General features: G+C 47.9%; 1 protein-coding gene across 3 annotated transcripts; it reads right to left on the bottom strand.

Annotated features, from left to right (window-relative positions):
• Nucleotides 1-48,281: 48,281 nt before the first annotated feature.
• Runx1 (RUNX family transcription factor 1) lies at nt 48,282-272,232 on the bottom strand. Of its 3 annotated transcripts, XM_048422959.3 has the most exons (8): nt 272,100-272,232; nt 271,778-271,893; nt 136,128-136,381; nt 129,776-129,932; nt 110,227-110,331; nt 87,995-88,183; nt 58,823-58,984; nt 48,282-52,326 (listed from the first exon to the last, which is right to left on the bottom strand). In XM_048422959.3, the coding sequence occupies exons 2-8, from the start codon at nt 271,833-271,835 to the stop codon at nt 51,857-51,859; spliced, it is 1,395 nt and encodes a 464-aa protein (XP_048278916.1). In that variant the 5' UTR covers nt 271,836-271,893; nt 272,100-272,232; the 3' UTR covers nt 48,282-51,856. The 3 variants fall into 3 exon arrangements, with proteins under 3 accessions (XP_048278916.1, XP_048278918.1, XP_087755227.1); XM_048422961.3 differs by lacking the exon at nt 87,995-88,183; XM_087899101.1 differs by lacking the exons at nt 87,995-88,183; nt 271,778-271,893; nt 272,100-272,232 and having other exon boundaries at nt 136,128-138,009.
• Between the last annotated feature and the right edge of the window lie 5,484 nt (nt 272,233-277,716).

Raw genomic sequence — 277,716 nt, 5'->3', positions numbered from 1 at the left:
CGCTAAGGCTCCGGTGGATAGGAGAGCCAAGCGAGGCCTGCTTATGCCATAGTTACCAGGGCAGATGTGATGCTGACAGAAACCTAGTCCTCAGACGCTGGGGCTCTTGGTGCAAAGTGAGGGACTCAGAGAGTGTCATCTCTGGGTGCCCTATCTTGCTCTCTGTGACACACAACTGTCCCTGCAGCTATGTGATGACTTCTCAGCTTTCAAAAGAGGCCCCTTCCAAGCAAATGACACACAAGCATTACTGGGAAAGACTGCACGATGCTGTCCTTCTTTGGTTGATTTGACTTCCCTGGGAATGCATTCTAGTGAGAGATATCATTATTTGTTTAATTAAATCAATATTTTAAATGGTATTGCCTACTCTTCTGATTCTTGGATTTTTATATCCTGGGAACACAATGAAGTCTTAGTTTTCCAGGCAGGTTGGTTTTGTTCTCAGACGTGATTTCCTTTAGTCATGTTGGTCGAGACAGCAGTCTCCTTGGCAAGAAATGAACACATAGTCTTAACCACTGTCTTCCCAGATGACGTGCTTGATACTTTCATCAGGGCGCACATCTTCTGGGGACTCTGGGCTTCCCTGTTAATGTGGTTGTTATAAAGATACACACTCCCATCTTGTCCTGAAAGCCAGACACAAAGAAATGCTCCCATGAGTTTAGGAGTTAGCTTGGCCTCACAAGAACTCTCTAGAAAGCAGCAGTGGCTTGCTGTGAACCGACTGCGTTGGAGGAGGTGTGACATTTACCCCCAGGACATCTTGATAAAGAAGCATCTCATCTCTCAGAGACATCTTGGGGTTGCCCTGTCTGGTAGGGCCGATTAGACCACTGGTTAACCTAGAAGCAGCAATCGCCCTTCTGAGAAAGAAATGGTTTCTTCCTGGCATTTCAGGGATGTCTGAAGATCCGTTTCCCTTTTCCAAGAGAAGTGGGAATGGCAGGATCACTCACAGGTAAAACCTGAAACGCTTACTGCAAGGGTCACCACCTTGATGCCACTGCAGAGCCTTTAATGTCCTGTTACTGTGACATCTCTGTGCTTTCTGATAGTCAAGGGTTTGGGGTCACAGTAGTGACTCTCCGCTGTAGGAAATGTGGCCCTTACTGTCTGGGAGGCAAAAGGCGTTCCCAGGGGACTCAAAGGCGGCTGACCAATCTCAGTGTCTTCCAAACAAACAACTACTAAGCCATTTAATTCTTACCTAAAACTCAGAACATCGTTACTAGTTAATGCCTGAAGCTAATTTTTGTGGAACTGTGCACCACAGACAAGATCAGGGGAATGACGGTTCCCAGAGGACCAGCCCTCTCTTCCACTCACCGCATTCCATCCTGAGACTTTCCGTGGTCCTTTTGTGCAAGCACATGTGTGTACGGCAAGATCAACGACATCAAACAGATGTGGTTCAGATGCACTCTTCATGAGAGGAATGGAGAAGGAAGTTGATGCAGATGAGAATCGGGGAAGGGGGGTAGCACAGCTGGGAACAGGGCGATTACTCAACGCTTAGATTTTTAATCAAGGGATCTCAGTAACGAACAATATATCCTTTGTTGGGCACAAAAAGAAAAATGCAAACCAGAAGCCAGTAGAGATTTAGTAAACAGAACAATCTATAGGGCCCCGAAGGGGCATGTGTGCACAATGGTTGCTTTAAACTCTGCTAGACACAGGCTTTGGTTCAACGGTCAATGCCAGTCCCCCTTTGGCGGTGTCTCACAGTGACCCAGGAGTTAGCGCAGAACATTTTGGATTAACTTGGATGATTAATGCTCACAAACAGTAGGGCTACAGTGTTTATTGTGTTCACTGAGCTTTAAGATAATAAAAAGGCTTATTTGAGACAAAATCCTCCTCCTTTGGATCCCCTCAGGGTTGTCTGTGAGTGTCTTCAGGTGAGGAACCTCAGTGTGGCCACCACAGGCTCTGGAACTCGCAGACAGCTGTCCACGTTCCTTTAAGGACAGCCACCTCTAGACGGTCCGTTTCCCACCGTCACTCTGTGGGTCTGGCTTTCTTTCTCTCTGGGATCCAGACAGTTAATTATGACTCAAGATGACTGGGCAGGGAGCTGCATAGCCTTGGGCAAGTTATTTAATTTTGTTGAATCTCAATTTGCTCCCCTGTCAAAGACCTTTTCCACTCAGCTCTTGGAACTTTGATAAGAATGCTCATGAAAAATTCAAGAAAACACACAAAACTGGTAAAAGCAGTCGCCAGGCTTTCTCCTGGGTACTGGAAGAGGTTTTTATATATAGCATTTTTTTTTTTTACATCAGACACAATGGATAGACCCCATACACAGAGGGGGATGAATTTGAACAACTCTTGAAATGTGAAGAAAGAGGCTACAGGAGGCTGACCAGAGCCTCGTAGGCAGAGAGCTGGGCAGAAAGTTCGGTCACTGCTGGATGGACATAGGACAAGCCGCCTCTCCCTTCAAAGTCACACATCTGTCCACTTGGACTTTGCAAGAAGACATGGCAGTGAAATAATTTTGATCGTCAACAAAGCAGTATTGTGCAGAGCTACATGACTCCAAAACAATTTTAGCATTAACTGCCTAGTTCTGCCCCGGATGCCCTTTACCCCTCCCCTAAAGAAGCCCCTGTGATCCTGGAACTTGGGAAGAGGCCTATCTGAGTCCAGATCACCTCCAAAGCCATTAGTAAGCACAGGGTACTCACATTCAGCCTGACTCACTTCCTCTAGCCGAGAAGACACGTGACAAACCGAGCAAGGCACAAGCCATATTTTTCCTGTCCCTGTTTGAGCTGTGTTCTGTCTTATCTTCTAGATAGTGAGCCACCATTAAAGGTGACCACAAATCTGAAGAGAGATCCATCTCTTGAAAGCAGCCAGAGTTCTGGGAGGCTCCAAAGAGGAAGGGCTGAGGAAACGTCCATTATGTTGATGGTTGTCGCTTCAACCACTAGCCTGAGTTACTTCAATTGAGAAACTTTTAAAAGCCCTCGAGATGAGAAAAGTCGAAGAGGCTGGGTGACCCCATCCCTGCTCTGCAGCTGGCCACTCACAGCTGAGGGCTGTGCTCCGCCCCTCCACCCCTCCACCCCTCCACCCCTCTAAGATGCTTCTTACAAAAAAACTATGTTGTAGGTTCTGGAAGATCATCGGTGTCCCTAGAAGTTCTAGGCTTGGTCTCCGAGGCTGTCAGAGTTGGAGCAGGCCTGGGGATGCAACCTGGAAATCTGACTCGACAGCAGACTGACAAATGAGCTTCTATAAGCACATGAGTGCCAGCCCCAATAACACTGAGGTCCCACTTCTTAAAACTATTTTAATGGATACATAATTGTACCTATTTTACAGGCACAGTGTGAGGTTTTGATACATGCTTATATTATAATAATCAAACTAGGGTCTTTCACTCATTCACCATACAGTTTTTATTTCTTTCTGATGAAATCATCTCTCCTAGGTGTTTGACGTGTTTGATGTGATGGTGGTAACCAGGCACCTTTGCTGGGTGCCAAAGCCCCAGTGCGTTGTTCATCCTTTCCAGTTGCATCTTCATAGAATCGGCTTCCCGTCCTCCCCTCCCCATCCTCGGCCTCTGCTAGCTACCATTCCAGCCTCATCCTCCATGACATCATGGTCCTCAGATCCCTCACCTGAAAGAGATCACACAGCATCATTTGTCTTCCTGTGCCTGGCTCGACCTTGTTTCATCAGCTCCTAAAGATCACCATGGGGAACATGCAGGTGACATTCCTTTATTTGCTCTTTCCTTTGAGACTGAAAAACCAGCCTAGTAAATCTTCCCACTTGCAGGTACCTGGGAGCTGATCCTCCCTTGGGTGCCATGGTTGGAGATCTTCTTATCAAGGGAGCACCTGCTGCTTTGTGACTCTACGGACAGTAGACACCTCCTCTCTGGGGAAGCGTCTGAAGGCACAGAGGCAGGGAAGACTGTGTGGCGCTGGGATGTCTGGAAAGTGACAGTGTCCCTTCTTCAGGTGCTAGTGTCCTTCAACGGCTGGAACTCACAAAGCCATCCCAGCACAGAGCGGGCTCCAGTTCCCTGTGAGAATCTGGTCTGCTTTCTTCTTCAGGTCAGCTCTCCATACTGGTGTGTTGTCTGGCCTCTGTTTCTTCCTCTTACTTAACCTTTCCTTGGAGGCCAGCATCAACTGGAATTGACCTTCATGAGTTCAGGATGTAAACAGTGGCCATGTTTCTGACTAGCACCTTCGTCACCTAGGACTTCATCATTGAAGATGATCCAAGAGTCTGTAAGGATGAGAATTACTTGCCCCAAATCCCTTAGCTGATCACTGTTGATGGCCGTGGCCACGGCAGGCTTTCTTGCAGGTGCTCTTTGGCTCGGCACTCTTTGGAAATGTCCATTACCAAGGTGCACTGCAAGTTAGCCAAGCTAGAAACTGTCATGCTTACTTATTTCAGCTTCCCGGAGAATTCGTCTGTCTGCTCACGCTGGGGAAGCATTGTCAGTGGCATACCAGATCACGTGCTGGGGGGGGGGGTGTTCATCATTTTCACCTTTCATGGAAGAACTGGATGCCCAAGCAGTGCCTTCCTCACAGTGGCTTCCTTTCCTCATTCACACACTCGTTCCTGAACACCCACCCTCATGTTAGACACAGTTTGGCAATTTTCCCTCCAGGAGAATCATGACATAGGAGTGAAAGTTCCTACTTTGAGGTGAAAGTCAGTGTGTGATCGGCTCTTTGAATGGGCAGGAAGGCTGGTGCATGTTTGAGGACATTGTGGGAGGTGGAGATAAGGTTGAAAATGCCATTAGGAGAGCAGAGTTAGCAGGTCAATGGTAGACCAATGCTAGAAAGTTCTAGAAAGAGTCAGGAGACAGATTAGGTGAAAGCAGTGAATGCCTCTTAGGAGACCTGTGAGAAGTCTGGAGATTCAGTTGCCCCAAGAGTAGTGGCCTCAGAGCAGGAAAGGAATGGATGGTTGTCCCCAGATCACCGCTCAGTTATTGACTCCGAAAGCCTCTATCTGATGTGGGGAGGAGAAAGATTTCCAGGCTGCGCTACAGTACAAGCCTCAAGCGATTTGGCATGACTCAGGCATGTGTTCCCGGGACAGCCTGACATGTCACTCCAGCAGCCGGCTAGGGCCAAGCTGTTCTCTTAAAGGAAAAGCTTTGTGCCATGCCGAACTTGGAAGAGAGACCAGCAAACAGCCCATGGTAGCAGAAGGTTGAATCACACGACCTCACCCAGGCCAGTCTCTGCTCAGCACGAGGAGCTTGGATAGGCATTTTCATCCTGCAGCACACGGTTCTCCTTGACCCAGAACTGCACAGGTGCCTGGACACTAAGACATAGATTGAAAATGAGGTGGCAATGGGCCCATGAAGCACGTCTGAATTATTAAGGAAAATCACTTCTCTGATTGTTCAGCCTTAGGGCATTTTATTGCATTTAAATGTTTGAAACAGAATGAAGTATGACCTGTGTGAGAAACCTCGTTATTGGGAGTTTGCTATTGACCAGACACACCACTTCCAACCACGCTGGACAACAGAGAATGTCCTGCCGTATAGCAACTGCTATATTTGAAAGCTGCACAGGCTAGCACACACTGAGGACAGTCTCAGGCACTGTGATGTGGCTTCAAACTTGTTATCTCTGTCTCTCTCATAGGCTCCTACAGGGGGCGCTTATTACTGCTCCCATTGCGCGCACACATGACGAGCACACACACACAGACTACACACATGGGTTGTGGGAGAAGCACAGACATACAGACTCACAGAAAGATGGACACAAACAAATACATACATGGAATCACAAACACACAGAGAGAGAGAGAGACAAAGAGAGAGAGGGGGAGGGAGAGAAGGAAGGAGAGAGAAAGATCCTGATGGAAAATGGAATGCACCTTAAGCTAGCGCGATGAGATACTTTGGGCTGAGAAACTTCTAGAAAAAAATCTGTTTCCTCGTGTAGAACGGGAAGGAACACCTTCACAGAATGGCGGTGAGGGGTAAACAAGCTGATTTGCTGAGACCAAACATTTGCTCTGTACTTTCGCTTTGCTCCTTTAACATACCAGTGTTTCTGTGAGTCTCTGGGTTCAGATCCATCCTCAGAACTACCGATGCAATTCAGTTTTCTGACTCATGAGCTGATTCTTCCCCAAGCCCATCGATCGGCTTCATTAGTAATCGTCATCCGCCTTGCTAGGTGACCTGGTTAACTAGTCGATGACCCCCCCCCCCCCCCCCAGTTTGCACAGTGCGGGAAGACAGCTTGCTGGCAGCTTGGGCCCACCCAGCCACTCTGAGTGGCTAAATCAAGATGATTTAGTCCTAAATCAAGTCCTAAAATCAAGATGCCCTGTCTTGGGTGTATGTTTGGTTGCCCAGGCATATTCAACTTGGTGGAAGTCACATTTTCCCTTACTTTTCCTTGTAGCAACCCTTCCTACAACCCTGGTAGCAGAGGTTTAGGGCCCCTGATAACACAGACCTTTCTTCAGCATCAGGTACCTCAGGAACTTGCAGGCTGAATGAGTACTTTTACCTGGAACTCCACTGGCTGCCACCTTTCACTCTGTGGTGGCTTCTGCTTTAAGTGAATTAGGTAAAACTGGAAACATGACTTTCAAGGCCCACAGAGAAGCTTCACTCTGAAAATGGAGTTAATATTTCTACCCCTTCCTAGAACTTTCTAGAATGAACAGGACAAAGGACCCCCCCCCCCCCACCCTCTGCCTCAGTGACTCCTGACTGAATCTGGAACTTCTCCCAGAGGGCAGAATCTTTAAAGGAACCAGGAGGGTTGGTGCGTTCTGAAGCATGGACATAGGAAACAGGTGTACTATTTCCATCTCACACAAATGTACCACCAGTCACCTTCAGTTCATTCAAGACACATGTGACCATGGCAACCCCCCAGGTCTAGATGCCCAAGATGTCTGAAGAAGATGCCCCACCTTGGGCTATCCTTCTCCGCGTTCCCATCCTCCCAGACCCTGACAAGCACTCACCTGTCCCTCCAGACCTGTCTATCCTGGACATTTCCCTCTGAGACTGGTGTGTTCCTTCGAGTGGACTCCCCACCATCCAAAGCACTGCCAAATATAAAAGTCTGCGTGTTTCCCTTTCTTCTAGCCCATCCCCAACAGCACAACTCCCTTCCTACCCACAGATACCATCTTTGTTTGTAGAACCTTCTAGAATTCATACATCCCTGTACGAGGGCACCTGACATCTGTCTTATCTCCTGTTTCATGACCAGTGATGTTCTACACACAATATAAGGTTCCTTGTTTTTAGTCCCTTACCAAAACATCCTGGAACTCTGCTCGCATCAGCACCAGGCCACTTCCTCATTCCTTCTCATAGCTGTATCGGAGTTTGTTGTTCAGCTGCTTCATGCCTTGTTTAGCTAAGGTTTTCTTGATGGACATCTGGGTTTATTTCCAACTTCTAGCCCTTGCCAGTGAAGCCGTGAGGACTCATCTTGTGACCACGTCTCTTTAAGAATGTCTGGTAGCACAGACCCCCAGGAAGTGGTGGACTGGGTCAAAGGGGATATGTGTTGATTTTTGTGATCCTCCATGTCTACTTCTACCAGCTTCACTGCAAGCCACTAGTCAGCATCTTGCCCACATTCATTTCTCCTCTAGGTGGACAAGGCTCTCCTCTGGGCAAAGCCTCGCCCCAGCCTTTGGAGTCTTCATTTATCGTTCTCAGAATAGATTCTTCCTTTCCCCATCTGTGCACAGCCCTGGTAAGGGCTGGTCTTGGTTAGTTTCTGTGGCTGTGATAAGCACCAAGCGACAGCAGCCTGTCGAGGAAAGGGATATTTCTTCTTACAAGTCTCAGGTCACAGTACATCATGAAGGCAGGAACTCAAGGCAGAAACCCAAAGGCAGGAACCGAAGCAGAGGCCATGGAGCGATGATGTTGACTGGCTTGTTCCTCATGGCTTGCTTCTTATATACCTCAGAACCATCTACCCAGGGGTGGTACGAGCCCTCAGTGTACTGGGCTACCCCCACATCAATCATTATTGAAGAGAATGCCCTATAGACTTTTCTACAGGTCAATCTGATGGAGGCATTTTCCCAACTGAGGTTTATCTCAGACAACGTGTGCCAAGTGCCCAAAGAACCAACCAGGACAGGCTGTGAGGCTCGACCTGCTAATCCCTACCCTGCTGCCGGCACTACTGACCCTTCGTGTGGCTCCCTTCGAGTACCCTGCCTGGGCCCCAGTAGTTGATCTTAAATCGGGATTGAAAAGTGTTTGGGGTGCAGGGCAGAGCATGGGTTTAAAAGTCTCATTGTACTTGTTCATCAACGTGGGGGCTGTCTTTGAACCCCAAGTTTATTTCTTGTTGATGGTGTGGTATCAGCTGGCAAGTTCCACACTCTTGCCTTTTGAATGTTGCCTTTAAAACCTCTAAGGTATTTGGGAAAAAGAAAAGCCATTTCAGTCTCTGAAGACTTTTATTTCACCTTAGCTGAGCATCAGTGGATCTACTTACACCCCCCCGCCCAAATACACCTCACTTTCCCCCATTAGATAGTATGGCTTTGGTGTGGACATCCCTTTCTCTGCTGGGGTGGAGGAAGAGGCAGATTTTACCTCCCACCCACCTCTCACCTCTCTAAATGTATAGCGTTCTTTCTGTACACACACACACACACACACACACACACACACACACACACACACACCAGTACAGTTTGGTAAGAGCTTGGAGAACAAGCTGACATTGTACAGGAAATGTATAGTGTTCAGCTATGCGGGAGGGATGGCTGCCTGTGTGTGTGACACCCAGCTATCATTTCAAATTTAGGAAACTAGGTTTAGCTCTCAGAAAAAGGTAAGTCCCCTGGAGGCTGCCCTCTCTATTTTCCAGCAGCAGCAGCAGCAGCAGCAGCAGCAGGTTGGAGCCTATGCTGCTTCCCAGCATGGGAAGGAAGTTTGAGGAACTTTCTGGATGATTCTGGATGAAGAGTAGGCGGGAGGCTTCACACAGGTGGCTGGGTGCTGTAGGTGCCCCAGTTTTCTGCATCGGCTGCTAAGCATGTCCCATTTATCCTGTAATCCTGAAGCACTGCCCAGCACCCCCTCCTCGCATCTCCTGTGTCCAGCAGTCTCACAGCCCCTTCCATCATCCACCCAGGCTCACCCCGGACTTCCTTTCTCTGTATTGGATTCTGGTGACAGAAGAGACTGGGATAGCATCTAACAAAATACCCGAGATCGTGTGCTTAAAAACAAAATCTAAATCTTTTAAATGTATTATTTTTATTGTTGCTCTTCTTAAAAATACTTATTTTTTTAAAAAATAACAATATAAGAAGTTGTAGATAAAATTCCTTGGTGATTCTCCGCTAGATCAGACTGTACAAGTGACGGCGTGTGAAACCGACAGTTAGACAAAGCATGGTGGTGGGCTCTGGCGGTGCTGACTTACAACCCAGGACTTAGGAGGCTGAGGGGGAAGGTCACAAGCAAGGGGCCAGCATGGTCTACATAGCAAGCCCCTGTCTCAAGAAGCAGGCAGACTCTGACTATGTGACTTGCGTTGATCACTTTGTGTTTGTTCATGCACTCACAAGATGCTCAACTCCAGTCGTGAGGTGTCTCCAGCTCTTTCCCCAAATCTGACTCTGTCCACACTACAAAGGAGACCAGGCCATGGACTCTGACTCTGGATTGCGGAGAAGGAAGCCGTAGCTGAGATACTCTGCTCTCTCTTCTCATCCCGTGAGGGCAGAATGACCCTGGGATGATATGCTGGCCCATTCCCCAGCTTTGTTCCCGGTCTACTACCTGATCTCAGACAAGACGTTCCCTTGCTCAAGTTTTATAGCTGTAAAGCAGGAGTCAACCAGAGGATCATGGGTAGTGCTTATCCTGTCTCTGGGAAGGACTGTCCGCATCCTTGCTGTTTTAAGTCTAATTTCTTTCTTTTGTTGTTTTCTATTTTATTATTGGTGATGATAAAATAGCTGAGACTGGGAAATTTGCAGGAGAACAACTAACTGTATTTAACATGCAGCTATGGAGACTAGATGTCTGAGATCTGATGGCTGCTCCTGCCTGGTTTTTCTCGTGAAGGCTCTGTGTTGTTACATGTATGACAGGAAGGGCAGAAGGCAAGGGACCCTTGAAAAGAATAAAACATGGTTGAACATGTAATACAGCCAAACCATTCTTTGGAGAGAAACATCAGTCCCTTCAGGAGAGATCTGCTCAGTCCCTCTCTCTGTCCCAGTGACAACTCAGACATCAACAGGAGCTCTGTCTGGCAAGGATGAACACCGTCTAAGACATGAAGCTTCCTCTCCACCCAAGGGAAGGCTTGCAGCAGACTTATGTCGGGCACGGACATAACTCTTGCTGTTTTGTCACAGGCATTTTTTTTAGCAGTGGGTGTACCCCAATACGTGACCATAGATCTCGGGGGACATTTGGGTGATCCAGACATGCAACTGGAAGTCAATTGGGTTGTGAGTCCCCAGGTGTCACCTTACCTCCAGGTCTTGCTACACAACCTGAATTACTTCAAAGCTCCCCAATAATCAGTTTCGATTTTGCTGCAAGGTCGTAGCGTGTCACCCTGTCTCTAGGAGTCTCAATCATTGGACTTGCAGAGTGATTGTGATAATGTCAGGCAGGTGTAATGACTTCACATGGCCCTTTGTGTGGAGGGATTTGTCAACAGCTTTCTGCGGTCGTCAATTTCATGACTGTGGACTTCTTAGAGCAGTTCTCCTGGGACTTTCCCAGGCGTGCTGGCTGATCTAGAGTACCAGTGGGGCTAGGATTCCCACCCTTGGGAAGGTAGTGGCCAGAACGTTTGGAGGTCTCATCTAAAAACACAGTCTCTGAGTCCACTATTCCCATATGCCAGCCTGGGAAAGAGCCCTGGGAGCTGACACCTACCTGACGGCAGTGTGCTGAGCATCAATTTTTTCCAAGACAGGGTTTCTCTGTAGTTTTGGAGCCTGTCCTGAAACTAGCTCTTGTAGACCAGGCTGGTCTTGAACTCACAGGTATCCACCTGCCTCTGCCTCTTAAGTGTTGGAATTAAAGGCGTACAATACCATGCCCAGCTTGCTGAGCATCATTTATGAAAGACATGAGTACTTGGAATCTAGTCTTAGCACCCATGGGAGGTGGTGCAAGGGAAACACTTATCTTATAGATGAAAAAAAAAAACAAAAAGGAACCTTTTCAATGATATAGTAGCAGATACTCAGTTACAAATTAAATCGAGGGCCAGGGAAATAGCTCAGTTGGTAAAATACTTTCCATATATGCATGAGGACTTGAATTCATCTCCCATCAAAATAGCCCAGCAAGGTGGCTCGAGCTCGCAGTGCCAGCACTTGAGATGTTTGTTGACTGAGCTGGGTCCCTAGTCTGGCTGACCAGCTCGTAAACCTTAATTGGTGAGCCCCAGGTTCCAGTGAGAGACCCTGTCTCAAAAACAGGGGGAATCCCTGAAGAATGGTACACGAGGTTGACCTTTAGCCCCCATGGATATGTGTACACATGGGTACAGGTGTTCACATGCACACATGGGTACAGGTGTTCACATACACACATGGGTACAGGTGTTCACATGCACACATGGGTACAGGTGTTCACATGCACACATGTTTACCTTCACATGCATCACACACACACACACACACACACACACACACACACACACACACACACACACATACCTCCCTGGGTCTTTGTTCAGCTCTTCAGAACCACTTAAGCCAACATCTACTACAAAGAGTGAAGGTTTCAGAGACCCCAGATGACCTGGTTTGTTGGTTGCTCCCCAGGGCGAATTCACTAGGACTGGCTCTACTTCATAGGGTACTTGTTTCTTGTCCATCCTTTAGGAACAAGCTAGTGGTATGTTTACTGCCTATGGCATGTTTTACCACAGGACACCTACAAACACCATTTGTGGGATCCAAGAGCCTACGTCCAAGCTAACCCAAGAAGAACTGGAATTCTTTGTGTTACTGGAAGTCCACGGCAAATCAGTTAATTAGTTTGTTACAAATGCAGCAAGAAATTGCCACAGACTGGGAGGAGACCCAAGATGAGGGCATGGGTGGGGTTGATTCTTTCTGAGAGCTGTTAGGGATCTTCTAAGCTCCCACGGAAGAGGGAACGGCCGGAGACAAATGGCTGGCTAGGCGTAGAGATGTATGGATCCTGTGCCAGGTGATGTACACACATCTGGTTCATGTCTCAGTCAGGTCATCAAGGCAAATGCTGAGAACCCATACCCACTTTTTTCGGATAGAGAGACTAAAAGCAGAAGGTCCGACAGGGCAATGGTGTGGTTCACCCTGAAGGTGTCTCCTCCCAAACCACGTCAGGTAACACGCCAGGCCCACTGGGTGTGGGGAATTTGCAACGCTCTCAGCTCTAGTACCCTAGTCAGCACCCTCTGGTGCTCTGTTGCCGGGCCTAGACTGTTCTATGGAACTCTATGTGGCTGTGGTTGTGTTTGTACCTCGATGGTTCTCTTCCCCAGTAGCCAAATCTGAGTTTTCTCTTGGCCTGATCTCCCACAACGATAGTGTTGACTGGCACCTTGACACGATCTGGAGTTGTCTGGAAGATCAACTTCTAGCCATATGTATTTAAAGGATTATGTCAGTCAGGGAGGAAGGACCCGCCCTGAGTGGGGGCAGCACTACTCCATGACCTGACGTCCAGCACTGAATACAACGGAGGAAGTGAACAGAGCCCCGGTGTTCATCGTCCTCTGCTTCCTGACTGTGGACAGTGTGGCCAGTTGCCTCATGCTTCCACCCCCATGGTGGACTGTACCCCTGCAGACTACAAGCCAGAATAGACACTGCTCCCCGCTTAAGTTGCTTCTTGCCTGGTATTTTGCTACAGAAATAAGGGGAGTAATAAATACACCTCTTTTGGTGAAAAGTTAAGAAAAATTAGATTAGCCTTTTAATATTGCACCTGAGATACAGCCTCGTGCAATCCACATTACAGCAGAAAACTAAATAGGTGAAAGAGTGGACAACTTTCAGTCACAAACACTAGGCACAGATGATAAGGCCAAGAGACCTCTGAGTTCCCACCCCCCCACACACAGTTACCACGCTAACCCCCTGTGTCAGCTGCCTTTAGAAGTGAACATGATCCATGTGAAGTAGAGCGAAAAGGGCAAATCTCAAAGACACTGGACATAAGAACTATGCCTTCATCCTGTGGGGGAAATGTTAGCCCCAGTCAGACCTGGGGTTGGAAAGGACACTGGTTCTCCACCCACCCCTCCCCTAGCCTAGGTTTACAGCGGAGGAGCGACCCGTGGGACTGACTTGGGTGGGAAAAGGCTACAGCAAGGAGAGCATTGTATCAGGAGACTATCGTCTTGTGGCCGTTTCTCCACCCTAGCTGCCTTTCAAACGGGCGTCTTCTTTCCCACGGTGTGGCTGTATTCCATGACCCTGAGACTGGTGTTCCTTCCCAAGCCTCCATCCTCTTCCTCAGCGTCCTCCTCTTAGAACTGTCCTGAATGCACCCCCATATTCCTTCCTCCTAGGGGTCGCTCTCTGCAGGGCTGAGCACATTGGGAGGTATGCTGTGCACTCAATGGACACCTGTTCTTGGCTTAGGCAAAAATATTAAAAGAAATAAAACCTTAAAAGACACACACAGTACATGTTTCAAGGTTTATTCTTTTCATTTGACACATGTGGAAATTTCTGCTCAGCGAAGCCTGGAGTCATAGAAAACAAGACCATTGCTGAGAGTTCTGCAGTGACTCTGGCATAGAGATCCCAGCTCTGAGGGGCGTGGGAACCACTGCCTCCTTGCCTTACTCCCCTTCCCAGGCCGACCACCATCACTTCTTTGCAACAGTTATTCTCCATCACAGTCTCCAGGTGATATGTTTGGCTGCTCTGGCTTTCATCATAACCAGAACCCTTGCTTGTAGGAATAGAGAGACAGACAAATGGGTTCAGATTTGCACTGTTATTACATTGGGGGCTTAGGTAAGTCACTTGACTATGCTGTGCCTCAGTTTCCCCACTTGTAAAACAAAGACTACTATGGCACCATCCTGTAGTTCCGCGATAAACAAATGTCCATCTGAAAAGAACTTGAGCAGTAGCTAGCTGTGGCACGCCACCGTCCTCCCCAGGTGGGGGGGACCTAGCGAGGTTCGCCGATGCTGGTGACAACGTCTTTCTGTGTCACTTGCTGCTGTGTCATGTCCCGAGTTTGCCTTGGCTTGCTTCCATTTTCAGTAGAAAATTGAATTTGGATAGACTGCAGCCGGACTCGGCTGCTCTCTGGGTCTTGGCCAGTGAGCTCTGAGTAAGTGACAGACAGGGTGGGGTCACTGGGATTTGGTTGTTGCATTCCTGCCCCCATGGCTTTGGGCAAGCCTCTTCCAAGACAGCCTGTCACACCTTCTTAAGACCGAACTCTCTGGAAGAGTGTTTGGGTCACTGTGGCTGTCAGCTGGAACAAGCTGCTCTCAGGATAATGGCGTCCCTCTGGATCTGCCTCTCTTGGCTCCGCAGCGTGACTGAGCCACATCTGGGTGAGACTCATCTCCAGTATCCCCCGCTTCACAGGGCAATGGGTGGCGGTGCTCCCAACGGGTGGCGGTGCTCCCAACGAGTGGCGGTGCTCCCACCTGCTAGGTCCTGACTCCTTCTGCATCATCTTCTACTTTTCTAGCCTAAGTACCTTCTCCAGTCCTCGTCATACTAACCTGAGCTCCCCCTGACCTGTGTTTGGCTCAGTTCACAGTCTAGATCATTACCATGTACATCCATCCACCAGCTCCGGCTTGGCCAACTGTGCCAGTGTGCTTGCTTCTTGGCTGTCTCCCCACCTCTCTTGGAATCTTGCTGTCTGAGCCTCAGCCCCCTTTCATTCTCCGTGACTCCAGGCTGGGCTAGCAGAAAGCTCTGTCCATCCACGAGCCAAAGGAAGAGATGTGCACAGCCTGAGGGTGCATGCTCCTCAGATAGTTGTTTACTTATTTATTTGTTTATTTGTCTAAATCAAGAAGTCCCTAAACCAGTCAGCCCTGGGCATTAAATCATGAAGACGCAGAGACCAGGCAAGACCTCAAAGTAGAACCCAAACTGCTCACAGGCTAGAGATGCCAGTAGTGGGGGTGACCAGGCTATCTTCAGTGATGTAGTTACGACACCCTGTCCTGAGCCCATTGTACCATGCTGGGCCACTGGCGTCAGATGCAAAGGGAGTCGATAATGCTGGAAAAATCTGCCAGACAATTTATCCCGCTGGCACAGAGCCTAGAATTATAATCAGATCTTGACTCCTTCAAAGCCTCTTGCTTTGGATTTTTCAAAATCAAAAATAAATATTGAGGGCAATTACCTTCCCTTCCTCCTCTGATGTATGAAGGGGAGTTTTCACCCATTAATTCAGGAGTCCTCTCATTTTATATGAAGGCATTAGTCCGTGGAACTTGTTACCACAGTATCAACACCGTCTGTCTAGGCTGTGGCGGAGAAGAGAGGGGAGTTACTGTGTTCTGGGTTAGTATTTTCTCATTTTTAAGGAGTCTCTGGCCAGTCAGACACTTTTTCACAGAAAAAAAGCGCTGTTTTCTTCCTATTACTGGAGGCATTGCTTATGTCCGCCCATTTGCTTGCTTGTTATCAGGGACGCCCTCCAGGGGGCAGCAGACCACAATCTCTGTGCGTTTCCTCAACCTCCTTGCCCAGTTTAAACTGGTCTAAAGCAGAGGTCTGAAGGGCTGGACCTTAGCTGTTTTCTCTGGGCTTCCCTGGACTCCACGATAAAGTGTGTCTCCTGGAGGAGAAACAAAGCCCCACCAGCCTTATTTTTGGAGCGCTGTGGACATGACCAGACCTATTAATTACTTAATTGAGGCACAAGGCTTTGAAGATGAAACTTACCGGGTAAGTAAGTGGAGAATTCGGTGGCTTCCAGCCCAGGAGTGTCTTTTCAAGGTGTTGCGTTCACTCTGGTGACCTTTGCCTGCAAGCACAGACACCCCTACCTCCATTCCACCCCCAGCTGGGGACTAACGGGTGTCTTCTAGTGAGAAGCCTTTAGCAAAACTTCTTTGATCTCAAGCCACGCCCACTCCCTAGGGCCAAAACGAATTGTATCGAATTGTATCGTTCCTACTGTGGCATTCACACAGGCTCTGGTTCTGTCACAGGTCCCCAGGGTGATGGAGCCAAATTAAAACGGGTACTCAGTAGCCTCTACAGCTCAGGCATTGGTCGCTAACCAGGCAGGACCTACAAGCATGAGGCCAACTGTAGGGAAAATTCTTTTACTTGGGAAATGTGAACAATGTCAGCTCCCTCTTTATAAGTTTCCAACAACAATCTCAAGCACAATGTCCCAAATCCAACCCGGGAAATCAGTGAATTTCTTGGACTTACTTATAGAGCATGGGTGAGGGGTGTGTTAATCACTCTGGGCAGGCTTCCCTCAGTGTGGACGATGGAGACCTCCTCAGTTAATCTCCACTAGCCTTTGTACTCTGGTAGTTCTCTAGCCATCATATACAGCAGGGGCAGACATGCACACAGACATCGGGAAGGAGTGTCTGGATTCTCAGATGGAGAGCCAATGTCCCTCCCTACCTCCACCCTCTTCTCCCAGAGAACATTGGGGCCAATCCCTGATGGTGATGGTCTCTTACAAGCGGATGGGATGAATCTAGTCTAAGGACAATGGTGGCTCTTTTGCTTTGAGGACTGTGTTGGACAAGACCGACTCTTCCTGGCAGGCGTCTCCAGCACTTTGTTGTCTTGGAGAATAAAGGACATAAGGAGGTAAAGAGGGGCCATCACAAATGGAATAAAAACACAGGTAATAAAGAAAACACATCAAACGCAGGGTGGATGATTTAGGTTACAAAGAACTTTACCTCCTGTATAATCTTCAAGTAAGTCCCTCCAGGAGACTGAGGGTGTGGCAGGAATGGGTACCGGGTGGTATGACCAGGAGACAGGATGGAATGGTGTGGGTGTTGACCAGGCAGGGCTAGGTACCTGTCTAAAAGCCCAATGTCAGTGGTTCCTTCATCATTGGGTTGGGACGGTTAAACAGGAAAACCCTGAAGGCCAGAAACTCCAGGTGGTGGTTCAACCTAGGATCTGAGCAGGTGATCCTAGCAGTAAATATTAACCCTTGTGGTTTGATTTCTACCATGTGATTTTGATTCCTAAAAAAGAAAGAAAATATCAAGATAAAGTCAGGCTTTGGATATGCTGTGCTCTTGGTGGGGTAATTCTTGGAGACATAATTAAGTCTGCTGAGCATCTAGACTAAGTAGCCAAAGCAGTCATTGAAGGAACTCAGGAGTCCAGCCTTGCTGTAAAAGGCTCTCAGAGAAAAGGGAAACCCCAGACTCACCCTGGGCCCCAACCCCTGGGACATTTTCCTTTTTTACACCTAGGGTGTGTGAGGTGTATGAGTGTGTGTGCGCGCACACATGTGCGCGTGTGTGTGTATGTGTGTGTGTGTGTGTGTGCTCGCATGTGCATGTGCGCATGCATGCGTGTGTGCATGTGTGTATGTGTCTGTATGTGTGTATGTGTCTGTATGTATGTGTATGTGTGTGCACACATGCGCGTGCATATGTGCATGTGTGCATGAGTGTGTGTGTGTGTGTGTGTGTGTGTGTGTGTGTATGTTTTCAGGTATGTGTACCTGCAGGCCAGAGGACAACCTCAGCCTCCCATTTTGTTTTTTTGAGATTGGGTTTTTCATTGACCTGGAAATTTCCCTGCGGACTAGACTGGCCAGCCTGCGGGCTCTAGGCACCTGTGTCTCTGTGTCACCAGCGTTAGCATTGGGAGACACCAACCCCAACTTTTAAAACCACGAGTTCTGGAGATCAGCCTCAGGTAGGTCCTCATGCGGCAATCAGTTCACTAGCTCCGATTATGGTTTCTGTCTCCAGCGCCCAGCCTCAGACGTGGATGGGGCCCTTTCCTTTACTGTAGGGAGCCAGTGGGCCCAGCTTCCTCGACTGGGTATTGTGATCACAAGGGCAGTACCTTGATTTAAATATTTTACTTGAAAGTTCCCCAAACACTAACTGCAGTGTCTTTAACCTTCAGCCTGTTTCCCACCCACACTGACAGAAGGATGTGCAGGAGGAGGACGGGAGGAGGGAAGAAGCCAGATTCATCACACAGCTGGGCAGCGGTGAGGGTCACGAGCACGGACTCCATCTTCTGGGTTTGGTAGCAGTGTAGTTAAAAACGGGATAGTAATGGAAGCCTGAGGTTCCCCAGGCTCACCATGGGGTGATGTTACCCCTTTTGTATCCTCCTGTCCCTAAGTAATCAAACTGTCCCATGATGCGGGTCTCACCTGGTGGTTTCTTCCACCTGCATCGCTGCCATAGGCTTTTACCACTGTCCAAACGGATGAGGATGAAGCCTTCAAAACTAAATATCTAAATCTATTCCTTACTTTAAGCAGCACCCAGACTGTTACTTTGCTGTAAAAAACAAAGATGTCACCCATTCAAAGAAAGAAAAATTAGTGCTAGTTGACGCCCTTAGGAATCCGTCTGTCCAGCATCATCTTCCAAGCTCCTCCCTCTGTCCATCTCTTGTCCACATCCACCTTCCATGAAGATGCGATCACAAGGAGCTCCTGTTGTTGGCTGTATTCCTTGCCATCTCCTATTCTATTAGAAAGTTTATTATTTTATTTTATGTGTGTATGTTTTGCTTACATGTATGTCCGTGCATCGTATACATGCCTCATGCTTTAAGAAGCCAGAGAGGATACTGGAGCTCTCAGAACCGGATTTACAGATGGTTGTGAGCTGAGAATTGAACCTGGGTCCTCTGCAAGAGCAGCAAGTGCTCTTAACACTGAGCTATCTCTCTGTCCCTCTTCCCTTATTTTTAAGGGGTGTCTCATAACGCGGCAAATTTATTGAGTCTGTCTTTTATCAGTCCTGTGTGCTCCAAATTTCTTTACTGTTGAAAGCGACAGGGAGTCTGGCATCTTTGTAGAAGCATTCTTGTGCCTCTGTTGGCTTGTTTCACAGGCTAAGTCTCTGGACATGAAAGTGTTGGGGTGAGGGCAGGCATTGCTCGAGTTTTTAGGATGATTCTTTTGAAATATCATGAGAGTAACATTCAAATGTATTTACCAATTATTTTCTTATTATTGTGGAATGAAAATGACATGTCACTACTGGTTGGATATTTTAAAGTTTTGGAAACATTATTTACACGATTTTCTGGATGCAGGGTTTTGCTCTGCACCACAGGATGATCTCCTGAGTCACCCACGTGAGTGCTGGAACTATAGACATAAATTTACGTTTTATTGGGTTTAATTCATGTAAAGTGATCTCATTATAAGTTTATCAATGAATTTTAATGTATAGAAATGTCCATTTAAGTACCGTCCTACCCAAATACACATCCCCAACTCTTCCAGAAAATTCTGTGCTAGCTTCTCTTAATTAACTTCCTCTACTTCCTTCCTAACAGTTTTGCCCATCCACGACCTTCAAATAACTTGGAACACCTTGTATCTATGCTGTGTCTGGCTTCTTCCTTTTATTTATTTATTTTTAAGATAGGATTTCTCTGTGTAACCCTGGCTGTTCTGGAACTCTCTCTCTCTGTAGGCTAGGCTGGCCTCAAACTCTAGATATTTGCCTGCTTTTGCTTCCACAGTACTGGACTTAAAGGCATGCACCGCCAGCGTCTTGAGCCTGGCTTCTTACACTAAACCCCAAGTCCGTCAGATTCATCCACGCTGGTGCCTTCTCATTGTGTATATTATGGTGCACGGGCAAACACTGCCCGCTTACTCATCTTCTGTGGAAGGCTGTCTTGATTGTTTCCAGTTGATTTTGCCATGCTTGGGGGATATACGTGTTCACGTCCCTGGAGTGGAAGGAGGCGTGGGTCACTCTGTATATTTAGCTGTGGCAGATACTTCCAAATACTTTTCTGAGTGGTTGTATCAACTTACCCCAGCAGGAGCACTTGAGACGGGCATTTTCCCCGTACTCTTTGCCAACCGTGTGGTATTTTTAGTTCTTTAAATACAGTGGTTTTGTTTGTATTTTTATTATTATAAAGTCAGTTGCTTAAGGTCCCACAAATGTTGTCATTTGGGTTTCTATTGTTTCCTTCCCCCATTATTTCCTTCTTACTAATCGCTTTTTTTTGGGTGGTGGTTTAGACAGGGTCTTGTTATATAATCTACACTGGATTTGAACTTGAAATCTTCTTTCCTGTCCCTCCTGAGTTACAGATGTTCCCAATCACACATAGCTTGGGTTGCTGCCTTTCTGGACTAGCTTGATGGAGAAGGCTCTGTCTGTCTTTTGGAGCAGAGTGGTTGTATTTTCTTATTGATTTTCTTATTGTTGTTATTATGACACTTGCTTTTGAAAGTTGTCTTCACATATGCCTATCCTTAAAACAAGACCAAGTGTGGATGGTGGATGAGTGAGGAAATGTTCACATAGGCTGGGAGATACTCTAAGGCCTTTCTAAATAATCCCACCAGTCCCAACACTTGACCAAAAAATCTAAGAAAAGATATAAAAGAACCTGCCATGAGTCTCACTGTTCCTGACAATCAGGGCTGTTGGGTTTGTCAGGAATTCAGACCTAAGGGTTAGACACCAGAGTGCAAGCCTTCAGCTGTGAGGCCCACTGTCCAGCCTTCAGCTGAGGAGATCCACTGTCCAGCCTTCAGCTGTGAGGCCCACTGTCCAGCCTTCAGCTGTGAGGCCCACTGTCCAGCTTTCAGCTGTGAGGCCCACTTGTCCAGACTTCAGCTGAGAAGGTGAGGCCTGTGATGAGTCTTCAATGTCCGCCTCACCACCTGCTGCTCCCTTGCCACCTATTAGGCTGAGCCAGTGCTGTCCCCTGGCTATGGCTTGGGTCTGGAAGGCCCGTCAGCTCAGTCCTTCTGCGTCTGCTGAGCGACGCTGTCACTGGGAACGAGGCAGTGCTGTCTTCCTCACAGTCCCACTCATGAAGGATGTTTTTATCTGACTGTTCCATCTATGATGACCCATGATACATTCTGGTCACTCACCCCGTCCTCTCCTCTCACTCTTATCCTCTTCCCGTCCCAACAGGCCCCCTCCTCCCACCAGTCCCCAGCTCACTTTCATACTTTCAGTCTTGTTTTCAGTCTTGCCTGGGCTGGGGTGTGATGCCGCTGTACCACCAAGTGTGAGTACCTCACACTAAAGATACTACTGAAAGCAATGGCTTCCCCTCCATCCGCAGCTCTCAGCTACTGCTAGGACACCTGGGCGGGGCTGAGCCCTATGAACACCCCCGTCTGTGACTGATGCGGTGACTGAGTTGACTCAGCCTTGTGCAGATCCTATCCAGACCATTGCAGCTGCCGTGAGTTTGGGAGTGTTGCAGTGTCGCAGCCATGTGGGGTCATAAGACAGCACATCGCGGGCCTTCACTCCCTCATCTAGCTTCTACATTCTTTCTACACACTCATGACGGTGCCTTGGAGGGAATGAGATTTCTGCTGTCGTTGTTGCTCTATTCATGCCAAACATCCCACCCCATCCTGCATAGAAGGAGACCATGTAACCCTGAAAACCGCCCAAAGTAGGAGTCATTGGTGGTTCAGTCTGCAGGTAGACCAGATGTCCCAAGGCCTTGGGATCCAAACCCAGGTAGGCTGGGGCCACACTCAGTCCTAACCATTCCCCCAGGCTGCCTTTCGGCTAAGGAAATAAGGAGTCAGCAGCCCAGGCTGTGGCCAAGGTCAAAAGTCACCAGGTTTCTAAGGCTTTGAATGTCTCCTTTCCCTTCCCCACCCTCTTCCCTCCTTCCTCCATTCTCCATCTCCTCTCCCCTCTTCTCTCCCTCTCCTTTCCTTCTCCTCCCTTTTTTGCTTTCTGTCAGGAGAACTGGGTATCCCCAGGCAGGCTTGTTGGCTTGACCCTGTTTTTCCCATCAGTCCTCACACTTCCCTTGAAAGAAACTACTGTTCTCATTTGTGAGTTGCTAGAGCCGCTATAACACACGGCCACCAACTGGGTGTTTAAAGCAACAGGAAGTCATCTTCCCACAGCCCTGGGGACAGATGTCTCAGATCAGCTGTCAGGCGGGCTGCTGGCTTTCAGAGGCTGGGTCCATGCCACACTGCTTTCCAGCACTTGGTATCTGGAATCTGCTGTGTCCCATGGCTCAGGGATGCATCACCCTGCCTCTGCTCCCATCTCCAGCGTCACCTCCTCCTTTTCTTCTTAAGACATCAGTCACCAGGCTTAGGTTTCATCATAAATCTAGTGTGACCTCATTCCAAAATCCTTAACTTAATCATATCTGCAGTGACCCTTTGTCCAAATAAGGCCATATTCAAGAAGAGTTGGAAGCTGGGGAAAGGAAGACTTTTTATGACACATGCATATGTGTCTATTCAGAAAATGCTTTTAATCCTGCTAAGACTCATTTTTCTGTCTTCCTAGTCACAAAGTGTGCAATATTGTTTTCCCCATATGGCAGTACCTTAATCCAACTGAGTGTGTGGTCATAATTTCCTTTATCTTATAGGTAGCTTGTCAGGTTTGCACACACTCATTTCCCCTCCCTTCAGAAGGAGTTGGCATTTGTGTTGTCACCAAAGAGGGACAACCACACTGCTGCCCTGGGCCCAGGATGCTATGCTCCCTCTCCCTAGAGGACCCCTTTCTCTGATTCTTCGGACCATGTGGCCGCCTTTCTGCCTTGTAGTGGGATGGCAGTCTCTTCTTCTGTGCCTCCTGTCACCCACTCCATCCGAGAGCCCCTCCCACCAGCGGTCCCTGAGCAGTTCTCATTGCTTCCTCCATGCTGGCCACCTTCCCCTAAACTAATCCTCAAATCACTATCTGGCTCATCTCAAAGCATCCATGTCTGTGGTGCAACACCTGCTCTACGTGCTACGGTTTGTGAGTCACTACATGCTACGCACTATGGTTCGTGAGTCAAGAAAGGGGCTGGAGATTGAAACACACACAGACACACAGAATACCAAGAATGCCCCAAGAACGCCCCTTTATCGTGTTCCAGGGCAGCTTATATAGGGTCTCTGTCCATGCCCTAACTCTCAGCTGCATGCCCACCAGAAACCACTCCCCTGCCATCAGGAACTCCTGAGGGTCTCGTGCTCAGAGCAGCTGCAAAACAAGTTGCTTGCTCAGAGCAGCTGCAAGCATAGGAAAGCAAGCTGCTTACTCTAGCAGGCAGGGGGTCACAGGAAATCCAGGGTTTGGGGGTCCACAGTCCCCAACACATGTCAACCTTGCCAATCCTCAGAAATTCATTGTAAGGCAACTGCATGGGTTGGAAAGAGGGCGCAATGGAGACAACACTTACTCGCTGTGCCCACACAAGATCTGAGTGTGAATCCCAGGGACCCGTGTGAATCCAGGTGTGGGAGCACGCATCTGCAACCCTGCTGCTTCTCCGTCAAGACACGAGGTGGAGGCAGGAGAATCCCAAGAAGCTTGTAGGCCATCGTGTTTGGTGAGCGTGGTGGCAATCAACAGAAAGACCCTGTCTCAATCAGGGTAGAAGGTGAGGCCAAGACATCTCCAGGAACACGCTGTGCCATGAGTGCTTTCACTCCTATATGCAGAAATACATGTGTGCACATCCATTCACACAACACACACATAATACACATACATACACATAACACCCAATGATCTAAAATGGTCGATATGTGACACATATGCAAGTATAAATGTGCACACAAATACGTTAGTGTATGTGTGTGTATGTACATGTGCACTGAAACATACCAAGCAGGTTCTGAACTGATGCTGACGTCACTGCAAGCACCCCTGTGTGCCACACTTCTTTCTATTCTATTCCTCTGTCTTTGAATCCACATCATAGGAATTAATCCAGAGCTGCCCTGTAACCTTCATCTTTTAATCTCCTGGTAGGTTTTACCCATGTGTTGGCTCAGGGAATATCAAATCCTTAGGTTGGCTCTCACGAGTCTGTGATCTGCCCTCTTCCTCACCTCCCGTTGCCACCCTCATCCTCCTGCCTCTGAACTCCAGCCTCCTTCACAGGCTACACTGTGCAGTCTTCAGTATTTGAACTTTTCTCCACAGGTCTCATCTGTGTACTTGTGGGTCCTTCCACCCTGTGTGTCCTTCCTTTCCAGTGCATCTATGACCAAGACCTACCTTTCTTTCTCAGGCTCACATCCATGGTGCTGAGACTAGGAGGGTGGGCTCTGCATCCAGAAGGCCGCATTGTCAATAAGTTACCTACTGGGAATGTTTCTCTGTTCAAACCATGAGGAGACTGCTTGGTTAAGGGTAGAGTGGTCTCAGCTGGTTGCTTAGCATCAAGGAAGTTACTAGTGGCCTTTAATATCCGATACCTGCAGCTCTGATCCTTGAACCACCAACGGTGGGGAATTGAGACAGTTTCCTTAGTGTGTTGGAGCTAGAAGTCATTGCTACTGCAGTAGTAAACAACATTGTACTGGAAAGGTTCTGTGCTTTGAACACGTATGCCAGATCTGCCTTTTATGAGCCACATACACACTCTCCCTCAGCTAAGAATATTACTATCATGGGAAAATGCAATTTGTTGTAAAGAAATTCTAAACTGTTGGCATGCAGACAATTCTTGGAACCCTTCCTGCCTATAATGCCAACCATTTCCTGTCCTGGGGCACCTCTCCAGCTTTCCCTGTGAGCATGGCTTATTAACCCCACCCCAGCTTGATTGTGTTTTTAGTTGCTGTAGGCCTGGGCAAGATACTGTGTCAGGTGAACGCTCATGACCCTCCAGTGACATCCCACCCTCTCACCTCCTCTTCAGCCTGACATCCTCAGTTCTGTCAATATCTTGACTTGTCCCAAGTGAGTCCCTATCTAGTGCGTGGAGAGCCTTAAGGACTGCTCATGAAGACGCAGAGAAAGGAGAACAGCGCCAAAAGAGGAATGAGAGAGAGAGAAAAGGAAGAGAGACAGAATGAAAAGAAAGATGGAGGAGAACAGAAGAAACATGGTGGCAGTGAACACAACGAAATACCAGAATAGAAAGACAGAAGAAAAACAAAAGTAGACAGGAATGATTTTTACTAGTCTCAACAGAAACCATTTCTCAGCCCAAAAGAGCAGAAAGCGGGCGTAAGGAAAGGAGTTTGGGCATTAGCCTAACCAAGCGATGACTTGGCCGGCATGTCCCACAGTGGGCAGCTACAGCAAGTACACACCGTCCTTAGCAGATGGCGCTGTGCTGGGGTGAATGCTGTGGACAGACCCGAGCTGAGAAGACCTTCAGAAACTGGCAGTCTGGAGAGCCCCAGTGGTGGGACCACTCACAGTGGGTGGGGCCTCCCCCATCAATCACTAATCAAGAAAATGCACTACACCTGGATCTTGTAGAGGCATTTTCTCAATTGAGGGCCCCTCCTCTCAGAGAACTATACTCTGTCAAGTTGATATAAACTAGCCAACACACCATTGCTGCGATGAAACGTCACAACCAAAAGCAACTAGGGAGGAAAGGGTTCATTTGGCTAAGTCTTCCATATCACTGTTCACCATGGAAGGAAGACAGGGCAGGAACCTGGAGGCAGGAGCCATGCAGAGGCCATGGAGGGGAGCTGCCTACTGGCTTGCTCCCTAGGACTTGTTCAATCTGCTTTCTTAAAGAACCCAGATCCACCAGCCCAAGGATGGCACCACCCACAATGGGCTGGGTCCTGCCACATTAATCACTAATTAAGAGAATGCCCAGCTGGACAGTGGTGGTGAACACCTTTAATCCCAACACTGGGGAGGGAAGAGGGAGCAGATCTCTGAGTTTTGGGTCAGCCTGTTCTACAGAGTGAGTTCCAGGACAACCGGGTCTACATAGAGAAACCCTGTGTTGGGGGAAGAAAAGAAAAAGAGAAAATGTCCTGCAGTCTTGCCTGCAGGCTGACCTCCTCAACTGAAGTTCCCTCCCCTCTGATGACTGGAGCTTGTGTCAACCTGACACAAAATTAGCCAGGACATTTTTATTTGTTTAGCTCATTCTTTTTTTAAACTCAAGTTCTTGGTTAGCATACAAAGTCTCATTGTGGAGTTTCCCATGCTCCCTTTCCTCTCCCAAGATGGCCCCCTCTGACCCTCCATCTTGTCTCCCTTTTCACCCTAGAGTGTCCCCTTCTATTTGCCTATCACATGTTTGCCCTGAAGACCATTCTCCCTGTGACGCTCTGCTTCCTAGCTCACGATCCCCACACATAGCACAGGTACTCACCCATGTAACCTTACATCCAGGCTGTGCCAAGGAGAGAAAATGTGGTCATTTGGTTTCCTGTGCCAGGCTGATGTCTTTTGACACAATCAATTCCAGGCCTATCCATCTTTCTGCAAGTGTTGTGATTTCATTTTTCTTTACCACCGCAAACATTCTGCCGGGTCCGCGTGCCACATTTCCCGTCTGTTCATCTGTTGGTGCACACACGGACTGGTTCCATGTCCTGGCTCCTGCGAATAGCACGGCAATAAACACAGCTGTTCAGGTATCTCTGTGGTGTGTTGACTTCCAGTCCGCTGGGTACACAACCGGGAGTGGTTGAGCTGGGTCACAGGGTGGTTCTATTTGCAGGCTTTAAAGAGCCGCCATGCTGAACTCCTTAGTGGCTGCACGTTTGCCTCCCATCACCGTCAGGGCTCCTTTCCCGTCATCCTTTTCAGTGCCCTTGTGTTTGTTCTTGATGACAGCCCTTCTGACTGGACTGAGGTGAAATCGCAAAGCAGTTTGTGAGGTGGGGCCAAGAAAGGTGCACAGGGGTCATGGCATGCACGTGTGGGTCAAAGGTCAAACTTGGGTGTGGGTCCTTACCTTTCACTGTCTTGTGTTTCAGAGCAGCTGGCCTGTGAGCTGGGGGTTCCCTGCCTCCACCCCCATCCTGTAGTAGGAACACTGGGATTACAGATGCACCCCATTACATCTGGATTGGATGTGGGTTCTGGGGGTTTTAACTCTTGTCCTCTTGCTGTTGCTGCAAGCTCTTTATGGAGCTGTAACAGTTTTCATTTGAATTTCTTTGATGGCCAAGGATGTGGAGCATTTTCTAGAAAACTGCTAATTCAGCTAGTTTTTCTTGAAAAACTATTGGAAATGATTCTGTGCTGGAAAATTTACTTTTCCAGAATTTGAAAGTCTGGGGTCAAAGTCTTTTAGCTACACAGGGTTAGGAAAGTCACAGACTCTGTGAATCTCTTATGCAAATGCAGATCAAGAATCTTCAGTTTGCTGGGAGCTCCCGGCTAATCAGAGGGCACTGCAGATTGTGGACAACGCATTTAGCTTCTTCCTTAGATCTTAACTCAGATTGTTCGTTGTGATCTTCCTAAAAACAAGACACTTCAGATGGGCTTCATGGGCTGTCTCTGGTGAGCTCAGCAACTGTTTATGGGAATATTTTTCACTGGACACAGTGATATGTGGCATTGGTGGGTATCATCTTTATCTCTGGGACATAGAGCTGGCAAGGTCACATGAGCCCAGTCATCAGAACCATGGGTGACATATACAGGGATTGTTATGTGCATGTGAAACGTGTGCATATACACTCAGAACGTGAATATAGTAAGTAAATATTTACCCTGTATATGGGCATGTGCATGAAAGCACACACACACAGACACACACACACACATATAATATACACAATAAACATTAGGTGCATTTTATATGCATATGTATGAAAATATAATATATACAATAAATATTAATGTTATACATAAACATACATTGTATCTGTGAGTGTATATACATATAGAAATAAAGGTTTATTTAGAATATATAATATTTGTATGAATACACAAGTGTGTGGTATATGTATACTTGTGTGTGGCCTGTGGGGTATGTGTGTTTTGTGTGTATATGTGTGCGTGGTGTGGTGTGTATATGTGTGTGATATATGTGTTGTGTGTGTATGTGGTGTGTGTGGTGTGTGTGTGTGTACTACTTCCCGACAGAGTGAGTTCTAGGCAACACTTAGGAAACTGTAAATGTGAAGGCTCCACACATGGTTCTTATTATCACACTTCAGGGGCTGACAAAGTCCTTGCTTTTCCTTTATGAAGAAACACAAGCGCAGGGAGCTGGTGCTTGGGCGGAGGTCACACAGCTGGCTAGAGGGGCGGCTGAGCCCAGCTGCCCTGACCTCAGCTCAGGGGACATTGTGATAAGCCATCCATGTAACTTCCTGTGCTCTCGCAGCTGGATGTTAGCTGTCTTGCAGGCATTGGCTGGCCAGCCTGCTTTCCTTGGCCAGTGTGTGCTGTGGCTCCACAGGGAGAGCTACTGCTACTGCAGAGGGCCCTGCATCCTGCCAGGGGCCCAAGAGGCCTGCCTGCCTGCAGCACTGCCCCGCCCAGGATCCCAGGCTCCTTTCAGGGTGGGCTTGATGCCCTCCTTGATGTGTGCAGTCTCAGGGACATGTGCCCCATCTCCTTCAGGTCCAGCCATGAGCTGCAAAGGAGCGGAGTCTGACAAGTGAACTTTCCTTTTCCTGAGGTCGGTTTGATGCACAGTGGCAGAAGCAAGGCAAAGGAGACAAAATGCAGGCTGGGAAGTCTGGCTCCAGAAATATCTCACTTCTGTATTCGAGGCCAAGGGCAAGGGTCTGTCTGTCTGGCCTGCTGCTGGTGTTCCAACAGCCCCTGCCAGAAGAAGGACAGACAGACTCAAACGGCTCTGAGTACACGGAACACTAGCTGCAGATGCCAACCACGCAGTGTTACCCCACGAAGGTCCTATCTTCCTAGTCAGCCTGGCGTGAGAAAAGCACTGCTTTCAATTGCTCTTCTATTCTGAATTTCACCAACAAAAATGTGTGGAGATGCACTTCTTTTTTGTTTTAGAAGGAATTATCTAATATCCTTGATTTTGCTTTCTGGCCTACAACTCCTGACTGTGTATACACATGCACAGGTGTATGTGGGATAAGTGTGTGTTTATCTGTTTGCATGTGTGCGTGTGCAGAGGCAAGAGAGTGTCCTCCTGTATCACTCTCTACCTTATTTATTTAGTATTTGTTTAGTTCATGTGTACGGGTGGTTAGCCTGCATGTGTGTCTGTGCACCACAGGTATGCAATGCCCACAGCACATGGAAGAGGGCGTCTCCTGGAACTGGGGTTATGGGCTGTTTTGGGCCACCATGTTGGTGCTGGGAATCGCACCTGGGTCTTCTGAGAGAGCAGCCAGTGTTCTTAACTGCTGAGTCATCTCTCTAGACAACTTCATTTTTGAGAGAGAGTCTCTCACTGAGCCTGGAGCTCACTGACTCGGTATCCGAGACTCGTTGGCTCCTCCTGTCTCTGCCCCCACCTCCCCAGCACTAGAAGTGTGCCGCTACTACGCCTGGTTTTTATATGGGTGCTGGAGATTTCCGTCCAGATACACATGCTTGCACAGTGAGTGTTCCTCTGCTGAGCTGTCTCCCCTCCCTTGCTTCTACAGAGCAATTTACTCACTACTCTTGGCTGTGCATTTGACCGACTGGACTGGATTGTAATGTTAAGTGTTGGCAGAACACGGACTATGACTCAGACTTGATAGAACTCGAGACCACCTGATTCCTAAGACCAAAGACCTAAAACTGTGAGGGACCAACGACCCAAAGGTTTCTAGGGCCACAAAACTGTCATCCGTGGCAGACAGTCCTCCTTGTAGGCTGTTCCGGGCCCAGTGACCTCTGTGTGGCCGCAGCCTGCTGACCCTCATACACAGTGCTACGTTCTACAGTTCCCAAACAACACAGTGTTCATTGTTCAGTTACACAGCCCCTCCCCCACACCTTCCTTATGCCCGTCAGAGTGGCTCATGGCTGGCACCAGGAGTAAGGTGGCTGGCACCCTGCTACTTCCCTCATGACCGGGAGGCTGGCTCACAAACAGGCATCGGGAGTGAATAGCTTTAAAATCTCACCAGGTTTGGGGAACAGGTAAGAACTGGTTCCCAGCTAGGGGAAAAACACAACAAATATTTTGGCCTGAGCCACGTGTGCTCTGTCTTGCTGGAGCTTGCAGTCTGCTTTGGAGGCTCTCAGACGGCTCTTAATTAATTGTTGGAGCCAAGTGGAGCAATCTTATGAGTGCCTCACTTTTGCTAATCTGATCCAGCCGAGCAGGGGGGAGGGGACAGAGCTGGCCCTGGATTGGGGATATAGATGTAACAGGCTGGGGCCTGTGGGTTAGTGGCGTGGCCCTGAAGTTTGGGACAACATTAGGAATGGCCAACCTGTTGGCCTAGTACCTGACTCTTCCTCCCAGGCAGAGAAAGTTCTTCTCTTAGGTTAGAAAGGAGGGACCTGAGTCAAATCCTAGCCAGCACCTTGGGTTGATAGAGAGTTCCTGTGCCAGTGCCGGGGGCTGAGTGAAGCAGGGATGCTGGGCGTGGACCTGGGGCTGTGAGTGTCAGGGAGCGAGCACATCCCTAACTCATGTGATGGACGATGAAGCTCCTTCCAGGTAAAGCCTGGCGGAGCCATGGACCCCGCAGCCGTGGAATCCACCATCAGGTGATCGAGATGACTCCCTTCCTCATCTTTTCAGTCTCAAGTATACAAGCGTGTAGTGACCATAATCTTGGTATCATGGCATCGTCTCACCTTGGCCCCCTTTTATTTAGTGATTTAGAACAGTGATCAGAAGAGTTACGTTACAAACAAGACAGACTTTAAAGTGGCCAGGATGGCGTTTCAACAGTAGTGACCCTTGCAAGAGGGCAGAGTCCAGGGCCAGCAGCACCCACTTGGAGTCCTACAGAGGTTGCTGAGCATCAAGAGAGAGTGAGGGGTGAGGAGAGGGCCAAGTGGGCCTCAGTGGGATGTGGGAAGTCAGTGCACGTGGGATTAGATCAGTTGTATCTGCTAGCTGGCCACTGCTGGCACTGGACACTTCCCTCCCACAAGGGCTGGGATCTGGGCTCCGCGTTCAAGGGTTGCCTGCCACCAGGAGTAAATTTATTGTCAGCCTCGAGCTTCCCCAGGCAGGTATTCTTAGGGGCAGGATCCCCTTAGGGATGTGGCTATGAAGCTGTATGTTAGTATTTGTTTCCACTTTATCGGCCAAAGCTGGGAGCTAGTGGGGAAGAGGCCTCTGAGGAGCCTGGCCAAAGTTGTCATAGGAAGAAGGACTTGGTGTCAGGAACCCTCTGAGTCCTTCCTTCATCAGCTGTGTTATTTCCTTCATGTCCTTAACTGTCCTTCCCCTGTTGTCCTTACTCCCAGAGTAAGGACAAGTCCTTACTCCCAGAGTAAGGACAAGTCCTGATGCTCTTTGAGCTTCGCCAGTGCTGCCGTGGGTTGTCCCGTTTCAGGCCCTCTGAGTTTTCTCGTCAGCTTCCCACGGCGGCATATTTCAGAGAAACGGATCAGTGAGGCGTTCTGGGCTCAGCTGGGGTGGGCGCCGGCATCGGTGTGAGGACACTGCCTACAACAGGCTGCGTTGGTGAGAGAAGTAGCCAAAAGGCCCAAGCTGAGGCAGCAGCCAATCTCACCAACATGAACACACCATGACAAATACAAGCAGCCGATATCCAGCATGTCACCAAATCCCTGTGCCTCCGGGATGGGGCCCCCAGACACCCAGAACTTCCAGCACTTGGGTTTTCATCTGAGTTTGGACAGATGTCATCCAGGCCCCGTGGCAAGTGTCGGCAGGTGCTGGGGGTGTTCCTTCCCTCTGAATGACCTTGATCTGGGACAGATTTGACCTTCAAAAGTATAGCTCACCTCTTGCAAATTCAAATCCTTGCTCTCTGGCCACTGCTGTCCCACACCTGTAATTCCAACACTTGGGAGGTAGAGGAGAGAGGGTCACTAATTCAAATTTAGTCTGAGATGCATAGATGTGTAGGGAGATCTTGACTCACAAGAACAAACCAAAATTTACCTAAAACCCCAAAACACACAAAGAAAATAAGTTAACTTGCAAAACCCCAAGAAAACAACAATAAAAAACATTTGATTCCCCCTTTAGTCTATTGTGTACTGTTAGGAAAATATATCAAAATCTAAAGAAAAGAGGTTTACCTTGGTCCACGATGTCAAATCAGCATGGTGTCAGTGTTTGCTGAGGATCCTCCTGGCTATATTGCGGCATGGTGTAGGAGAAGCAGAAGGGGACATGGTGGCATGTAGAAGGGGCCAAGCATACGGGGTGGCCTCATTCACAATGACCAACTCTCAGGAGGCCCAGCATGGCCTTGTAAGAAGTGCATTCATTTTTTTCTGTAGGAAGAAGCCCCTTGTCTGAACACCCTCCCTCTAGGCCCTACCTCTGCAAGGCTTTATGACCTCACCATCACACACCTGGGACAAAACTTCTACCACATGAGCCTTATGGGGATAGAACACATCTTAACCCTCACAGCCTGCGTGGGCCTTCGTCTGAGATCCAGAGGTCTGAGATCCAGAGGTCTGAGATCCAGAGGTCTATCTGGGGGCCCAGGAGCTGGGAACTTGACTCAGCTTCTGTATTCTATATTCTGTGTTTCCCTTCCCATGACTGCATGCATCGTGAAGAGGGTTGTGAAGAGACTTAGACTGAGTGGAGGGAGAGTGCCTCCACCCCAGGAGTCTGAATTTACTTTGACTTTGTGTGTTTCTTGGCAGTGGTCTTAGTTTGCCTTCTTCTATTGTGGTAAAATATCATCAAGGGTTTGTTTCATCAGGGAAGCCAAGCAGGGCTGAAGCAGATATGGTGGGAATGTTATTACTCAGCCTGCTTCCCACACATTCAGCAGCAACTTTTCCTATACAACCTTTTCTGAGCTGGCACCGCCCACAGAGGACTGGGCCCGCCCACATCTAACAGAAATCAAGGAAATGTCCCCACAGACTTGCCTACAGGCCAATCTGATAGAGGCATTCTCTTAATTGAAGTTCTCTCTTCCTATATGACCCTGGCTTGTGTCAAGTTGACAAAAACAAAACAAACAACAACAACAACAAAAACAACCAACACAGTAGTATGTCAATGCAGTCCAATCAAAATGTGTAGACATGGTACATATCTACAATTTTATCTTGCTCTTCGAATGAACATAGGGGGTATAGTCTCTGCCCTGATGGAGCTGACATTTGCTGTAATGCAGAGAGAATAAAGAGACACCAGGCAAACGCCAAGTTGTGGTCCAGATATGCGTTTGAGTGTTTCTGGGGGGACAGAAAGGATGCCCAGAGAGCGTTCTTGGAGAAGGCAGGATTGGTAGCCAGCTTTGAGGGTGCTTCCTCTGGAATAGCCCCAACAACAACTAACAGGAAACACACCACTCAGCGTTGACAGCACATCACAGGCTCACACAGTGCCGGAGGACTTCTTCCTGCTGTGTGCAGAGATGTCTGTGTGCTGCCACCTGGAAGCAGGCTTGATGGATGAGTTCCCAAGGCACCAGCTCTCCCAGACGGTCTGCAGCTCACACTGGAGAGCAAGAGGAGAGACAGAGAGTGCCCACAAGACATTGACTAAGAGCCACAGGTGTGATTAGTCCCCCTAATCACATGCTTGACATACTCAGCCAGCAGATACGCGAAGAAGATCAGGACAGTGTAAGCTGCCGGGGGCTGACTGTGCTGTGGACCAGAGACTTGGAGAGGAAGAACATGAAGGGATTGGTGAGCCAACTCTCCCAAGCGCTCCCATCCCACAGCGCCCTAGTTCCACATGGACAGGACTCCACCCTCCAACTCCCTCAGTCCAAGATGACCTTGAACTTCTCATTCCCTTGCTTTGACATCCTGAGTGCTGGGATTTCAGGCCTGTATGATTGTGCCTGATTCACAAAATGCTGGGGATTGAACCCAGGGCTTCCAAAATTCCAGTCGAGCACTGGGTTTTATCCTCAGCTCTAACCTGGGAAATACTTGCCTCCAGGTATATGGGTACATAAAATGGGCATATGAATAAAATAACTACTGATAATAAAATATAAAGAAATTTACTTCAAAATAATTCTTTGGTTTACATATAATTTTATCATTAATTAATAATGAAACCAAATTTGCATACTAATATGGGTATACATGCTTGTCTAACCCAATCCAATCCAAATGCATTAATTTGATAATTACATGCTGAGGAACAATCATAGTGAAAGAATAAATATTTTTGTTTCCCATAATTAAACCTCTGTGGTTTCCTTAGGAATAGAAAACTTTATACGTACAATAAAAGCATTACAACTTATAAGGCACGACTGTCTTGAATTAGAGCCAAGACGTAGGTTGTTTTTTTTTTTTTTTTGGCATTGTGTGGAGCGAAGGCACGCAGAGTTGAGTGTTTCAAGAACTAAGACTGAAGTGAAGTCCCACAATGCAGTTCAGGCAAGCGAGCACCGCCAGAGACAAAGCAATGTCATTATGTGTTGTTTGATTTTGAATTGAGTTTTTATTCTTGTGTCTTCAGAAATCTTTAACTGTTCCCATTCATTGTTTGCCACTCCACGTGGACTTGTGATCCACCCTTTAAGGAGCTTTAACCTATTGAACTGTGCGAACTGGGAATCTTGCTGCATGCGACGTAACATTCAACCGCTATTTCTTCTTACTCACTTGGGTTTGTTCATGATCTGACTCATTCAACATGACATGGGAGCTTGCTTCTCAGGGAGGCAGAACAGCAGGCAGAGCATGGGCCTGGGCCTGGGAAGAGAGGCCCTTGGTGGGAACCCTGTCCTGCTCTTTATTAGCTGGGTGGCTGGAGCTGCACATGTTGCTTAATTTCTCACAGGTTAACGTGAAAATAATAACCATACCTACAATATAACTGCTTTCAAAGTTGAATGAGATAGACGGTCCATGTAGGGTGCTTCACAAAGGAGTAGAGACAGAGTGAGCTCTTGATAAGTCTGCTGGGTGTTACTGTGATGGCCCATGGAGGGGAGGGGAAGCCATGGCCGGGATAGGAAATCTTGGTGGAGGTGGGAAGTCATGCAGCATGTGCCTGTCAGATCAATGACCACGAAGAAACTGGTTCATCTTCAGTTGCCGCTGCTGTATTAGATCAGCCCAGGTGTCCCTCCTCCGTACCTACTCTACAACTAGGGTGGAGCGTAGGCAGGGTAGTGGCTGGGGTAACTGGGAAGGAAGGACAGATGCCATGTATGTGACTGAGTGCAAGCTGTTTGAGGCACCGGGCTAGGCATTGCCCAGGATGCATTCTTTTGCAATAACCTGCTGGGTTGGACTCATTTATCCCACTCCTAGGTGAAGAAGGTGACGTTTTAGTGAAATGAACTGTACCCGAACTTCACATAGATAATTTATACAAGGCGTGGACTCCCTCTGTCCCCAGATTTGATCAACTGCAATCTTCTATATTCTGCTTGCCATGCCCTGACGGAATCATCTGATGTTAGGACGTGAAGGGAAACACAGTGACAGCAGTCACATCTGCGAGCTCACCAGGGACAGCGTGGTCACCTCTGAGAGCTCACCAGGGGCAGTGTAGTCACGTCTGTGAGCTCACTGAGATGCCTTGAATGAGACCTATTAAACTGAAGTCCAAGGCAAGCAGGTGGCCAATGGTTCAACAATGCTGGCTTGTTTAGCTGTCGGCTAACGTGGCTTTGAGTTGACGGCTGTATCTCCTAGAATGAGTCACTGGCACTTTCAGGATACCATGCCCAGGAATAAGGAGGGGCATGACGTTACATATCTGTGCACCCCGAAAGGCAAAGTAGAGCATGGCATGCTTTGTCTGCGAAACGCTAGGGATTTGATTTGGTCTGAGCTGGATGACCAAGTCTGGGGTATCAAAGTGTCACCAACTTTGAACATAGCTCCACTATTCAAATAATACAAATTCAAAAAATAATTTTTTTTTTTGCTTTTGTATTGAAGTACATATGAGCATAGGAAAATGTATTAAACTACACTAGTAGTTTAATCTAACTCTCAGCCTCTGGCCAGGTAAGTCAGTGTAATCACCCCCTTTTATCCACATATCCAGTTTGTAAGCTCTATTGCTGGCTGCGGACACAGGCGCCATGGCTCTCTATCCCTGACAGAAGGAGAGGTTTGGCATAGGAGTGTGATTTGGTGAAGTCACTGGTTGTGGCACATAGTCTATGATCATCCATGCGACTCTGAGGAGAAGCAACATCTGTTTGTGTAGATGCTCTTTCTCGAAGATCTTTTGGTGTCAAATTCTGAGACTTGCCTGAAGCCGCTTTTCTTATGTCTTCGTTTGAAGATTCGATTCACTGAGTGGAGTAGAGCTTCAGTCATTTTCCGTCCTAACCTTGAAGGTCCCGTTCTGCTGCTGTCTGGTTCCTCCTTCCCCTGTTAAGAAGCCCCCTGCCTGTGTTATGTCCTTGGAGGTAGTGTGTTGTTTTTCTCTCTCCGGCTCATTTTAAGAGTTTTTTCCTGTTCTGTTCATTTCATTTCAGTTTTACTATAATATTCATAGGTGTGGCTTCTTAGTATTTACCCTGCGTGATGCTTTTAGCAATTAATAAAACTATATCGTAACTGCCTTCCATTAATTCCTTAGCAGTTAGCTCTTAGAGCATTACCTTTTCTCTTTTCTTTAAACATTTTCTTTTTTTTTTTAAAGATTTATTTACTTATTATGTATACAGCATTCCTTGGATGTATGCCTACAGGCCAGAAGAGGGCACCAGATCTCACTATAGATGGCTGTGAGCCACCATGTGGTTGCTGGGAATTGAACTCAGGACCTCTGGAAGAGCAGTCGGTGCTCTTAACTGCTGAGCCATCTCTCCAGCCCCCTATTTTCTCTTTTCTTCTCCTGGAATTTTAATTCCATTTAATAACCCATTGTGCTCTTCTCTTTATATATATTCAGTGTCTATATGTAATATTCAAAATTATCTTTTGCTCTATTTTTTCCTGACTTGTATTCCAGTCATGAATTACCGTCTCAATATTTCAATTTTTTTTGAGACAGGGTTTCTCTGTGTAACAGTCCTAGGTGTCCTGGAGACCAGGCTGGCCTCAAACTCACAGAGATCTGCCTGTCTCTGCTTCCAGAGTGCTGGGAGTTAAGGCATGCGCCACCCGGCATTTCATTTTATTTTATTTTTATATGTGAGTGTGTGCCAATTGTGTGGGTGTCTGAGGAAGCCAGAAGAAGGTATCAGCTCCTCCAGGGCGAAAGTTACAGGTGGTTGTGGATTGCCCAACTGGGTGCTGGGAACAGCGAGGGCTCGTAACCACTGAGACATTTCTCCAGATCCAACTCATTCTGTTGGGTGCTTCTTGCTTTTTAATAGATCTATTTATTAAGTTCTTAATTTCGGTTTCTACATTCTCAGTTGTAAAACATAGGCTTTTGTAGGCATGTCCAGGTACTCTGCCAAGTCTTGAAATAGTTAACTAACTCCTTAGACGTTTTAAACATATCCATTTCAGAATTCATGTTGATAAATCCTGTGAGACCCTTCCTTTTTTTTTTCTTTTAACATTTTTAAATATCTTCTTTGGGAATTTCAGACACGCATGAAAAGTGTTTTTATCAAATCTACCAATCATCCTCTTCCTTCCTCCCTTCCTCTCTCTCCCTCCCTTCCTTCCTTCTCCCCCCATTCTACCTCCCTTTCCAATGTCAGGTGTTTGTTTTTTAACCCTCTTTAGTGCTACTTGTATGTGTGTGTGTGTGAGACCCTTTACCTGAGCATGGCTGTGAACCCCTGAAGAACACCAACGTTCTGTGTCCCCGAAGTCAGCTATTAATGATAGTTCCTCAGATGCTGATGGAACTATTTGAAGCCCTTTCCCACCCATGCTATGGTTCCTGCTGGACTGGCTTGTACAGCTCTGTGGGTACAGTTCCAGCCACTGTGAGTTCATGTGTATAACCGTGAGCAATAATCATCCCTGGCAAATCCCCAGCACTGGAGAGGCAGAAACAAAAGGACTGTGAGTTCAAAGCCAACCTGAGCTACATCGTGAGAGCCTGCCACAAACAAGCAATAAATGAATGAATTAATGGTAGCAATCTATTTCAAATTCACCATTGCATTTAAATATGAACTTTGGGCTAGCTTGAGTTTTTCCTACATGGACCACGATCACCATGGAACAGACAAGAAGACAGAGTGGAGGGTAAGGAAGTCAGGTCCAGAAAGCTCTGGGCTTAACCGATGCACTCACTGAGATCCTCACGTATGGTTCAGGTTTCCAAAGGCCTTGTCTTAAGACATATGCCAGGCAGCCTACTCTGAAATTAGCTAGTTATACATTTGATCTGTGACTATCATATTTTATAAGATTTCTCCCTCCAGAGTTGATGATAGAGAACAACACACCTACTAGGAACAATTTCTAAAACCTTCCAAAGGTGTGTTTACGCATGTGTGTGCATCTATGTGTGTGCCTCCACAGTGCTGGGATTATAGGTGTATTTACGCATGTGTGTGCATCTATGTGTGTGCCTCCACAGTGCTGGGATTATAGGTGTGTTTACACATGTGTGTGCATCTATGTGTGTGCCTCCACAGTGCTGGGATTATAGCTGTGTAGCTTCACCACACCTGGCCAAATGGCAAATTAAAGGATGTTGTCCAAAAGCAAAACCAAATAAACCACCGAGTAAACATGTATGGGCTGTGACCATTACACAGTGAAGCCAGGCAGGTTGGACCCCAGGCTACGCATACCTTTGAAGTCATTACATCTGCTTCTAGTCCAGGCAGCGCCAACAGGAAGAACCATGTTCTGTGGGATCTTGTTTGTGTCCTGACTTTGGGTGTTTTCTGTTGTCCGTGTGGCTAAACACTTTTGAATGAAAACTGGGGCGCCTTACAAATCGCACATATTCTGAGTCACACCTGTTCTTTTAAAATTTGGTTGCATTAAAGAGATGGCCTTTTGATACATTGGAAGTGGAGCTGAATATTCTCCATTAAAAGTACTTATTTAGCCAATGGCAGGATGCAGTGTGGAGACAGATTTGAGGATACTAATAGACCGCACTAGGAGAAGCACCCGTTAAGTGGTAAATACAGTATGTTTTAAACTCATGACAAATCGTGGCTGCAATGAGTCTTTGATCTTTAAAAGGCTCATAAACAGGGCCGTGTTCTCCAGCCTGCATTTACGTATTCAACTATCGGGAGGAAATCCAAGCAGAGTCTTGGGGCTGCAGGAGCTGGCAGTTTAGACAAAAAGCAGGGTGCTTGCTTGGCCTTGTTACACACGAAGAAGCATGCTTTCTCCCTGCCAACCCAGGAACTAGGAGTGTGGAAGGCATTTACTGTGTATGTGACGCTTCAGCCAACCATTGCACAGATGCAGGATGTTTGTGAAAAGAAAAACCGACAACTGAAACCAAAAGAAAGAATGCTTTTGCTTCCGAGTTGCATCCGTGGTTGGTGTCCTTGTTTGCTTCAATGAGGGGCCTCTGACGGCCTCTTCGCTCCAGTGCTGTCCCCACACACATATCCCCCTACTTTTTCATGAGTTCATGATCCACATCTCGAGCGTTGATTTACGGACAGCTTGCCTATGGCTTCTTTCTCATGTAGAAGGGCATGGTGAGGGCCTTGGGGGCAGCGGTTGTTAAGAGGCAGTTAAAGGACTCAGGGACCCAGGTGACCCACACCTGTAAGTAGTTTCATGCGGCTCTTTTATCTTCTTCTAATTCAAAACGATCCAATCTGTGAGAAGAAATACATTCTACTTTGCACGTAAGAGTCACAGATACTAAAACAGAAACGCAGCCATGATGCCAGTAGCCGTGTCACCTTTTACCTGATTGCCCTGGCGATCACAGATGTGTATTGATCACACGACTGACTGGCTTCTGAGATTCCAAAGGAATTGTGGGTCAGAGCAAACTCAATGAATAAAAAAAATACAACTTTTATCCCATTAGCCTTTCACTTAAACTATGGTCTATGAATTATGGTAAAATAAATGTGTGAATTTTCGTCACCTAAGCTAATAAAAAATATACTCCAGAATCTACAATGAATCCTTGTCCCACAAATACAACCAAACATATTAGTTAATTTCTTGTTATTAAACACCAGAGATTAGGTACTTTATGGAAAAAAGAAAGCTGAAAGGTGAAAGTCTAAAATGGGGTGCTCTCATTGTTTGGGTCTAAGATGGGGTGCTCTCATTGTTTGGGTCTAAGATGGGGTGCTCTCATTGTTTGGGTCTAAGATGGGGTGCTCTCATTGTTTGGGTCTAAGATGGGGTGCTCTCATTGTTTGGGTCTAAGATGGGGTGCTCTCATTGGTTGGTCTAAGATGGAGTGCTCTCATTGGTTGGTCTCTCCTGAGGGGCCTTGGGTGTGCCAGGACACTGCAGACAGCATCATAGCAGGATCCCATGTGAAGAGAAAAGATCTCAGCCTGAGACAGGAAGCCAGAACAAGCCCAGCAAAGGGCCAGGCCCACGCTTTTATCAACTTTCTCAGGAGAACTCACAAAGGTCCTACGAGAAGAACAGTATGTCTGAAGGCCGCACCCCGGAGGCCTCTCCTCTAAGGAACATGGTCCCTCTCCTCACCCATACCCGGGGAGGTGCTTCAGACACATAGCCCTTTGGAGGACACTCAAACTCCGTTCAGACCATAACACTGAGAAGCCTTAATTACTACCTCAATTTTATGTCCATACCTCGTGTATACACCCACAGATATGTTGTCTGGTTGTGTTTGTTTCGTGTGGATAAAATTATCTGCTGGATATGCCTATTGTTGCACGCAGTGGTCATTTTCATTCCTTTGTACTCTTACACATGAGAATGGAGCAACATGTTTACACTGTAGCTTGTCAGCAACAGACAAGCTGGTTTCCGGCTGTTACAGGAACCTGGGGCTTTTGTCCTGGTATGGTGAAGAGAAACTAGGAGGCTTTTTCCCCTAATGGTGGGAGTATTTGGACTTTGTCCCAAGGTGGTTCCATAAATTTATATTCCCGAGTGTGGTGCCAGGGCTGTAACCACCACTCATCCTCCTCAATTGCATTCGGATATTTATTATTTATGGCAGATAGATACACAAACCTGCAAATTTAGCGATTGTTTATTGCTGTTATTCTTAAGTCAGGACTTCCAGAGATACTGAATAGTTAAAGAGCAAGAAGACAAATGACAAATAAGAATGGGGCGTTGGAGAGAAAGAATGAAAGAAAAAACGTGGAACAAGTTCTCTGAGCAACTCAGGTCGTTACCAACATCAGGGAGAAGGTGGGGGTCAGGGAGCATTGGAGGCACCGCATGGGAGGTTCTGCTGATAGCCCTTTGGCTCCCCCAACCACCCTGCCTTCTGTGGTCCATGGTAGAAGCTTGTCGGAAGCTGGAAGGAGTTAAAATCCTAGAGAGATCACTTCTTCCTCTGGTCAGACTTCATGGACATAGCTTATGGCCGTGACTCATGTGTGAGTCAGTATGGATTAGGGCTCTCTATAGTGATGGGGAGCCTCATCTACAGGAGAGAGATTTAGTTAGATGAACACAGACACTGACCATCTAGGGGTTAGAGAATGCTGCGCAGACACTGTGCTGGGCTCTCTCTAATGCCACGCCATCTTCATTCCTTGGGACGCTGTGTTCCTGACCTAACCCTCACTTTATTTTAGAGAGGAGGACCAGGAAAGGCCTAAAAGATAAAGATTAGAGCATGCACAGCCGCACACATTTAAGAGAATTCCTGGGAGCGGCCACACCCTGATGCTTAGATAACATTGGCCAGAAACTTGTCATGAGGAGCAATAAGCCAGACAGAGGCCAGGACGTTTGGTCTTGCTTCCAGGCAGCCGTGTGCCCAAGGGTAAACAGACACCAGACGGCTGGCAGTTGTAAGGCCCCTGAAGTTCACTAACGGAAGAAAGGTGCGGATGTTTTAGCTACAGGAACCCTACTGCTGTGCAGGCTTTAACATGCAGGCCATTCTCACCAACAATAGAGGTACCACGGTCTTGGTGAAATCCACCCTCCATTCTTAAATGCCAGCCAGTAGCCGGAGGAGGTGGCGCCAATCCTCAGGCCGCTGCTGAGGGTCCGCGTGCCGGGGAAATAAGGACAGAGGAAGAGAAAACGTCTCAACTGTTAATATGGAAAGTAAGGGAAACACAAGGAAGAGCATTTGGGGCTGTACTCTCAGAACTGGCTTCGCAAAGTGTCAGCCCTCAGCCTTGTCGGAGGATGGACCCAAGGCATGGCCCTCCATCAGTTCCTACCCGCGAGTCTTAGCAGCTCGCCAGTGACTGTACTTCTGCCTTGATGGAGTCTCCAGCATTGGGTCTGGACAAACTAGCAAAGAGTGTTTAGTTCTGTCTCCCTCTTTCCTGGACCGCTAGCTTGAGGTTATGAGATACACTCGTCTCTCCTCAGACTTTCATTTTAAGCAATGGCCCCTTCATCACTCTGGTTGCTCATCCTAAAGATAACCCACTCAATCCACTAGCCAACCCTCTCTACTTTCAAAGTGAGTTCAGAATCCGTCCCCTTCTTGCTTTCTCTAATGGCAGCTTCGGACTACAGCAGCTTCAGGTGACAAGGATAGGAGTTTGAGAATGAACGAGACTCAGAACACATCTTCCGCTACGGTCTGCAGAAAGGGTCAACTTGGTGGACACCTTAGGTTAGACTTCTCATCTCCATAAATAATTTCCTGTCATTTGAAGTCATATGGAGATACATATATTGCCTGGCATGTGATACATTTCTTAACAGTTTATCTGTCTTATTGTTAGGAGGGGAAGAATGGTCATGACCATGCCTTCTGTGGCTACTGTGGTGACGGGCAGAGAGTGGACTCTACAAATACTTCCTGGCAAAGAATAAAAGTTTATTCTGCTGGGCCTGGCTCGGAAGGCTCTTCCTCCCACTAATGAAGACATTTCCTGCCACATCCTCCATCTCTCCCATCCACAGCGAGTCACTGTCCCATCCATGACAGAGGGGCTGCACTCAGAGCCCGACATTGTCCCTGGCTGCTGACAGCTCAGAGCCTCCCCGGGGCATCTTGCTAGGCTCTTCACTTCAGAGACGTGTTTCCTGGCTCTGGGACTAGGATTTACAGTGAGAGTTACTCTAGGGCATTGCTGGGACGCGATCGTATTGGAATGCCCCTTCACAGACACAGAGCATCCGAAAGATAGTAGCTGAGTAGACTGCTGGTGTGCACAGTGAGAGAGTGTTCCTGCACAGCAGGCGATGCACACTTCCCACTTTGTCAGCTTTGTAAAAGGAGGCACAAAGACATTTTGTAATTCACCCAAAGGACCCCAGGGAGGCTGCGGTCGATTCACAGTTTGATAGGGTTCAGTCTCTCTTGCTTTCCCATTGGCACAGATAGTGATGTTTAAAGGGCAACTCAGAAGGAATCCGCTGGGTGTGGTCAGATACATCTTTAGGAAGCAAGAAATTCAGGCAGAGTGTTGGAATGGTTTTCCCTGCTCTTTCCAACACATCATACGATTCTCGCTTCCTTTCTACAGATTTATCCTGTGAACTGCATTGAGCTTAGTGAACCTGGTCTTTTATTTGCATTCTCAGCGTACCCTGACTGATGGAGAGAGGTGCTGGGTGACAAAAGCAAGCCAGACAGGTTAAGCACCTCTGATTCAGTGGGTGGATAATCTGCCCTGAACCCTGGAATTGGTAGAGCTGAGATCACACTCCTTCCCATGGGACTCTGCTTTGGGAAATAAAACAGGTGACAAACAGAATACTTAGACTCTGGCATCAACCACGCGGCACACTCTGTGCTCTTTGCATCCGGGTAGTAACAGAGGGTGATGCTCACAGGAGGCAGACCCAGCTAGAGTCTCTGGGGCCCTGCTGTGGCCTTTGTTAGCCAACAGAAGGACAATCCCATTGTTTCATTCATCTGCACATGCTTTTTCTTGCCAGTATGCATGCACTTTTGGTCCATTTTCTTTTCCTTCCTTCCTTCCATCCATCCATCCATCCATCCTTCCTTCCTTCCTTCTTTCTCTTTCCTTCCCTCCCTTCCTTTCTTCTTTCCTCCCTCCCTCCTTCCCTCCCTCCCTCCCTTTCTCCCTTCCATCATTTCTCTCTCTTACTCTCCCTCTTTCTTTCCTTTCCCCCCCAGTAGGACTGGATGAGACGATTTCTGTCCTGTGTCAGAAGTTCATCTTCACCAGATCCAGAGCAACCTCATTTCCCAGCTAGGTCATGACCCGAGGTGCTGAGAGTTAGAGCGTCAACACCATGGTCTAAGAGAGAGCACCATTCAGCCCATCATCATAGGATTTGGCTGCTTGCCCCCTAAAGGAGCACAAGCAGGAACATCTCTGTGTGTCTATTGTTGATCACACTGCCTTGGACTATGGCTGAGACAGCGGCCTGAAGCCAGAATGCAATGTGAGGCCCTGGTATGGACTAGAGCAAAGCCTGGGCTTCGGCAGGAATTTAAATCCTGAACTTGTAATTTTAAACTAGCACATTCAATGGCTCAGATGACCTTGGCTGTCCTAGTTTGGGGCTCTGAGCAGCTGACCCATGGGCCTCTGTGTGCATGTGTGCACATACGTGTGTGTTGTGTGCACATATAAATGTGTGCACCTAGTGTTGAGAACTGTCTCTTCATTGCCTTCCAGATACAATTCTCCTCCTTTCATTTCTTCTATAAACTTTTTTCAAGTAATACATTCTGGTTATGGTCTCCCTTCCCCCAGCTCCTGCGAGATTCCTTCTCCCTCCTTTTTGACAGGGGTCTCGCTGTGTAGTCCTGACTGGTCTGGAACTCTCTCTGTAGACCAGGCTGGCCTCAGACTTACAGAGCTCCTCCCGCTCCTGCCCTCCGTGTGCTGGGTACTGATACAATTACTCTGACCTTGACCTGTTCCGGTATTTTCTCCTCTCCTCACGCTTTCAGATGCATCCCTACAGCTGCACACGTGGAGAGCTTCGTGCTCAAGACCAGCCTTTCCATCTCCCCAGACCCCTGGTTCCTAGGAAACAATGCTTTGTTAGCTCACACTCAAGTTCAGATCGCACATTCCCTGGTCAGCACACTGACCCCTGTCTGTCCGTTGGAAGCAAATGGCACATGTGAAAAATCTCTCCCAGTGTCCTCAGGTTGAGCTCTCCGAGAACGCAGAAAAGCGTTTCTGGCCCAGCTCTTGCCCCACCTGCTACCCTTTGAAGGCTTGTTTACCCGTCTGAGAACCTGCCGGCAATCCAATTTGTGGTTCTTATGCAGAATAGAAACACGGGGCCTCTTATTAAAAAGTTATTAATAATTTCAAGACGGCAGCAGAAGACTAACCAGGTGTGACTCCCCTATCAGTCTGACCCCTACAGTTGGCCTCGTCTCTGGCTGGTACATGGAGGTGGGCACCCTCCAGTCCGTGATGCTGGCCGCTCTGCAGACATCGGCTGAAGAAATGAATCAACACAAGAATAAGCTTGCTGAAAGTCAGGCACGTTATGAGAGACAGCGCAGGTTAACTGACGCCCCTCCTCAGTCGCCGCGGTGAGAATGAGGCGGTGTGCGGTCATTTGTACTAACAAACAATCACACCTGTGTACATGTAAGACCTCGCATCTTCAAAACATGAACTAATCCTGACAAAGGCACTGGTGAAACCGAAACCGAAGGAGAATGTGAGGCATGCAGACTTTAATTACCAATATTAAAATCTGGCACCCAGCTAACACTCCCCGTAGCAGGAAAGCCAACACGTTCCACGTCGCTCTCAGTCTAAAAAGTGGGGGACATGGCTCCTTATTTCTAACGTATCGGTGAAGAAGGAAGGAATGCTGTCTTCGGAGAAATCTGAAGATATGTGGTATGTGTGTGTTTGTGTGTGGTGTGTGTGTGGTGTGTGTGGTGGTGTATGCATGGTGTGTGTTTGGTGTATGTGACATGTGTGTGGTTTATGTGTGGTGTATGTGTGGTGTGTGTGTGGTGCATTGTGGTATGTGTGTAGTGTACGTGTTGTGTGTGTGTGGTATGTGTGGTGTATGTAGTGTACATGTGTGGTGTGTGTATGGTGTGTGTTGTGTGTGGGGGGGTGTGCATGCGCATGCCAAAGCATCTGAAGGAGATTTGTATTTACTCACGACTTCAGATCCCCAGATTTTAAGTTCACAAAGGTGGTCATGAGAACAGCATGGGTTCATTTTGAATAGAAATATGACCAGTTCTGGGAAGCCCAAGTTTAAGCTCAGCCATCTCTGCTGGACCAGAATTTGTAAAAGATGCCCATGAATAAGGCGGGATCTCTTGGAACCCAGAGCTGTATTTGGGTACCAGGAGAGGAGAACTCTATCTCCATCACGGTGGCGACGGAAGCTTGGACGGGGACACAGAGGGCTACAGGCACAGTGTGACAGAGGAGGGCAGCTCTGTCCCTAGAGCGCAGAAGCAGGAGAGAGCATGCCTGTCCCCCAAGAGCAGAGAGGAGCCTGCACCCAGGAGGCTCTGCTCATGCTGTTCCCACTGGACAGAGGGGGCTGCTGGTTCAGGCTTTTCTAGTCTGAAGGGAGGGGCGCTCAGCTACCCAGAGTGTAAAAGAAGGCTCTGCATAGGTGTGTCCCTTCACAGAGGACACTCCGGGAAGGGGAGGAACCAAATGAATAACTCCCTAGAGTAGGGGGTTGGCAGACTCTTCCTCAGCCAGGCGACAGAGGCCGACAGCGGGGTGGAGATGGCTCTGTCTCCCGACACACAATGTGAAAACAGTGGCCCCTGGCCAAGTCCCCTTCCCCTCTTTAGAAACCACTAACCCCTGTAACCTGGGCTCCTCACCATGCCCTGCCAGTGCCCACAGGCAGCCAGGTCTCAGAGCATCCTTCTTACCACCCCTATAAACTTCGGTTCCTGGTGTTCTCTGTAGACGTCCCGCAGACCAGTCAAGACCAGTCATGTGACCCATTGGTGGCTGATGTGTAAGAGGCTTTCCAGGGTGGTTCGTGCCAGGATGGCCAACTGGACCTTGGAGAACCCAGACTGAAATGCTAATGACGGTTTGCATGGGGGAGGGGAGGAAAGAGCTAGTCTTAGAAATTTCTCAGTCACCACCAAAGCCCACCTCCCGTTTGCATAAATGCAGGCTGATGACGGCTGTGGGTTGGGCATATATTTTTCCCATGTCATGCTTGCAAATTCAATATTCTTCCCTTTTCCACTGTCATGTATGTCCAAGTGTGTATGTATAAGTGTGTAGACTAAAGGACAACCTTGGTTATTGCTTTTTAGGTTTCTTCTATCTTTTATTATTACTATTATTATTATTATTATTATTATTTGTAACAGAGTCTTTTACTATCCTGGAACTTGCCAAGTGTCCTAGGCTGGCCAGCCAGAAAACCTCTGGGACTTGCCTGTTTTCATCTCTCCAGGGCTGAGATTGTAAATACACATCAGCACACTCGTTCCCCCCCCCCCCCCCGAGTTCTAGGGTTCTAGGACTTGAAGTCAGGTCCTCATGTTTGTGTCCCAAGTGCCATCTCTTTCTGCACTCTTCTTGTGTTTTAAAGAGGAATTATAACATGCCTCCAAACTCCCTCATACCTAACGAACCCACCCTGGGTGCCTGGCCCTACTCCCCAGGTGGTTAGGCCTTATCACTCAGGGCTTTGAAGGGCCCAACCAACCTTGAACGTAAGTGATTTGTGGGAACTGTTCCCACAGTGTACTGTAGAGGGCTTCACTCCGCATCCGGCTCAGGAACAGACTGAAGGGATGTGATGGGGCAGAGGCACTCGTGAGATGGTTTATTTGCCGTTTACACTGGTTTTAGTATTGGCGTTACAGAAGAAAGCTGCAGAACAAAGAGAGGAAGACCCAATGGCTTTGAGCTGCCCTGTTGTGTGTGCGCCCCCAGGAGAGGCGATGGCTCAACATGAGAGTGCCGTGGCCGGTGGCAATGCAGTGCCTGCTTCCCTGGGCTACCGAGAAGGGTTCTGGAACATTCTCTCTTCTCGTGTGTCTTAAGATGTGAGCCAGACGGAGACCCCTAGGAGGTGTTCTGTATGTGAGTACCAGGGAGAAAGAGGCTAAAGTTGGGGTTTTAGGACACCCTGTGACCACACCTAACAGTCACCACGTGAGCAGGCAGTGGTTGGTGGCTGGAGAGCTGCATTTTCTGAGCTGCCCCCACACGTGTGCTTTGCTGTCATTTCAATTGGGAAGTTTGTTTGTTTGTTTATTTATTTATTTATTTATTTATTCCCATTGATCTTTGTACATCCAGGGCAACAGAAACATCCAACAGTTCATTTGGAGATTTTTCTTTTTCTTTTCTTTTTTTTTGCACACTCATTCCTCCTAGAACATAAAGTGAACTTAAGAAGTTGGAACCATGCCGTTTATTAGCTGCTTATAAAAGTGAGCAAGAAGTAGCTTGTTTTTTTCTGAAAGTCTAAAATAAACAAGCGGAGAGAAGCGTTTTTCTTCTACAATATTCAGCGAACATAAGAAAAGGTCCGTAGAAATGCACACAAAAAGTGAAAAAAAAAGATATTACAAGGCATTACCAATATTTTATAAGGAAGCTTGAACTCTATTTACATACATAAATACAATTGAGTTTATTGATACAGCTTCTTCTGAAGGAGGAAATAAAAGACAAATGATCAGCTTTGCCAATACTGACCCAGCGGAAAGAGGGAAGGCACCCCAACAAATTACCAACCGACTAACCCCCCCAATAAATGTATACTATACAGTAAACAAAGGCATTTTGTTCAGGTGTGGAAAAAATATATTCTGAGATTGTTGTCAACTCATTTATTTTCATGTATAAAAGACCCTAAACATCTCATGCCCCCCCCAACAAAATTAAAAGAACAACAACAACCAAAAAAAAAAAAAAAAACCTATCAAAACCAAAAAAATACCTAGGACTGAATGTCCCAGGGAAAAGGTATTTCAAGAAAAAAAAATCTGCAATCATCAATTGCAGGCCGTTGGAGGGAAACCGCTTCTCTCTTGCCCGTCTGAGCATGCTTGTTGCACAGGTGCTTGGGCAGAAGTGCAGCCACTCAGCCATCGGCTGTGAGTTTCAGAGTTTTCCGCTGCTGGATCTGGACAGCAAGCAGATCCAGGGCGGCTGGCAACACCTGTTCTGTTGGAAGAAACATGTGAGCAAGAGAATGGCTGACTCACCCTGTTCTTTATGCAAATGGAGTACTGGATCACCTGTGTTCTGGAATACTTGGTATGGGGTAGTGTGAGTGTGTGTGTGTGTGTGTGTGTGTGTGTGTGTGTGTGTGTGTAATGCTTCCTTAGAAAGCATGCAGGAGGGAGGAGGTGGGTTTTGGAGGAGGGAGGAGAAAAGAGAGAAGAGATATTGGAGAACACAGAGGGTGAGAAAAACAGAAGGAACTGAAGTATGTGTTAAAATCATAAGGAGGGGCTGGAAGAAGCAGTAGAAATGGCTTATTCCAGCTTTCTTTTCCTGGACCAGTACCCCACTTATCTCGGAATTGGCTTAGGGTCTTACTAAAGACAGTGAAGGAATCCACCCTGATGTACCTGAAGGCAATGAACACAATTTCTCAGGAGAAGAGTATGTGCCGTGTGGAATCTTATCTCCAAGACAAAGAGTGCTGGTCTGCTTTTTTATTTCTTTATTTCTTTTTCGCTGAAATGACTAAATTCTGTGTATGCTGGTAAGGATTTAGGAAGCACTGAACGGCTAACCAGGCCATCTGTAACAACAACAACAAAATTAGAAGCCTTGATGCACGGTTTCCGGGGCAAAGATTCCAAGTGTGAGGTTATCTGGTCCCTCTCATAGGGCTGGAGTACCTTCAGGTATCAGAATGAATACGAGAAAATACAAATCTTCCTCCTTTGTCTTTCCCTAGGATTTTCTTAGACCAGATATGACAACCTATGTTAAGAAGAACATCTGCTTTTGGAGACATAAACTAATGGTCCTTTCCAGAAATTAAGATTTTATTTTTTCTGACAGCTGATGACAGCACAGCTGAACAGTGTGCCATGGGCCAGCAGTGCAGCTGAATGGGGGAAGCTATGCCCGCTGTGAAAATCTAATCGCGTCTCTCTGAGATCTCCTGTAGCTCTTCTCCAGACAGGGACAGCCTGCTAGCACAGGCTAGCCTCTTACCAAAGTGCTGTGCTCCGTGGAAAACAAAGAATCAATATATATATATATTTATATTTATAGATATAGATATAGATAATTCAAAAACAAGTTGTATTTTTAAATAAGTCCAGCTGTTTTCGCTGCCTGCAGCCAAAGATCTAATCTGAATGCTTAAATTTATAAAATAATAATAAAAAAATCCAACACTGTTCTGAAGTCCTGCTTTCAAACGCTCCTCGGAATTGACCTGACATCATTTCAACTAATTTAAGAGGTACATTAAAAACAACCAAATCAGTTTGAACACACAAATGTCAAAATCAGCAGTTGGGGTTTATACATTGTTGAACGACTGAATTTTGACCAAGTCCTCCACTATAACAAGATTGCCATTACATTTACAGTGACTGTGGTATCCATTTGAACCGTAGCATGGACTGCAGAGACACGAATCTTTCTTATCATGCTGATGCACAGAAAAAGTGCACAAACCCCCAAGGTTAGGGGCTCAGCCTGCTGGAAGCAGCTCAGAGAAGCTGGTGAGTGAGCAGCTTCCGGTAAGCATCCTGCATGGGTTGACAGGGTATCTCCCACAGCTGGCTCCTTTAGGCTTTTGGGGTACACTCTCTTAAAACTCAGCCACTGGGCCTCAAAGGCACTATTACCTCTTCTATTTGGATCTTTGGGGTGCAGCCACAAGTTTTGGTTTTTGTCAGTGAACAGGAACTAGCAGTGGAAGGCAATTAGAGTATCATATTCGCTGATTTGGGGTCCACCAGTTTACCTGAATGAGTTCCTATAAAGCATGCCTGAATCAGAAGGCCTTGGGGCAAGCATACCTCCAGGCCGAAATAAAATCCTCTTCAGAGCTATAATCACTGGCACCTCTCTGAACCCTCTGGGAGTTTTGCCTTTCTTTTTGAAGGGGAGGAGCCGAGTATGAGGCCCTTTGTTGAGCCTAGCAGAAAATTTTGTACTTCTGATCCTTGGAGTGACCTCCAGTGTCTAAAATCCGATCGAAAACATTGCTGCATTAGCTACCAACTTGTTTGAAAACCATAAAAGGGATTTAATGTAAACAGTATCTCTAGGTAACCAAGCCGCCACAACCCACCTTTCGCTTTTTTCTCCAGCCATCATCAATGCAATAACATTTAACTTTGGCTATTATAAAGGAAAATGTAGTACTTGATATTTTTTCTTAATATAAGTACATTTAAATAATTAAAAAAGTATCAACACATATGCAAATGTTCAAACATCGAGATACATAAATATCTAGGGATTTCTTTGTGGAAATACAGTAGTTAAAAAATGACCCAAAGTTGTAGCTGTATCTTAAAAAAAAAAAGACAAAACAAACAAAAACCAAAAAACAAAAATCCCAGCTACAAGAAAGTCCAAAAGTTAAATAAATGTAGAGAAAGGAACCGTATTTCTTTCAGTTGGTCAAAGGAAGAAAGTAGCAAGCTCAGATCTATACATACTTAAAAATAACGACCACCCAGATGCAAACACACATTTTTTGCAATTGATAAGGTGCGGAAAAGTAACTCCGAAATAAGAAATAAATGCCAAACTGGATGAGCTATGTCTTCCCCGCCCCGAACCAAAAAAATTCCACTCTTTGGAATAAACAACGTGGTTAAAAAGTGAAGTCAAGGGTATAAAATCTTTCTTTTTATTCACAGCATTGCTAAATCAGAAGCATTCACAGTTTCCCTCCGGGAATCTTCCTGTTGGCCTCCAAGGCCCTCCTGGCGGGGGTCTGTGCGTGGACGGCAGGTGCAGTCGGGCTCAGTCCCTCGAAGGCGCTCAGTAGGGCCGCCACACCGCCTCCTCCAGGCGCGCGGGTGGCATGTTGGTGGGCGAGTTGCTGTGGCTGCCCTCGGTCTCCACCACGTCGCTCTGGCTGGGGAGGCTGGGGTTGAGCAGTGCAGCGCCCGTGGACGCATTGGTGCAGGGCGGCAGGATGCGCGGGGGCGAGCGCTCGCCGCCCACCATGGAGAACTGGTAGGAGCCGGCGGAGGTGCCATAGTATAGGTGGTAGGAGGGCGAGCTGGTCTGGAAAGGCCCGGCCTGGGCCTGCGACGAGCCTGGATAGGGTGGCGGCAGGTAGGTGTGGTAGCGAGAAGCGGAGCTCATGGCTGACATGCCGATGCCGATGCCCGACGTGACGGGCGGCGAGTAGGTGAAGGCGCCTGGGTAGTGCATGCGCGGGTCGGAGATGGCCGGCAGCGTGGGGAATTGGCGCGGGTCGCCGAAGGCTGTCAGGTCCGGGGCCGCTGTGGGTGGGTGGAAGAGATGGCGTGAGTCTGTGGTCTGAGAGGCTAAGGCCTCCCTCTCTGCAGGAGTGCCGCCGCCCAGGGAATGCAGGACTGCCCAGAGTGTCCCTGCCCATGGAGGGGGACCACTGAGAGAGCTCCTGCCAGGGGAGGGGGGGGACCACGGAGAATGCTCTGCCCAGGACACACAGGACTGCCCAGAGTGCCCCTGCCCATGGATGGGGGGGGGGTGGACAACGACACCGAGATGGATATTTACCCAGAGGGCTGTTGCTTCTTAAGAAATGGAGCTACCTGGCAAGAAGTGGATTTGGCCCAGCATGCTGTCATAAATAGTGTGGGAACACAGAGTGACCACAGACGTTTTGTAGGGAGTCGTACAGTGGCCTATGATATGTGTCATGACATGGCGTAGCATATGCATTTCGTAAGTACGGAAATGCCACACGCCTGGTAGTGCAATGTAACGCTTACAGTGTGCATACATGTTAGACTCCCAGGTTGGCAAACTGTAACCCATCGGTCAAAACTGACTGGAGGGGGCTTTGTGTGTCCTAGGAATTAAAAACAGGTTTTACTTTTTCGGATGGCTGTAAAACTGTTAAAACAAACACACACAGTTTTTTAATTTTTGAGACACAGCCTCAGCCTGTAGCATAGGGTGGCTCTGTGAATCCTTTAGTGGTGCCAAGCATCTCCCACTTCCCTTACATGACCACGACAACAGAGCTCTCAAAGCTTGCCCATGCCTCTCTGGCCCTTCGCTGAAAAAACAAGCCTATCTTCTATTTATATTAATATATTAATATTGATTAATATATTGGTAATATAATCAGTACATTGGCATAACAACATTATTATAGCAATATATAATGACAGAACATTACGGTAATTGAGGTAATGGATGCACGTCCATGTTACTAATAGAATATAAGTGTAACAGCGGTATTATGTCGTCGCACACAGTATTCAGGTTGGATGATAGAAAATTGCCATTTTTGTAGGCTCTGACCCCTTGGAAGGGGGCTAATTTCCTGTTATTTGACTTAATGCATGCTGTGGTAGTGATGGTGTTGGTGATTGGCATGTCACTTGTCTCCATGTTTGCCTTCTGACTGGTTCCACATCTTCCGTGGTGTACAGTGCACACACGATTTCATGTCTTTATCTAAGACTTTGCTTCACCGTTTTCTTTTTTCTTTTTGATTATGCTTATGCGTGTTTGGGCATGTGCGCGTGTGAATGTAGTGTCCACAGAAGCTGGAAGAGGGTGCCAAGTCCCGGGAGCTGGCATTACCCATGGTTGTGAGCCACCCTGCCTGGGAGCTGGGAATCAAAGTCAGGTCCTCTGAAAGAGCAGAGTGTGCTCTTACCCAGCCAGCCATCTCTCCAGCTGCAGCTTCACTAGTTAGTTTCATACAAATGGAGAGAAGAGCTTGTTGTACCAGCCTTTTGTGCATGCTGAGATCTCGTCAGAAATGACGAATCTTCTGTACAAGACTCATTTTGTGGGGAATGAATCCACACGTCTACAGACTGCCATTGGCTATCCTCCCGTGCTTCGCCGTGTCCCTCTGCACTTTGCACACTGCGTTTGGGGCACACCAGGGGCTGTGAGGACCAGCATAGCTTCCATTGCAGACACGAGGGGATGTGAGGGCCAGCATGGCTTCCCTTGCAGATCAGTTTACATTAGTGGCGCTGCTGGCATTTTTGCCTATTTCATTTCTAGTGGGTGCCTGGGTTCTGATTTATTCCTTGTGAATTGTCTGGCAGCATCTAAGTCCTTTACCCACTGGATGCCAGTGGTGCCCATGTCCCCACTGTGACCTCCAAAAATATCTCCAGACATTGTCAATAACCTGGGAATGTGTGTAGGGGTGCACATCTGCCCCTCCCCCGCTAAGAGCCCCCACTGTGAATAGTAGGGTGTTGTGGGTAGCTTGTGTCCCTTGGAAGGAGAGTTCTCATACCCGCCCCTCCCGAAGACACCAACAAAACAGCAGAGGCAAGAACTAAACACTCAGAATGTTAACTTCTCCAATGAACTTACAGAATAACTTTAAGCTCTGGGGCCTGTGGTCTGGGACTTTAGAGCTGAGCCTGCTAGGGAGAAACTTGAGGGGAGCTAGAGCGCTTGCCCTGAAAGGAAAGCCTCTGAAAGGATTAATCCGTTTGTGGAAGGCGCTGGCTGTGATCAACTTCCTTCTATTCCAAGCCTATTATTCCAGCGCGAGAGCTGCCGCTCTTGTTTCCCCCTCTCCCTCCCTCTCTCTCAATAATCTTTATTGCTGTAACACAGTTTTACAAAAGGAACTCTTGTGTACATTTGGGGTGAATGTGAGGGAAATAGACTCCTCATCAGAGAGGTAATTAGAGTTTATGGAAACAGCCAGAGACTGCAGCAAATCCCGCTACTAATGAGGAAACCAGGAGTCTGATTTTCAAACAAACACTCCTGTTAATGTTTTCAGAGCGAGTCAGACATGTGGGCAGGGAAAAGGCTGTAAGCTGACAGTGGTTCTGGGGCTGCCCTGGCTCGGCTGGCTGCCCTTTAGAGTCTTCTACAGCCAGGCCACACCTCATTCCACAGGGTTCATCCCTGCCCCCTCGCTGCGGCCATGTGGGAGCAGGCTCTATGTCACTTGTTTTGCTTACACAGAGAGCCGTGACATGTTTGAGAGTTAACAGGAAGCTTCCCTCCATATTTTCCTCCAGCTAGATTTACACAGCCTAGGGAGAAGCTGAGGCCGGAGGGAGGGCCTTAGACAAACACAATCAATTTGTTGTCATTCTGATGCAATACTCTGGACACAAACAAATGACTCTGCCCATTATCCCTCTTGCTTCATTTGCCCTGAGACAAAAAGGTGAATCCACTGGAAAAAATGAATGAAAGGTCACCCCGTTTCATAGCCATGCCTGAACACGCTCTGCCGGTCCGTTCCAGTTACACCACAGGGCAATGCGGGGATGGTACCAAGTTACTGGAATCCTGCGTGAGCCTGTGATTCGTCATGGACCCAGCAGAGGGGTGATGTTACCGCCTCAGCTGCTGGGGGCAGAGTAGCTGAAGATCTGAGATTACGGGTGCTCTCTTTCTACACAAGGTCAAGTTCTCCCCCCTCCCCGTCCTCCCTTCATCCCTCCCTGTCTCATTTTTCAGTTTGTAATCATTGGGGGGGGGGGAAAGGGCCCTCTAGATATGCTCAGATTCAAATGCTTGTTTTCGTTTACAAATGTTATTTTCAGTTATGTAATGGGTGTATGTTGGTGCGTGCGCGTGCACACAAGAGCAGTGTACTTCTGGACACTGGAGGAAGAAGTCAGATACCCTGGAGCTGGAATTATGGGTAGCTGTAAGCCAGCTCATGTGGGGCCTGGGACCTGAACTCAGGTCTCCTGGAAGTGAAGCGGAGGCTCTTAACCACTGAGCCAGCTCTCGGGCTCTCCTTGTTTTCATTTTCCAATCTGGTTTGTCCCCGCTTCTTACAAACCAGCAGTCACAGAATCTGCCCATCATCACACTATGGCTCTTCTATCCTTCTGGCTGGCCTCCCCCACTTGAGGAGCTAAGGTGACTGTGCCCCCTCCCCAGGAGGAAGGTCTGAGGATTAGAAGGTTCAGGTGTTTTCACCGGATGGGTGCTAACTATCCACCCTGGTGAGCTGGTCTGGGCTCTCCAGCCTGACAGGGACAAAGCAGCCCACTCCAGGCCCCTCCCACTGCTCCCAAAGGATTAAACAACCTGAGCAGATAATGGCTGCCTTAAAAGGATCTTCTGCATGACTCAGATTAATGCTGCCTGTCGCCCAGGTTGGCAGCTAAACATTAATTAACAAAAAGAAAAAGAAGGGGGGAAAAAGAAAAGAAGAAAAAGAAAGTTAAACCTTCACGTGACAGCTCCTGCCAGACAAGGTGTGGAGTCTGTCTGCAAGGGACAGGGACAGACAGAGTGTACCGGAGAGGGAGGCCGGGTGGGGCTGGAAGTAGCCACGCCCACAGAGGGGTCAAGTTCCCAGAGCTGTGGGCCTGAAGCCTTCCCCTCATGGATCCCAGTCCTCTCCTGCCCCAGGTTTACCACAGCACTTCCTAAGCCTGCAAGGCCTGCACTCAGGGCTTCATTTCCAGAGGGAGCTTTGCCAAGCTGACGCTCACTCTCCCGCGCCTGTTCCCTGCCACTCATGAGAGCTTGTTTGTCATTCTCTGGTCTTCCCTACAGGGCAGCAGAGGTCACTTTTGGGTCCTGAAATGGCTTTTCTCTCCCTCACATTCCCGTGCCATAAGCACCCTTCCTTCTAGCTTGTGTTGTTGAAGTCCATATCATTAGGAACATAGTTGTGATGTGGTCCTGTCACTTATTTTAGCCGATGGTGGTGCTGGCTGATAGAGTACCCAGGCCATAATGAATGACTCCACACTCATGTGTATATGGGCAGTGTCGTCTGGACTTGATTAATAAAAAACAAGTTAAAAATGTTTAAAAGATATGGAGTTTTGAGGGAGATGCTACAGGGGAGCCAAGGAGAGGCATGGGCAAGCCGACATGACCAAATGTGTCCCATGCATGTCTGTAGTTCTCCAAGAGTAAATGGAAGGCAGCATTAAAAGCCAGTCTGGCATGTGATCATGTGATCGCTGGTCAGCCGGTGGAGCTGCTCCTAGGTGCACACTTGGGGTGGTGACCAAGCTGAAAGACTTATGCAATACACTTCAAGGAACAGACCTACACTGGGGACACTTCCAAGGAAAACACTAAGTGTTTTTTAGATGCAGGCTGTGGCCAGCGGACAGAGCAGCGTCACTGACAGGAATCTGGGAGAGCCGGCAGATGCTCCTGGAATCCAAGTGTCCCTGAGGGGACAGGCTTTTAGACACAGCCAGCTGAACAAATGCCATAATTCCCATGTTACCCTCTTAATTCCTTAGACCATCAGCACCCATGGTAATGTTGGCACGGATGACCTGCAGTCAGGTGAGAGCTGAGAGAGGAAGCTGGCTTTCATAGCTCAATCAAGCGCCAGGGGCGGGTGAAGTTCAAGGTGCTCACTGCCCCCGGTTGGCACAAGTGGTGACATTTTGTGCATGTTTGTGTGTGTGTTTAGTTATGGATACCCCTGTGTACAGGCACTTGTGCATGTGTGTGTACATATGTGTGCAGAGACCAGAGGCCGGCCTTGGGTTTTGTTCTTCAGCAGTGGTCTAACTCGTGTTTTGAGGCAGGGCATCTCCGTGGAGCTCTGTGATTAAACTGTTCTGGACACCTCCTTGCCGCCATGTCCCTAGTGCTAGGATTAGAAGCCTGTGACACCACACTTTGCTTTTATACCTGTGTTCTGGGGAGTCACACTTGGTCCCCATGTTTGCAAGGCAGGGGCTTTACCCAGAGAGTCCTGGAGACTTCTGATGCACATGCTGGGACATTTGCTACTGGCATCTTGAGGTCAAGGGCACGTTTACCTAATGTCTGGTGCATAGGACAGTTCCATCCCCAATAAAACATGATGCAGCCCAAATGCCAGCACCCCCGATACCATTGCTGGGGGGGGGCGTTGAGTCGGCGGTGATTTGTGATGGAGACGCTGACCCTCTGGTGGAATCTTAAGCAATTGTGGTGGTTATCTGCAAACAGTCTTTCACAACATTGGAGGCGGCTGTCCTGACTCCTCTGCCTTTCTGCCTGCCCCCTGTTCTAATCTGCCTTTGAGAGTCCCAAAGCAAAACCTGCCCCTCCCCCACCACACATACAAGTGCATTGCAGGCCTCTTAAGGGTGAAGGGCTCTCAAGTATTTCACAGTTTGGTTCGTCTCCAATTTCAAAGCCCCAAACAGTAAGTTTCTTCTTTAGCCTCCAACAAAGGAGTTTTTTCCTGTAACTCTGATTTCCCTGCCCAGGAGCAAGGGTGAGTGCCAAGCCCCAAGGGCTCATAGGTTAAATGACTAATATTTAATGAGCTCGTATTAACAACAATTATGCTAACCATGACACCTGAGCTCTCCACCTTGTTCCTAACCCTCAGTCTGAACAGCCCTTAGCTGAGAATGTTTATCTTGGGGCATATTTGTTCCCTATTCCGAAGTGTACCATTGTGCTGTACGCAGGAACCTGTGACAGTTCAGCACGGCTGGGGAGAACAGCCGTGGTCTAGAATTCAGCTGGAGGTGGATTCCTTTGCCAAAGGCACACAATCCTTAGGCCACTTTGCCTTTCCAGAATAATAACTCTTGGCCACCACTCTTCCCCAAAAGACACGAGCAAACCCTAAATACCGAAGAGAGACGGAGACACGTCTGTCTCCTCATTCTGTCTCCTCATTCGCTACCTCTTCTCATGTCAAGAACAGTCAGTGCTCGGCATGGCAACCCTGCAGAGGCTGCTGACTTTGTCTGTGAGCCCTGTTCTGCTGTGTATCCAGCCTGCTCCTTCCCTTTCCTCCTGTACACTTCCAAACCTTCCCCTCCAGCCCCACTGCAGATACGTTTTCAAGCGGCTTACTTGAAAGTCGACTGGAGAGTTCCGCAGACAGGCTTGTCATGCCGCTGGCACGGCCAGGTGAGATGGGCGTTGCCGGGTGCACGGAAGAGGAGGTGATGGATCCCAGGTACTGGTAAGACTGATCATAGGACCATGGTGGGGATGGCTGGATCTGCCTTGCATCTGCGGAGAGACAGGGGTGTTGGTGACAAATGGAGTAGGGTAGCATTTTAAAATAAGGTCTTATAATGATAACTATTCACCATTATTTAAATGATTATACATGTATGCACATAGCTTGTTCACAGAATCCAAGTATTTGATGCCTCGGTGATATGGTGACTCCCCTTAAAGAGGAGCAGTTCATGTGGGATTTTAGATTTTTATTTCAAAGTGCTTCCTTCTAGACGTGTTATACATTGCAGGTTATACTGGACTCTAGTAGTACTCAATGACTTTAGGGTCCAAACATGACCTAACAGCGCAGCAGGGCCGGAGGGGAGCAGAACCGACAGGCTGTTCTGCACCTCATGTTGCCCCAAGTGTCTTGCTCCAAAGTCCATGCACTCAAATATTTTCTGCAAGGCATGCTTACATTCTCACTGCACACACTTACCAAATGAACATATACTACTCAGATGTTTTAAACACTTAAAAAGCAAACAAAAGAGGTTCTAGAACCATCACAAAGGCCTCCGGGGTGTGAGCTGTGGGTCGTACTCCACACCCCGCCGTGCAGACAGCCTAGCACCCCCTAGCCCCACGTCTGAAACGACACTAAGCATAAAGTGTTATGCCATGATTCATGCTCTGTCATGCTTTACTGTAGTGAGAAGAGTCAGGCTAGGCCTTTCTAAACTCGTAATTAAGCTGTGCAAACGTTGCATAATATTTCATAGCCTTTTAAAAATATGCTTTGGTAAAATGATCTTTACGATTCGAGCCCAAGTTATGTGTTTTCTTTGTTGTTGTTATTGTTGTTGTTTTATACACAGGTTGTAGATTCAGCATCATCTTACTTTCCACTGTGGTTCAGCGGGGACAGCACCGCATAGAACACTCCGAAGCCATCAGCCCATCAGCCCTCATTTCTTCCACCACAAACAAGGAACCTCTGTGGGTCCTTTGCCAGTGGTGGGCCAGCAGGTGGTGGCCATGAGCCTCTCTGGGCAATTTTGGGTTGTTTTCAGTCTTTTGTTTGAGCCAAAAAAAAAAAACCAAAAAACAAAAAACAAAAAAACCCAACAAAGCAAAAGCAAACTCCAACAACAAAAGAGGCACGACAATGCAATGCTCTCTGTGTTTGTCTCTTCCCTTTGCTCTGATGGGGGTGGAAGTGGGGCCACCATGAACACTGTGGAAAGTCAGAATTGAGATAGCCATGTTGTTCGCTGCCTCGCAATAAAGAAAAAAAATGAGCCCTAGGCCCCTCTGTCGGATCAAACCTTCATACTCCTCTCTGGAGTGAGATGATCTCTAAAAACCACCCGGTGGCTACAGGTCAGGATTCTGGCTCAAATAAGTCTGACTCAGAATTTCTCTGTTTAACTTATGTGCTGTGAGAGTCAGGGAAGAATCAAGTGGGGGATGTGAGTTGAGGCGTGGTACTTAAGATCCTACCTGGGTGGATTCTGGGAAGTGCTAGCGGGGGGATTCAGTGGGAGTTGCCCAGTCAGGCTTTCCACAAAACCCAGGTGAGATGCTCGTTCTTGAGGGAGCTGTGTCGGGTAAGTCCATCCATCAAAGCAAACACAGCTGACTCAGCACGAGTTATGCGCCAGGCACATGATAATGTGGCCAGTCATGGTGGTGAAGAGGCGCAATGCGGCCCCCGGTGCTGGGACTTTCAGGGCAAAGCTTCCAAATGACATGCTTGGAAAGGCTCCTTCCTCATGCACTTGTCACCACACTGAGGATTTCTTCGTCCATCCATCCATCCATCCATCCATCCATCCATCCAACATTTGCATATTCATCGGCTGGTGAAATTATTCGCTGGTTCTGTCATTTATGTCTCCACAGTTTTGTCACTGGGACCCCTGGAGTAGGGCTCACTAGTAAATGGTTTTATGGTCTCTACCTTCTAAGAGTTCCAGCCACTGGAAGATGGAGAGGCCATAGAGACTGACTGCTAAATTACGTGCCTAATTTGGACTTGCAAATGGCTGCTTCCAAGGCAGAGGGAGAATGATGGTGATGTTTGTGCCGTGATTACATTCTGCACTAGGGAGGAACAGAATGGGAGGACACTGCGCATACATCAAACAGATTTGGGGGTGAATTGTGCCTTTACCAGAAACTCGCTTCAGCAAATCTCATCTTCTTCTGTCTGTCAAGGGTAGTATCAAGGAAGAACCAAGTTACCGGAAAGGAGACATGTCACAATGTGTGGCCATTGTAAACGCTCAGTCAGCCTGATTGACTTCCATGATTGTATTGCTAAAGGAAATGCAGTCCCGAGGTGTAGCTGATGCTTGGTGGGAAAGGCAACGCCCACTTGCACTGGGGTGAGGCCCAGGCAATACTGCTTTGCTTGGGGTTGAGCATCTTGAGAAGAGCGAAGCTCTGGATATTAAATGGTAGGTGAGTAAGGAAGCTAGAATTCTGTGATAAAGAACATGCAGGAATTCAATATTTCAATCAATTCCTGCTTCTGTTTTTAAAAGTTCCCGATCAGAAAATCTAAACTTGGACCTCCTATATGTTGGTGGTTTCTGTATGCTCATGATTTCGATGAGAATACATGACCAAGGCCATTACAAACAACGATGAGAGGAGCTCCCTCTCTCATTCCTGAACCTCACCCCCTTCCATCTGAAATGGAGGTGAAAGACAAGGGAGAGGTAGGGAGACAGAGCAAAGGAGGACGGCACACTTCACTCGGGAAAAGAGCGTGTGTAAGGCAACAACATCAGAATGTCTTTAGCGTCCGTCATGACCTATAAAATAATTCATACCAGAGTGGCCGCCTTCTCCCACTTTCAGCACCAAAGTGTAAAGAGCTGAAGAGTTACCATTCTTGTCCTTAGAATAAGGAAAATGGAGACCTTTCTGGGTCTCCCAGGGAATTCTAACAGTAAAGCAGACCTCCACCCCAAAGTCTTGGGAGGAAGCGAGCACAAAAGACCACACCTAGGAGATAGAAGCTCATGGGAGCGTGTCGTGGGGACATCACAAGCTGCTGAAAGCTGAACAGAGACTGATTAGAGAGCGCAAGTCTGCAGAGCTGCAGGCCTGCCCAGAAAGGATGTGTCTATGGTCCAGGAATCCCACTGGGTTCTCAGAGAATCCCATCTCACTGTAGACTATTGATGGAAGAGAGTTCACGGGAAGCTAAAGACCACAATAGCAGGGACCCGAGAGGGGTGACTCCTATAGTTACAGTAATTAACCCTAACCCAACCCCTGCCTGGATGAGGGGTGACATTTGTCACCAAGCCCAACAACTTGAGTTTGATCCTCAAGGTCCACATGGTGGGAGGAGAGAACCATTAGTTCATCCAAGTTGTTGGATGAACTCCATACATACACTCTGAGCTCCATACATACACTGTAGCATGTACACGCACACACACTCACACATGCACACACCCACATGCACACACACTCACGCATGCACACACATATCCTACAAGTTGTCCTCTGACCTCTGTACATACACTATAGCATGTACACATACGCATGCGCATACACACACACACATACACACACACAGACGAGGGGGGGCAAGCGAGAGAGAAGCTAAATAAATAAATAAATGTAAATTTTTTTTAAAAAGTAGTAACATATAACAAGAATCAAATAACATTATTTGATTGTGGATTTAGTTTTTAAACACTAGAACAATCACTAAAGCAAATTTTAAAAGATTTCATTGATTGATTGATTGATTGACTTATTGGCTTTACGTGTATGGGTGTTTAGCTACATGCATATCTGTGTTCCTCGTACCTAAGGAGGTTAGAGGAGGGTGTCAGATTCCACTGGGACTGGAGTTAACAGACAGTCATTAGCCACTAGTGGGTGCTAGGAATCAAACCCGGGTCCACTGGAAGAGCAGCCAGTGCTTTCAGGCTCTGACCCATCTCTCGAGTCCCCCTAAAGCAATTTTTTTAAAAGTATACTTGATATGTGAATAGATGAGCTCCAGTGAAATCATAAAATGCTCAGCCACGGCGAGAGGAGACATAAAAGCAGGGGGCAGGGCGACGAACCACGTGCAGCAGGCTAACAAGTGAAGCATGGCAGATAATAATCCAGGTCTATCTGTAAACAGGTGAGATGTGTGAATTGTCTGCATCCACCGCAGAAGCTGTCGAGCAAGCTACAAATAAAACTTAACTACCTGACGCATACAAATGGCTCATTTAAATACAGACTCAGGCGGGGGAAAGGGGTGGAGAGAAATTATGCTAACATCAATTCAAAGAGTGCCCGGCTTGCTGTATTAGTTTTATACAAAGCTAATTGAAGATGGAGATTTTCAAGGATAAGAGATGAGTTGCATGATGGTAATATGGCCAACTAATAATACGGATTCCTTAACAGGTGCCCAGTGAACACACTGTCAAGTCCTCAGGCGAAAACTAATTGAAATGCAAGGAAAAGCAGACAAATCCATCATTCTGGCTGGAGACCTCGGCATCCCTCCTCTATGCCGACCCACCATGCAAACAGAAGTCCGAACTCCGCCGACCTGGACAGTATCAACTTGATCTAACTAACATCTGTAGGCCATTCTTCTGAAGACCACACAGTGCACTCCCTGAGACAGACTACATTTTGGGGTCATAAAGTGCTGCTTGATCTTAAGGGCATAATCATACAAAATGTTATCTTAGGCCATAAGGACTTAAACTAAAATCAAACGACCCCTTCCCTGCAAACAAAAAACAAAAACCAGTAACAAAGATTATTGGGAAATCTTCAGAAATTTGGAAGTTACCTGTAAATGCCATGGGGACCAAATAAAAGATCTCAAAAATATTTATAATACTCGTCACTTAATGAAAATCAGAGAAAGCAAAGTTTAGGCGACAGAGTGGAAACAGCATTGGAGGAGAAATGTCTAGTGCAGGAGACATTTGAAAGGAAAGGCCCAGAATCAATAACGAAAGCTTATGAACTAGAAGGGGAAGGACACACTCCAGACCCACGGCAAAGATAAGTGAACACGCTCCAAAGCAGAGGCCAGCGACACTGACTTCAGACAACTAGAAGGAACAAGCCTGCTTTGAAAACCCAGAGCTCATCAGTGCATCCTGGATCCTCTCTGGTCAAGGGGAGGACAAGCAGGGACAGCCAGCCTTATTCAGATGGACCTTTGGTGGTGGCCCTGCACCTGACCTCACAGCCTTGGTTTCCCGGGGCACTTAGCGGAGCTGGGGTGGCTTCTAGACACCTGGGTCAGGTTGGCAGGGCTCCATGTCTCCGGTGTAGTCAGAACCCCTTTCCTTCATCATTTGGGGGCATCTCTACAACAACAAACCTCCTGCTCACCTTTGATCCGTTAAACATAACCAGCAGGCCATCCACCGGAGGCCTGTCTGCCTTGTGAAGGGCGAAAGCTGCTCTGTGATCATTTAAACCTAAGGGGCTGGTTCTGGCCTTGTCTTTAGAAGAGGTCCCGGCTCTCTGCAAGGAAGACAGAGTGAGTCCTTTGCAGGGCGCCCTCCCAGTGCTCCTCGGTCACGGGTAGCTGGTGTAATGCCCCTTTGGATGCCTCCGAGCACACAACAGGATGTGAGTCAGGACTCAGATGTGAGTCAGTTTCCAGGGTGATGTGTCAGGGCGAGCCCCAGGGGAGGTGTTCATTTTTCATCTTCTCCTCTGGGACCCTTGTGAAGAAAGAAAGGTCTAGGCTACCTTGTATATGGAAGAGGTGGTGCCCCCAGATGGTTGGACAACTGCCCCCTCTCACCCCGAATTGTGCAATGTCAGCTTTTACAGCCCTGCCGTTGGGCAGGTGACTCCCTCGGAAAGCCTGTTTCCCTCAAGTGTCTAGTGTTTTTGAGAAGCACCGCTTCTGGCTTCTATGGTGGACACTAAATCCACAACAGGACCTGATGTCAGTCGGGGAGCAGAGCACCTCCCCGCTCCCCCCCTCCCAGGTAGCTAGCACTGGATTAGCATAACCTCAGCATTATCAGTGGAACCCCGTGATAACATGAGTCAGTTCCCACCAGCCCTGGATTCTGGAGGGGGGTTGTGAAAGAGCCCTGGGATTTGCCAAGCATGTGTCTCCCACTGGCTGCGGACGCTTTGGTTAGTCATGAGCGGCTCAGCTGCCTGCGCTGTTCTGGCTTTGAAGGGAAGCATCCACAGAGCCAGGACAGAGACCTGCTGGGGGATGCTGTTCCAAAGGCCTTCAGGGGCTGGAGGCCCCCATTCTCCCTGACATCCATCCACCCCAGAGGTGACAGGCTGCTTGGGAAAGGGAAAAGTTGTGTGTGTGGCTCCATCTCCACCACTCCTCCTTCCAGTCCGGAATTCCTTACTCTGCCCTCCCCTCCCGGGGAGGTTTTGTGACTTTGTGGTCAGGATGCTATGAATCTGAAATGCTACTCCTAACCCTGGTGGCTCACCCCAGAGTCCTTTTCCTCTCAAACCTCTGTTTCCTCATCTTTTAAACTGGGGGGCTGGGGGGGGGGGGTAACTAGACTCACCTGCCTCACAGGTGTGAGCGTTAATTAATGTTTGTGGTACAGCTTTGAGATCCGCAGATGAAAGGCACTCTATAAACGCAAAGTGCTATTCCTCATTAAGGCTGCCAGACAGTTCCCAGGGGAAATAGCTCAGCCCTCACCACGAGGCCGCTCCCCTCAGCCAGATCAGTCTGAGACACGTCTGGAAAGGGCTCTGTACTTAGGCAGAGTCCTCCCTGTGCAAGGGTTCAGGGATAAGTCACCAGCTCCTAGAAAAGGCGGGACTTTCATAGCATGTCTCATCTCTTTTGGCACCGTCTCTCTGCTGTGGACAGAGTGGCCTTTCGTGTCCAGACGGCAGAGGGACTGTGATTCTGAGGGCACCGAAGGCCCCTGTCGGGTTTCTGTCGTGCCCTTTCCTGAAGATAGCTTACTTCAGTGAATGCTGCTGAAGAAGCACCCCCCATAAATGCCTCATTTGTAAGGACTGTCTGTACCATCACTTTCTACACCTTTTCTGTTTCCTAGGCCTAGAGGAGCCTATAGTCAGGCTGGATAAAGTCCATCGTGTACCAACCCTTCTATGGGCATCCCGCCGAACTCTCCTTCCTTCCTCTCTCCTCCAATGCAGTCTGGAAGAGCTGAGGCAAAGGCATCTTTCAGCGCCCCTCGGACCCCATTCAGCGCCCCCGGCCCCCAAGGGTCCTTCTCCCGTGTCTTAGTTCTCTTTACCCCTTCCTTGAGTTCCAGGGTGAGGGAGAACTTCTGTGTCGGGTCACAAGTCCCTTTGCAGCTCGGTGCCCAGTCCCTGGTGTGGAGGGAGAAAGCTCTCACTCGGAATAGACATTGTTGCCACCTCTTGTGGGACACTGTAGGCCAGAGAACCTCGGACCTCCTAGGACTGCTCGCGGGGTAGAATGTTCTGGGCAGTGTCCACTGACAGTAGTGCACACTGCAGATTTAACCCGCATAGCTCGGATCGGATGTTAGAGGCTGCTTGGAGCTGGCTGTGGAAGGCTCGCTGCTGCTGGTGGGGCTCCAGGCCATCCCAGAGAAGTGCCCACTGTGTCTTCTACTGAAAACTAGATGCGGTAGGAGCTGTCCCTTGCCGAGGTCACTTTAAGTAACAGAACTGAGAGTTTGTGAGAGTCCTTATAATGCCTTAGGGCAGTGGCTCTCAGCCTTCGGGTCACAACCCCCACAGGGGTCATAACTCCCATAGTAGATATCCTGCGTATCAGATATTTACATTATGATCTGTAACAGTAGCAAAATTACAGTTGTGAAGTAGCAATGAAATAGTTTATGGTTGGAGGAGGGGTCACCACAACACAGGGAACTGCATCAAAGGGTCACAGCATTAAGAAGTGCCGTAGGAACCAGGAAAGGAGAAGCCATTTTCTTGGGAACCTGCAAGGGTGTAGATGATGGAGCCACTGCCCACATGTTGGCACTACAGGATAATTTGGAGCTCCAAGGCTTAGCCTAGAGTGAAGCCTGGCCCACTGCAGACTCTGTCATGCTATCTGGCAGCCTCGTTTCCTCGGGGGATGGTCCCTGTTCCCTGCACGGCCCGCAGATCTCTGTGCTGTCACCTAGCCAACACTCAGGACCTCTGTGAGAGCCGAGGGACCCTCCACCCCAGCAACCGGACCCTCCGTGTTCTCTCTGAGTGTGTCCTGAGCTGCAGCCCTGAGTTTTGTTCTAGCGCGGTAGTGATGTTGTCAAATGTTAGAATTGCTTGGAAATCGCTAAGGGAGCTGGAAGGCCAGAATTTAGGTGTGGTCATTCTGTGTCATCCTATGACCGGGGTCCTGATTCATTCTTGTTGGGTTCAAAGTACATATCATGGCTTTCTATAGTAGAGTCTAAAAAGAAATTTATATTCACGTGACTAGAAGAGTCAAGACCACATCCTCTAGAATGATCCCCAAAACAAACAGAAGGTGCTCAACTATGTTTTCGTTCTGTGCAGGCCCCACACATCTCTAGGATTTGGGTATCTCACCTCTGTGCTGTCCCCTCCCCCAAACCAGCGGCCTTTAGGCCACAAGAGAGCATGGGTGTGACTTGCAGGTCTGAGCTATTGGGATGAAGACACTAATTGTCCAGTGTTTCACTGTGTTGAGGCCCTGTGCTACTCCCTGGGAACATTTCCCCCACCTGTGAGGAGGGTGATGACATCAGCCTCCGAGGTTACTGGAAGGGTGAAATGGGACCCTGGTCCGATCACTGTCAATTCAGTAACTTGCACTGAGAGACAAGGTAACAGTGTCCAGAGTGGGAATTGCTTGGCCAGTGCACAGCAGAGATCCCTCATCCACACTGCCGGTGCTCCACATAGTAGACGGTCGTCAGGTCCCATAGGGCTACTAGGAATGAGACTTGCCTCAGCCAGCCAGAGTTCCAGGGTGCAAACCGTGGTTTCCACAACGATGTGTGTGTGGTTCCTCGGGTGGCTTAGTGCCAGTGCCGTGACACAGTGCAAGCCCCTCCTCCCGCACCACCGTTCCACAAACATTCTGCACAGCCTGGCTCAGGGCAGGGTGGCATGGTCCCTGCCAGGACACAGGATTTGAAAGCTGAATAGCAAGTCAAAGATTCATTGTTCTTTGTCTTGAGAGGTGTGAGTCATGTCAAAGGGGTGTTCTTTCTTTAAGAGCCTTCCTTCCACACTCCCCACTCACAGAAGAACATTCCGACACAAGGAAATCGAGAATTCCCCCAAAAGTGAAGTGCCTAAGCCCCCTTTGATAAATGCTTGCAAGAGAAATCCAGTCGGTGTCCGCCCCATGTTTTCTTCATGCTTTGTGTGTTGGGGCAGGGCTGTGGGGGGGGGGGAGTTCAGGTCTGGTCTTACAAGACTGTTCTCTTCCTGCCTGAACCCTGGCCACTGTCAAATTTCCCTTACCTACATACCAGACTTGGGTTTTTAGAATCAATTCCTTGAAGTAGAGTCAGGAGACCAGAACTATGGAGAGTTGTGCATTGTGGGTGGGTGGGTGGGTGGGGTGTTCCTCTCTGTCTCTGTCTCTGTCTCTCTCTATGTCTCTGTCTCTCTCTGTGTCTCTCTCTCGTTCATCTTCTAATCAGGCTAGAAGAGGTCTCTCTAGACACAGGTCTCTCTCTCCCTGTATTAGAAGGATCTGTAAGTTCAGGGTCTGGCAGAAGGGAAAGTTCAACCTTGCATGATTCCTGGCTGTTCTTGTCTGGGTTGTTCCAATACATCCATCCTTTCCTGAGAACTGTCCCGTCTGACTGAACATGCAATGGACATTGAATGTGGCACTTCCATTTGGTCTTCCATAGCCTCTCCTCCCTGCTAGGTAATAATGGTAGATCTGAGAAGTATGCTTGCATTATGTAAGGGAGGGTCTTGTCCTCCGACTGGAGACACATACCCCTCACATACCTTACCATCCGACCATCCCTCCTGCTGGTGACCTCAAAGAGACAGTGGGATGCGTGGCTGCGATCCCAGAGCTGACCTCCATTCCTGAACTATGATGACCCATCCTGTGCATCCACCAACTCCATCCCATCTTTCACAGGCATGTCTTTGGAAGGAGTGGAGCTTATCACATATCATAAACACAAGGCTGCTCCTCCACAGCCAGTGGATGTTCTCAGAAACCTCTCTGTGCCTCAGAGACTGCTAAATTACTCAGATACCCACCATTAAGAACAGGGTTGGGGCGAGGAGGCTGAGGCCCTCCCCTCCCTGTTCGCACATTTCTGCTTGAGCTTTTGGGTTGTCTAGGGTTATGAACATCGTCGCTATCAACCACTGAGGGAGGCACCAGACAATTCTAGCTTCTCCGCTGCCTGGCTGTAATCCCTCTCTCATTTTCATGGGACAGCCACATGAGGGGGGACTTGCTCACTTGTGTTTGCGGCCCTCTTGCACACTCCAAGTAATTGACCTTGATGTGAACTAATTGGGATTGCAATAGATTAATAGCGTGGGTTGGTGGGGCGGAGTCCGCCGTGCAGAGGATACCTTTGAAGATAAGAGCCGTGCGTACTTTCATAAGCTAATCCCTGATGCTCTGAACAAAGGACATAAACTAATAAAGGCAGACTCGTCTGGGGGCAATCTCCACTCGCAGAGGGATTCCACCTCGTGCTCCGATTCTGAGAGGCAAACGGAAATCTGCCAGGATTCTTTTAAACTCTAACACAGATCTCGATAAAGGAAAAAAAAAAAGACACGTACCATTCAGAGGACAACTCTTGGTAATCAGCACAACTCTGATGATCTAAAGACTCACAGCTTCATTTATTGACGTAGGGAAAGCAAATGGCATTTCAAATACAACCTTCATACTTGAATAGCTGAGGTCACCCTGAGAAAGGATGATGCCAGGCTGAGCCCAGCGGTGGGAAACCTCCCTCCAGAGAGCGCCTTTGATTTACAAGGTCAAGGCAGCCCTTCACACAGATGTGACAGGTTTTTAGTGGCTTGGACTCAGATGGAAGAGAAGGAATGTATAGGCAGAGATAGCGGGCAGTCCTGAAACAGATGCATGCGCACAGCGGATTGCTGCGGAGGATGGAGGCGCTGGAGCTCTGCAGACCTGACTCACACACACTGTCTCACACGCTGACCTCGTGTGTGCACAGACTACACACTCTACACACTCAGGACTTCCCCATGCTGGTGTGAACCAGCAGCAAACCCTCCTCTGCAGGATTTTTAGCCATGTCAGGAAACAGGTTTGATTAGAGTCAGGAAAACAAGAGTCATTCCGTGGGTAGAGACCAGGGGTGCTGTTTACTATCTGAGGGGGCACAAGAGGGTCCCACAACAGAATGGTTCAGCTCTTAACGTCAAAGGGAACTAAAATATCAAGGGAAACCTGACCCAGAGAAGGCCGTACTGATTCGGTAGTTGGGCCAACTTCAACAACAAAGCAGAAAATGGGGCTTGGAGAGGCCCCTCTGATTGTGTGCGATACAAGTTAGCACTGTAGCCTGGGTGGAGCACGCATGAACTGAGGGGTGAGAGGTGGGGCAGCTCTGGGTAGCCTACACCCGAGGAGAATCCTGTCTCCATGCTGGAGTCTGGGGCAACTGTTCCCTCAGTCTCAGGGCTGAAAAACCCAGACTTGGCATCGGCTGATGGCTGAGTCCAGCCCTGGGGAAGCCACAGGTGTAAACGACCAACCAGATTGCTCCTGAGGTGACCGCTGGCTTTGCCACCATGGAAGGGGCAGGCCAGCACTTGCCCCTCCTGGGTTTCCTGGGCACGAGTCATATGTAACCAGATAGCGATGTGGATCACTGTCAGCAGCTCTGAGGTCTCATTCCAAAGTCTCACGGAATGATGGAGCAGAAAGAAGCCCTAGAGACTCCCTGTGCCAGCTCCAACTCAGAGAACACTGAGGCCCAGGATGAAGAGACTCTTTCTATTCCCCACAAAAGGTTGGTGGTGGGGTCAAAGCTGAACTCCTGGCTAACTGTAGACCTGTTACCTCCATAAGACTACTGGAAAGCACCCCTTCTCCTATCTAGGGACCATACACTGGCAAAATGGAAAGGCTTAAACTTCAAAAGCTATGCAAAAAACTGCCAAGTATCTTGGTGGGAAGGGCACTGGGGAGGAGAGCTCTTCCTGATAACAGGTCTGCAGGGACTGGGAGCTACTGGGTGGGGTTCTCTCGGAATTCTCTTTTCCATTTATTCCCTGTAACCAAACCTGGATCTCAAATAAAAGTTGGTATCTGTTGCTATCATCCTTCACAAAATAATCCAGAATCAGGGGCAGGACAGGAAGAGACCATTCTGGGGTAGTCACAGGGAGGAGCCAGGCTTCCTAAGCCAGGGGGACAAGCAACCGGGGGAGTCACATTGCCACCCTTCGCCTTTTCTTCTAATGGCTTTAAGCCGCCAAGCACTGCGCTGTGCCGACTTGAAACCCTTTTATAGAAAGTACCATCCTCTTTCTGTTCACATCACTTAGAATAATGAGTTAGCTGCACTTGTATTAGTCTGTCTTTCAAGTGGATTAGATTCACAGGCTCGTTCCCCTCCAGTCTCGCAAGCTTTGGCCTGGCTGTCTGAACCTCCAGATTAGACTGATGAGCACAGGCCAGACAGCAATGAAACGCAATTACCTAGGCAAACTTTTGAAGGATTTGAGCCCTGGGGCGCAGGCTGTTTACCAGTGACTGAAAGCGCCCGTTGTACTGAGCAGGACCAGTTGCTGTGGCCGTTTGGATCCTGCCTGCCACTGGACTCCAGGCAGGATTTCTGGGGGCTGATAACATCAGTGTCTGTCCGCACCTCAGCACCTCAGGGTCTTTCTGTTTTCAACAAGAAGACGCAAGCACCAACAAAAGCCCATTATAACATCTCCTTTGTGTTCGTTGACTCTCTCTCACTGGCTTAGTAGGGTTTTTTCTTTCTTTCATTCTTTCTTTCTTTCTCATATGTATTGTGTACCATCTTGAAGGAAAAAAAATCCAGAAGCCATTCTATGACTGACTGGCTCTGTAACTAGGTTCTTTGGAAGTAAACAGTCTTTCTAAAAAACAGGAACTTCCTGTCTTCTTTAAAAAAAAAAATAAGAATCACAACCGCTCATCCACAGCACTTTCTTCCTTGATTTGAACAAAAGAGTTTCCAAGAGCACCCAGGGAAGGTGCATCCCAAAGGAGATGGGTGGGCCAGGGGGCCAGAGGCCTCTCTGCGAGGTCACAAGCTGACACTGTTTCCCATCTACAGCTGGAAGACAGAGATGAGAAAGTGCATTTCTGTCCAGCTGGCAGAGCACTCTCCTCTGATCAGAGAAAGGAGGATTCGAAGGGGAGGCCAGGGGGTTATCCCTGGCTTCCCAGGTTGGTGGGAGACTCGAGTAAAGTCACCAGAAGGCAGGGACAGGACCCTGAAGGCCCCTGACTTAGAAATGGGTCAATTATCTTTAAAGAAAAGATTTCTTGTAGTTCAGACTGGCCTTGAACTTGTTATGTAGCTGAGAATGGCCATAAACTTCTGATTCTCCTGCCTCCGCCTCCTGAACGCTGGGATTACAGATGTGTACTGCCACGCCCATCACAAGTAGGGCTTGGGGTGGAATGTGGGTTCATCCATGCTAGACAAGCGCCCTTCAAACTGAGCTACAGCCCCAGGATCTGGAAAAGGACTTTATTAGGTGAGGAAGGCAAGAGGGGTAGAGAGCTGAATCAAATGTTTCAAAGGATGGATTTGAAGAAGAATCTCGGAATGTGGTCTGGGAAGGAAGCAGGAGCCAGGCTTGTACGGAAGACATAGCGGTGCGGTAGGGGCTGGGATCGCTAGGAAGTTGTGGGTAAATAAGACATCTTATTTCAGGGCCGAGGTCTCTAATTAAGCATGTGAGGCAGGTTCCAGTATGTGGAAGGCTGCCGTGGGTGAGTGAGCCTTTGCTGTCTGCAGAGGAAGGAAGACAGGGCAGGGTGAAAGGGGTGTGTGTGGGGGGGGGGGGTGCTGTGGGACCCGAGGCTGCATGGTGGGGGGTGCAGGTATCCAAGAGAGTCTCTGCTTTTGTGAGCACAGCCATGGAAAGTTATGGGCTAGAAAAGCAAGAGACAAAGGGACTTGCCATATTCCTCCTTGCATTATTTCCTGCCTGGAACTCTGAAATGGGATTCAGACCCCAAAATGGCCTACTTTGCCCCTGTGGATTTAAGATCAGGTAAAAAAAAAAAAATACTTTTCTAGGGACTTCCACTGGCTCCTTTACCTAAAAACCTGGACTTCCTGAGACCCAGAGAAGTGGGAGAGAGGACTCAAGGCCACTGAGATCTCTACCCGCCCTTGTGTGGGTCTCAGAGCCCAGATGTGTGTGGGAGGAGGTGCTGGATCCCATGGAGCCCATCCTCCTGCTAGCTGGTCACCACTGTTGCCCATTCTGCAGCACTGAAGGACATCTGGGCAGCGAGGGAAAGGGCAATGGGCCCCATAACCTCTCTGGTATAAACAGAGGGCAGATGGGGAGGGGAGGCCAGATGAGGGCCCTTAGGTTTAAAAGTTAGAGAGAGGATGTCCTGAAAGATGGGGCACACGAAGCATGCTAAAGAATGGGAGGATACAGGAAGTGGTGGGGAGGGGAACAGGACTGGCCACAGGTATTCACTTGTCAGAGAGGGAGGCAGGTAAGGAGCAAGTAACTCATCATCCCTTAGTGCCTTGGTCTCCTCCCTCCTCCCCTGCTTAGCGTGAGTCATTCCAGAGCTTGGCTGGGCTAGGGAGCCACGGAGAGACCCTTACGGCCTGGAGTATCCCAGGGAGGCATTGCCTGAGAAGGGGATTTAAAATGGGCAGTGAAAACAGATTCTGGATGCCAAGTCTTTGGCCTTCAATTGGCTTGAAAAGGCAGTCATGACTTCTTCAGCCATGACCTTCTGAAGGTCACATGGTCAGACTAAGTGGGTCCAGTCAGTGGCACAGGACCAAGAGGGGTTTATAATGGGACTCCCCAAATGCAAGGGTGGCAACAGGAAGCCAGAAGGATCTTCACTTTTGTAGACTCTCAGAGTCACACAGGTGGCATGCACACTGAGGTCAGAGGCCTCGTTGTTCCTGGACACTATGGCAGTTCAGCTGCTTTTGAAAAGCTGTCCCTCTGGGAGTGTGCACTGATGGCCATCTGTATAGAGATGCAGGGGTGGTTGAATTAACAGTGATTTATGCTACAAAAAGAACAGCCCAAACTTCAAGTCTTGTAAGTCCTCAATCGCCAGTGAACTAAACAGTGTTTGGATTCCCCTGTGGTGCCTCCAAGGAGGAAGTTCAGAGACTGGCTTCAGGTGTAAATGACCTCTTTGTAGCTCTCACAAGAATGGCCACAGGTACCTAAGTCTGGGCAGATCGCTGGGAGACTGGTGAGCTCTCTGAGTCCCCAAGGCATGGTGGCTGCCTGTCGAAGTCCCCCAGGCATGAAGGCTACCTGTGGGAGACCCACCAAGCGTTCCTATATGGCTTCCATACAGTAGACTCTGGCATCATAGGATGCCTGGGACAATTGCATAACCCTTGTTTTGTGCCTGTGCCCTGCAGAATCCTGTGAGGATGTGTCTGTGACTGACTGACTAATATGCCTTCAGAGCCATCAACCTTGAGGGGTGCCAACCCCGACCTGGACCCACTGCTGTCTGAGCCTTGGGGACGCTGGCTCTGCCGCATTTACAGATGGTGCTGCCATGGCCAGTTCTGTTGCCCTCGTGGGACAAGCTAGCTGAATCGGAATGTGGGGGTCCCATGCTTTGTCACTAAATGAGACATGGTTGGGGGGAAGATCTCCTGCGGTTTCTGTTCCCTCACTAGTGCCAGCAGAGAAAAGGAGGAAATGGAGAGGGGGACACAGGGGCACAGCCACCAGGAAGGGGATGGGCTCAGGTTCCGGCACTGGGTGGGTGGGATAAAGGTTACACCCCCTCTTCATTCTGCCTTTCTCCTGCCTGCTGTCCTCACCATGGCTGGAAATCGATTGTCTAAGAGGCCTCTCCTTATGCAATAGAACATTATTCCTAAGGGGGCTGCTGTTGGTATTATGATTTTTTTTTAGTTTATAAATATAAAGATAAATTTATAAAATGGGGGAGGGGTAGGAATAGGCAGAGAGGAGGGTCCCGGGGTGGGAAAGAATCCAAGCGTCAGCTGACCTCAATATTTCCCAAGTCTTGCCTTGGCTTCTCCAGTCTTCCCCCTCCTTCCAACCCCTCCTCCAAGTTCTGAATATGAAAAATAAGTAGCCTGGGCCGGGGATGCGTCTAACAAGGCCCTCATTGTCCTAGACAGGTGTGAGATTGGACTTGATCCGTGGCCAACACCTCCAGCACCAGAGCCAGCCATGGAAGCTGCAAGCGTGCCCCAGCCCTCCAGTAATGCCTCTGCAGCCAGCCAGAGACTCAACAATTTAAGGCTTAACACGCACAACATAAATCAGAGGAGGATGGACCAGCCGACCGGCAGCTTCTTGGGCAGGTGCCTGCAGACTGTCTGCAGATCAGACCCTGCCTGTTTGGGTTATTTGAGACTTTTTTTTTAATATAATATAAAGATGAGAAACTGGGTGGAGCTGTGCGTACCGGCACACTGGGGTTTGTCCTATCTTGTCCCAACAGCCCCTCGTTTGCCCGAATGGTGTTTTGGAGGGACTTCTCAGGACGGTTCCCTGTGTTACTCCCAAATACGAGGAATGTGTTCCAGCCATCGAGCTGGGAGAGACGGCAGAGGAAAGCCGAACACTTGGAACACAGTGTGTGCACCCGAGCAGGTCACTTTACCCGCCCCCCCCCCCCTTCCAGGCTCCTGTTGCTCATCTATTTCAGGAACAGGCTGGCCATCCCCTTCTGTGACACTCATCATCACTGTCAAGTTCAAAGCCGCCACAAGTCTGTTCAAATCAGGTGCGGTTACTATGGGCGGGAGATAAGTTCACTGGATGCTAGGGTCCGGAGTGGATCCTTGGCATTTCCCAGCATACCCTTCACTAAGCTAATCTTATCTTCTTCGGAGACTTGTGTTTCTCAGACCGTGGAGAGGCAAGCCCAGAGTGCAGGTCCCCTGGGAGTTCGGTCATGACTTGTCAAGAGCACACTCCGTGGGTGGTGAAAGTGGAGATGACAGGCCTGCGGGGCTAATTAGTGAAGGGAGCCGGGTCCCCATTCTCTTTTAAAAGCCAGTTAACTATTAAGTAAATACCATTTGAGGGCCAGAATGCTGGAGTCCTCATCTTTCTCAGTTAAGGAAGGGGACCAGAAGTTGCCCGTCAATGCAGGACCCTGCTCTCTGGCATCTCAGGCAACTCTGGGGCAGCTTTTGATCCAGCCATTCAAGACCTACTCTGAATTCATGAGTAAAGATTTGGCTGTCATAGGGACGCCTCAGGACCCAGGTCTCAGGTCACTCCCTCTGACTGGCTACTCAGTCTTCTGGGAGTAAATGACATGAGATTGGCAGCCACATGCTGAACTGGGTTGAGGGGACTGTCACTCAGCACCTCCTACCCCTCCAGCCTAGGGCCTGCCAGAGCGGCTGGCGCTCCCACAGCTGTGGGCCAGCCACCCCACACACCTGTTTGCTGTCCTCCTCTTGGTCTGAAAGCCTGGGCCACAGTGGCAAGCAGGCTTAAATTTAGGGCAGGGCTTTCGGGGGAGGGGAACCGGCAGAGGGAGGTAGTTACTTAAAATCGCACAGGGAGATGAAACCAAGTTCAAAGGAATCGTTCCGTGGATGGTTCATTAAAAGCACGGAAGAGCCTGTCCATTCACACACAGGGAAGCAAAGGGAAGGGGGAGGGGCAGCCCCTGCTCACTGCCCACGTGGTCCCTGGGTTCAGGAAGTGACCTGTCAGCTTGTTGCAGCTGTCTGTAGGACTGGTACTACTATGTGGTGGCACCGAGGGTGAGAAGGGCTGGACCTTTATTCAGACAAGAAAAAAAAGTCAAGTTCCTTCTTTAAGAATAAAGTTCAACATTAAGAAAAGAAGAAAAAGGATCATACGAAACTAAATCCTATCCTCTCCCTAGGCCAAAGACACATTTCAGGGAAAGGCTTAGTAAGGCTGAGCAAGCCTTGAGGGAATGAGCTGTTCCCATAAGACAGGCTTAAATACAAAAGGACAGACACGTGCTGGGAGACCTCAGCTGTAGATGGGGTCCACAGCAAAAAGTCTCTGGGCCTTCAGAGGGGTGGTGGGGGTGGGCGTAGGGGGGAGAAGAGGCCCCAAGCAAAGAAATCTAAAAGTCCTTTCAACCTTGATATTTTGTATTCTCGTATGGCCTTGTGGGATAGTAACTATGGATTGTCCCATCTGAGTTTATCCAAGGAACCAAAACTTAAATCACATCCCCCTCTATTCTTGCCAAAGCTGTCACTGCTTCTGAGGACTATGGGGAAGAGGTCATTGTCACGGAGTGACGGTGAACCTTATAGGGCAGGACTGATGTGGAACACCCAGACGAGCCACCAGAGCCAGCGGTGAGAGCTGGAGTAGTAATGAAAGTTACAAGAAAGACAGGAGTATCTCTTAAGAATCCCAAGTGCACGGGGCGCCGTGGTCAGCACATCCCAGAATGCATCACAACCTCAGGGAAGGGTTTGTGCAAGAACGAGAGGAAAGGCTCAGTCGGGCCGTGTGCTGGGCGTCCAACGCTCTGTGCTCTGTGCGTGTTGACTTAGTCTTCAAGAGCATCCAAAGTCAGTGGCTATGCTCAGGCCGTTTTACAAATAGAGACTGGGGCACAGCAAGGATTTCCTGCAGGGTCATATGACTAGGAAGGGCACAGCGTGGGGCTGAACCCCGAAGCATTATGGATCTGCATTAATTAGGCTTTCCTAATATCGTAGGCTCCCCTAGTCCCCTTGTTTGTTCTGGGTTCCCTCTGATGACTAGATATGAAGACTGGTTCTGTGCTGGCCCATGTGATGGATGGACAGAGGGTTTGGTATTTTGCCCTGCCATCTCCAGGCTCTGGTGTCTTCTCCAGAGGAAGCCACGGATAGACAGGGGAAAGTCCAAGAGTAAGAACTACACTACAAAGGCCTCGACAGCAGTGGTTCTCAACCTATGGGGTCCCTGAAGACCATCAGAAAACAGGGATATTTACATCACTATTCAGAACAGCAGCAAAAATACAATTATGAAGCAGCAATGAAATAAGTTTATGGTTGGGGTCACCACCACATGAGGAACTGTGTGAAAGGGTCACAGCATCAGGAAGGTTGATAACGCTGCCCTACGGTGTCCTCCCACCCCAGGGTGGGGAAGAATCAAATAGGAAGCCCGGAAAAGATGCTGGCCCAGGAATAACAAAGTTCCCTTCCGCTTCCACCTGAACTGGCTACCCATAATTTTATACAAATCCAATTTCAAAGTCATGCTTTGTAATTTATGGAAAATCACATTAAATTAGACAGATCTATGTCTGGGCAATGACTTCTCTTATTTAACAACATATGGTGCCTCAGAGCTTCTGGGAGCCTGATCACAGAGCAAAAGGTATCATCTCCCCCCCTCCCTGAAAAAAAAAAACTGTCTGTCAATTAGAGGCAGGAGGGTGGAGGCCCTAGGGCAACTCAGTCAGTTTCCCTGAAAGTGTTAGGGGTGACTGTAATTCCTTCAAGATACTGTATTCAGGATTACAGAATGTTTAGGACCAACCAGTGACTCACTTGCATGACAAAGAGGCCTAGGACACTTAGGAAAAACAGTGCCAGGGGCGGGAAGATGTTCAGTCAGCCAAGGGCTTGCATCACAAATGTGAGGTCCCACGTTGATCCTAAGAACCCACATAAAAAGCAGGGTGCGGCGGCACAGGACTGTAAAGTCACGTCAATGATGCTGTCACGGGACATCATGAGTGACGTGGGAGGTAGAGAGAGGATCCCTGAAGTTTGCAGGTCCTTTAGCCTAACCTACTTGGGCAAGCTCAACGCTAATAAGAGACCCTGTCTCAAGCAAATGTGGCAGTTATTGGAGGAATGACCACTGAGGCCATCCCCTGACTTCCAGACACTCTGACTTTCACACACACACACACACACACACACACACACACACACACACAGACGCATATCCCTGTCCATATGCATCCTACCAGAAAGGTACACACGGAGAGAGGAGAGGAGGGGAGACAGACAGAACTGTTATCAGGTGATGTCAAAACAAGGAGCAAACTGAATCGAACCTTCTAGGTCTGTGGTTCTCAATATGTGGGTCTCGACCCCTTTGGAGAATTGAGTGACCTCTTCACAGGCATCTCCTAAAACCATCTGCATATCAGATTTGCGACAGTTGCAAAATTACAGTTATGAAGTAGCAATGAAAATAATGTTATGGTTGATGGGGGGGGGGAAGCCACCACAACGTGAGGAACTGTATTAAAAGGTCGCAGCAGCAGGAAGGTTGAGAACCTCTAGATGAGGTTTCCTCTGTCTGCGACCTGTGCCAGAGTGTTGGTGGTGGGCAGGCCTCCCCGCCACCGGTCCATTCTGCCAACATAAACTGTGATGGCTGTCCTGCTGCCTTCCTCATGATCCTCTTCGTTGGCTCGACAGCTCTGGCAGTAATCAAGCTGCGGGTGCGATCACCAACCTACGCTGCAGTTTTTATGTTGAGGGTGGGGGTGGAGTAGAATCCAGTCTGTAAACTCTGGGCTCCTTCTCGAGACAGCAGCCCGGCTGGAAAACCCACAGCAGCACGTCCTCAGATAGGGACAGCTCGGGTTGGTGTGTGGAGTAGGCGGGACTGACCTTGAGTCAGTCAAGACATCTAAATAAACCACTTAGTGGGCAGAAAAGCCGAGTCAAGCCCTTGAGTGTGGGCTGACTTCTACAGATATTTTAATAACTTTATCATTCTATAATTTGCCATCTGATATGTGCAGAGAGATGTGCTAATGGAGAGAGAGTGGCCGCAGCGCTGCGGGCGTCCCGTGAGACTTCATAAAGCAACCGTCTTTTCTCCCATTGTAGGAGCGGCAACTCCGAGAAGTGCAGCTCCCCTGTCTCATTAGCTCCTTTTCCCTTTTTATCTCAAGATGTTCTCTTAAAGCCACTAAAGAGGCCCTTCAAACCATGCGAAGGGGGAAACAGCCACGGTTTAGCTTTGAGCCTCGGCTCTGGCCTTGGAATGACTCGGGGAATGTGCAGAGCACCGGGGGAGGGGGGCACTCCTGCCAAAGTAGGTGCTGAGAATTTACGAAGCTGTAGACTGCACCCACGAGCGCAGTGCCTCAAAGATCTTCCTTCCCTGGGGAAGTTCAGATTTATTCCACCAATGAGGTCTTTCTTCATCCCAGGAGCAGAATGAGTCTAACAGACCCTCTACCACACTCCCAGGACTGGCTGGTCACCAGACTGCCCAAGTCTTGATAGGCATAAACTGTGTTAAATTCTGGAACCCCAAATTCAGTGGCCCAAGTCTATAGTGGTATTTTATTTGTTTTAATAAATAAAGCTTGCCTGAAGATCAGAAGGCAAAACTAGCCACATTAGCCAGCCATACAGGCCAGGAAGTCTTTAATCCTAGCAGCCACACTAGTTAGCCATAGAGGCCAGGCAGTGGTGGTGCACACCTTTTAATCCCAGCACTAGAGAGGAATAGAGGCGGGAGGAGATAGGAGCTCACGCTCTTTTCAGTCTGAGGATTTCATAGAGTAAGAGCTCTTTAGTGGCTGGCTGCTCTGCTTCTTTGATCTTTCAGTTTTTCCCCCAATATCTGACTCCAGGTTTTTATTATTAATATCAACTAGAATTTGTGCTACACACGTCAGACTGCGTAAGAGAGATAAGATGGCAGAAAGGAACAAGGGAAGACCTTGTGTCTCATGCCATCCCATAGTCGTTGGATGCCACGGAATGGACATGCCCCCTCCACCCGCATGATTCCCTTAGAGGAAAAGTCCGAGTTGTGTTTAAAATGGATACCCACCCTTCCAAAACTGTGAGGTCATGACCCATGGAGATCAGAACTGGACAGTGATAGTTCAAATCTTGCAAATACATTTGGAAGATTCTAAGCCTTGCGTGTGCCCAGAGGGTGATTATCAAGTAATAATGATACCCAGGGCGGCAACATTTCAACCTGAGTCAGAGAAACAGGTCCCCTCTGGCCAGCCTATCCTACCAATGGCTTAGTGGCTCAATCTAGCACCTGAACCATGATTCTGTTTGCTCCAGAAATGCCTCTACTTTTAAAATAGTAAGCACTGCCCAAAGGAGCCTGTGTGGGCTGAAAGGCAGCCTAAAGACCCCCGTCACTTGGAAACAGAAATCAATAGAACAAGGAAGGAGCATGGTCCCCACCCCTTCTTTCTTGCTCTGTTCCCAGGGGAGCACAGAGAGGCAGAACATAAACCTGACTGATCAGTGTTTGTTTTTAGGGTGAGTCCTATTCTATTTTTCTCATTATTAGTTTGTCCTATTGACTGTGGCTCAGAACCGAATCACTATCATTGGCATACAAAGTGTCCTGCCAGGAAGAGACCATGGGAGGAAGGTCTGCCTGCCGAGAGATGCAAGGCTTGTCAGTGATGATCATGTTTGCAGGCTTTCTGTGATCCCTACCTTTAATCTCCATAACAATCAGCCGTTCTGTGGCTCTGCAGGCATCTGTTTAATAATAATATCAAAAGTCTCTGTGGGACCAGAGAGTGTGGAAGCAGGAGAGAGACCAGGCACTAGGCAGTTGTTGGCTAGACGGCAAGAGGCACACTGTGCCTTGGTCCACAGTCCCTGGAGTTAGGATGGCTGTCCCGAGAGGAAAAGAGGTCAAGACAGACTGACAAAGCCTTGCCGAGTCCTGCGTGTTTGAAGAAACCTACAACAACCAAATCGGAGCGGGCCTGCGCTTACAAAGCCAGGACTGGGAAAAATCGGTGGCCAGGCTGTGGTTCACCTCAGCTTTACACGGTTCCCTTGGGCCAAACTTCCGATAAACTTTGTAAGACTTCACAGCTATGGTCAAAACCGCTTTCTTAAACCCCCAAACTTGAAAGGCTGCCTGCAAGTGATCTGTGACTTGGCATGATGAGAGATTCAAAGGAAATCAGCGTCCCTGTGGAATGGGTGTCTGGTTGACAATACCCCGTGCTAAAGTCACTTGTTGCTCCAAAACAACAGGGTCATGCCTGCTGCGGCATGGCTTTGTCTAGAGGTCACATTCTTGAGTCCATCCCAACTGGCCGGCGTTTGTCTTCCTGGCATTTTCATTTCTCTGCCCAATGGAGTTTGAAGGCTGGAGTAGGAGGACCCCTGTCTCCTGTATTCTGACCCCGCATTGAACCCCACATATCGGAAAGCCCCCCTTCTCCATCACAGTTGAGCCTTTGGTTCCATCTGTGTAGGTGCTCTAGAAAACACTGGGAAGTAGCTGATCTTATCTAGAAAGAAGAAACTAGACTCTCCTGCCTGGGAGTCGAAAGAATCATGACACTGGGCTCCAGCAAATAAAGGGCTGAGATGTCAGTGTCCAGATGACGTGGCTGGGACACACAGGTGTGAGCTTATATTTACCTGGTCTGCTCTGGGGAATGGAGAGGGAAATTCTTATGGAACTGACCAAAATCCACTGGTTAATGTTCTGATAATATCTGTATTTTAGTGTTGGCCTAATGGTGGCATTAGACAGGGCCATAGTCTAACCTCTAGATAGTGACTAAAATCTCACTTGGAAAGGAGTGGTCTTTTATATCTGTAATTAAGTGAAGGACCTTGATGCTCTCATGAACGACTTGGGTATAAATCCAATGATGTTTGATCTTTTAAGAAGCAGAGGGAGAGGGGCTGAGCGATTAAGAGCACTGGCTGCTCTTCCGGAGGACCCGGGTTCAATTCCCAAAACCCACATGGCAGCTGACTACTGTCTGTACCTCCCGATCCAGGGGATCTGACCCGCTCACAAAGACCTACGTGCAGGCAAAACGCCAATGCACATAAAATAAAAAATAAATGGAAGAAGCAGAGGGAAAGACAGAACAGAGAAGCTTAGGTAGAGAGAAGACAGAGGGGAAAGATGCAGCCATGAGCCGAGGAGTGCCTGGAACTGGCGAGAATTAGAGGAGACAGGAAGAGCCTTCCCTTGGGCCTTCAGAGGAAGCGCTGTCACATGCTGCCTTAATGTTAGAACGTGCAGCCTCCAGTCTTGAGAGAATAAATTTTCATTGTTTAAAGTCACTAAATCTGTGGCCCCGGTGCTGTGTCAGCCACAGAAGACCAGCAGAGCTGCTACTGTTGACACAGACTGTAATAGCGATCGGTCACGGATGGCATTCCATGCTGGTGTTTCTGTGTCCTCAAGACTGACAAGAACAATTCCCACTCTTGTTTTGCAAGGAGGAAGGTGGAGACTTTAAGAGGTTAAACTTCTTGCCGGTTTGTGGTAGTGCGCCTCCTTCCTAGCAGCTGAGAACGTGCACCTTTCAAAGCCTCTGCATTTTAACATCCCTATTCAGGAAGTGCACAGATGACCACTTTGTAAAGTCCCAAGGACACCGTTTAATGCACCTGTGTGCAGCCTCCAGATTCATTAGCGTCAGGGAGAACTTCAAAACCTCGGCAGACCAGGGAAGGAATCACCCATAGTAAATTATTCTCCCTTGTAATCAGAAAAGGTGTCCTCAAGGGACTAGGAGGATCTTGAGAATATGGGTGGACCTCTCTGAGTATCGCTCAGGAAACTATTTGGAAACCAGGTCCTATTAAACCGTGGTTTTGGATTACAAAGGTGGTGTCAGTTTAAGTGATAAGTGATTCTCTGAAGGGCTGATTAAGTATTTGGGGGCAAGGTCAATACAGAACACATCAAGGTCATGCACACTGCACTGTTTTAGGGACCATGGTGCTGCACCTGTGCCTATCCTTGAGGGACAGACTGTTTTAGCCATCTCATGCTCAAGTGATGAGAGACCAGGAGGAGAGGATGGCAAGCCCCGCTCCTGCTCATACATTCCCTTTTGGATAAGCTCAGAAGTCCAGTATTGCAACTGGCTTTCTTTTCTCCGCATTTTTAAAGATAAAGTACCCCCAGAAGATGACACAGTAAGGCACCCAACACAGAACCTGATGATATCAACGCCAGCACTGGCATCAATATCCAATTACAACGCAATGCCTTCAATCCGGGTCTCCTACGGGAGTGGCTAGCCCAGCACCTCTCGACGCCTGCCAGCCCTGTAGCACACCCGTCTCCGAGCCAGGCACACAGGCTCACCCTTCCACACCTGACCTTACTGCATGCGCCTTCAGAAAGCTCGGGATTTGAGTCCATCACTTACAATGCCGGATGTGGTAGGAAATGTTTAACCTCTGAGCGGAGAGTTCTGTGCTTCTGTCTCTACACCACCCCACAGGATGGCTGAGAGAAAAGAACATGCAGACAGGGAAATCTGAGCTATGCTCAGGCACATTGCAGTGAAGCCAAGGAAAGTTAGACTTTACAGCAAGAGGCTTAGCTTGCTGGTCTGCTAAGGTCTCTGGTTTGGAGGGTTTCGGTGTCGGTATCTTTACACGTCACCCTCATCTCCCGGGAAAGGTGGAAGCCATGCCACCTTCTAAACCAGAATCCGAGACTCCACATGACTCACCCAGAGTCATCTCTGAGTGGGAGGTCTGAGGAAGCAGGCACCATTACTCCAGAACTCTGTAATCTGTCCCATCCCCGGCTGTAAAAGGAACGTAGGAAAGGCCTGAAACCTGGCAGGAGGCATTGATGATGGTGTCCTGACTTGCGTAAACCACGGCAAAATGTAAGCCATGACAAAATGGCTTTCTGTTCCACTTTTAGGCCTGCCCAGATAGGAAGCTGAGATTAACTTCAGCTCTTTTAAAATTAAAACCACAACAAACAAACAGTGGTTGGGTGGCATGGTAACCTTCCCCGTCCATCCGCACCACACAGCACGTCACTGGAGATGTCTACTGGGTAAGGTAAGGAAGGGTGATATTCCATACCCATGATCCTCTGCTGGCAGAGCAGAGGCGTGAGGGTGGCTCCGGCCTGGCAGTCCCCTGCCTCTCCATAGACCTCTGGCAGTCACTGGCATCTCTGTAGAGCTGGAAATTATTCCTGTGTCTGTACGGTGCTGAGGAAACACTGTTCTGAATACTTACGGGACTATTTCCTTAAAATTGTGATGGCCGTCTCAGAGCGCCATGAACCGTGCTGCGTGACTTAGGGAGACATGGGTGCCCTCGGGCTAAACTCGGGCATTGGCTGTCTTTAATGCCAGGAGCAAAGTGAAGGACTGGGCTGTTACATTATCCCTGTTAATGTTTGGATTTCAAGTGTGTGTGTGTGGGGGGGTGGCATTTAAGGGTCTACTCAAAACTAGACTTGTATAAAATAGCATTTTCTTGTAGGGAAAAAAAGAGAGGAGAGGAAGGGGAGTGAAGCAGGTGATGGCGTGGTGGTGGAGAGAACACAGGCGAGTGTTTTACATGCTCTATCGTGAACGCAGGTCTGAAACTGAGTCTGCCATGGAGCGAGTAAATCCTTGCATATCAAATACTAAAGGAAAAAAAAAAACCACCCATAATACAGTCCACACATCTTATGAGAGTAGCAGTCAGGCCCTTAGAATACTCTGAGATCAAGTTACGATGCAGAGAGCCACAGGTGCCCACGGCCTGCCCATGACGATGCCTCCCATGCCCAAGTGGGCCATTCCAAAGGCTCAGGACACTCCTGAGCACCCACCACCCTCGGAATTGCTAGGGAATGGCATATAAGACAGTGAAAGCGGGTCAGGTTCACGGAGCCGGCGGAGGCAGGCGACACTTTGAGTTTGTTCCCACGTGACTCAGTTTTGCATTGGCTTAAAAAAACCCTTTTATGTTTGGGTTTGGCTTTCTGCATGCAAAAGGCCAATCTCATTTCCAGCCACAAGTGGTGAGTACAGCCACCAGAGCCCTCACCTCGGTTTTCACACACGGGCTCCCAGAAAAGACATGTGGAGCCAAATGATGGCAAACACAAGACAGAAGAATCTCCTCGAAAATTTCATTCTCCTTGTCCACAAGACCGTCTATCTCCCTAACATGTCACCATAGAACTACACTGTGGGCTCCTGGGAAATTAGTGTGAATGTTTTGAGCAATTAGTCATTAAGCACCGAGAAACAAAGGATTTTGTGGGGCCTACACACCCTAAAGACAGCCTAACTCTTTGTTCCACTCACACAGAGGAGAGGCACACTATGCAGCTCAGGTCAGCCTTAAGCTAGCTAGGTAGGTAAAGCCAGCCTTGAACTCTTGACCCGCTGCCTACACCTCCCAAGTTCTGTGAGAGTCGGCCTGCACCACCATACCTGGGGCATACTCTCTATTTTACACTCTGGAAAGTGTGAACTTTTGTGAGCCCTGCATGTGTTTCTTCTGGAAGAGAGCAATTTGCTCTGAAGCCCTATCACATAGAGACTTCCTGTGTGCCCCATGCGGAGCACAGGGGAAGCTAATCTTCACTTTCTGTGAGAAGTGGTGCCCCACGCCTGCTGCTGGCCCTCAGTCCCTTTCTTCAGATTGGCCTCATCCTTTCCTTTGGGGCGAATGAGCCTGCATCTAGGCAGGAATGTTACTGCAAGCATATCAAATCCAGTTGTGTCCCACCTGGCACAGGAAGAGCGCCGTTCAGATATTATAATGGTATCACTGAGCAAACAGCCGCCAGCGTCAGCAGCCCTACCACGTAAATGCACCGTGAGTGCTATCTAACTTGGCACAGAGGGCCTGTGCAGCTATTGCACCTTACAGGTTTGTGCGGTTTCTGCAGCTCACAGCGCTTTTGCTTTTGGAGGTGGTGACTGCCCCACAGAGTGAAAGGAACTCACAGCCCTGATCTGAAAATACTGTGCTGGATACAGCCACACGCATGCATGCCTCCTGTTCTTTATAGTGTGCAAAGAAAAAATATTAGATGCAGACTCCACATGTGATCTGAAGACAACAAGAACTTGAGAACGCCTCACCTTTACCTTTCTAGATGTGTATATGTGTGTATTTATACATACATACACACATACATACAAAAGTGTATGGCTTCAATACTAATGGGCAGGTAAGAAAACAACATAACGTAAACCCCTCATCTGCTTATATACATATACAAAGGCAGCTCTTTGTATCTGCAGGCTCTATAGCTAAAGACTGAACCAATGCTGGGCTGACAATAGGTTTTAAAAATGTACACATGCCAAAAATAAATTTTTGTTATGAATCCCTAAATGATAGAATTTAGTGGTTGTTAACTGTTATTTCTATAATATTGTATCCATAGCGTACCAGATGCCAGCAGCAATGAGGAATGAACTTGAGCCTCCAGGAGCATGCACACTATGCTAGGACCTATGTGTAAGTGCTGGGGCACTGCTGGGCACTGTGGATTTGGGTCCCTGGAACTGATAGTCCACAGGTATATCCACTTACACACACGGATGGATGTTCATAGCCATGTGTATATCCACTAACATACATGATGGATGTCCATAGCCATGTGTATATCCACTAACATACATGATGGCTGTCCATAGCCATGTGTATATCCACTTACACACACGGATGGATGTCCATAGCCATGTGTATATCCACTAACATACATGATGGCTGTCCATAGCCATGTGTATATCCACTAACATACATGATGGATGTCCATAGCCATGTGTATATCCACTAACATACATGATGGCTGTCCATAGCCATGTGTATATCCACTTACACACACGGATGGATGTCCATAGCCATGTGTATATCCACTAACATACATGATGGATGTCCATAGCCATGTGTATATCCACTAACATACATGATGGCTGTCCATAGCCATGTGTATATCCACTAACATACATGATGGATGTCCATAGCCATGCTCAGTCAAGAGAGAAACTTCTCAGTGGAGAGAAACTCAGTAGGTGAAACACTGAGACTCCGCTTTTCTAACAAGCTCCCACTGGAGGCCGCGGCTTTCAGGAGCGCCCTTGGAGCGCCCAGGGGAAGCCCTGCCAGCCTGGGTGGGCTCTGTGCCCAGGACTTCAGCAAGGACCGAGGGCAGTGGGCTCCACGGGGTACTTACCCTGCATCTGACTCTGAGGCTGCGGGTTAAAGGCAGTGGAGTGGTTCAAGGAGGCCCGAGGGTTGGGCGTGGGGGCTGAGTGGTGCGGGCTGACCCTCATGGCCGTGCGCCGCAGCTGCTCCAGTTCACTGAGCCTCTCGGAAAAGGACAAACTCCCGGGCTTGGTCTCATCTAGTTTCTGCCGATGTCCTAGTGTAGGGACCGGGAGGGGAAGGGAGGAGGAGGGAAGGGAGGTAGGGAAGGAGGGAGGGAGGGAGGGAAGAGATCAGAAAACGCATTGTGGAGGGGGTCTTTTCTTATCGTCCCCCCTCCCTTCGCCCCCAAGATGAGCTTGTTGGAACTGCCTCTTGGGCTGGGGGCCCAGGGCCATCCTTCATCACACTGGCCACTGGGCGTTCCCTTAGTCTGGGACTCGGCATGCACCCAGCTCTCTGTGCGCCTCCCAGGTGGGCAGAAAGAGAGATACTAGGGAGTGGAACTGATTAGAGTGGCCTGGGAAAGAAGCCCGTTGCTTGTTGGCTGTTGGCCACAGGCTGAGGGCTGAGCCATGGCAGCCAAGAAAGGTGGCCTCCCCTGGGGTCATGAATACCCTGATGTCTTGCAAACCCGACCAGAAGCAGGTCTGAAGCAGGTGGGCCATGGAGCTCAGCAGAATGCCCCTTCAACAGGGAATTGGGTGCAGCTGCAAACCCACAGCCTGAAGGAAGATTTCCTGTTACAAGCACGTAGGCACAGGGCAGCCCTGTCCCAGGCCCTTCCTCCTTCATACAGGCTCCCTGAAGCATCCTTTCTTCTCTGAAGCTCACTCCCTGGACATATCCCTAAGAGGGAAGAGGTAGAAAGGTGCAGCCTAGGCCTGTTCCGATATTCCTAGTAGGCGGGGCCCTCGGGAGCCCAGAGGGCGTGGCCAGTTGGCCTGCCGAGCTTCCCAGGGACTAGAGAGTGAAAGTGGAGAGGGGTGCCAGGCTGTATGGGCAGTAGGTGTCCCTATCACCATGGAAGAGCAAGCAGGGGCATTCACATGGTCCAGTCGGGAGGGCTGGGCCTCCAGGTTTCCCTTGCCCCATCTAAACTGTCATTAAACTAGAGATTATAGCAGAGTCCTGCCTCCCACACAGGAAAACAGCCACAGACAACTTGGGAGAGCCATTCCTCTTTAAAGAGGCCAGCTCACCCTGAAGGTTTATCTGACTGTGCCACAGCAGCTCTCCCTGCCAGTGGTCACACAGTCTCAGTGCATGACAGAAGCCACTGACTTCTGCCCATAGAAAAGGCTGCTTCTGGTACCCATCCCAACTGGAAGCTGGACAGAGGACCCTGGATAGCATCCCCCCAGCACAGGGTAGGAGCAAGGCTATGAACGGTCCCCTCCTTGCCCCCCAGTTCCCAATTGCTACAATTATAAAATTAAGTTGTAGAAGTTGTGTTATGGTTTCAAATCCCCGTGGCTTGCCGTCTCTTCCTGCTGCGGGCCCCCTTGGCACCGCTGACACAGTCTCAAATTCCAGGCCAGAAAAAGGGCCTACTATATTGCAGTGATTTTTATCACTAACAAGCCCTGTTTGGCTCCAAACGGAGGAAAAATGCTCAAGCATAATATTTGTGTAGTTCACACGCAACGTTCCCTCCGTCCACGTATCACCCAGGCAAATCTGGACTGTCACTCAGAGCGGCAGCTCTCAACATTCGCCTCAGACACAAACACCCTGAGTCACGCAGGCTCAGACGGCGTACATGTGAGAGGCCTCTCAGAGGCCGAGTATTTTAAGCTTTGCGGACAAAAGACGCCAACTCCCCGACTGCCTCCTTCATCTTTTTACCAGCAGAAGTACAAAAACTTCTTTTTTCTAGAACCTTCTACTTCAGTCAGCCATAGCACACGCCGTTTGGTGTGCAGCCTTCTCTGGCTCTTCCCTCCTCTTTGGCTGTGACATAGTCCCACTCCTCACCACACTGAAGCGCCTCAAGCTCTCTCGCAGGGAAACTATCCTGGCTCTAAAGCCATTAAAGCATGGCGTGGCCCCTAGGAGTGCCTACTACGGTCTCATGCCAGTCAAGGTCAGAGGATGGGGGAAATATGACTCGGGAGAGCTGTACGGCCTAAGAAAGAATGTGGACCAACAGGGCTTCCAGCAGGGTTTGTCCGTGTCCCAGCTTCACATTCCGAAGGCACCCAGTGGCTTGTTTTGAAGAACCCTGTGAAGGTCAGTGTGTGTGTGTGTGTGTGTGTGTGTGTGTCTGTGTGGATTCTGAATTCAGAGCACTTGGTGTGTTGGTGTCCCTGGCCAGCCTTTGATGGGTGAGTATTGGAGGGCCTGCCTCTATAAACTTGGGGACCAGGCTGGACTGTCCCTTTAATCTCAGCACTCGGAAGGCAGAGGCAGATGGATCTCTGTGAGTTTGAGGCCAGCCTGGTCTACAAGAGCTAGTTCCAGGACAGGCTTCAAAGCTACAGAGAAACCCTGTCTCAAAAAACAAAAACAAAAATACCCCCCCCCCAAAAAAAACAAAACCAAAACCAACCAACCCAACAAACAAAAAACTTGGGGACCTGGTCACTGAGAGCACAAACAGAAATAAGCCATTTGGGGCAAGCCACTGTGTGGCCAACACATGTGACATTATTTATTTTTATTTCTCTCCCTCCATTACTCGATGGTTTAAAAAAAGTTCTAATGTGCGAGCTGTTTTGGTACGAGCTGACACCTGCCAAAATTGTAGTCATTCACAGAGATTAGCTGATGACTGTCTGCTTTGACAGGAATGCCGGGGCATAGCTCGTCGCTGCTGCCTAAGCCCCGAGAGTCTTGTGCTGGCTTTAATGCTTAGGGTTGGGGAATAGCTCATTCCACACTCTCTCCATGTGCACTCTGGGAGTCTGTAAGAAAGGTGCTGCCTGGGAGGAAACCTGACCCCCATATTCCCGGGGAGTTAGAGAGTTGCAGCACCAGGACATTGTGAAGTGAAAGACATCATCAAGTTCAAGGTGTGGTCCTGATGCATTTACAGCAGAGAGGCCAGGAACACCTATTCTCTCCTGAAACCATCAGGCGCCGTGTGCCAAGCAGCAATATTTTTGTGGAATACAGGAGCTTCCAACAGAAACCTTCAGGCTAGGGGAAAATGAACGCTTTATATCTCCAGTTTCTGGAATCCATGTGCCATTAAAATATCAATTTGCCCCTGAATTCTAAACACAGAAACATGGGAAATGCCCACTATGAAATCCGTTCTCCATTCTTACTGATTACTGGGCCCTGGAGGGAAGCAGGGCATTCAATACTGGATCAAACCACTGTGGACTGTGCAGATCTAAACCCACACACGCTGGTAGCCGAGATTTTCAAGTTCACTGGGAGTCAGGTTCCGGAGTGCGGCTTCAAGCTGGGGCTACCTCAAGACTAAGTATGAGTGCATTTTACTGATGTTCACACACAGAGTTGAAAGAGACCCACAAATCTTCTATTTTTTTTTACATATTTTGGGAGAGAAATACTTCTCAAAATGTTATTATACATGCGAGTCATCGGAAAACAACAAAAATGGAAAAAGAAACACATAATAAAATAAACAAGCACTGTTTGGTGCATTCGTTTCATCTTAAACAGATCTCTGTGGTTCCCTGAGGTGGCTGCCTCAATCAAGGCACGTCTGATGTTATCAAATTTTATGACAGATAATGAAGTCAACCGGCACCTTTCTTCTGTTAAAACTGAGTGGAAAAAGCGCACATAACTCGACCAATCTCGGCTGCCTTTTCCAGGATGCCACTTTGCTCTGTGGCTGTAAGTGGAGTACAACATCTGATCCTTCATCAAAGGCAACGAGGTGAAATTGCCACCTTTTCCTGGAAATGTTTGATTAGCCAATCAATACGGTAGCCCGTGGTTCTGATAGGAGCTTAGCGGTGTTCTTGATATGGTATAGAAAAGCCTTGTCATGACAATCAGTTGGGAAAAGTCTATGCAAAATGACCACACTGAAGACTCTCTCTCTCTCTCTCTCTTTTTCTCTCTCTCTCTCTGTATGTGTGTGTGTGTATGTGTGTTTGTAAATTGTGGTTCTTTTAAAAGAAAAGGTGAATTTTGTACATTCACCTTTAAGATGACATCTGCATTTTAGAAAATATCTTTCAGTCAGTGCAACACTAGCTACATGATCTGGGTATAAAAGGCTTATTCTGCCTTTGACTGGCAGTAGTATTAGGACTTTGGATAAGCAAGTACAGCAAACAGTTCCCCTTCTTTGTGTCAGAGCCAGTGGCTAAATTCCAGGGTCATTAGGGTTTTAAAGTAGTGGCACTGAGTGCAACGGTGACCCTTCCTTGAACTGAATGCAGGTACTAAACAGACCTTCTGTCCAGCAAACCAGCCAACTTCCAGCTAATTTAACTGTTGAGAAATACCATCTAATATTCCATACTCTTCACACAGAGCACCGGGGTCCAGCTCAGTGAGAGACCACTTACTAGTGTTCACAAGACCCTGAGTTTCACCTCTAGCATTGCAAAAAGTGAAAAGAAGGAAGAAAATGCTCCAGTTTAGTAAACATTTAAATTAATTAAATTACATTGAAAACAATTCACATACTATACATAAAATATGTAGTATGCATGCTAATAAAGATACTAATGCATTTTATATATGCATGTCTTTATAGATTGTCTAATGGCATATGGACAGAGATAATTTCATTTTCCCCCTTTAATTTCCTCTCATGCCATAGTGCTAAGATAACAGGACACAGATGTCACACTGGAGAACCAGAGATGGGCCAGAGAAATCTGTTATATCTTTAAATGACAGGTGACAAGCTAAGTTCACAAAGGTTAATGCCATTTAGCCCATGTCACACATCAGATGGAGGAAAAACGTGGGTACATAAACACCCCCAGATCCCCAGTACTCCCAGATCACACCCAGAATGCCTAGAGTCCAAAATTTTGGTTTTGATGATCCCATCCCTGCCCAAGTGAAGCAAGAAAAGTGACTCACAATCCAACAGCTTCTAGCTCACTGGCCATGAGAGGGCTTAAGCTCCTACACTCTGTCTTTGTCCCCAGTTAGGAAGGCCAGGCCAGCACAGCGGCCTGCAGCCAGCTGCCGGCTCTCCACTTCTGGAGCAGGTATCGGAACCACCCTGAGGCTCTCACTAGGTGGGTGGAGAATAAGGTTCCTCAGGGCTTCAGTTTCTAGAAAGATCTGTGGGCTGCTGATGTTGCTGGTACTGGGTGTGAGAGAAGGGAGGAGGGGCTCCCCTGACTGGCCTGTAAACTTCCCGGGAGCACCACTGTTCTCTGATCTGCTGTGGGCTGGGGAATAAAAGACCAACTACAATCTGCCTCAGTGTCTGTGGGCTGTTGACTGCCTGGCTCCTGTCGATTCGCAGATTCCTGCTGCTCAAGCTCCTACTGTAAACGGCCTCACATCTGTACCTGTGGCCCACGCAATCTTCCTTTACTCTTGTAATCATCTCTAGGTGATGTCCAATACCTGAACAAACGCAAATGATGGGCAGGCTTTGTAATACTGTAGCTTTGGGGGAACAACAAGAAGAAAAGTTTCGCTTAATACAGCTACATTTTTAAAGAGCATTTTTCATCCGCCTTTGCACGACTTATTATATGTAGCATAAACTAGCCCATATAGCATGACATAGCGTGTGTAGAGCCCAGGGAAACCAAGGCTTACGTAGTCTAAGCTCATGGGCACTTTGTGATGGCCTTGTTTGGTGTGAAAACTGGTGGCCCTCCGGTTTACTTTAAAAGTTCTTCGATACATGCAGAGATCTTCCCTGATGACGGGAATGTCATGTGCAGCTGTGGCTAGACAGCTTTGCTTACAGCCGTGGCTCTCAGCTTCCTGATGCTGTGACCCCTTAATACAGTTCCTCATGTTGTAGTGACCCCCAACATAAAATGATTTTCATTTCATTTTCATTTTCTTCAAACTGTATTTTTCTACTCTTATGAATAGCAATGTAATTAATTTCTCGGAGATAGAGGGTTGCCAGGGAGTTGCGACCCACTGGTTGAGAACTGCTGGGATAGACGCTTCTCAGAATTCTTGAGGAAGCAGCAGTCTAGGGAATGTGGGGACTGCAGGGATGGCCATGGGAGCTCATTCTACCCTGGAAGTGCAGCAAGTAAGACTTCCAGGTGCCCCTGAGGACCAGGGTGTAAATGTAGAACACTAATCCTCCCCCTGAGAGGCAGCTTGGCACTAGGAGACATCGCTGCCTGCCTGGCATGCCCCATTGCCCACTCTAAGTCCGTGCTTCCTGCAGACTTCGCTGTGGGTAGAGTGAGTCTCTTCACTGCTCTGGTTCCTTATCTGCAAGCCTGGAATGAAAGGACTAAGGTGGATTACTCCCAGGGGCTCTAAAAGCACCCATGGCCATGACATCTGCCCCCACTATCTGCTCAGCTGGGTCGTGTTGGTGACTCCAAGGATGGCATGTCTTCACAACTGCACGGGACGCCATGACTCAGTTTCTTAGTTTCTTTCAGGCAGACACCTGGTCTTGAGAGCCTGTCCCCAGTCTGACCATTGAGATGGTCTTTAGAGTGCTGACTCTGTGTGTGTGTGTGTGTGCGTGTGTGTATGTGTGTGTGCTTGCACACGCGCACGCCAGATTGTCGTGTAACTCAGACTTGTCTGGAACTCACTACATGGCAGAGGATGACCCCAAACGTGGCAGCGGATGACCTTGATCGCTGTGCCTTCTGCTTCACTTCCCCAAGCACTGGGATGGCGTGTGCATGCCAGCACACCAGGTTTACACCCTGCTGGGACTTGAACACTGAGCTTCTCCGTATGCTAAGCAAGATCTCTATCCACTGAGCTCCACCTTCAGTCTTGGCTTTTCTCACACCCTCGTTGTGTCACTGAGGCGTGTCTGTGTCCACTGATCCCTGAGTCCATGGAGACGCCATGTTGCTTCCTGTCTTAGGACCTAAGGTGCCTGGCACACTCTCGGCTCAGGGTGAATGCTGGCTAACAACCAGCTAACTCAACACAAAGAAGCCCAGAACTTCTGCAATTAGCACCACCCACCCTTGACTTGAGGAAAGTAGAGCCCATTTGGGCAAAGGAACCACGAACTAAATTGTGTAACGGCGGTGTGACTGCTAGGGAGCTACCTGTTGAGGAGAACTGTCAGGCCAAATGGTGGAGCTTCCTGAGGAGCCGTCCTGTCAGAGGTAAATCACTCAGCAAAACCCATCTACTTTTCCTTTCACCACCCTGAGGAATAAGACAAGTCCTTTGTGCAGAGCGGAGCACAGCACGCTGGTGTGAGTCAGCAGTAGGAGTGGCTGCTGCCTTTTCTCTGTAGCAAGTACCACACACACGCTTACACCACACATGCACAGACCACATACTTATACCATGTGCATTGTATACATCTATATGCGCATCTGCACAATGCAGGCCTACATATTTCTTTCAACTCATATATTCACCATGCCTGTATAGAGTACATACTTCTATTACATCATACATATTTGCTACATGCAAATACACATGTTTATATATATATATCACATGTATGTAACACTTGTCTACCACACAACACATACAATAGCAATATAATGCTATATATACACATACATGTATGTTCCATGTGCCTATATCACTCATACATATACACATAACACAGTACACATATATTTGTTCTATATATGCATTATATACATTACATGCAATATTATACATATATAAATCACACACATATGTGTATATATATATGTGTATATATACACACTTTCTCCCAGACACAAAATATCGCGTGACCCACACATTGAGCAGTAAAACTAGCTGAGGCCAAATCAAGAGCAGCAACTAACACAGTCACAGGCCACGGGCTGAAAGGGTTTTCTACTCTTCCTTTCTTGTCCTCCGGTATTCCTCTCTTCCTTTCTGAGCCCGCAGGATTCCTCTCTCCTTCCCTGAGCCCCCAGAATTTCATCCTTTCTCCCTGAGGCCCAGGGATTCCTCTCTCCCTCCCTGAGCCTCCAGGTCTTCTCTTTCCCTCTCTGAACCCCAAGAATTCAGGGGACAAAAAGCAGCAGCGATCACTCTCCATTCTGGGCTCAGTGGAAGAGAATTCAGTGTGGTGGCTCCCGTGGGCCCCTGGTGTCCCGACCTTCCTGAGAGCAACTGCCTCTGTAGCCCTCACCTCCATCCTCCTGCTCTGTCCGGTGACCATAAGCTGCCTGGGTATCTTGTGCCCTTGACCAGAAGTGGTCTTCTGTGGGGGTGGCTGGCAGGGGCAGCCTTGTGGGAGGGGCGCAGGGAACTTACACATGGCAAGGCTGTCTACTCAGCCAGTCTATAATTCCAAGCGTTTTCAACTCTCCTTTACATATTGTCTCCGGAATCCTCCGTAAAGCATAACTAAAAAGTAACCTGATATAACTATCCATATCTGTCTACCAGGGTAGTTCTGACCCAACAGATTTCAGGGGAGGTGACCACAGAAGGCTAAGTCTGGGCGGCCAGGCAAAGGCAGCATCTGGAGAGGAATGTGGACCTAAAATGTACCTCGAGAGTCTGACCTGGCTTTGGACTTCAGGCCCTCAGCAGGGCAAGTACCAGGCTGCACAGGCCTGAGAGGAAGGAGGAAACATCCTAGAGGCCCCATGCTCCATGCATGGCCCAAGCAACTCTGCGTCTCTCACTTCTCTGAGTTAGCTGTCCTTCTCCTATCCCAAAGGATGCGTCACGCGATGAGCGCCGGTGCTGAGCGTGTTTGCATAGAACCCACATAAACCGAGGCCCCTCATGACTGAGTGATGTCTGTAGAACCTGGCTAGATGAGGGAGTGGATGTCCTTCCTCTAGGATGCTGAGCCAGCAGTATCAATGATGACTTCTGTCCTTCTGTGCTTAGGAGAAAGGATAGAGAAATTCCCTCTGGTTCGTCCAGCTCTACCCACCAGCCCCAGGGCTCTCCATGGCCAGCTGAGACTTCCGACTGTCTCAGATCATCAATACCAATGGGAAGCTGGGGGTGTAGCTCAGTGGTGAGTGCTGGGCTAGCATGTGCAAGATGCAGGGTTTGCTCAATCCCTAGACCTGCAGAGAAAAATGCCAATTGGGGTTCTAGACTGGCCTCAAGGAAGTGGGACCAAAGAGCCAGCACACAGCCAGATGCTAGGCAGAGTTCTCTAGTAAGAAAACCAACAGCTCCGTGTGTGTGTGTGTGTGTGTGTGTGTGTGTGTGTGTGTGTGTGTATGTGTGTATAACAAATCACCAGCTTTCTGTCATACTTCAGGCTGTCTGGAGCTGCCCTCAACCTTCAGCCACTGTGGTCTGTAGCAGAGGAGGGGGGAAGGGGAGTAAGCAGAATCCTGTCTACCAATCAACAAGTGACGGCGAACCTGTACAGCACCTTAAGGAAAATGTGGGTTCTGTATTGGCCTGGTGACATGAGAAGGGACAGTTCTAATCAGCACAAGCCCCAAGAACGCGCTCAGTCCTACGGTTACGGCAGGAAAAGGGCGAGGGGAAAATATGGCTGCCTGCCTAGCAACCCTGGGCAACATTTTCCCTCTGAGCCTTTCCCAGATTTGACAGTGGTGGGCCTTATCCCTGACCACCTAGGAACTGTCCTATTGGAAGCTGGTCTGATGGGACCCAGCTCCTCTCTGCTGTCTTCAATAACAAAACCACTTGTAAAATGAGCTTTGGAGACCTTTCTCTTTACTGCCTCTCTTCTGAGCACTCCAGTGAAGGGGCAAACTGTGGAGCCTAGCAAGAGAGCCCCAGAACTGGGCAGAGCACATTGTTGTCTTTTCCCAGCCCGATGAGGCTCCTCCCCACTCCCTTCCTGTTCTCCTCCCGCCACCATGCCCGCACCCCCTCCACCACAGCTACTTCTGCTTCCTTCATTTTCTTTGCAGCTGCGGCTGAGATATAGTAAGGCTACTGTATAGGGCTTTGAAAGCAGGGCCGCGCAGGGCTTTCCAGACTCCATACAAGCCAGCTATTCTCTACCTTGTTTTCTTTGGCTTCAGGTTAAGCAGCGCCGAATGAGTCAAACAGTATTAACTTTCAATAGGGAAGTGGTGTGGTCAACCAAAGCTGTTTGTGGCTAGATTGTGAAGATAGGTAGGCCAGGTAATGAGGAACAGCCCAGAATACGTGAGGAGGCGGGAGGGAGGCAGCTCTGCTCAGCAACACTCTGGCAATTAACTCACCAGAACTCACACCATTTTTAATTTTTTTTTCAGTTGGCTGAGGAATTAACGCCAAGGCCTCTGACCGGGCAGCTTTGGGAAGTCGGCCATTAGGCTTGGACAGTTGAGCACTTTGTGGGTTTACAGATTTTTTTCTCCTTTCTTCTTTTTTTCTAATGCTGCCGAAGTCATGGGAAATAGGGTTTGGATGGTTTCCCTACTCAAGCCTCGAGCCCCTCCGCTCCGCATGGGCCTTTCTTCACGGCTCTTTGCAGCAGCTTGGGGTGGGTGGACTGATCCTCCCTCAGACCCGACCCCTTCTTGCACCCCACTTGCCCCTCCTCCCCACTTCCAGTGACCACCTCTTCTTCATCTCCTCTTACGGACACAATCACAGAGCAGATCTTGACCTGCTAGAAAATGAAAGAGGATGCTTTGCAAATCCAGCTGCTCCTGGGAACCTCAAGTCAAGCTTTCAGGGGCTCCTAAGTGCCTTAGCCCTCACCCCACTCCCTCCCAACTCTGAAGATGAGAAAACTGAGGTTCCTGGAGAAACTGAGGCAGGCGGCAGGGCCTGAGGGCTTTCCACTGGGCAGTGTCCCCTGCCCAGGACTCAGGAGTAGTGCAGAGAACAGCCCCGCCCCCCAGACTCAGATTTCAATGGTTTCCAGTTCTTTTTCCCTGCCCTTTGCTACTTATTTATTGTGAGAATGGCTGAATCACCCTCGGGATAGAAAAGATTCTCTGATCCTGCCCCAGTCAGTGTGTCAGCGGATGAGCAGGGGCCAGTGGTCCCGAGGGCCTCAGCATCAAGTTGCTGCAGGTTTGAAACAGGCATCGAGTGTAGGGTGTACCATTTCACCTCCCTGAAACCGAATCTCAGACAAATGCCATCTAAAGAAAGAAGCCACAGTCACACACACACACACACACACACACACACACACACACACACACACTGATACGGACACACACGTACATACACATGCACCACACACACATACACACACACACACACACACACACACACACACTCATATGAATATGAACTCAGAAGCAGCAGCCTGTACTGCTGTCTGCAGTGATTCTGCTCCATGAGATCTGTAGAAGAAAACTATTTGGTTTTGGAAAAGACAATAAATTAAAATAAAAGTCTCAACTGTTGATCAAGGTTGCATCATTTGTATCTCGGTGTCTTAGTGAGTTTCTACATGGAGGCAAACGGCAGAGGGTGGAGCTTCTAAAAGCACAGGGTTACATAGCGGCTGATGAAAGGCCTCTTTCCCCTCTGTGTTCTCAGCAGTCGGAACAGACAGGATGAGGCAGAACCTATCTTTCAGGCCGGTGATGGCTCTGTGGCTTCCAGAACTTGTTGCTCTCATAGAGGACCAGAGTTTGGTTCCCAGCACTCACAGGGCAGCTCAGAACCATCTGGAACTGTAATTCCAGTTCCAAGGGCCTCTTCTGGCTGCCAGGGCGTCAGGCATGCATGTGGCACCCATTATACACCCAGGAAAAACGCTCCTACACAGAATAGAAAACAAATAATTCTAACCAAACCAAACCAATCTTCAAGAAAATGATCATTATTTTCCTTCCACTCCCTATGGGTCTTGTGCAACACCTATAAAACAGTAACAGTGGGTTTTCAGGTTTAGTTTTTTATGATTATCTCATTCACATTATTGTATTTCTGTTACTTAGCTGACACACGACTAAGCCACACTCTGATATATACTGCCTCGTATAAAGCAAAGTCCCGCACAGCAGAGAGAGCTCACTTGATGCTCATCTTGTAGCGGATCCAGGAGAATGTTCTACACGCCAGGAGCTTTGACAGGTCACAGCAACATGAGTGCTTAATGTCCTGCTGAGAAATGGAGCTGCCTATGATAAAATCTTTGTCTGGAAACACCCTTCTATCCTTTGAAGAGGGGGCAGAGCATGCTTCATGCGGTGATGCCTCCCTCGATAAGGCTCGGGTTTGTGAAGCTCTTGTGTGTCTGTATTTAAAGTGACCGCCAGGAAGAGTTAAAGGCGAAAGAGCTGTTGTGGTATTACACCCAAGAAACCAATTTTTCAGGGTTCCCCTGACCCCATTTAAAGATAATTTGGCGTTAGTACATATTTGGTACCCACTGGAGCAGAATTCCATGTGATTCCTTGTTAATAAACCACGGGGGTGGGGGTGAAGGACAGTGACCTGCAGAGTGTGTGCGTTTACTGTTTAAAGGACACTTCTGTGCAGAGCTGTGTGTGCCACCCTCATGTGCATGTCTCCATTGTGGTGTTGCAGTCCCCATGATGGGGCGGGGGTTATAACGGCCTTGTCATTGTGGGAGAGGTGGAGTCAGACAGCTCAGCTCAGAGCCTCCATTCCCTTCCCTGGTCTGTCTCCTTTACTCCTCACCGTCTCTTTGGAAGGTGGACATCTGGAAGCTCCTTCTACAGTGGAGAAGCTAGGGGCACACAGCCAGGAGGTAACAGAGGTAAGACCTGAAGCCAGTCTGGTCTGGCTCTGGTTCCCTCTGCCACTCCCTGGTGAGACCTCTGATTTTGTTCTGATACGCTGGGCCATGCCCCATGAGCAATGTCAGGTAAAGAGAAAAATGTCCTCCGTGCGTTTCTCCTAGCTTTTGTAAAATGATCTTTTGTAAAAGATCAGAAATATCACGAAACCACTCACAGGTGAGTGAGAATGAGATACCTGGGTGGAAAAAAAAAATCCAGAAAGGGCCATAAAGTCATCCTGCACTTGCTTCAGATGGCCAGGATGTGACTCACCAGCCACAGCGAGCAAAATTAAAAGCAAGACCCAGGAATTGAAATACCCAGTGTGCGACATTTCAGGGCAGGCTAGCACAACTCAGCTTTCTTAATAACAGTGCAGGCTTTAGTCAATACTTGCTTTAATGGAACCTGGGCATATGGAATTCCTATGAGCCCGAAATTAATGTACCGCCATTAACTTTCTTCACAAGGGTCTGGGGAGTTGCAGATTAATTCCAGTGTGCTACTTTAAGGGAGGCTGGGGGAGGAGGAGCCCATAGGAAAAAGTTCCCTCTGGGTACTTGGGTATGTTTTTGACCTTGGCTTTCACTGTGGACATAGATGTCTGATACCCTTACAGCAAGTTTTCCCGGGGAAAGCCGCACGCACGGAACTTGATGAAAAGTGATCTGCGAGGAATGCGCTTGGCACCTGGGGAAAGACCAGTGCTTCCACGGCTCTGACGGCACTTGCAGCACACACTGATGGATTATACCTAATTTACCTCTTTCCTAATGGCACCATTTAATACTGTCGTAGCTCCAAAGCCAGCAGCCTTACAAAATGTTTTCAGAGGCAAAACACATGAAAAGAAGAGGCGGATTCAAATTAGCACCAATAAACTCAGAGACAGATCTAAAATGGATAGGATTTTACTTATTTAATAAAAGCTTTGGGGGAAAATCCTTTTGAGAGAGAGAGAGGGAGAGAGAGAGAGAGAGAGAGAGAGAGAGAGAGAGAGAGAGAGAGAATGTGTATGTGTGTGGCAGTGGCAGGGTCCTCTGAGGCTCTGGGATCAGCCTTTTACTAATGGCCTTTTCCCAGATACACAGCTTACAGGAAAACCTAAGCCCTCGGGAAAACTCAAGAGTTCGTTCAAAATGGAGAAGGGAAAGTGGTAAGGCCATGAAAAACCTGCAATTGGTTTTGGAAAGTGGAGAGGTAGACATGTTATAATGTGTTCTGACAGCAGGGTCTGTCAGCCACAGAACTTCAACAAGCTGGAGGCCTCTTGTCTCCCATGGGATGGGTGATTCACAGAGAGCAGGAGGAGCGAGCGCTTGATTCACAGAGAGCAGGAGGAGCGCTTTCTCGGTCTCTGCACACACACACCACACAAACATGTGCTCGCACACACACCACACACACCACATACTATACACACATGTGCACACACACATGCATACACACACCACACACAACCACACACCACACACAACCACACACACATACAAACACACACAGCACACACACACACACAGTGGGGGGGGGCTCTCTAGAACTTGTTTTGATTTCAGACCATCAAAAGGGTAGCTAGCTGCTCCCCGTGTGTGCAGACCGTGGATGTGGCTATACAGTACAGTCATCCTAGTGTGACGAGCCCGATACATATCTGTGGCTGACACACTCTTGCGTTCAACCAACTTCAGGCCGCAAATCCTCGAGGAAGGAAAACTGTGCCTGTCTGAACATGTGCAGACCTCCCTTACGACTCAGCCCAATGACTACTCATGCCATCCTGTATCGAGTATCTCAGTAACCTGGGGATGACTGACAGACTACAGGAAGATGCGTACCAACTATCTACACATAATCTGCCATTTGATAGCAGGGGCTGAGCACCCTCTGGCAGAACTGGAATCTATGGTGTTGGTTCCTGGAACAAGTCCCCCAGGGACACCAAGGGCAGACAGTGTGGAGGTTCTGCCATTTTCTAGAACAATGAGATTCTTCATCGGTTGTACTGTGCACCCACTGAGGAGCGCCCAAGTGTTAGATCTTGGGCGTGAGGCAGATCTCAGCTTCTATGCTATGGAGACAAAATTTGTCCTCAAGTTTCTCATCAAGTATGACATTTGGGGAAAAGTTTGATAGAACCACGAGGGACTTCGGAACAGGGCCCAGAGTATTTTAAGGGATCATAGTATGCCAGAAGAGAAAGTTACTGGGCCTAAATACAAAACAAAAGCTGAAATTAAAAAAAAAATCAAAGTGCATAAATGTTTAATTACATCTCAAAAAATGCAACATTAAAACAACTTCATGAATTTTTAAATTTAGGATTTACAAATCCCCTTTTCTGTTGTTGTTGTTTTTGTCTAGAGTTTCCTTATTTTCCAGAAGAGTCCAAGACTAAATACAGATAGCAGCAGACATCTTCTAAGTGCTCGTTGGGGCCCAGGAAAGGTTCTTGGGAGTCCATAGAGGTAGTCTATCATTCAGCTCTTGGCCCCTTGACACTAATACGGACATTGTCCCTGCTGGACAGATAGCCAGGTATCAGCACCCCAAAGTTAGCCAGGGCAAACATGGGAGTCTCTGTTCCCACTCATTGTCTCAAGCTGAATGGCAGAGTCATGTGGGCTGTAAGACAGTGTGTGTGTGTGTGTGTGTGTGTGTGTGTGTGTGTGTGTGTGTGTGAGAGAGAGAGAGAGAGAGAGAGAGAGAGAGAGAGAGAGAGAGAGAGAGAAAACTAATGTAGGAGCCATGGTTGAGGAGGTGAAGGATGGTGATGTTGGGGGCTCAGTGGTGGTGGCCGATAAGGGGCCCCATGTGTGAGGAAGTCATATATCTATTTTGTTGACAATATTTTGTTACCCCTCTTGAGTGGGAACTAATTTAGAGATTATCTCGTCTCATTGCCTAGCTCAACCCAAGAGGAAACCAAGGCCTAAAGTACTTAAGATAATTGCCCGAGTTCACACCCACAGGTCTGATGGCGCCAGGGTGAAAGCTCAGGTCCCAGAGTTAAGGGTCTCAAAATCTTTCCACACATTTTAAGATTAAGGAACGGAAGCCTCACTGTAGACAGCATTATATGTTTTTTTTTTGTGTTTTTTTTTAGCACTTCATACAATCAATTCTAACATGGACTGCACATTCGCTTAGAACTCTGCTTCACTGGTGTGATAGTCTAAGGAGCAATCTGCTTTCTCAGTGACCTGAATGGGAAGAAAGGCACATTCAACGGAATGGCTTTGCTTTTGTCCAGTACACGTCTCCTCTGGTTCCCTTTTCCCTGCATCAGACTGAGAAGCTGTCTTGATCACACCTTAGGATTCCTACTCACACTTGGAAAGAGCCTCTTCAGGCACGTGCCTGCTACACCTTAGGACTTCTGCACAGAAGGAGGACACTGACCGAGAGCTCACTGGGGTACTGTCAAGGCAGACCGCTGTCCACCAGGGGAGTGTCAAGGTAGATCACTGCTCTCCACAGAGGTGAAGCGTGTTCCCTTCTGGGCCCTCTCACATCCCCAGGTGCCCCGGGGATCCGGAGTCTGAATTTCAAAGTCAGGGAAACCTTGTTGCTCACAAAACTCTTCTAGGTCTAGTTTCCTATTACTAAAATAATAAACAGGAAGCGATTCTAAAATTCACTGGAAACACTTAGGCATGGTTGTTATTAATGCTTTTGAGAACTTCCTCTCTAAAATGCCAGGTAGTAAGAGAGATGAATAGAGTTGGAGGGTAAACCCCCCACCCTGTCCCAGAATCCCTGTCTGCCTGAGATGCCTTCAGAGTGGGAAAGCAGATGCAGAATGGCCCCCTTTGACCCTCTGTGTTTCTTCCACTTCACATCTGGTTTGGAAGGAAGGAAAAACTATCTCCGTGTTCCTTTGTGTACCAAGATTCTATCTTGACCTGATAGACTTGTCTGATATTTGAACATGCCAAGGTTGAGAGGGAATAGCTCCTGTTGGTGACCCGGGAGGCATGCTTGGAACAAGTCCCCGTGAGCACCATGACTGGCAGTGGCTGTCCTAAGAACCGATACTACTAAGTGCCCAAGCTCTGTGTAAAATCCTTTGCTAAAGGGGGATCCCCATTAAGACACCTGCCCAGAGGCTGCTTTGGTCACTGTATTAATCTTTTCTCTGGGAGAAATACAGGTTTTGTATTATCTTTGGTTCACATTCTATTGATGCCAGGGTCTCAAGCAGACCTCAGTGACCACACAGCCAATTGTTGGCACATGTGCGTCGGGAATGACCTGGGAAGTAGGTGGGAAACTCACTAGGTCTACTTAGAGGAAAGCTGACTCTGTCCAGTCAATGTGACAATGACAGCTGCAAAGTTACAGGGCTCCAATCTCCCAGGAAACCCACGTGCGAGTCACACCCACTTTGATAAGCTCTCCTTATCAAAGATACAGGAATCACAATACAATGAAACTCAAATCCTATCCCTGTTCGCAGAAACAGACCTTGTTGTCCATGGAGTCCAACACCTGGATTACTCAGCTTCCCTTCTGGCTGGCTAGCTGGGTGACCTTGGATCCATTTCTTAATTAGCTTTGGCGTCAACCGCCTTACCTGTTTCTTCCCAGATTTTTACAAATTAATATGCCTGCAGAACTTTAAATGGTCCTGGGCAAATGATGATGCTTGCATAATGTCAGTCCTTATAATCACTGGCTCTTCTTACCAAGAGAAAAGGATGTTTTGAAAAAGACCTGCATTGCTTTCCATCGTAAGAAGAAGCCACAAACACTCATCTCCCACTGTTCTGCGATCGTGACTTTATCACCATAAGCTTACATATGGCTTTCATGCATTTTTCCTTCTCACCTGGAAATATGGGGCAAATATAAAGATTCTATGTAACATATATGTATGCATACATATGCATGTCAGATATTTTGCCATTTCCCTTAAAAATAAAAGGAGAAAACTATGCTCACGAGGTTGGGAATATAGTTCAGTGAGTAAGGTGTTGCCCAAGTATCAGGAACTGAACGTGGATTCCCAGCATCCACGTACAAAAGCTGGCCTTGGCAGTGCATGCCTGTGACCCCATCACTGGTGAATGGGGACAGAGGAATTCTGCACACTCACCATCAGCCAATCTAGCCAGAGTTTTAAGCTCGGTAGGCTCTGGGTTCAGCGACACGCCCTGACTCAGACAAACGAAAGGGTGGCTGGGGGGCGAGGAAGCAGACACAGGATGCCAACCTCTGGCCTCCATGTGAGAGCACACGTGACAACACCTACTTAAACATGCATCCTCACATCTCACTCACGCACACATACATGCACACACACACAAGCATGCACACAGACTTACAGTCACGTGATGACTTCCACAACATCTTTAAAAAGCAGTTGATTGGCCAAGAGGCCCGTCAGTTGACCTCTTCTCAGGGTGATTTCATCAAGGAGACTCATCTGTGAGACTGGCCTCCCGATGGTTTCAAGAATGGCTCTACCTTGCTCTCATTACTGAATCTCAGAGCTCCAACAGTGACCGCTCAGGGCAGCTTTACAGGGGGGCAAAAGCTGTCCCGGATACTGCCGGCATTTGTTTCCCGCCCTAGGCCCATCTCCAGGATGGAGCCAGTACATCAGACGTCTGACCTCCACTCTCCTAAATGCTTCAGTAAAATGTCTCCTGTCACGCCAAACCAAGACACACATCTAAACTGTAGCACAGACTATATATGTAGAGAATGTATCTTGAAACACATATTCTCATAGTTGTTCCCTAAATTATAGACACAAGGGTTGAAAGCTGGGGTTTTCCATTAAGTTTCTAGAAATATCGAAGCTACAGGAAACAACTCTTAAAATTCCTTTTGTGAAAAAATCCTTCTATGGGGCACGGAGAGCAGGGGAGATGGCTCAGTCAAGTGCGTGCCGCCCAAATACGAGGACTCCCGTTCCCGTCCCTCCTGCCCATGTAAACATCCGTGTGAGGCGGTATGCACGCATCAGTGACCCCAGCGCTGGAGGACACAGACGTGCATGTTCCTGACTCTTGCTGCCCAGTTAACAAAGCTGAGTGGATGAGCTACAGGCTCAAGGAGAGACCCTGCCTCAAACAACAAGGCAGACAGCAGAAGAGGATGATGGCTGACTTCTGACCTCCACAACACATACCACCACCACCATCATTTTAGCATATCTTCTCTTCTTAATCTATCAGCATGTCAACAAGCCATTAAAGGCTCTGCTTTCTCACCGAAAACAAACACCTGATGTCACTCTTCCTTCCCACCATTAAAATGGATGGCCTGGAGATGCGGACACATCCCGGGGAATGTGTGAGAAGCAGTGGCCCGCAATTACTGGAGAGTGACCGTCCGCACTACAGAAAGGCTGGGACTCTCTCTGGGGACACATTCTACCACAGTTCTAGTTCTGACCATGTCAGCACCGAGGTTACCATGTGCTCTTGCTTTACAACCTCAGAGCTGGGTCCCACGGGAGAAATCATAAATGCCAGCCCCACGTTTCACACACAGCACTTGCAAAGTCAAGAGAGAGGGATCGTGGGATGTGAAGTGCAGACAGCATGGCATGGATGGAACTGATGGACAAATGGACAGACAGATGTGTGCATGGGTAACAGTGCAAGGCCCAAAACCAGTGAGCAATCTTTCCTCTTCCTAGGGCTTCCTTATCCTGTTTAAATCTGGACAGGTTACTTCCTTTCTCTGGGTCCAATTTACCTTTTCTTAGAGGAACCAGAGGGTCTTTCTTTCCGAGTCTTTGATTTCCTCAAGAGAATAAACTTTGCAACATTTCTCAGCTTGGCAGACACCAGGGTTCTTGGGCTGGACTCACCCAGGCTTCACGACCCATCACTAATGAGGTGTTGGACAGAGCTCCTTATCTAGAGCGGCTCCATCCGTCAGGCTACCCGACGTGCACACAGGGCCCTCACTTGCCACTGCGTCAAAGGTGACAGTGGGCAGAACACCACCAGAAAGAATCAAGACGCTAAGGAGACAGGGTATGAGGCACTCACACCCTGCGATGGCACAGGCCTTTGAATCCCAGCACACCAGGGACAGAGGCAGAGGACAGTCCGGAGTGTAAAGCCAGCCTGGCTTACTTAGCAAGTTCTAGGCTGACCAGGATGTCTCGTAGCTCCAGCCTGCCTCAACTCAAAAGACTAAATAAATAAAAATAAATAGGAAGAGAATCATAAAATTAGCCACTAATGGCCCACCCTTGCTTGTGGAGTTGGCCTGCAGTTGCATTTGACTTTTGTTCTAGAAGCTTCTCGTGAAACAGAAGACTGTCTACCTGGAGCTACAATGGCTCTTTATGACACACTTAGCCTTATTCCTCCCTTCTCACTCTTCCTTGAAGTCAAGTTTCATCTGCGAAGAAGGCTGAGTACAGGAGGTATTTTCTAGGCCCTTCCCCCAGGGACTGCTCTCCTAGGTTAAAGAATAGCAGCGGTGGCAAACACTTTATCTGAACACTTGGTCCTCGTGGAGGGCAGCAGTACCGATATGGGGGCCATTGCTCTTCTCCCTGCTTTTGTTTTTTAGGTTCTGAATGTTCCAGAAAAAAAATGTGTATTGCGAAAGCCTGTATCTCTTACATGTGGACGAATAAGAGACATAGAAGGCTTATCATGGGCCCCTGTTTTAAGCTGTTTCCTTATGCAGGGCCAGAGTCTAAACTCTCCTAGAGGCGGTGGCTGCTTTAGCTTTAGAGAGCCACAGACACCCAAAGGAGCCATCCTACGAACTCGGTCACCCTCAGCATCAGCCTTGCTAAACCTGGCCCCTGCCCTTGGCCCCACACTGAGCTGTCTGTCACTCTCGCCTGCTTCCTCTCCAGCCCTCTGGAGAGGGCTGAGGAAGCAGCCTCAGGAAGCACTGAGCATGGCCCTCAGGTGTTTCAGTCATGCTTAACGTAGGCCTTCTCTTCAGTAGCCATTTCTACCCTGAAAACCCAAGGAGCACGGCGGGGATTCCTGAGTGTGCAACAGCAGTGTGTCACCTAGGTCTGTTGTCCACACGTGAAGAAGAATCAGGGTGTTATATTAAGTCCCTGAGTTCTCTGAGTCTGATCATGGCTGGAAAACTGGCAGGAGGTAAATCGGGAACAAGAAGAGCAGAGAGGAGGGGGTGACCAAACACAGCAAATGGAGGAAAGGGTGCGGTCGTTGTGAAAACCGTGTCCTGGGGTATTCCTGGTGCATGTGGGTGGTCTCTGCATGTCCCTGATTGGGGGGAACTGGAGAAATGGAAGCAGGGAGATGACCAGTTTTCAACAGGTAGTCCAGACACTAGACGCCATTCCCACGACTGCGGGGAAGGATACCACAGCCGCAGTGACCACTGGGTAGCCACTACCCACCAGGTAGTGGGGTACCACTACTACCCCAGAGTGCAGAGGATCTGCCCTGCTCACCAGGTTTCCTGTTGAGGATCACACCCCAGAACTGACCTCAGAGGATCAATGAAAGGTCACCTGGAGGGGGTGAGGCAAAGCGGCTCCACTGCGGACCCCCAACAGTTCCAAAGCTCATACCCTGCACCAGGCAATGCCGTCATCTAGCTAAGTCTTGTAGAGATGCTGTCATTGTTATACACATTTTGTCGAAGATGAATCGGAGTTTGGGGAGGTTCTGAAACCCTGAAGGCTGAAGAATTCATTGTTCTAGGGCCCACATTTTTAACGGTTTCATTCTGGCCTCCTGACATCTTTCACCATAGCTTCTCGGGACAGGAGGGACCCCACTTTTCAACATTCCGGAATCTGAGGGTATCCTTTCCCAGGGACACCTGACATGGTTTGGAGGGTGTCCATTCAGAGCTCATCTGCCTACAGATTTGGAGCTCTAGTTCAGCCTCAGCTCCTGGGCCAGGGTGTGGTCCTGAAAGACTGTCACTTCTGTGTTAACTAAAAGATAGTCATTAAGTCACGGTGAAGACATCTTTCCTTCAGACTAAACAACCCCACTCCCTCTTTAAACATTTTCTTCACGGCAACTCTTTTTCGAGACCAACTTTCTATATTTGCCATTTCCCCCCAATACTCACCTCCCGGTCTAGTCTCTATGTTAAACAATTTTACACTAGGGAAGAAGAAACGGATATTTTCAGTTTCCACCTCTGGCCTTAACAAATTAACACCAGCATGGGTGGTAAGCTGCCTCTTCTGGTTCACTCCGACCAGGTCTCTGTTGCTCATCCTGTACGTGACCAATCTTCTCTTCACTGTTTCTAATCACACTGAACTCCGCTGTATGTATTATATATATTTGAGGGTCTGTTCCTTAGCCCTATGGAGCTCCAAACTGTTCTTAACTCATTTGAATTGGTCTCACTTCCCTTTGATTTCTAAGACAAAGCTTTAGAAAGTCCAGGACACAGAAATGACCCTTGACAAGCGAGAGGGTTGACAAGGAACCTCCTCCTGTCTGCAGGGGCCTGGCATTCCTCTAGGAGAAGTGTCAAAGCACAGATAGGTTTGTCAGATCCAGTGGATCTTTAAATATACCAGCCCAGAGAGTTACCAGCCCCAAGGGGGCCCACTTACTTCGGGGTTCTCGCGGGCCGTCCACCGTGATTTTGATGGCTCTGTGGTAGGTGGCGACTTGTGGTGGGTTTGTGAAGACGGTGATGGTCAGGGTGAAGCTCTTGCCTGTGAAGACACAAACAGGACAGGATAGGGTGAGAGGTGGTCTGAGCGTCTACCTGCTGTGTTAATCCAGGCTTGGTGCCCCAAACAGGAAAGGTGAGAGAACTGAGGCGGCATGGGGGGGGGGGGCGTTCTCCTGGTGGTCCTATGGCTCTGACTTTGTTTCCAATCTGGAAGGCACCCAGTGGGTTCACAGGTGTGATCCATTGCATAGTCATGTGGCTTTAATTCAATCATTAGTTAACAACAGGATTAGGAGATATCAGAACTGACTACCACATCGGGACTTTGGGAATGGCCAGTTGGGACACATAACAATCCACTCCCACCCTCTGCCCTCCCATCCCCACTGTGTTCCCTGGACAGTTATAGAATCCGGCTCCCTCCCCCACAAAAACACACACACAGAAAAAGAAGCAGCAGGAATCCCCATATGTCCCTTTTATCTCTGTACTTCTGTTGATTGGAAAAGGCAGACAGAGTGTAGCTCAGAGGGTGGAGCGGTTGTCTGGCAAGCATGAATCTCAGGGCTCTGTGGCAGCATTGCATAAACTGGGCATGATATTGCCCACCTGCAATTCCAGCACTCAGAAAACAGAGGCAGGAGGATCATATGTTCAAAGTCTTCCTCAGCTATGTAGCGAGTTAGCCTGGGCTACAGGAGACCCTGTCTCAAAGCAAATGAACAAACTAACCAAATCAGCAAAGATTGAATTTCTAAGTGTGAAAACATGCTAAATTAGAAATTATTCTCGGTGCATATTAGATGTTGATGGCTGATATTAAATACTATTTATAAATACCAGGTGACTAGATGTTATACAAACATTAATGGGGTAGGGCAGAGCAAGGCTGTGCAGCCAGCAAACTGAGGTTCAAATGCGCAGTTCACACAAAAGTGTATCTGGCTCTCTCTGAACATCTCGCAAGTCTCCAGGAGAGGCCAGCTCAAAGGTAAGACAAATACATTACTTCTTCATCACTTTAGAGAGTGGGTTCTGGGTTTGAATTCCCACTGCTTTACTCTGACAATGACGCTTGACTCTGTGACTCAATGTTCTTGTCTGAAAAAATGGGTACAGGCAATTTTTCCAAAACAGTTTGGGGCTGAGGGAAGAATAAATGAGGCAAAGCACTGTAACAGTGTCTGTCCTCAGCGTGCAAAGGCTCCAATGTTTTTGTGTCCCTCTCCACCTCTCCGTACAGAATCCGAGTTTCTGGCTGAATGCAATATGAAGTCGTCTACCTACACATCAGTTCTTCGGTTAACACAAATTCTTGTCTTCCCCACACAGTATGCAAGGAAACTCAGACGAAAGGGGAACAAACCATGCCCATTGGCTCCAACAGGCAAAACCCAGCTGACCTGCCCACCCTCCTTAGAAGAAACACACTGTTCCAGCTGGTATATGTGTTTTAATATGGGTGAAGGCCACTAAGAAATTACCCATGAATACAGCCTAAGGCCATTGATGTTCCATACACATATCCTGTATCATATGTGCATACATATGTATATTACATGTTCTTGAGACTACAATCTATGACCACAGCAAGCTGCACTCCTAATCATAAAAACTGTTCCCAAATAATCCTGGAGTGTCTCTCCGCAATCTCTCTACTAAAGCCTATGACAGACAAGGCCGGTGATGGAGTCGATTTTGCAGCATGAGTGGCCCAAGGGACCAGACAGGAGTGGTTTCTAGGGATTCTGTGGCTCATGAGGATGTGTACCTGACTCCCCCATCTCCTCAGTCAGCCTCCTGCCCACAAAGGATGCTGCCACGCTCCAGGGCTTGTTGTTATCAGATATCGGCAGATACCACCAGGGCATATTCCACGTGGTTTTCTACGATAGCATCTAGCCGACACAGAGGGATGGTCAACAGAAGCTGAAGCTGGACACGCTCAGAACGGAGTGCTGATGTGGAGGCCTGAGGGAGCCACCCATCACTCTCATTGTCTTTGCCTGTATAAACAGTCACATGGTCCTGCTGCTATAAGGTAGGCCTCCGGCAGAGCTCATACTGGGTCGTCCTTTCTCAGCCAGAACCCACAATGGGCTACCCTTTGTATCAGGGACATAGAGACAACTCCCTCCTGCATCCCATGAGTTCAGCTCTGGAGCCTTGGGACCCTGCGGTTTCCCCAGCCACTACTACTTCCCCAGTCACTAAGACTCCCTTGCTTGGGTCTCCCCATCTTCAAAGGACAGCCACTTGCCGCTGACCTGCTTCTCAGGTGACCTTCCCTGAAGATGGGTTTGCTTGTGACTATTTCAGATAGCCCCATAAATCACTCCTTACCTAGATTAATTAAGATGTCTGCTTTGGCAGCATTTGTGATTGTCCAAGCTTAATCTGCCTGAGGGCAGGGACTACGTTCTCCAAAGACGAGCATCCTTCAGAGATGTCAAAGGAGAACAGGTGGAGGCTTAGGGCAGCAGAAGGTCCTGAAGTGAGGCGGGGAAGGATACCAGTGATTGACGGTGAGGTGGCTTAGTCCTGAGCTGGCCTTGGGTGTGTGTGTTGTGGGGAGTGAAGGGACGATGAAATATGGTGCCTCGAGCTGGAGAGTAGAGGATCTGGATTTTTCCACGTTTTTGCCTCCCTTAGTCTCAGTTCAAGGATACTCGTGGTATGGCACACAGCTCTCTGACACTGTCTTCTGAGCCTGAGGCAGTGGGATGCCGGCACTGGAGCTGGTAGCTAGCTCTCAGACAGTTTTCCTCTCAGCTCAGGGCTGTAGGATGCCTGTAGCATCTAACATACTCTGATAGTGTCTTTTGAGCAATGGGTTCATCCACGGTTGCCTAGTGTGTGTGGTAGCTCCCTGAAGAAGTGTTACAGACCTGTGTCTATCCAGCACGGTGTCACCATGAACAGACTCCTGGTGGCCTATGCCCTCTGATACTTAGAGCTTCTCTACTGCAGAAACCTCAAGGATCATTGAATTCCAGCAAACTTGGGGCTGATGCAATACAGTACAATGGCTTCATGCCCACACATCCAGTTTCTCGCTGTTCTGGAGCCACAAGGCCAAGATGAAGGTGCCTGTAGGACTGCACCCTTAGGTGCCTCCCTTCTCCTCCTGACCCCCTGCGATTGTCAGCAGCATCACCCTTATGCAGGAATGAGTCCACTCAGTGTCCTAAGCTCTGACTCCATCTCTGTAGGGTACCCTCCTATAGGATAGCCCTTGACTCTCCCCATCCTTAGAAGGTTACCACGCATGGACTCAATACCACAAGCCCTTCTCCTCACTGCACCCGTGGATTTACTCTACATCAGAGCGAATTCTGAGAGTCTGGGTGGGTGTTGACTTTCAGGGTGCACTCTGCACCCCAGGCTTGTCATGGCAAGGGTTTCTAAACTGTGAAATAACCCTACCCTCACCGCCCCCTTAAACCGCTCTCTCAACCATTTCCTAAAGAGCAACAAGGAGATTTGCATTCACAATACCCACACCTGTAGGTGTTGTAGACCTCACAATGTTCCCATACTTGACTTCATTTGGTTGTCACAACCGGCTCGTGAACCGAGCAAGGCGGGTTTCACTATTCCTCAACAGGGAGCAAAGCTAAAGCAGAGAAAGGTGAAGTTACGTTCTCAGAATCACTCAGCTTGGGTTGGCAGGATGGCTCAGTGGGTAAAGGTATTTGCTGCCAACCCGGACAGCCTGGCTTTCATCTTGGGGGTTCATATAATGGGAGGAGAGAGCCGACTCAGGTTATCCTCTGACCTCCATAGATATGCAAAACAACAACACCACACACACACACACACACACTCACACACATATAATAAAAATCAATCAACTATGTTAAACACAGAGAAACGAATCCTAAGCTTAGTCACCACCCGCTGAGTTCTTGTCACTGGCATCAAAGGGGTCCACCGGTGCCAAATCCAAACTCAGGAGCCTTCTTTCACCCCCCACCACCCGCCATCCCCCAAAGTGAAAATTGCCCCTGTGACTTTAACATGCAAACTCTTCTTAGGAAGCTGCCAGTGAACCCAGGCCAGGGCTCAGTGGCAGTCTCCGGGAGTGGACTGGGACTTTTAGAAAGTGAAAGCGTGTGAGAAATTCCTGGTTAACCAGAGACTAACTTAGCAAAGGAATTCAGGTGCAGCAGAGGCTGGCAAGGTCCCTGTTCATCGCCAGGCCGCGAAGACCCTGCTCATCGCCATGGTTCTTACTACATCATGTTCATCATTTTATGTGCAGACGAGGAGTTTCCACTTAGTGATGATTGCAGCAGGGAGAGTTCACACCAGTAATGGGATTTACCTGGGAGGAGATAAACTAGTGGCTATCCTCACAATGGGCTCTCTGGTTACAGTCGATGTGTGTGCATGTATACATAAGGTCATAGGTCAATCACGGGTGTCATTCCTCAGGTCCTTCCCATCTTGTTATTTAGATGGGGTCTCTCACTGGCCTGCAACTGTGTATTCACCTAGGCTGACTGACCAGTGACCCTAGGAACGTGTTTGTCTCCGCATCCTTCTGGGGATGAGACTCAGGGCATCACGCTTGTGAAGCAGGCAGCTCACTAACTGAGACATCTGTTTCCTATCTATAGACTGTGACGACTTTTTCCTCACAGGTGAGTGTGAAAACCTGACCTCCATTCCTTTGGATTTTTCCAACTGAGCTTGGCGCCATCACGGCCGATGGCCTCCAGGTAGCTAGAGGCACATCTGAGGATGCACCAATTGCAGGAACCATGCGCTCTGCTCTCCACCCACCCAGGCCCATGGTTGCTCAGACAAGGCCCTGCTTGGCCAGCACCTGCAGACGTGGGAGCTGCAGCCTCGAGCGCACATGTGTTATTAGCCAAATTCCCTTATTAAAATGACCTATGGGCTTGGTATTTTAAGTGCGTGGGCGTGGAGAGTGGAAGACTTTCAAGTGTTTTTCTCAGCAGGCTGTAGCCAGAAGAGGAAGGACTTAGGGGGGACCGGAGCAGTACTGGTCAGCAAAATAACACTAGCCATCCTGGGCTCTTCAGGACCTAAGGAAAAAGGGAGGCACTGGACTCATGTTCCTATCTGCTGCCTTCCCAGAAGCCCTCACTGACTGGGACATAGATAACCTTGGGGGTTGATCTTAGGCACTGCTTGGAGGCAGAGGCTTTTGGCACTGGAGGGGCAAGCTGTAAGTCACGGATGCCCTGAACGTGAGTCACCCAGCCGGTGGGAGGTGCTCGGGAGAGAAGGAGGCGCTGCACTTCTCCCTCTGCTCCTGGTACTGGATGCAACAGCAGCATCAACTCCAGGGGACAGTTGTGATCAGGGAGGACAGCTATGTGATCACAAGGGACAAGAGGGGTGAGTGAGAGAGAGGACGGAAGACCAAGAAAGAAGGGCCGGGAGAAGGGGCTGCAGTGGACTCACCCTACGGGCATCACGAGACAAAGCTTGCTGTGGCAGTCCAGGAAACACACAGGGAGAGGGCTGAGTGTGGACGCTCAGTCAGTTAGCGGTTTAGTGGACCTGTGTTCAAATCATACTTGTTGCGAGTGTGGGCGAGTTTCTTCCCTCCTCAGGACCCAAGCAGCTTCGTTATTTATTAATCAACAAAGCAACACATATACAGAAGACCTCCCACACCACTTCTGCAAAACAGAAGGCAGTGACAGCCCTTCCTTGTCGGAGTCTCTTCCTGTGGGCTAAAGGAAAGAAGGGCTACATGGGCTGGGTGCCCAGCAAAGTCTTGGTAAAAATGTCAAAGATGTGACAGCCCTTCCACAAAGAGAGCCCCAGACATCCTGTGAGGAGGGCTTGGGAGAAGACAGTCATGGACACCTGACGGTGGGTAGGACTTCTGGAAAAGGGGGAATGTTCAACAGGTGACAGACTTGTTACTTGTACTGACTGACTTCAACTTGAAGTTCACGGCTGTGTTACCGGCTGGCAACGTTCTGTAAGGCATGGCTGTGTGAGTGGTTGACCCACTATATAAACAAGCCAAGACAGCAACATGTGGCGTCTCCCTTGACGCCAGTCTGTCCATCCACGAGGCAGAACAAAATACGAACTGCTTTATTTAGTCAGAAAGAAGGTCACGGGGTGAGCCTTCCTGGACACTCGCTGCTGTGGTGTGACCTGCTTTCCAAGGCCAGGAAGTTCCAGAGCCTCAGGGAAGGGTTCAGTGGTGAACAGTGACCATTCTGAGGTCTAATAAAGCCTTGGCTGGGCTCTGTCTCTCTGTCAGGCCTGAGACACACTGTGCTTCTCCTCATTTCTAGCAGATGACTAAACCACAGGATCAAAATACTATATTATTGGGTACGGCCTTCCTCAGGAGGGCTGAGGCGGGAAAGAGAAGAGTAAGCAAGGCTGTCAGTGGCTGGAAAGCAGCTCTTGCCCAGGTTCTACACACCATACACTCCAGTCCCCACCCCCAGGCCAGCTGCAGTCAGGGGTGGCCCTTTGCCTCTTGCTGGGAGCACGCTGCCCTTTCCTGGTCTGTGGGCGGGCTGCTCTACCCACCGTTCCTCAGTGGTTCTGTAACTCTCGTTCTCCTTGGTGGAGGTCGGGACGCATGAGTCATCTTCTCCTTTTGGGGACTGTTTCTGGGGATGTGAAACTCGCCCTTTGTCACGAAAGAGAAGATTACACATGCAGAGGATCTTCTGCCTGGGGATGAGGGTAGCCATTTTTCTTAAGCAGCACCCACAACACCCCAGCCACTCAGGTCTTTTGCAAGGGAGCAGGCCTTCTCTACTTGAAGCCCCCAAGAAGACGTGAAAGGAAACATTTTTAAAATGCTGCCTTAGAAAACTCAAGACAGCCAGGGAGGTCTGCTCTTTACGAATTCAGGAAATCCCCAAAGATTCTCAAGGGTTGCAGGGAGAGTTCCCTTTGGACTACAGATTATGCCGTATCTTAATTCTGGCCACAAACAACAGCATTAAAATGGATGCACCCAGGCCGGTGCCAGGGTTCAGTGACTAAAGATCTGTCCCTAAGCCCAGTCGCCTGAATTCAATCCCTGACTTCCACACGTTGTCCTCTGACCTCATACATATGTACATAGACACACATGTCTATACACAGACACACATGTCTATACACACACACACACACACACACATACACACACTTGCACATACACGGTAGATATTTATTTTTAAGGAAGCAAAAGTTCCCTTGGACTCCAGGGATGACTTCCATGTTAGCGGTATCATTCCCAGGGTGCACCAAACATTTTCCCTCTTGGTTTCCCACCAGCGCCTCCTGAGAGTCAGCGCTCATGCCTGTCCCCTTCCTCTGTCTATATCCACCGTGATCTGTTGACCACGGAGCTGCAGAATCCATTTATTTAGGGACTTACGAGCAAGGCACGAATCACGCGACTAGCCTGGAGTCTCCTGGCTCCTCTAAGCTGAACTGGAAGATGTTTGTGTGTATAGCTTATCTTGTGCAGAGAGCCCCTGTGTCCAGCTGGCTGGATCCGGCCCCATCTGGGTCCACACAGGCAGAATGCAGGCCAGAGTTCCCCACTCTTGGCACAAGTTCAAGCCTCCAGAGTCTAACTGAACATTTGAAATACAGAACTCAGTTTTCCATAGAAATAACCTTTGCCTGGTTACATGAAGCGACCAGAAACTTGAGACAAGGCCGTCTACTTGGAGAGCAGGAACGTCACATGTTACGTTACTCTGAAGTTCTCTGGAAGTGAGTCAGTGCATTCAGGAGGCTGTGCTTGAATCAGATTTCTGGTTTCTGCTCCAAAGTGTTTTTGTTTAAAAAAAAAATGGGCCGATGGGAAGGGGAGATGGCTCAGTAGGTAAAATACTTGTCGCACCAGCATAAAGATCTCTAGCATGCGTGTAAAAAGCCAGTGGGCAACAGACACCTATAACCTTGTTCCTGGGGATTGATAGAAGTCGGTTTCGGGGTGGGGCTTGCTAGCTGAAATGGCTGGAGAGCTCCAGGTTCAGTGAGAGACCTTGGCTCAAAAAACAAAAGTGGTGGAAAAATTTGGGTACCAGTCTCTGGTTTCCAGATACACCTGCACACACCTGTATACACACGCACATGCATACGCGCACACACACGTTTGATAAGGTGGACCAATGAGCCCTGCTGACTTCTAGTGTGGCAGCTGTCTCTGCTTGGAAAGCACGATGGTCCTTTGGGTGCTGGGTTGAGTATGGCCGTAGGAAAGAAAGGAACGGGCAAGGCCTTCCTTCACTGTGAACACAAAGGCCACATGCTGCTCTGTCTTTAGGTGACATAGCCCGAGAGTTCCCCAGGCTCTGCTGCTCTATTTGGCTTGTGTAGTCCAGTCAGGGGCCACACAGGGAAGAAGCCCAAAGTGGCTTCCCAAGGCTACCTGACTCATCACCCTGCATATATCTGTGGCCTAAAGCTGCACACACAGCCCCGTACAGTCCGCACCCACACCGTGTGGAAGTAGCAGGGAGACTGGGGTCTGGGTGCTGACATTCAGAGGAAAGGTGGCATTGGGGTTCCCGGTTCCCAGTCCCCTGCACACCAGCTTTTGGAGGAAGGGCAGGTGGGCTGGATACCTGAGGCCAATCTGATGTGGGAGCTAATGTCCCCTGGGAGGGACACGTACTAAGGGGAGGGGGTGCTTGTGAGCTCTCCCGGCACAGATCCGAGGGTGCCTGAGAGGAGAAACGATCAGGTTGGTCTCTCAGTACCCTGGCACCCTCCAAACCCTCCCGGCTCTTCACACTGCACCCTAAGTCTGTCTGCCATGCACATCTGGTGACGCAGTTCTTTGCTTGACAGTTTGCATGTCACTGTAGCAGACCCAGCAGCGCCCTGGGTGAATGTCAAGGCCCCCGTAACATCCTCATCTCACCCTTCTCAACATCCTCCAGAGCAGGCCACCCTAGTATCTCTTGGTTCTTCAACAGGCAATGTGTGACTGGCCCCCAACCCAAACACGCTGTCACCTCCCGCCTCCTCAATAGACAATGTGCCCCCGCCAACACACACACTGTGCCGCCTCCCACAGGTATCCACAGAGTTCCCTGGGGGAAGCTATCTGCCCTTCACTAGACTGCACGCAACTTGGCTCCTGTCCTTTGTCACAGAGATGTCCACTCAGAACAGGGAGGGCTGGCTTCACTGTCACCCCTCAGGAACCCCTGACATGGATAACTGCTCTTCATCAGACCCATGAATCTGCTGTGCTAGCCTAGTGCCTGATACGATACCCAGTTCATATGTGAATAGAGGCTGAGGCAGGAGGATCGCTGAATTCCAGGCCAGGGCCAGCCTGGGCTAATAGTGCTATTGTGTGGGGAGAGAGAGAGAGAGAGAGAGAGAGAGAGAGAGAAATGAATGACTGACTGAGTGAAATGTTCTCCCTAAATGACTTCAGGGGACAAGGTAAGCAAAGAGAAATGGAAAGGATATGTCCATACACAGGTCCCCAAAAATGATTAGTTATTTTATTACTGTTACGCATGCATTTATTAGTGAATATTTATGGAGATCTATTGTAACCCAGAACTTTCACTTTACCAGGTCCTCAGCAGAACAAAGAGATAGAAGGAGGGACAGTAGGAGAGGGTTTACCATCCTTCCTAACTTCCGGACTCAGCAGTCTGCTCCTGCCTTCTCTTCCTTCCTCTTCCCACAATTTCCACCCCAGGAGGAAGAGCCACCACACCTTGTCTTCTGAGTCTCCTCAAAGGTTACCACCTCACTTTTATCATCTTAGCCCAGAAAGGCATTGCCCTGCCAATTACACAGGAAGAAAAACCAAGGCCTGCGCATCTCGGAGTTGTGGCCCCTCCTCAGATTCCCTCACTGTCTTCCCAAGACCCACAGAATCATTCTGCATAGATGTGTACTTCTGAGGAAGTGCGATAAATTAGAAGAACCGTGAGGGAGACTCGGTGGCTTTAGTGTAATCCAGAGCCCAGGAATTTGGCCAGAATGCAAGACAATTGTGGAGTCAGAGGCGGCTGCAAGCCACAGACTGAATCAACTCTCTGGGTTCCCCGTGATCACCAGAGAAAACCCACGTGTGACTATTAACTTGCAATTTATTAAAACGATGAGATAAGAATGACTTCTGGGGAAGAGCAGGACGGCCTGAAGCACCATCCAAAGCATGCACAGGTCACGCAGAAGTAGAACGCCCCGAAGCTTGGGTGGAGCCAGCAGTTCCCACCCAGGAAGAATGCCATGCTGCCTGGTGCCAGCCTGCGGAGCTGTGCCACGGACAAAGGGATTATTCTGCTTCATTGTCAAAATGCAGTATTTATTGTTAAAATACTCTTGGGAATTAAAAGGGGCATGTATGAATCATAAATATTTACATGCTATTAATGTTTGGACAAAAGAGTTGGACAGGCTAAGTTGGGAGAACTTCTTTTCCCATGAACAGCGGTGCTTCGAATTACAGTCCATATTTAATTTCAGCTCTTCCATTGCTAATCTGAAATCTCAGTGCCTGCTGGGCATAACCCTTTCGGGCCCTCAGAGCTCCGGGAGGCTGGGGAGAATGGGTGGATCTGGAAGCTCTCAGCTCAGAAATCCTTACTGATGGCAGCCTCTGAACACTGTCTGCAATCTCCACTGTCTCTTCCAGGGAGCCTGTCTCTGGAGAGACGGACCCAGGTGTGAGACTTTATCAAAGTTTTTAACCTGCATTTTATCTCAAGTAATCAACCCTCTCTGTGCCTCCTCCTCTCCAGGGACAAAAGGGGAATAGGGCCCCGACAGTCATACACCTCTAAGTAAGTTGTTTGCAACTTCCCCGCCCTCAGGGGAGGTTTGACAGTGTCCGTGGATATTTCAGACTGTCACTACTGAGAAGGGGGTGGGGGTGGGGGTGGACAGTCACTGGTGGGATGTCAAACATCCAACAATGCACAGCACAACCACTCCAGGGTGGCTAAGTGTCAGTGGGGGAACAGATGATCTGCTCTCAGTAAGAAGCTGGTAAAATCCACCGCCTGGAGGGAAGACAGCCCCGGAGGAGGCACTCATTGGCAGGGATCTAAGGAGTGGGTGGCTACTGGTCAGCCAGCAATTGGCCCACTGAAGATACCACTGGGAAAAGCTGGAGTTTTGGTTTGGGGGAAAGTCACTGAAGCTCACTCAGGGTTTCTGGATATATTCTTATTGATTGATTGATTGACTGATTGATTGATTTATCTCCCCAACCCCACCCCAAGACAAAGCTGGTCTGGAACTCAATATATAACCAAGGATGATCTTGAACTTTTGATCCTCCTGCCTCCACTTTTTTTATTCAGTGTGGATACCACAAATTTAAAGTTTCATAGATTTTCAAGGAAGGTAAAGAGTGTCGGGGAGAAGGGGCAAGAGAGATCCTTGACAACTGTGGAGAGAGGCGGGCCAGGTCGGGTGGCCCCAGTACTGCAATGACTTAAGTTTTAGAGTTGGTTTCTGTTGGGGAGGGGATTCTGCACATAGAAGGGTGCTTAGCAGATCTCTGGCCTCAATGCTTGGGTACTATGAACCCTAGTTCAGTCTGTCACAATCAAATATATCTGCTGACCTCATCAAATCCCCCCAGGGGTGGCAGCTCATCCCAGCTGTGAAGCACTAAGTAAGAGACTCATCAACATTGATTACCTACATAGGAAAGAGGGTGAAGGGAACCTGCCCCTGGGGTAGCAGTCCAAAGAACCTTTACTGTAGGCTCTGGAGATGCCGTTTAAGAAGACAAACGGCCTTACAAACGATCCTCGTTCAGATAGCTCCTCATTATGAGAGGCAAGAGGACGGGAAAGTGAGAGCTGAATGTGGCCCATACACTGTGGAGCACAGTTCACACAATGCCAAACACAGTCCACACAATGCCAAACACGCTCCACACAATGCTGAACACAGTCCATACAACGCCAAACACGCTCCACACAATGCCGAACACAGTCCACACAATGCCGAACACAATCCACACAATGCTGAACACAGTCCACACAATGCCGAACATAGTTGTATGGACTGGCATTGTATAAATGCCAAACACACTCCATACAATGCTGAACACACTCCATACAATGTCAAACACATGCCATACAATGCCAAACACAGTCCATACAATACTGAATACACTCCATACAGAGATTTCAAATAGAAAGAAAGATGTCTGTGAAGATCCATGGCCAAAACTCTGAGCAAATACTATGGGCTCAGGACTATGCTGTCCACCGTGAGGGGGGCCTTTCTCCCTCCAAAAGGCCCCTCCCTTCTCGCCTTGTCCGCGGAGATCCCATGAGGACGCAGAAGAATACTGTATGGCTCCTTTCTTTGCATGAGGTGACTTGATTAGAGACACACTTCCCTAGGGGACACTGGCTGGCCCTCTCATTCACTGCACCTGGGCCTCCTGGATCAGGTGTTGGGGAGGGAGTACGTCTGGGCCATGTGCTCCTGAGGAAGGTCTTATGTCTCTAAAAGCAGGGAGCACTTCAAGTCAGAAAGTAAGCTCAAATCGCTCACAATGTCTATGAGAAAAGCAGAATTTAAGTGGCATCTAAGAGACTACTTCCTCCCCTGTTAGGAGGTCAGAGGAAACCCACTGGGAGTCCGGAATTATAACGCGAGCCTCTCATAGGAGGCTGCTGGGATTTCTTTACACTCGATGCACCATGCATGCTGGCAGCCTGGCTGGGCCCAGTTCCGTCACAGCAAACGGAGTTTCTAAATGGGACAGGCTGCCCAGCATAGGCTAATAAAGTCTGGGCAATGAGCTGGGATCCCAAAGAGTCGGTGCAGTGTGAAACTAACCATGAACTCCGTTCTCCATAGGCCCTGACTGGGAGAGTCACGGCAGAACCAGCCATGGAGGACAGGCACTGCTGAAACTCACTAAGGCGTGTTTATAAACACAGGCAGCGTGTTTACAAATGTGAGCAGCCTATGGGTCCCTACTCCCTGCCAGGCAGCTGTACACTGGGACATTTCCACAGACAGCATGCTCAGCCATTCTTGCAATTTGCTTGGTTGGGGCTTCATATGAGAAGATACTATCAGCATAAACTCAAGCAATCTTCCAGAACATTCTGATCCAAGAAGTCTCCCGAAGGGAGTATAAACACACGAATACAGACCCCTGGGTAAGGACCAACAACCAAACCTGCAAAGTGCACACCACTGCACAGTTATTACAGCAGAGTAGGTCCCACTGTCTATGGGTCCCACGTTTGTGGATTCAAGCAATCACAGATGACAAACACTTGGGGGGAAACCCATTTGTACTAAATGTGTGGGCTTTATTTTTTCGTTATTATTCCCCAAACAATGCCACAACAACTACTTATGTGTAAGTGATATTCTCTTAGCTACTGTAAGTAATCTAGGCATAATGAAAACTATATTAGAGAGCGTGCACGGTCATTTACAAAGGCAGCACCATTCTGTATGAATGGTTTGAGCAGCTGCAGATGTCTGAACTTAAGGGAGGGGTTCTGGACCAACCTTCCATAGACACCAAGGGTGACTGCACACAGTCATTCTTAAACACCCCTTTCTGTCCTCAACTTGTTTGTATAGTCACCAGAAGGGAGGGACGATTCGGCAGACATTACACCATCTCTGCTTCAAAAAGCAATTTTTCTTAAAAAAAAAAATCCTGAAAGACAGAATATATTCTTCCATAACTAGCTTCTTCCATCCTCCCTGTACCTCAGCAACTAGCACACACACACACACACACACACACACACACACACACACACACACCACATACACACACCACACACATACCACACACACCATACACACACATACCACACACACCCCCACACACCACACATACCACACACACACACACACCACACACACACACACACACTGAACACCACATACATGCACATGCACGCACGTACACACACACACACACCACACCCCCCCACACCCACACACACTGCACACCACATACGTACGCGCGTATACACACACACACACACACACACACACACACACACACACACGGAAGAAAGAAAGCTGATTTATTAGAACGAGCCACGCTGAGTAGCTAGCTGGATCACTGTTTATGTCTATGATGCTGTCACAACAGGAAGCTCTAAAAGTCACTGAACCATTATTTCTCTCTGAGGCACTTTCTGATGGGTAGTCTTCAGTCCTCACCAAAAGATGCTGGCTCACCAAGAAGCCCTGCTGCCCAGGAAGGGCGGAGGACGGCTCCATAGAAGGGCAGTTTCTGCCCCACAACTGAAAAATTCTATTCATGCAAATGACCTCAAACCAAGAGAAGCTGCTGTGTGACACACCGTCCCGGATTCCTGGCACTTGGTTAAAAACCAGCAAGGAAAGCCTGACGGAGTAGAGCAGGTCGCTACTGTGTTCCCACAGGGATAGTGCGTGGAGAGCCGCTCCTTCTTCTTGCTAAGGCTCTGACCAACCCAGGCTTTCAGCCGGACGCAAGAAGCTCGCTTGAGGAAAGTGTCGCTAACTCTTTTACTGTCAAATATAAAATCCTGGTTGGACAGGCAGAGTCTGCCTCAGTTCCGGGTGGAACTTGTGACCTGCCGTGGAAAGGAAGTATTTGGTGGGGCCAGCTGGGGCTTGTTCTCTGAGAGGCCCTGGGTTTGTTTAGTTTTGTCTGTTTTTATTTTTATTTTGGCCTGTTTTAACCCCATTTGTTCACAGCTGAATCAGAAGAAAACGGACCTTACTACACGTATTACTACAAATTCTAATGGAAATCTGAGAGAAACGGACCTTACTACATGCGCTACTACAAATGTTAATGGAAAGCCAGAAAGAAAAAGGGAGAAAATGGACATTTGATTTGAACGCAACTTATATATTCCCTTTTACTTACTTTCTCTAGGAGACCCAACTGCCAGTTTCTATTGCTTACCTAGAATGTTCTCCATGAAACGTCTCTGGGGCTGGCAGTTGGATTTTTCCTTCTTCTAATAAATGAATTGGTGATCAAATAAAGAATGATGTGGATCTATGATAACATTGTGAGTCACTCAGACCAGCTCTCCGGTAAAAGCCACTACATAAAGACGTCCCTCCCTGTTGGGAGGTAGGTACAGTTTATCCTTCCCCAAATGCGTCTCCTCCACCACAGCCTTCCACTGGGCTGAGAGACAGCATCCCCATGTCGTACCCAGAATCCTGTAGAAGGGGAATGAGATTGCCTTAAGAAACCAACATTACACAAATATGAAAGAGCCTAGATTGTGACAGGATAAATATTATGTCTGGGAAGACATCCACAGCAAGAGTGGAGGAAGGAATTTCACTTCAGCAAAGGACTGTTTTCAAAACGGAGCAAGTTCCGAGCTGCTGGGAGGTTAGGGTAAACAGCAGATCCCACCGAGAAGTGAACCCTTTCCTGCCAGAGCAAAGAACACTTGGTCTCACGGTGAGTGCCACTACAGCCGGGGCGGACGGTCACTGGGAAAGAGACCTTACTGTCAAGGACAGAGAGCCTGCAATCCTGCGTAAGTGATTACATTCACCTATATGCCTACGGCTTCACCAAAAGTCTGGATTCGCCTTTTAAATTCTGTACGTTCCTAAACCCTACCAACCAGGTCCTGAGTCTGTGGTTATCATCAACAATACAACAGAAGGGCACAAGAAAGTGTCAGCCTTGTGGCTCCCTTGTATATTTATTTTCTGGGTATCTGCTGAGGATAAAACTTGGTGCTAATCTGGTGTTCCACATTCCCAATGTGCACATTTCAGCATCTCCACATCCCAGAAGATCTACAAACAAACTCTGAAAATTTCAGCATGGCACACAGAAATCCGTGCATGCAGGGACTTTTTCGTTCTTGGGAAAAGCCTTTCAGAGGATTTTCTGAATTATCTATGACATCTCCCAAAGATTAAAAATCACATTCTTAGAAGAAATGTAAATTGGCCATGGTTTTCCTCCTCGCAACACAGTTATTGGTACATTTGGTAGTTGTGTGCTTTGGTTCCCAGTGACATCATTGAAGCTATATTCCCCAGTGGATCAATTCACTGGCAGCTAATAGAATACTCTAGGAGGGAAGAGGCATTTGCTAAAGTTCCTTAAAGGTCTCCACCTCACTCAGTGGGAAGCGTTCTGGTCACGGGAACCTACTGGTGGCAGTTGTAGACAGGGACAAGCACTCAAGTATTTAACAACCTCAGGAAGAAGAGTTCTTGTTGACCCTGAACTTAGAGGTGACTGATAGTCTCAGGCCCTGCAATTAAAACAATTGTTCTGACAACCACTTGTGTGCCTTCCTAATCTCTGAACTTCAGTGGGTCTCCCAGGACTCCCCTTTCTCACCCTCACCCCCAACTGGGAGCAGCTCTCTCTCTTTGTGAAAGTCACTGCAAGTCAACAGGCAGACGGAAACCAAAGAGAGAAACACTCCTGGGTGAGATACTAGATCTCAGCTACGTGGACAGCGAGGGGAAGCAGGGGGGAGTCAGGGGCCAGGGAAGAATCAACAGTGCTCACAGGGGCCTGTGCTCAGCCTTGCCTTAGGAGCCAGACAGGCAGGTTCTCCCAGTCACCGGCAGAACCTGAGGTTAGGAGCTGTGGTGCTGGCCACCAGCCAGCACCAGACAGATCCATTTCTTGGAACAGAGAAACACCCTTCCTTGGGTAGCTCTGGCAGTCTCGGTGAGGGTCACAACCCCCAGCATCTGGCATCTGGAGAAAGAAAGGGGGCACCCTTACATACATCTTCTACCTTTCATTCCACACCCAGCATCCAGGCTCCCTGGAGAACCCATCATTGACAACTCAAAACTGCCCTTCAGACGTGTGCACGGACGGAAAGCCAGACCTCTGGGTCAGTCTGTGAATGCCAAGGGCATATTTTTAGATGCATTTTAGAAAACAGAAAACGAAATAGCCGAGTCTTAATATCCCTTAATAAAACATAATGAAACTTTAAAAGGCAAAGCTCAGCCAGGGGGATTAGGACTAATTGTTAGAATTAGAGAGAGAGAGCTTGGAGGAGAGAGAGAGAGAGAGAGAGAGAGAGAGAGAGAGAGAGAGAGAGAGAACAAGGCGGGGTTGTCTACCAGGCTTTGATGGTGACACCAAAAAAGGAAAATAAAATTAAATTTTGTGACTACAATAGGAAATTATGAGGCAAAACCATGTTCAGTCTCCCAAGAACTCACTTGTCTTACGTTATTGACATAAAAAAATTTAAACCATAAAACTCAAGACCAGTGCTATATACAGTAACGGTAACTGGGTCAAGTGGTCAATTAGTGTTGCTGAGTTTTAATGATTTACTATCAGGCATGGCGAGGAGAGCCTGTTCAAATCAATTATAATCCTCTTTTTTTAAATTTTGCATCTGATTAATTTTTTTTTTCATTCCAGGGTATGAGAAGACAGCCTGGCCGTGGGTGCTGCTGTTTTCTTTTGGGGGGTTTATGCAAACTCAAGTGCACACTGGCACGAATCAGGTAGCAGAATGTAAACAGTCCACACCTTGGGGAAACAGTCCGCCGTTCCTCAGGTAAACACCAGTGCCTATTAGTCACCCACTCAAAACAGAAATGACCAAAGAGAGCTGGGGGCCAGCCCTCGGCACCACAAAAGGAAGCATGCTGCTTTCAAAACCCACTCTTAGCCATCATCAACCTATCCTGACGGGTGTCAGAGAGTCACCGTGCGGCTCCCTAATGGGAACGTCACTGGAATGGGCCAGGAAACCGTCTTCAAAATCCGCATAGCCAAGCAGGACAAAAAGACCCACCTAGATGCCTATGGGTAGAATCACACTTTCTCTGGCAACCACGCCATACCCAGCTAGCCATTTCTAAAAGGGGCACCTTCTAAGACCTGGTGAGGATCACTGCTAGGCAGGTGGGGGCCTGGCTGCGGGGTCATTACTTCTTCTTGGCTTCCCACCCTCTTCGTGATGTTTGCTAAACACAGGCCTCTGAACCATAATGCGAGTTCCATTTGCTCAAAGACAGACTTTCGCTAAAACAAGTGAACCCACTTAACGGCACACGCTCACAGCATCACCGGCTCTCAGTAAGAGGACAGATGCCTCTCTGAATCACCCTATTATTAGCATAGTAGTGTGAACATTAATTTTCCATCACATCATAGGTTTTTTCCCCCAGCTGTGATTTCATTATGAAATGGCCCGGACATCTAGGTGAGCAAACACAACAGCCCAGATGCGCATACACTTACCCTCTCCCGTCTTCCACTAAGAACAGATTTTCTAGGTTTTCTGACCGCCTTTGTCGACAGGAGTGATGATGACTCCTTTGTCTGCACTTTTCTACATTCCCCAGTCTGGTTGTTTTGTTTTGTTTGCTTGGTACTGGGGACCGAACAGAGGGCCTTGCATACGCGAGACAAGGGCTCTCCACTGAGCTGCAGACATCACTGAGCCCTTCATACTTCTTTTCCAATGCAGGAACTATTACTGTTACTGAGTCATGTATCCTGTCTTTTCAGCTAGAAATGCCTTTGATGGCCAGGCTTATTGAGCGCCACATTACAAAGGAGAAACTTAAACCAGGTCCATTGCTCTTAGACTTTCACTACTTGTTGATGTTTGTAAAATATGACTTAGGTCCCAGAAACAAAGAGAAAATATAATACTTGAGAGATAACCGAAAAGTAGAGAAGTCTACAGACAAGCTCCCTCCTTCCGCTCCAGTGCTTTGACAGTTGGTTAAGGGTGAAGGTCAATAAAACTGCAAGTCCACCTCAGTTAAGGCAATGGCTTCTTTGAATAATCTGGTCTCTAACAAAATTAACATCTGAAAGTTAACTGAGCCCCTTTCCTCCCACTGAACGGTAACAGGCTACAAAAAGAATAAACATATCATAAAGGCCATGTTGTTCTCGGTTGAACTAATATGATTCCGTGTTCCTAGAAATGTAAACTTGCTTGAAACTATGTCATCTAGGGTAAGGATTCCCCCAAACCACTGATGTGACCAGCTGAAACCCTGTCGCTTGTGGTAGAAGCCACAAGTATCATACCCTGAAGGCTCCCAATGCTCACGTTGCCCGGCAGTGAACTCTCATTACACAGTCTTAGTTCTCATTATAGAATGTGAGGTTCACTTTTCTCGTTATAGAAAAATAGAAGTGTTTTCGTAATTCATGCCGGGCACTGGTGGAGCATGCCTTTAATCCCAGCACTCAGGAGGCAGAGGCAGGTGGAACTCTGTGAATTCAAGGCCAACCTGGTCTACAGGGCTGCATAGAAAAAGCCTGTCTTGAAAAACTAAAAAAAAAAAAACAAAACAAAAAAGTAATTCATTCATGTATTGTGTATTCCAAGTCAGTCTTAAGGCAATTTAGTTATAAACATGATAATGTAAAATTAGATTCTTGCAGAAGTATTAAATTTCAAATAAATATATTAAAGTTTGATGCAGCATCAATACTAAGAAACTGCTACCAGTTAAGCCTGGGTTCGCTCCCAGGTAAATATGTTTCGAGTTCATTTGTGACAGATACGTACCTCTACCACTCCGACCGACAAACCGGAGGTCATTGAATCTTGCCACTTGGTTCTTCATGGCTGCCGTAGCGTTTCTCAGCTCCGCCGAGTAGTTTTCATCGTTGCCTGCCATGACGGTGACCAGAGTGCCATCCGGAACGTCCCCTAGCGCTACCACCTAAGTCAAGGGAGAAACGCAGACATCAGTGCTGCCACAGGTACACGTCTATGCCATTGGCGTTACAGTTGGTCTCAAATTAAACCTACGCTTAATGACTCTTTCTGGTTTTCGGAAGAGTCGCTGTAATTTGCACGATAACAGAAAAGCTGTCTGTTAATTCCACAACGTGTAGACGGAGATGAGAAAGGCGGGGATGAATTGAAACAGTAAAGCCATTGAGGTCACACAACACAGCGGGGGGGGGGGGGGGGGGGGGGGGGGGGAGGAAGACAAAAGAGGACAGGGACTCTGAGAAGATGCTGCTTCTTGTCAATGTAGTCATCTCTAACGACCTCATGTTTGAAAGACAGATTGTAGTTTATTATCTAATCCTCCTTTTAAAAAAGATTTATTATTTTGAATTAATTGTATGTGTGTATATGTGTAGTGCCACTGGAGGGCAGAGGCGTCAGCACACCCTGGAAGTGGAATCGTAGGCGGATGTGAGTCACCTGATCTAGGCGCTGGGGTGAGCCGATCCCCTGCAACAGACCTACCGACCTGTCTCTCCAACCCCATCATTTACCCGCTCGGACCTTCACTGGTGTGTCTAACAGGGCCTAGACTTAGCAATTTACATTTAGTTCTGTTAAACTTAAAGTTGACTTTTGCTACTGATTTTATTCTATTTTTGCCAAGACAGGGTCTCATGTAGCCCAGGGTGACCTCAAGCTCTTTGTCTAAGGGATGGCCTTGAACCCTGATCTGCCCTGCGAGGGTCTGGGTTACAGGATGTGTCCCTACACGGGCAGCTTCCAGGGACTCCAGAGGGACTTAACCTGACCACTTGTGGCTGATCTCTGGCACCTCTTCTGCTTCTATTGGATTCTCACTAGCAGTGGTCTAGGAGACAATCCAGAAATGTGCCATTTATTTATTATTGATTACAAAGGGGACAACTTCAGAACAAAGGGGGTTCCAATTTAGTTAGTCTCCTCAAACCAAATGTGAAACCAGGCTGCATTTTCACACCTGTGAGCCCCAAACATGTACTGTGTTCCGAGGGATCCTGTTACTGTCGCTGAGTAGGAAAGGGCTGTTATATTTTGAAGACAATTGGTAGTTAAACATATTTCATAACCATAAAACCAATAAAGGCACCAATTTTAAACGAAAATACTCTGAAATACATGTCTTGAAAATACTTCACGAAATATTATCCATCGTGTGGCTGCTATTTGATTCATTTTATTTTGTTTTAGAGCGAGGGTCTCACTAGATGGCCTAGAGCGGACTTGAACTCACAATCCTCTTGTCTTCCTTGTGAGGCCAGGGTTACAGGTGTACACCACCAAGTCTGGCATCCTTTGGCTTCAGCAGCGATTACAAGCTCACATTTGTGTGTTCCAATTTCAAAGTGGTCCATAAAATTCAAATCAAAATGCCTCAAGTTCAGTTTTTTCCCCCTAATCATTTCCGATCTACACTGTCAGTCCGTAGCGAAAGTGTTGTTATTTATCCTGGTCACATGGACATCCTTAGGCAGGTGCCCTCGAGCTGGCAGCAGCGAGCACTTCTCAATATGCTGTTGCTTTCCTTTTCAGTTATTTTTTGCATACTAGTTGCTGCATAATTTATTAGAGGAATATTTCTGTCTGTATGTATGTAAATAAGGATGCCACAGATTCACTAATCTGGTATCGATGTCCAGTCCCTTTGCTTGCCGTTCTCTCTGTGTGCTTAGTCATGCCCCCTTAGCTGTCCGCGGTCCTGCAGATGACTATCCGGGTGATTTTTACTCATTATGGCTGCTCTATCCTCCTGGGCTCTAAAGAACATGCCAGGAAATGACCCCAGCTGTCCGGAGAAGTGGACGGACAGAACCTAGGACATCACCAGGACACTCTGCTCCGGGTATTGGGTAAGTATCTTGTTAGCTCTTTAATTTTATCTGTCTTAACCAGCTTGCTTTGTGAGACAAGGATGGAACCTCTTGCCTCTGTTTTTAACCCTTACATTCCAATTGTTGGACATGCTTTCTTCAAGCAGACTTTAAAACACCTATCCTCTAAGTCGTCTGTAATTAGATCTTTATATCCCACCGCAAGTGTTTGATGACCTTTAATTAAGATTGGTAATATGACAACTCTTTTGTTTCACAGACCATCATTGCAATAAATCTCCCTGATCAGTTAATTGATCGTTATTAGCCTTTCTTTCTGCTCCTACAAAACTCTGCTCCTCTCAGTTCTGCTGTTTTTATTCTCTTTATCTTCCCCCATTTCTTTTTCTTTTCTTTTTTTATTATTTTCACTTCTCCCTGCACCATTAGCTCACAGTGTTGAAATGTTCTCACAAAGACACTTCACTTCCTCAGCCTCATCTGACTGTGGAGATGTAGGCTTTTTTAGTTCAACTCTATTCCCGCTGGGCATCGGGGTACTGGGTTGACAATTGGGCTTTCAAACGGAATGCCTTACTGTTGGGGCCCATATTTCTTAAGAAATTAAAATAAATATCCTGTTCCATAAGTGCCCAAAGGCATGCTGAGTCATGGCCCTCCTCCTGTTGTGTCTCAGCGTGCCTCAGTTTACCACATTAGTGGGGGGTCAACCCAGGAGGCCCTCACGGAGAGATGCAGACAGCACGGAAGGGCCATGGTGCCTGACTAAGAAAAGGTTGCTGATGTTGGAATTCAAAAGTCTAAAAATCAGGAGTTTAAATTTCATCACTCCCATTTTCAAAGGATGTGGGAAGGGGGCATCCAGGAACTCAGTTATTACTACTTTGTCTTTTTGATTTATCCCCCAAGAGTTTTGGTGGGGAGGGAAGGAGACAAATTAAATCCAGGAACATTTAACACTCTATTTCATCCAGTGACATGCAGACTTAGACTAGGCTAACTTCTTTTTTTCTTTTTAGATTTAAAACTAAGATGTCTTCCAATTTGATACAGATTCTGTCCATGAGAGGTGATATAAAAAGAATGGGAAAAAAAATCTAACTCCAAACAGAAATAAAAAGCAGCGTCTGCAATAAAAAGTTATAAACAATAGGTAGGGAAGACAAACATTTACAGTTAGCACAGACCAAACAGACAAGAAGGGACTTGCTGGCCAAAGATAGCTCATACTTTGTTGAACTTCTCTGTTCTCCAAGTATCAGGAAGTTGGGCAAAATATCAGCTCTCTTCTATGCTATAAGGACCTCCCAGCCCTTTTCTTGGCTAGCCTGTTCATAATCGGAAACTGGCATTTTCCAACAACTTTATAGGTTGAAATTGCAGCTACAATTCATTTACTACAAATTTCTTAATCTTCCAGAGTTTCAGAGTGGGCTGCCGAGCAGAACACAGAGTTCACCTGAGATGGCATTTAACGCGTAGCTAGAGACCGTGAATCTTCCTGCCAGAAAATTATTTGTTCCTTTTTTTCCCCCCAAAATAAAAAACATATTTCATCCTGCGGCAGCCAGGGATTTGGAACTCCCTTTTGAAGGCATGCTTATCCCCTGTGTGCCAGGGCCTAAACACACCACTCTGCTACAGTGTTGCAAAAGCGGCTGCAAGTCACCTAAACAACTTTGTTGCTGCTTCTGCCAATACAGCATAGCATGTAGCAGACTTCACAATTTCTCATCTGTGAAGGGTTTCTCCTGTAGGAGCAGAGAGGGGCGGAGGATAGGTGGGAAAACCAGTTAGGACAATTTAAATCTATTTTCAAGAGAATTCATGAATTTAAATCTCTTGATAATTCTGAAGATTAAAGCGGAGGATTTAACAAAATTCCAGAAGCGTCTCGAAGATGTTATTCTCTGGGGATGGACTCCATCACAGCTTCATGTAATCTGGTTTTTATCATGGGGAATAAGATAATTCCTACAGGATTAACCACTAAAGAGACTCCTGAGATGTAATTTAAATCCCAAACGTAGAGAAACATTTTGGGTGAGAGCTGTTTCAGGGCATTTGGTAGAGGCTGGCACACACAGGGGCCAGGGAGAAAATGAAGCTAGGATGCTGCTCTATTTTGAAGTCCAGCTTCCCCTTAAATCCAACCTGTACATCTCCTCTGCCTCTGAAGCCCCTATCTACCGGAGCTCCAGAGGGGCCTTCTCTGTGGGACCAGTGCTGACAGACATTAACCGAGTGGTCTGATTTTTCTGCTGCCCTGGCCTTCCCCACAAGCGCTCCCAAGAGACCCACTTGAACCTTACACATGAGCTATGCTGGATCCCACCTTGACCTTTGTCATGGCTACCGGCTGTCACTCAGGAAAACAAACCGAGATTCTTTTAGAAGTGGGTTTTCCAAAATCATTTATAAAACGGAGCCTCTATGGCTGTGATTATTTTTGCTAAAAGGAATTTTCCGCGGTTTCTAAAAGCAGTATGTATGGTCTTTCATTCTTTTGAAAGAAAATAAACACTTCCATGTGGTAGCAAGCTCAGAAGTTTTCATTGCTTCAACTCTGAAGACAATTTTTAAAAAATCAATCATTTAGTGTCTTGATAAACTGGGGTCCCTCACAGTAAAAGAAAAAAAAAGCACCTCGAGAAAAACTCTGAGTCCACCCCTAAGGAAGTCCTTTAATTCTGCTCTGCAGGAAAACCTACCTTAAATGGTCCCTTTGTTGACTACAAAAAGCTTGATTTCTCTCTGCTGACAGTGACCTCGGGGCTGAGCCCACTCAAGTTCCCTCTCACGGTGAGCAGAAGACACCATCATCTACCAATGTTTTTCTGAAAGAATTGGGATGGCTTTCCAAATAACTGAAAGGAAGGAAAGCCAAGCGCCCGTCTGCCATCTAACCCTCAGTTCTACTCCCACCCTTTAAAAAACTGCTTTCAAAAACCAGTGAAAGAGGCAATTCTATAGACAGAGGAGATTGTGAAATCTGCTTCTGTGATTTTGAAAATATGGATGGTAATTTTAGCACTAAAAAAAGAATTTGGACAGCACTTTAAAAAAAAGTTAGTATTATTCCTTGAAAATAAATCAAGGTCCAGCTGAGGCCTGGAACTTAATTAATTTCCCTTAATTAATTTCCCTCCTAAAGGGGTCAGTTCTTCATCTACCCTCCCCCCACCACACACACACACAAATCCAGCTTGGCTATTCCTCCTTTATCAGCCTTTTAAAAGAACAGGACCCGACACAGCGGGTGTGATTTTCAGCTCTACCCTTTAAAATCTACCACCGAAGAAGACCAAAGAAGAGAATTTAAATTCCTCAAGCGCCCTGCCAGAGTAGCAGGATAGTTGTTTTAAAAACGCCCGGGGTTGTTTATACGTAGCTTCTGAAGGCCAAGGTTTAGAAGCAACTCAAAGCTAGGGCAAGATCAGAGTGAAAATTGACCCGAATCGAAGTGAGCTGCCCATCTGAAGCTGCCAGGTCTACACTGCCCCCTCCTCTAACAGAAAAGCCGCCGAACTGGACCTTTCCAGGTGATGGGAAGACACCCCAGCACCTTTCTTGCCCCGGGCTTAATTTTCTGGAGGGTTCCAGAGAAAGCAACAGGATTTGCTACTGGAGGCTTCTGGCAGGAGCAGGTTACAGGCTCGAAAAACACCTTGGAACTTTGGCAAACTTAACTACGCCTGCAGTGGACTTTGGACATTCTGATTCCTATAGGGCAGTTAAAAAAAAAAGGCGCGCTGGGGAGGGGGGGTTCCCCTGGCGCTTTCCCTTGTTGGTTTATTTTTACTGACCGGAAGGTATTAAAGTTTCTCTCTCTCTCTCTCTCTCTCTCTCTCTCTCTCTCTCTCTCTCTCTCTCTCTCTCTCTCTCTCCCCCCCCCCCCCCCCCTCGCATTCATTTGAGAAGTTGAGAGACAAAACTGTCTGGGTGTTCATCCGGAGGTCCGGGAAGCCTACGAATGAAGACGAATTTGTCACCTCCAAGGTTTTAACTTTTCTTAGTTTATAGCAAAAGTAGATGGTAGATGTTCTGGGATATCTTGACTTTAAAAAACAAACACCACCACCAACAGCAAAACCCTCTTGGATGTCTCTGAGGCTTGCTAAGGTGGGTCCCTCCCAAGGGTCGCCAAGGCAACGCAGCATCCCCACATCCCAAACTCAGTGAGAAGGACCAGAGGCTTCCACAGGCAGCACAGGTCTCTAGTTACAGCTCGGCCTCTGCCCTCTAGGCTCACTCCGAACCTTGGCCGGCCTTCTCCCAAGCCTCCCACCACCCTCTCCAGGCCGGAGTACCTTGAAAGCGATGGGTAGGGTCTTGTTGCAGCGCCAGTGAGTGGGTAGCACGGAACAGAGGAAGTTGGGGCTGTCGGTGCGCACCAGCTCTCCCGGGTGGTCAGCTAGTACCTCTACCATGCTGCGGTCGCCGCTTCTCAGTTTGCTGGCCAGGGCGGCGCCGCTGTCCGGGGCGCCCAGCGGCAGCGCCTCGCTCATCTTGCCGGGGCTCAGCGCGGTGGAAGGCGGCGTGAAGCGGCGGCTCGTGCTGGCATCTACGGGGATACGCATCACAACAAGCCGATTGAGTAAGGACCCTGAAAACAGCTCCTACTAGACGGCAACACGGGCTCGGGTCTTCTTCAAGCAGCTCCCGGGATACCAACATACAAGTTCAGGAACCTTTATTACTGCCGGAGGGTGGTGGGGGAGGAGGGAGGCTAAATTACCAACAGTCCTGTACTGAGTTCTAGTTAGTCGGATCGGCCTCACCCAAGCAGGGCTAACAACTGGCCGATTAGTGCATTAAAGAGTGGGCAACCAGAATCCAAAGACGGATGCCCAAAGGAGCCTCGCTTTCAGAGTTGAAGTTCAGTCTTTGGCTATTACAAACGGTCCCGGAGACAAAATTCCCGAACACGTCCTAAAATATTTATGCGCAGAACAACAACAATAACAACAAAATGACCAGCAAAAACTAGATTTGGAAGTCCCAGCAGGTAATTGCCTGTCAGTTTGCTTTTCTTTCTCGCAGGTCAGTTTTGTTTAAAGTCCCAAAGAAATACGAAACTTAGGAGTGTCTTCCAAACAGGGAGCCCCTCTTATCGTAAAAACTCAATTCGGTTCTCAAAAGCAGGAGCTGCAACATTAAAAGATTGTGCTAGTAATGTATGTGCTCGTATATATAAATATATACATATGATCTACTTCATAAAATATTTACAATACAATCTGTAGAGAATTTAAACACAACAGAAATCCATTAATGTTCGCTGAAGTCTTTTTTTTTTTTTCTTTAAAGTAGCCTTGAAAATCAGCTTCAGTAGTTGATAGGCTGGCGTAGAATCACTTGTCGTTATTCTCTCAATAAATTCCGGACAAATGGTCAGTGCAGAGAGTTTAGTTTTACAACAACCTCTATCTAATCGGGAGGGGGAAAAAAGCAAACTAGACGACGCTCAAGCTAGCGCTTCCCACATCTGAGGACTCGGGTTTGGGAACGTTGGTTAAGTTTGTGGCTGATCCTGTGGTTTGGTGGGAGTTGAGCCGAAGTTGGTTGGGTCCCACCGGCAGACGCGCACTCTTCGGAAGCCAGCCACTGTCTACATTGGTTGAGTGAGTCAGCTCAGACTCTGGCAGTAGCAAGATGATCTTCCTCCAACTTCGCCCGGCGCTGGCTGGCTGGTTTTTCTGCTGGGGCGCACAAATACCCACGAGCGAGTGAGCACCGTGTAACCGCAGCAGGTGGAGCGGGCCGGGGAGGAAGCGCCGCAGACCAGGAGGCTCGAGTTACAGGCGCTCGCGCTCACTCCCACGCACCCTGCCACGCACACGCAACTTCACGGCTCTCCTGGAACTCCGAACACTTTCTCCCGCGGTTGTCAAAAGAAACAATCGGAAAAAAGTTCACAGCCTGGAGAGAAGTTAAAACATCCGACCCCAGAAGCCAGTTCATTCAAAAGTGAGAAAGGAAAAATAAAATTAAAAGAAAAAAAAAAGAAAAGAAAAAAGGAAAGGAAAAGGTCCAACGCAGAGCAGATCGAGGAGGAGCCGCAAAGGGGGACTTCCTTGCGTCCCCGGGAGCTCAGGATGGAAGTGGCAGCCGCAGGGCCGGGCAGCGTGGTGCCCTGGCTGGGTCCGGCCGCGGGGCGCCCGTCCTGCCCGCCCGCGCCCGCTGGCTCTATGAATGAGAGTGCCTGGAAATGAACGTGCTTTTACAGTAAGGCCGGCCGGAGGAATTCCATTCCCTCAGCTCGTTTGCATAGGGGCGAGCGGCGCCCAATCACAGGCCTTTCCGGTATCAGGCTGGGCGCGGCCCGCCGCCGCGCTCCTGGAATTGGCCCGCGCGCCCCCGCGCGCTACTGTAAGCAGCCCTGGCCCGGACTTGGTGGCAGCCCCTACCGCCCCTTGCTCCGGCACCCACGCCGACCCACGCACGCACACATGCACACGCTGCCACGCTTGTCCGAAGCCCGGCCCGGGTGCAGACCCCACTCCCGGCAGCCACGCACGGGGCAGCCACGCTCTGGGTGGGTTTGCAGGGCGCAGTGGCGCAACCGGCGGCCGAGGTCCCGGAGACCCTGAAACAGGAATCAAAACGCGGGTCGGACGTGGGAACCATAAGCCGTGCCCGGAGAAGCCCGAGGCCTGAAGGCCAGCGGGAAGGAGACGCCCTGCGAGCCCTGGACTCCTAGTTGCCATCGCGAGGCTCTGGGAACCGGGGCGGGCGTCCCAGAACGGTCCCCAGCCAGTCGTTCACTGCAGTCCTTGGGCCAAGCCTCCCAGTCCCGGCAGGACAGGGTGGGATTCGGCCGCAAGAGGGCCGGAGAGTTGGTGGCCGGGTGGGAGAGGCTCTGAGCGCCTCCCCAGGCTTGGCGAGCAGCTCAGGAGAAGTGGCACCAAGTTATTTAAATAGTATCGGTCGCTGCTTCACCGCAGGAGTTTTGGGTTTTAAGCTTCCTCTCCTTGGTTGAGCTGCTGCTTTATTTAGTGTCTTTTCTCTGAGGCTGGGCTGCGGCTTGATTACGCGGCGCGCCGAGTTCTGAGTGTGCGCAGCGGCTAAAGAGGAGTTAGTTTTCTAACCAAGGCCTCAAAGAACCCTAGATTGCAAAGAAAGTTGAAAGCATCGGGGCGCGGGTGGGGGGGGGGAACACGATCGCCGGAGCCCTCATCCACTCTCGAGCTCCCGGGGAAGGTCGGAGCTTTCCTCCAGACGCTGAGCCCACTGCTCTTGCGCTCCTGCGCACTGTGAGGGCACATTCCCCCTCCCCCCCCCCCGCCCATGTCCGTCCCCGTGGCGCCGAGGGCATTTTCGCGGAGCTTTAAGGGTCTTGGTCCTGCTGGTGAGCGGCCCACTGCTGTCCGGTGTAGCTGGCCTGTGCCTTCCGTGGGTCTCTTAGTTCTCCTGGGCCTGGCTTCCTCCGGGACTTCTCACCACCCAGTCCATGGAACCCGTTACTCTCCCCATCTGACCGAACCCTTCACTTCCATTCTGTGCTCTGGCTGGTTCCTGCGTGTGTCCTTCTCACGCATACACGCGGCCTGGGCTCAGCGGAGGAGGAAGAGGCCGTGGCACGGAGGCCTGGTCAGGGCTTTAGGGCCGCTTCTCTTGCCCCAGGCGGGTGAAAGCTGGTAGCGTGGAACACTGGGCAGGCCTTTCGGGGACACGCGGGGCTCAGAGCGGACGCCAGGGGGCAGCAGCAGCCCTTGTTCCGCGGCCTGAGAAGCTGAACTGGGCACTGGGCACGCCCTGGCGGGAGGGCGGCGCGGGGATCTGTCCCACCTTGGAGGCCCTGGTGTGTGTGTGTGTGTGGGGGGTGATGGGGGGAGGGAAACAAACGTTAACAAGTGGCCAGCAGAACACACCAGAGCGCCTCCATTGCTCAGAGGTGGTAGCCGGGTCAGCCTGCGTGGGAATCTTCCCCAGGGTCTCTTCCCTTTGAAACTTCTTTGCCTGAGTTCTGCCTGACGCTGGTTCAGACCGTGAGCTCTCCAGGTGTGCAGCGAGCACCGGCAAAAGCGCAAGTGGCCTCGTATTCCCTAGCCTTCTGCACTTCCCCAAGGGATCCTCTCCTCTTCAGCACTAGGATCGTGCCGGGACGGGCAAGCTCAGTATTTCCCGTGGGTTTTCGGGGGGGGGGGGTCCCAAACTTTGGGAAGACAAACATTCCCTGTGCTTTTAAAATTATTTTCAAAGAAGTTCCACTGCAGGAGTCGATTCCCTAAATGCTCCCTAACACCCCACCTTGCCTGCGTGATGCTTGCTGTTGCAGTCTGTCACCGCCCAGCAGCCCAGGCTCTGGCTGGGGCCACTGCTTCCTAGGGTCCAGAGCTCTACTGGGAAGTGCCGGCTCTACTGGAGAGTTTGTGGCCAGTGGAAGCTAGACTCCCTCCAAATGCGTTTTCTAAGAAGCTACTTCAGATCTAGTGCTCCTGGGGCCACAGGCAGGCGCATCCCCAGGGACAGACAGAGACAGGGATTGTGGCCGGGACAACAACCTTGACTCCAGGGAAAGAGGGGTAATCTGCCCTTCGAAAGGGTTAAAGGAGACGCGGCCGAGTCAGGCCTCCTGCTTCAAACCCCCAAACCCTGCCTGGGGTTTCGGGTTGTCTCTCTGGCAGAAGTCAAGGCTGTGTATTTAAAGTAACACAGAACACGTGCACCTAGTTTAGGTTTCAAGGTCAGGACAGCTGAGTTAACTAAGTTCGAACCCGACGACCCTGATACAGCAATGAAAGCTTCCAAACCCGGCCTCGGGCATCCCTGGACCGGTGCAGGCTGTCACTGCGCCTCTGGGCGCGCACGTGAAAACCAGAAATAAACCAAACCAGAACCCTCTCCTTACGGAGGAACAGCGATCTGCCAGCGCGCAGCTGGGACACAACCTCCGGGCGGGCGCCTAGAGTACTTCGGTCCCGGGAGAAGTTCTGCCGACCTGAAGAGAGGAGGGAAAGGAGGAATTCCTTCCCACTCAGAGCGCCTGTTGCAGCGACCATGAGCACTTCCCCGGCTTGCCTCACCAAGAGCTAAAGGACGGGTTTACAACTTTCACTTCCAGGCTTCCCCCTAGAGCAACACTAAAATTTACATGCTAAAAAAAGGCAAGGGGCAGATTTGTTTAAACTGCTACTGTGCCACAGTCTAACCGGTTTGTTGCACGGGGGACTTTAAAGGTGTCCACAACAGGAGTGCAAGTTCTACAGCGAATCTCACAAGTAATATTTGGTTTAGTGGGAAGCAACCATTTCAATGGAGAACAGAGCAGTTCTTTGACTTATTTTTTTCTATATCTTTGCGTGATTTGCTAACTGTAAGTGGTTGCAGAAAATCTAAGATTTTGCGTGTTTGTTCTATAAAATCATCTCCAAAATAAGATGTACTTAACAATTTTCTTAAATCTAAATACCCTTCCATTGTAATACTTTATTGTCCAAATCAGATTCTAAACGTGTAATAGCTCTGAAGGGATAGTTATTATTATTTCTCTTCCCTTCTTCCCTCCCTCCCTCGCTCCTTCCTTCCCTGCCTCTCTCCTTCCCTTTCTTTCTCGTTTTTTTTTTTTTTTAAATTGGAGAACACTGCATCTGTGCAGACTTGCTTGCTGCACCGATACGTGCACAGGTATGGAGCAGTTCTGGAGACGGGCAATGGATGTAAACCTGCGACCTGTTGTCCATACAGTCTGGCTTCCGCTCTGGAACTTCATTACCTTTCCTCCCGCCTGAAGCACCTGTGGGATTGGTTCACTTTTCACTTTGGTTTGCTAAAAGGACCAAACAAACCCTTGAATGCTTGCACCGCAAACTCTCCGGATCTTTCTGTGGGGTGCTGTGGAGAGTGTGCTATTCTTTAACTCTAACTTGGGAAACCCTTTGTGAACCTTACAAAGAGCAAACTGAAAAATCTCTCTCTTTTCCCCCCACAAAATTCAGGGTGCTTAGTAAACATTTTACCCTCATAAAAGTTTTGCATCACCATTGCTCTAGCAAATGTAATAAACTCTGTCATAACTGATAGAAGCCAAGCCATATTTTTTCAGAGAGTCACACAGTCATTTAATAACAGCAGAATGTGTAAATGGTGAACGCCATAGAGCTGAAGGTATCATTTAAGATTTCATTGGGGTATTTTATGTGGTATGACAGCTACAATATGGATAGCTCCTTTTAAGTATATTTGAATCAGCAAAAAAGCTTTAATTATTTGGCAAAATGATATCATAAATTATATATAGAAACACATCAATAGAAAATCATATATATATACATATATGAATATATATGTCATTTAAAAGTATATTTTGGAACCTAACATAGCATGAGCATCTCTAGAAGGAATCACTGCATGTATAAACTCTGAAATAATAAGCATTAAGAAAATAAAAATGGTGCCACAAATAAATTGAAAATTACTGAATTTTTATTCTAATTACAATACATGCCAAGTTTAGAAAGCAGAATGGCTACTGAAATGTTTTTCCTATTTTATTGCTTACCATGGTTTTTAGCATTGGGGATTTTATATCATGGTCCAAATAAATCCAGCATATTTGGCACAAAGATAAAATAGTAGTAAATCAGCAAATGAGCAAACTGTGATCTGTCTAGCATGCGGTTTTATGTGTTTTTTGCCTGTGCTGGATTCAAAATGCTGACTTTCTGTGTCGTAGAAAAGCCTCCCTTTTTCAGCTGTATGCATGAACACATGGGAATTATTTACTAAAGCTTTGGGGATGACTCAGAACTCCAGGTGAGATTAAAACCAAATCCCTGCTTAATACAAAAATGTTTTAAAATCAGTAACACGGCAGAGGCTAAGATTAAGAGGTAAAAATCATTGAGAGCAATTGATTTCCTCAAAGCAAGTGTTTATCTGAATAAACAATTTGGAATACATTTTTTAAAAAAAGAAGCAAGCTGGTGCTTCCGTGTTCCAACTGCTTCTTCCCTCCAGTGAAAGGATTTTTCAGCAGCATTCTCCCCTCTCTGGCTTCCCTGCCCTTTGCTGTTAGGAGAGAAGTTTGTTTACATTGAAACCATTTGTTCTTGAAATGACACAGCATTAAATATTGTTGTGAATCATTGTCATATGCTAATTTCCCAGGATGAAGCATTTTCTGTATTCTGCTGCATCTAGGGACAGGGAAGCCCACTGAGAACGTCCTGCGGACCTGCTCTTTCCCTTCCTTATTCACACTTAGTGTGAGCTGGAAATTACCCCTTAGCCCTGCACACTGACAATGGTCAGCACCAAGTGACAGGAGAGGCAGATGGTTACAAAGCCTTAGGATCTGAGAAGCTCTACTCTACAACAGTGTAAGATGGTTTAGCAACAATGTTGCAAAGAACAGAGCTAATTATTACAGATTTCCAGACGCTGTTTAAATAGGCAAGAGGACAAGATCCTCACCTCACTGGTCATATAATTCTGCCAAAGCAAAAGAGAGCAAATAAAATAAAAGGCTTCCACAGGACTGTCCTGTAATGAAAGATTGAGTGACTTAAAGGTGTATGGCCTCCAAGGAGCATCTTTAAAATGATTTTAAAAGAACATAGTTTACAAGAAGAATAATTTGCACTAATTATTATTGATAAGGTAAGAAATAACAAATGAAACTTGAAGTTAAAGCAAACTCGGTTATAACAGGCAAGGATTGGGCCCAAGAGAGCCACACAGCAAGACCAACCAGGCCAGGTAGATTTATTCCAGAGACTTAGTGGAACAAAACTCCTGAATGTTCTCAGGAGGCAGGAGACACTCTCCCATGTCAGGCTGAGGTGCTGGGAAGGCAGGCTAGAAAGCAGCTGCTTGTGTATCCACTCAATACTTCAACATTCTTAGAGAAAAGCCATAGTTCTTTTTATTCTGACAACCACGGCACACGTGACTGTGTTTTGAGAGGTCTGTGTGTTATGGCTAAGAACTTCCTTGAGAACAGAGGGACGTCAGTTGACCTCAGGGAAGAAGTGAGCTGTGTGCACAGGTAAAGGCAGACCTGATGAACTGTGGAGGGATCTTCCAACCCTAGGAGCTAGGTAAGGGGCTATCCTGGAGCAGGGAGAGACTAGGCACCCTAGAGCAGAGAGAGAGCAGAGGCTGCGTGCCCACCCTGGAGCAGGGAGAGAACAGGGCTGCGTGCCCACCCTGGAGCAGGGAGAGACCAGGGGCTGTGTGCCCACCCTGGAGCAGGGACTGTGTGCCCACCCTGGAGCAGGGACCGTGTGCCCACCCTGGAGCAGGGAGAGACCAGGGGCTGTGTGCCCACCCTGGAGCAGGGAGAGACCAGGGGCTGCATACTCACAAGTAAGAGCTGAATAGGCTGCTTTGTCTACCCTGCTCTTCCTTCCTTTCTCACTGCATGCTTTCATATGCCAGGCAGTGATTATACAGTTGCCCAGGTTAATCCTTGGAACGCCACCATCACTCCCACTTTACAGACGAGAAGCTTCCCCTATGGGAGATTTGGAAACTTGCCTTTGGACACGAACACACATGCATTCACACACATACATACTCGCACTTGCATGCACGCACACTCATACTTCAGCACACACACACACATACTCGCTCATACACATGTGCATACACAAACATACACCTAGTGCACACATACATGCAAAGGCACACACATGTACACACAAACATACTCAGACACATACATAAACACATGTGAATGAGCTACACTTATGCACACATGCATACACACACTTGTACACACACATGCACACACAGGCACACACAGGCACGTGCCCACAGGTACGGGTCAGCTATGTTTCTTCATAGGTACTGTCGGTAGAGTGGGAAAAATTTAATTTTTATTATCTCATCTTTCACCTCTCTCCTATCTTCATTAGAAAATATCTCACAAATTCTTCACTCCCTAAATCTCAAACAACCTATCTCTTCCTATCCAGAGAGTATGAACAGGCAAGGACTATTTGGTTGAGAGGTTTTAAAATCGTTAATGGATTTTTAGTCTTTTCTGACCTCTAGTCTTTCCAAATGGCAACTCTGAGACTCCTCCAGAGTATGAAGCATTTGGTGTTCTTCCTTCCAGGCTTCCTGTCAGGGCCCCTATGTGTCAGCCAAGGCTCCTTGGTGACGGAGAACAAATAACAGACAGCTAAGAGGGTATCGTGGCTATTGACAAGCACAAATGCAGAATACAGAGAACTCAGGAAAGGGGCCTGGGAAGAAAGGGCCAGCACCACCAGGGGGCTCAGAAGGAACTTTGTTCCTTATTCAGGTGATATGTGATTGGCTCTTAGAACATGGGTGGGGTCTTAGACTTTCCAAACCCTAGAGGAAGCACCTAGGGAGGTGGGGCAATGCGTTGGGAGAAGGCCTGGGGGGGGGGGGTGGGCAATCACAGAAAGCAAAGGTAGGAACTTGTGGATCCGGTCATTGTGCCAATTCCAGAAGAGATGGAGTGTAGGTTTGAGATCAGCTCCTGGAGTGTGGGACAGCCCACACAACTGGATATGACTGAACCTCAACATGAAGGCCGTGTGTCTCGTAGAGCCATGGAAGCTGGGGGAGTGATCTAAATATGTATTTTAGAAAAGTAAATCCACTGAAAATGTATAAGTGACTGGGAGCAGACAGACATGGAGCCAGGAGTTACCTCAGCTGTAGGATAGGGAATCATGGTGATAGGAGTTAATATATGAGCAATGGAATAAGGGATGAAGGGAAGAGAGAGGGCGAAGCACATTCGCCCCAGTTTCTGCGCATTGGAGCTGGACCCTAGGATTTAGCTTTGGGTGTTTGAGTTAGGATCCCACGAGCAGTAGTGCAATGTCTGAAGTAGCTTCCCAATGCCCAGAGAACATGCACGAAAGATGGGCAGATCAAGTAAGCAGAGGGCGGGGCTAAGCCAAGGGGCGGGGCTAGCCCGAGGAAGGTGAAGGAACAAGGTCTTAGATACCATAGGAAGACAGGCATTTGCGCAAGAACATTGCATCCCATAGTTCCCAGAGTGGCCATGAGGATGAGGATCAAAAGACGACATTGAGTTTCATCTACAGGGAGACGCCCATGATTGTGACCTTGACCAGGAAGGATTCCTTTTAGGAGGGAACCACAGAAGCAGAGCAGAGAGAAAGGGGTGAATGTCACTCAGGGGAGGGAGGCGGGGCTTGGGAAGAAGAGAAGGAAGTTGGTGGGACGGCAGGAGAGAATGACCAGTGTCAAGATGTGTGTGTGTGTGTGTGTGTGTGTGTGTGTGTGTGTATGTGAGAGAGAGAGAGAGAGAGAGAGAGAGAGAGAGAGAGAACACAGGAGAAAACCGACACTCACCCTGTGTGTTTTCCTGCCCGTTAAGCCAGCCTTTGCTGCTCTCTCCTTCACTGTAGCTACTCCCAGTCCCTGGATTTGAACCTGTGGACTTACCTTTGGTTTCGTTCCTTTTGTGGCCACGTCCTCCTCTGTGCCATTTTGCTGTGCTTGTTACAATTTCTCTCCCCACCCCTATCTCAACAGCTCCTGCCCAGAGCTCATCTTCTGACCTCTTGTCAGATTTCTTGCAGACATCCCCTGAAGAGGGATTCCCACAGCATCTCCAGAGGAGTCCTCCTCACAGGCTCCTGCTAACCTTGTCTGTCTACACCCCCTGGGCCCAGTGTGAGCTCTTTAGCTTAACCCCACAGGACTAACAGTGCCCCTCCCAGGCCTCGTCATGGGGGGATCCATCAGGTCTCTTGCTCAGGTAGAGTCTCTCTCGTGGATCACCCACACACTTTATCACGGTCTCCTTGCCTGCCACCTGACCTTTGAACTATACTCGGTGTCTCGGCTGTGATGGAGGGTGGGGCTGCTGAGAGGCCACCTTCTCCTGGCTTCAGGTTTCTACGCGGAACAACATTCCTCAGGGTGCAGTTGCTGGCCCCTTTCCACACCCACATCCATCCTTTACCGTGAAAGATTCAATTACCTAGCCAGCAACTCAGGAAGCAGATGTGAGATATATGGGGAGAGTCCTAAAACAGACCCCCGAGATTATCTAGTCCAGTAACAAGCGGGTGTGAGCTGTCTACGGAACATGGAAGAGAGGGATTTTCACATGGAGTGAAGGCTGTTAGTCGGCTGGTTTTGAGTCAGCCAGCAGAGATTATCCTAGTAGGTACAATGGAGACTTAAAAATGGCTGAGTTTTTTCTTGGAGAGAAGCCAGCCGTCAGTGTCAGAGTTGAAGAAGGCTCTGGCACTCAGTCAGCAAGGAAGCAGGGCCCGTCACTCTCTAAGCTGTGAAACTGCTTCTACCAGCCACCTGCATCACCTGCATGACCTCGGAGGGACATTGCCCCCTAAAGCCTCATGGTAAGGCTTAGCTTGGCCAGCCTTTTGCTGGAGAACCCAGGGAGACAAGTGTTCTTGTAGTACTGTGAGCTAATAACTGGGTGTTCATTAAACCTGGGCTTTTAAACTTGTGCTTGGACAGCAGTGGAAGGCTAGCATTCTGACCTGCAGTTCTCTGGACAGGCTGGGGAGCGATGCCTGTGCCTGGGTGAGTAAGCAGTGGGAAGCCACACACCAAACTACACTTTCCAAAGCGTTCTGCTAGTGGGTTAGCTGGTTGTTTTGATTCTCCATGCTTTGTCTACCACACAGTTGGTTCTGAGTCCCTGGGAGTGGGAGTCTTTTATTGAGACCCCCCCAAAGCCACCATACAATAACATTCTCTCCTTGATCATTTTGCATGCACACTTGACCCCTGTATGTTTGGACACCTTGCCAGAGAAACTGTCTAACTCACATTTGAATTTTTTGGCACCACTGCAAAAGCTAAATGTTCTGGGAAGCCCAAGGGCTCTCATCAACTAGAGATTCTGATATAGCACCTCCGGGGAGAGGCCTGAAACTTCATTTCCAACAGGCTGCCAGTGATGTCACTGTGGCCTCTGGCCCAAGACCCACATAGCCAGAATTGACAAGGTACCTGAAGGCTGTTGGATCTCCAGCCAAAGCTGTGACCGGCATAGCCCTTTCGACAGACTACTGAAATGGTTTGTTTTTGTTTGTTGCTTGTTTGTTTTCTCTGTGTAACAGCCCTAGCTGTCCTGCTATTCCAGGACAGACCCACCTGTCCTTGGGAGGAAGAAGTAGGTATATCTCTGAAGTTGAGGCCAGTATGGTCTACACGGTCCAGGCTAGATAGGACTTCAAAGTGAGACTCTGTCCCCAAAGTAAGTTTCTCTCTCTCTCTCTCTCTCTCCCTCTCCCATTCTCTCTTTTTTCTCTCTTCCTTCCTTTCTTCCCTTCCTCCCTCTCTATGTCACATGAAGACATCTAAGCCATAAAGAGATCCCTCCCCCAATCCTAATCCTGCTAGCACCCCACTCTAATTTGCCAGCCTCCAGAACCTTCCCCGTATTCACCCCAGGTCTACAGAATTGGATTGCAGCAGCCTGAGCTCCTGCAGTAGCTGTGATAGCATACATTTGCATCCATCCCTCGTCCTCGTTCGCAAAGCCGCAAAGTCACACCGCTCTATCTGGCCCACACTGAGTATGTATGTTCTTAGTCACAATCACCCCTTTGTCCTTCAAATGAGGGAAGTAAGATTCAGTAACTGGCTAGTCTTGAACTCATGCAGTTTTGAGGGGGCTGTTGTAACCAGAGACCAAGCTGCACAATGGTCCATATTGTAATACTGTCAAGCACATTTCTTAAGACAATCCTGACAAGTTGTCTGCTTGCTCTCTCTTGCCTCTCTCTCTCTCCTCCATTCTTCCTTCTGCTTCCTTTCCCTCATCCTCTTCTCATTCTTTTAGACAGGGTCTCACACAGCCTTGGCTCACTGTATACACGCTCCAGAAGATGAGGCGGAAATGTAATGTATACATAATCGATCTTATCACCACTGCTTGACCCTTCAGAAGACTTCTCTAGGACACAGCTGCAGCCATAAATTGACCGTCTGGGTCATGGAACCTAGCAGACATGCACTATTGTGCCCCTGGTGGCCGTCTATAAACCGGGTGGAAATAACTTCTCATTCTGCTGAATGATAATGCACACATGAGATGTAGAATTTTCTGGTAGCCGGCATTTTTTACTTTTGTAAAGAAACAGGTGGCATTCACTGAAACACCTGCTAGTTAAGTAGTCAGTGCATTTGTGTATGTGTGTGAGCATGTGTGCCCAGCTTGTGTGTGAGCATGTGTGCCCAGCTTGAGTGTGAACATGTGTGCCCAGCTTGTGTGTGAGCATGTGTGCCCAGCTTGTGTGTGAGCATGTGTGCCCAGCTTGTGTGTGAACATGTGTGCCCAGCATGTGTGTGAACATGTGTGCCCAGGATGTGTGTGAGCATGTATGCCCAGCTTGTGTGTGAACATGTGTGCCCAGGATGTGTGTGAGCATGTGTGCCCAGCTTGTGTGTGAACATGTGTGCCCAGCATGTGTGTGAGCATGTGTGCCCAGGATGTGTGTGAGCATGTGTGCCCAGGATGTGTGTGAGCATGTGTGCCCAGCTTGTGTGTGAACATGTGTGCCCAGCATGTGTGTGAGCATGTGTGCCCAGGATGTGTGTGAGCATGTGTGCCCAGGATGTGTGTGAGCATGTGTGCCCAGCTTGGGTGGAGGTCAGAGAGCGACTTATGGGAGTTGTTTCTGCTTCTCCTCCTCTGCCACATGAGGCCTGGAGCTCAAGTTCAAGTCCCCAGGCTTTCAGGCTTGGCAGTGAGCACCGTTGTCTACTGAAGCATCCTGCCAGCCCAACGTTAACATTCACGATGGTTTATTTAACCTAGCCTATTCAAAACATCCAGTAAACTTGTTATCAATACACAGCAGGTACTTTCCATCTTTGGTTTTTTTTATATCACATCTTTAAAAGTCTATGTGAGTTTAGGGCCTACAGCACACCCCAGTTTGGTTTATCTGCCTGTCAGTGCCCAGTAGCTGCTTGTGACTGGAGACAACTATATTGGTTGGTGCAATGCTGTATTGGGCACGCGCACGTGACACACAATCAGTGCTGACCAGCAGCTGTGGCCCCTTCTGTTGAAGCTCCAGGGAGCCCATTTCTCCTCCGCTGTAAGTGAAGGCTGGGGCTTCACTGACTTAGGTTTTCCTTCTGAAAATGCAGTTTATGTTTCTTTGTTCTATTTAGTAATGGTTTTCTTAAATCCTCCTACATTGTAGCCCAAGCTAGCCTCAGCATCCTGGCAGTCCTGCTCCAACCTCCTGAGAGCTGAACTGCAAGTCTTCACTCCAGTAACACATGGTTGAATCAAGGGCAGGAAAACGTGTGCTCACGGCTACAGCAATGGCCGCCCAAAGCCTGCTCCTAGAGTCAGTATGCACCTGAGTCTCGCAGCCTGGGTGAACCACGAGTTAAGAGCCTGCATCCTTCACTGTCACTAACACCCACGAGCTATGATGGCTGAGCCTGTAAGGCAAAGCTTTGGCTTCCTTAGCACATTGAACTGGCACCACAGGGATCATTAAGCTAGCTCTCTATAACATCTATGGGCTGGATTATGTGACTAGGTATGCTGCCTGAGTGTATGTCTGTGCAGCACATGTGTGCAGTGCATGCAGAATCCCCAGCTGGATGTTGCATCTCTGGGACTGGAGCTACAGAGGGCTGAGAGCTGTCCTGTGGGTACTGGGAACCGAACCTGGGTCCTCTGCAAAAGCAACCAGGGCTCTAAACCACTGAGTCATGTGTCCGGTGCCTGTGGGCTGCATTCTTAAACACTGGCTAAGACTGGAAAGTTCGGTTTTACGTATGCTATGATTCTAAAATTGCCAGCGTCCTCTTTCAAGCAGGAATTCCTACAAGTGTGCTCTGGGAATACAGCATGAAGAGTTTTTCAAACCACTACTCTGTTAGGAAGCACCAGGTGACATCCAGCCACGCCTCAGGCCAGTGTGGTAGTTTGGTAGTGTGTGGTGGAGACTTTGTAGCACCATAGTGCCTGCACGTGCCTTATGTGTGCATCTGGACTTTTCTAGAGTGTTCTGTCTATTCCATGAGACCTAGCAGGAAACTGGTTTCTTCTCATCCTCTTCCTTCTCCTCTTCCGCCTGTTCCTCCTTCTCTTCTTTCTCCTCCTCCTCCTTCTTCTTCTCCTTCCTCTCCCTCTCCCCACAATTTTCCTGCCACAAGTATAAGGATCAGAGTTTGGTTTTCCAGCACGAGCACAGATGCCTGGAGGGTGTGGTGGACTAACTGCAATCCCAGCTTCGTGGAGGTAAAGACGAGGGATCCACAGGACAAGCTATCCAGCTGATGAGTCGGTGAGTACTGGGCTCGACTGAGGGACCCTGACTCAGTGAATAAAGAGGCCTAATGACAACTGATGTCAGCCCCTTTCCATACACATGCACACACAGTGCACAGATATGTTCTCATACACACGAATACATACACATATGCTCATACCAATACACATGTACACACACATGCACATATAATAACTGCAATTAAGTGTCAAGCAAGTCACTCAGGTTCTTTGTCTTCTGGAAGATGAAATAAATACATTGCTCTGTTCTATAGGTTACAAATAGATTGGGGCTACAGGGAACCGAGTCATATGGAATTATAATAGTAATTTATCAGTGGCAAACATATTAAATATATTATAACTTAGCATATTAAAATTAGCTTTTCCACTAATTCTTTTTCCCTTATGTCAACTGACATAGTAAGGCTTCACTACACATCATATTCAAAATAATAACTTAATAGTAATAATATTGAGGCAGAGAAAGCAGTTCTCACTGAGGTGGACAAAGGCAACTGTTAGCAAGTTTGACAGCCTGAGTTTGATCCTGGGACCCACAGGATGGAGGGTCAACTTCCCCAAGCTACTGTCTGCTTAAGAGGAGAGAGGGAGGCTGTGGAGTGACCCTAGGGCTCCCACACTGCTCAGACAGATACTGCTCCGACCATGTCGTCCTTAGAATATTCTCCAAGCCTTCAGACAGGAGGGGGAGGCTCTCACACTGATGCTTCTGCTTTTCAATCAGTAAACAGACATTTGCGTTTTATTTTTTAATTCTTATTTTATATGTATGTGGGTGTGCCCGCGTGTGAGCACGCGCACGTGAGTACAGTTCCTCCAGAGGTTAGAGGGTTCTGGGGTCCCGGAACTGGAGGCACAGGTGGTGGGACGAGGGCTTGAGGCCTCTGCAGGAGCAGCTGTCTCTGTTAACCACCGAGTCGTCTCCCTCACCCTAACACAGAGTTTTATAGGAAATAGGAGCCACAGCCATCACTGACCTGTTTGCTTGTGGGGTCACGGAGTTGTCATGCCCTGTATAAACTTTAATTTCATAGCTATGAGATAAAAAGTAACCGAGGAAGACATCAGTGGTGTAAGAGGCAATTCTTATTTCTAACATATAAATATATTTTCATCTTAAAATTTCATAGAATAACTATTTCATATACTATTTTCACATTTCAGATAACAAATACTTAAAGTTAAGAAAATAATCTCACTCTTGTGGCTCAAGCACCCGCCCCTGATGTGAATAAGTGTTTCTGAGGATAGTTTTCATAAAGCACAATCGTCTGCCTCCCGGTAAAGCAAAGGCTAAGTCAGTATTAAACTTAAAAAAAAAAAAAAGAAAGAATGCTTCAGGTTTGCCTAGAACAAGGCTGCCCTCTAAATCTATCGTGTAGAACACAAAACGAATTTTACTCCCGTCCCTGAATGAGCTCACAACACGGATGCTACGGAGCTTAGCTTCTCCAGAGAAAACGAGATGCAGAGGGGAAAGAATGAGGAAAGAAGACAAAAACATTTCCAAGAGCAGACATTATCTGGGAGCCCCGGGAGCCGATGCTTGAGCACAGTACAGGCACAGCGAAAGCAATCCACAGAAAGGAACGCAAAGAGATTAAAAATGCTGAAGTCCAAAAATAACACTTGAAGAATTTTGCACTTTTTTTTCCAGAGTAGGTAGGTTTTTAAAAATAGCTACAGCTAGGGAACAGATGTTTGCCCACACATAACCACAAATGACCCCAAACTGAATTCAAGCTCATGTCTAGTGTGACCATTGGCCAAGCAGAACCCAGATGTTCCGCTGCTGTCTCACGGTACCATTTCCCCCCAAATCTGTCTGATGACTTTAACAGTTTAAATGCACATTAGGACAGCCACTTTGAGCGGTATTCATGTGCACCTTTGGTTAGCACGGCACTTTTGTTTAAGTTTTCAGAGGGAGTTGAAACAAGATAGTTGTAGAAATGCAGATTTTAAGATTTTTTAACTTTTTTTTTTTTAGCATTTAATTCTAAGTAGTTCTGCAATTGTCAAGCTCTTGATTTGGGAGCATCTTGCGTGTCAGGGAATATTCTAGATGAAGTCACCCTGTTCTTTTTGTTTGCTGCTGAAGGGTCTCGTGCAACTCACGTTGGGCTGTTACCTCGCGGCTGGGATGACTTTGGATCCCTGGTCCTCTTGCCTCTGCCTCCCAAGTCTTTTCTCTTAGAGTAAAAATGGTATAGTTGTCTTCTTTAGCCAACGCTCTCGTTCAGTAGACATCACTCAAATCCTCTCAGAAGCAAAGAAGAGGGCTCTTGATCCCCTGTGGCACTGGGTACTCCACTTTAGGTCCTGAGCTGTGACTGAGGGATGGCCCCTTCTTAGCAGAACGACAGAACTGAACAGTGACATGAAGTGACAGGGCAGATCCCTCCCTGCACTAACAGGGTCACGGGGGAGTTCACCTCTTTTCTTTTGGCCTCAGGCATATATGGGATGGCACTTTTCACCCGTGACTGAGATGATGTGCCCCTTCCTTCCACCTTGCCCAAGCAGAGTGGAAAGGGACCAAGACCAAAACCTACCCCTTTCTAACAAGGAAATAAATCTGCTTATGTGTGACCAATTTTTCTGACCCACTGGTCTGATGATTACGCTCTCCTTCATGTCTGTCTCTAGTGAAGACAGATCCAAATGTAAGGGAACCAGATGAAGCCCCTGTGAGTCAGGACGTCGCCCTCTGTTACCGTCTCTATTCTATGTAGAAGTGTTCTCAACTGGGTATGGTGGCCAGCTCTGAGAATCCCAACGTTTGGGAGGCTGAGGCAAGAGGATGACACAGAGTTTGAGGCCAACCCTGGTTACAAAGGGAGACCCCATCTCACCAAACCAAACAACAGCAATGAAAGAATCTGCTAGAATATTTACAAGCAACACTAAGAAATTCAGATGCAAGCTAGGAGATTGTATCAAAGCAGCAGCAAGAAGCACGCAGACTCCCCATAGCATAGAGAACACAGGGCAAAAACGGGGGCTCTTTTCTTGGTTTTCACTCAATTTGCAATAGTGGGGATCAAGGGGAACCCAAAGCGTTGGGAGATGTCTAGAAAGTGCTGGGTCACCTGAAGCTCATAAAGGAAAAAAAAATCCACCCCCCGCCCGGCAGAAGCTAAAAATAAAACTTCTATAGCAAAAACATCCTGTCCTTATCGATTTTTTTTAAGATTTTGGAACATTCAGGTCCTAAGTACATGCACCTTAAACGACTCCACAGCAGTAGCTCAAGAACAAAGCCCCTCTCTTTATGAGAAGGTGCACGTTGTTATGAATAAGTAAGGGGGATTCAACCTCCACTCAAAATCTAAATTCTCCTCTGACGTAAATGTTTAGATACTCGAGAGTGACCATGGTTATTTTCTGTGTTTTGAAGGTTAATACATAAGTCTTAGCAGGCCAAGGAAATGATTACCTTTCCCACCACAGAGTGTGGCTCACAGGACAGTGGGTTCTGCCTGTCCCACATTGCTGACGCTGGCCTGTGATTGGCTGGGGTTCATAAAGAAAAGTCTGGGTCATTTGACCTTAACCTTGGGAATCCATCAAGTGTTCTAAGAAGACAGAGAATCCTGGAATCTCAGTAATCAAAGCCTTGTTTGTGTTGATGCGGTTTTGGCAGCCAAGCAAATTTTAGCGATCAAACACCAGAGATTTTCAGTATTTTCTGGGCTATTCTGAGCCCCGGAGCTGTGACCAGGGCCTTTGTCACATCTCCCTGCTGAAGTTGGTAAGTTTGAAATCACTATCCCCTAGGCCAAAAGGTGTTAAACGGCTTGCCTAAGGCCAGGGGAGAAGGATGCTCATCTTTCCTGTGTGTATGTGCATGCATGCTCATGTGTGTGCATGTGTACATGTGTGCCTGTGTGTGGAAGCCAAAGGATAATGCCAGGAGCCACCCCTCAGTTGATGCCCTTATTGTTTCGAAGACAGGATTTCTGACAGGCCTAGGACTCCGAGTGAGCCCAGGGTTCTACACACCACCACCTCCCCAGAACCAGTCCCAGCACACACCTGCTTCACATGGTGTGGGGACTCAACTCAGGCCCTCATCTTTGCTCTCAGTGAACACAGCAGATGATCTTTGAATTGTGTGCAATTTAAAGACCACATCCTTCAGATTTCCTATTCCAGAAGCTTCTTAGAAATGACCTTCTGGAAGGATTACTTTGCTTCTTGGGGACAGCCTCCCTCCAGGTGTCGAGGCTGTGCAAACAGGCGCACTCTGACTGTGTGGCTGAGGAAATGAGCTGTTCAGCAGCACAGAACCCAGCAAGCTGGATAAATATTTCAATGACTTTTCCAGAATGGTACTTAAGGAGCAGAGCCCATCTCTACTTGGGTTTGAGCCCATGGCCTTATGGTTTAAATATAAAATGCATTACAGCTCTTTATTTAGAGAGCCATATGCCATTTTTAGGGAGTAGCCCCAACTCTCCCTCTGACTTTAGGGGAGGACAGTGCGGACAGGTGTCTCGGTACTGTCATTAGTATTCATTATTTATTAGGCTTTGATGCTGGAGTCAAAACCAGCCAGGAGGGTCAGGTGCCCCTTCAGTGAAAACCTCAACTCTTAGGACAGGGACTTCTGAGTGTGTGACCTTTGGAGACCCCTGATGGGGTGAGGAAGCCGGAATAGGTCAAGCCTCCAAAGCTCCAGGGCAGGGAGAAGAAAGGGACTTCAATTTGTAAAATCGACCTAGGGTTGGTTTTAGTAAAGAAGACTTGTGGGGCAGGAAGAAACTGTGGCCGATTTTGCTTTCCTCAAGATCTCTCTGATGCCGGGAATCATGGCATATGACTTCTGGCTGCTGGTCACTGGACAAAGAAGTCTGAACCCCTCTGACCCAGAGGGAAGTTTGTCTGAGAACCCACTCTGTCACATGAGTTCTATGGCTATGTGTGGTCACATAGTGTGTGACTCTGGGCAGATCCCCTAAGTTCTCGGTACCTTACTTTCCTCCATGGCCAAATCTAAAATCACGCCATTCTCAGAACATTATAAAAAAGACCCAAACTGAGCTGTAACTGCTGGGCACTTGCAAATGCCAACGCTGGTCACCCAAAGTAAAGGGCGCTTATGAAATACGACAGAACAGGGTTGCTCCAATGGCCACCTTTCTGTGGAAGACACTGCTGAACGTTTTTCTTGAGACAGACACGGGTATAACATGTGAAATTTTTTAAGGGAGCAAGGGGGCTCCTGTGAATGAGCTGATCTTTCCCAGGACCTCACGCTGCAGACCCAGGCCCTCTCCCCAGGAAGGGTGTCTCACCCCTCCTTTGTAGCCTTGGGCCTCTTCCATCAGGCATTTTGCAACTTCCCTAAGGTCAGGAGGGTCTTGTGAAATTTTATCTAGAAGAATTTAGAATTTACTCCTGAAAAGTTTAAATGAGCATCTTCTCTTTCAAAGAAGTCTCCTAATAGCAATCCCATAACTCCACAGTCCCATTAACTCTAGTCCCAAGAAGTCCCAGGAACCAAGGATCTCATCTCCAGAAGAACACAGGTGAAGAACTTTTTGAAATTCTGGAGACACAGTACAATAAGATGGCCAAAGGAACTGACATTAACCTTCTCCTTAGGATCTCAACTGGAGTTTTCTCTTAATTCTTTATTTTAATAATTAAAAGCAGAAAAAGGAGGCTTACTCAATGAGCCCACATTGGACCAAGAGACAAAGAAACCATCTTCTTGGACAAAACATCCATCTTCCTGGACATTTTTTAAGTAGCACTGGAGGGGAAGGGGAAAGGACATTCTTTCTTTTCTTTAACGACCTAAGCTGATCTAAAGGAAAGAAAGACACCCAGAAATATCTTTGTCTTTCCCCGGAGAAGTGTCTTAGCACAGAGCAGGCCGCTGTAGCGAGGGTGTTGCTCAATGTTGGGTTACAACACCATCCTAACTGCCACAAGGTCTGGATGGCCGCTTCGCATCAACCCCCTGCAAGGTGTTTCCTGGACTTTGCTGCCGGGCTGGGGGAGGTGCAGCTCTTCTTGTGAAGGCAGATAATGCCTTCTGCTCCCTGGCTATCTCCTTTCTACTGCTCGCCCTGTAGATAACACAGTTTCACTGCCCAAGCCCCACTTTCCCAACTCTAGATCTACACTGATGGAACCTTTTGTGTGTTTTATCAGACACAATTTTATCACCTCTCCCCAAAAGCCCTCTGTTAGAGTCAGCCTTTGAAGTTTCGCATATTTATCAACTGGGACCAATGATTGTGAAGATATAAAGGCTGGTCTTAATTCTGAAGAAAGAGGAACTGAGCCCTGGATCTCTCTGCTGGAACAGCTCTTTTGGGGGTTGGTGTGTGTGTGTGTGTGCACATGTGTGTGTGTGTGTGTGTGTGTGTGTGTGCTAATGTACACACATGCATGTTTGTAGCTGTACATGGACAAAGGGTGACAGAGGAAGACAGCTTTGTTACTTATCTTTGGGGCAGCAGAGTGACCTATGCAGACATCGTATGCATTTTGTTTTCTGCATCCTGGGCTCCTTGTCTTGGATTGTTCTCAATGTCCTGGGGCAGGTGACTGAGCTCTCCCCAGATGCCTTGTGCACAATAAGGAGCCCTGTATAAGGCCCACTTTGCCCTGCTTTAGCTCGGGGAATCTCTGAAACGGAGGAAGTCATCTCACTTGCATGCCGAGTACTTTATTAAGGCGAGAGAAGACTGAAGGAAGCTTTAGGAGGGTTACACATATCTTATAACCTCATCCCTTCCTTCTCTTTTCTGGTTCTCCCCTCCTTCTCCCTCCCTCTCTCTTTCTCATTCGTGTATCAAATTCTACTGTGCAATTGAAAAAAAAACAAACTAGAAAGGAGGGTTGTGGGGACAGATTAGCGGGGTGTGGCCCTCCCTGTGGGGGGGCACAGAGACTTCTGTGATGCTGCTAACAATATGGGGGTGCAGGAGGAGAGGGGAGGGGAGGAGTAGGAAAAGCGCCACTTTGCAGACCTGGGGGGAGCTGCAGAAGGAAGTCATCACCCCAGAGTCCAAGTTCTTCCAATCTCTGGCTCCAGCAGGGCGTTCTACTGAGCAGAGGTGCTTGAGGGAAAGGTGCCTGAGGGAAAGGTGGCTTGATACCAAGACAGAGATGTGACCTCCAGAATTCGGAGTCCTCTCGTCATGGTCTCAGCTATTGCATCTCTCCTCTACCCCCCTCCTCTACCCCCCTCTTCTACCCCCCTCCTCTACCCCCCTCCTCTACCCCCCTCCTCTACCCCCCTCCTCTACCCCCCTCCTCTACCCCCCTCCTCTACCCCCCTCCTCTACCCCCCTCCTCTACCCCCCTCCTCTCCCCTCCCCTCCCCCTCGATAGCTATTCCTTTCCTCTCCCAGCTGCTCCTTTTTTCCTTTTTTTCATCATGGCCTGCCTGGCTGCAAGCAAGCCCCTGCAGCTTTCGTGAGGTAGCTGGAGGCCAGTCTGGCACTCAAGACAAGCCAGTGCAGTTACTCCTAACAGAATCAAGAATTTCAGAAGCTGCTCTGAGGTTCTCTTTCCCCAGCTAGCCATCCATGGTTCAGCTCTTCCCTCCGCTGCCCTTGGCCTGTGGTCTTAGGGATACCCTGGTGTTAGTCACATGGTGGGCTCCCTGTCGTCTGGCCTGGAGCACGTTGCTCTCCCCACCTTTCCCACACTGTGGGGACTCTCAGGATTCTCTGACCTTAGTTTTCTTATCATGACAATGTCCAGATCAAATCTGTATCAATGGAGATCAGTTCAGAACTTGATGATAATTACTCTTCTCTCAGAGAATTCATGTAGGCTTCTGGGGACCAGGAGCAAATGAAGTGGCCTTCTGAAGTCAAGAACCTCACAGTAAGTGATAAGTGGAGAAGTGGAAGGCGCTGCTATTCTGGGTCCCTCTTTGTCACCAGCCCTAGATATGTGTGTGTGTGTGTGTGTGTGTGTGTGTGTGAGAGAGAGAGAGAGAGAGAGAGAGAGAGAGAGAGAGAGAGAGAGATTACAGATTACTTCCCTTCTTTATGGCACCCTGTAGCCATCAGAGTCTGGGCACCGCCTGCTGAGTGGCCACCACCCTCAGCCTTCATTCACTCTTTGATCAACACCTGGTCCTGGGTTGCCCCTTCATCCTAACACTCACATTGATGTTTTACGTAGAGACAGCTTAGTTTTTCAATACAAAATCTATCACAAGGGCACAGAAAGCTTTTATCAGAGCTCTTTGGGGACCGTAGGAGCTGTCAGATGAGGAGATCAGGTCACATCTTGATCCAGGCTATGAGCTCTCATAGTGGAGCAGGACCAGCGGATGCTAGCTGATTAACACTCTTTGCAACAAGCATCCAAATGCATTTGTGGGATCTTATAAGAAACAGGGATATCAATGAGAATAGCTAGAGTGTCCATATCTGGAGGAGGGACCAGACTGCCCTGCCCCTGACAGGTCTAGGGATCCTGCATCTGTCTAAAGTGTCCATCTCTGGAGGAGGGACCAGACTGCCCTGCCCCTGGCAGGTCTAGGGATCCTGCATCTGTCTACAGTGTCCATCTCTGGAGGAGGGACCAGACTGCCCTGCCCCTGGCAGGTCTAGGGATCCTGCATCTGTCTACAGTGTCCATCACTGGAGGAACCTGGACCAGACTTCCCCGCTCCTGACAGGTCTAGGAATCCTGCATCCGTGAGACAGAGAGGGGGCCTGCCAAGGCAATTCCCCTAACATGTCTGGACCTGTGTGTGGAGAGAGAATTAGGCTGCCATTGGCCGCTGCTGGAGTGTATGGTTGGGAGGAAGATGATGCTGTTTTTCCCACCAGTCCCAAGGCGGTATTGTCTTCTCAATCTATTGTGGAATGACTGCTTGATCATCTGGACAGATTCTGCCCCAACCTTCATTGCAGTCACATGACTGCAGTCACATGATCAGAGTACAGGAAATTTGATGTATCGCTCCTCAACCCAGACTCCCAGTGTATTCTGGGCACAGAGACGCCCAGCCCTTTAGAAAGCTGATCCAGCCTCCACTTGACATAGATCCTACTGTTTGTTCAGCTCACTCCACCATGGTCCACATTTTGCCCGCAGATACACTGATTTTGTCCTGCCTTGGGAGACCACTAACATCTTTCCTTGTGCCAGGGCCATTTCCCTCAACCTCCCAGTTTTTGCCATGGCTGCTCAATTGTCATCTAGTAAAGCATGAGCTGAAATAATCTCACTTGTTAGCCCTGGTATCCAGCCACTGGTCCCATCCCCTCCATCACATTCCTCTGACAAAATTATGATTTGCTGTCTATCCAGACCTCAGACAGAAGGAATGGCTGTCTCTAGGTATCTAGTCATTTGAAGGGGAAAACCAGAAACCTGTCTCTGCCACTAGTTCATTTGTCACTGAATGGCTCTGGATCCACCAGCTCCCTGTGGACTGCCTCTCCTGGGGCCTCCAGGGCTTGGAGGTTGGGGAGGCCAGCAGTGTCAGGAATACCCTGAGGCCACATCTGTGTTTCAGGCATTGTGTGGTAACCACTCATGGCCAGCGGTGACCTCTTCTCCACACTCACGCCTGGTTTATGAAAATGTGAGTTTTCTCTTTGGCAAAATTTCTGGCAAATAAAGGGAAGGAACAAGGACGACTTCATCTCACCCCCTTTCACTGCTTCTTTGGTGCGGAGGTGGAGCTGGATAGGTTTGGCGTCTCTGTATCTGAGGAAGCCCTGTCTAAGGCAAGTCCTGAAATTTCAGGCCACTGTCAGAATTCTTCCCAGATAGTTAGGATGCGCATAGTGACTGGAACTCAGGTAAGCAGTCCATGTTAGTACAAATCAAAGTGTAGAGGGTGGAACTCAGGTAAGCAGTCCATGTTAGTACAAACCAAAGTGTAGAGGGTGGAACTCAGGTAAGCAGTCCACGTTAGTACAAACCAGGGTGCAGAGGGTGGGACTCAGGTAAGCAGTCCATGTTAGTACAAACCAGGGTGTAGAGGGTGGGACTCAGGTAAGCAGTCCACGTTAGTACAAACCAAAGTGTAGAGGGTGGGACTCAGGTAAGCAGTCCACGTTAGTACAAACCAGGGTGTAGAGGGTGGGACTTCCTTCCTCCTGGAGGGGCTTCACTCTGGGCCTCTCTACCACTGACTCTGACAGACAGGGTGAAGCTCACTTCCCTACAGCGCTCTGCATGCATCTAAGGTTCCCGGAGAGCACGCTGCAACACTTGGAAAGTTCTGGAGGCTGTACATCGAGTGGCCACCATCCTCAGCTCTCACACCCCTGGCAAATACTGAGCCCTGGGTAGGCTTGTTCTTGAATCCTTGGCTTGTAATGTTCATATTCCAGCAGAGGGTCTGGCCAGAACTTTTCTCTGGAAAGGAGTGGACTTGCAGGCTCTGAGGCAGGCTACTCACTGGAAAATGGAGGAAAGCATTGACAGAGAAGCGGACTGCCTGTGGATGAGCTGCGCTTGCAACCTGGAGATGAGAGTCGCCTCTCTGGGGGCAGCACAGAGCGGAGCCGGCTGACCCCTGCTCCCGCCGGACACATGCGGCTCCAGCCTTGCCGCTTCTCCGTTGTTATCACTACTACTATTATTACTTTTGTCATTCACATTTATACCATTTTCCACGGGGACCCATGACAGTATGGCCATGTTGTACAGCCCTCAACCGCTGGGTTTTAGTTAGGGGCAGGCGTGGGGACCCTTTGCATCACATTCTTTAATAATTCAAGTGGCAGTACTGAAGGGCTACTCCTAACTGCTTCTTAAAAGTAATTAATTGATTTTCTGACATATCGGTTAACAATGTATCACTCTGACACAAAGCTATGTTTCAGCTCTTGATTGGAACAGAGTGCTGTATGGATTAAATTCAGCTCAGAGTTTAGCTTGGGAGAGACTAAAAATATCCCTCTATAAAAAGAAAAGCTTTTTACATGGAGTGTTGTCTAAAAATCTAAACCATACGTCTTTCCAGGGCTGTCAATGGGGTGACGTATACATGCAAGTCTTTGCGGCTGTTCGGGAGGCATGGGATAGCCTTCTGTGATTCAATATGCTCTGAAGTCTAGAGGAAAAACCACGCAGGCTGTGCTGCGGGCCATAGGAAGCTCCCCATCCAGACATGGCTTGTTCAGGGCACTAGGGAGAGGGTGACAACTGTTTCTGCCTACCAGCCGTCAGGTCCTTTCTGTGACTGTTCACCGTTGGTAGGAGTCGTACCTATGGGGAGGATTTCCCTCCAATATGCAGACGCTCTGAAGGGGAACATTGAGACCAATGTTTTAAGTGGCCTGCTCTGGGTCACGTGGTGTGGAAAGTGGACCCTCAGGATGTCACGATATCTTGGCCTCTACAGAGATGAATGAGACAAATTTCTCCATTGAGGGAGGTAGCATATCCACTCAGAACTTCCCGGGTTTAATTAAATGCACACTGGGAATTCTTGACAGATCCATTTTGGCCGAGAGGTGTTTCTTCCTCACTGTGGAAGGTAGAGAGTCCACGTGTTACTCAGGCTGTGGCACACGATCCTAGCCACTCTTCACTTGGTGTGTGGTTAAAATGGTGAAGGAAGGACACACTGGAAGCTCATTTCTCCTTGTCCCTCCTTTGGGTAGTAGGGCCTGCTGTTCGGGATGCAGTCTGTGTCTTCATGGGGCGTGTTGCGGGCTCTGCACTGGCTCCTGAGCTTGTAAGGCCCAGGTTCCAGCAGCAGAAAGCCCAGCTGAACGCAGCTTCAGCTACGAGACTGGCATTCTGACTTGCGGGTATCCTGCTTCTTTCTGACGGGGTCTGAATCGATCCTTTACCCAAGAAGGCAGCCGTTCATTGAATGTCGTTCAAATGTCAGCAAGTCCAAAGAGACCTAGTCTAAAGCTGGGGAGTGGGGGTGGGAGGGTGAGGGATGGAAGTGGGGGTTGTGGGCGGATGGATGTGGATGGCAAGACGAGTCCATTGGAGGGGAACACCAGAGTGGGTGGAGGTCTTGCTTGCTCCGTGGATCTCATTGGCTGGCCATTTAGTCTGCTTCTTCAGTTTCAGAATGAGAGCAGCGATTCCTAATTTGCTACACTATGATGACTTAAATGGCGCACGCTGTGGGCTAGCATTTAGAACGTGGTTACTCTTTACAGTTCCTTGATTAAGGGAACGTGAGCTATTGTACTCTGCTTGTGAAAGTACCAGAAGAATGATGGGGAGGATTGCTGAACAATATTACAACATTTTTATAATATGTTGGTTTGACTTTCAACATTTGAGAACATTTAAACTTCTAAGATTTAGGAGGAAGGAACCTTAGCGGAAAGAGTGGTGGGCAGACAGGGATAAGAGAGACTTTAGGGACCGGCCTGACAAGCGAGGACAGGCTCCAGCAGGGGCTCTCTGAGACTGGTCCCTGACTTCTCTTGGATGAACACGTCTTTTTTACGCCTTGCCTATTCTGAACCTATGAGGGTAGTGGGGACTCTTTGTCCTCAAGGATGGCTGTAAGGGAGGCGAGCATTTGAAGGGCACTCAGAGAAGGATCACGTGCAATTATAAACTGTCCTTATTACCATTACTATGACCATTTTGACCCTGCCTATGGTCCTACTTGCACTTCCTTGACCGAACAGTGTTGGCAGGCTAGAGGAATGAACACGAGCCATCAGTAATGTTGTTAGTCACTCACAGAATTCCCCAGAACAGCAACATTTGTGCATTTGATTTCTCTATGCCGGTGTTATTTTTCTGAGACGGAGTACAAAAGTGAACATTATAAAAGTCCGTAAAAAAATAATAAAGGAGAAGTCTTTGGGGTCTGAAGTGTGGGGTATCCGCGGGCGATCCCTTCCCATCTTAATGTCTGGAAGGAAAAAGCTTCTGTCCTGAAATACAGGTTGTCTTTCCTCATTAAAAGCACGGTGACCAGAGATCTGAGGCAGAGTCGAAAACACAGATTCTAAAAGTTATTCAAGAGTAGGAGAGGATTTTCTTCTCTCTCTCATTCTCTCTCTTCTGTAGGGGTGTGGGGCAGAGACATGAATTATTTACCATGGCTCTAGAGATAGGAGAAAGCCTTAAGATTTCTCTGAAGTCTCTGATTGTGAGATGAAACCAGAGGACTAGTGGCGAGTCAGACACTCGATCTGCAGTTAAAGGCAGGGCTGCAGCCCTGTGGCGGTGCCTTTGCTTGTCTGGGATAGGAAAGGAGCTCTGCTGTTGTGTAATTAAGGCACTCGAAGTATTTGAAGATATCAGCATGGGAATTGTACACTCAATTAGCCTAGAACAAGCATCCCTATATGCTAAGTCCTATCCTGGGCATCTTGAGGAGCGAGAGGGGTAGACTCTGATGAAGGCATCCTGCCCTTTAACAGCTGTACAGTCCAGGGAGGTGGGAGATGTCAGATTGATTTCTAAGGGCTTCAACAAATGGGATCCTAAGTTGTCAACCCTAGGTTATGGGTGCCTGTGATAGGAGAATAATGGGTCCCATCTGGAAACCTGGGGAGACTTAGAGGAGAGATGATGGGAGGTTGAGTCTAGAAGTGTTTGGATCCTTGAAGAAGGAAAGGCAGGTAGGACAGGTCAAGGAAGAGGAAGCCAGTGGCAGCACACACTGGAGAGGAAGAGAATGCCCCTGCAGGGTGGGGACTGGAGGAGGCACAGGCTCTAGAAGTTGTCAGAGCCTGAGTGAATCCTCTATGAGTCTTGTCTCCTTGACTGCTCATCACAACCCGGGGGAACGTCACCATGGGCGGTCTCGCTTCACACAGACATACAGGGTCAGACAGTAAGTCTTCGAGGCCCCCAGCCAGCAAAGTAGTGGAACCAAGTCATAGACTCTGTCAGTAGCAGCATGGATGCTGGGGACGCAGGTCATTTCCATTTCCTGTATGCTAGAAGCACTATAACAAAGCCTATGTAACTAAGGGGTTTGGTGACCTCTTCCCTAAGGACAGGTGGGTATCATTCAGGGGTCTGGAGTGACAGTTCACAACCAGCTGTGCTTCAGGAAGAGCCTGAGAAGGCAGTGGGAGCCTGAGACAGCAGAGACAGAAGGGCCTGAGTCAACCAGGAGGTTTGGGGATGGCTGGGTGAGGGACCATAGTAGCCATGGGAACAGAAGGTAGATGGAGCAGACAAGGTGGAAACTGATCCTCAGAGCCTTGAGTCTGGACATAGGGCTGGGGTGAGTGTCAAGGTGAAGACATTCCTGTGCTTAGCCTGGGGGTCTGGGGGACTAAGACAGAATGCCCACATTAGATGTCATGCAAGATTAACTCAATTACAAGAATTAAAATTCTGCACGGGCATTCTACATCTTGGTTCCAAATGTACAGATACTTGATTATCAGCCCATAAAAGAGATGTTAGATAGAGCTGGCATTCTAAATCAAGCCAGGGATTGATCAAGTCCTCCTGCTGGGGAACTGGAATTAATGAAGTGATATCATCTCCAGGTTTCTCTCACTTTTGGCAGGGCTACGTCAGAGGAGAATGATGGGTAGAAAGGGAGCGACAAGTAGAGAGAATGGGAGAGGCGGGGCATTAGCTGGCTTGTCTGGATTCTCTAGTCTCGCACACTGCTACACTGCAAATAGATGTTGGTGGCTACCCAAGATCAGCCTGTCATCATCCCTGGCACTTGGAGTCAGTTTGTAAGATAGCTCACCTCGACCCCAGATGCATCAACAGAAGAATAAGGCATGGTTTCCGAGCTCTTGGCATCCACCCAAGCCATGAGTCTGTGTCATCGCCAGGCTTGTCAGAGGCATCCCTGTGTATTAATCCAAGCTCTTCCCTTGATGCTCACGGCATGGGATGCTGATGACAGGATACTTCTCACTTTAAAAATGTCTTGAGGACCTTTCCTGACGTATGTTCACAACAACTGTCCTCTGACCTTTGAATCTAAATCATCCAGCTGGTTCCAGCCTTGCCAAGTTCACATTGGTTGTGTGTTGGGGACTGCAGGCCCTCAGACCATAACTTTTGTATGACTCCTTGTCCGCTGGAGTAAACAACTTGTTTTCCTATGCTTGCAGCTGCTCTGAGCATGAGACCCTCATGAGTTTCTGATAACAAGGGTTGGGACCAATTGAGTCCTGGCCTTCAGCTGCTCTTCCCTGCAGTTGAAGTTACTAAAAGCTGTGCTTTGCCTAGAGGATCAGAGGATGGGATTTTCACCTGTTGGCCCTTGACTGCTGGGTATTTAAGCCTCCATGGTGCTATTAAAGAAGGGCTTTTGTACCAGCGACTGGAGGTCTGTGTGTCGGTCTGTCTCTGCGTGTGTTTCCCCAACCTCCAGCCCCTTGCCCGAAGCTTGCGAACTGGATTCTAGAGCATAAAGCGCAGATGCAGAGCGCGGCAACAAGGGAGTGGTTTTTGGTGGGCTTGCAGCTAAAAAATCCTGAAAGCTAGGGAGTGGCCATTAGTCAAGGAGAGCCCTGTATAAGCTGCCCTGGAACACAATAAAATAGGCATTCTTGTTTCAAGAATGACCTATGTCTCTCTGTGTGTGTATATGTGTGTGTGTGTGTGTGTGTGTGTGTGTTTCAAGCTCCAGCCCTTTGCCTAACTCATGAACCATTGCATGGTAGACAGGCAGTATGGTACAGGTGACCTGTACAGTTGTGTACGAAGCAAGCACTCCCAGTTATGAGGTGGTGTATTTGGAAGGGTCTGTGAAAAAATGATCTCAACCTATACACTGGGATCTCATTAGTGACCCTGATTTTATTCTTTGTTGAGATGTGTTGACTTCCTAGTTATGACGATAGTAATGTCAACTTTTTACAGGCTTCTAAACCACACTAAACAAGATGCATAAAATGTGAGAAGGAAACCGAGATAGAATATAACACTCAGTGTATGTCAGGCACTATTATAATTTATCAAGTAATTATAAACTAACACAAATTTCCTGCACTTTCTAACCATTGCTGTGAGGTAAGTTTTATTACTTTGCACATTTAGCAGATGAGGAAACTGAGGCACACAGGTGTCCATAAATGTGCTCAATGTCATACTGCACAATGAGTGGAGATGGGAAGGACCCAGGCAGCTTAGCTCCTGAATGTTTGTTCCTTTTGGTATCCTAAACTGCTCTCCTTGATACTAAAACCTAAACAATCCTGGGCAAGGGATTGCAAGTTCAATCTGTGAAAAGTGCTGATGGTGAAGAGAAAGGAATTCTGGGAGAAAAGGGTCTAATCTAGCTATGAATGAAAGCATAGGCAAGAAACTTATTATGATCACATTTACAGTTGAGTCTGGCTGCTGGGGAGCAGAAAAAGACCCATCCAGGTTTTTGGACTTCCTGGCATAAGCATATATGATATTATTTATAGAGTTTTGCAGGGACCCCTCTTCTCTGCTCACTAGGCTACATTGGCCTATCTTTTGCTTCAGTACATTGGGTGGGCTCCACTCCCTTCTTAAAGCCCTGGTTCTCCTCTGAACATCTGGCTCATTCCCCACAGAGACCCCTCTCCAGGGAGCAGCCAGGACTGACTAGGTTAGGATGGAGATAAAAATAATTCCTTCTTCGATTGAGTGGTCCCCTTATAGAACTGAGGCAGAATTAGATCCAGGAAGCGGCAGGGATTTTAGTAACTGATGTTTGATAACTGAGCATATGAGATTCACCCAAACAAAGCCAGTTTTAGAAAATATTAGAAAAAGATAATTTCAGACGAACCATCTTAGGTCTGAGTCCAATTGATAAGGAAACATGTGTAGTATTATATTAGTGTATGTGTCGCACACTAGTAAGTAGTATTAAAATTTATATTCATTCATTCATTCATTAATTCATGTATTCACTCAATGACTAATTGTTGAACAGGGATCCTTGGAAGACCCTATTTTGGCTCATTGACTAATATACTGAAACAAACAAACAAACAGCAAAAAAACCTTCTAGAAGTCCACATTCAGATCTCAGAAGGAGAAATTAGAATGAATTCAAGCCCATGTCTGATGACCAGATGTTACAAAAATAATCACTACCAAAAAATGTTCTTCATCTTCAACATCTCAGTTCAGACCGCTTTCCCTCCAGGATTAGGGATTCTCAACTATTTCCTCTGAAAGCTGTATTTTAGCAACTAAGTCACGTTTATAGTCTCACCCCCATCCCTTCAATAAATATTTATTTTAATGTTTTCTCATTCTACAGTCAAAGCCCTTCCCTAGACCACAAGCTGTCTTCCACTTGATGCTAAATTGTGGGCAAGTCTCTAGGAACAAGGGTTACTCTGTGCTGCCCCTGGAAGATGGGATGAAGCAAGCAGGGAAACCCCGAGGCTCCCGTGAGAAGCAGCTTCCACCCAGACACACCAAGATGTTTGCCAATTTCTGACCACACTGAACAGTCAGGAAAACAAAACCCTTTATAAGAATTTTCTCCCTTCGTACCTCACATTTCAGTGGAGGTATTGCCTTTCTGGAATTCTAACAGCCTTTTCAGCTTCTCATCCAAAGCCTGGAGTGAAAAGCGTAGGCCCCCAAGGCCCCTGTGTTCCTCTGTGACAGTGTGTCCACACACACATACACCACGGGGTCCTTTTGTGTGGAGAGTGTGTCTCACTGTGACAATGATAAACCATACCTACCTGGGCACTTTCCATTTTAACTGTTGTTAATGGTTCCATGAGGTAGGTTCTACGACCATGCTATTCTGTGACCTTGGCCACCATCTCTCCCCAGAATGCTTGCTCTTGTTTCAACTGGAAGAGTCCACTATTTCTCCCTCCCGCTCATCCTGGGTGGCACATGCTCTATACCTCTGTGATTATTACCTTCCGCATTGCCACGGAGTGGAACTAAACACTGGTGTCCTGACACTGGCTTCTTCTGGGTCCATCTGTGTCATGGAGCATATCTGAATTTACCTGCTTTCATGTATGTGTGCATGTGTACAAGTGTGCTTATGATGATGCGTGTGCATGTTTGTGTGTGTGCATGTGTGTTTGAATGTACAAGTGTGGGGGTCGGGTTAACCTCTGATGTCATTCCTCTGGAGCTATCCATCTGTTTTCTTTCTTTCTTTTTTTTTTTGAATTCTACTTTATAGATGAAGGAAAATGGATTCCAGAGAAGATACCCAATTTGTTGTTTATGGTTAACAGCTAGTAATTGGCCAGGTGGTGACGTGAAGCGAACGATGGCAACTCACATTCAGATGGACATTACCCATGCTCTATCCAATGCCCTATTTAGGTGCCAACCCTTTATGCTTAATTTTCTCTCCTTAACATGGCACACCACGGTCCTTGGTTATCCTAAAAGACGGGATGCCCTGGCTGTTATGACAGGTGGCTGTGTAGCTTGTACCCGGAAGGAAAAGACAAGACTATCAGGCCCTGTGGGCTGTTGACTCCCTTTCATCTTGTGCAACAGTAGAGATGCAATATCTATATTTAAGTTGCATCCTCTAAGAGGCGGGCTGCCATTGTCCGTTAGCTTTGTGGTTTTCATTTCTTTCCAGTTCGCACTGGAACTTGTGAAGATATTACAAAAGCGACGAGCTGTGCTCTGTTTGTTCCTGATGACAGTTATGTACATTTTAAAGTTGTGATGTCATGAAGGGGGGCGCATTTCCAGAGTCAGAACTTGATCTCAAGCAAGACTCTAAGTATAGTTGTTACTGGAAAAAACCCAACCTCAAGCCCCAACCCCAAACCCCAAACCCAAGCTGCAACCCCAAACCCCAAACCCCAACCTCAACCTCAAGCCCTAGTTTTTAATTTTGTGATGCTGAGCCATCCCATGGGAAAGCAAACTGAAGGCCAGCTCCCAAGGCCCCATGCAGCCCCCTCAGCCCCTGTGCATCCCCCTCTGCCCCTGTGCATTTCCCTCTGTCTCCGTGCATCTCCCTCTGCCCTGAGCAGCCTCCTCTTCCCCATGCATGCCCCTCAGCCCCCGTGCATTTCCTCCAGTCCCCGTGCCTCCCCCTTTGCCCATACATTCCCTTCTGTGCATCCCAGTGAGCATTTCTTTCACTCATTGCTCAAAAGTGAAGTCACACGTCATTCTTTCTTACTGCAGCACCATTCATTGACTTTGTCTTCCCTATGGACCCTTATCTTCTCCCCATTGGCAATCCGTGTCTGGAATTTACTTCGCATAGTCCCTGGGTCCATCTTTGGCCTCCAGTTCTCATCTTCAATATCCCTGTCCAGCCATGGCTCTCCTGTTCAAATCCTAAAGTCTTTTTCTGTCTGGGACTTTCTGGAGGTGCCACTCCCTGGATGTGGAGCCGGTGTTTGGGGCTCCATCGTGCCCCCTACAGTTCTGTTTGCAGATGTAATGGCTTTGTTGTTGATTCCTAGGTGGTTTGGTAGCATAAACACCACCTTACAAATCAGGACACTGACTTAACAGGGGTCTTACACAACAAGCTGGGTCCCTTCTCCCATGGCAGCTCACCACAGTTGACAAGAGCTTGGCCATAAACCTATCTCTAGATTCTGAACCTCTACCAGGCCTTGGCTGGGTCTCTCACCTCATTTCCTTTCCATAAGAATTCAGATAAATTAGATTTCAGCGAATCTTCAGTGACTAGTTGTTAAGAACTAGGCTCTGTGCTAATGGTTGGGAATAGAGAAAGGGCACAGTCTCCTTCCTTAAGCACTTCAGGGCAGCAGTTGGTATCCATGAGGGCAACGGTGGCAGCTGAAGGGTGAGAAGAATCAGCATGTGGGAGACCCCTGCGAAATTCAACACCTTGGAGCACTTCTGGGACATGAGGTAAGACAGGGAGTGGAGGGTCCTGTGAAAAAGTTTCCTATTCATGGACAAGAATCCCAACTGTCCCTCGTCCACAGAAATCCCTCTTCACCCCTGCCTTAGGCCAGGCTATCTAGACTGAGTAACTTTCATAACTTTAATAATATTTATCTGCCACAGTTCTACAGTTGAAATGTCACTAGGGGCCATCAGATTTGATTCTGCTTCCCTGTTTGTACTTGGCACTTCGCTGGGCGGTGTCTCATTGTAGCCGCTTAAGATGGAGAGAGAAGAAGCAAGTCTGGCTCCTCTCTTTGAAGGGTGCTAAGCCCACTCAGGAGGCTCCCTCTCAGTACTTAATGACTTCCCAAAGAGCCTGGCTCCTCATATTTCATTAGGACTTAAGGCCTCAGTGCCTCAGCATATGAATGGAGAGCCCAATGCATTTCCTAACCTCTTTAGTGCTCCCAAGCCGGCTCATTCCCATAGAATAACTATGGGAATTTCCCTATCGCTGATGGTTTGGATTGTGCATCTGAAGACTTAACTTACACAGACCTTTTATTGTCCTGTGATGGGACTGAACAAGATTTTGACCTGCTCAGTGTTACAGTGACTGTGCCCTGTGATGTCATCAGCAGACGGGGATGACGCAGTTACAACTCAAACAATGGGAAAGACAAGGATGATTCTCCAGTCCAACTGTGGCTCAGATCACACTTCAGTAGGAGACTTTTAACCCCCAGAACCAAGAACCGAGACAACGCATTTCTGGTGTTTTAATCTGGTTACTTTGTGGTACTTTCTTGGCCATAACCTGAGATACAGCCAACAGATGAGACAGCGATCATTTATCTGTTCCTTAGAGGCATGAAGGGTGTTTTAGCATTGCACAAGAAAAGCCCAGAAAGGAGCCTGCAAAAGTATTTACTGAGTGTTGAATTGGAGCATGGTGTGTGTGTGTGTGTGTGTGTGTGTGTGTGTGTGTGTATTTGTGTGTGCACGCGCAAGCGCATGAAGGAGGCTTGTGACTATGTTGTAGCCATGGTAGAATCAGCTGTGTTTGCCAGACTGCAGGGTCTTCTGCCCATCTTTTTGGGCCATGGGAACACTGCAGTCCTCTAGCATTTAAGGTGTCCTCTCCATGGCCATTAGAAGCAAAACTAAGAGCAGAACATACCTGAGCTGTTAGCAGAAGCCATCTCCAGAGGGTGAGAATTTGGACAATTTTGATCAGCGTTTTGCTGTAGTTGGAAAGAACATGTATTCTTTCACAGAGAGGGATCTTTTTTCTTTTTCCTAAAAAAGGCAAATGTCTTGGGTGCCTAATATGGATAGACAGCCCATCTTTAAGGTTGATAGATTAAGTCTGTCAGCTTTTTGATCCACACAAACTGGAATTTCCTCAAGCTCCTTGGGGCCTCTCCTAGAGGCAGGCTTTTCAGCCAATGTTTTGAATAGATCAGGATAAGGTATGTGAGATAGTCTCTGCTAGTGGACACAGTGCCTGAGCACTGGGGCTGAAGATGGGGTTTTCTCCCCTCCAATAAAGAATCAGATGTGTGTTTAGCCTTCATACAAAGCTTTTAGCTGAGATTGTGGGCCAGACGGGTAGGACTGGTGCTCCCCAAAGACATCAGCACCCCGCACAGACCATAAAGCCACTCCAGAGAAAAGTGGGAAGGCAGCCACGCTGTCTGCAAGGGGAGGCCTGGAAGTCCGGAGTGGTTCCCCTCTCTGCACTTCTTTTCCCCAGAGGAGCAAGTCTTTCCCTTTGGCTAAAGTTGCTGTCAACAGGCAGCTGCTGAAAGGAGTCAAGTGAGAGATAAGTGTGAATTCAGGCATGTTGTGGGAGTAACTTCCGCTGTCTCAACCAATAGTCGCTGAAGCACGAGCCCACAGTGCGGCGGGGAGCCGCACTATTGGCGGGGAGCACCAATAGCCGCTGAAATACCAGCCCACTGGGGCGTGGTATATTTCTCTTTTAAAAAGAGCCACAGATCCCAGATCAGGCTCTCTTGGTTCCGGTGCTTGGTCCCGGCTCCTGCTCCCGGTTCCTGCTCCAGCGACTATTGGTTGAGGCAGCGGAAGTTACTCCGACAACACCCCTCTACTTCCTGTCTGGTTTTCCCGCCTATACTGCCTGCCTGGCCAATCAGCGTTTTATTAAAATATGATTGACAGAATACAGACAATTCTCCCACATCATAGGCATTTCGGAGACATTGACTTCTTCATTGTGTGTGTGTGTCTGTGTGCAATGGGAATTCACGAATGAAAGTGAGCCAATTAAAGAATCACTTTGCACACTGTAGATCCAGGAAAGCAGTCAGACCTGTGAAGCCCTATTGAAGAACTGACTGATTGACAGGTGGGGGCCCTGTCTCTTTCCTCATCATGGTCCTTGAAGGAGAGAACTCACAGTGACCAGGATATGTGTAGATTTTTTGACAGCATTGTTTGCATCGAGCAGCCTGTTGTTCTTACATTAGAACAGAAGGTGTGTGTGTGTGTGTGTGTGTGTGTGTGAGAGAGAGAGAGAGAGAGAGAATGTGTGTGTGTATATGTGTGTGTGTGTGTGTGTGTGTGTGTGAGAGAGAGAGAGAGAGAGAGAGAGAGAGAGAGAGAGAGAGAGAGAGAAAAACAAGGGCCCCAGGCTAAAGATGGCTTTTCTCCTTTGTGCTTTGTGTGGGTGGAGATCAGGGAGCAGCTCCTTGCTCCTGTGGCTTTTCTGTTGACTACAGATGGCTTGTCCATGTATACTCGGACCTCGAATTCACAAGGTTCTCTCCGCTCGAGTCTATCAATTACTTGACATTGACAGTCATTTTCAAAAGCACAGTAAAAAAGATGACAGTAAGTGTTAGACCCAACTAAATACAGTACCTATCACAGGCTAGCTCCTTCAAACAGTACCTGTCACAGGCTAGATCCTTCAGACAGTACCTGTCACAGGTTAGCTCCTTCAGACAGTACCTGTCACAGGCTAGATCCTTCAGACAGTACCTGTCACAGGCTAGCTCCTTCCTACATGTTTTCTAAAAAGAGCATGTTTCAAAGACACAAAATGTGAGCTGCATGGAGGATCTTCAGGGACCAACAGAAGATTTGGACCGGACTCAAATCTCCGGGCCAACAGACGGACTAGCCTGCTGATCCCGGCGACTTTTCTAGAACAAACGGCTGTCGAGATGACAACGTGATGGTTGATGCTGACTGTCCATTTGAGAAGATCTAGAATTTCAGAGAGATGAGATTTAGGCCCATCTCGGAAGGATTACTCTAAAATGGGATGATCCGCCCTAAAGCGGGCGACACCATTCCCTAGTCATGAGTCCTGCGCTGAACACAGGGGCGAAGGCTAGCCGAGGGTGGGGATTCAGATCTCCCTGCTTCCCAGCTGTGAGTTCAGTGTGACCAGACACCTTAACCCAGCTTCTGCAGCCAGGACTTTGTGTGCTGATGGACTATTATCTCAAGATGTAATTTCCCCCGTTATGTTGCTTTCATTAGTTTTTTTTTTAATTTTTATTTATTTATTTTTATCACAACAATAGGAAAAGAAACCCAGACAAATGGCCTGAAGCCTTATTTAAAATATCATGTCTGAGATATTTCTGGGACCAGAACTTAGCCCTTGGTATGAAAGCAAATTCTTCAAGAAGTCAACTAAGCAGGCTTGTTTGTGAAGTACTCGGTATTGCAGAGTGATATGTCCTGGAGACAGCACCAGCTCTATATGACTTAGACTGATTTATACATCACTCAATAGCAGGATGTAGATGGTGGCTGCCATAAAGGATTACACCGAGTCAAAATGGACTCCTCATTATAGAAATGTCTATTGCATTGCCTGGGTCTAGAGTTCTAGATTTTTAACATGGTTTCAATAAACATCAAATGACCACACTGCCAATAAAAATTCAAGTAAAATGTCATTGCTCTTTTAACCTGTCACTTGTCTCTGAAGGGATAAAGTTAAATTAACTTATTTAAGATGTTCTGGCCACAGCATGACCCTGGATTAATGAATCTGACATTGACGTCAGGAGAGTAGTGTCTCCTCTAGAGCCCTAGGGGAAGATGGCCCTAATGCTTTTCCCAGGGTGACCAATCCTATCTCGTGGCCGAGTCAGCTACAGGGACAAACAGAACTTTGATAAGGTTAGGGATCAAAAAGGACCCCAGAGTCTGGCATTTCTTTGTTTAGATCTTGTTGGGATCTCATGTAAACAGCCTTCTTTAGAACTCTGTCTGCCCTTTGCCATCCATCCTTGAGTCCGTAGACATGCTCCCCATCCCAGCTGGAAATCCTTTGGGAGAAATGTGCTATCCAAAAGCAGAAGGTGAGAGGCGGGCTTCCCCTTAAACTTAGCAAAGGACAAGGTTCAGAGCTGTGCTTTGGGCTCTCAGAAGATGGTCCACCGCAACACATTTCTTCAGGGGTCTCTTTGTAAAATGTGCGCTGGCAACACCACAGGACTTATTTCAGGAAGACACAGAACAGGGCCTAGTGCTTTACCTGGGAACAGCTTTACCCCACTGCTTAGAGTCCATTCGAACTTACAGAAGTGATGTCTCCAGAAATATCTTGGGGGTAGCGAGTACAGAACAAAGAGGAAGGGGGTCCTTGTTCTCTATTCCTTGTCCAGGAATGACCCTCAGGTTCTTGACATCTAACGGACTTTGCCATGGAGTTTCATGGTGCTCAAGGAGCCCAGATCAATGCTTTGAGAAATACATGTTTGTTGAACCCTGTGACCACAAGTGGCCAGAATGGCAAGGTTTTGCTATTTTACCAGTCAGTAAACAATATTGGAAAGTGTTCTCAGGACAGGAGAGATGATGACTCAGCGGTTAAGATCCTCTTGCCCAGGATCTGAGTTTGGCTGGCAGCATGTCCGTGGACAGCTCACACCACTCTGTGCCCCTGCTCCTGGGGAGCCAGCTCCAGCCTCCACAGGCACCCCCATTCATTTGCACACTCCCTGCCCATATACATACACATAGTTAAAAAACAAAACACATGTCTAAAAACGTATCCTGCAGATGATCCATTTCAGGAAAACGAGGCACAGAATGACAGTTCTTCAAGAGATGAAGCTAAGAACTGAGTTCTCAAGAAAATTCTATTTTAATATTCTTTATCAAAGCCTCTCCTATTGCCATGTTCTTGGGCACTCACTAAACACACACACACACACACACACGCACGCACACACACACACATCCTTGTGTGTTCTTCAGAGTTCTGAGGGATGACATCTATATATTTGAAATGTTGTCACCCTGAGAAATTCTGAAACTTCATGGTTAATCATTTTGAAAAACCCTGAGCAAGCATGAGACTCAGTTCTTTCCTGTTAAGGGTAAACGATACATCTTTTAAGAATAAATAATAACCAACATTATCTGTTGTGTGATCCAATTGCTTGGCACATTGAGCTTTGAGGAGAGAAGGACACAGCTGAACTGTATTTAAAAGGACTTGTACAATTCCAAGGCCACATTCATCTTCTTGATTTTGAGGACAGTCCTGCCCCCAACCCCATTCCTGAAGTTCCCTGGATCAATCTATAATGCAAGACATGCTCCCCAGTCTAGCAGCTCGCTGGACAGGCTCAGCACCCATGGGAAAGCTGGATAGAAATGGGGGGAGCAGCCCCATCGCTGTCATCTGCGTGACACTCGGACTGGAGTCAGACGGGGTGTGTAGAGTAGGGGATTATTTAGTTTACCTTTGAGTGGTCTCGTGTGGTTCGTGGGGCCCGGAACCCTGGGGAATACATAGCAGGAAGTCTGGAGTGTCCTGTAGCTGTCATCTTTACACACCTGTGTCGAGAGGTGACTCACACCTTTCAAAGGTTCTTTAGTAATATTATTATTTTCCTAAGTGTCTGAAAGGCAGCGTCTAGGTTTGTTGAGGAATGTTTCCATTTGAAGATGAGTTAATCAACAAGTCTTTCCCCCCTCTTAAGTTTAATAGCAACAGTAAACAGATAGTCTAGATCCAAGTTAGATGCTGGTTATTTTTTTTTTTTCCTGACAAGACGCCAGGAGGTGGGACAGCCAATAACGTTCACCTGGAGCCACACCTCTGAGTGATTGGTACTGTCTGAGGAGAAGACTCTGAGACCTGGAATTAGCAGAGCAGAAAGGAGAGGACTGGCCAACTATTAATGCATGCAGTAGGCATGTGAGGAAGACAGGGTTGTATACATAATAGCCCAAACTTTAGCGTAAACACCTAAACGTGCAGAGGGACAGTAGGAGGTAGGAAAACACAAGCTGGTTAAGTTCACTTTGAAAGAGACCTTGGAATATTTTTATTGAATTATTTGAACAGTAGGGCATCCTGGACTAGATGTAAACATGCCAGTAATGCCAACAGATTCAACCCACAGGAAACCAGCTGGCTGTGTTTGTGAGAGCTACCAGAAGATTCAACCAAAACGAAGGCAGATGTAGGGCCCCAGGCACTGCCTAGAAGGCGGTAAGGGCCATGAGGCTCTGACGTGTCTGAGAGGGAGTGAGGGGTTGAATCATACCAGTAGACCGGTATCCGCTTATGACCCTGCTCTTTCCATTTGTCTCTCGATAAAGTGACGGTTACACCACAGGCATTTTGAAGATATTTAATGAATGATACGATTCCAATGAATACTTTTATAAACACGAGGAAAAGAACTGGTTGGAATGATAAGTGGACAGGTTTTTGTGTAGACATGAGCGTGGGTGTTGATAGAGCCTCTGGGATGCTGTCCACTGCCAAGGGAGCTCTCTGGCCTTCGGACAACACAACATCTGACAATTATTGGCTGGAGGGTTTTCTCCCCAGAGCAATGACTGCATGGCCACAACTTTCCATACAGCACACATGAGATGTAGGAGCCCTTCGAGCAGTGTCTCCCCAAGCAGAACAATGACCTTTATTGAGAGCACCCCTCAATGGTGATACTTGGAAAACAAGGTGCCAGTCAATCTCCACAGATCTCTTAAGTGATACGTATCCCACCAAGACCAGACCTGAAGTGAAAGTTTGAAGAAATGGCTCCTAACTTAAGTAGCAGAGCTGGGATTCAATGTCAAGTTCTTCCCCCTACAAACTATATCCCTAGCTCATTCCTCCACTCTGCCTCGACGTGCTAAGTACTTAAACAACATATACACCTGCTGCTGTTTTCTGTTAGCTGATTATGCCCAGAGGACCCTTCCTCACTCCTTGTATTTTCCTTATTCCGTTCCCATCACAGTAGTAACAAATATCTTGGCCAATCAGCTTCAGAAGAGAAAAGATCTATTTTGGTTCCCAGTTTGAGAGGTTTCAGCCCTTGGTCAGTTGCCCTGTTGGTCCTGAGTCTGTGATGAGAGTGTTTATGATGGTGGAGATGTGTGGCAGAGAAAGCCTGGTATCCAAGAGGAACAGACCAGGGCACTCCAGTCTCCTCAGAAGATGCTCTAAAACTTCCCACCAGACCCTGACCTCTTAAAGGGTTCACAGTCCCCACTAGCACCCTGCCAGGGACAAACCCACATGCGTCTTCCCGATCCAAACTACAGTATCCATCCTGTTAGTCTCACCTGTGCCTCCCATCCCTGCTCCCAGCCCTGCAAGACTCTAAACGTGAAGGAAAAGGAACAGGTGTGACTACCTATCTGGAAATGTGTGGCTGGGAACATCTGTGACAGTTATTGGGTCCTCAACAGTTCTTTCCAGCCTCAGTGCCTTCTATAGAGCTGCCCTTTCCTGTGTGCTGTGAGCTGTGTTTGTTATATACCACCCACAGCCCTGTTGGTAGAAGCCGGTGTGTGCAGCTAGAGCTAGGATGCGGCAGCCTTCAGAAGCCACTTGCATTTTCTTTTCTCTGACTCCTAGTTTCTAATGTCTAGGTCACCACTGCTGAAACCAGCATCTGCCACGTTATGAGTGATGGGTTACCGTCAACCCTTAACTAAGTTTTGACTGTGTTTTCTCTCTCTCCCCCTCCCGTGTGTGTGTGTGTGTGTGTGTGTGTGTGTGTGTGTGTGTGTGTTAGTTATGGCTTCTGGTAAGTTGCAGTCATTAAGATTCATTACTAGAAAAGGAAAAAATACTGTTTCTAACTGTGTTCACCATATATCGAGTTACAAGTAGAAAAACACTCTAAGACCCATGCTCTTCCTTTCAATGAAGTCTTTGCTGAAACCCTTGCTTTAGTCTTTGGTTGGGCTGGGCGTGTAGTCCACAGAAATGAACTTTCTGGTGTAACAGACTAATTCACACCTCACTGCCAGTTGCTTTGGCTCAGTGCCGTAGAGTTCCTACTGTTTCTGGTTCTGGTAGTCCCAGCAGTGGGACAGTGCCACTGTCACGGAGCTAAATCGGTACTGCCAGTGCATGTTAAAGACATCCCTTGTGAAGTGAGGACCCAGAAGTACCGGTGGGCTCCCTGGGCAGGATGCAGAGGTGTTGGCCTTACTCGCTGACTGTCTGTGGGTGTTGAACAGCAATCTACAGGTATAGGTTGTTCTACCAAGTGAATCTTTAATCCTTGACAAACAGGAGATTGGGGGGGGTCCAGAAATTCTTTTTCTAAGAAACATTAGGTTCTCACAACGTTTTAGAATATGTCTTACTATGTTAAGTGTTCAAAAGTGGGTTTGTTGCAAGTCATGGCTAACTCAACCATGACCCTCTTAATGGTTCTTTCTTTTCTTGAAATCATTCACTCCACCGTCCCACTTGAACACGTCATTAGCATGAGATCTTTGGTCACAAGCTCTACTCTCTATTTATTCATCTTGGGCAGGACACACTTTGAGCATTTTACTAGATCCTAAGCCCCTGGAGTGCAAAGAATGCGCCCTAGAAAATGTGTTGAGAAAAACTACCTCTTTAATTCATATATGCCCAATAGAATGTCCAACTGGCCAACAGAAAATGTTTAGCTAAGTGGATCAGAATCTCTCAGTTAGGCTTGGCTTTGAAATCCATGCCATGCACAGCCTGCCACCCAAGGCACTGATGCAGCCTGCAGGGTCCTGGTTAGTGCTGGGAGACCTGTTTCTGGAGATGCCTGATGACCTGAGGGCTCTAAGAAACGATTGCACAGGCTTTAGATGGCAGAAAAGCCATACCAGAGAAGCTGACATTGGAAACATGGGGTCATCTGTGGCTCTGGTCTCACAAGTTTGGCCGTGATGGACTCACAGAGATAAAGCTCTGATGGACTTTAACTATCCTTGAAGGAAGGAGGTTGTGGGGTGTCATTTAGACATGGAGACAGCTCTGAGGTTTGGAATGAGAGCGGACAGATGGCTGAGTGTGCCCACCGAGCCTGGCAGGTCGGAGACGTCCCGCTGCCTGTCAGGAAACAGCAGGCAGGCCCGTCATTTCACATCTCTCTTCATTTTGTTGAACTTTGCTGTGTTCACTCTGTTATTACCCACTACAGAATTCTTCCTACTTTTCATTCTGCCTTCATTCTAAATTTGCTGGTTCAAAATATGATCTCTTTTACACTTAATAAATTCTTAGCCCAATGACATTAAAAAAGAATGAAGTTAATGAAGAGGATTAGAGAGGAAACCAAAGTGTGCTTCTCTAATGAAAGGAACGTGCTGCCCACATGCTGGTTCCACTGGATGCGCTCTTGAAGACCATGAAAGAGTCAAGCAATGGAAGTTGCAGATGGGGGCTGTCCTTTCCTGCCAGGATTTTCTATGTTAGACTTTTGGTGATTCATAACTTGGGTGGAGTAGGACAAATATCTGAATTTAAAATGTACTGCTGGGGACAAGGGAATAGACAACTCAGTTTGTAAAGTCTTAGCATTGCAAGTATCATGACCAAAGTTCAATTCCCAGAACACGTAGAAAACGCATGTCGTGTACTTTAAGCCCCAGGACCCATTGAGAATGCATGTTGTATGGTGTAAGCCCCAGGATTCATGGAAAATGCGTGGTATGTGGTGTAAGCCCCAGAACTCATGGAAAATGTATGGCATGAGCTGTAAGCCTCGGAACTCATGGAAAGCACATGGTGTGTGCTGAAAGTCCCAGAACCCATGGGAAACGCATGTTGTGTGGTGCAAGCCCCAGGACCCATGGAAAATGCACAGCGTGTCGTGTAAGCCCCAGAACACATGGAAAGCACATGGCAAATGATGTAAGCCCCAGAATCCATGGAAAGCGCATGTTGTGTGGTATAAGCCCCAGAACACATGGAAAATGCATAACATGAGCTTGTGATCTCAGTACTGGGGAGGCAGAGACAGACAGACTTCTGGGGCTTGGGGGCCAGACAGCTTAGTGTAATGGGTGAGCGCCAGGACAATGACAATCAAGGTGGATGGTGTCTGAGGAATGAGACCTGAAGGTGTCTTCTGGTCTCTGTACTCAGAAGGCACATGTGTATGTGTGCGCGCGCACACACACACACACACACACACACACACACACACACACACACAACCTACATCTGGTATGTAATCATCACATAGCTTGAACACATGGCTCTTTACTTTCTTCTCAGTGCTGCTGGCTAGATAACTCTTTGGCATGAAAAGCTTTGCTGTGTATTGTCCACAGACCAACACCCGTGACTTCTACCTACTAGGAGCCAGTAACACCCCCTGCTTCTGGTGCCACATTCAAAATTGTCTCCAGATGTTGTCAAACGTCCTACTCCTGGGTCAAGTCATTATTAGATGGGGATTGTGAAACAGGATGTGCCCAGGGGAGCCACAGTGTCCTATTGGTGTGTTAGTGCTTTGAATGAAACACAGAAGGGAAAGATGAGGGACGCCCCCATCAATGGCAAGGTGTGCTCTCGCCGTGGGTCAGCATGACACCGTGGCTCACCTTCAGGTACAGCTCGCAGCTACACTTCCAAGCACGCAAAGAGAGCAACATGGCGATAGCGAGATCTGGGAAATGACCCTTCCTGCCTTCTGGATCATGATACATGTGTGAGCAGCAGTGTAAACTGATTTATGGCCTGATCGCTATTTGTCCACATACATCAAATAAAATTTGAGACTCGAAGCCACAAGCTGCCACGATCATTTTCCTGCTCCTGCTCTTGTGAGACAGCCGTGTAGAACTCAGCCTCGCTGCTGCTCTCTAAACAATAGCCCTCTGTCATTTCCAGAAAATGTTTTAAATTAGTATAAAACTTGGCTAAATTTAGCTTTTATAGAAGAAAGAATAAAACATAATTAACTGTTTAAAGAAGCAAACAGAAACCACATGAAGGAATGAGACTCGCTGGCGAGAAATCTAACAGTAGTGCTTGGTAGCTAACCCATCTCCTGCACAACAGATGTTCTCGCGTTTAAACGGAAACAGGACCCGCGCGCGCGTCCAGGAAGGCGTTCCTGCTGGAAGGCTGCTAACCCCACAGAGGTGAGCTGTCCAGGTGTGGCGTAAGCAGGCTCAGAGATGGAACGGTCTGAACACCAGACTCTTCAAAACAACAACAGCAACACACATCTCAGTGCAGCAAGAAATACCGACAGAGTGAATGCTTTGAGGGTGCATGGAGATCACTAATGTTTGTCAGCTGGGTAGGAGAGTCGGGGCTGGATCTAAGGCTCTCGGATTTTAGCAGAGCATATAACATCGTCAGAATTTTCGTATAAATACTTGCCAGCTTAGAAGACCTCCTCACCCAGACTATTTATGGTATTTTATTGGGGAATAAGAGGGTAAATTTGATTTAAAGACTCAATTCTTATTATTTTCTTATTTAAAAAACCTCCTGTCTAGAGCAGAGACAAAGGATCCTATTGTGTCCTGACCTAGGCGTGCCGGGTCTCAGACAGAGGCCTAGCCTCAGGCACGCTGCATCACACACACATGGATCCAATCTTTGTCACCTAATAAAGACCCACTGAATCAAAGGCCAGGTTATCATTTATTCTGCGGGCTGACTAATGCACCGTTCTCTCTTTCATGCCGTCTTCTCTTAAGACTCAAACAATTAGTCTTATTGTTGTTGTTGTTGTTACTGTAATATTTTAAAAACACAGATGGACCTGGTAATGTGCTATTGTAACATGGTGGCTGCAGGCCAAAGGAAGAGTACAATAATCCATTGTTGCCCTGGAATTCTGTGGGCCATGGGCTCTGGGGACGACTCTGAAATCATGGCAACAACTTAATCCACTCATTTCTCTGTCATTCTTCAGTTTTCATATTTCACCACCCTGGGCACACCTCAGAGGAGCATGGAAATGAGCCTATCTATACATTGAAGGCAAAATTCTCTTCACTTTGACAAATCTGGGAAAATGGGCTTGGCGTGGATTATTATTATTTTTTATGGCATGCTTTAACATTAGGTGACAAAAAGGCCTATTGAAAAAGGAAAAAATAAACTCTTCACCCTGGACACAGGGAGGAGCAGCAGGAAGAGAAAAGGCCTTGCTAGCTCAGGCACCCACTTTCCATTCCTTTCTTATTTTTCCATAAATATGCCAGGCGAGGATTTACTTCCCTCCTTTCCTCAGAGTTGCGTTGGGTTCTGGTTGGCTCACGAACTTGACCAAGGTCCTCACACTACAGAGAAATTAGGGGTTAGACTCAGGCCTCCTCTACCTGCCTTTCCCAAACACCCCATATCTGCAGACGTGAGCTGCCCAGAGTCCTCGCCTGCGGCACCCTGCATGTCAGATATGCATAGTCCATGCATCTTGGGACAGTCACAGCTTCCAAAGCCCACATTTTGATAAATAGGATCAATTAACAAACCATGATTTCGAGATGACCTCCACAGTGAAAAGCTCTCTGGACTACGAGGAAGAGACCTAGTAGGAGACTATTCTGAAATAGTTTCATGTCAGTTGTGTGTGTTTCTAGGGCAGTAAACCCTGGGCTCTTTTTCATCTCTGTCTAAACAGAAAGTCAGCAAATCCTCTTTCAGAACTTAATATTTATCTCAACTATTCCTGTTTCTAATTTAGGGCTAAATTAGTTCTCATTAGAAGGAAACGTTGGGATCAGTTTTTTTCTCTCTTAAGCTTGAGTTCTCTTAGCCTGACATCTCGCTCAGGCTCCAGCGAGACCAGTTTTGTTTATATCTTCTCTTAATTTTCTCTCTGCTTCACATTCTCTCCCCCCTCTTTTTTTTGATTCTTGGAAATGAATGCTTTCCTATATGCAGGCATCCTTCTGACCTGCCAAATACCACATCTGTCAAAATGCTGAACAGACGTTGTTTAAAAATAAGGCTGGAAACTTAGCCCTTCATTAAAATCTCTAAAGCAAAGGCTGCCCTCTTTCCTCTCAACACTTTTTTTTTTGGCACGCACACTCGATATTAGCATTTAATAATAACACCTCACCATGTCTTTGCCCACAGAGTGCCAAAAGGAAAAGTCTTCTGGTGATAACCTTTAATGAGAGAGGCAGCTGAGCACCTCGGGAAGCGTGACGCGGGTCGTGTTGCTTATCAGGCAAAAATGATGGCTCCAAAGAAGCCTTATGGTCCCCACTGGCCGGAGCCATTCTAAGTCCCTATTTCTGGATTCATTCCCTAAGGAAACACATTCTAGGCTTTACATGTCATCTTCATGTAAGTTTTGCAGATGAACTTTATAAGTCAACCAGAAGACTAACTCATGAGTGTTTGACACTTTAGATAGATAAGTAAATAACGACCTGACCTATTGAGGGAACCCTGGTAGACCACATGGTGGGGTTTCCCATTATCCCAATAATGATAGGAAAATAATAATAGAAATAGTAATAGAACAAATTCTTAAACAAGATAACTTATCATTTAGCTGGGTTCAGTGGGTATACTTCATTGCTTTCGAAGCTGTGTAGATGAGCAATTGATGACCAAGTATGATCCTCCTGCTGTAAACAGAGCATCAATTTGATTTTAAATTGTTCATCAATGGCTTTATCTACAGCTGAATTAGGCACTGAACTCTTCCTATTGGTAAAGATTGTCTTGCCTGCTGTGATACACGTAACAAGGATACCCCTTCTGCAGCAGAAAATGCATAAAACAGCGTAGCTCACCAAGCTAAAGTACAGCTGCCATGTTGGAGCGGGAAAGACATGCAAGACTCTTCTCTCCATCCTAAGCACCTAAAGCAACTGCATCTGGACTCTAGAGTTCAGCCATTGTGCAACAAAGAGTTCAGCTTTGTTACGATGGCACCAAGGACTCTTAGCCATAGAGGACCGGCTAATGGGGTTTAGCATCTTTGGCAGAGGGTCTGAACACATCTGCAAAGACCACCAACATTTTGAAGCAGAGCTACACGACACATGGATTTTAGACCTGAAACAAATTCTACATGGGTGTTTTGGAAAACTCTGAAACATTTTAAGTTCTATGATCTTTGGATCACTTTGTTTCCAGGTTTTATTTGATTTTATTTTTTTTAAGTCTTCCTCCCAGAAATGTGCTTTCAGATTAGTTCAGCAATTGTGTAACTTAGCCAAGCCATGCCTTTCTCTTTAATATTTCCTTTTGTTTTGAGTTTAAAGGGAAATCAACACCAATGAGGAGACCAAAGCATCAAATCTCATTAAGTTTTCTGGATTCTTTACAGTGTCAAAAAAAGTAATGCTAGCTTCCACTGGCATATGGTTAATGCTTAATGTTTCTGCTTTGCATGTTCAGAGAATGGGCCGTTGGGTTGGGAAAGGATGCCCGAAGGTGGCTATTGAGAACCTTGTGGAAAGGGAGCTGTCAATAGATTGTAGAAGTAGTAATGATTTATGAGGGAAATTAATAATGGCAGCTTCTACATAAGTACCAGCCCAGAATTCTTGGACCATCAGTAAAGGATTGCCTGTGGTCTACCAAGTGGCAAGCATTCATTAGCTCTTTAGTGTCCCAGTTAAATGTGTTTTACATTCGTCATCAAAATCTAGAATTTCTCAAGCCAAGTCATAAATACACAGTGAAGAGTAAGTGGTACAAGGAAGAATAATTATCCTCATGAGTTTAAAAGTCAGTTTCTTTGATAGAACAATGTCCATATTCTTGTAGATACAAAGACGATAAATGCACACATACAGCAACTTTAAGATAAAGATTATGAAGAGTTTGCATTGAATGCTTGAATGTATCTCTAAGTCCTAAATCAGAGTTGGGGGAGAAGACTCGAGGTCTTTTGTTCTGGGGGCATAAAGTTTGCGTGCTTTTCAGAGATCTCACTATGAGTTACCCTACCAAGCCTTGAACAGTTCTGCTCCTGCAAAGAGTGAGTTGAAGATCTATCTGGTCTACCTCAGTTTTCATAAGGAGGCAGAGTGGTTTTCAGGAGCTTTAAAGAGTGATAATTAGTAGGTGTCTTTTCCACTGGACTCAGAACCCTTTCATTTGTGTTTCTGGTTTTTCCAAGAGAGATTTGTCCTTTTCAACTTAAAATTAAATAAATTTAGTCCATGTTTGCCTCCATGGGAGCGATGACCTGATACTATTAAAACATCAGCACAGAGAACTGGAAATACCTGATCTTTCCACCACATGAGGATTATGGGCACCACAGCACCAAAGAGGCAGGACTACTTCTTCTTCAAGTCCCTGCCTTCTGATCGCCTAGCAGAGAGTCACAATTCCTCTCGTCTCAGTTATGTGATCATGTAGCCCCCTGTCACAGGTTGAACCCTCTTGGTACTATCTTTTCCTCTTGTCTTTGAGGCTTGGGGCAATTTTCTCCTTGCTCTTGAGCTCCCACCTTGCCTACTATCTCCATGCACCACATCTGTCTTCACATAGCCATCCTGAAGCCATGCAAAGACGTCTATGAACTGGGTCATCTACTCGCCTCGTGTTCTCATTCAGCGGTGCTATGCAGCTCACTGTTTAGGCCTCCTCCTTCTCCCTTCTCGAAGGTAAGAGAAGGAAATGAAAATGAACACAGTGGAAATGGAAGGTGAGTCTGCCCTTGGCAGGCACCTGCAGAAGGAGATTTCTATTGTTGAAGGCGACATCGAAAACATCGGTCTGAAGTGAGTTTTTTCCTTTCCTCCCAAAGTTTCAGCTCCTCTGCCCCTACGGTACCTCTTTAGAGTTTACCCCACAACACAACACAGAACAAAACCAGGCTGCTGACACCTATGACTATCCCCTCCTCTTCTGTAAGGTTTAACCGCTCCTGGACACAAAGGCCTGCCCAGAGGTCAGAGGAAGCACATCTCTCGTGATTCCCAGTGTCACCTGCCAGACAGTCTTCCAAGTGTCTCGCTTTCTCCTGTAAGGAAACTCTTACCAAAGAGCCCTCTTGAATGTCAGCCCATACACTCGGCAGGACATGTTTGGTTCTGTCTACCCACATTCTTTATCGAGGTCATTTTCCTAAACTCAGATAACTGAAGTTGAATGTGCGGAATCTAATTTCTTAGTCGTACGCAAGGCTAAAAATAGTTTGATTGTTTGATGTTTAGCTATAGATGATGGGCCCTTTTCTGTCTCTGTTTTAAAGTCTAGAGGATTATTTAATGAGAGCCACATGCAGCAGCGAGTTACAGCATGCAAGCGCTCTTCACCTCAGCAATGCAGAAAATTCCTTAGACTGTTGGCTTCCTTGTGGAGGGCATTCTGAACCATGCAAAATACGGTGTGACTCCTGAAGGAGGAGGAGGAGGAGGAAGAGGAGGAAAAGGAAGAGGTGGTGGTCATGGAGGAAGCAGCTGTTGCTGCTGCAAGCTAGAGGAGACCCTCTGGCCACCTCCATTGAATCCAGGGAAGAGTTAGTGAGATTCAAATGGAAGAGATATTTCAGTAAAGGGTGTTTAGAAATCATTTCCCGAGGCCCCTACCCTGCCAGGGGTGAATTTTACATTTAGAGGAATAGAACTGAGAACAGACTCCAGTATACATTCCGTTGTTAGCTCTGATGATTTTCCATACATTATTCATATTCAGTGTTCTAAGGCATCGCTCTGGATCTCTGGTCTTGTGCTAATACGCTCACACATAAGTAATCTATACATTTATCTGCCCACTGATGACTCGGTCTGGTAAGACTGTGCGCATGTAGTCGCACCAATATATTCACTGAATTGGTCCTCAAGGCAGGTTCCACAGTCGCTGGACCATCACTCGGCAGCTGCTTCCAGGAGCACACACCTTCCTCCACGCGGCTCCAAGCTCAGGTCCAGGTGTCCATTACTGCTAAGAGCTAGTCTGGATTGGGCTTAATTGACAGCTCCATTAGTCTGATGAACACAAATGGCATCAGATGCCAGGCTTGGACACAAATTGAAGATGAGAGCTCCTTTGCATCCACATGGGAAGGCAAACAGGGATTTTTAAGACAGAGTAGTGAGGACAATTAGCAGGATTAATGGACTCCCTAGTATCAAGAGGACGGCAGATGCCCTCTGTTGTACAAGTCTGTGTGCATTCCATAGCCAGCCGCACTGGCTTCAGAGTCAGGGCATGGCATTCAGCAACAGCACAACCTCGCGTCTCTAATGCGAGCCAGTATATGGGCTTGAAGCCCTGGGTCGGGCTGAAGTGAGTCTGGTCCCTTGCCTCTCTTAGCCAACATCCCCAGTGAGTGTAAAGCCAGAAGTTCCATGGAGTCATTAGCATGGCCTCCCTGCTGGCCTACTGAGCAGCCTGAGAGTCACCCTGGCTTGTCGTGCACAGCCCTCTGCCTGTATCAGCACGCTGTATATCTCCAAGTAACTGGAATATATGGAAAGCGCAAATGGAAAAGGCCCATAGGGAACCATCAGTCATGTCGCCAAGGTCCATTTCTGAGGAAAACAACCACAAATGTTTTAGGGAATATAAATGAAATCTCACCCTGCCTGCTCCTGCTCCACTCTTCCAGTTTACGACCATGTTTTTTTTTTTTTTTTTTTTTTTTCACACTGTGTGGAAAAATACAAAGAAGTGCCCAGGAACTAAAAACAGAAATGGATCTGTTTTAAGGAGTATTTCCCCCTTGCTTTCTTTGCTGTATTTACCAGATGTTGCCTCCCCAGATGCACCCCAGCCAGCCGCCAACAAGAACCACACCGTGGACCTGAGGTCTGTTCCAGCACATGGAAACTGAAGCCAGGATTCTTAAAGCTTAAGGAAGAAAGGAAAAAAGAAAGAAAGAAACATCTTTAAAACCTGCTTGGCGCAGTACCTCACATGGATTTCCAGTTTTTCAGTTGTTACCCTGAAAGACAGGGGGTCTAACTCACCCCAAGCCATTCCATGTAAAACCAGAGAGAGAGAGAGACATTACAGAAAGACAGTGGTCTTGGTATTGGCTCAAGGAGACCAGATGGCTGTCCATGTTACTTACATCAGTGTTTCTTGCCCTGTGAAGATCGGGGGTTTGCAAAAGTGTATCTTTGGGATCTTAGCGCTTGCTCTATTGTGCCTAACAAAAAGTTGTGTGTCAGTTTACCTGGACACCACCAAAAGGGTCTAGAAAGCCAGGAACTTTACCAAGCCCACTGTATAAACTTGATTGGATGACATATTTTCGCTTTGTAGTCGCCTGACAGTGACGGGGGTGGTGGCAGCTAGGGGAGGAATTTGTCTAGATGTCACCTTTGTCTTCCCTCAAATGTTTTCTTCCTCTGTTATGTGTCAACCGTGTACAATGAAGGGAAGAACTGCAGGAATGAGTCCATGAGCTTGCATGTGTGTGGGGGCAGGGAGGGTAAGTGTACAAGAGCATTTGGGTGCATAGGGAGCCAGAGGTTGACGTCAGATGTCTCCTTCTGTCTCTCTTCACCTCTGTCTATTGAGACAGGGTCTCTCCTTGAACCTAGAGCTTGTAATTCAGTTAGACTGGGTGGTCAATGAGCTCCAGAGATCTGTGTGCCCGTGCCTTCCTGGCTAGGATGACAGACGATGCTTGCTCCCACGCCTGTGTTTATGTGGTGCTGGGAATCTGAGCTCAGGTCTCCATGCTTGCACAGCAACCGCTGCTGGCCGAGTCATCTCCCCGCTACTATCATTGACTTTCCTATTCTGTGAGCTTCTACCCTCACTGGACAATAATGCAAAAGATGCCGAATTCTATAATAATCAGAGCAAACTGGATTTAGATCACGTGATCCTCGGAGAAGAAGGCAGAGAGGACACTCACTGTTCCCTACTGGTTAACATCTGCGCGCCTAAGCGAGCCAGCACAGCAAATCTGTGGCTAGATATTGTATTACTTTACCAGTCTGCTAAGAGCACTTCTTCTGGCTCAAAGATTGTGTGGCAGGCCTGGCTCTCACATTCCAGATGAATCCTACAAGGCTGGGGTCATGGCTCTGTGGTAGAGTGCTCACCCAGCACGTGCAGAACCCTAGGTTCGATTCCCAGTTCTGGAAAAATGAAAACTTCTGGTGGCATAAGAAGCTGTCGCCCTCCTCTGTCCAGGTCTGGAGGCCTCGCTAGCTAGCGTGAATGGCAGAGCTGGGGAGAGCTGCATCCGCGTGGAGTCACACCCTATCAAAATCGTCTTGTGATGTAGGGGGGAATGGAGTAAAGGGAGCTATTTCGCTTTCAGTTACCAGTGAGCAACTAAAGATAAACGTGCAACTCTAATGTGTTCTTTGGGTGGTAAAACTTCAAAATACTGCACAGTTGAAAAAGCACTGACTACAGAAGCTACGGAACTCCACAGCTTAGCGACACAGCTCACCTCAGTGAATTGCTTCCCCTGGTGACAGGGACTGACTGTGGCCTGAGTTCACTTCTGCTACCCAGGGTCATGAAAGAGTACTGTGTCAAATGTCCCCAGTCGTGGGAAAGACTGGCATCCCAAGCACACTTCCTACTAACGTCTTCCATACTGTCTACAGTGGAACCGTGGTTATGTTAGGACTACGCTGCATCTTCTGGTCCCTGCACTCTTTCCTCAGTTACCCTTTGACACCCAAAGTTGACGGGTACTGTTAAGCCGAGAATGATATTATCAAGCCAGGCAATTTGTCCAGAAGCCAAGAAGTATTTGGTGAGTACCCACCGTGTGTCAGTAGTGGGGTAGTAGATATCAGATCTTAGTCAATTACTCATGGCTTCTGAGTAGAATATGATCATATGTAAAATTTCAAATGGGCTGGAATATTCCAACTACATAAAACACAGCCAACGACACCCTGGATTCTGAAAGATCCCCACCATCTCCCAGACCATGTGCTTGGGCTTGCCCAGTTATGGAAACCACCTTATTGACTTTGCTCTCTCCTTCCTTCAAGCATGCTTTCTCCTTTCGCACTTCTCCGCCGCATCTCCTTACCACAGTGCCCCCCACCTTTCAGCACGAAATCCTCTCTGTTCAGCCCCAGGCCCTGACACCCCTCCCACAGCTCTCCTGAAGTGTCTTTCTCAAATGTCACCACCGTCAACTGCTGCTTAGTCAATTCTTCCCATCCAGACAACCCTGCAACGGGCTCGGCGCCTACTCTTGGTCTTGGTTCACCCTTCATGTGGCAGAACCCGAGGTTTCACCCTGTCTGAGGACACTTCCCATCTCTGCTCTTTTCTCTGAAGAAAAAAAAATCTTCATTATGTTTGTCCATTTAGTTATTTGTTTGATTGCAACTATTGCGAGTGTTAGAACTTGCATATTCGTTGGGCTTCTGTTATTGTATCTATGTTATTGTATCTTCTGTTACTGTATCTATGACTGTCATTGTACTTCCTCCACACCTGTCCTGTCCTTGGACTTCAGTCCGCTGTCTCCCTTTGTTAGCTGAACACTCATTTCTGGATTATGTTTGGCCATTGAGAAAGCCTCAAAGGCAGTGGTTTTCAACTTTTCTAACGCTGCTACCCTTTAATACAGTTCCTCCTGTTGTGGTGAGCTGCCCCCAACCATAGAATAGTTTTTGTTGCTATTTCATAACTGTAATTTTGCTGCCGTTATGGATCTGGAAGCATCTAATATTTAGGGTGGCTTTCAGTGACCCATGTGAAAAGGCCATTCAATCCCCAAAGGGGACACAATCCATAGGGGAAAAACAGCTGCTCAAAGAGACTAAGAAGGGTTTCCTAAGGACAGGGAGGACATTCGGAGGAGAATGAGTGAGGACATTGGTGGCAAAAATACCCCTTGATTGTGGTAAGTATGAAATAGTCAAATGATGATGTTGATAATATAAATAAAAGAAAGATATTCCCAAAGCAGTGCCCAGACTCCCTCTCCTTGGTGACTTTCTCACCTTGGTTATTGCCTTGGGTCTGGCCCCTCTTCTTCCTTTCAGTTAGTTTATTGGTTAAGGTCCTTCTGTCCTCATCCTCACCTGGGTCACCTTTGGGCTTGTGTGCCACCTCCTCCCTTTAGCCTGAGCTATTGCCTCTGTGACTGGGTTCCCCATAGCTGTACTCCCTTCCCATGATCCAAGTTCACCAGGCTAAACTTTCTGAAAAAAAAAAAAGGTATCACTGTGACATTAGTTCCTTTCCCAATACTGCTCTGCACGCTGACAGCCAGCCCCATGTCTTCAGGCTTTTCCTCTGCTTTCCTAATACAGCAACCACAGTCCTTCAGGTCCCATGGCTGTGGTGGCAGACTTCAGATCCCGTGTCCCAGTTCCTTCATGTCCCTTCTGTCTGTTCTTCCAGCTGCGTGGGGCATCTTCCTTCACCCTTCTTGGCCCTGGTCCCCCCTTTAATTCCAAGTCTGTCACCAGACTTACTTCCTCTTTTCATGTTTGTTTGGAAAATTACACAGTCTTTGCTTTTGCTTCCCCTTGGCCTGACTGGTGCACTACAGATAAAAAGGACGGTGGCATCTTCTAATGGCACAGTGACACACGGTTGTCAGCTCTGCTGAGGCAGTGGCTTCCGAGACAGGAGCTCTGTTTACCACAGCTCTGCAAGCTGAGAGCTTAGGAGCTCCTGAGACAGGGGGATGGCTGGTGCTGCTCAGGCAGGGCTGGCATCAGGGGACTCTGCACCATGCCCACTGCTGTCTCTGGACTCCGCGGCTCATTGCAAAGGCTCTGATGAGCAACAGGACTGCACAGGTGGGGCTGTCCGCCATCTCAGCTTCAGAGTGAAGGCGAGCCACACCTCCTTCCTACTTTTCCTTATTACCTGGGCCCCCTAGGTCTGTCCTCAGTGACCTTGGCCAAGCTAGCAGTCATTTAAGGACACCCCTTTGAGGCAGTTCTTTCCTCTTTGACCATCTATGACAGCATGTCTGTGTCTCAGATGGCTGCTCACATCCTTTGTCATCTCATTGTTCCATATGTGTCATCTCACCAAACGACTCGCCAGGACCTTCATTCTGTGTTAACATCTGACAGAACCAGACTCTGGCCTCTTTGCTCCCCCAAGTGGGTTCTGTGAGACCTCTTTAACCAGTAACTAAGTAGAGAAGGATGACATCAGATTCTTTTGACCACCATTTCTCTCAGAAACATTGACATCACTGTAAGTGTGTATTTTAAAGTCATGTATCAGTTTACCAATATGTTTCTCAAATGTATGTCGTTCTAATTTTTTTTGAGTATATGAGTTATTTTATGTGTATAAACTTGCTTGCACATGTTCCTGGTGTCCATGGAGCTCAGAAAAGGATGCCATACCCCCTTAAAATTGGAGTCACCGATGGTTGTGAGCTACCATGTGGGTGCTGGGAACTGAACCTGGGTCCTCTGCAAGGGCAATAAGTGCTTTTAACTTCTGTGTTACCTCTCCAGCCCCAAATTCAAGATGTTTTGTAGGGCTTCTAGATAGGGTGTCTTTGAAACATGCACACCCACTTGCACGCTCACACACATGACAGAACATTCTTGAGTGCTATCTGGGTAAGTACGAGTCAAGGAGAAACTTGATTCCTGAGAGCAGAGTTCCCATCATGGCAAGAAAATTTGTTTTTAAAAACTGTGATATACACACATATGTGTGTGTGTGTGTGTGTGTGTGTGTGTGTATGTACTGTGATATATATATATATGTCACAATTTATAAAACACACATGTATACAATTTTAGTGCCTTTTTTCTCTTTCTGCTGTGTTCATTGAATGTATCCCACGTGGGATCCCAGCTTCACCGGTGCTGCATCCACTATAGCAAGCAATACAGCATGACTTTTTCATCCCTCAGAGTCTGCATTCTCTTCCCAGCACTACTGCTGTTCACAAACACACTCTAGCAGGCTCCCACACTCCCCGGATGCTGCTCTGAGGTCTCTATAGAAGTTCCCAAGGACCCGGTCCTCCACTAACGCACCAGCAAGTCTTTGCGGCGCTGTGAGGAAATGTGCACAGGGAACTGAGCGGGTTCTGAGCACGCATGACCTCAGGTCAAGGTGGGGCCCACCTGCAGTTCCCGGATCTCTTCACAGGGTTTCCCACAGTTGCAGGTTCCGCCCTCAGCCTTGTCTCCCTCCTAGGCCAGGACTAAGAAACCAGCCTTTTCTTTCCTGTCTGGTTTCACTTTTGAAATGAAGGTTGGTATTTTAGAGTGGAGATATATTTACACATTGCATATCTGCCTGTAAATGTCTATTCAACAGTGGCCACAGACATGAGAGACACAGATGTGGATCAATTGGATTTCATAGGCCTGGGCCTGAGGCCTTCTCTCTCAGCTCTATCTCAAGTGAGACTGTGATTTTGTTCACCCCAGGTTCTCCTCTCAAAGCCACAAAGGGAGTTTGAGAAGGCTCCCAACAGTAAGAGAATTTTTCAGAAGACATTAAGCATATAGTGCTCAAATGACATGAGGTCCTGACTTGCAGCAGAGTCTGTGTGGTTCAGGCATCTGCCAGGAGAACACGGGAGAGTGCCGAGGGGCACCCAGGACCGGCTAGCGGGTCAGACAAGGGGGGACAGCTGGAAGGACTGTCACAGCAGACTGTTGACAGCCTGCTCAAAGGTGCTGAGGCAAGAGAAGGAGCAAAGACTTCCCTGATTGGAGACGTTAATCTGTTTGTTCTGCTTCTGCCTTATCTCCAAAACAACTGAGCTGCGCAGACAGAGCTGGAAGGCAGGAAAGGGAGGATGTCTGAGGAGTCAATGAGGTCCCCAGAAAGGAGTCGGCTAAAGGACACTCACAAGTTCTTGTTAAACAACCAATATAGATGCAGCAGTTGGTTTAAATATCCCCCGCGTCCCTTGGGTGGGTGGGGGTTTCACTAATGACAGTTGAAAACCACCAAGCTCTGCCTTGTTGATTAAGTAGCTCCAAGTGCTGAACTGTGAGGTGATCTTTGAATAAAGCAATTGATCAAACAAAAAAGAAGAACAGAAATCCCCCAGCCTAACAGGAGAGAAGTGACTTTTAGCGGTGGGAAAATATCCCACATGGTTAGGTTAAATACTGTGACTGGGGACTGGTTTGGGTAACATTTTGAAAATGCCATCATGACCCTAGGTGACCACTTGTTTGGCAATAAAGAGCAACACCAGGAAGGTGAACCCCCTGCTCTCCAGCTCTGCAGACGCCTCTGCTATGGCATGATCCCACCAATGAGAAAGGCAGCAAAATCACCTGGGGCCCTGACAGAGTGCAAAGAGAACCTCTCCCTCCCATCCCCTCCCCACCTGAGTCTAGCCCACTAACACCAAATATTTTTAACCATAACTCTCTTGGCAATCAAAGAGCTATGCCCGGAGGGCACAGAGATGAATAAGACCCTAGGCTGCCCTTCCAGGACTCCATAGCCCCTCCAGATTCAGTGGGGTAGAGCTAGTGTCCCTGATGTGGGTGACAACAGTCATGGGCATCTTGGGCTTGGAATTGCGGAGTTCCTGTTGCACCGACATTGTGGGATCATAGGATCTTATACCATCATGGAGTCTTAAAGATCTTTTGTCAAACAAAATTAAAAGATTGTGATAGGGCCTTATAAACTGCCCAAAGCTAAACAGACATTGTTATTCTGTGTCTAGACCTCTCAGCTTTACATAGCAGACACACTAATACAACATTAAATGGTTGCTCCAGGTCGTAGAGTTGGATGTTTCAAGGATTGTTTAATACTCATAACCCATGTTCGTTTTTTAGTATTCATAACTAGTATTTTTCTTTCAAATCGTGGGATAAATAATAGATATAAATTATGAAACTATCAGAGAAATACTAGAAAGTGATTTTTTTTCTGCACAAATCTGAAATAATTAACAAGAATAGCATGTAACCAAAAATATTTCAATTCCTAGTAAGGAAGCACTTAAGTGACAATTAATTATGCATGTGAGTATAGGATGACTTAGTGACATTTCAGAGACTCCCTGTGGTGGGCAGTAGTCCCTCAAGGCATCCCACCCTAATTCCCAGTGCCCAGCATGGTCCAGAGATGACACTAAAGTCGTCGAGAATCCCCAAGAAGGAAATTCAAGTTCTGAGTCTAAGTTGGTTGTCAGCCTTCAGGAAGACTGCGGTGCCAATGATGCTCGGCCACCAGGAGCTGACCACGAGGGCCGTTAATTAGGAAAGACATGACAAGCAATTTGGTGACAGCTCCTGAAGCCAGGTGGCAAGGTGTGGGCTTACACGGCAATGCCTGCAGGGCCTTCTGCCAACGGGGATGGTTCCCAGAAGGGGCCAGATGTTCTGAAGCTTTTCTGTTGGACTCCCAAAAGCAGTGAGAGGAAGAAGGACACATTCCATCAAAGTTGTCCTGCTGCTTATATCTGAGAAGCTGAATAGAATTGCATCTCTTCTGCCACACTGTACTTCAGTGAATATAGGGGGCTCTTAAATTAGACTCAGCCTGCCACTATGCAGAGCCCCTGGGATATCAATTTGGGGTCACTTGATACTTACATCTATCTATCTATCTATCTATCTATCTATCTATCTATCTATCTATCATCTATCTATCTATCTATCTATCTATCTATCTATCTATTTATCTATCTATCTATCGTCTGTCTGTCTTATCATCTATTTGAGATAGGCTCTCACTATGTCACCCTGGCTGGCCAGGTACTCATGGTATAGACCACACTAGCCTCAGACACACAAAGATCTACCTGTTTTTACCTCTGAGTGCTGGAGTTAAAGGCTGCATCACCATGCCCAGCATACTTCTTATTCATACATAGTGATGATTGATATGAATCTGGGAGCCAGTTCACATGATCTGAAGGGGTGGATGCATTGTTAGTTTACAATTACTTTACAAATTCTGCAGTTCTCTTGATTAATTGTCTCATTAAATTATAGTGGTTAAGTGAAAAAATATATTCTCATCTTAGATGTAATGAAACCAAGTTTAATATGTCCTAAGGGCCATGGCCAGCCTTCTCCTATCTGAGAAGTTGCTGTTTTCTGAACACTGGGGCCTGGCAGTTGGTAGGTCTTGGACATACACTGTCTGCCTTCCTCATCAATCACTTAATTTCTCAAACCATGAAGCTGGCCTTTTATCTGCAGTTTCAGTCCGGAGGCTCCAGACGCCACATAAGCAGAGCCAAGTTATGGAGGCTGTGGCCGGCCAACTGGCTCTTTCTTGTGCGTCTCTCTACCAAACGGTGTGTGCTCATCCCTCTCTCCCTGTGGCTGTCCTCACAAAGTCACGAGACACTTGTCTCTGGCTTCTGAAAAGGCTGGGCGGCACAAAGCCTGGCTGAAGGCATGATTGAATGGGAGCCTTGGGTGGTTGAATGGGTGACTCAGGTGGCTGAATGGGAGACTCAGGTAATTGAATGGGTGACTTGAGGTTGAATGGATGACTTGTGGTTGAATGGGAGACTTGGGTGACTGAATGGGAGACTCGGGTGATTGAATGGGTGACTTGGGGTTGAATGGGTGACTTGTGGTTGAATGGGAGACTCGGGTAATTGAATGGGAGACTTGGGGTTGAATGGGTGACTCAGTGGTTGGATGGGAGACTTGAGTGGTTGGATGGGAGACTCAGGTGGTTGAATGGGTGATTTGTGGTTGAATGGGGTGACTTGTGGTTGGATGGGTGACTTGGGTGGTTGAATGGGGTGACTTGTGGTTGAATGGGTGATTTGGGGTTGCATGAGTGACTTGGAGTTGCATGGGTGACTCAGTGGTTGGATGGGTGACTTGTGATTGGATGGGTGACTTGGGTGGTTGAATGGGTGACTCAGTGGTTGGATGGGTGACTTGTGGTTGGATGGGTGACTTGGGTTGAATGGGTGACTTGGGTGATGAGGTTGTTCATGCAGGTATTTAAAAATGACATCTTGCCGAGTGGTGATGGCACAAGCCTTTAATCCCAGCACTCAGGAGGCAAAGGCAGGCAGATCTCTGTGAGTTCAAGGTCAGCCTGGTCTACAAGAGCTAGTTCCAGGGCAGCTAGGGCTGTTATACAGAGAAATCCTGTCTCAAAAAACAAAACAAAACAAAACAAAAAGAAATGACATCCTACAGCTTTCTTATGCTGTTCAACTGAATTTCATTCAATCCACTGAATTTGAGAAGTGGCTGATCTATATGAATTTTGCATGATATCCAATGTCCAGTATTTCCCCTTCTTTATTAAAAAGAGTACCAGTGCCAGTTTTGTTGAGGACAACAGTGCGCTTATACCATTTCCTATCTTTCCTTGTTGCTAGGAAGTCATGTGACTATGTTCTGGAAGGCACTTCCAGGCAAGCCTGGCTACACAGACATGGCACCATCTTGGCCCATGGAAGATCCTTGTAAACATAAGTCTTAGGATGATACAAATGGAAGGTAGGAGGCATCTAGACCCCTGGTGACATGCTAGGGGACCAGCTCTGTATCCCCTGACTCCACTCTATGAAATAAGTAAAAGTTGAACTTATTTCAGCTGTTATTTCCTTCTGGTGTCTGAGTGCACCTTCTAACGTCTGAGGCAGGAAAGCCAAACAAAACCCATGGTGGGTCCCTAAGAAAGGCAGACACACAGCTCACTAGTGTGGGTCAGAATATGATTTGATTTGATCTATTGGAAATATAACCTTAGTGGAGAACATTCCTGATGGAGGAGGGTTATCTTAATCTTGATAAGAGGAAGTGATCAGGTAGAGGCAGGAAGTGGAAGAGGAAAGGCCACTAGGAAAAGCCTGAATATCAGGAAGTTAAGCATGCACAGCTTAGCACCTGTGGTGGTGAATAACACTAAACACAGAGATGGCTCTCTTGGTGTTTTCAGCAGGGACCAACCCTCTGATCGGGCATGGACTTTGCTCTGTGGGTCCTCATCTGAAACACACAGCAATTTAGCATAGGCCGTTGGCATACTGTCTGCCAGCATACTCAAGCCCCTCTCTCGAAACATATCACCTAAGTGATCATATTTTAACCTGTAGAAGGCATTGTTCTTCTTTATGAACTGGGCATAACTGAGTAGAGATAGATTTTTATAGGATTCAGTTTCTTGGGTTAAAAAGCTTTCTTTGGTTCAGGTAGGAAGAGAAGCAGGAGGGGAAGTCTTTTGTCTGTGGATCTCTTTCGGGTTCCAGTCTAGGGAAGCAGGCGTTTGCTGTTGACCCATTAGGGCAGCGGTTCCCAGCCTTCCTTATGCTGCGACCCTCTGACACAGTTTCTCACATTGTGGTGACCCCCCAACCATAAAATTATTTCATTGCTACTTCAATAACTGCAATTTCGCAACGGTGACAAATCATATTGTAGATATCTGATTTGTAGGATATCTGATATGTGACCCCTGTGAAAAGGTCATTCAACCCCCAAAGGGGTCAGTACCCACAGGATAAGAATTTATGCATTATAGGGGCCAAGCTGGATTCAGCTTTTAACACAGGTGGCAGAAGGGCAGGAAGCAGAAAAGATGAGCTGAGAAGGAGGCCCCGCCCCAGAGGCTAATGAAACCCATTTCTAAGCTGACCACAAACCCTTGCTTCTTCCAAGCTGAGACCCAGAAGTGTCTTATGTGGTCATCCAGCCCCATCTCCCCACTGTGGTCAACCCCAGGAGTCATTCCTCCCAAGTTTTCCACCTTATTTTTTGAGACAAGGTCTCTCTATGACCTGGAGTTCCCTGGTTAGCTAGGCTAGCTGGCCATTGGTCTCCAGAGATCTGTTTGTCTGTCTCTACCACGCTGGGACTGCAGGCAGGCCCTATACAATCAGCTCTATAGGTAGGTGTTGGCCATCAAATTGAGGGCCTAACGCTCGTGTCCCAGGCATTTCACTGATGGAATTATCTCTCCTCCTACAACTCTGTGTTCTTAAAGGAGCTCTGCAGGTGACCCCACAGTCGCAAAGATTTCCGAGAGTCCACTTCTAAGGGGCAGTGGGGGTTACACGAGACACTGTAAATGGGGTGTCAGGGTTCATGAGCAATACATGGGAGCAATTCCATTTGCCTCCTGAAGACACAGCGATGTAGATGCTAATTCATTCAGAAACACTGGGCAAGTGCAGAAAAGTCAAAGGGAGGGTCATCTTCATTCTCTTTAGACCTCAGCGGAGGCTGAAGAGAAGGTTCATGGGATAGAACCTGCTTCAACTCCAGTGGGAAGTGGAGGTTCATTGTTGTGATATCTTGTGAGGAAGCAATCTGAAGACAGATAAGGAGAAGGTCCCTTTCCCAGTAGCAAACCCCTCAAGGCAGCTAGGCTTCGGGAAGGAAGGTAGATTTTTATGCCACAACGGAAACTTGTTAATGAACAAGCCAAGGGTGGCTGGGGGCACACTTAGTGCCTGGAGCTCTGCTGGAAATTATCGACAGCTATATTGCTTATTCCTGTAGCGGTTAGGAAATGAAATGCCCCAATCTAATCAAGTAATTGCATTAAGAAACTACACGAGACACTCAGCTGCTTTTCTGGAAAACACAAGCAGCCAACTGTACTCCAACCAGGTTAACTGTCAGGAGGAGTTTGGCTCAAATTTGTTTCAGCTCAGCTAACCTACATCCCCCTCTTGCAGATGTAAGCAAAAGTCTAAAATAATAATAATAATAGGGGCAACTAAGAGGCCGGAGAAAAATGGCATGTTTGTTATATGTGGCTCATGCTTCCAGAACAAAATCAGCAAAATTCGTATTTATTTTCTTGAGGAGGGAGGTCGGAGGGTGAAATGTGGGTCTGAGCAGTGTTAAGCCCTAAAATGAGCCATGGTAGCCGGGACGAGCAAGGTCTTCAAAGGCCAGGGCAGGCTGCAGTGTGCTTCTCTTTCCTTTGCAGGAACAAGGCCATGTGCTTCATTCCAGGCCAAACAGATGGGTGGTCATAGCCAGGGTGGTGACAATTAGCGGGGGTTTAAAAAAAATTTCAGGAGTGTCTCATTTGAAGGATCAGCCAGAGGAAAGTACGGCTCTAAAGGCTGGGAATATAAGGAACAGAAAAATGGCCAGTGTGTGTTAGAGTTGTTCTTGTAACGTCTCAAGATTCAGGGTCTTTCTAGTGCCAACTTTTAAATCTGTGCATCCAGAAGGATGTAGCCACAGAGCAGGCCATTACTTGGCCATCTTTGCTACACAGTGTTAAGTTCCTGGTCAGTCTTTTTGGCCATGAAATTTCTCAGTAAGTGTTGAGGAGATACTGTGGCATCGCTATCACAATGTTGTTGAGTTTTGTCCTCTTGGGTGAGGACAAACGACCTCTTCCCTCACGGACTGTGAACCCTGAGCACAGCGGGTTTCAGCGGCTGGAGGTCTGCCTTTGCTCTCCCTCCTCCTCTCCCCCTGGTCTCATATACTCAGCACTATGCAGGGTGTATTACAGCATCACGCACCTCACTCCTCCAAGTTTACAAAATGACTTCCATTTGTGAGGTAATCTTGCTCTTTTCCCCTCAGCCTTGAATTTGCCCACCAGGCTTGCTGTGAAGAATAAACTGAAAAATAAACCGTTTCCATGTGGCTGGGCCCCGGGGATGCAGAACGCAGACTGTGCCACCAGGACAGTTATCGTATTATTCTTGTTTCAAGGCTGGCATTTTATGAAAGGAGTCAATTTGAGGGAAAGGTGACAGGAGACAGAAGCTGCCGCCCAGCCCCTGAGCCTGCTGTCATGCTGCCTGTCCTGACCTGCGGCCTGCCTCGGCTCACCTCAGTCCCTCTTGGCGTGCAGATGGGGAGAGAAGTTGCTGACTTAGCCAGGGCAGGTGTTACGAGTGTTTGGTAATATTCGCCAACAGCTTTGAAGATGAAAAGCATTATGGGGCACTAAGTACAGTAATTATCAGTATAAAACCTCATACAACCCCTTGGAGAACCAAGGACAAGCAGGCAGGAAATATAAATGCTTGTGACAGGAGGCCAGGAGCCAAGGTGGCTTGTGAAGTGTGAGGACACGGTGTCATCACTAGGGAGAGCCCGGGAGTTCATGAGACCACGGAAAATAAAGGCATCCTTGAGCAGAAGGAAGACAGTTGTGGAGGAGGCTTCTCTGGAGACTGGGATTCTTAAACACCAATGGGGTTCCGGGTAGAGAGTACCTGAGGGAGTCTTAGGGAATACAGCCCCAGCATCTGTCACACGGTGTGATGGAAGTGGAGCCCCACTCCGTTTCTCTTGGGATCCTCCATCACCTTCCCCTACCTCTATCTTAGTAACAAGGTAGTAGTGAGCTCACTGGAGATCTTTGGCCACTCCTATGTTCTTGACACCCTCTCTGGTCACAGACGTGGTACTCCTGGCACAGGTCCTAGAAGGAGGCTTCCTTCCTAGCATTTTGATGGTGTTTACAAACTCAAGCTCTGATCCTGGCAATTGCTAACCTTTTCTGGGTTTTCCAAGGTCACTGGCTCATGAAGAGTTTGTGGCTGATTTATGGCCTCATTCTAAAGATGCTGGGCAAGGTTTCCGTGCCAGTATTAAAACGTTTGCCATTCGTGGCATCAGTGGGCATTGCAAGGGTTAAGTCTCCCATCTTTAAAAGGGATGGTGGTAAAATTGAAATCCACACCCCTAAAATACATATTTTACCAAAGAAGGCTCTGAAGACCCAATGTCTTCCTGAACTAGGTCTAAATGACTCTGTCAGGGACAAAGGAAAGAGTATTAAGTCCTGTGTGGGAGATGCTGCCGCCACTTGGCCTGCGCAAAGCACTCGATATCCATGTGACAAAATTTCCTTTTCCGCCAAGGCGAGCTTACAGGGGATTGTGAGCACTACATACGCCAGTGGTTGTCAAGCACTTAAAACACTGCCAGGCATATAGCACACACTGTGTAGGTAAATACAGAAAAACTATGTGTTCCTCAGCAAGCAAGAGGGAGGGGCAAAGAAAGTTGAAGTCCAGCCCATGAGCCAGCCACAAATGCATCAAAACTAGTACCAAAAGATTGAAGATGCCGCCGCCAATGTGCTAAAGAGGGCAGAGCTCTCAAAGAAGTGAGGAAGGGGTGGAGGCGCCAGGGTGAAGATGAGCTCTGGGTGAGAAGATGTCTTCAGAAACCTGAGAGTAAAGGGTACTCCTCTCTGTCTGCGTCCCCGATGCTGTCACCCGCTGTCTCAAGTTCCTGCTGACATGCTGTTCCAGCCATGATGGGCTGTACCTCAAACTGTACACCCAGAGAAACTGTTTTCTCCTTAAATCACTTCTGGTCTAGCATCCTCTCACAAGGGAAAAAGTGCAGTCTGAGGGAGAAAGTTCAGCCCAGGGAGCCAGAAGAAGCAGGAGTACCAAGAGCTTGGCTGGCATTCCCGGATAGAGTCTAGGTGACAGGGACAGGCCTTCTGGGAAAGTCTGCCGTTTGCGAGGAGCCAGAGCGGCAGTGACCACAGAGGGAGGGCCATGTATCAGCTAATGTGAAGCACAGAAGGGGTCACCAGGAACCTGGGCGCTGGAGAACAGAAAGGGGAGGGGAGGGGTCAGGGAAGTGCAGGGCTGGTTAAGAGAGGAGGAGGAGTCCAGTAGGAAACCAGGGCCATGGATGCCAACATTTACAAGGAGGCAAGCGTAGAATATAGAGCAAGAAAGACCAGGAAATGGTCCTGAAGCCCACAGAGATCCGGAAGTATAGGGTTCAGCAGTACCGCTGGGGTGCCCAGTGACAGCATCAGGATTATGGGTCACCAGAAAGGGCTCAGAACAAACACTGGATATTTCAAGGAGCAGAGCTTTCTGTGTGTGGCAGAGATGAAATCACGTGTGAAGTAAATCCACTTCCTGTCCCTCTGACAAGAAATGAATAGGATGCTTTACTAATTAGAAGCTGAGTTGTGATTGAACCTGGCCATTGATGTGAGCAGAAATGGAGACATCATTCCAGGCTGGTTTAATCCTGCCTAATGTGAGCAGAAATGGAGACATCATTCCAGGCTGGTTTATTCCTGCCTGATGTGAGCAGAAATGGAGACATCATTCCAGGCTGGCACAGGGACCTTTGCATATAGCAGGGCATTGAATCAGACCAATCCTGGGTCTCTGAAATCATTAGGAAGACCTGGGGGGAAGGGGAGGCATTGCAATAAACCATGTGGATGTGGGAATCGCTTTGGTAAATCAGTTGTGTTACTTAAGTAGCTGGCATGTGGCTGTAGAGGACAGGGTTAATCTCAGGTATCTTGAGACTTCCTGGTCTTGTGTAGCAATGGACGCCCTCCCACATTTGGTCACTGCCCCGCAAGATGTCTGGGTTCTCTGACAGTGGCTTTCTTGGTCAGCTGTGCTGGGTTTTCACCCCTAGAGTTACTTATGGGGCTGTGAATGATCAGACTAGACGATTTAGCATTGAACGTGTCTGTAGACACCATGAAGAGTCGGGTGAGAACACTATATGGACGGGGGGCTCATCAGTCTCGGGGTTGAGGTATGAGACAATGGAAGGTGAAGCCATTGACCTACAAAGGAGTCCTCCCATTCAGGAGTATTTCATCAACTCCCTCCCTCATGGCCTTAGTTTGGAGATAAAATACCATACTGTGTAAGAAGCCATAAGTAGTGTGGTTACTTGTGACCTGATTTTAACAAAAACTAATGCTTCCTTTATGTTTTTGCATGTATACATGTGCTCATGTATGTGGGCTTGGTGTGAGGCCAGAGGTCCACACTGAGCATATTCTGTCATGAGTCACCTTACATTTTGGGGTAGAATCTCTCATTGGACCTAAAACTTGCTGGCAATCAAGCCTTAGGGATTATCCTTTCTTTGGACCCCAGCACTGGACTTTCAGGCACATTCTGACAAACCTGAACTTCTTAAATATGGGTTCTGGGGGATTGAACTCGGGTCCTCACGCTTGCACTGCGGGTTCTTTGTTGCTAGAACTACCTCCCTAGATCCCGGTAAGCTTTGGGAACCAAGGGTATTCCTATTTTTCTCAAACGTCTTGGTTCAGCACTTGAGAGCATGATAAATCATGATGCATGCGTGGTCTGGTTTAAGTCTCCACAGCAGACTTTTGAAGCCCATCACAGAACTTCAGTCTCTGGGAACTTGTGAGGACCCCAAACTCTCACTTAGCTGTCACATTGACAGGACAGAGGCAAATGACTTCAGGGCAATCGGGCACCGCTCCTAAGGGTGGCGCATCTGACTATGACGTGGTCTGAGTGAGGAGTGAGACTTCTGTGAGAAGTTGGGGAGACAATGTCTTTCTGGTCTTAGGGGTGAACTCCTTTCTTGGTGAATTACGTTTCTGACCCACCATACTGCTCTCCCTCTGGATCTTCTGAATTTCAAAGCTCTTTTCCATTTTAATGGAAGCTCTATCTGTGTTTCTGAATTTATAGATTTTTTTGATGTCTCGGTAGTTCACTTCACTTTGGTTTTTGCTTCCACTAAACATTTCTTAAATGCAGAGACTGCGTTTAGCCAAAGGCAAGAAGGGACCAAACTCCCTTCGCAACTGAAGAGTTTGCTGAGAACTCAAATGGGACCACTGTCTGTTTGGTCAAAACAAAATGGGTTTCTCTACAATTAATTCTTCCATCAGTTAACTTTTTCCTTCTAATGGGACCTGAAAGGCTGAACCCTCGGGCACTTGGTAAGGAAATGACCCGTAGAGAGTTGGAATCATGAGATAGTTTTCCTATTGCTTTTTTCTATATTTTGGGGTCTCTTGACAGTTGATGCTATTGCATGGATGTTTTTCTCTTTACCGCTTCACAATGGCATTTTGGGGCTACTCTTGGGTCTAAAAGGTTAAGCCAGAAGGTCTTGGTTGTGTGGTCTGATTATGGGTTGTGCAATTACATACTTCCTCACGTGATAGTCCTTTGAAAGCTCATGGGCAACTTGGCCTACAGACATCATCTTCCCGCCGCACCAGAGCCAGGGTCCTCAGAATCTTGAAAATACAGCTCCAGGGATTCCTGCACACTGCCAGTCAAGATGCAGGCCACCCTACTGTCCTGTAAGATGCAGGCCAGCCCTACTGTCCTGTAAGATGCAAACAGGGAGGGGCCGTGATATCTGTGCTCAACAGCACTTTGTTCTTGGTGTGGTTTAAATACTCTGAGGTCATTCTAATGTGCAGTCAAGTTGCAGATCCACAGTTACAGAGCCTTTAGGATACTGGGTTTCATGGCTGTCTTCCTGTGTCCAGGCCCATGACCCCGTGACTGGGTCTCTGTGACGTAGAAGGAATACCTGGCAAATATTTTGCATATGCAAGAGCCTACCACTCAGTTTGCGAAATCTTGTTTTGCTTCCCCAAGGTTCCGAGACACCGCTCTGTGACTATGGCCAACTGAGAACAATCAGAAATTCTGTGCTAACCATTAGGACCAAAGAACAAACACACCAACTCAACTGAGGAACCCCACCAGTGGTTCTTACACTAACACTTTTGAAGTTGTCTTTCCAAGATAGTTACAAGGATGGATGAGGTAGCAAAGTCCCTTGCTCTATGGTGTAGAAGGCACTGAAGCACTGTCTGGATGGCAGACACCGTTAAACCCATATGCCCCTCAGGGCAGGTGCTGAAGATCTAGAAGAGGATGTAAGGTTCAGGGGTGAAGTGTGTGGTGTGTGTGTGTGTGTAGTGTGGTGTGTGACCTCAGAGGTGGTGAACTCTCACAGAAGCCACAAGGTGAAGAAAAATGGCCTCTGGGAGGGAAACATGTTCTGATTTGCTATCCAGCCTGAGGGGGCTGTGACGAGGTAAATCTGGTCTTTCTCTGACCTTCCACTTCCTCATCTGTGCTTTGGATGCAAATGTGTGAGTTCTCTGCTGGCCTCTCTGAGAGAACAGCACCTGGGCAGAGCTGGGGTCTCAGCACACACAGACACATACCTATATGCATGCACATGTATGCTCATACCCACAGGACACATACATGTTTGCACAGGCAGCATTCCTGAAATCATGGATGTGCACACATGTATACAGATATAGACAGGTGTATACAAGTGCTCACACATGTAATTATATACTTGAAAATGCATGCAGGGCTCTCTCTCTAACCCTTCCACTACACGCACACACACATCCCTTTACATGACTTCTTACATGTGTATGTGCAGATACACATACATATGCCTCTTGTCTCTTATGTATGCTCTCGTTCACACATGTACTTAAAATCATCTCTTCTCACACTTAAACACATGTATTTCAAGGCCAGCATTCCACACTCCATTAATATGCTTTCAGAAAGCAGCAACAGATGAGGCAGGAACTAGCTATCAAAGTCATCTGAAGGGTTTTTATGCCCGCTGTCCCGAGGACCCGCTGGCCCTGGATTTAGTCCCTTTGTCTGCCCCGCAGGGCCTGAGACTTCATCTTCCCACAGATAGCGCTCCCAGGGAAAGAAAGCTTGAACTGAGAAAGAGCTGAAGCAATGAAGTTGACTACAAAAGAAAAGGCGAGGAAAAAGAATAACGGGGAGATGGCTCTTCTACTCCTATGTGCAAGGAAAATAAACTTAAACAGTTTTTAAAGGATGCATGGCATGTCCTGAGTATTTGTATAAAGAATGGCGTGCCCTTGTTTACTTTCAGTGGAGCCCCTGTTTCCTTCCTAGGATTCCTGGTGGTCACACTCACCAGCTACAGAGCTCACCAGATGAAAATCAGAAATACAGAGCGTGAGCACACACACGCACACGTGCACATGCATATACACATTCATGCACACATGCACGTGTACACACACACACACACACACACACACACTACACTACTGGCAGAGCAGGGGAATCTTGTGCAGGACTCTGCACCAGGGCCATTTCCAGAGCAGTCCTCTGCCTCCTTGGTTCTCATCACCCTTGACCTGATTCCACAGCTTCAGGGCAAAGCTGAGGAGGGCTTGGATTGGGTGGGGGTAGGGTTTGCAGATCATGGTGGACAGCTGGGAAAGCCGTCCTGACAGCACCCAGGCCTTTCCCACTCAGGACAGTGATAACTAGGGACTAGCCGCATCCCATGCAGGCCACCACGCCCACCGTGAAGCTGTTCTACAGTGTCATCCTGATGTTCTCGGCGGGACAACGTCCTGCCAACGTGTTCTTCTTCTTTGATCTGCACACTTGTGTAACGACAGAGCCCTGTTTAATCAATAAGGAAGCCAAGGCTTAGAGGCATATTTGCCCAAATTCACCACAGCTAAGCGAGGAGAAGCGGGAGCTTGAGTTACATCACGGACGTCCAAATATAGCTCATTAGCTACAGTGGCAGAAAAACAAAAACCATAGCCAAAGACAGTAGATAATAATAGATGATAATGGATGTCTTACAAAGTGTCCTGCACCATCCTCAGTAGATTTAATGCGTCAGTTTGCCTGATTCTTATAGTCTTGTGAGATGGGTACTTTTATTTCCCACAGTGAGCAATTGTGGAAAGCAAGTCCCTAAAGTTAGATGGCTTGCCAGAAGCCACATAGTCAGGGAAGGGAGAAGGGGACATTGGTCTAACTACCCAGCTGTCCAGAACCTGACCTCCACACCTCTCCCAACGGAGAGACACATGAGCACCACCAATCATGGATGGCTTTACCCCAGCAAGTTACCACAGTAAGGACAATTATTCAGACAAGGACCCTGTGTGTTCTGTAACTGGAAAGACATCTTATGAACAGAGTCAAAACAAATTCCTGAACATTGAAAACAAGTAAGTAGTGTTTTGTTTTGCCAGTGGATTTCTGGTTGGACACACTCACCATGCCAATAGACCGTGCACACACTGACAGGCAGCTGGCCCTCACTGAAGTGTCAGCACTAATAAGTATGGTGGCTGAAGTTGGTCCCAAGTCCCCGGAAAGAGAACTTCTGCTAGGCATGCCTGAGGTGCCCAGAACCACCCCTGCTGTTTCCAAGGTGAAAGGGTCTCCTGGCGCTACAGCGGTGAGGAGCGGCAGAGAGAGCGGGATGAGGGATGGCGAGATTTTAGTGGCTGGATGAACCAGGGACTGCGATGCCCGAGCAGGCTCCCCTGCCTTGGCTGACAGACTACGCTGCGCTCTAAGATAGCGACCACCTGTTCCCAGGACAGTTTCCGTCAGTGTGATCACCGAGTCATCCACTTTAGGGGAACAGCATTTTTTGTGACAGATGAAAGCTTGTTTTGAGCCACTGAATGCAGGTGCTGAGGGGAGCTCACTACAGAAGGGGCAGATGTTTCCCTGCCCCCACTCCCCCTTGCTCCTGAACTGGGCATCCATGCAAAACATGGCAGACATTTGGGGCTGCTGTGGTTCCTTCTCAGCCTCATTCCCTGTGTCCAGCTTCCAACAACCCCCCAAGCTTCAGTGCGCTCTCGGGACACAGGTTGAGCTTACTCTCCTAGGACCAGAAAAGCAGGTGGTTCTATGCAGGTCCCATGGAGACTTAACTGCTCTGGCCTCAGAATCCCTTCAGAGCCACACATCTCCACATAGGGCACATCAGCTCTGCAAAGCAACATGGGATAAAACGAGAGGTATTCTGGGAAATATCAGGAAGAAAGTTATGCTTGACCAGGTATAGATTCTACTGAGGCCAAATGTGGACAGGACTCTAAAACTCTGTGACTTGGGAAGCCATTGGGAGACTGACCGGCTGTTGACTGTCTGTACAGAGGCAACCACCACCTTTCTCTGCCTTGTTGGTTCAAGTGGCTTCTTCACTGTCATTTCAATTCTAGAACATTCTTCCATCCTGAGTCCGGGCGACAGTGATGATGATGGAGTGTACCTGAGGAGTGATGTTGTGTACTTCCTTCCTAGTCACTCCTTCCAGAGACTTCTGGAGCATTCTAGCACTGTTGTAGGAGAGCCAGTGAAGCATCTGTCCCCGCAAGCAAGTGCCCAGCTGTGTAGGAAACCCAGTGACTCAGTGGGGGTGGGGCGTGCCCTTTGGGATTCCAACAGGTGATGCTGACAGCCAGCTCTGCCTCTTCTGAGGGGTCTGTATTTTCTGGAAGCCCTGTCTAAGTTTACACAAGATTAGAGCCTTTCAGCACGCGCAGAGACTCTTCTGAAACAGGTCTCAGAGTGGTGAGATAAGAATGAAAGTTGTGTCTCCCCATTGTAGAGACTGTTGAGCAGGGAGGCCTAAGTCAGGCTTTTCCTAGTCCAGGCCCTTGTCCGAGGGGAGGAAGTACACTTTTCATTTATCTTTGGCGCCCTTTGAAGTGCAAACCTTTCTCGACTTAACGGCCCCAGCCAGAGGGCGGAAAATGGATTCCTTTTGCATTAAACAAACCCAAGTCTGAAAAGGTAATAGTACCATTCCCAAACAAGTAAATGTGCCTCCATCTTGGCCTTTGCTCCCTTGAGATCCCCCCCACGCTGCATTCCTGCTAATGAGACTATGTCACTGTAACAGAAAATGGACAGGAGGGGCTGCTGATGGGGGTCCAGCCTCTCCTCCATTCTACTCTCAGGGCATTTTATCAAGAGATAGAAGTGTGTGTGTGTGTGTGTGTGTGTGTGTGTGTGTGTGTGTAGAAAGAGAGGAGTGAGAGAGAGGAAGGGAGATAGGGAGGGAGAGAGGGAGGGAGGGAGGGGAGGAAAAGGAAGCAGTGGAGAGAGGAAAGGAGAAAGAGGGAAAGAAAAAGAAAAAGACAAGGCAACGAAAGGGACCTCACTGTGCAGTTTCTTCTCCTGCCTGACCCAATTATCAGATTTTGCATTTAAGTTTGAGACAGAAGATCAAACAGCAAGAGGCACTTTGTACTTCTGCCAGGAGACCATATGATATCTCTCAGCGACTCTCCTGCATGCCAGGAATACGGAGCCATGCCTCTCAGCTGGGCTTGCATATGGTATGATGTGTTAAAAAAAAGAAGAAGAAAAGAAAAAAAGAAAAGAAAAAGAGCAAAATCCGTAAGCGACTTCACTCATGGAGCGCGGCCAGGATTTTAGTACTTTATCAGTTACAGAAGAAGGCAGAAAGATACAATCTAATTATAACTGCACAAATAAGTCAAAAGCTGAGTGAGGACCGAGGAAGGACCACGGTCTGTGTCACGCTTGCTTTGCAAAATTGATCATGTCGAGGGCTGTTTTTATGCTATACAGAGCGTGTTACAAGGTATGGATCGGATCTGTTCTGGCAACGTCTGTGTTCATTCTTCCATGAATGGGAAGGACGGCATGCTGAAGCTCAGTTTCTCCCTTCTCAGGCCTACAGCTCTGTGTCTCCTGAGAGGATTGCTAGAGAGCACACTGTGCGGTAGAGGGGTGTGTGTGAGTGATGGGGGGGTTGGAGTGGTGTGTGTGAGTGATGATGGGGGGGTCGAAGTGGTGTGTGTGTGAGTGGTGGAGGGTCGGAGTAGTGTGTGTGAGTGGTGGGGGAGTTGGAGTGGTGTGTGTGAGTGATGGGGGGGTCGGAGTGGTGTGTGTGAGTGATGATGGGGGGGTTCGGAGTGGTGTGTGGGAGTGATGGGGATTGGAGTAGTGTGTGGGAGTGATGATGGGGGGTCTTTTGGTCTTCATGAAGCCTTTACAGCCCAGGGAATAAAAGGAATACCTTGAGAAAGTCGCTTCCCAGAGTTGGGGAGTCAGAGACCCCTGACCTACACTGCAAGACCGTCAGTGTGTAGAGTGCGATGAAGGAGTCTTACAAGCACAGTGACCGCCCTTCGTGAACAACAGCAGAATAAGCTTCAGCCCAAAGCACTTATCTTTCCCAATACATGCAATTCCTCTCAGGTTTATAAAAATTGAACCCCCTTTTTGAGAACACAGATGTGGCCAAGCATGCTTTGACTTGACACTGAATGACTGGGTGCTTTCAGGGGGACTTTGTAACCCCCGTGCCCCAAGACTCTAGCTCAGATCTTTCTGCCTGTCACCTGGTGGCAGCTCTCTCCCTTCATGGCATGTCCAGGTCAGTCAGCAGTCCTGCGTTCCATGGCTGTCAATGCATGGACCCAGTGCTGTGTGTCTGTGAGCTCATACAGTCCTCCCTCTAAGTGAAGAACCCATTTTCTTAACTATTATGATCCAGAGCCGTTGCACACAACGGCCTGAATGCTGTGAGAAGATTCACAGAAGCTGTGAGCGGCTGGCCAAGCTGAGTGGAGACGGCTTTTACATCATTCTTGTCATTTCCCTGTGTTCAGATTATTTCAAACTGTGGAGAGCAAACTAGAGACTGTAGAACTTAAATAATCCGGGGTCTCAGTTCCAGATCAGCCACAGACCGCCTTTTAGCAAAGTATGATATGTGTATGTGCATGCACATCTTATACATACGCATGCACATCATCTATGCTATCATACATCTATTTATGTGACTAGTCAATCACTGCAATCTTGTAAAGTTACATAATTATTAAGTATTTATCACAATTGTGTGCATGAGGACACAGGCTCAGAGGGAGTAAACAAAACATCAAAATATAGGTCTTGGGCTCTTGAGATGGCTCAGTGGGTAAAGACAGCTGCCACCACGCATGATGTGGTCCCTGAGCCCCACACGAGAGGAGAAACAACTCCTCCAAGCTCTCCTCTGGCCTCCATCTGTGTACCATGGTAAGTGTGCCCCTGCCCCAAATACATAAAGAAGTGCAATAAAAGTTAAAAAATAAGAGCACGTGCTTGCGTGCCCCATGTTGAGCTAATCTGCATGTGGAGTGGGCTCATTAACACAGAGCTGAGCTCCACAGCACTGTGAAGAAATGCAACATTGGCTCTGCGCTTCGCAGCAATGGGAACTTTAGTAGAACACAATGTAACTAACTGCCAATCAAAAGCCAGACCTTGAAAGAGGCAGCATGGAGCCTGGCATTCTTTAGCTTCCCTTTATTGACTTCTAGGTAGTAAATGATCAAGATGAACGCAGGGAAAGAATAAGGTTTGGAAGTTTGTAAACTTCAGAATACCTGCGATCATAATAACTTTTAAAACTATGTATCTTAAGATGGGCCTGGAGAGATGGCTCAGTAATAACGAGCACTTGTTGTTGCTCTCGGAGAGGATGGGGATTCCGTTCCTAGGGGATCTGAGCCCATCTTCTGTCTTCTGCAGGCACTGCTCACACATAATGTATAGGCACACATGTAGGCAAAACACCCATGTACATAAAAATAAATCTTAATATTTTAAGAAAGTATATTGTCTTCGTTACCATTCTCTTGCTGTGAAGAGGCACCATGACCAATACATTATGGGAAAGAAAGCATTTGGTTGGGATCTTGCTTACAGTTTCAGCGGATGAGTTCAAGGTCATCATGGCAGAGAACATGGCAGTAGATAGGCGGTCATGGTGCTGGAGCAGTAACTAAGAACTTACTCTTGGTCCACAGGTAGCAAGAAAGCGGATGCCTGGGCCTGCCATGGCTTTCTGAAACCTCAAAGCCCACCCCAGTGACATACCTCCTCCAACAAGGCCACACCTCCTAATACAACTACATTTATCATCTTCTTAACCATTTTTAAGGCACTTTAAAATTTTTATTAATTATCCATCCATCATCCATGCAACCCTAATCCATGCGGTTCTCAACCATCTTTCCATCAGCCTTTATATAATTTGTCCTGTGTTCAAACAAAGTTCTGTGGAAGGGGACATGAATGTCTTGTCTTTGCCAAGTAGAGGGAGAAGCTGCGTACATAATGCTATCAGAAGTCAGAGCTTAAGTCAGCAAAAGCGCAGGAGACAGGAAGATAAGAACCAGGGAGGGAGGTAGAGCTCACCCGAGGCCTGCGATTGCAACAACCAAACCTCAAGTACCACGTATTTTACAGAACAAGCATAACGACATGTTGTGTGGTTCACCAGCGCTTTATGAAGGGTTTCTGTGGCTGCCCAGATGAGGCGTCACTGAGCTGATGGTCTCCTTTGAAAGAGCCACTTCGGAGACATCATTAATGACCCTTTGCGTGCACAAACTGACCACTCACAGGCCGGAATCTCCTCACTAGAGCTTCGGATACCTGACCTTATTCGCAGTCTACCAATGGGAGCCCTTGTGACTGTAGCTGCTTGGCTAGATCTTTGGTTCCTTCACTTTAACAGTGCCTTACCTAGATTTGCTCATCTTCATTAGAAAGACTGGAAATTTCATCTTCAGCCCTTAGACTTTCAGAAATTTATAACATACTAACTCGGAGAGCCTAGTGTTGACCCTACGGGGTCTGGAATTCATGTGTGTGTGTGTGTGTGTGTGTGTGTGTGTAGGGAGATGTTCATTTGGTTTTGGACTCCACATCAATATTCTAGAACAAACAATATCTTTCAATTTCATCATAATTAAATAAGTAGAAGTTCTTACCAGGCTCTGGGCCAAGAGGCCTTCGCAAGTACGATCGATTTTATTTACTGGCCCCATTTGACCCTCTTTTTTCTCTACGGAAAGACAGTTGTCACATGCATTGCCACAAACAGCAACCAAATGAAACACCCCAAAGCAAACACATGTTCCTAAAGAGAGCTGAAAATGTAAGTTCTGTTGCTTCTTGGTGACATATGCTCTGTGCCAGACTATGACGGCAAATCTACGGAGCAATAAAACACTGCCCTGGATCAGTCTTGTGTAAAGCAGATGTTTATGTATTAGGCTTATTTATTATAAACCATAGACATCAATGGAGAGTCAAAACATGACTCTGTACTTAAAGGAAAAAGTGGCCTGGGAGTTTATATTGATCAGTTCCGCAATGATGAAAATTCACCTTCCTCTTAGCGAAGAGCAGCCTGTGCTATGACAGGCATCCTTCAACAACCTTCCACTTGCCGCCTTGTGCAATTACAAAGATTAAACCCATGGGCGAAGAGCCTGGGGCTCCCTTTGACCCACTTGGCTTTCAGCAGCTCTGAGTCCTGCCATTCAACACGACTTTACATGAGTGATTAGCCAGGTTTCGTCTCCTGACTCAAGTGTTTACTTAGATTGCCTGACTTAAATTTCTGAAAGATTGTTAAACCTTACATTTTTCACGAGCGTCCTCCAAATCAGAGTTGCCCAGACTAAGCCTGTTGTGTGGACAGATTTACTAGTTCGCTGGATGGAAGGGCCGTAATGCATTCTTCCTGGGTTCCTTTGCGTGCACAGAAGGAGGAGGCAGGTGCGAGAGTCTTCCATTCATGCCCCTGGCCTCCTAAAAGATGTTTTCATCCTGGCACCAGAGACTTTAGAGTGTACAGGCTAGTGTGGGTTTTCTGTGGGTGGGAAAGGTGTACAGATGGCCACGTTCCCCGACCTAGGCTGGCCACCTCACAGAATCTCTCCAGGAACCGGATCTGGTAGAATCCTGTGTGTGGAATATTTGTGTCTGGGTTTTGCAGCATCACACAAGGATGAATTATTTTTAGCAAGCCATCCATTTTTTCTCTAGATGTTTTCCATGTAGTCCATGTCTTGCTGTAGATTCAACCCGTCCTTTCCCATGTTTCTGGACAAGAATCCCGAGTAACTCCCCTTACAAAGTCTAAGCCTTCAGCGATGGGCTCCCTTCACGTCACAGACAAGGATTCAGAATGCCAGGTGTGGAAGGCTGTCCCCTGGGCACGGCATGACCATTGCCCTCTTGAACTCTGCGTGGTTGTGGTTATCACACTGATTGAGAACCAGCGTTTCTGTCATGGTGGCGGAGCCCGGGGTGGGGGGGCTCACAGGTTCCTCTCCTCCCTGAGGATATCGATAGGGTTAATAGTTGCCGTGGGAGAGAGATACTTTCTTCAGATTATAGCTACACCGAGTTGCTCACACTCCTGAAATAACCCCAATTAACATTTTTGGGTCACAAAGCCAGGCAAGGGTGGAATGGCTTCTTTGGTCTTCCACAGAGTCCCTTCCTGGGGTGGATTAACATTTGTTCTTCTTCCCAAGAGAAATTCATGAGACTGACCCTATTCCAAACATCATCACCACTCCGGGCAGACGGCTCAGTCAGCACTGTCAGTATCAGAGGGCCATTTTGACCCTTTCCAGTATTGTCAACTTCATGGGTGAGTTCTGGTAGCTTGGAATATACCTCTGACACCAGGCTATGGAAGCATTTCCAGTGAGGAGCTGTAGGGGGGGGGAGGGGGTGACCCAGCAAATTCTTACTATGGAAGCCTGAAGTCTTGAATTCAATTCCCAGAACCTACACAAAAGCCAAGAGCTCTGGAACACACATGCAACCCCAGCCCCGAGGTGTAGAAGACACACAGCAGCTGGGGCTTGCTGCCTGTCTAGCCTAGTCTTCTTAGCTCCATGTCCCAGCAAGAGATGCTGACGCCGAAAACAAAACGTGGGAGCTCTGGAAGACTGACAGCAAATGTGGGCCTCTGGCCTCCATGTACATGTACACTTGTATGTGTTTGCATGTATACCCACTCCTCTGCGCGCGCGCACAAACACACACACACACACACACACACACACACACACACACACACAGAGAGAGAGAGAGAGAGAGAGAGAGAGAGAGAGAGAGAGAGAAAGAGATACTTCCAGGAAAAGAAAACTGGTGCTGTGTTCATCCAAGCTTGTGTGGGCTCCTACTTTTTTCTTTTAAATTTTCCTTTAATATCTCAGTGATTCTGAAGACTTGAGTTTCCAGCCCGGATTACTCCAGGAACTACGTCATATTTCTTCTTTGGTTCCTTGTGTATGTGGAACGTTTAGACCTAGCTCTTCTCCTGTTTGGCTCACTATCTTTCAGGTTTTTTGTTTTGTTTTGTTTGTTGTTGTTGTTCTTGGTTGGAAAATCCAAGAGCAAAGTGATGAACTAATGAATGGTGTTTCTTGTTTTTATGCTTGATGTTATTCAGCCATGTGAATGATTGCATAAGCAAGGTTGCTCAAGCCTCAGGCCTTCAGAGGCAGACTCAGGGACACCCCTAATGCTGGCGAACCTGCGGTGCCAATGAAGTAGAGTCCACATTAGCTCAAGATGTGCCCGAGCCCTGCCAAGAAACACTTCTGAAACTGGGGCAGACTTTGCATGAAACCTCATTTTCAAACTGAAACCATGAATAGAAAAAGGTGGTTCAGTGTGGTTTTTACTCAAAACCAGGTGAAGCTTTGTGGTTCAGCCAAGTTTTGACTTGAAGACAGAGCGGGCTCCCTGTGTGTGGCTGGTTCTCATTTTACCTTTCATGTTCCATTTGGTTCTCTTTCCCAGACCTGAAATCTGGGGGTCAAATGAGGGGCACAAACTAACTAAAGTGAGCTTGGCATGAAATGGGGTGCAGATGAAGACAAGCTCCACTTTCTAGGGCCATGCCGTCTTTTGGGTTTCTGTCTGCTTCCTCTTCTCCCAGTACGCCCTGGCCTTGGAAGGATCGCTCAAACAGCAAGACTTTTCAAATGATTATCCAAGGAAGAGAGCGATTAACACCATACAAGAATAGCAAAGGTGATTGGTCTCTTGTTTGTGCTAATAGGTCCTTAATAAACCTATTTTTGTAACTCAGTTATTAAAACTTTAGAAGAAATCATTTTAGAGCAATAGACAGTGACATTGCGCATACGTGGATTTCCGTGTTCTAAGTGTCTGCTATGTACCACAGACGTGACTTTACCACATTCTTGGAATGAATCATGATAGTTCACAGACAAGGAAGCTAAGCTCTTAGCAGTTGGATAGCTTGTCCACACAGCAAGAGACAGGCATGCAAGTGTAGTACAGGCTGACACTCCCTTATCTGAGCTTCTTGGAAGCAGAAGTGTTTTGGGTTTCAGAATTCTTTGTATTTATAGGATTTGTGTATACATAATGGAGTATCTAGGACTGGCTTACGACCCAAATCCAAGCATGAATTTCACTTAGTTTTCCTTGTATACTTAGGCGAATAGTAATTTTATTTTTGTCTAATGCCATTTCTATTGCTGTGGCAAATTCCCTGATGGATGGTGACTTTGGAGAGAAAAGACTCCTTCAGCTTACAACTCTAAGTGACAGGTCCATCAATCTGAGGAGTCCAGGACAGGGCCCCATGCAGGAACTCACAGCATACCCACAATCCAGAGAAAAGCGAGAAAACATGCAACCTTGATGCTTGCATTCATCACGTGCTCTCCTGGCTTACACAGTTCAGGACCCCCTGCCTCGGGGGATGGTGCCATCCACAGGTGGCTGACAATCAAGACATCTCCCACAGACATGCCCAGAGGCCAACCTCATCCACACAATTCTCAACTGAGGCTCTCTTCCCACAACCTCAGGCTGTGTCACAACATAAGGTTTTCCAGATACAGACATCTTGACTCAGTAAATGTGTGGCGTTTTCACAGAAGACAGGGCAGGGTTCTAAAATACCAGACTGTGAGCATTTCCGATTGTCAGATTGCCGACATCCTGCGTACACTAAATAGATTATCAGTTGGTCAGTGGTAGAGGAAAATGTCTCCAGGGTTTGCCCTCATTCCTTCTAGCTGCCAATTTTCTGTTCTTCAGAAACTTTTCAACTGTTAATCATGTCACAAGATGCACCTACAGTCATTAACATAACGCATGGGTAGGAACTGCTGCCTGCTCCGTGTTCTCCAATGGGCAGCTTTGTGGGAAAGGAGGTGGGGAGGAAGAAGGGGAAAGGGAGTGAGGGGAGAAAAGAGAGGAGGCAGAGGAGGGGAGGGGGGGAAAGAGGGATCATTTCCATTTTGTAAGGCAGGTGGGTGGAGATCATAAAGGCTGTAAAGATCTTTGTGAGGCAGTGACATTGAGGTCTCTGAAGAGAAAGGGACAGTCCTGGGGGTCAGGGAAGAGGAAGGACAATCTTGGAAGAGATGCCCATGGGTAGAAGCAGAGACACGGGAGATCCGGAGTTTATAGGGAAGAACCACAGAAAGTAATTTTTGTAAGATAGTTTTGGTCTCAATCTTAGGGGATTTATTGCATGTACCTAATGCATAAATACCCATGTTTTCTATTAATGTTTATTTTAGCTTAAAAATGAAAGAAAGTATTGAAAATTTACAGGATCCATCTGGTCTGAATCCTCCACTTTCTCCAAAGATCGATCACTCAATATCCCCAAGATGGATATTTGATTGCCATGAGGACACTTGATAGGTTTATCATTTTATATAATCTCCAGTTGGTGGACACTTGTTTCTTTGAAAAGCTACTGAGTTTGTGTGTATACTGGAGCATGCTGTACTTGAACCCATCTTAAAGGACAATCTTTGCGTTTGAGTTGAGGATTTAAGTCCTGAACCAGTTGCCAATTTTGTGAAATGTCAGTTTGGTCAAATCATTGACACCATCCTATCAGTCATAGTCCTAATCCAATGGTTAATTGTCCCTAAGTTATTGCCAGCTACATCTCTAGGGAGAGGCCTGAGAGTCAACCCCCAAATAGACTTTGAGTCATCATTACAGCATAGACACCCAAACCTGGGGTAGTTAGGCATTTGCTGTGGGACTGAGTATATGCAACCGCACTGTTGAGTGTATGTAATTGCATTAGATGCTACACATATGAAGATGTAGAGGAAACACACTGGCACCACAGGACCACAAACCTGTAACTGGAAAGTCTGGATCCACTATCTGTCTTTGATCAATATCCTCATGTGACCCAAAGTTAAGTAAGTGGTGCTGCCCATCCTTTATCCACTGCCTAGTTTTTCTGTGAATCCAAGAGGCAACACGGAAAACACCCAGTCTTCATGGGACTAGGGAATGCCTCCCGTCCACTGTGTAATCTCTGAAAACATTCTTCGGCAGAGATTGACGGTCTACAGAGGTACTCTTCTGCTGCCTTTCTACAGAATTCCAAAGTAAGTGGCCCATGTGGGGCAGTTGAATAGGAATGCTGTTTTATAAATGCAGAGAAAACAGACATCAATTTCCTGCTGATTGACCTTAAGTAGATAACAGAAACCTAGCTGGAAGCTGCTATTATTGGTACTGTTTCAACACTGATACTATCCAACATAAGAAATCTTTTCCTGAGTCACAAGATGCCTGGGCAAGCAGTAGTATTCTGAAGGAAGATTGATTGATTTTTATTTTATGTGTATGTGCGTTTTGTATGTTTATATATCTGCGTATCACATTTGTACAGTGCCCACTGGGGCCAGAAGAAGGGGTCAGAGCCCTTGGAGTTGGAGTAACAGACAACTGGGAGCAACCATGGAGGCACTAGGAATGGAACCTGGGTCATCTGGAGGAGCAGCCAGTGCTCCTAAGCACTGAGCTGTCCCTCCAGTCCGTGACATTGCTTTTTTCTGGGTACCTGTCCATACCTTCCACAGCTGTTAATGAATAAAGAAGCTGCTTTGGGCCTGTTGATAGGGCAGAACTTAGGTAGGTGGATAAGACTAAGCTGAATTCTGGGAGAAAGAAGGGCAGAGGGAAGCCATGTAGCCCCGCTGGAGAGACAGATACAGGGAACTTTACCCGGTAAGCCACAGCCATATGGTGATACACAGATTAATAGAAATGGGTTAAATTAATATGTAAGAGTTAGCCAATAAGAAGCTGGAGCTAATGGGCCAAGCAGTGATTTAATTAATACAGTTTCTGTGTGATTATTTCGGTTCTGGGCGGCCAGGACGAACAAATGGCCTCCCTACTACATTTCCTGGTTGGAAAAAAGCACTAGCTTTCCCCTTAACCTCTGCTGCTCACTTGTGAGCCAGATCCAGGCAACAAAATCCCAGCATTTATGAACAGCCATAGAAGAGGCTTAGGGGATAGACTGAAGACTCTGCCAGCTCTGATAAGCCGGGAGCTGTGCTATTATTTAAATCTCTGTCTACTTGAAAGCTCATTTTTCTTGTATGGAGACATGCTCTCCTGAGTCACCTGGATGCTAATAGGAAAGAAGTGTTTCAGTGACCTCAGACTCTCCCTTGCCAGAATTCTCAGACAGAACAGGACTTCTGTCTGTGCTGGGCCAGGCAGACTCCCATGTCTTCTAGGAGACAAATCGCCATTCTTTGTATTGAGGAGGGTCAGGATTGTGTATTTCCGGACTGAGCTGGAAGTTCTGAACTCTCCAGCCATACATGGATAACTGGAGATACTGAGGGTCAGGGCAGTTGTGTATATTCTGGGATGTCTCCTTGACCCCCTCCCCACAGCCCCAGAGATGACAGAAAATTCCAGAATCTCTGCTTTGAGACATACTCCAAGCTTTGTTTATACACTGGAAAACCCTCTTAAGTCTTTCCTGTAAGTCATCATCTTAATGGTCAAGACGTTTTTTGTTTGCCCAGGTTGATCGCTCAGAGGCCAGTGCCCAGCATTCCGTATGATTACAATTCCACATAGCCTTTATTAAGAAAAGCCTGTACTGTGTTCCGGCGAGTGCTTTCTCAGGGAATAGCATAGGGAGGCTTGTGGCTTGGAGGCCATGGCTTATTTCAGGCAGACCGGGACAAATAGGTGCTAATATCAGACCATCAGGCCAACAACCAGGCTGCCTAGAGACAGCCATATTGCTCGTTATATGACTGCCTTCCTTGACTGTATGTTATATACCTGATCCTTAATACTTTGATTACCTGCCCTGAAGATATCTGGAGTATTGGGTCACTTAGCAGCAGGGACTTCTGATATCTGTACAATCCCATTCTTGTGTGAGTGCCACTGGGTGTAGCTACACAAGCGGCGGCAGGTGTAACATTGACAGGTTCTACAACCTCAAGAGACCCCCATCACCTACATGCAGTCTACAGCTGACTCTAACACGTTAGGTACCACATCGGCCTTCATCGTCTGGTAAGCTTCTTGACACCCACATCTGTTCCGACATTCATTTGGTCACAGTCTGATGATTTGTTTTAGTAACATTAAAAAAAACCCAGTTTTGAAAAGGTGGACTAAATTGCTATTTGTGACTTTTTCTCCTCTTGCTCCCCAAACAACATAATAGATACAGTGTGAAGGACAGGGTGGAGAGCAAAGAGTGCTAGTTATGCCTCATAGAGCTCTAGGGACTCTGGGGTTAGGCTGTATCCGGTCTAGGAGTCTACCTGTGCTCAGATGTGATTATGACATGTACTCAGCAAATTGTAAGATGCATTGAGAGAGTGCACACAAAGCCATAGAGGGTGCTTGCCTGTGAGTCCCCTCTGGGACAGTCCCACCAGCAACACTTTGTACTCAGCAAATTGTAAGATGCACGGAGACAGTGCACACAAGCCTTAGAGGGTGCTCAACTGAGTGAGGACTGTCTCATACTTCGCCAGCAGCACTTTGATCTTAGCATCGCTGCTGAGGAGGACCTCGGGACCTCTCTGGGCCTCACACGTTTGCTGTGGACTGAAGACTAAGTGCTGAAACCACTTGTCGATATTATTATGTCTGTAGATAAGGTCTAACGTAGTCACCTAGGGAAAACCCCGCAAAGGAAAGGGCCGAAATATAGTTGCCAATGCAAGCCTATGAGAAGGCCCATAGCATGGCAGCCTAATGTGGGGTTGTTCTGTGCCATACATGGACAAGAAATGGGAACTCTGCCTGGGAAGGCATGAGGGATATGTAGTTGGTTCATGTTATAACCGTCACATTGAAACAGTACTCGGATTTAAAAAGCCATTTCAAATATCTGCATGCTCTTTGGGCCATGGTCTTTTAGTGTCCCTCTTGATTTCTTCTTCTCGTCTCCTAGACAGGATCACCATTAATGTGATATGATGGTTAATCTTCACTGTCTACTTGACGGTATTTAAATAGGAAACACATCTCAAGATGCATCTGTAGGAGCATTTTGAGAAAGATTCAGCTGGGTGAAGAGAAGCCTAGCCTTGTGGGCCGCATCAGTTCATGGCTGGAGTCCCAGACCAAAGAGAACGGAGAAGTGAGCGGGACACCAGCATCCATCTCTCTCTGCTTCTGGACTGTGGACCCAACGCAACTAACCGCCTCAGGCTCTGGCCGCCGTGACTTTCTGTCCTGAGGGACTGCACCTTCTAACTGTGCCCAAATAGTCCCTTCCTTAACTTGCTTCTGATTTTTTCACAACCACAAAGGTAACTGACACAATCCCTGAAGAAAGAACTTGCAGTAGAAACAAAGTTGGGGAGATGTTGGGACCAATTGGACCTGGCCTTCAGCTGCTCTTCCCTGCTAGAGCCTTCTAATTGAAGTTACTAGAACCTGTGCTTTGCCTAGAGGATCAGAGGATGGGATTTTCACCTGTTGGCCATTGACTGCTGGGTATTTGAGCCTCCATGGTGATATTAAAGAAGGGCTTTTGTGCCAGTGATGAGAGGTCCGTGTGTTGGTCTGTCTCTGAGTGTGTATTCTCAACCTCCAGCCCCTTGCCGGAAGCTCGTGAACTGGATTCTAGCGCATAGAGCGCAGACAGGGGCGCAGTGTGCAGCAGGCAGATATCATTGGGGCCGAATTTCTCTTGTAAAGCCACCTCTGCTGTCCCAAGAGAAGCAATTTCTCTGTTGCTGATGGAAAGTACAGTCTCCCCGAAAAGAGGATTTCCTTTCCAGAAACTCTGGACAGGAGACAAGCATCAGCCCTGTGATTCTGTGTCAACCAGTAGCCCTTTCCAAAGATTCGAACGCAGTAATTTGTTTTTCATGGTTTATAGGTAGCAGATAAAACTGACATGGGAAAATGGGCAGGCAGAAACGGAAAATGAGACGCAGAACCTGGAATCGTCAGCTTAAAAAGCAATTTGTTTCATTTCAGCTGAGCCCAGGAATAACTTGAGGTTAACAAGTAAATATTTCTACTGGAAAGATCAGCTACAATTAGGTCACCAACTCAGAAAAGACGTAGGCGGAAACTTATGCACCGACTCTATCATTACGAAGGCTCCTCATCAGCAGAACTGTCAGCTATGGATATGCTGGCCTAAAATGATGACGAAGCTGAAATATCAAAGGAGGACAGGAGGAGCTCTGGGAGGGCTGCTTTCAGATCAACAGCCAACTACGGAGTTCCAAACATGGAGAAGTGGCTGAAATAACATCTCAGGGGACTTGGTTTGAACTCCTTGCCTTCTACACCGGTCTAAAATGAGAAAAATAGGTGCTTTCTCTGGGGCCCTGTGTACTGCTGAAGGCTACACAGGCTGTAGTTTAATCCTGGCAGTGGCAAGAGTATTATTATTATGGATACTGAGAAATGTCAATTTTATTTTCCTATCATCCCAAGAAATGAATGGACTCAAGGATCCTTAACAATGCTATGCATACTTACCTAAAACAGCAAGGCCTTGGGAAGCAGGGAGATAGCTCTAGTTGATGAAGCCCTTGCTATAAAGCATGAGAATCTAAGTTCAATTCCCTGCACCCATGTGAAAAGTCAGGTGTGATGTTGTATACTTAAGATCCTAATTCTGAGCAGGTGGAGACAGAGAAGCAAACAGCGAGCCCCAGGTCCCTCTGAGAAATTCAGCCACAGACAAACAAACAAGATACATGGCTCTCAAGGGATGATATAGGGGTTGGCCTCTGGCCTTCACGAATGCGTGTGCGCATGCTCACACACACACACACACACACACACACGCACACGCACACGCACGCACACACACACGCGCGCACACACGCACACACGCACGCACACACACATGCACGCACACGCATGCACACACACACACACACACACACACACACACACACACACACACACACGGGGGGGAGTGCGTGGAAAGAAGCTTGAGAAGTAAGTACAGTATGGACAGCCAGTAGCCAGTGCTGGGCAGATGGACTCAGCTCATCCAAGAACAGGTTTCTTTTCTCCTGAAGGTTTATCAGAGAGTCAGAAAACAACTTCATTATTAATTTGATGCATATTTTTCATGTTACTTGAGTGTTTACTAATGACTAGATTTTGCTAAGATATAGATCTACCAAAGCCATGGAATGCGGAAGAACACTATTTTTGCTTTCTCACCAGAGATTTTACTTGACGGTTCATTTGATCCATTTGCTTTAAGTGTTTCCGTAGCCAAACCACCCATCCATGGGCTTTTCTTCTCTTCAAAATCTCCTTTCTCCCAAGCCTGGCTTGGGTTGTACAATGTCTCTCTTCCCTTAGCAATATACAGTTTATGAGACCTGTGCTTTTGCATAGTTAGGTGTCCTCCATGCAGTCTCTCCTTTAAAAGGGGCTAGTGCTGGGACATAACCCCCAAAGGGTGGGTCTTACCAAAGCTACCTAACTGCCATGTCACTGCAAAGTGGGGTGGGGCTCCCAGGGCAGGTGGCTTGGGCCATGCCAAGCAGCGGAAAGCAGCCACAGAAGAGGGGCATCACTGCATCCTCCAGTATTTCTGGTTGATTTCCTTCATCACACCCATGAATGAATGTGTCCCTGGTGCTATAACTCCAAATTGCTACCTCTCTTTCTTTCTTTCTTTCTTTCTTTCTTTCGTATAAATTGCATTGATCAATTTCTTATTCCTTGGCAGTTAAATAAATGGACATGATCAATTTTTGTCCTTCTCACCCCTCTGACCCTCCCATCTACCCCTCTCCCTCCACTGAAGCCCATCCTCTTTCCAACAAGCTCCCCTACTGTCACATCTTTTCTGTGTGTGACCCACTGAGTTTAAATATACTTGTCTAATGAATGTGAGAGGTTATTCTCGGGAGCATGACAACTTATCAGTGGTCACAACAATGAATAAAGTGACACTCCCTTTCTCAGCCACCACTAAGTGCATCTGTAACCTGTATACACCCTTCACCCTTCCTTGTTCCGTGATGAAATATTGCTGGGGCCAATCTGATGCAGGTAACACAGTTACCGTTAGTTCATGAGCTCTTGGTCTTTAGTCTCTTCTGCTGCATTCTTGGCATACATGCTAGGCATACATGCTAGGCACACATGCTAGGCACACAAGTAGGCCAAACTCTTTATTTCATTACCATTTCTATCACAGTTCAACTTAAGCAAAGAAGACTTTCTATTGATGGAGAGGTCCTAGGGTCAGTCAGGATTCAATTATTAGTCGTAAGAGGTGTGTGTGTGTGTGTGTGTGTGTGTGTGTGTGTGTGGTGTGTGTCATTTGGAGTGAATGACTAGGCCTTATGGACTGTTGGATAGAGGACTGCTTATTGGTTCCTGGCTAGCTTAGACCTGAAATAATCACACAGAAACTGTATTAATTAAATCACTGCTTGGTCCATTAGCTCTAGTTTCTTATTGGCTAACTCTTATATCTTAACTTAACCCATCTCCATTAATCTTTGAATCACCACGAGATCGTGGCATAACAGCAAAATTTCGGCATGTCTATATCTGGTGGCAGCTCCATAACTTCTCTCTTTGACTCTGCCTCCTTTCTCCCAGCGCTCAGTTTAGCTTTTCTGGCCTATCTCTGTTCCCCTATGGCTCTGCTATAGGCCCGAAGCAGTTCCTCTATTAACCAATAAAAGCAACACACAGACAGAAGGACCTCCCACACCAATGGGCCCTTAGAATTGCACTGTTAGTCATATAGTTACATTGCCTCAGTTCCAACTCTGCTGTGTGTGGGTGGAAAATGGTTGGAGACAAACAAAGCTTTTGAAGCAAGGAGTTGAAGAGAGAGAATGAAGATGGAGGCTTGAAGGAACAGCAGAGCTAGAAGGAAGGCATTTCATGACGAGAACACTACTTAGCTGGTAGAGAGTTAAGGAGAGGAGGGGAGAGGAACAGAAGGGGAGAGGACAAGAGGGGAGGGGACAGGAGGGGAGGAAAGGAGAGGGAGGAGGAGAGGAGAGAAAAGGGGGAGGAGAGAAGGGCAGGGGAGAGGAGAGGAGAGGAAGGGAGCGGGGAAAGGAGAGGATGGAGAGAAGACATGTAGAGCATATGTGTCTTTAAAGAGGAAGTAGGAAGCAGGGGTCTCTGGGAACAAGAGCCTGTGGAATATTGGTTGAGAGATGGCTGAGGCTATAGGGGGACTGGGGCCCTGGCAGAGCTAACAGGTGCTCCCCCTGGTCCTTGGCACTCTTCTCAAGAAAGGGTCCTCCCAGTAGTTACTCTTCTTGGAGATGGAGGTTGGGTACAGCCCAGGGCCAGGTCTGGAAACATCACCAGAAATAAAGCACGGCGGGAGAGCCATGCGCGGAGCAGTGGTGTCTGCGGTGCACAGGTAAAACTGGAAACACGATTCCATTGAAGCTGTGTTGTGATTCCATCCCTAGAAAACTGAGTCAGACTAGCAAGGGAGCGGTAACATTTGCACAAGAAAAGCAGGCTTCCATTCTGAGGGAATCATTCAAGAATGGAGAGCTCTCTTCAGAAACACAGACAGGGTTAGTTGGGAGGAACATGCCGCAGAAAAAGCATGTGTTCTTCCACCACCCAGCAACAGAGGCTCGTGACACCTCATGGAGCAGGAAGCTACAGGTTGGGTAGCTAGGGAAACATTTGTCCTATGAGCTCAGGGTTCAGGACCATCATGGCCGAACAAAGATGACCACAGGTGCCTCTGCATGGAGCCCAGAAGTGACTCCACAAGGATGGAGAGGGAGTACAGCCAGTAGGAGTGAGGATGGGAGATGGGGAAGAAGCCAAAAGTGTGAGTAGAGGAACATTCCAGAACGCATTATCTCAGAGCCAGCACCACATCCGAAAGCTCTTAGCCTATGATGAGCACTGAAGCATTTCAAGGGCAGCCACAGCCTTGCTCCTGTCCTGACCCAGCTTTACACGGTAGAATGGGGGGGGGGGTCCTCAGAGTCCTTATGGGATTTCCACAGTCATCCTCAGTGGGCTGGTTTTCCTTCCTCGCTTGTGGGAATCACCTCACTCCTGTGTTATAGGATGGCAGCCATTTTACCCCAATCAGTGCCTCCTTCTCCTACAGTGACCACACTGTTCTAGAAGTGTCTGGTGGCCTCTGTTAGAGACCGCTGAGACCGCTGCAGGCTGACTCTTTGGATCCATTACCAAGCTCTTGAAATCTATTTCCACCTTCCAGGAAGGATTGTGCTAACTTCTGCTCTCCTCCAACTCCCTTCATCCCTCTGGTCAGCTACCAAAGGTTGGCACAGCTTCATTGTGAAGGGTGAATGCTCAAGACTGGACAGCAGGCACCATCGTGGGATAGCAACTGCCAATGCCAGCAGACGGGACGCGGGGCAACAAAGGAGTTGGGGGTCCTTGTCATCTCCCCCAGTATCCAGATCTTAGCAGGGCTCTTGGTTTAAGGCTCACTTTAGAACAGTCTTTATGGATGCGATGCATCAGGAGGCAGTCACGGTGAATCAGGGTACGTGCTAAAGCAATGACCAGTGTTGTTTCTGAAGAGGAGACCCACAGAGGTTCATGGGGGAAGACATATCACAAAGACAGAGACATGGCCTGGAGCCATGCAGGCAGCTATAACCAAAACAAGGGGTGTTAAGGGCTGTCTGGATCCCCAGACCCTGGAAGGAGCAAGGGGGGATTGTTTCCGACAGGTGGAGAGTGGTGTCCCGGAACGTTCTCACCCAAGGGCTGTGAGAGAACATATTTCTGTTATTTTCAGGCGTCCTATTTGTGTGATCCTGTTATAGCAGTCCTTGGAGCCCTAGCCACCCAGTTTTTCCTGCCTCATCAGGAAGCCCCACCCAGAGGGCCACACTGTCCCTGGAGCCAGTCCCAATGCTGCTACTGTGATTTAAAGGCTCAGGAAGCCTCATGCCCAGGTGACTGTATTTCTTGGGCCTGCCCTCGCCATTACGACTTTCTGACTCCCATCTGTGTTCCTTTGAACTTCAATCAATGGCTGAATCCGGAACGTTGTTTTGACTGCTGGTGTCTAAACTCCCCACTGTGTGGTTTTGGGGTCAGACAATCAGGCTTAAGTCTCTGAATCATCACCCAGAGATTCAATTAGCTCTGGCTTCATCTACCTTGTGGCCGGGCCTTTGGGGACCGAGGGAGAACAGGAGCCTTTAGACAACTGCTGAGGAAAGCCAGGCGTGCCAGGGGCGCAAGGCGTTGGCACAGGCAGGGAGCAGGCAGATTAGGGTGTCCGGACGACAGGGAAGCATAAAGTCGCCAGAGCTCAGGGCTTGGCACAGGACAGCTGCCAATTCCTGACACAATAATTCAGGGAGAGAGAAAGCGAAGGGGCTTTGTTAAGTGACTGAGGGGAGACAGAGGGGAGTCAAGGGAAGGTGAGACATATGTCAGCAACACGGTCCTTTCACCAAGACAGGAGACGGAATCCCAGGCGCAAGTCTGCTGGGGATATAAATGGTTGGGGAGCTTCCTTTGAAGTCTGACATCATTAAGAAAAATTCACATAAAACCAAAAACGGGAGAAGAGAGGGAGAGGAGGAGGAAAGGAGGGAGGGAGGGAGAGGAGAGACTGATTTTATCGAGACAAAGAATGAACTGAAAAGTCAAACAAACCAAGCAAGCAACCACACAGTTTCTTGGAGGACCTGGATCCTGCTGCTTTGTGAGTGGGGCTGGTCCCAAGTCACAAGACAAGAGTCAGGCACCCTCTTAGTTCATGCTAAGGTGTACAAGACTGATAGTTTTGCTATTGCTGGTATAAGTGGAAACCCCAGCAGCCTGGAGCAAAAGCCAAGAACCCAGGTCATGTCACTGCAGCTGGAGGTGGTCAACTGGTGTCTTAATTTCTCCTTAAGGAAAAAAAAATGAGCCCCTTAGGTGACCTGGAGTCTGGTGTGGTTCTAGGCACTGGGGATACGTCAGGAAGAAAGACTGATGGCAGCCCACATCCCATGCAGATAATAAACTATAAGAGAAGGCCATGTGTCAATCAACAGCTAGCTTACAATTTTAGAGAGTAACAGGGCAGTAAAATCGAATTTGTTTCCAAAAAAAGAAACGATGAGAAAATCAAACAAGACAAATGGGTAGAGCTAGCACGTTGAGCGGCAATATCCTTTGACCCCGTGGTGGTCACATGCTCAGCCACATGCCCTCTTGGCTGTCTTGCAGCACCTGGCTGGTTCACACTCAGCCAGTTTCCAGAATGTCTAGCTGGGGTTACAGGGAAAGCCAGCTGTGGTCAGAGGGACCTTTGCAAGTTTGGTTTCTCCACCAGTCCAGCAATAAAAAGGATGACTCTGTAGGCAGCTGGCCCTGACACCGGTAGGAAGGAACACAGAGACGCCCTGATGCCTGGCCTCTGGGGAGCTGGCAGCCAGGCCCAGCATTCCCCGAAAGGGTCATTTTTTTTTCTCTGCCTGGAAGAGCATAAGGGACCTGAGGCGAGTGTAGGGTTGGTGGGAGAGGCGTTAGTTGCTTCCATACTGCTCCTAGATACTCCACCTGTGTGTGCTTCTCAGGAGCTTCTTCTGGGAGGAGGTGAGGCTATTGTAGGGCTTGACCAGTCTCCAGGGGTCCCAAGCAAGTGCAAGCTTTGTGTCTTAGTGGATTAAAACCATGCAAAGGGGCTTAATGAGAAGGTAGGGTGATATAAAACACAGGTCATATTAACATATTAACAATGGATAGCAAAAATCATGGTTTTAAAGGAATAATTTTGGGGTGATTGGGGAATCTAAAGGCAAACAAACCTCCCCTAAGGGTGGGTTACCTGCCTCTCAGTGACTTCTCACTGAAATTGCTTTCTCAGAGTTACTTGGTCCAGGACAGGCGCCCAGAGGAGATGACTTTGTGTGCTGATCTTCAGGTATGTGCGTGTGTGTGTGTGGGCTGATCAGAAATGTTCTGATTTCTTCCTGGTCCCCTCCTGGGATTCTGTCCTCCCGACTATTCCTAAACAGTAACTTTTCCTCCTGTCCTTTGGAGCCAGGCAAGTAGCGTTGGGGAAACTCGTCGTCTCTGGACACACAGATTCCTCTCCATAGCTTGTTGGCACACAAACAAGGCATCTCCCTCTGAAGGGAGGAGAAAATTGAGGTCATGACCCCAGGAGGAGGACTCATTTTGACAGTTGTGAGATTGTTTCAGGGTACCAGAACATCCCAGGTAGGGTGATGGTTTCTTTATGAAAGCAATTCAATGTTTAAAACTCAGAATAGTTACCAAAGAAATGTTGTAAGTTTGCAAACAGACAAAACATCTACTCAGATTGCTAGCTCCCTGATTGAAACGATAGCTTTTTTTCCCCTACTAATGAAAACTTTAATAATGATGATGATTTTATACTGGGAACTGAACGCCGTACCTTGTCCACACTAGGCAAGTGTTCTACCACTAACCTCTATCCACATCCTCAGGTTTCATAATTTAAACTCCTGTGTAGATACAGACCTCAGCCTGATTAGCCAATAACTGCGAGCCACCTCAGAAAACGGGAACGACTTCCCACCTAATTACCGACTGGCCACTTCTGCCCTCATTCACCCGGAGCCTTCAGCCAGTTTCTGGGACAGAGGTTGGCTTCTTGCCTGGGACTGTGACTTGTCCCCCAGACTGGTGCATGACCAGGGTGCAGGAAGTGCAGGAGGGCATGAGTCAGTGCTGGCTGGTACCAGGTGGCCTTGGGGCTGGAAGGGAAACTTGACCACCTGAAGTCCGCAGCAGGCTCTGGGAGAATCGTATAGGGCTGGGTCAGGAAAAGGGCCGTGTCTGACTACAGAGCCTGGCCGTGGACCACAACTTCCCAGGGACCCACACACAGCATGCTCCACCCTTCCCAGCAGACTTTCAGTTCTTCCAGTTGTGACCACAAAGGGTGGAACCAAACGACCTGGGAACCAACTTCTTATTGGTTTTGGTAAATTCAAATGATAGTGTGAGTAACACATTGGCATCATCATATGAAGTCAGAGCCCAGAGCTGGGTGTATAGTTCTGTGGCAGAATGCATGCCTGGGATGTACAAGGTCCTGGGTTCAAGTCTTAGCATCATGCAGACACAGACAGAGAGACAGATGGACAGACAGACAGATAGACAGACACACACACAGTCACACACACACCCAATAGTAATCACAGCCCTCTTTGAGGGGGTGACCCTGTCCTGCGGAAAGATCGGTACTAGCTACTTTCTTGGGTATAATTTAAAATCTCAACGCTGTAATTTTCTTGTACTCTGTTATCATGGTGTTTATAGGATAGGACATTGGGAGCTAATGGTTTTTTTCTCTACTTTGTCCCTATGTCCTTCCTCTGTCCCACGTACATGTTGGGATACAGGGACACACATTCTTGTGCCTGTTGTTCTACCCCCTTAAGATGCCCTTACATCCAGGCAGGATTCTTTTTCAGACGTTTGGACCCAGGGAAGTGGGTGAGAGAAATGTATGCAAAGTTGCGCAATGCCAGACCAGGAGGGGTGGCCCTGCTGATGTGGTCTCCCCTTGTCACTGGTCTGAAATTGACCCAGGCAGCACCATCTTTAAGCACCTCCAAGTGCTGGGCCTCACTGAAGCCGGTCTGAGCTCTGATTCGGTCCCTCCGCCCAGCGATGGGGCTCAACAGGACTCTGAGGAGAGGAGTCCAGCAAGGTAGCAGACAGGGAAGCCAAAGCTGGGATACAGAAGAGGCCATGGGAGGAAAGGGAGGCTTTCATAGGGGGACCTAAGGAGTGTCTCCATCCTGTCCTGGACATCCCTTCTGTGGTATCTACCATGTCACATGTCCGGCCCTTGGTGACTCTTTTTCAAGCCCTGTGGACATGTTTATGAAGTAGACCACAAGCTTCTGGGGACCGTGGGGAAGAGGAGGGCAGAATCTTTGGCCTAAAAGCAGAGTTCCTGGAATGGTGTTGGCACTTCTCAAATAACAGTTAGCTCAGGGCGGGGTGGGGGAGAGTCTCAAGCACCCTTCTCTCTCTACCCTGCTCTGATGGACTCTGCCCCGCCACAAAGTATTCATTGACACAGTCTGTGGAAAAAAGTCAGCCTCACAAAAACCTTGGTATAGAAAGGGTTGCCGAAGAGGATGCAGGGACCCTGGCATTTCTGGCTCAGCTCCCCCTCCCTGGTCCATCACTTTCTTTACACCGTGAAGCCAGGAGGCTAAAAGTGAGACCCAGGGCTGGAGGGAGAGCTCTGGCAGTGAAATGCTCACTGCAGAAACATGAGGATTTAAGTTTGATCTCCAGAACGCATGTAAAACAGCTTGGATTACAAATAAATACTTTGTAATCTCAGGCCTGGAGTGGGTACCAGGGGGTAGAGAGAGGCGGGTACCTAGGTTTTACCAGTCAGTCTGACTGGGGAGCCCCAGACTCATTGGGGAACCACAAACTAATAAGAGCTCTGGCTTAAAAGACAAGGTGTACAGAAGCTGAAGAATTAATTCCCCACACATACATGGACACCCATAGAAACACAAACACATGTGTGCACATGCATATAAATACAAAAATTGAAAAGACATATGTGTACACACAAGCACACACGTAACCTGTCCAATTAAGCACACACAAACACACACTCTCTCTCTTACATGCACACACAAGGTCTTAAGCAATAGGCTATAGATACCATCATAATATTTTTGCAAAATGCAGAAATATTACAACATTTCCCATGAGATTAAATTTTGAGACAAAAGAATACTTTTGAACTCAAGATTTCTTTAAAAAAAAATCCCTGAGCCAAAGTGAAGACATCTTCTTAGGAGAAGAAAATGCCTAGGCTGCCTTTTTCACGATGAGAATCACACTCTCATGGCTCTCCTGCCAATTTCTGTCCTTACAGGAGAGACTTCAGTTACACTCACATCACGGTAAAAGCATGTACAAAATCTCACAAGTAAGAGTCAAATGGCTGACTAGAGATTACTGCTAGGATGTTGGCACCAAGATCAACCCCCTCAACCTGAGAGTCCGTATTTAAATTCAAATTGGGAGTTGATACTTCACAATCTAAACAATGTATTCTTCTTGCTAAGGTGGGTGAGAGAGGGTAGATCGATGGCTTCGAGCCGCGCGCCCGTCTCTTCCTGCAGTGTATCTGGCCTTGAGTTCTTCGAGACAGCTAACATCAAAGGAAGCCGATTAAATGGGGTGGGGACCACAGATAACTCAGGGGATTGCTAAAATTAGAGGTGAGGTAGCCTGGACTCTGGCAAGGGCCTTGCTGATCCTCTTACACAGAGGACAGACTCTCACTCACTGCCCAGCCTCCAAAGAGAAAGGCTTTTACTCCACTTTTGACTCTTGCAGAACTGCACAGCTCTGGGGCTGGAGGTCCTTCCTACTATCTTAAATTCTTCACGCCCATGTTCAAATCTGTTGTTTCTGGCCGTGGAGTCCTGTGTAATTCTGAAGGTGACACGCCCAGCCCTCAGATGCTCTACGGTGGTTTTCACAATCAGAGATCGTTCCTCACATTGCTCTCCCTCCCTCTATGGGGATACTTTCCGGAGCACTGGGGAAGCATCTGGGAGGGGGTTCTGTAAGCTGGGCTGGACTGGGGAGTGCTCACCTGTAATGCTGGCAGTGTCTTACCCTCTCCCTCTTCTTTCTTCTTCTGCATATGTTTCCCTGACTACTGTATCTAACTGTCTGCCCGTCAGGATTCATTCCTTGGGGGTAGCTATCACATCCTGGGTGGGCTCAGCAGGAAAGTGTTGAATTTTTCCTATTAATAACTTGGATGCCCTGATTTCCTCTTCAAGAAGGCATTTAAGGACACAGGAAAGTTTGAGAAAAGGGATGGAGAGAAGAAAAAGACTTAGGAAAAGTTTGACTCCAGGGGGGAACACAAAGACAGACCCTGTTTCCCCGAGAAAGCTCTTAATTCCTCAGAAATCCCACATGTCCAGAGACCACCATGGGACATCCAGAGATAACAGTGACAGTCCCTGTTGGTCCTGGATTCCTCCTTTTCCCTGATACCCTCATCTTCTTCTTTTTGGAAGATCTTTCTCAGACTTTGTGCACCAGAGGCCTCAAATTGGAGAGTGAGGAAAGAGCTACATTCACTCAATCGACTGTTTTACTTCTGACCTAAACAAACCACAAACTGTGTCACCATGGCACATACACCCTAAGACACACCCGGCTGTCTCTGCTCCACCCCCACAATACACCCTAAAAAACACAGCCCTGAAGTGGCTGTTCCTGTCGCACCCCAGCACATAAACCCTAAAATAAACATAAAAAAAGCCCCAAAGCAGCTGTTTCTCTCTCACCCCAGCACATAGACAGCAAGGCCCTGAAGGGGCTGCCCCAGAGTAGAACCCCTTGCCTTGAAGGAACCCGAAGGCTCCTTTTCATGAAGGGGAGTGAGAGTAGACAAGATTCCAGGCAGGTGTCCCCCCGATGAGTGGCTGAGTTACAGTGGCTGTCAGCCCAGGGACCCTGGAACCCAGGCCCGAAGCTGCACAGCTGGTTAGAGCGGGCCTTTATCTGCTGCCAGCTGGACCCAGAATGCAGCTCAGAAGCTAGAGTGCTCGCCTGCTCCTGGCAGATGCTTCCCAAGCAACTCTGGTGGCTGGGGCTGGAGGCCTGGCCCGGAACAACACATTGTTAGCACATGTTGACAGTCTACCTTCTCTGCAAAGATCACACAATGCCTTCCATTTAGTGTGCCTTGCAAGGGTTCCGATCTGTTTTATGGGCAACAAAACCCGAGTTCCAGCGAGGTTGGAGGGCACCCACATCTGAGTGGGAAGAAGTTAGGGGTTGTCCCAGGAGACCCCGCTTCCTGACTGCTGTTCACTGCTCGCCTCCTTGCCAGCTCCTTCCAGGATGGTCTGTGTCTAGCTGGCAGATCTCAAGTCTGGTAGAAGTTAAGAAGAACACGTGCGTTCTGAACTCTCTGAGAGTGGTATTCTCTCTCTCTCTCTCTCTCTCTCTCTCTCTCTCTCCTTCTCTCTCTCTCTCTCTCTCTTTCTCTCTCTTACTCTTCCTCCCTTCCTCCCTTCCTCCCTTCCTCCCTCCCTCCCTCTCTCCCTCCCTCTACCCCCCCCTCTCTCTCTCTCACACACACACACAAACACATGGCAGTGTTTGGCATGTGGTGACAGATAAAAGGGAGGGGACGCTGTTTCAATATTGGGTTTTTTGACCACACGTGGTTTTCTTCACCCCTGAGGAAACACACAAAATTGAAAATGAGGGCAAGGACTGCCTGTCTCTCTTCCCTCCCTCTCACTGTGAGAGCTGGCCGATTCTATTCTTCCTCCAATTAAAAATGTGACTCTTTCTGTCCCCTGAATTTCTTAGTAACTGGCTGCTGGTACCATTCCACAGAAAGAGGAACCGTGGCACTGAGGCTAAGTGGAAATTTCCAGATAGCTTTGGCTCTGAGCAAGGAGAGTTCCATCTTGCTGGGGACAGAAGACAAGCTTGCAGGTCAGATGCTGTTTGAGGCTGCCTTGACAGAGACCCTTGGGCAGGCGACTCCAGCTGTCATTCAAATGAAAACAAGAGATCTCTGGGTGAAGACTACCAACAGAAGAATCCTCAGGACATTAACTACAGAGCCAAAGATGCCACCACCGAAGGCTATGAAACACAACCAGGAAATCAAAGACACAAATGATCGGAAAGACGAAGCATGCCATTGAGTGACGTCACTCTATGCTGTTGAGATGGCAATGCAAGCAGTCTAGAGATTGAATGTAGTTCCTCCTGAAATCCAAATGAAATCTCCTCCCCCCCAGTGTGAATGTGTGTGCAGGTGTGTGTGTGTGTGTGTGTGTGTGTGTGTAGGAGGTGACAGGAAGAGACATACAACCTCAGATTTTGCGCCACTTCTCCCCTTTGGACAGAGTCTCTCACTAGCTGGGAGCTTGCTCAGTAGTCAATTCTGGCTGCCCAGGAAGCCCCAGGGATCTACCTGGATCCTCCCCAGGTCTGGGATTCCAAATGGGTGCCACCAAGGAACTAGAAACCAGACTCATCCACAACAAGCAGGCAAATAGGGAGAGGGGCCATGGATAAATAATAAGGACCTTGGGCTTCTTCCTTATTCCCTGATCTGAGAGAAAGGTTTGCCAGGCTTTTTCTCCTGCCAGCAGGTCCTCCATTTTGGCTGACTTGTCTCTGCTGGCCAGACAGTCTCAAGGCTGGTCCTGATCATGTTTACCTGAGGTTGTGGGCCTATCTGCTCCACTTCTTCGTCTAAGTTGAGCAAAACCAAAATTAGGGAGGGGCCTGTCCTACGCCATAAAACACGTTTACCCAAGACCATGGGCCAACCAGCTCTCTTCTCTTTTTTTAAGCCAATAAATCTAAGATTTGGGGAAGAGGACCCATCATAGGTCACCAAAGCCACTTCAAACCCCCAGCCCTCAGGACAAAATGGGTTTCTATTCCAGGAGTCCACTCTGTGCCTTGCTGTGTGAGCGTCCTCACTGTTAGTACCGTCTGTCCCCTGCTGCCAGCTGTGCCTGAGAGCTTCTCCTGCTTTTCTCCCCTTTGAAACTGGTAGAGAAAAATCGTGATCAGGAGGGTCCCTAGACCAGAGGTTCTCAACCTGTGGGCCGCGACCCCTCTGGGGGCTGAAGGATCTTTTCACAGGGGTTGCCTAAGATCATGGAAAACACAAATATCTAAATTATGATTCATAACAGTACAGTTATAAAGTAGCAACAAAAATAATTTTATGCCTGGGGGTCACCACAACGTGAGGAACTGTATAAAAGGGTCTCAGCATTAGGAAGGTTGAGAACCACAGCCCTAGACTGTGACGCTGCATACCCAGTTTCTTTTTGTTTAATGTGGCTTTTAGCAATGGAACTCAGGCCCATATGCTTACAAGACAAGCTCTTTACCAAGCAACTCTTCCGACACTGAGAAGAAGAAAAAACTTTCAAACCAAAATGCTAAGACCTTTCCTAAAGCCATAGCTGGTCTTCCCAGGAGTCACTCTTTGGGCCATCTAGCACCCTCTGTACCAGTCACCTTCACAGCTCCCCGTCCTAGCTCCGGTGAAGATGCTCACCCCTCAGTCACATGCCACAGCACCACCTCCTTGTGACCTGCCCTCCATCCCCCCCAGTCACACAGTTCTGTCTCATTCTGTCCCGTTCCTCTGTCCCTGGTCCCCACTGCACTTTTATTTCATTTGGTTTTCTTTTCTCTCTCAAGCTAACTCTCACCACTGAGGATTGTCGTCTTTGGTCTTCATTCACTGCTATATTTCCGGGACAAACACACAATGAGTACGTAGACAATACTTAAGATAACTAGGTATCGAATGTACAGAGTATAAACCCTGTAGGAAGTAAAGGGGTCTGCGCCTTTACTTTTTGCATTAAAGTTGGTGGCTACTAACGGGATTTTCGCACAATTTAGCATCCTGGGGAAGCACAGCGGAGCAGGGACAGTGCAGTATCACCACACACCCAAGCAACGTTGAGTTCTGCTTCCTCCCATTTGCAAGGCAAGTTTGTTCATCTTGGGCTGTTTTCAGACTCAAGTTTCTTCCAAGGCACTACACCTGGATCACAATACACATGAAATCACTGCCCCATCTGAGAAAGTCATCGAGGGATCTTAATCCATCGTAATCGCCAACAGCAAAGGAGCCCTGTGAGTGGAGATGCATTTATGACTGTGTGGGATGCCAGGACTTGGCTTCAGCTGGGTGAGAACGAGTCTCCATAGCAAGGAGCCGACAGCTGGCAAGAAAATCGTGGTGCTGTCTGTGAGAGAGGGCAGAGGATGAGCTGTAACGGGAGACTCCCGAGGTGAGACACTTCGTACTTGTAGATGAGCTATGTCCAAACTAATGTTCAATCCCATGCTTAACTGACGACTTCCACTTTATAATGCCGGCGACGACAAGTGACCAAGGAGCAAGGCTGTCTGTTAAAGGATGACTCACCCGCCTCTTCTTTTAAATCAATCCTGGGAACATTGTCCTGAATTACATCACTGGCCCCCTGAAGCTGGGACGTCTCCCAGAGAACATCACAAAGCCAACGCCGCAGCTCACGAGGGTCAGCACCTCATGAGGGCGCCTCTTCATTATCGGGGCAGCTCTTACCGGAGGGAAAGGATGCTAAATTGCCCTCAAGACCAGAAAGAGGTGTTTCCTAACCTGAGGCTGAACAGGCTGAGGTGTCCCACCGGAACATGTGGGCTGTCTGAATGTCAAGAGTCTTCAAAGCTCCCCAAATGGCTGGAAGACAGCATATGCTACCTGGCAAGACTTTGTCTCAATAAAAACAAACAAAAATAGACCAGCCAAACAAAAAGGACCTAACAAAGCAAAGATAATAAATAAATAAATGAGTAGATAGATAAATAAATAAATAAATGAAGCATGGGTTGCTCTGCAAGGGTAGCCATTGGCAGGACACTGGCAATGTAGCCTTTAGTTTTATAGCACATCTCCAAAGCCCCTGAATGAAATCAGCTCCCCTCTGTGAGAATTTTAAAGACCCAGCAAGGCCGAATCCCACATCTAGCAGCAGACAAAGCTCACGCCGAGCTCAGCTTCCCTAACTCCACCTTCATCGCTTCATTCATGGCTAAGGGACTATTTCACTCTCCGGAGCAAGTCACTGATGATGTGAACTGGGACCTCAACTTCCTCCCGCCACTTCTGCTTCACCCTGTGGAGCCTCTGTATCTACAGATTTCCTTTCGTGATGGGACCATGCCTCTGCCGAGGGGAAGCATGGACTACTCAGGCTCAGAACGGACACAGCTCACAGTTCAGCCTTCTGCTTGTGGTGTTTGGGGCAAGTGACTGTCCTGTGGGCATTGAGCCCACACTAGGCTTCCAAGGACCCTGGCTTTAAGCTCCTGCCTGGTCTTTGCAACCTGGTGACTTTTCTCTGAGTCTTTCCAAGGTCCCAGGTTAGGAGATTTCGAGTTTCAGTTTCAATTTCTCTGCTTCAGTGTTTCACGGTTATCTTAGCCTCATCATTACGCACATGCCTCACAGACTTCCTAGCTTGCTGCCCTACTGGGTGGAGGATCGAAAAGTCATAGTTAGAGTTCTCGAAGAACCTATTCTTGTTGGGGTTGGATTTTGTCCCTTTCAGAAATGTTCATCCTCTTTAATAGAGTGGTGGAGGAATTGGGGGAGATGGAGACAGAGCTAAGGATGTAGACAGGTGGATGAGCAGGTGGAGGGGGGGCTGGGTGAGTAGATGAACAGACAGACAGGTAGACAGATAGGTTACATTTTACCTCCACAGCCCATATGCTGTCCAAAGTCCTATAAATGTCAGTAGAACCCATTTTATATTCTATACAACCCATTGTATGTCCCAAGAAATAGTGTTTTTACCTCTAGAACATCATGTTTTATACACTAGACTGGAGTTAGATGCCTGTATACCCCAAGACTCTATCCATGATTTCCTTATTCTAAGACATTCCAGGTTAAATACTTTATAATGTATATGTTCTCCATTCATCTACTTTTAAGCGTGGGAATTATCTGTTTTTCAAACATAATATATATCATTTTTTAAAAAGTCTCTCAAGTCCTATCCCTGTCCCCAACACTTAATCACCATCTTCGTAAGACACATTCAATCTCTCTTAGCTCCTCTTTAGCGCTTGTGAGAATCCAGCCTCTGGTGGGAGAGCCTGCATGGCGTTTCCCATAAGCACGGAGCTAGCAGGGCTCAGTGCCTTGTGCTGCTGTAAATATTGAAGCCAGAGGAGGAGAAAGTGGGCTTGCAACTGCAGCTGGAAGCTCTCATCCCTTGCATACCTTTGAGACATCTTTTGATTCTCACGTCACGGCCAGGGACTGTGGACACACATTGCTATGTTGTTTCCTACTGCGCTTTGCAGGTCTGCCACGTGACCTTGACACGTTCACAGTTACTTTTCAGCAGGAATGTGGCAGCCAGCCTCTGGCTCCCCTGGCTTTCCTCAGCTGGAATGCCTGAGGTTGGCTTTTGCTGGATGACATCGTCCCATCTGGGAAGAATCACTGAAAGCCCTCACATCATCATTGGCAGGCACATCCCTCTTAAGTCATCCTCTGGGACGAGAAGACAGAAAGGCTCATCTGCTGTTTCCACAGGTCTTCCCGTGCCGAGGAGCGAAACTGCAGCTCAACTGCCAGATATTTTATGGCCTTTATATGAGCTGTCTTTGAGAGAAGGGATATGGCGGAAGGAGGTGGGGCACACACACATTAAATACCAAAGATGAAAAATAATTGAATGTTCCTGGGAATAGAAATTACCTTGCTCCCACAAAAGCCTGAAGTGGCAAGTTTATCTAATATCCTTTTTCAGAAAATACGACAAGAAGGGCATCCTGTCTGGCGAGAATAAAAACACAATACCTTCCCCATCTATCCAGCTTCCCCAAGCATCCTTCCTCGGGCAGATGTAGAAGAAACCTTCACACGTGGTCCAGAGGTAAAGACCACGGAGGGTCTGAGACATGACTCTAAAGGGTGACTTTAGGGCAGTCAGGTGAGCCCTTTGAGCCTATGAAGATAATGACACCAGTATTTTGATTATTGCATGTGAAGGGCTGGGCATAAGCACTTCATATGTGTTTGGTTCACTCGAGGTGATATTAAGATTTAGTCTGTCCTTTTGTGGACCGGTAAATGGAAGCCCAGGGCAGAGTTTCAGCAAATGTTTTGACCCCGAGGCTTAGGCTGGTGCTCTAGTGAGGCTGTGGGCAGGGATGGCATTAGATATTTCTGGGATTAATTACTTTTCTCTTTTGTTCGTGACAAAATACATGACAAACAGACTGAGTCTCAGAGTTCTGGGGTCCAGAGCGCCACAGTGGGGCAGATGTGGTGGGGGGTGTGAGGCCATTGCTTGCCTCCTCCTGTCTCCAGCCACCAGCACTAATGCTCAGCTCACCCACTCCTTTGTGGTCTGTCTGGGATGTCAGCTGCACACACTGATCATGGACCTTCCTACTTCAACTAGCTCAATCCAGAGACCCTCTCCCAGCCAAGCTCAGAGGTTTGCCTGCTAGATGATTCTAGGTTCCTATCAAACTGACAGTGGATATTAATGGCCAGGATGAAGGAGTTGGAAAAAGAAAGCACAGGACACCAGCCTTCCTGATTGGCACCGTATAGGTCTTGCTTTCTCTGTTGTTATAGCCTAGGCTGTTCTCAGATGTAGACTCTTGAGGGAGAGCTAGCCATAGCTCAGGAGACTACCTGATCTACGCATTGGCTAGCTGAACCACTGTAGCCACTGGCTACCCCTTAGCTAACAAATAGGTGGTTGGTTTGAGACTGAGACAGACAATACTTACCAGCTCTGGGACACACACAAAAATGAAGCACCACAACCCATTGCATTAACCACTAGATATAGACTATACATAGAGGTGAAAACATTTAGCTATAATGGGTTAAATAAAAGCAGGAGTCAACTCGATCTACCGTTGAGGTGGTTGGCCTTGACAGTCACATTGACAGGTCTGAGAATCACCATGGAAAACTCTTTGGTGTCTTTGTGGGACTTCTTCCCACAAAGAGAAAGTCCCGGTTGCAACATTCTCACCACTTTGCCGCCACAACCTCAAGAAAAGTTTCTCTAACTTCTCTTCACACCACCCCTCAACATTGATGAGGTTTTCCTACAGCCCAGAGCTGTCATTAAACAACATCTTTGGGACTCCACGTTGCCATATTCCTCATCCTACATCCACAGCCCTGTAGATTCTGCTGAACGGGCCCAGCTTCAGTCATCCTCATGAGCTCTGCCCTCCTAACTTCGACATCCCACCAGCATGGTCTTGCTATTTTCAGTGAACGCTGTCTTACCTCCATGTCTTTCATTGGTGGAGTTCTATGGTACTAATGCCATCTTATCTTCCTCGTGTGCTTTGGAAAGCTATCCACCTTTAAAACCCACATCTTTCTAAGCTCCCCCAGCCCTTTCCCCAGCCATGACCCACTCATCTTTCCACAATTCTAATACCTTCATCATGGCCCCATGGTAACACATTCAGTTTGGCTCTGTGTTCACAATTTCTCAGAAATCTGACTTCCTGCCTAGAGAAAGAATCCCTTACTACATGTTTCTTTTTCTGTCTTTTGACCTTTCCTTCTTCCTGATAACTGAAACTCATGCGTGGCACTCGATGTATATCAGAAAACTGGATTAATGGCAAATGTCAACCTAGTATGTTCTTGGATGGATGACTGGCTGTTTTTCTCTCGGCTTCGGACTGAGAGATTTCCTAGCCGACTGTAGAATGGAGCATACCCCAGTAACATTTACAAACAGAGAGAGGAGATTAGAGTGTGTGTCTTGTACAGGCTGACTTTCTATTATGCTACATCTAAATATTAGCTGAATGTGCATGGTGAGGCTATTTATGTCAAGGTCAGATTCAGCAGTGGTGAACCTGGATGTGTCTAGGCACCGCGATTCCCCAACTCTCAATTCTCATCTTACCCTCCCCAATATGAACAGGACCTGAGGTGGCCTTACCTCTTCTAACCACGCTCATGACAGAATGATAACAAGGGCACAGAACAAGAGAGCTTCTGGAGGAGATAAAATTACACATGTATTAGAGTATCATGCAAAACTGTGCCTGAAAAGACTGTCTGATCCAGTGGGGGGAACTACGAAGGGAAGGAAAGAAAACAAGGAAACACAGCAGTCTACAGGTAACAGAGAGACTGCCGCTGGCTTTGGGGATGGCTGCTCGTGTGTGTTGAATTACAGGCAATTATTGGTGGGTTCCCTGTTGGCGCTAATGTAGAGCCATGTGTCAAAAGGGAACCTGATCCCTAAGGAGAGAAGCCCCACAGGATCTTTTAATCCTGTGCCAACTCTGCTAGGACCAAATCCTTCCACGGTGCGTTCTTATTCTTGAAATCTGTCAAATGACTATTGGTAAAAGTTGATGTGAGGTTAAGAGTCTCTACCAGATCATCTGGTTTTTAGAGGTTCCAACTGGAGTCATGAAAATATGAAACTTTGAAGACTGAAATAAATCCTGCTTTATGTCTTCCATGCTGTCTAGCATTCTGTCCTCCAGGCAGGGAGCACAGTTTTTATACAAGGCAACTGAATGCTGTTCACTGCCACAGTCTTTTCAATTCTTTGTGTGTGTTGAGCCGTGTGCATACGTATGTGTAGCTGGATGTGTATGTGTGGAGGCTAGTGTCTTCATCAGCCCTCTCTACCTTATTCATTGAGCCAGCCTCTTACTGGACCTGCAGCTCACTGCTTTGGCTCAACAAGCTGTGCAAGCTCCCAACATGCTCCTGCCTCTGCCCTCCAGTGCTAGGATTACAGCCCCTAGGTTTTTATATGAATGCTGGGGTCAGAACTCAGGTCCACCTGCCGGGTATCAACCCAGCCCCGCCAAGACGATGATCTTGAGGTGCCACGGGACCTTGTGGTTTGATTCATCAGAGATCAACAGTCACGTTAATGTGATTTGACCGTTAGTTACACTTCTTTATCCTCCTGGGAATTTTAGTGGTGGAGTTGATCAGATTCTTGGGCACACTTCACCGAAACATTGACTTCCAGAAGGTTCAAATGATGCACAAAGCAAGGCCACTGGGATAGCAATTGGTACCTCCTCCCTGGACTAGTCTGAGTCATCCTTCCTCATCCCTGTCTCCAGACTCCATCTATAACCAAGGCAAGGCTTCCGATCTGGAAGGACTGAAGGTTATGCAGTAGAGAGCATGGAAGCCCACTGCTTCAAGGATGACTTCTAGGTTCTTGTTCTCTGGGTCAGTTCAGGATATTCACCCCGAGTAAATAGAGTGCAGGCCCAGGGCTGGCTTCTGTGCTTGGTTCCCGCAAATGCAGAAGGCGAGTCTATGGGCGTGTGACTTGCAACCTTAAGCATCCTATCAGCTTATGCTACACACAGCAATTATGCAAACCACACTCCGCCTAAATATTTCAGATACGGTCTGTCCTCAGACACAAGTGCTCAGAGAAAGCCCTGAACCGTGAGGACCCAATGTTGGTTGATGCTAGGCGGGGCTCGGATTCTAAAACACAAGAAAGCCTCCTTACACACCCTGATTTCAAGGACCTCTTCCCACACCAGCGCTCCTCCATCAGCAAAGACTTATTATTCCAGAAACCCTGGAGTGACTTAAGGAAGCCCTCCATACCCTAGGTAATGACAATCAGGGCTAAGAGTTTAATGTTTTGTTTTTGGTTTTTTTTTCTCATTTTTGTTTTGTTTTTGTTGAGACAGGATTTCAAGTAGCCCAGGCTAGCCTGGAACTCAATGACTTAAATTCCTGAGATTCCTGACTTTGCCTCTCAAATGCTGGGGTTCTAGGCATGTGCTGACATGCTTGGCTTGGGAATTTACTGTTAAATAAGTCCCTTACTGCTGGTTCACTTTAAACAAGCAGAGGTCCCAGTAACTGGATCTCACAGGCCATGACCTCCCACTGTCCATGCCCTTGTGAGGTAAGGAGAATGTTTCTGTTTGGGTTTGGGATTTTTTTCCCCTCCTTAGCTTCTGGGACATGACTTGGTATGTTATGGTTAATACAATATTGTTAAATGAGCCATCAGGTGAACGCTACAGATGGCCATTTACCCTGGCTCCACCAGGGCGCTTGCTCACTGTGTCCTATAGAAGAAACAACCCTAAATCACTGACAGGAATGGAAGACACATGCCAGGTCTATCCCCCAGTCTCAGCCCCAGGGCACACCGACCGCCCTACTGCAAAAGCTTCTGGAAGCCCAGCTAGGCCCTGGGGTTAAGAGCTGGTTGGGATGAAACCAAGTCCCCACCCTTTCCCCTTTGACAGTCAGTATGCTTATATAACCAGATGAGATAGATCACAGAGGGGGCGCTGACACAGAAAAGAACCTAGCATGACCACAGGCAGAGAGGTGATAGGTGATAAGACCATAGGAACAGCAACAACGAGGAAAGGTTGGCAAGTCAGAGCCCATGAAACATGCCCTGCTGATCGCCAAATGTGCTGTGCGGGTTTTGTGCTTTTGCCATGGGTGGGACAGAAGAGGGGCTCTGACCTTCTCTGTAATTACCACTTTTGTTTTAAGGCACAAGGGATTCTGGGAACCCATCTCCCCCAGCCAGCTTCACTCCTTAGTGGGCAAGGCTGCTGTAATTTCTCTGTTCAAATGAAGTCTATAGAAAGCCACAGAAAGAGACGTGGACCCCAATGTTTAACGGCCCCTGGGAGGCAGCTGGCTTGTAACATGATCAGCGGCCCTGTTTCCTTCTTTGTGTGCTGTGCTCAGTCCCTAAGCATGGGTTATTGGATGTCTCCTGGCAGGTGCTGTGGGATTAAGGAGGCAAACTTTGAATTAGGGTAGTTTAGTCAAAGGGTAGGTGCCTAAACTAAATATGATCTTTTGCTTAATTCCCCCACAGCTAAAATGAGCTTCAAACCTGACAGGAAAGCTTGAAAAGTTGGTTGGCATGAGTATCTGCCATTTGTCTCTATGTCTGTGCACTCCACGCCAGGGGTTATATTCTATGTCTGTGCACTCCACGCCAGAGGTTATATTCTATGTCTGTGCACTCCATGCCAGGGGTTATATTCTATGTCTGTGCACTCCACGCCAGGGGTTATATTCTATGTCTGTGCACTCCACGCCAGGGGTTATATTCTATGTCTGTGCACTCCACGCCAGGGGTTATATTCTATCTCTGTGCACTTCACGCTAGAGGTTATATTCTAACCCAATGATGAAATCTCTCTTTCCCAGGCTTGATGATCTAAAACACCAAACACATCATTTCCCCTTGTTCGTGAGACTTGAAAGAGTGGGGTATTACACAGTGTGGGGAAACTGGATCTTTTCTCTCTGGATGAAGGATGGAGCCTGGAGCCCTGTGCATGCTCAGCAAGCGCGCTACCTTTGAGCTACATGCTCAGACCTCCTTCATTTTTTTTTAAAATTGAGATAGTACCCCACTCACTCACTTGCCAAGGTTGGCCCTGAAGTTACTTTGAAACCCAGGCAGGCTTTGAATTCCTGATCTTCCTGGCCTGATCTCCAAACGGCTGGGATAACGGGATTTTTTTTCCCAAAGCAAGCAATGCTTTTGAAGTCACTTTTACGAAACGGCACAAGGAGGTTTGTAATTTTCACTCAGATAATTCTAGGACACAATTAATGATAGATTTTTACATCATGACCCTCATACATTCTTAAAGAGCTTCAGGTTTCTGAAAGGATGTAGCTGTTGGTCCAGTGCTTGCCTAGCATGTATGAAGCCCTTAGTTTGATCCCAAGTATCATATAACTTAGACATGGTAGAGTATGCTTCTAATCCTGCAATTTAGGAGGTACACATTAAGGGCAATCCTGGCCTACATAGTGTATTTGAAGCCAGCCTAGTCTACATGAGACCTTTTCTAAAATCAAAAAATCAAAAACCAAAACCATGCTAGGTTTGCCTTGGATGTTCCATATCTGTTTTGGCGAGTCAGTTCTCTGAGAGTACCTAGCCACCAAGTTAGCAAGAATTGTTGATCATTGGATAGCTCACCAAGGAATGACGTCTATCCGTGTCTGTAGCTACCCCTTCCACAGTTACCCAAGAAAAGCAACCCAAGAGGAGACTTTGGGAAGGCAATGATGCACATGAACTGAGCGACAGAGACAAAAGCAGGCCCCAATATGGGGACTTCTTGTGTGTAGAAATGGCAAGATCCCAAATTTGAGATTGCAAGACCTAACTTTGACTTTGCATGCAACTTTGAACAATCAGCTAGCCTCACATAGTTTTGTCTACCCAGAGGGACAACCACAGAAGACAAAGAGAACTCTCTGGAATGTTTGCTTTTTCTCCCTCTGCCTTGCTCTTTTCCTGTCTGTGTTTGTTTATTTGTGGTGTATGTGTACATATGTAGAACCTGTGTGTGTTTGCTTGTTTGCATGTTTATGCACTCATATAGAACCTGTGTGTTTGCTTGTTTGTGTGTATGTGCATACATGTAGAACCTGCATGTGTTTGCATGTTTGTGTGTGTGCGCACCCATGCAGAAGCCAGAGGTCAACTGGCTATTGTTTTTCAGGGGACATTCACCTCTTTCTTTTTCTTTTGAGCCAAGGGACTAGGCCTCACTGACTAGGCTGGGTAGGAATAGCCAGGGAGTCCCCAGGAATCTGTGTGTCTCCTGCTTCCTACAGCTTGGACTATAAGCAGGCCCCACATGTCTGACTCTTTGACATATGGGCTGAAAGAGGTTTTTAATATGTTGAGTGCAGGAAATTTATCAACTGAGTGTTCTCACCAGCCTGGGGTGCTCCAGGGTTAGATAGGAAAGTTAGGAGAAAGCATGGCAGCCATGGGTTTTACATCTGAAATCCATTCTGGCAGTTGGAGACTCTCTGGGCAGTTCCCGGGCATCCCGGGGCTCTACTCTTTGTCATAGGTGTGGGCCTGCCCCTCTCTATGAGATGAGGTCTGGTCTCTCTTCTTCTTCCAGTACATTCCTTGTGGCCCCTTGTTCTCCATCACTATGGCTTTCTCCTGTGTCCCTTTCTGTTAACTATTGATGATGCTCCAGGAAGAGCTGGATCCCACAACTCTGCATCCTTACAGATTCTCAAAAGATATCTGAGTGGAAGACATGCTGCTCTATGGCCTACATGGCTTCAGTTTTGGGCTGAGGGCAGGGCGGCGTGTCGCCGAGCTCTTGACAGGTTTAGAAAAGGAGAGAAAACAAGTTACAGTGTGAGAAGTGCTGAGACTCTGAGGCCTAAGGACAGGGGTGGGACTGAGCCCATGACACCCTCTCACCCAAACCCACAGATGTGGGTGACACTTCACAGTTAGCTCTGCAGGATGGAAAGTCTAGAGCTGGGCTCTCTGCAGCCCCCAGCCATTTCCTTGGACTCAGAGCTCGGTGGACATAGTCCACAGAGAGTTGAATGGGGATAGTCAAATATCGTTAGCTAGAGGTGCAATTGGAGTATTTCATTGTTTCCAAAATTTCAGTTTTGCAAGATTTATGCTCAAACACCAGCTTGCAAAATTCCTGGGTATTAGCAACCAACACTCACACGAGTAGGTGAGCAAGAAGAAGACGTGTCTTGGCTTCGGGGAATGAGGCAGGTCTTCAGGAACCCAGCTGCATGGCATGGGGAGTGACTGACAATGACCATGTGACCATGTCCCTCCTATACAGGGGCCACCTGTACTCAGCTGCTTCAAACTGACCCAAGAAGCCAGTGGAGCCCCATCCTGTGCAGGTCTGAGTGGTGTGTTCTCTCCTTGTGGCAGCTTCCCAGCTGTACATGCATCGAATAGAGCCGAAAACAGTGCGGAGAAATTGGGACATCCCGGGAATCACTGGGACTCACAGGGAGGACTGCTGAGGTGTGGGGCACAGCGCAGTGAAGACAGCATCTGGAGCCCTCAGAGATTTTAGGGTGCCACAGCTATATCTATTCTTTTTAGATAGGGTTTCATGTAGCTTCACGTTCTGTACATACCATGTACATACTTGGTATGTAGTCCAGGGGATGACCTTGAATTTCCGACATCTCTTGCCTCTACCTTCTGAGTCTTGGATTACAGGTATGTGCCAGCACACAGTGTTTATGAGGTGCTGGCGCTGGAACCCAGGGCTTCATGCATACCACACAAGCTTTCTGTCAAACGGCTTTATGGCCGGTCAAAAAAGAGCATTAATTCAAAAATACTTTAGAAAAATACTTGCATACATATGAATTTATTATATATTTATATTTTATTATACTTAGATGGCTTACACATTATATATCCTGCATTTTTACTATATAGGACAATTGTGCTAAGGGTGTCTGTGTATGTATATATACATACATACATATACATATATACATATACATACACACACACACACACACACACACACATATATATATATATATAGAGAGAGAGAGAGAGAGAGAGAGAGAGATTAAATAGATATAAATTTGCAAACAAATTTAGTTTGGGATGGCTCCACAGCAAACAACATATGTTCCCTTCAATTTTCTCTCCTTTTGCCTGAGGGGTAGAGATCTGGTGTTGGGGGCGGCAGTCATCTTGAACGCAGTGCCAAGAGTCAGGTGTGACAGAAGGCAGGCTGTCAAGGCAGAAGAAACCTGGCTGTTTGTCACTGTGAAGATGCCATGCCATGTCTACAGAAGAGAGATACACACCTCAGTTTGTCTGCCCACTAGTAAGAACCAGAGCATACCCATGTTAAAAGTAGATCTCTGGGTGTCCTCCAATGTCCTCATGGAATTTTAATTCTCTTGCTACATCTTAATCCTGTTAACGTCTTAAGCAGTGAATCTTAGTGCTGCAGCTGAAATCCTGCCCTGGAAACAACACATTGTAGCACCCCCTGCTTTTCTGTGGTCTTTCTTCCCGTGATTCCAGTTAACCAACGTTAACTGCAATCTGAAAATATTAAATGGAAAATTCCTGAAACAGACATAACTTCTAAACACTGCACAGTTCTAATACTGGCCTGATGAAAACGTCACCCCACACCATCCCCACTGGAATTGTCAATTATCTCTGTTCAGAGTATCCACGCTGTATATGTTACTCCCCCGTCTGTGCCTTGCTGTCTGTCTCAGTGACCAAACACTGGTGCAGATGCTGAAGTAAGCTTTATTTCACTCAACATCGGTCTCAAAGCGTGATGATGGGTATGCTTGTGCCTGAGATAAGTCACAGAGAAGCCAGAAGGCGCTTGTCTAAATGAAAAGCTGACAGATCTCTAAGCAAGAAGAAAAATTACATGCCGAGCTTGCTAACACCTTTAGTAAGACCCAGCCCACCTGTGAGACGGTGAAGAAAGGAGAAGAGATCCATGCTAGGCTCCCTATCCCTCCCCAGACTACTACAGCTACTGCCTGGTGAGTGGCAAGTTAGCGGGAGGAGGCTGTCAGGGAGATCTGGGGTCTTTGAAAGCATCCCCTATAGAGAACGATGGTTGTCCATCCTTACTATTACCCCAGGCTCGGTTCTTCCCTTTTCTGCTAGGAATGACTCAGAGCGAGGCTAAACTTTTGGACTCACGCATGCTCTGTAGCAGGCTCGCGCATGCTCTGTAGCAGGCGATTATTCCACTCTGTAGACCAGTCACTTTGTAACTCCACGTTCTCCTCCTGTGATGAAGGGGCCCCCATATCTACTAGGAACGATTGCATGGCTCACGTTCTCTTCAATGTCCACCATGCCTGGAGGATGAGTGAGGGGACTGACTTTTAGAAACAGCCCAAAGTCACTGAAAATGGGGGCCTTGGAGGCCTAGCTGCCTTCATGTGGGACCTAAAAGGAAGAAGAATAATTTTCTCTCCTTTAACGAGTTTAATGATTCAAGAAGCCATCTACGTAGTGAGTAGGTCCCAGATGTTTTAAAATGAGAATTGACACAGCTAAAATGGAGTTCTGTCTGCTGGGGACGACTTTGGATGATCCAGCTAGACACGTGAAAACCATGACACGCATCTTTACACCCAGCCCCTTAACTTACAGATGGCCATTTGTTAATGCTAGCATCTCAGTAGGAAGGAAGCCTACTGAGCTGCTCGGGAGGACTGGCAACAGCAATACACAGTTTGGGCCATTCCCTAGCAATCCAGTTCCTCCCTGCACGCCCTTCCTCACAACTGCGCTCCAGCTCCACATAGCCTGAGGCATCCAAGCCTCCTCCAGGTCTTCCCACATCTCACCCCCATCTCAGCAAACAGCTGGGTTTCACCCAAAGGACCCCACGTTGCTCGTTAGTCAACAGAGATGCGGCTAGCTCTCTCTCCACTCCTAAAGTGGGGACATTCTTTGGCTTGAACCCTTACTCCTCCATGTAAGGCAAGCCGCTTATCACCACTGTCTGAACCAGTGAGCTATGGAGATGCTGGGATGTCTGAGCTGGGCACAGGCACCTCAGAGGAAGCAGATGAGAACAGCCACTCTAGAGCAAGGCCATGGGGAAGGGATGTTGTCGAAGAACAGACAGACGCTCAGAGAAGAGTAAAGTGGAAAGACAGTCCAGTCAGGAGACTTGCTCAGCAGGAGGATTGCTGTCCAGTTTGAATAAGTTCCTGGAGGAGGGGATGGGGAAACCACAGGGTTCTCTGGAAAGTCTCAAAAATAGGCTAGATTCCTTACACCAAGGAAGAGCCAAGATTTGTTTATTTCTATTTTATTGTGTGACTGAGAGCAAGTATGTACACATGAGTGCAGTGCCTGACGAGGCCATTAGAAGTGTTGGGTCCCCTGAAATGAACTACTACAGGCAGTTGCTATGTGAGCGCTGGGAACTGGACCCATGTTCTTTATGAGAGGAGCAAACATTTTTAGCCACTGAGCCATCTCTCCAAATTCTAGATTTGTTTTTGTTATTAATCTTTTAATTAGCATACAAACATCAGGTTTCACTATAACATTTTCACATATATAAAACATTAAGATTATATATGCATGCATATATATTTATCATTGCATTTTGTTCTTATTTATCTTCTATCCTCCTCTTAAAACCTTTTACCGTACTGCTGTCTGCTATCAGGACACGGATGTAACCTATTATTTACTTAACTTTGTGTTTAGCAGGTACACAGAAATAGTAAAAAAGGTATGGGTAGGTTTTTCCATGTGTTCTTCAAAATAACAAAAGCGAACTGAAAACTCCAGCTTCCATGTGGGTATCCAGAAGGCCTTCAGGGGTCTAGGATGAAGGGGACCCCATCATGCAGCTGCGTACTGCCCCCTTCCTGGGAGACTTGCCATCATCCCCTTAGGAGCTACTTGCTGTGGTGACATAGATGTGTGTGTCTGTGTACGTGTGTGTGCACTTTTTAGCTCAGGATAGCCTCAGAGTCATTGCAATCTCCCTGCCTCAGCTTCCTGAATGCTGGGATTGTATGTTTGGACCACCACACCGGACTGTCCTGTTTTCAGTGCCCAGAGAAGCAGATCCTCCTGGGCAAAGAACACAGTTTTCAGGTTGAATCTCAAACACACCCTTTTCCCTCGGAGGGTCAAACAGTTTGGTTTCCAGTGAATTTGTGGTCGTAGCTGCGGTTGCCCACTGACGGCTCATCTACCTAGATAGTTTGATAATAGGCAAATGGGGAAAGGCTTTTAATATTTCCCCGCCCCCACAGAGGGGGAGATGGGCATGGAGTTATTCCCATCATGGGACCGGGCCAGGGCACCCTACTCCACGAAGAAAAACAATCTCCATGCTGGACTCTGGTGTCCCCTTCTCTTTTGATTCTGGTCAGCTCTCCATCTGTCTGTCTCTGTCTCTGTATCTGTCTCTCTGTCTCTGACTGTCTGTCTCTCTCTTTTCTTTATTAAAACCAGCGCACAGTAGCCCATGATGCAGAAAGACAAGCAATTCTAGCTTCTCAATGAGTCGTTTTGAAGTAAGCTTAGTTCATGGCCAGGGTCTGCAAGCCTTAGCCCCAGGAGTCAGCAGTGAGTTGGGAGCCAGGGTTCCGTGCCACCCTCTCCTCAGCTCTGCACAGCTCTCAGGGGTCTTTTGAGGAAAGCAAAGACCCTAGTGACTGAAGGGGTGCCGCAAGCCGTCCATAGAGCCGGCATGGCGTGACGGTGAGGAAAGGAAGGGAGGCGATGTCGCGGGCCTGCGCGGGCCGCTGCAGCTCGGAACTGCTGCAAAAGCAAGCTTCCCGCCTTATCAGCAGCGCGCAGGCCTGCGGTTTTCTCGCTCTTGCAACCCAGCTTCAACTGCCGGTTTATTTTTCGACAAACAGGATGCCTCCATCTGAGGCTGTCAGCATCCCAGGCTCTCTGAGAAGAAAAGAGGTAGTGAGGGCCCCACCCTAGAGCCCAGCCGGGAGGGGCGGGAGGTCTTGCTTCTAGATGCTTCCCAGAGAAGTGAGAACCCCTGCAGGTGCAGCTGCTGGGCACCGGGAGAGTGTCAGGAAGGGCGGGGGTGAAACTTACACCTCCCACCCCCATCCGAGCTCAAACGGACTTCTTGGGCCCCACCTCTGCATAGGTCCAGAAGCTAAAAGTTCCCACAGCAAGGAGAAAGACGGGCTTGAGCAAGGAGAAGCCTGCCTTTGAACTTCAATAGGTGCGCAGAACAAATGCTAACCTGCTGGTCCGAAGACCAGCCAGGCCTGGGATGGGGAGCCTTGAGACAGCCTGCATTAAAATACTAATGGATGTGTAAAGACATAATGGGTGGGAGTGAGGGGGGGATTTTACTCCCTGGTTTTATGGGAGCTACTTTGTTAATGGAAAAAAGGAATTCCTTTATGTTCTAGAAGGAATGGGAGTTTGAAACTATGAAGGGATTTGAAAATCCCAGATAGAGAGATGAGTAAGCTGCGAAGACTGCTTATTTCTCTTCCAGAAGACCAAAGTCCTTCCAGCATCCACCTCGGGTGGCAAAGACTGCCTGTAACTCTGGCTCTGCCTTTGGCCTCTGAGGGTGTCTGCAGTCATATGCAGGCACCCACACATTCATATAAAACACACACACACACACACACACACACACACACACACACACACACACACCAAAAATTAGGAAGAATCCCAGCTGGGAGCACCTTCCGACATTGGGGAGATTCTAGAGTAAGCATTCAGTCAAGAGATGGCAGATACTACAGAAATACCCTAAAGATACCCAAGTGAGCTGGTGCCCTGGCTGTCCCTGGCTGCCCCTGGCTGCATCCTTCCTCATCTTCATTTGCACCTCTCACAGAGAGATTTTTCAGGAACTGGGCCATCGTATTTAAGGGCACAGAATTTAGAGTCCAAGTTTCAGAGCCCAAGACTGAATTTGTTCTCAAAACTAAGTCTAGGGTTTTGACATGAATTTAAAACATATGTTTTTTTATTTCCGTGGCATTAGCTGTGCTCCCTGAGCTCCATGAGACAGAGCAGGATATAGACTGTGTGGATCTCTCACTAGGGAGAAGGTACAAAACCCGTCAGGTGCTCCGTGTAGAAACTAGGTTCTGCTCCATTCGGCTCAGGCCTGAAGTTGCATCAAGATTCCATTTGACTGCATCAAAACCATTCAAGGCTTCCTGTTACAGAGGTCACTCCTGTAATAGACCTTGGAGGCTTCCAGGCTGCTGGGTGTTCCAGCTCCCCTCTGCCTTGGGGTTTCTCAGCAGGTGCTTTAGGAATCCGGGAATTTGCTGCTAAGCTGAGGACTCCTGGGTCTACAACGTTTCAGTCCATAATCTTACTGGGGCCTACTGAGCACAGGGCAGGCTGTCCCTGGCCTGTACAGATGCCATTCTTGGATTGGTAGTTGAAGTTTTGTTCGCAGAGTGTCTCCGGCTTGGGCTTTGCCTCTCTAGATGGCAAGCACTTGGAGGCAATTGCAGGCAGTCCAATGCTGGCATGGTAGGTCGTTTTGTAGCGCAGAATCACACACATGGTCCCCCAGCAGATCTATGGATGCTCATGACTACTAAGGGAGATAGCAGCCACACGCATATGGCTTTGGGATCAGAAGGAGTTGGGAAGAAAAATGGGGTAGTGGGTGGGGAGAGTTACTTGGTAACCTGGTTGTGTGGTAATGTAACAGGTGGTGGAAGTGGGGGAGAGGGAGGTAGACCCCTGCTCTGCTGTCTGTGTGTGGACTACAGAGGGATAGCTTCTTCTTACACGTATTTTACATCCTATTTTAGCCTCAACCGACCACCTCCATAGACCAAATGGTGGGTGTGTCCTCTACTCTCTCACCCTCCAAGGGTGGATGTTATGAATGGCCAATGTCTCCTCCTTTTTGCTCTAGCTGAACCCCCAGTTTTTCTACCTGGTTAGTGGTCAGCTCAGAGCCTCACCTCTAAGCTCAAGTTATAAGACCTTACAGTCTATTACACAGAGCCAGGCAAATAAAGGCATGCTCGTATGGTATTGAATTAGGTTAAAGCACTTTAGGAGAAGCAATAGATGCTCCTTACTTTATGCCAACATGGCTAGCTAGCGATATTGGTTGTGTGAACCTGGGTTTCATTCTTAACTTTCAATGGTTTTGTTTTGTCATCAAAACATCTGAGGCTCAGTGTGTTCATTTCCAAGTCACTATGACCGTATTGGCTCATGAGGCTTTGGATAGGTGCATGACAGATACTTGGCGACCTTTTAAGAAAGCCAGGAGGGGCTAGCCTAGAGTGCTCAGCGCCTCCGTTCAGTTTACTCCCTGGAGAAAAACTTGCAGCTGTCCCGGGCCCTTTCTTCCATCGGGTTCCTTCCCTGCAAGCCTGTCTACGTATTCACTGCCCTTTCGTCTTTAGCGTCTCTCTGAAGGGAATCTTTTGATGGAATCCCTTCTTTTTGGAATGGGAGAGTATTCCCATGTGTCATCTGGCCATCCTCCTCCACAGCTCCTCTGTGCTCTTGGCTCTGCAGCGAGGAGCCCTCCCTTCCCAGCTAGGATCACTCCCTCCCCCTTATCTTCTTCCTCTAGCCTTTGATCTTCTCTCTTTATGCTGGACTCTCTTGTCTCCTAGCTATCTTCTTGCGTCTCTGGTCCTCCAAGTCCCTCTGAGAAGCCTGCAGACCTTGTGCTTTGGGTGGCAGCTCTCTTCTCTGTATAATACAGGGAGGAAGAGCCCCACAGCAGGGCTGAGCTCTGCCTTCCACAGATAATCGGCCACGAACGGTCCGAGGAGCTCGGTGTCCTCATTTCTAAGACCTTTGAAGTTTTCTGTCCTTTTACAGGGAACTGGGCTGTGCTCTGAAGATGCGCCCAGTTGTTTTTCTGATTTTGGTGGTGGTATGGTGGTGTGTGTGTGAGTGTGTATGCAGGGGTGTATCAGGGGGTGAGGGGAACTTTCTAGAAAGCAAAATAGGAAGAACGTAAAGGGTAAGAGTTTTCTCTGGTGGCACCGGTGATTGTGTGAGGTAAGCTTTCTAGACTTGGTCTTCATTTGGGCCTGAGCATCCCTCTTTTGGGGCTGCGATGTGGACTGCTATGTGCAGCAGAATCTTCGGGCCCTGCCTGCTCACCAAGTTGCTAATATCACCCCTCCCCTCCCTCACCTGACAGTGCCAGACATTGATGAGTCAGTGGCTTCTCTGTCTGCACACGGTTTCCTTCCCCTTGCTGCAAACCAATGGTGTATAACATTCTGCTGGTGCAGGAGAAAGATTACAAGTGAACTAACTCTGGAAAGCTAAGTATAACCCGAAGAAGGGAGAGACTGAATGAACAGACCTTCTAGAAAGGCCAGAGCTTAAGAAAACAGTAAAAAACTGCAGAGAGATTAGTCAGAAGCAGATGAACCTCAGGCACAAACAACCTGAAACTACTAACTGGAAAACGAAGGCCTCTTGATGTTGGTCTGGACAATGATGTTTCATATGAGACCCTAAAGGCATGGGTGACCAAGAAACAATAGACAAATGGGATTATATCTGATTGAAAATGCTTTCTAGGAAATCAAACAGTCAGCAGGGTAGGGAGGCATCCTATTGAATCAGAGGACACTTTGAAATCATGTCTCCTAAGGGGCTCATGCCAAGTACATATAAGGAACCCAGCAACTCAACAGCAAGGTAAAAAAATAACCAGATTAAAACATGAGCAAAGGACTTGGAAAAATATTCCCCGGAAGACAAATGACTGGCCAAGTATTTAAATGTGATCGGCACCCCTAACCATCGGAGAAATGCAGAAGAAAGCCTCCATGAAAGGTCACCTCAGACCCTCAGGACAGACAGTACTGCAGAGCCCAGAGACTCCAGAGCTGGCGAAGATGCGGGGAAAATGGGCCTGGCGTGGCTGTGCTCCTAGAGAGTCGTGGCCTAGGCCTTTCGTCTGCCACTCTCTTGTGGGCAGAAGCCGAGACGGCCACTTGCCACCTGCTTCTCCAGGTGTCTTTCCTTTTCACTGCAGAAGTTAAGAGCAGAGCTAAGAGGCAAGGTGAGGTGTGTGCCAGTGGCTAGCCTCTTCCTGCTGTTAACACACGAGTCTGTGGGTGCGCGTGTGCCTGTGCACACGCATGCCCACACTCAACTGTAACCTCCATGTCTGTTAGAGTCAAATCTGCCATTTGTACAGAAGCAGCCGGTGTGTCATCTCTGTCCTGCTTCTCAGTTCAGAGATGGCTATTAGGGGCTGGTGGAAGACTCCTCGGGCAGGTCTCGAGCAGATGCCACCCTGAAGAAAGAGGGAAGGCAGAAGAGGAGGGAGGGGAGCTAGGCTGCCCTGGCCCTGGCGTGTACACAGACACCCAGAAAGAGCGTGATGAAGCCTAACAGACCCTGGGGTTTTGATTTCCCTGCCCATTGTGTGCTCAGGCAAAGCAGATCCCTGGCCTTCTCCTAATGAGCTTTATTGTTTTATTACTGTTTATTTTATTACAGAGAATATGAGCCTGAGCACCTGTTAATTTCTTCCCATCAAGACGTTTGTACAGCAACCACTAGAGCCTGGCAGCGCCAGAGCCGCCAGAGCCGCCCCAGAGCTGCCCCTGAGCCGCCCCAGAGCCGCCCCAGAGCCGGCAGGAGCTGCCACTGGGACTCGTCACTACCATAGCCTCCCTTGGCGTCAGCAGAGAAAGGAAGGGAATTGGGGTGAGTGTGGTAACCGCTGGCAGGAAGACCAGGTGAGAAGTGCCTTTAACAAGAACACAGGTTCAAGGGAGGATGCAGACAGAGATCACACACGCCATGACTGGAATTGAGCAAAGGCTCCGCAGTGATACTGGAGGATGGGCAGTATGGACTTCCAAATGATAGGTGTTTCCAGAGAAGGGCCTGCCGTGCCCAAGACCCTCCAGGAAGCATACTCTGTGCTGTGTGATTGGCAGGTCCTGTTCACAGGGCCACTTCTTGCTGTCACAGCTGAGGCAACTGCTTCTGGCGAGAGCATTTCAACCCCAGAAACAATGATATTGAAGTGTTTTGTAACAACCCTGGTCAAGGTCAGAGGTCACAGTCAGGGTAAGGAGTGTATTGACTCCCATAGCTCCTAGCTTTCTGGAGCCATGGGGTGGGCCATCCTAAGGATTCTTCACTATCTAGGTCTCAGGGCCTGTGTCAAGTTCGTGCAAGTTCAGGTTCAGACTTGAGCAACTCTGACAAACATCTCCTTAAGATTTTCATGGGGTGTGCCCAGGAAATCACAGAACACAAAAGACACAGACTGTCGTGGAAGACTCAACAGTTGTCTGTCCCCAGCATGCTAAGATGGTCGTGATGGGCACTCAGGCTTGGGTGCTGCTGGCCTGGGGAAGCAACGACCCCCCTGGGAGGCTAGAGAAGCTGGAAGGCCTTCCTCAAACGACAGCTGTGATAGGGAGGAGCCTGGGAATGAACACAATAAGAAAGGAAGCATGGACACCCGTGTTGAGAACGCAAGACCACTGATTGCCTCCAGGGATGCTGAAACAGCCCGGATGGTAGATGCACTCACCCTGCTGTCTGTCACTACTCATGTTCTGGAACACTGACAAGTGGTTAGCTCTGAAAGGCTTCCTTGAGTAGCAGATAGGTGAGAGTTTTGCTTTGTTTGTATGTTTGTTTTGGTTTTTTTTTAAAGACAGATTTCTCATATAGCCCAGATTGGCCTTAGCAAAAACCCTCCTGCCTTCACCTCCTAAGCACCATGACTATGAGCAAATACGACCGTACCCAGCTTATACAGTGCTGGGACTCAAATCCAGGACTTCATGTACACTGGGCAAGCACTTTATCAACCGAACCACATCCCTAGCCCCACAAAGGATAGTTTTAGAATCGCCATGTACCCTCTGCAGGCGGACACAGGGCTCTAGCACGGATGTTTCTGTTTAGACTAGGTCAGCTTGTCCCTGAAGCCTGACCCCAGGTGATTTCTCTTGCTTCTGCATGCTGTGCTTCCCTCAGAAGAGAAGGTTATTGTTAGAATACAGCTCACGGGTCATGTGAAGGGCTCAATGCTAGAAGTGCATTTTCCTTACACTTAGTAGGTGCTCAAGAAATGCGCGTTGCCCTATTCTCGGTTTAAATGGTTTTAAGTTCAGCGCTCTCGAAGGCACACTAAGTTTACCGCAGGTTGAGAGCAAGCTGTTTTCTCCTTCACAGGTGTCTGGTTCCAGGAAACACCGCAAAGCCACCTTCTGAAGCTCACAGAGGTGGCTCCCCAGCTTCACATCCAAGGCGGTTTCCACAATTGCCTGTTGCTTCTGGCCTCCTTCTGTGTGTTTCCCACCTCGTTTATTTTTTCTTCAGCCTTTTGACAAGTGTACAAAGGCTGGGCCATCTCCTTTCTTTACAAAAGGGACTCCAAGAGTTTCAAACATGGCCCTAATGGACATTGGTGGCAAATTATAGTGACAGGGCAGGAACCAACGGCTGGATACAAAGCCTTCCTCCCCTCCCCCCCAGGCACCTGTCTGCCCAAGTCTGCTCTCTCTCCACACTAATCTCTCTTTGACTTTGAAGATGGCCCATTGAAGGTCTAGTGGTCCAGAAAACTTCACTCCTCTTGGGTTCCTTCTAGAAATATTGGAATGACAATCTGGGTGAGGAAATGGACATTCAGGAGGAGAGGCAGAGTCTGTGAGATCGATTTGATTCAAAACAGAAAGCCCATGGGATGATGGGAAAATACATTATTACAACTTGTATTTGAAGCTTTTCAATTATGGTGTGTGTGTATTTTATAATGTCTCAACTGTGGCGTGGGCATACCATTTATAAATGAAGACCTAGGCAAAGACTGTGGGCTCACTGAACAACGTGTAATGATTCACAGCAATGCGAGAGCCCGAGATGGTGGCTTTTGCTGCTGCCTACGGAGACAGTGTGGAGCAAATTAGTGCATCCTGAGGGGTCTCAGTGGATTCCCTGAGGTATGCACATTCCGTGTCCTGGCCTGTGTGCATGTGACTGTGGTGTGAGGGACCCTGAGCATCATTTAGAGTCAGACATGCTGCCGATACATCTCTTCCTGGGAGAAACTGTGGTCTTGTTTCAAATTTTCTCTATCGGTCCCGTGCTCTCAGCCCCCTGCCCCGTCCCCAGGTCTGGAGATGATCAGCTTGGGACCCTGTCCTCTGCAGCAGTGACCATGGTTAGCATTCTGCTCCTCTAAATTTCACCAGAGACATTGACAAACCAACCTGGCTGGCTGCAACATTGCTCAAGGAAGAGGTGGGTGTACTGTGGGTGCTGGGTTTACTGGAGACAGAGTGTGTCATGCAGGTAGACGCTTGGCTTGCAAAGGACTCTGGGGCCTGATCAAATCAGAGGATGACTGGCATCTGCCAATTCTTCAGACTCCTGAATGGTACCAGCCACGCTGGTGTGGTGTCGGCAAAGCTGAGACAGAGGCTAAGGGGGTCTAGTTCTAGTGTCTGACTCAGAGGAGTTTCCTAAAACTCTAGCTAGGATCTGGGGAGACAGCCCCCAAATAAATAAATAAATAAATAAATGAAAACTAAAAATAAAATAAAGTATTTGCCTTGCAAGCGTGAGCGTTGGAGGTCAAGCCCCAGTCCCTCCATTTAAAAAGCCAGGCACTGGAACCCACGCTTGTCTCTGTGGGGGCGGCTCAGTGGCCAGCTGGCCTGACGTACTCAGCAATCTCCAGGCACTTGGTCTGAAGAGAAATAGCTGAATCTGTCCCCTGGCCTCTGCACCCACACATCACACGTGTGCACGCACTCTGTCCTTACACACACATGCCTGTTCTTCACTTTGTATGATGAGACAAGGTCTCACTAAGTTGCCTGGGCTGGCCTTGAACTTGCAATCCTCCTGCCTCAGCCTCCCAAGAAGCTGAAAGAAGGGGCCTGAGCCACTAAGTGGGGCCTGACTCCCTTTGTCTTTCATCTCACACCCCTACCTAGCATGTTGAGTACTGCAGTATTCTCTAGATTTTTCTGTGAGCTCTCATAAGGAAGCCTCCCCTCCTACTCATGTTTTCAGAAGAATACTTGCACTACCATGACCATTATATACTTTTAAGGAAGAAGGGAAATGCTGCTTTCTTGAGCCACTTCCTGGTGAGTTTGTTTTATTGTTCATGTATTATTTAGGATTTTCTTTCCCACCCGGAAAAGTCGCCTTCAAACAGTCAGCGCACATACTCAAAAGACCTGGTCTGAAAGCCTGCTGGCTAGCAGAGAAAAAGAAAAAGGTGCCGTGTGCAAGGATGAAAGTTGCTTGCTCCTGTCTGCCTGTGCAGTTTCCAGCTGACACACACATGAAGCCAACATAGAACCAACGAAACATGGCTCCACGCTTGCACAAATCCTTGCCAGTCTTGGGAGCAGCAGAGCGCTCAGCAGACACAAGGAGGAAATGACTGTTTCTGTTGGGTAGGGGTGGGCTAAAATGTCTGGGAGAATCACTGGTTTAGGAGAAGCCTGTCTGAAAATAGGCACCTGGGGGGTGGAAATGGGAGGCTGTATAGAGACAACAGGCCTCAAAATGAACGCCCTCCCGCCTCGCAGCAACGCAAAATGAAAGGTATATTATTTCCTCTTTCAAAGGAAACCCGAATAAGGACTTTCATTCTTTTTTGTTTAAATGAGGTATTGACTCTCTCAGCAGAGAGGGAGAGAGAGAGAGAGAGAGAGAGAGAGAGAGAGAGAGAGAATTTGCATCCAGATCTCAGAAGCTGACAGGGTCAGTAATTACCAAGCACAAACAACCTTCTCTTTGTGGTAACATGAGGTATGAATGAGAACCATCCGTCCTAGAAAGAGAGCCATTTTTCTGGTTGTTATCTGTTATTTTTTTATTTCTATGAAAAAAGAAAACATCTTTAAGTAAATTTCAGGTAAGTCATTTAATCCTAGGTTTTGCTTGATAAAGGGGTAGAAGGTATTAATCAGTGGCAGAGCGTGTATAAGGTCCTGGGTTCCAGCATTAGTACCCTGGGTGGGGGGGGGGGAAGAAAATGAAAAGGGGAAAGGAAGGGAGAGAGAAAGAGAGGGAAGAAAGAGAAGGAAGGAGGAGGGAGGGAGGCAGAGAGGAAGAAAGGGAGAAAAGAAGGAGAGAGGAAGGGAAGGAGGGATGGAAGGAGGGACAGAGGGAGGAAGAAAGGAAGAAAAACATCACTGAAAATAATTCTATAAAAAGTGAAATAAATTTCGTGGCTTCCTGGCCAGGAGCTATGTCTCTGATGTGGGTCTGCTTTGCTTCGGATCACTGACTTACTGAGGGTTAAGCACTGTAAATTGCTATGGCCTTGTTTCCCACCGCATTGGCTACCAGCCCATCCAGACCTATCTGCTAGTGCTTCATCTTAGTGAATCCAGCCTAAAACAGCCACCTGAGCATCCATCTGCTGTTCCTGAGGAGGACCAAGGAGGAATGTGGTGTGGACGTGCACGCAGTTACCTCTCGGTATCCTGAGGAGTGAGGGGTGCTGGGTGTCTCCACCCCCATGGAGGACAAAGTCCCTCTTACAGTGGCCTAATATTTGCATAGAACATTTGTGCGCCCTCCTAGACATGTGAAATTGCCCCTGGATGACTTCCATATCTAATATTATGCAAAGGCTATGCAAATGAGGCTGTACGTATTGCTTAGGGAAAGCAGATAAGAAAAATCAAGTCTGATGTTCAGTTCAGAGGCAAGTTTTTCCTCACTGTTTTCCTGTCTGTTGTTTGCATCCACAGGTGGGAAACCCAGGGGCATAGAAAGCCAGTCACATCTGCAGAGCAGAATCAACCTAGGAAAGGAGGATCCAAGACAGGACCTGGGAGGTGCAGCCGGGGAGCTCACCCTCAGGTGCTGCCCTGTCCTCACACTCCCTCCTCCCCTGATTTTTCACCCCATTTCTCTGCTCTGCCTGAAATCCTGCCCTCCCTGGAGCTCTCCAGCCCTGGCCACACGGTGCCGGCCCACATGATATAGAAGCTTCCCTTCCTCTGCTTTATACATGCTCATGGTGTCAACCTGCCTTCCAAATAGTCAGGCTTTTATCCACAGACCTTGGTGGCTCCCAACCCTGGAGGAGAGGCTTCTTTTTGCTGTCAGAAGCAGTTATTGCAGAGACTCATAACTGTAGAAAGTTCTGAGAATAAATGACTCACCCCTAAACACGACATTTTTTTCATCAGCTCCCTTTCGCAACACCACTGCCCCATCAAGGCTCAGGGAATATTGGGGAAGAAGCAGAAAGAACAGAGAGCAGGGCTGTGACATGCTTGCTGTCTGGTCTGGACGTGGTGTGGCTGCTGAGCTCGCGAACTCATGGTAGGTATCCTTACGGGGCTGCCTGAACACGATCCACACAAGATCTAGCTAGCTCAACTTCCAGCATGGCCTGGGGAGGCACTAAGGATGTTCAGCCCCAGCTGGAGAACATGCCCTTGATGGATAATGAAGAACCATTCTTCTTTTTCGGGGGTGCAGCCATTTTTAGTTGCTTATACTTCAGTGGCTGGTCCCGGACCCGTATGTATATGGGCAGCACTCACTGGGAAAGGCTGGAGCGACGGCTCGGTGTTTAAGAATTCTTGGTGTTCTGGCAGGGGCTCTGGGCTCTCTTCCCAGCACCCACATAGTGAGTTACAACTACCTGTAATTCCAACTTCACGGGCTCCTGCACACACATACACTCAGACACATAAAGATACCCATTCAGAGCCGGGTGGTGGCCTGTGCCTTTAATCTCAGCACCTGGGAAGCAGAGACAGGTGGATCTCTGTGAGTTCGAGGCCAGCCTGGTCTACGGAACTAGTTCCAGGACAGGCACCAAAGCTACAGAGAAATTCTGTCTTGAGAAACCAAACAAAAACAAAAACAAAACACAAAACAAGATATACATTCAATCAATCAATCATCAATCGTCAATCAACCTATAAAGAGGAGGACATGAAGTTGGGAGGAGATGTGTTCGAGAAATATATGAGTAAAATTGGAAAGGGAAATGGGGAATGCATTTGCTTATATTTCATGATATATTCATATGAAACTCTCAAAGAATAAATTGAAAGATATATTCAAAAGCATAAAGATGATAACAAGAAGCTTCACTTCTAGATAAAAAGGCAGCTCCATGTACTGCAGAGGCCTGACACGTTCTTCCTGCCTAGACAGGGCTGGCGTTCTGCCATTTGGCCCTCGCCCAGCATGGTGGGGACCGAACCAGGGGGGTCTTATGTCCACTCTACACCCATTCTGGGCCAATGGTTCCACACACAGACTAGCCCCTGTCTGCAGGAGTCTCTGTGGTCAGTTTTTCCTTTCTGTGCAGCCGACACATGCTCACTGAAGAATCCAGGCAAAAGTTTTGTTCTCGTATGATAAAGTGGTCCGTTCCATGGCACCTGGCACAGCACTGACCTTTCTGTCATTGTCCCCCTGGCACCATTCAGTGTTATCAGGGCAGTGGACAGGAAGATAGAGAAAGGGGAGGGCAGAGAGGAGAAGGGGTCAGAAGGCTAAGGGAGTACTCGCGTAGGCTGCAGGAATGATTGAGCTTGCCTGTCGGACACCAGAGGCAACAGATGGTTTAGAACCCCATTTTATTTGTAATATCTTGGGTTCCATTGTAACATTTCCTGATTGTGGCCATTGTCTGCAAAGACCTTAAAGAGACATACACTTCCCTTTGTCTTTTTTTTTTCTTTCCTGAGACAGGGTCTCTGTACCCCAGGATAGCCTCAGACTCTATGTAGCCAAGGGTGGCCTGAATTTCTACTTACAGCTCCCAAGTATTGGGATTCCAGGTATGTACACCCCCACCCAGTTTCTGTAGTACTAATAATGGTCCCAATGGCCTGGTGCATGGCAGGCATGCACTCTCCAAACTGGGCTGCGTTACCGACCTGGAAGTGTTCCCATTCTGGCTCTCAAAGGACATCATAGCTCTATGTTTGCGGGGTTAAAAAGTGTTTAAAAAGACATATCTTGCCTTGGCTTGAGGCATCTTCTGTGCAGAAAAAGGGTGGTGGCTGCTGGTTCATAGGAAGATGGGACAGTGGGCACCAAGGGACAGGAGTTGTGGAAAGCTGTGAGTAGACATGTTTGCACACTAGAGCAGACAGCAGTTGTGGAAAGCTGTGGGGTAGACATGTTTGCACACTAAGCAGCCTCAGTAGCTTTCTTCAGACAACCAGGAGATAGAAAAACTTAAGTGTCTGAAAACATCTTCCACGTATGAGATGGTACAAAACTTTTCATACCAATAAAACAACAAAACAACAGCGAAAGCTTCCTTATGTTGCTGAACTATCATGTGCTTTATGGCTTCTAAGGGGTTCAGAGATTTCACACAGGAACCCGGTCATTGGGCAGCAAGCTCTTCTTGAACGTTACTAACCCCTTTTTGCAGAACTCAATGTAGACACAGAGACATTACTGACTCATCTAGGTCATTGGGAAGTTACCTGAGAAATGCATGAGCTTCCTGTGCGGGCCTCCCTGCCTGGCCCCATCCAGACAGAAACCCAAAGCACCTTTATCTCTGAGCTTTGACAAGGACTTGTTGATGACCAGTGTCACGAAGAAGAGGAAGCTGCCGGTCTTCACAGAACCAGCGAACCTGCATCTGATTCAACAGGCAAAATGACTTTCTTTAGAGGAGCCTTCTAGACCCTAAGGTTGTGCCAGGAATCTCAGAGAAGTGCGTGGCTCTCTGTCTGTGTCCTGACCCGAAGCTTAGACTCCATTCTGGGCCCTGCACAGTGGGCTTTGCGCCTCTCCTCCTGTGGTCACTGCCAAGGAGAAGTGTGGATGCTGAAGCCCACCAGAGGAGCTGATTGGCTCTCAGCCCCTGTGTCTCTGGGGTGTATATGGGGTGTCCTGTAGCTCTACTTTGGGTCGTCTGCCTGGACCACCTTCCTCTCTACTCTCTCTTCCCTGCTTCCAGAAAGTCTGCCACTTCTTCCAGGCAGCCTGGCTTGTGCCCTCCACGGTACTGTGAGCTATTTTCTTCCAAGGGTGGACAAAGTTGGCCAGTTCACTGGCTGCTGCCTTGGGTAACCGAATCTTGGCTAGCCTGCCACTGTTAACTCTATAGAAAGGCTAAGTTCTCTAATAATCGTACTTCAAGGAAAAAACAAAAACAAAACCACACACACAGAAAACAAAAAGCAAGCAAAAAAACAAATAAAAACCAACTGACATTTAGCCAAGCATCTTGGTGCATGCTGTATTTTTTTTTAAAATATTTTTATTACTTTGTTGAGAATCAAATGAAATCTATTTTGATCACACTCCCTCCAACTCCTCCCCTTAACTCCAGATCAGCCAGCACTTACTGCAATCCCAGCTCTGGGAGGCAGAGGAAGACAGATCCCTCTGAGTGCCAGGCCAGCCTGGTCTACACAGCGAATTCCAGTCTGGTGTAAGTGACATAGTGGGATCCTGCCTCAAACAAATGAAATCCAGCCAACCAAGCCGCTTTCCACACACAGCAGCACCTTAAACAACCAAACAAGCATGAGAGGAAAGTAAGAAAGGTGAGGCTCCAGGGTCCCTCAGCTTAGCCTGGAGCCAAGGAGAGCAAGGGAGGGAGAATGGCCTGGTGCTGTTACCTGAGTGCGCTCTCTGCCTTCAAACTCCCAGCCCTGCAGCCAGAAACCAGGCTTCTCTCTACAAGCCTGTGGGGCGCAGAGGGGGAGGAGGCAGACACAGCTCCCGCTCTGTCCCAAGGCCAGCCAGCCTTGATGCCACACGGCAAAGAGCCACATCTTTCTCACACCCGTTCTTCAGGTTTGTTCCCAGAAAACACAAGAACCATGTTTCTTCAGGCCACCGCGGTTCCTCACGATCTTCCAGTCAGTTGTTATTTACTTATGTGCTCGCTTTAATCTCTGCGAGTGCCTGTGTGTGCAGTTTTGTGTATGAACACGGGGCTTCTGTGTGTGTGTGCACTGGTGTGCATGGGTGTGCTAGTGGTACTCGTGTGGAGGTCACAGTCACTGCGGGTCCCGGCCCTCCTCTCTCGCCCCTGTGTCACAGCAGGAGCACAGATGACAGACGTGAGCAACTGACCTTTAAGGAAGGTTCTGGGGTTTCAAACTCAGTTCTATAAGGATTGTGTGCCAAGGGCTTTATTCAGAGAGTCACCTCTCTTACCACTTCCGGTCCCATGTTTAATGTGTGAACTGCTAGAGGGTCATCCCCCCCTCCCCCCCGCCACTGACTTGGCTGGGACTGGCAGGACAGAGTTGGTGGCCTCTTTGGAGTCCACGATAGGCTCTTCTAAAGCTGTCATCACAGCATTGCGGGTGGCAAAGGCTATGAGGGTGAGGTCAGATCATTTTTAAGACCTCTTGAAAATTAGTTTCATACTGTATGGGTAGACTTAGATGCAAAATTTCATCTCACAGGGAAAGCAGGGTCTGATTCTTGAATGTCCAGGGGAGCAGCTGGCCACATGCCTCATGCTGGTTTTGATATGGGCCAGAGGAGGCAGACTTGCCAAGACACCAAGTTGTTGTACTGTCAGGGGATGTACAAATTCCCAAATCCACACATTCAAGTTTTAACTCCAAGTCCTCAGAATGAGACTGTATTGGACATAGAAAATTCTAGAATCAATTACATAGAACTATGAGAGTATGCCCTGCTAAGACTGATGGGCTCATAAGAGGAGGGGAGGGAGGGGCTGGGGCTGGTAGTTCATGCCTGTAATTCTAAGACTCCAGAGGCTGGGGTAGGAAGACTGCTTTGATTCAAGGTTATCTAGGTTAGCCTGTGCTAAAGGGTGAGGAGAGAGAGAGAGAGAGAGAGAGCGCACCAGGACAGGCAACAAATAAACCACAAGACAGACAAGACAGCCCTTACAAGAAACCAAAGTTGCTGATACATTGACCTTATACTCCGGCTTCTAGAGCGTGAGGAAACACATTTCTGCTTTTTAAGTCTCCAAGTCTGTGGTGTTTTGTTGAAGTAGCCTGATCCCTCACTGACGGGTTTTGCATGGTGGACAAAGCCACACGTAATTTCATCTATGACCTTCTGTCACTTACGTCTTCAGGGGCATGAGAGGAAGCGTCTTCAAGTCCTTAAACAGTGGCAAACCGGTTTCTTTGATTCCTGTCCCGTAGCTCTGCCGAGTGTATCACCGAGAACTATGCTGCTGAGATTTTTACCCGTGGTTCTAGGAACTCAGGCATCTCGACACTCAAACTTTGCCTAGACCACTAAGCCACTTCTAAGAACAAGGCTACCTGAGGCATTTTGAAAAAAAAAAAAAAAAGGAGACAAAAAAGTGGCGGCGCTTTCCCTCCACAGCCTTCTCTTCTGCGGTGCACACTGCAGCTTCTTAGGGGACCCAGTCGGGTTCTGCAAGAGTTTCATGTCCCCAACCACGTGTGATAGCTCCTGGGAGTCTCAGGCGACTCTTATCTCCTTTCTGAGGCAGACTAAGTGAGAAGCTGGCGTGGGGTGATGGGAGAAGAGGGGAGTCTTTGTGGTAGACCACATTCTCCTTGCGTGCCAGTGTCAGATGCCGGCCCAGCTCTCACGAGAAAGGGAACAATGGCTTTGCTCGGTTCCCCATCTCTGTTTGCTCCCAAGTTTCCACGCTGGTATCAGGCTGAAAATGAGTTACAGGTTTCCTCCTGTGAGTATTGCAGAGACTGATAAAGTACCCTCCCAGGAGGAAAACAAGATGCTCTGAGTGGCCACAGTGGCCGCTCGGGAGGGACACATGACCATAAATTACAGGCCAGAGCAGCCGTGGGGAAGCCTATGCATGGCCAGGCTATGGCACCAGGGGCCAGGAGGTGGGCTGTGGGAGTAGATTGGTTAGGGTAGTGGGTTCTGGCACCAGTTTCAAATGGACCCCCCCCACACTAAAGAGCAAGACAACAACAACAACACACACAAACAAAAACCAGCAATGTTTTGACACTGTTCTAACTGGAGTGTTTCGTGGACTGCCAGTGTAGGTCATTAAACCCTTGTGTTGACAGGTCATTCAAACGAAATAATATTAGCCAGGAAGTTGCCAAGAGTTCATTGCGGTTCTAATGCTAAATCTCCATGCTATTCAACAGCTTGTGGATTCTGACAGCTCTTTCTCCCCCCCCCCCCCCCACCTCCATCCATTCCGTTTTGCTCGGAGAAGGAAGTGAGACCTTCTCAAATGAATCATGCTGATTTTAAAAAGTCAGTATTATGTGATCTGTGCCTGTTATGGGCATTCATGTGGGGGAATGTGGACACGTATGTTCCACCGTGTGCGTGTGGAGGCCCGGGGGATAACCTCAGAAGTTGGTCCTCACTGACTATCTTGTTCGAGGCGGGGTCTCTTTGTTGTCTGATGCCCTCTGTGTACTCCAGACTGGCCTGCCTGTGAGCCTGTCTGTAGCTCCTGTTTCCCTGTAGGAACACTAAGGTTACACATCGCTGCTCCTGGCTTTTATGAAGGTTCCATAGATTCGAACTCGTGTCTTCATGCCTACACAGTAGGTACTTACTCCCCTGCTCCTCCTGAATTCTGATGGAAGCAAGCCCTGTTCGGGTAGCCTGTTTGAAAATAATCAGACTCTTGCTTCTAGGCTGGAGCAGCGGGCTGCAGGGCTCAGGCTCTGCTGAGTTCCTGGTTACCACATCCCTAACTGTCTTTGCTGTTGGGCCCCTAAAGCCATTCCAGAAGGCCAGCACCACAGGCAGCAGTGCAACCCAGTCCCCAGGGGAATGTTCAAAGTTTCCTGCTTCTGTCTTCCTGAGTGCATCAAATAGGAAACAATAAACATTCGGACCGTGCACTGAGAGCCAAGTAAGCCAGGGATTTTTCTACAAATATTGCTTCCTTTGCCTGTAGGCAGCCCAGAGGAAATGCAGTCAGTGAGCAGTTGGTGGCTTTTCCCCGGGGGAGGGGGGAGGGGAGATGGGCTGGTGTCTCTGCCTACCCCACTGTAGGACACTGTATGATATGTGTGACTCACACCCGTCCCCATGATTCAACTTCACTCCATTTCCTCGGCTGCCAGCAAGCGAGCACTTGGAAGCCCTTTAATTTAAAGCTTGGAATTGGTTAATGGCTTGCTTTCTTCTCCCTTCTCCTTCAGTTCGGATGCCACCCAAAAACCTACAAGCACGTGTGCACACACGCATGCGCACACACTCATGAGTGCAGACACACACACACACACACACACACACACACACACACACACACAAGCGCATGCCCCCTTCCCCAAGTTTTTACATTTCTACATAGAAGCACTGTGGTGTCGTCAATAGCATTTGCTGTGGCAGAGTGTCTGGCAAGCCCTCTGCATTCCCCTGCTCATTTGGCGGCATGAATAAATAATGATTCACAGATACGAGTTGGGTGTGCATAAGAATTTGTAGTCCGAAAACAAATCATACCCACCCCCCCATCCCATTCTACTCCGTACCAGCGCTGCCAAACCCTCAAGCCACAAACTGCAGACGCAGGTCAAAGAGCACGTCTTGATGCACGGCCTTCATGATCTTTTCATGCCACTGTTTTTATTTGCTTAAGCTCAGTCCCCATTTACCAGGAAAGATCCACAAAACACACATGGCCACTCATGGCTCAACTCCAGCCTTTCCAGTTTCAAGTGGTTGGCTATAGAAGTGCAGGCAGGTTTGGAGACCTGCACGGCGCCTACCCCAAAGCCTGCAATCTAGTAATTTAGCTGTGAGCATGCGTGGACTTAGGAAATGGCTTCATAGTTCTTTTCGAGAGAGACTGTGTGCGCCACAACTTGCTGGCTTTCTGTCTTGAGCAATGCCGACTGCCCTTTTGCAATTGAGGCTAAAAGAAAAACCACAGCGCAGCCCCTTCGGATGATTCTTTTCCCAGAATGAGTCTGCCCGGATCTCGCTCTCTGCGAGTTGCCACCTTGGCCCTGAAATCTTCAGGCAGATCCAAGGTATACCTGTGGGCTGCCTCTTCCAACCCACACTCCTGGCACCATTTCTCCTGGTCAGCTAAACCCCGGGCAAGCTGAACTCAACGACAGGGCCAGACAGCTTGCTGACTTCAGAGTACCTCCAATAGAGTCCTTCAGGGCTAGGGACAGTCATCTAAAACCCAAAGCGTATCCTCCGTGCCAGTGCCAGTCTTTAATCCCCAGGACTGTAAACAAGAGCAGTCCAAAGCACTTGACACAACTTTCCCTTGGCGACTAAATACTTCAACAACTCAACTAAGCATTTACTGAAACATCTCCGTAGTCCAGCGCCCAGCAGAGAACTAATCCAGTTGCCTCTGTCTGGATTCCTCCCCCCAAGCAGACAGGGACCCCAGACAGGCACCGGAGGGTCCACTGACTGCCATTTCAGTCTGCAAAGCTGAACCAAATCAGATATAAAAAGACCAGCGTACTCACCTCTCATGAAGCACTGTGAGTATGCAGGAAATGACTCAAAAATGCTGTCTGAAGCCATCGTTTCCTTTAAAAAACGCACCTCTTCTGAAGGTGGGGTATTCAATGATTTCTTCTACCTTAAGAGCAAGAACCAAGAAAGGTCATTTACTCTGACCTCACCTCCCGCCATGGCTCCCTAAATCTTTTTCTCCCCAACCTTAACACCCCTGGGACTCCATGGGCCCTATGAGGGAAAAAAGTACATTTGCAGAAACAAATATTCAAATTCTAAAAGATTAAAAAAAAAAAAAGCAGCGCCTAGGCTGTGGGCTGAGCTGCTCACCGCTCTACGAGAGCCTGTGGTTAGCATTCAGTGTGATTCGTCCTGCCTGCTGACCACTATGCCGGGTTTAGACTTCTGACACTGCCAGCCTACCCGACTTGTGGTTCTGTGGTTGTTTATGAGGCCCAGGGAAGTTTTCACACAACCCAAATTACAAATTTAACTGTTCCCCTTTCCACAGCCCATCACCATTGGCTCCTGGCAGTCACGTGGCTTAAGTGATGTCAATTTTTTTTTAAACTTTCTGAGCTATGCCCTTCCTGCCCTCCACCTGCCCTCCCCCAGGCTGTGTAAAAAAATAATAGTTGAGTAGATCTTAGAAGAGGGGGGCTGTCAAAGAAACGCAAGCAAACAAACAAACAAACAAAATCCCCGCCTCCGTCTTTACTTGATGTCTCTGCTCTTCACTGATTTAGTGGAGATCAGATCCTGTTGTTATTTGTGGTTTGGGGAACAACTGATTATTTAGATAAAGATTGCCTTGCTGTTTATTCAATAGTAATTTAACATTGGCACCAACTCGCTGCTGAGACCGGATGCGGCTCCCATCTCTTAAATTGCTGGGCATCAGCTTGGAGAGCTGGGTTCTTGGTAAAAGCATCTAAGATTGAAAAGGGGAAAAAAAAACAGATAAAGGAACCATTTCAGCGAGTGGCTGATGCTGAAAGGGGGCTTACTGGCACTTCAAAGCTTGGGAACAGAAACAAAACGTTTTAATTGTGGAATGAAAAGACCATTTTAATAAAAACCCAAATGGTGTGGCTTTGTTCCCCTTCAGTGGACAGACTCAGTGTGGGTCTCTTTCAGTAAACAGAGAAAACTGTGGCACGCTCTGCACACCCGCACCCGTTCCTCTGTTCCTATCAGGAAGTTCATTTCAAGGAAAGCAAAGAAAGGAGAATTTCCTTACAGGGCAGAGCTGAGGCTGGTGGACAGCAGTTCATTTATGGGTAGTACCTTTGAAGACTGCTGGTAGCCTCAAATAAACAGGCTAATCCACACCTCTAGGCAAATTAGAGTCCACTTACACCACCTAGAGACTATCCAGAACCTGCCTCCTCCTAGCCAGTGGAGGGGGATCCTAGGCATCCCTCCTGCCTTCAGCAGCCATGTTTGTCTGGAGGCAGGCAATGAAGACAAGATAGCTGGCTCTCCGCCCACTTGCATTCGCAAGTCTCTCTGTTTGACGGGCAGACAAGGAAAACCTGACTCTGTCCGCAGCTCCCAGATGAGGCTCGCCTTTCCTTTCCTAACCTGGTTCTTCCTTGTCCTCTGATCAATTTTCCTCAGTTTCGAGGCACAGCCTGATGGGAAGCTGTGCCTTGAACATCACAGGTCCAGAATGCCAGGCCTGGATCCCATGCCCCGGGAATGGAAAGTGCTTCCCTAAGTCTGAACCCCCGAGGAAGCCTCACTTGCTTTTCTCAAGCTAATTTTGCACACACCAAATCCCAGGCTGTTACCTTCAATGACACAGGTCTTTCTGAAGGACCAGACTCCATTTTTACTAAATCCTGTTTTAACCAATCAATGCAGGAATGAGAAACCTAGGGATTTCCTTCTCCCAGTCAAGCTGAGCAGTCAACAGCAAATGCCCGCACGTGGCTCACACTTGACAAACAATGGCTGTACATCTTTTATGAAGCTTATTAATACCTAAACACAACGGGGACTTCATGTCCCTCTCCATTCAAATCCCTTGTTAATACAATCCTCATTATTCAAATCCCTTGTTAATATAATCCTCATTATGTCTTTGTGCTTCTAAACAAATCCCGGGCTGAGTAGAGGCTCCGGCCAGACTGCGCTGTCTTCTGCACTTGCTCCTCCACCAAAAGCTCCCAGGATCCAAGTGCTGCAGCTGCAGCTGCCTTCTCCAAGGTGACTCACTCTACAGGGAGTGAGACCCTCAAGTGTCCATGCAGATTAATCCTGTAGTTATTTCTCTGCAGAAACTCCCGGATGCTTTTAGCGTTAGGTGTCCACAAGCCCACAAGGATGGTTTAGATGCCTTCGGGGATCTCCATGAGGCAAGTCAGAGAGGAAGAAGGTTTTCAGGGTGACCTTTCAGGGTCCCACTCCAGGCTGTCATCACAAGGCTCTGGCTGCAGTGAGGCACCAGGGGGCAGAGTACAAAGGCACTGAGTGATCAGCATGGCCTGTGACCCAAGCCCGAGTAAAGCTTCAGGGCTCACCAAGGCAGGGATCGCCGAGGCAGCTGTTAAGGTTCTCTGGGTCTTTCCAGGCCATGGCAGCATGGACGGACTCACTGGCTGCCAGCAAACTGGATCTTTGCCCTTCTTCAGGAGCCCGAGACAAAAAGACAGGTCTGTCATCGGCGAGCAGTCTAAAGAAATACTTAATCCCATTTTAGGCAGAACTGTTGAGGATTCTTTAAGTTCTCAGGTGGACCCACCCTCCAGCCTCATTCCTGTTGGTGACTCAGACCCCAGGCTGCTGGCCTGGGAACCACACTGGAGCTGCAGGGGACTGTGGCTCTGCCAAATAATGCCACAGCAATCTTCAACCTCTGACTGGCAAAGTTACTGAGATGCCACTCTTGAGGGTGGGGTGGGGAAATGCTCAGGTGTCTTTGTTAATGCTCCTATAAAAATACCAGGAAAGGTTGAAAGATGCAGAATTGTGTAACCCTGTAATTAATGTCAGGAGCTGTGCGTGCAAGTCCATCCAATTAAAACTCTCTCTTAGGCTGGCCTTTTCATTGTCTGGCTGTTTTGTGCTGCCTCTGAACTCCACACCTAGATAACACAGATCCTCTGGACGGAAAATAGGGGTATAGATGGGTACCCCCAAATTAGGTGGTATCAAAAATCCTCAGATGAGAACACGGATGAATGATCTCCAGAGAACACGGATTGTGTATGTGTGTGGGTACACACGTGTTTGTGCCCACAGGGGTACACAAGTGTCTGGAGGCCACAGGTCTTTCCCAAGTGCTGTCCACTTTGCTTTTTCCTTTTGAAGACAGGGCCTTTCAGTGATCAGGGCTTCCCCACTAGGCTAGACTGGCTGGCAAGGAAGCCCCAGGGATGCTCCTATTTCTGCCTCCCCTGTGCTGGGGGTACTAGTGCAGATGCTCACACCAAGACTTCTTAATGTGGGCTCTAGGGATAAACTCAGGTCCTCATGCTGTGTGACCAGCGTGTTGCCAACTGAGCCACCTCCCCAGATGTGTCAGAGATTGTTGTTGTTAGATCTCTGCTCTGCGACAGAGGCATAGCCTGTGCTATGGCAGCTATGGGCTCAGGGATTTACGGCTGGTATCTGAGCTCTGGCGACTGAACAGAAGAACCTGATGCTGGCAGCTCTGATGGCTTAAGAGGACGGGAGAGCCTGATAGGTCTAACTCACCAGCTTTCCTCTTTGTACATTTCCAGTGTTGTGTGTGTGGTGTGTGTGATGTGGGGGGTATGTGTGTGATGTGTGTGTGTGTGTGTGTGTGTGTGTGTGTGTGTGTGGTGTTTGGTGTGTGTGTGGTGTGTGTGATGTGTGATGTGGGGGGTATGTGTGTGATGTGTGTGTGTGTGGTTTGTGTGTGTGGTGTATGTGTGTGGTGTTTGGTGTGTGTGTGGTGTGTGTGATGTGTGATGTGGGGGATATGTGTGTGGTGTGTGTGTGTGGTGTATGTGTGTGGTGTTTGGTGTGTGTGTGGTGTGTGTGAAGTGTGGTGTGTGTGAGTGTGGTGGGGGTATGTGTGTGGTATGTGTGACGTGTGTGTGTGTGTGGGTGGTATGTGGTGTGTGTGGTGTATGTGGTGTTTGTGCATATGGTGTCTGTGGTACATGTGGTGTGGTGTAGTATGTGTGTGATGTGGTGTGTATGTGGTACGGTGTGTGTGTACATACAACCCTGAAGTTTCCCTCATTTGGGTAGAAGTTAAATGTGCACATTTAAGCTCCTAGGAGACTAAAAATTAGCTTAGCTGATGTTACATTACACTGAGGGAAACAGGAAACTGGAAGGAAGGAAGAAGGAAAAGGAGGTAGGAAGAAGGAAGCAGAGAAGGGAGGGAAGCATTGAAACCAACCTGTAAAAGAACAAGTCTAAAGGCCTGAAGGCCAACTAGTGACATTTGCTTGTAGTGGGAACTTTGAGCCATTTGCTGCAATCAAAGGAGACCCGAGCCAGCAGCCAGGACCCCATCTAGGAACTTGCTAGGAATCAAAGTCTTGGCTCATCTTCAGCCCCCAGTCAGAATCTAACACAGTCCAGACCCCCAACTCCTGTGCGCACTGAAGCTGGAGGAACATGGAAGATCCTGAGAGCAGGAACCTCCTTCGTGTAACCCAGAGTTAGGAAAGAAGAACCAGGAGGAAGGCATCTGTCGGATGGTATGACGTCATTCCCCACTCCCACTCCCTACCCCCCTTGGCATTGGCAGAGGCCTCTAGCACTCTATCTTGTTGCCCTGACATAGGTGCTGACCTAAGTCCTGAGCTGTTCCGGACAGTAGCCACCCACAAGTGCTGGTTTCCGTTCCAGTATTCCTTCAAGTTCCCTGGACCCCACACTGCTGGGCTGGACAGTTCGAGGTATGGCGTTCTATACAGGGAGGCTCCTGGGTGCTGTAGACAGCAGCAGGTGACCATCTGGGTAAGACTCTCAGTTTTCCCTGGCTTTGCAGTTTTGAATTTGTGTGAAGTACTGTGAGCTCTACCAGACACTCACCACAGGCCCTAACAGCAGGCTGTGACCTCTACTAAACACACACTGTGGCCCCAACAGCAGGCAACCCTGCAGGTGGCCTTGGCAGCCCCACCACAACACTCTCACCCTGGTTCCTTTCCCCACGCTCTGCAGTAACTACCACCCGGATGCCATCCTCTGACCTTCGCTTCAAAGGAAGGGCTCAGCTCCTTTGTCCATTTCTCCAATAGCTTAACCTTCCAGGGCCGGAGGCTCCACTTCCACAGGTCTGCAGGAGGCTGGTGACCCTCAGGCCAGGTTTGCGATAACTTTTCCTTATAGAGAGTTGGCTCTTCTGTTCTTGCTGCCACTTGCTACCAGGTGTGTGTGTGTGTGTGTGTGTGTGTGTGTGTGTGTGTGTGTGTGTGTGTGTAAACCCGTTTTGAATGGTAGAAATGTACAGTGTTCAAGGTTTGGTCAAACAATGGAGAGAATAAGGTAGTTAGTGATCAACTTCCAGCCCAATGTTGGAGCTAATTTTATCATGCAAACCATACTGAAGGAAACTCAGACTCCTGTGAGAGAAACCAGGACTCACTGGGATGCAGTGAGCACTTGGTTTGGAGAACTTTGGACTTTCATTACAAACATTGCTGCTTTTCCTGGTATCAGGCAAATGAACAGCCTCCTACAGGGCAAAGCATAATGCTACCTTCATCACTGCAGTGCCCTGAGGATCAGCTACTGTTTGGACTATGCAAAACGGTTTTGAATGAACTAAGAGAGAGAACTGTGGTTGGCATCTCAATATGGAAACATCCAACATGTGAATTTTAATACCGACACTTGCCAAGTATCATGCAGGCATGAAGCCAGGTGCATAGAGGTTGGGGTTGACAACAGTCTTTGTAGTTGATGCTAGAGAAATCCCAAGTGCTGATCAGTGTATGTGTGTGTGTGTGCACGCGTG

The sequence above is a fragment of the Myodes glareolus genome, chromosome 2 (assembly GCF_982192425.1).
Source record: "Myodes glareolus chromosome 2, mMyoGla1.1, whole genome shotgun sequence".
Lineage (NCBI taxonomy): Eukaryota > Metazoa > Chordata > Mammalia > Rodentia > Cricetidae > Myodes > Myodes glareolus.
This window is presented reverse-complemented; position numbering and strand designations above follow the sequence as displayed.

Excerpts from the sequence above, each read along its gene's own strand:
- Runx1 (XM_048422959.3), bottom strand. The coding sequence starts at position 271,835 with ATGGCTTCAGACAGCATTTTTGAGTCATTTCCTGCATACTCACAGTGC. Across the intron at positions 129,933-136,127 it reads CCCTACCCATCGCTTTCAAG|GTGGTAGCGCTAGGGGACGT; the intron begins GTACTCCGGCCT and ends CCCTTGACTTAG. Across the intron at positions 58,985-87,994 it reads GCCTCAGAGTCAGATGCAGG|ATGCAAGGCAGATCCAGCCA; the intron begins GTAAGTACCCCG and ends GTCTCTCCGCAG.